Raw genomic sequence first — 288358 nt, forward strand, 5'->3', positions numbered from 1 at the left:
TGGTGGTAGTGAGGGGGTGGTGCAGATGACCTCCTGCTAATTTTGTTCTTGTGCATTTGCGGGGATAGCTGCGTTGACTACAATTTCTGCTGAATATATTTTTATGGTGTTGGCCAAATCGGGGATGTTTTGACTAATTGGTATTGAATGTGTCAGTATCGTGCAAATGTTGTGCTGGGTGCAAACATTTGGGAAGCCTGCAATATATTCAGAAGGTGACTAGATGGCGCAGGACACGTTGGATGTAATGTATAGTGGGTGTGTGGGGACAGTGTAGGTTAGATATATTGGCTGCAATGTATACGGAGTGGGTGTAGATGGCGTAGGGCTGTGCAAGGAAGGTTGGAGTCGGGATATCAGGCACTCCCGGTTGAGTTCAGTGGAAGATGGCGGCCGAGGATCGGGAGCGGGATCAGGCCCGCAGTGATAACGCGAAACAGAAGCGAAAGGAGCAGCTGAAGCGCTGGCTGGGCTCGGACACCGAGCGGGAGCCCGAGCGGCCCCGCACCAAGCACGTCCGAGTGAAGTTCGATGAGGGAGCCGTGTTCCTGGCTGCCTGTTCGAGCGGGGACCAAGACGAGGTGGAGAAGCTGCTGCTGAAAGGAGCTGACATCAATTACACCAATGTGGACGGACTGACCGCCCTTCACCAGGTAGGCGGCGGCCGGACTCCCCCCGGGCCGGCGAGGCTGGCGTCGGGGCAGCGGAGAGCCGCCACCCTCCCAACCCTCCCTACCCACTGGGGCTTGCAATGGAACCAATGGGATAAATAAATGTCTGGAGGGTTGACACCAGGAGACGAGGTGGCATCTTTCTGCAGTGACCGGGACCGGGGGCAGCGCCCTATGTCCGAGTCTCCATCTTCGGCGGAGCTCTGGATCCAGGCTCCCTGTGTCCCGGGGCTGGAAGAAATCTTGAGCAGTGTTCTGGGTCTGAACCTGGGACCCGGTCCAGGGCAGGGGTCTGGGTCTGCTCCTGGTGGGGGTTGGAAGGTCTGGTTGACCTGCCCTCTGTGCAAGGATTGGACCCTGAGCTTGAGGTGCAGGCCGCACCGGGATTGCCACTGTTTAATGGGCAACACCTTTTGAAACCGGGGTCAGGGCCTTTCCAAGGTAGCGATGCCAGCATCGTGAACTACAAGGGGAGGCCACTGGCCGCGATGGTAGAGCTCGATATCTGTAATAAAGCCGACTAGTCGGTGAGCAGTGATTGGGAATGTGTGACCCTTGGACTGATTCTTGTCATTGCTCGAAGCATGGAATCCCTCAGATTTATTGACTTTAAGTTTTGATGGTGGCCACCCATTCTGCTATCCATGACCTCGGGCTTTGCAGCAATGAAGTACTCTTAAGGTATGGTCACTTTTCCGGTATAAGAATTAATTTGTTGTCATGGGTCGCTTGGGTCTAGCTTCAGTTCATAGTTCAGAAATTGACAGCACAAGTACTACAACTATTTTTGTGTTCACAAGTGTGCAGGTTAGCATTATTCACAAATTTTGAATTGATAAGATTTACAGTAAGGGGAGGATTGTGATGATTACGAGGATGTCAGCTGGTCAAATGGACAGACAAATTGTAGAAAAAGTGAACTGCTACAGAAGGAGGAGAGGCAATGTGAACTAAATGCACTGTTTTAAAGCAGGAACAAAGGAACGGGTGCAAATGCACACACATCTTTTGAAAGTAGTAGATGTTGAGACTGTGATTGGTAAAGGATATGGGATACCGGGCTTCATAAGGGTAATGAGGATAAGGCAAGAAAGTGGAGTTGAAGCCAATGGTCAGATCAGCAATGATCTTATTGAATGGTAGAGGTGGCTTAAGAGGTGCAGCGCCTTGCTCACCATGCTTCTCCAATTTTTCTTATGTTCTTATAGATAAAGACAAGGGTGGGGGAAGTGAAGGTTGTCTTGAATTTTAATAAAAGACTGGTTTTGCTGTGACTGAAGTATTGCATCCAATTCTGGAACCTTTTAGAAAAGATGTAAAAGTCGTGGTGAGATGGGAGAAGGCATTTCCAGGGATTGTTCCAGGAATGGGGAGTTTAGACTGGATAAGTTGATTGTTGGGAGCAAAGAACATTGAGAAGAGATTTGTTTGGGTGTGCAGATCATTAGAGTTTCCATGGGATAAACAGGGAGAAACTATTCCCTGTAGATGTTTCGAGGGTCTGCTTTAAAGTGATGGGAAAACAATGGTGGAATGTGCAAAAAGTCTTTTCACACAGATTGTTTTGATCTCAATCAATGCTAGTAAGGGTGTCGTAGTGGTCAATCAGACATTTCAAGGTTGTTCTCTTGTTCTTTTTAACTTAAATCTATACCTCCTGTTTTCATATTCTTCTGGCAGCAGAATTTTTTTCTGTTTCCTTAATCAAAACCATTCATTATTCAGAACACCTGTGAAATCTATTAACCTTCTTCAAAGTTAACAATCCTAGTTTCCTTAATTTCTTTACACAATTGAAGTATGGCATCAATTGGTACCATCCTTCCAATTATCTAGACTCTCCAAGGCCTTGTCATCCTTCTGAAACTGTGAACCCCAAAATTGGCTCCAGGCAGTGATTTTTATAGGAGTAGCATAAATTTCTCGTATTTTGTACGGTTAAGCCAGAGTTTTTTTTTTACCTTTTGACAGCCTCTCAGCTGGTTATGCCATCGTCGAAACATTTTTGTACATCCCAGATCTCTCCATTCCTATTTTGTTTATATTGTCTCTCATTCTTCCTGCCAATATTAAACACTTCACAAATTTTTTTCAGTAGAACTTAAATTCAAATTCTGCTTTTTGTGATTTTTATTAATGCATTGGATGAGTGGGTAGAAGGGTGGGTTGGCAAGTTTGCAGACAACACAAAGGTTGGTGGTGGTGTGGATAGTGTGGAGGATTGTTGAAGATTGCAGAGGGACATTGATAGGATGCAGAGCTGGGCTGAGAAGTGGCAGATGGAGTTCAATCTGGAGAAGTGAGGTGGTAGACTTTGGAAGTACAAACTCCAAGGTGGAGTACAAAGTTAATGGCAGGACTCTGGAGGAGCAGAGGGATCTGGGGGTTCATATCCACAGGTCCCTGAAAGTTGCCTCACAGATGGATAGGGTAGTTCAGAAAACTTATGGGATGTTAGCATTCATAAGTAGTGGGATCAAGTTTAAGAGCCACGAGGTAATGATGCAGCTCTACAAAACTCTAGTTAGACCACACTTTGAGTACTGTGTCCGGTTCTGGTCGCCTCATTATAGGAAGGATGTGGAAGCGTTGGAAAGGGTGCAGAGGAGACTTACCAGGATGCTGCCTAGTTTAGACAGTATGCATTATGAGGAGAGACTAAGGGAGTTAGGGCTTTACTCTTTGGAGAGAAGGAGGATGAGGGGAGACATGATAGAGGTATACAAAATATTAAGAGGAATAGATAGAGTAGACAGTCAGCACCTCTTTCCCAGGGCAGCAATGCTCAATACAAGAGGGCATGGCTTTAAAGTAATGGGTAGGAAGTTCAAGGGAGATGTCAGAGGGAGGTTTTTTACCCAGAGAGTGGTTGGTGCATGGAATGCGCTGCCTGGGGTGGTGGTGGAGGCCGGTACATTGGTCAAATTCAGGAGATTGCTAGATAAGCACATGGAGGAACTTAAAATAGAGGGATATGTGGGAGGAAGGGGTTAGATAGTCTTAGGTGAGATTTAAAGGTCGGCACAACATTGTGGGCCAAAGGGCCTGAATTGTACTTTACTATTCTATGATTCTATGAAATGGGATTATGGTGTTTGGACCACTTCTTAATTCTAAAATGTATAGAAGTAAAAGATCATATGATTCCAAGTGTTCCCAACCTCATTTTGGATCTTGTATAGTGATATGTTCTATGCTGGCTTGGAGAGCATGCGCACATTCACTCATTTTTATGTTATTCTATCATAAATAGCATGGGCAATTGCATGATGATGATAAGTCGGGGGGTTGCAGCATGTTTCCAAAGGAGATCAAATGCACAGCATGTCCAAAGCAAAAGTGGGTGTCTCATCTTTCATAGTGATCTGGATCAGGAAAGCAGTAAGCAGTGTGTCATTGTTCATGTTTACTCAGTTGGGAGTTGGAATTGCAATGATAATTGACCGAGTTTTTTTTTCCATTTTTTTCCTCTTTCCATCACAGTGAAAATGAACCACTTAAATTATATAGTTTATCATACATGGAGAGGGATCTTGGAGTTATTTTTGGGAACAATACAATGGGATATGAGATTATTTGGGGACAATGTAATAAGGTGTGGAGATTTTGAATGGGGACATTGTAATTGAATGTGAAATTGTTGTGTGGTGTCAAAGTCATAGAGCACAAAGGTTATCATATAGAGACATTATGATAGGTCAAAGCGTTACTCTATCATTGTGATAGGACATTGGGTATTGGAATGGCATGATGCAACACATTCTTTTTATGGGCATTATGACATTATTGGCAAAACCAGCATTTATTGCCCATCCATAATTACCTTTGAGAAGGTGGTGGTGCGTTATTGCAATGCTTCTGGTAAAGATACTCCCAAAGTGCTTTTGCACAGAGTTCCAGGATTTAGACCTAGCAGTGATAAAGGACTGATGATGTATTTCAAAGTCGGGATGATGTTGTGTGAGGTGAGTGTAACGGGCCAGATGGTCATGCTGTGAAGTTGGTGTGATGGGTCACAGGTTCATTGATTGGAAAAAGCATGTAAGTTGAGTTTCCTTTCATTATCCATGGTTCTTTCAGAGACCATATAATTGATGTCCTTTCTCACAATAACCCCATGCCCTATTACAGTCTGATAGAAGTTGAACTTATTGCATTTGGTCAGTGTAGTAGAACAGTTGGTCATTGTATAGACTCATTATTGTGAGATGTGGGCTTATTACATGTAAGGTTATTGTAATAGGACAAATGGTTATAATGTAGGATCAGTTTGAGAAGCCAAGAATGTATTAGGCTGGGAACCACTGTCTGTCCTTCAGCATTCAGTACTTCTTCAAAAACGTGTTGGAGTTCAGATGCATAACTTCACTCTCCGCGGCTGGATTTGCAGTTCAGTCAACTTAGCAATGTACTAAGTTGAGGGTGCACTTCATGTCCAGCTTTACGCCAACTGTGGTTGCTGTTCAAGAGGCCGATCTTCATTAAAAAGTTAAGTTTAGGTTAAATTTTTTTGGATTTACTTTTTATTATTTCACTCTGTTAGATTAATTTACTGCAGTTTAATTTTGATCTATATTTATGTTTATTTATATTAAAATAATTCATTTAGACTTTTTAGATGCCTCTGAATATCAGAGATATTTAAAACAGGGCTATTGTGAGGAGAAGGACCCCCACCTTTTATTCTGGCTTCTGCCTTCTTTCTTTCCAGTCCTGATGAAAGGTTTCGGCCTGAAACATCGTTTCATTTCCTTCCATAGATGCTGCCTGACCTGCTGAGTTCATCCAGCTTTTTGTGTGTGTTGCTCTGAGGACAAGGCCTTAGGTTTTGCTGCTTAAGTTCTGGTTGCTATTTGTGGGCTGCTCTTTGTTACAGAAGGGGTGGAGAGTGGAAGTCTCCATACAGCTGCATAACCTAGCGCACCCACAGGGATCCTGGAGAGCTGGGCAGCAGTACAGACAAGAGATGCAGTGGGGGCTGAGCATAATGTGGCACATAATTTTGAGATGCTGAATTTGGCCAGATTTCCTTTCAGTGTTGTCTGTGTGGTGATGGTTCTTCCTTCCAGTGCAATCAAACTCCTGTTGGAAACTCAGCATAAATCTTCTGTTTAATCTTGCTGAGATTGGTGGATCTTGATCTGTTCTTTGACCTCCTAAAATGCTGGTAATTGCCGCCTTTTATCTCTTGAGCTTTTGTCTTTTTATTCCAGAAGCAGATGATGCTGAGCTGGGACTGCTGGTAACTCAGTCTTTCTTCATGCAGCTGGTTGCTGCAGTACTGGTGGATGGTTATCCCGCCTTTGTTCAAAATCCACATTATTACGCTGAATAATGTTTAAAAATCAAAAAATCCTGTGTGTGTTTTCTCAACCCCTTAGCACAAATCAGTGATACTGAGGCCAACTCTTGGGTTTTTCTCACCATCCTGCTTGAAACTTGGTCTGTTATGGATTAGCAATAGACCCTAAGACTTTCCATGTGTGAGTCTCATACTGCCATGACTCCCTGAATCCTGAGGGGAGCTTCTGAGAATGTTCTGTTCTTTCTCCGCCTTTTGCAAGGGGTCACCACTCCCTGCCTCAGCACCTTTTGTGTTGAGGTGAGAGAGCAGAGATTTTAAATTATTTAGCAGAGGTTCTAGTAGTGTTTAATATTGTAAACTCAGCAGGAATTTGGCAAACTCTGAAACAGGCTGTGACATGGAAGCTGAGCTGGAAATTGCTGAGGTATCTCTTTACTGGAAAAAAAATATCAGTTGTATGTATTCTAACTCCAGGAGGAAAAGCATTCATCCATTTTAATCTGCAAGACCTTTGACCAACCTTCATATTCCTCCTGATTCTGCTTCACTGAGCAGCTCCTAAATCTCACTATCACCGATGTTTCTCCCTCCCAAATTTGTATTATCTGAGGTTTGATTTTAATCACTTTCTCTACTTTGGTGTATACTGTGCCTCGTCTCCTGAATGCACAGATCAATGGGAGCTGCTCTGTGTGAGGGTATAATGAACTATGCCTTGGCCTTAAGTTTCTTTCTAATCGTGTTAGCCTTGGGTGCTGGCATGCTGGATTTTCAAAGCCCTTTTCCTGGGTGCTAACAAATGTCCTGATTTCAGTCCATGGGGATTAAGTTATTTTATCAACTTAACTGAATATTGTAAATATATATGGCAGTTATGGAGCAATAATGTGAATTGCTAAGTTCTTGCTAGTAACTGGAGACAGTGTTTATCATGAAGCTAAAGATTTGTGTGTCATTGAAAAGCAAATTGCGTTATCTGGAGCGCTGTCTTCTGCACCTGCTGTCTTAATTCTGAATCGAACTTGTCAATGTTCTGTGAAGATGTTTTCAAATGGAGCCAATGGTTACTAATTTTTTTCTCTTTTTTATCTTCTGTCACATGGATTCTCTCTCCATGTCACTCACTCACTCAATTCCTTGCTGTATTTGCCACTCCCTCTTCTCACTTGTTCCTACTCCTTCCCCTTTTCTTCCCCCTTTCTTCCTTTCCCCTCCACTCTTCCTCCTCACTCTCCATACTCTCCATCTACTTTCTCCCACACTTTCACTCCCTGCCTCCCATTCTCACAGTCCATCACCAATTCTCACATTTCCTCTTATTCTTTATCATTTTCCCTTGCTTTCTCCCACATTTTCTAGCCCTATCATTTTCTCTACTGCGTTCTGATGCCCCTGGTGCATTATGCCCATTCTTAAATTTCTTCATGACTGAGCCATAGTATTCATGTAAGTTTGTCCTATTTAATTTTTCTGTCCTATCAAGTAATATTTTACCTTGCTGAGAGGCTGCTGGATCTGATCTCAGGTGCGACCTGCTGATTGATTTTTGTCAGCAATGCAAACTACTGTCCTCTACTAAAATGGCCTAACAATTAGCAAAATATAGTATTCTGCCAACTTAATGAGATTCCAAACAAATTGCACTTTATGTGCTGTGTATTGGAGGGGGTGGTAGGTGAGACTGATTGCTTTCTGAAGAACTTTTGAATCACAAAATCAAGTATGATTTGGGAGAAAGTACTTTGCTCATTTTTGTAATTGTATTCATTATAGTCCTTTGGAGTGTTAATACAAGTATGAAGAAATTAAAGATTTGCTTTAATATAGCACCTTTCGCAGCCTCAAGATTTTCCAAAGCATAAGCAATGAAGTAGTTTTGTAGTAGCTATTATTGTGATGTAGAGAAAATAGCAGTATTCCACAAACATCAGTTTGTAACTAGCTAATCAGTTTTGGTGATATTGACGGGATAAGCATTAGCCAGAACATGAGGGAAAATGTCTGTTGCTCCAAAATAACTGCTTCTAGTGCACACGTTGGTAGGCAAACAGGATCTTAGCTGTTTGTCCCATCTCATACAACCCACTGTGTGTGCCTGAACCTAAGTAACAGACTGAAGTGTCAACATTAGATTTTCTTTACAAATCTCTGGAGAGGGACTATTTAAGTGGTGCTTTGCTTCTTGCTTCTTTGCCATAAATTTGTGCTTATCTGTACGTCACCATCCTCTTTGTGAAGCTCAGATCCAACCCTGAAACATGAAAAACTTTCTTCCATAGCTGAGTATGACGAGACTGGCAACAGTTCAAACATTGTGGTGGATGAAACTTAGATATATCAAAAAAATCTGCACTGCGCTGATAGCAGCACAGTTTACTTCACCCTATCACTGCAGCTAGGCCAGGGCTTTGTTTTTAAACAAATTTATTTCTAAGAAGAAAGTAAAGAGCTTTTGAATTTACTTCTGCAATATGAAGTCTCGCTGCGAATGCAGCAACTTCTTGAGCAAACGGTAGACATTCCATTGTCAGTCACCTGACTTTGTCTTAAAGGGGAAATGTTGGTCTAGTTTTGATGCAACTTGTCACAAGAAGTTTTCAGTAGACCAAGAAGGGAAGGGTCTTTAGCTGTGTTTTAGAGACAAAGTTAGGGTACACGTGCCAGAATGAAGCAAGGAGGGGCTTGGCTGCAGCCAATCAGGAAGACTGGGCATTACATGGGCAACAGGTCCACCAATTGAAGTTCCAGTCAAGAACTGCAACAAGTCTACATGTAGGGATAAACAGCATAAGCAGCATGCTGCAGCAGAGCTAATTGATCTATTATTAGCAGAACAGACCAAAACCTTGCCAAGCCCTATCATGAATGATAGTGAACCATGAAACGTATAATCAAAGGATGATGCTCAGGAATAGCCCTCCTTCACCAATGGCAGTGAGTTCAGAAGAAAGTAGTCTATGACTGTGTTCAATTGGATGTGCCAGGTAAATAATCCTCCTTCATTTCTCTTCCTGAGATTCCACCATCAAGAATGACAGTCTTAAATCAATTTGATTCATTCCATATAATGTCAAAAAAAAAGCTGAAAGCATTAGACATTGCAAAGACTATGTGGCTTGACAATATTCTGGTTGTAATGCTGAAGATAAGATCCTGGAAATTGCTGCAGGAATATTGACATCTCATCTGCTTCATCAGGAATATTGACATCTCATCTGCTTCATCAGAAACATTTCCTCTGTCCTAAGGTTAGAAGTGAGGTGTATACTGATGATTGCACAGTATTCAGTTCCACTCACGTTCTTCAGGTAATAAATCACACTGCATCCACGTGCAGCATGGCCCAGACGACATCTAAATCTTGCGCTGATAGTAGTAAGCAATTTTGGTGCCATGGAAGGTGCCAATGAGAGAACCCAGCGACCCATTCAAAAGCACTTTCATTGTTGAGTTCTCTGCCATTAACACCTTTGGGGTTTAGATGCTATGGAGTAGGGGTTTTCCATTGAACAGGACCAAATACATTTTGTGTCTGAAAGAGCAGATTGGAGATTAGTAACCTTTATCAAATGACTTTTGGACTCCCAAAAACCTTTTCACCTTCTATAAAGTATGTTGGAACTGTGGTGAAATATTCATCACATTCCTAGAAAATTGCAGCTCCAGCAGTAACTGAGAAGCTTAGTCTTCACTATGTACCATTTGCAGCCAGCAGTGCTTTTCAACAACACCGTGCCCAGGATTTTACCATCTAGAAAACCATCCTATCCCTCTGCATCACTGTTTGGAAATATATCAACACATATTAATCTTCGCTCCAAATTCTGGAACTCTCTTCAAAACAGCACTGTTTAAATACCTTCAGCAAAGGGACTGCAGCAGTTCAAAAAGGCAGCTCACCACTTTCTCTAAAGCCATTGGAAACTGTCATGGATAACATTCCGTGAATGAATTAACATGGCCTTGTCAATAATATGTGACCAAAATGTTCTTGTTCAATGCTTAAAAAGTGCTCTATTAGAAGATGTGCTGTGTGGATTGCATATTTAGGCACTATGTGTCATGATATTTCTGTATTACTTTTACCTTTGCTTGCTTGATACCTGTTTCTCAATGAGGCACTTGTTACGATGTTTTTCTCCACAGAACTACCACACTCAGACCTATTAACTGCATCTGATGTTCCTTTACTTTTGCTGCTTCCCTATTGGCCATTTCTGCAGAAGCTAGAGCAGAGCTAACCCAAGGCTGGCATTCCTGGTATGTCCCAATTCTACAAATTAGTCCGAGCCATTGGATTGGTCTATTTGTCAATCTCCTACTTAACCTGTTATAATGTATGATGGTTCAAAATAGTTCTTTCCCCACTTAAAGCTTTCCTTTTCTCTTCTTGTATTGCAAAATTCTACTCACCTCTTGTGTCCTGGTTTGATTTATGCAATTCACAAACTAGTTACTGACCTTTATTGTAAATAGTCCCATGAGTTGTAAGGAAGCTCCAGGCAACTTGCTCTAATGTTGAGGAAGATGTTAAATATTTACATATTAAATAATACCGATGTCTTCAAAGGCATTAGGAAATACCTTTCCTACTGTTCAGATGTCTGGTCCTGGTTTTAGCCAAGAATGCAGACTTTTGATATATGGGATTGTGTACATTTCTCTTCCCACCTTCTGCCTCCTCACTTTCTCTGATCTCCTTGACTGCTCTGGGTTTTGTGCCCAATTTCAAAGTGCTATTCTCCATTTCTCCCATTGCCTTCCACCTCCACACCTCAGCCATGAGCACACTTGTACCATTCTATTCCTTCACCTCCCCTGTCTACGTCCAGCAGTGTTAAAATTCCCTGCTGCTTTCTTCATGACAATAATACAGCTTTGTTTCTGAAACATCTTCATGAAACTGCTGTGAATGATTACACCAAATTCTTAATTACGACCACAAACAAAACAAAATGACCAATGCTACCTGTCCATTTAATTCCACCTACTAAAACTATCTCTCTACTTCACCTCTAGCCGCTTTACCATTCAACGTTACTCACGTCACATCTGGGGCATTGGTTGAATATTTGCAAACTGTTTCACACAGAACAAATAGATACACAAGCAGCCATTTCAATAAAGTAATTGATGAGCATTAAAAGAGCAAAAGAGTGTGCCAGGAGGGTAAAGAAATTTGAGTGAAGCCCATCTGAAGAAAAGTGATTATCAGATAAGAGGAAATGAGGTAAAGCAAGAGAGAATCCTCAAATGCACAACTTAAGAGAGCTGAAACATGGAATTACCAAGGTAACAAAAAAATGAGTTGTAGAGAGCAATTCCACAGAAGAGGTATTTGTGTATTAGAGTATTGGTATGTAGGGATACAACATGGGCTGGAATCTGATTGTGGGGTTTTAGTACAAAGTTTATAGTTGTTTAGAAATGAGCTGACAGCTGCCTTCCCTCTTGGTCTTTTGTTATTTTCTATATGATAGTACGTAGTGAGTATGGCATTTTAATGTTTAAGTGCCTCTGCTAGTCCTGAGAGAGCATCTGGGTAACTTTGCCATACTGCAATGCCAGCGTGACATTTTCCAAGCTCTTCAGCAATGCCATTGTTGGAGGTTTAATGGATAATCAATCAGCAGCAATCTCACATGCTTTGTATATGTTTAAGAGAATAATTGGTTTCTATATAAGGCAGTGTGGAGTGGGGCTGAGACAACAGCATATATTGGTCTGATACCCAGCATGTGCCAGGCAGCAACCGATGTGCCCTCTAATTTATAGCTACTGCTTTTATTTATTTTTGGTCTACGTCATTAATCTTATCTAATGTAACCAAATATATTTTATCTTGAAATCTAATATAAATAATAGCAATACCAGTGGTTGAGTTTCATTGTCTCTGATTTTCTTGCATCTCAAATTTTCCTCTTGGTGCTTGAACTTAATTGGGTAGAGTATCACAATGGAGACACGAGATTCTGCAGATGCTGGAATCTGGAGCAACACACACAAAATGCTGGAGGAACTCAGCTGGTCAGACAGCATCTGTGGAGTCCTAATGAAGGGTCTTGACCTGAAATGTAATTTCCCTCCATAGATGCTGCCTGACGTGCTGAGTTCCTTCAGCATTTTGTGTGTGTTGCTACAGTATCACAACAGCTGGTTGTTCCTGTTAGAGGTGTCAGCCTAAGTCACAATCAGTTCTGGCAATAGTAGAGAGAAGCATACAAGAGGTTGACCCTTTAGGTTTTTTTTATTATCATTGATAATCAAGTGCCTTTTCGGATGCACATCACCGGTAATGACAACAAAAAGGAGTAGAAAACAGGTTTGGTTTTCTGCTCCTTAACTGGGGCAGTACCCTGTCCCTAACTCATTAGTTAACTTGGCACGGGGCAAAGATGAAATGTGGGCCTTTCTGTTGTAAAGCCTCAATGCCATGCTTAGTTTCACTTTTGGTCATGCTTTGATTTCAAGGACCACTCCAATTATTTCAGCAAATTATTGAAGTTGACTATCACCATCTGACTTGAGGAACCACTAATATGGCAGAGTTGTAGTGCTTTGGATAAGAAACTAAACAAACACTCAACCACTAGTAGTGCAAGTTCGAGACGATGTTAATTAGCTGTATTTGAGGAAGGGCACTGATATTTCCTGATGTCATGGCCAGCCTTACATTCTCATTTGACGTTGCCAAAAGAATGGTCCACTCATTTGCAGTGGGACAGTCTTGCTGTCTGTAGCATCTACTCTCGCATGTGACTACTTAACTGTAATGTCATGTCAGAAGAATTTCTTGTCTTTTGAAGTGGCTTGCAGGGAAGTAATGAAATGTAATTTCAGTTTCACTTCCCTGTTTCGGTTCATGAGAAATTGTTGGTGTGGATCAGCCTTCAAAGGTTATTCCTTGAACTTTACCCAATCAGAATTAATCGATAGAGTAATAAACGAGTTATGGAGTGATGCAGAGGATTAACAGCAAAGGGCAAGTTTCTCCATGAGATGGACTTGGATTGTTCTTGATCTGCGTTTATGGTGATTTCACTGTAAGGTTGTAGTTCTGGCCTTTTACAACAATTTAGTGCTTTGTCAACTGCATCGGATTATAGTATGTTCAATATAAACCAATGCAAATATAGTGTGGCTGGAAGTGGAGAAACAGTTCCAGTTCAGTGATGTCGTGAAATCTAAAGGAGTAGACTAGGAGGAACAAGATAAAATTTGCAAGTAAGCAGAATGATGGTAGATACACTTCAGTAGCTAAACTCAAACTTTTGCTTCCTTGAGGGAATGAAAATCGGGGTGCGGCAAGTGAATGACATTGGACAAGCAGAAACAAAGACAAAAAGATCTGTTGAGACTCAGGACCAATGTGTCCAATCACTATAGTTCTCCACCAGTGAATCAAACAATATAATGAGTAATATTGTCAATTCTGTAATGGGTATGGCTTAGGCTGTAATACTTAAGCTGAACAATGGTGTGGCCTAGAGTATGGTGATCAGTATGTCATTGAAGTGCAGGGAGAGTTTACGTGTGCTGAATCTGAAGACTATTTTCCATTGTTAGGGAATTGTATTAAGATAAATTTACTTTGTTTTGAATTTGGAGGTAATCCAGTTAAAGGTAGTTTAAATAGGGCACTTATAAGTGGTTTATTTTCATTAGTTCATCCTCTTAATAAACCAGCTTCCTGCCTGTCTGTGGACTGGGACCTATGCTGTCAGAATGCAGGAACTCATGGCTCTTGTGGGCCTTGGAAATCAAACACTGTCCCCTTGTAAAAGCTACAAACTACCTGCTGAGTTGTAAGTGTAGTATTGCAACTTATGCTTATTGATCAATAAAGGTACGTTATTCATACATGGTTGCATATTGAGGAAGAGAAAGTCTAGTTCGACAACTTGTCTTTGTTCACGCTCCAACTTTCATTGCCTGGTACATGAGGTTCCCAAAACTTCTGTCAGATTGTTACTTGACGTATTATTTCAAAGTATTTGTCATTCTTGATTAAAGAAGAAGCTACTTTGAACTGAATGTATCTTGTATTTGATCGTGTCCACTTGTGTGTTTTCCATGCCTTAATGTGGAATAATGTTATGGAGTGTTCACCTAGTATTTCAAACACTTCCATGAGATGTCTTTGAGCACCATAATTTGAACTCCTCAAATATTTCCTTATGATTCAGATGATTCTTTCATATGGATTGCTCTCTTTGTGTCATTCAGAGTACGTGCAGTCTTTGCGCACCACTTTAAATGTTAGCTCTTTGGTTTAGATTTTATTGTGCTTCAGTGATGATGGGGAGATGACAGGTGTGTGTCCTTCATGATGGCCTATAATGTAGGGAAATGGCCTGAAACTGAATTTTGCTCTTGCTCTATAGGATCAGCTGTGTATGTTGGAGGAAAAGCATGCAGGTGTGGTTCAGTTTCCTGATCACACCTTGTGGAAGAGCAACAATCCTTTGAAATTGCTACACTGAGAGATGAACTTACCTCCATGAATCTTTTTACACGTTAACCTCCCACTTAGTAACTCATCCTTTCTTTAGACCTATTACCCTGGTAAAACTTTTGCTCATCACTATCAGTGCCTTTGCTTGCTATCAATTTTTGTTTAAGGTGGCACATTTACCAATAGCACCATGTTTTCAGGAAAAAGCAGCCATTTTGAATTAAGCTTGAGACACGTTACAGTTGGCTCTCTGAGGGTAGTGTTGATAGAGATTATAAACTATGCCGTGTTGCCACAACTGGAATTGCAGTAGAAGACTCAAAACTATGTCTAATGTTTGGAGGTTGGAAAGAAAACGTTCTAGAGCTGCAAAGGAAATGGAACAAAATTCTTTGAATTTGTTTGCGACAAAAAAGTTTTTGGGAGTAGACAAAAGTGAAGACTAGGAACTTATTTCGAGTTACTGGGCAAAGAGCATTAGAGGCTTGTGCTCTTGTATGTAAAAGAACTGGAAAAATAGAATCTGAAGGTAATGTAGTAAAACTCCAATCTGGCATGCAAGGACTGTAGTTTTTGTCTTTACACTGTACTGCTGCCGCAAAACAACAAATTTCACGTCATATAAAACAGTGATAATAAACCTGATTGTGATTCTAGTGGTGCTGGATTGGTGGGTTTTCCATTCTACTGAATGTGATTTCTATTGATATCTAAACATACTTTTAATACACTTCTGTGTATTTCTGGATGAGTATCCAGAGGTCAGGACTTTCGATCCAGAATTTGAGTTCCTTCTCTGCTGCCAGGTAATTAAAATTCAAGCTGTTAAATAAATATAGAATGAAAAGGTACTGTCAGTGATGGCAGTGATAACCATGAAACTACTGAGCTGTCATTAAAAACTCGGCTCTCCTGGTTTGGGGAGGAAATCTGCCCTCCTTACCTGATCAGATGTCCTCCCCTGACCAATAAATGTTTTTGACCCTTAACCAGCTGCTTGGTTAATGAGGGATGGAAAATAAATTCTGGACTTGTTCCAACGTCCACATTCCATGAACAAATGGGATATGGAGGATCAGTTACTGAGTGCATTCAAAACTGAGATGGATATATTTCTGGATATTAAGGGAATCAGGGAACATGGATAATGGTGTAAGATGGCACTGAGTCGGAAGAGCAGCCATGATTCTGATGAATAACAGAGAAGGCTTAAAGGGCCAAATGGCCTCTTCCCGCTCCTGTTTCTTATTTTCTCGTGAATAAAACAAAAATCTGAAATGCCATTTTATGGAACAGTGAATGAAATGAGTCCGTCAACTGAACATTCCTACTGTATAGATTGATGGAAATAACTGCAGCCATTCACAATGGATACATAAGTTTAACACAGATGTAGCTAAAGGCTCGGGCTGCAGAGCAAGAATGTAGAGCTTCTAGTGAAAGCCAAATACTAAACTGGTCTTCCATTTAGGAACATGCTGCTCACAATTTTTTTTGTAATGAACTAGACAGAATGGAAAACCATGGTGTGAAAAAAAAGTCAAGGAATCTGCTGTTTAATGACAATAGTTGTCAAACAGTGGGAAAATGTATTTAGATCTTAAAGCTTTAAATATGAGTCACAGAAAGACAGCATTTATAATGTTGAAAATAGAGTAAGTAATATCATGGATATTAGATTTCATATCTCAGCCTTCATTCTGAGCTGTAGCAAGTGCCGAATACAGTTGATTGATAAAGTCATGCACAGACAATAGAGTCTTTTTGGCAGATGTGCATTGAAGAGGATTATCATCAACTGATATCCTCATATGCTGATTATCAGAGATGATGGTGAGAAAGTTGAAGGTGCATCCTGATTGGGGAAATGTGACTAGAATTCATCAAAAAAGCTACTTCAAGAGATTGATCTGATGAGTGTGGAAGCTGAAAACATCTGATGGAATTTCTGAGGTTGAAGTAAAACACTTGGCATTGTACACACACGTTAGGTTGGGCAGAAGTAAACTTTAATGTGTGTCTTAGTGGAGAGACACTGAGAATTTTGAGGAAGGATTATTAGACTATATGTCAAATGAGTTGAAGGTATGATCAACAATGGTGCAATTTTTATTTATTAATTATTTGGGACCTGGGTGTCAAATTATTGTACTGGGGAAGGTAGTGGTGAGCAGGCACTTTGAACTGCTGTCCTTACGTTGAAGGTGTACCCAGCAAAGCTATTGGAGAAGGAGTTCCAGGATTTAGATGATGAAGGAATGGTAAGGTATTTCCAAGTCAGGTTGTTGTGTGGTCTGCAGGGGAACATGCACCACTGCCTTTGATGTTCTTGGTGGTATGCATCTACATTTGGGAGGTACTCTGGGTGTAGTGAAGGTAAATAACTGCAGGTGGATAGAATATATGTTTAACATGACGGATGAGGTACCACTCAGCCGGATTGATTTGTACTGGATAGTGCTGAGCTTCTCAAATGTTGTTGGAGCCGCATTCATCCAAGCAAGTGGAGAGTATTCTAACAAGCTCCCAAGTTGTGTTTTGTAGGTTCTGAAAAGATTTTGTGGTGTTGAGGTGAATCACTTGTTGTAGGATACCCAGCCTCTTACCTGTGCAGTTGAGTTTCTGACCAAGGATGACAAGGATTTTTAAAGAATTTATCTTCCTCTTGACTTTGAAATCTTAATGAGTGGTGAGGAAGTTGAGTAATCCAGATATTGGAAGAGCTAAGCCAGTTTTTCTGGGAATAAAGTGAGATCAAAAGTCATGTAATGGAAGTTTTTGGGTAATGAGAGTTTTCATAGAGAGACTTTTCTCTGCGTGGTGGTCATAAACCATTGATGAAGTCAGTTGTTAAGATTAAAAAATGTATGGGTGATGGAAGATGAGTTCATGAGTAATTTTAAAAGGGAGCTGGATGACTAACTGTGGACAAGCAACTTGGAAGATTCTGGACAAAAGTTGTTGAACTTCTTGTCGGGTCTTTGGCCAAATTGTGACTGTGTATGAGCTGCTTGCAGAAAGTGGCAGATCTTTGTCATCACTCTCTTCAAAATCCATAACCAAATATACATCGATTATGTGGCAGTACGAACACGTGATGAATAGACCTGGAGGTTAAGAGGCTCGAGGGAGGATCCATATGGATCAGGAATTCTGAATTTGGGCTCAATGCTGAATTCAGCTTTAGAAAACCAGCCATTCGAATTTTGTATTTCACATTTCCAGTGTGGCTTTCATTCTCCTTGCTCTACTGGGATTTCAGGTTTCATTTGTCGTCTTCTGCTAACATCATCTCCAGACACTTTTTCATTTTCTTCTGCAGCCTCCCTCAGCTGGCACCACCACCTCTTATGTCATTTAGTCTCTCCTGATCTGCTACCTTAGACCTCCCCTTTTGTTTTCTTGCTCTCGCGCTCTCTCTAACCCCCCCACCCCTTTTTTTTGTAATTTATAAAGTGTTTCACTGCTCACTTTTCCCAGTTCTGATGAAAGGTTATTTGATCTGAAATGTGCCATTTTTAAAAATGCTACCGATCTTGCTGAGTTTTGTTTAATATGTGGTCCTATAACTATCAAGAGTCATGATGTTTAGATCTATTATTAAAGAACGCTGCCGTTAGAAGGGATGTTTGAACCTCCAATTATAGCATCCTTGGGTGAAGGAGCTGTAAATAATCCCATAAATTACACTAAACTGGCATTAAAAGAGAATATTCAGAGCAGGATAGGATTCCAAATGAAAAGGAATGTTTCAGTCCATGATCCTGCCAGCTAGGGTTAAGAGAAATTTTAAAACACTTGTGATTAGATTTATGTCAGCAATGAATTCTTTATATGTTATGAATTAATAGTATTAAATCTATTGGTATAACACACTTAGACTTGGCATTAGCTGCAATTGCCTTTTGAAGTTGGGGTTGGGGACTTAGGAGTAGTCTTTTGGGATGTTTCAGTATTGTTTAAATAGTATGTTTTCTAGAAATGAAGTTACAATTGTTTTTAAAGAATTTTAATGTAGTGCAACTCCCTAATGTACAGGCTGGAGAAATGTCACCATTAGCATGCTAACTTTGGAAAATATTATGCTATTATGCTTTGAAACCGTGAGATGTGAACTGTTTATAAAATGGATAAGAAACTTATTGAGCTGAAGAGTATGTGTGTTTGCCTTCACTCTGTTTAGAGTGATGAATAGGAGAGTGGAATTTCAAGCGTGAGTGCTCCTGGGTTCTGTCTGTGCCCTGGCCTGTTTACCCAGACTGGGCCTGAAGTCTATCATTTGGCATAGAAGATGGGATGTTTTATGTGCAAGTGCTCCCATTTTGGGACATGGCAGTGAAAATTTATGGTGACAAATGTTTGAGTTTGTGCTGCAATGTATATTTCAACCAGAGTTTGAAACAGTGTGTTGTATGGTGATGCTGTACTCTGATCCATTATAGACTGTAATTGTGAAGAGAATACAAAAATTCTCTAACTTGAATATAAGAAATAATATGAACAGGCTAACAATGGCAACGCTAGCACATTTATCACAAGGCATTTGCATCAGTTGGCTGAAGATGTCATTCCAAGTGAGTGATATTTAATGATGTAGTTCTTGTGGTATGTTATGTAGCAGTAACCAGCTCTATCTCTGCACTATTTCTTATGAACCCCCATCATTGTGGGCTATGGATTGTCACCCTTGGATTAATGATCCATATTGCCTCCTGGTCTAGCAACATCACAATCTCAATAAATTCCTATCCAATATTCCCTACTTCCCTCTCTCCAGATCATTCTGAACCCCCTTAACCCCATATTGGGTGAATGCCTTGAATTATCTTGGCTCATTGCTTTTCATTGCCTAACTAGCCCCATCTCTCCACCTCTCTCTCCTTTAATATCATCTTCAATAGCAACCTCTTTTGCCAAGCTTTTTCTTATTTCTTTCTTTGGCTTGGCATTGCTGTTTATCTGAATACACCCACTAAAATGCCTTAGGTTATTCTGCTACAATGGAGATGCAATAGAATTGCGAATCATAGTTCAAAAAAAGATGATTGATCTTTTTTGAGTGTACAACAATATGAATGAATTATCCGTGAGGCGTTAATAAATTTGGAAGCACAAGGAACCCAAATCAGCTTATCTGAGAGAAGTAAATTGCAATGGTATAGCCTCCGTAACAAAATACCCTGATGTACCTTTGAGTTGCAATCATTGTAGGAAGGCAGGAATGGAGCAGCCAGTTGGCATGAATCAACATGTTGACCAGATAATCTGCTTTCGTGGTTTTGCTTAAGGGTTAATAATGGAAATAAGTCCCCTGTTCCTCCTAAAATATACTGAGCTACATTAGTTAGTAGCACAGTTCAGCTCTGAATTAAAAGATTGTGTATAAATTCCAAGCCAGAAGAAAATGTAAAAATTTTGGCTGATCCGTGCAATGCTGATGGAGTGCAGGCTTCTAATGAGATGTTAAGCTGAGGCTCCATCTATACTTTCAAGTGGACATAGAAGATCATAAGGAACAACTTTGAAAGGGAAGAAGAGGTTATTTTTGGCCAATATTTATGTTTCAACTAACATCATAAAACAGATACATGTTATTGATGTGGGAGTTTGCTCTGCTCAAATCAGCTGAGGAGTTTCTCATATTATAACACTGGGGTTGTGTATCCACAAGAAAAAGAAAATGGGACATGAGCTCAACATCTCACCTGAAAGGTGGCATCCCTCAATATGGCAGTTTTCCCTCAATATGGCAGTGTTCTCACAAAGCCTTGGTTGCTATGCATCTGAGAAAACTGAGTTAACATATACATGGGACTTGAGCAAGATTGAACTAGAAATGTCAAAATTGCATATGACTGTGGTTGTCCTGTCGAGTGAGAGTGGTATTCTCTGTAACACGTAGTCATTGTGGTGAAAGAGGGTTCAATGGAAGAAATGAGTCTTGGTTGCAGTGAATTTCATATCATAAATCATGCCCATATATTGCCTGTTCCGTTGCTTCCTTTGCTACAATGATTACCTCTCAAAAGTACAATGCTGGCTCTAACATGTTTCATAACATGCCAAGGTTGTTATATGCTCTACATGAATGCAATTTATTTCAGTTATTATTTCCACATGTGTTAATCAAGTTTGTCACAATTGAATACATTTGACCTGGTTGCTTGTACTTTCAAATTCAGTAACTCCTCATGGAGAGACCTTCCACAAATTTGTATTTAACATTGCGACTGTTTTGTTTCAGTTGTATTCAGGATAAGAAAATTAGTTGATGCTAGGATGTTACTTGAAGATAAATGGAGGAATGTACAAGCATGGAAAGGCCAATTGATGCCCACAATTTTGATCTTCAATTTCGAAAATACTTCTCCGGATCTCATTCCTGGACAGTCTGTTCCCCATATTTAATTACCATGTGTGTTCATGAATGCATCACTTTATGTCTCTGCCCCAGCCAAGTAGCTTAATGCTGAACTTGTGTGACCCTGTTTAGCAGAGAACCGGAGGTGATGGCAGAGTTTTCTTTTTAAAGAAAGCAATGCATCTTCTAAGCTTTGTAGGCAGCATTAAATTTAAAAGCAACTGAGTGGTGTTGAATTTGCACACAGTGCCTTTTGATGTATTTGTGTGCTGTTGTGGGAAATCCATTATGTCAAGGATATTATGCTCTGGGGAGGGTCCAATGATAAAAGGATGGAGAGCTTATAGCTCACTAGAAGGTGAAAGGAAAAGGGAGGCAGAGAAGATGCAAGTAAAGATCTTTAACGCTGTAAAAATTTTTGAGGTGGTAGTGAGGGATAGATTCCTGAGGTTACTCAATTGGTAGTATGGACACAAGATTATCATGAGAAGAACACAGAAATTTTTTTCCCACTGTGTAATTATTACAAGGAATGTTTTTACATAAATGGCCATTACAACAGAGATTGTATCTTTTAAAAGAAGTTATAAATAGAAACACATAAAAGGGTCTGCAATAGGCAGCTGTAGTTGAAGAGTTGGCATTTGTATATATTTGATTAGACTCGTGATTTTTCTCCTGCCTGCACTGTCGAGGTTTGGTTATTTTTGTACCAGACCCCAGGATTTGCTCCAACACCCCATTGTGTGTGGCCTCTGTGATTTGCATTGCTACTGATCTTGGGACCAGCAAGGAGAGCGCTGGTGGATTGGGTGGGGAACAGCAGCCCAGGTAGATGAGGGAAGTGCTTACACCCAGCTTTCATCAGTTCTGGTTCTAAATAGTGCACAAAGTAGATTGGCGAGGCCTGAACATAAGGTGACATTTAGTTTCCATAAGAATCAATGAATTATTTAACTCAACTTTACTTCATCGACAGTAACATTGGGAAGGGGAGCCCAGCACACAGTGTGTTCTGTATGGTGTTTGGTTTTGGGCAGGCACAGTAGTGTAGCGGTTAGCGTAGCGCTATTATAGCGCTAGTGACCCGGGTTCAATTCTGGCCGCTGTGTGTAAGGACTTTGTACGTTCTCCCCGTGTCTGTGTTGATTTTCTCCGGGTGCTGTGGTTTTCTCCCACATTCCTAAAATGTATGGGTTAGGAAGTTGTGGGCATGCTATGTTGGCGCCAGAAGCGTGGTGACACCTTGTGGGCTGCCCCCAGAACACTCTACACAAAAGTTGCATTTCACTGTGTGTTTCGATGTACATGTAACTAATAAAGATATCTTAGCTTGTCTTAATATATGGGTGCTAGGCAATGTGCTCGTTAGTAGGGGCAGCCCCACTACTCTTTCTAGGTATACTATATTTATCTCAGCTGGCTGTGGGAACTGCATTCTCTGCAGGTTTACATTGCACTAATAACACAAGCCGAACATACCTTGCCTTTTTTCTCATTTGAGGTTAGAGAACATCTGGGGCAGGAAAGGCAAAGCCTATTTGTTTCATTTCTTTTTCTATCAGTCTTTGGTCCAAAATGTGGACTGTTTGTCTCCATATGTGGCTGGATATTGAAGTATTGGAGTTATTGATAATATTTTGCCTGTCTGCGAGTTGTCAGTCAGCAGATGTTAGACTTTGCTCTCACCACAATGTCTTGCATAGATTTGCTGTTGTCCTGTGTTCATTAGTTTCCTGAGGGAATTGTGGTGAATGGTACAGTATGGGTGAGACTCTTCTATCCCATGGCAACTCAGTAGGTTGTTAAGCTCACATTCAAAAGTTCACGTCTCTGTAGCAACCCAAGTCAATTCCTTTCCCCTCTGCCTTTTGCTCCCACTGTTTCCTTGCATTATATTTCCTCATTGCTCACTTGCAGTTTACCTTCTGTATGCTAGCGCTGACTGACCCCTTTGCCTTTGATGCTGTCACATTAGCACTGCCCCTTGGCTGCAACTCGGTTTAAATCTGCAATCAGGTTTTTGCCACAGGACAAAATGGACTTTGATAAAATTTGCAAGTGACATTCTCTGTGATTTATTGTCCTTCTGCATTCTTGTCCACGTGTATGCAATGTTCAACATGGTAAATAGTACTCTTCTCCTTCACTGTTTCTCTGCTGTTCACCCATTTCTTGGTTCCATTCCTACCCCTTTGATCATAGTCTGACTCTCCTCAGCAATGGTTTCCTTCTCCCTCTCTTGCAACTGAATCCGTTCTGCTTTTCGGTCACAGTCATGCATTGAAGCAGACTGTTGGAAGTTTGTGTCTCACCCCCATTTCTTATCCATCATAAATATCTTTTCCTTCACAAAGAGTACCTGCTGCCACCTTGCCTCGACCCATCTTCGACCCTCAACTGAAGTCTTCATCACTTCTTGTCATACTGCCAAACTCCATTACTTCTGTGGTCACCCAGATGGCCTCTTAAACCTGTGGATCAGCTATGCTGGCCCCATTATATACATGACATAGACCCAACTGCTCATCATCCCTTCCCTTGATTATTTGAATTAACTCCTAGGTTCCCCAGTGTCTCGGAATTAAATTCTCATCTGTGTATCTAAATCCTTTGTCATGGGGCTGACTGCACTGCCAACACTTTTTCCAGAACATTCCCAGAAACAAACTTCATTCTGGAGTTGATACTTTTCTGGCAACATTCAACATGCCTCGAGAGCATAACATCTCGGCTTCCTTTGTAAGTCTGCAATAAAATCAACCCCTCTCTGATGAGCAGTGAGGAGAATTATGGGGATGTGCTGCCTTAAAAGGAATCTGTTAACTGTGTGTGAATTATTAGCTGATGATGTGCCCTAGGCTGTGATGGCCTGCCTTTGTCAGAATGAAATGGGCATTTGACATTATTAAATGTAAGCATGATAGCAATAATGTAGGTTTATATTCTTAAACAGCCAGGAGAGAATTTATTGTTTGGTTCAGGCCCTGCAACTTTTGTCATGTTCACATACACAAAACAACAAGGGTAGTTCAGAGGTCATGAGGCAAACTGGAGTGGTCCTATTGGATAAAGTTAAAGATCAAACCTTGAACCAACCCTTTTTAGGGATCTATAGCAGTGTATTTTCCCAGTGAGTCGGTGTTGTCCGAGTAGCTTGAAATTTTCTGCAGTATGACTGAAGATCTGGAACTAATATATCTTGTTTTTAAAGAAAAAATTGGGTTGTCTCCAATAAGTGTCCTTTCTGGGACTGAGTTTCAGTGATTTGAAAACAATCCTCACTTCAGCCTGGGCAGTCTTCCATTATCTCTCAGTTCCCCTTAGGAATCCCTTGAGATTCATCACACTCGCCAGTGCAACAGGTTGCTCCTTTGTGAGTGATTCGTGCCCTTCAACCTATCAACAAGGGCAAAAGTAAATTGTTTAATCCCTTGAAATGGAGACTGATCACTGACATTTTTTGTCAGGTTTGCTATGGTACAGTTTATGGTTCAGCATAACTGGGATATTATGATTGCAGTATGTGTCACAGTGGCAGCATGAATTTCACATGTTGCTGAGCTATAGTAGTGAGAATGTCACTGGGACAGTGTGGATTTCATCTGTTATCTTTGTCAATTGGAACGGTGTGGGTTTCAATTGAGTGTCACTGAGATGGTGCAAGTCTGAGACTAGATCACAATGTGCATTATTGAGCCAATGTGAGTCTCATTTGTTTGACTGAGACCATGTGGGTTACAGTTGTGTGAACATCACTGGGAGAGTGAATTCTATAGTTGTGTATCACCAGTTTGCAGAAGCATGCATATGACATGGAGAGATGGATTCTTACAACAGTTCAGCATTTTCATGGTTGCCCTGACTGATGCTAGCATTTTATTCCAGATTTATGTATTTGTTGTGGTGGCATTCGAACTCTTGATAAGAACATGAATAGAAGTTGGGGTGGTCATTTAGCTTCTTGTACTTTCTCCACCGTTCAATGAGATCATGGCTGATCTCTTTCCTCGGTCTGTTGACCTCTGTCTTGAATATACTCAACAACTGAGCCTCTACAGCCTCTTGTGTAGAGAATTACAAAACTTCACTACCCTCTGGGTGAAGAAATTTCTTCTATCCTGAATGGTTGTCCCTTATTTTAAGACTGACCCAGCCCAGAAAAAATCATCCTTTCATCAGTCTTGCTAAGCCCTAAGAGATTTGTATGTTTCAATGACTTCATCACTCATTATTACAAACTCAAGACCATTGGCTCTGCTTAATCTCTTGTACAACAAAGCTTTGATCCCAGGAATCAATCTGGTGAACCTTCCTGAAGAGGGGAGATCAGACACAATATTCCAGATGTGGTCTCACTAAGACCTTACATAATTGGAGCAAGAGGTCTGTATTCTTGTTAAAATGCAAAAAATCTGCAGATATTGGAAATATGGAAAAAAAAAAGAATAGAAAATACTAGAAATAGCAAACTGGGCAGCATCTTTGGTGGGAGAAACAGAATTAACATTAACTTTGATGTTTCCTGAAAAATGGCAATTCTACTGAAATGACATTGACATGAAACACTAGCTCTGTTTTACCCTCTGCTGAGTATCTCCAGAATTTTATGTTTTTATATCTCCTTTGGTACTCAAGTCATCTTGCAGTAAAGGCCAGTGTACTGTTTGCCTTTCTAGTGGTTGCTGTATCTGCACATGAATTTCCAGTGATTCATGTACAAGGGTACCCAATTCCCTCCAAGCAAAAACACCTTTTCAATTTCTTACCATCTAAGAATTGGTTTATTATTGTCACATGTACCGAGGTACAGTGGGAAAAAAACTTGTCTTGCATACCGTTCATACAGATCAATTCGTTGCACAATGAATTGAGGTAGTACAAGGTAAAACAATAACAGAATGAAGTATAACAGCTACAGGGGAAGTGCAGTGCAGGTAGACAATAAGGTGCAAGGTCATAATGAGGTAGATTGTGAGGTCAAGAGTCTATCTTATTGTACTGGGGAACTGTTCAGTAGTCTCATAACAGGAGGATAGAAGCTGTCCTTGAGCCTGGTGGTACCTGCTTTCAGGCTTTTGTATCTTCTGCCCGAGGGGAGAAGAGAGAATGTCTGAGGTAGGTAGGGGTCTTTGATTATGCTGGCTGCTTTACAGAGGCAGCGAGAAATGTAGACAGTCCATGGAGGGGAGGCTGGTGTCCGTGATGTACTGAGCAGTGTCCACACCTCTCTGCAGTTTCTTGCGGTCCCAGGCAGAGCAGTTGCCATACCAAGCCGTGATGCATCCAGATAGGATGCTTTCTTTGGTGCTTCGATAAAAATTGGTGAGGGTTGATGGGGACGTGCCAAATTTCTTTTGCCTCCTGAGGAAGTAGAGGTGCTAGTGAGCTTTCTTGGTCGCGGTGTCTATGTGGTTGGACCAGGGCGGGCTATTGGTGATGAACTCTCAACTTTCTTGACCTCGGCACCATTGATGTAGACAGGAGCATATGCACCATTCCCAGTGACCAGCTCTTTTGTTTTGCTGACATTGAGGGAAAGGTTATTGTCATGACACCGTGTCACTAAGCTTTCTATTTCCTTCCCGTACTCTGACTCATCGTTATTTGAGATACAGCCCACTAAGGTGGTATCGTCTGTACACTTGTAGATGGAGTTAAAGCAGAATCTGGCCACGCAGTTTGGTGATGAATTTGCTTGGAATTATAGTATTGAAGGTGGAGCTTCAGTCAATAAACAATAGTCTGACGTAGGTGTCTTTACTGTCCAGATGCTCCAGAGATGAGTGTAGGGCCAGGGAGATTGTGTCCACTGTAGACCTGTTCCAGCAGCAGGTGAATTGCGGTGTTGAGGTTGTGTGAGAGGCTGGAGTTAGTGTGCCATGACCAGCCTCTCGAAGCACTTCATGATAGTGCATGTCAGAGCCACCAGGTGGTAGTCATTAAGGTATGTTACCTTGTTTTTCTTAGGTACCGGGATAATAGTGGTTTTCTTAAAGCAGGTGGGAACCTCCGATTGAAGCAGGGAGAGGTTAAAAATGTCTGCAAATACCCTGCCAGCTGATCTGCACAGGATCTAAGGACGTGGCCAGAGACACCATCCTGGCCGTATGCTTTCCACGGGTGTGCTCTCTGGAAGACTGATCTTGTGTCCGCAATGGTGACAGGTGCATTGGAGGCTGTCGAGGTGGGTGGCAACACACCAATCCTCTTCTGTCAGCATTTCTATTCTCTTTTTTTTTGCTGTGAATAACCTCACATTTTTCCACATTACACTTCACCTGCCATATTCTCATCCATGCACTTAACCTTTCTTTATGCCCCTGATGCCTTTGCATCCTCCTCACAGCCCACACTGCCACCCAGCTTTGTATCATCGACAACCTTGGATATATTACTCTTGATTCCCCTCATCAAATTCATTGAGAACAGCTAGAGTCTTTGCACCTGTCACACCCTTCCAACCTGAAAACGTCCCATTTATGCCTTCTCCCTGGTTTTGTCCATGAATCAATCTACAGTCCACTGGAGACACAAGAGACTGCAGATACTGGAATCTGGAGCAACAAACAATGTGCTGCAGGAACTCAGTGAGTCATGCAGCATCTATGGGAGGAAAAAAATTGTCCACGCCTTGGGTGGAAACCTTGCATCAGGACCACAGTCCACTGCACTACTATCATTTAATAACCTTGTGTATCACCTTATTGAAGGCTTTCTGAAAGTTCAAATGTACCAAATCAATTGGTTCACACACTCTCCTAGTCATAGCCTCAAAAAAAACTAACGGATTTCTCAAAGGTGATTTCCTGTTGTAATTCTCTGTTCAGTGTGCTCAATTCTATTATTATTTTCTAAATGCCCTGTTTGCACTTCCTTTTAAAATAGATTCCAGCATACTGTCTACTACTGATATCAGGCTAATGGTTTATATTTCCAGATTTTCTATCATACTCTCTCAAATGATAGGACATTTGGTATCTTTCAATCTGCAGGAACTGTTCTGGAACCAATGGAATTTTGGAAGGTGACAACCAGTGCTGGATCACTAGTGTAGGCCTCTACAGTCAGTTCAATAATTTAACTACCTGTGCCCACTGGGTTCATTATACTGGATAATTACTGCAGGTTGGATTTCAATACTGAGCTGGGGGTTACTGTGCCTGGAACAGCTGTGGTCAACACTCCAATTGCATTTGCCTGAGACCCTTTCCATTTCACTGGAGCTTAAAATTGGAACAGGTTTGCAGAATTCTGATGTATGAACCACCAGAAAAAATTCTGGGGGAGGAGGAGGAATGTACCCTTTGTGGCCATCGTTTGAATAGTTACCTTTGTATGTGAGTGCATCAAGTTGTGCACAGAGCTTGCATAGCAAACACCAAGTATCACTGCATTTGAGATTCCACTTGTCTCCAGTGTTGCAAAGGATAGGCCTGGCCATGTTGTAGTGGAACTTCCCTTTTAATTGGACCATGCCATACCATCTGTCCATTGCAGAATACTTCAATGAGAAGACCACCTTTTGATCATGTCATTCAGCCAGTGGTCTTCACGAAATGTCTTCGAAACCCTTCAGGAAAAGGAGAGAGTGGGGTAGTTTCCTGAGCACAATCATTTGGCAGAATGCCTTATTAGTGCTTGTCTAAAAGCTCTGGCAATGACTTGCTTGGCTGGTGATGAGAAAGGCCCTTCCTGTCAGATCTTTCATGTGTAATTGGAATATTGGCCACCCTACACACTGCCCATGTGATGACTGCACTGCACATTAGACTATTACCCATTTTCTTCTTGAATGCATCTCTGCCAGGAAGGTCGGTAGAGAGATGCAAAGGTATTTGTCGACGTTTGTCCCAAGCAGCCACATATCCAAGGACTCTGTGCGATGTGGGCTGTTTCTAGGGATACACACTGAATCAAACTGCTTCTGGGAACCCATCAATGCAATGAAGGATACTGGTCTGGTCTGCCTGAAACCCACTGGCATTCCAGAGCAACGTGTTGTACATAACAGTCCAACAAACTGACACACTCAAAGCACCAGGATTGCATGCTGAGTGACGTGCTGAAACTGGATGTGGCCACTGGAAGGCTGTCAAAGGGAAGGGCCACAGTCTAAGGCCCTTCTGCCATTGTATTCTAATTAGTTGAAATCAGTGTTAAAACCTTGTGAACTTGTGCTCAAAGGTTCTCTATGAGTGAAAACTGACATTAAGTAACAAAATAACATGTTACGAAAATGATGACTTGAATGTTCTGTATTACTTAAATCTTTTTTTTGATGGAAGTGTATTTCAAGAAGAGGTGGGCTGGAAGAGGGCAAAACAAGTGCTGTTTTTTGGTATGGGGCTTATTGTGTTGGAGCTTTGAAAAGAAGTAGGGATTGTTTGGAAGAAAGGAGTTTATAGAGCTGTTGAATGTTATGGGTGGAATTTTACTTCTGTCTGCATGCGACAGATCTGAGGGTGAAATGATTAGTTGCCCCACAACTGGAGACATAAACATAGCTAGAAGCAGCAAGCGATGTTTGTCAGAGTTACTAAGTGTAATAATGAAGAGAACAGTCTTTTATAGATCTTCTCTATCAAGCTCAAGACATCTAAACAGGTTTTGCATCCATGAATTTAGACACTGTTATAGTATAAGGAATGCCACAACCAACTTGTGTATCTCAAACTGCAATGAAGTAAAGGCCAAATCATTTCCTTTTAAATGTATGTTCGTTGACTGGTGAAGTATAAATATAGACTTATGTCTGCTTTGAAAGAGTAACAAATCTCAACTGAAAGATGACATATCCAATAGTGCTGTAACTCCTATCATGAAATGTCGGCCTGGAGTTTGTGTTTGAGTTTTGGAAATGGGACAAGCTCACATGATGCTAATTCAGAGGCAAAGTCCGACCTTTAAGCCAAGGAAGACACTATCTCTGGATTGTCCTTGCTTGATCAGAACTGATACTCCCTGTTCTCCACACTAACTCAGGCTCTGCTTCCAGGAAGATAGCACATACCATAATTCCTTTGGGGACTTGGTTGTGGACAGACACAGGGTAATGGATATAAAATGCCACCTCATTTCTCATGGGCCAGTTTGAATGGTGCTATGGCCATCATAGCACCATCAATCTTGGTGTATGCACTGCTGTTATGACTTGTCCTTTAGAAATGATCCCATTGCTTTACACTTAACAGTGATGGATGGTTCTCCCCTTTGTTAAAGTCTTTATTGACTTTTCTTTGATCAAGCTGAATGATATCTTCAAACTTTCTGATGTTTCTGTAATGATGCAAAACGAGTAGAAGGGGAACAGTCCATTCTTTGAGATTCCATCCCAACAGAACTGAATAGATAAACAGGGATTGTGGATCAGTCAGCCATTAAAGAAACTGCCTGATTGGATGTTTTTGTCGCAGTTGTTGACATTGCTAACTGATCTAAACAGCCGTTTGGATACCCTGGATCCATATCGAGTGTCTGTGCCACCTGATGGTGATCGGGGCCTTCCACAGTTGCCCTCTTTAGATCAAAACTTCTCCTGCTCCATCCCTCCAGTATCTCCTCTTGCCTTGTTTTCCAACCCCCCCCCCCCCCCCCCCCACTTCCTCTTCTGGTCTTGTTTTTTCTCTCTAACAGGGATGTGCAACTAAAAAAGACTTAATTATCACCAAATGCTCAAAGAATATTACAAGACAAAAAGAAAGCATTGTAAAGTTTCTTTTGTCATGTGGACAGGGAGGCCAGTCAAATCGACATAATTACCTAACACTAACTGATTCAGTGAGTATGATGCCACCACTAGTCTGGGTATTATACTCACTGCGCTATGACACTTTGATGGAATCTGATTGATGCCTTGAGCCTGGATGAATTCTCCTTTCTTCAACTTATGCATTCTTATGTTTGGGGATTGCACACTTTGTGCAGAAGAGAAATACTGCTGCTTTTATCATTTAACTGAAAAACAGGGACCACAATTCAACTCTTGGAACCTACCCAAATTCTTGGCCTCGTCTCGAGCACTGTGTATTTTGACCTTGGCCACTATTGATTTCCTGTGTCTGAGCTGTTTGAACAGTGGGATTGCAGGATGCAATAATAGACAATAGAGTTTTTGAAGGGAAGCGGCTCAGGAGATATCCAATCGCTTAGAGACCTCTTCCTTAATAAATTAGGATTTGAAGTTTGTAGTTTTATCTTATTTAAAAAGGGGAAAAAGCTCCTTGAAGATCAACTGGGAAAAGTTGTTTTCTGTCTCACTGATAAAATGTTGTGCCAGCCTAAATGTTAACCATGCAGCATTTACATTTTGCTCTTGGATTGCTTTGTGTGGCTTTCAAAATGCACGTGTGGACCACACTGATCAATCCCATTGCCTGTGGGATTCGTTGGTCAGTGCAAATGCAGCAAGCAACGAAAATGTGTGCAATTTATGTGAAAGATAATGAGGATTATGCTATAGAAATAATTAAAGGAAAGCATGTTTAGATACTGCAAGGTTGCCTGCAGGATTTCACAACACCCACATAGTGCAAGGCATATCAAAATTAAAAAAAAAATCCAGGCTCAAATTCTGAGAAGGATAGATGATAATAAGCAAAGCTGTAATTAACCTGGAAAGAAAGCATTGGGGAAAAGGAGGATGTCACTCATCAATTTATTCAGCTGCAGTGAAGACCACAATTAAATGAGTGAGCTGTTTCTCAAAGGGCTTCTACAGTGAGAAGTTTGCCACTGGCTTTAGAGCAATTATTTGCCGAAATTTTTGATTTGCAATGCATGGAAAGCATACTGAGTAACTACAAAAAAAGCAATGACCCATGATGAAAGCTATGAGACACAAGGCAATCCTGTTTATGATCCATGAGAATAAGAATGAAAATTAGCAGAATACTGTATAGAAATTATGAAAGTGCAGTTTCCTCTTTCTAACAATGTTGCTTGGAAAAGTTCTCAATGTATTCAGCACATTACGCTAGTAGAGACCAAAAGAGATTGAAATCTGATGCCTCTATTGACTGAAGTTTTTTTAATCACCAAAGTTAACTGATTCTGCCAGATACCAGTAACAAACAGAGAAACAGCTCTGGACCAAACCACAGCAAAACTGGAAAATTCAAGTCCCCTTCTAATGAAGAATTAATCTGAACAACACTCCTTCCTCCTACCCCCTCCTGTATTCAGCTGGAATGGAGTGAGACAGACTGGGGAGCTGGTTTATTTGTCTTGGTAACACAAATGGATAATTATAGAAATTGCAAGCAGGACAAGTTAGCTTCTGTGAGGAGAGCTGAAGATTTGGGTGCTTTCCTTCCTAGATATTGACTAGTGATTTTTTATCTTTGTTCACCATTTGCAGGGTCTTTTCTATTTCCTGTTCACTTAGTTTCAATCACAGCTGCTTATTTGGGAATCCGAATGAGGATTTAGTGATTAGACCAGAGCACCTCCATGACATAATAGGTCCAAAAATGCTGGAGTATCAAACCCTGCAGGAAGGTGTGTGAGGTCGTACCCTGAACTGAGAAGTAAACAAGGGTGTTTGTCACAGGACATTGATTACAGGCAGTGTGGAGTTCACTGATATTGGACACTCATTCTGGATGTAAGTGGTGACAGGGTGGCTGGACGGGCTGTTGAGTGAGTGGCTGCTTGGGGTTCTTTATTGTTGGATTTTGATTATTGGCTGGTGAATGGGAATTATCTCAGATTTCTCTCTGGATTGGATGATATTTAGTTCAGCTTTGTAGATAAGTAACATGAGCCGATGACATTGGTTGTAAGACGTTCACCTAATGATTAATATGTAGAATCATTGTTCTTGTGCTCATTTGTGATCGACGTGTACAATGGATGTTCATTGCTTTGGCACCAGGATCCACTTCTCGATCTAAACCTTTCAGTAAGTAGCAATGTCTCAAGTCACCAGCAGCAGAAACACAGTTGGTATTTCCTCTAGTGTGCAGGATGGAGCTCATGCAGATAGTCACTTCCAATTATAGCTCTCTGTAGACTATCTAATAGTTGCAAAGATTTCCCTTTGTTCCCTTCATATGTCAGTTGAGCTGATTTTAAACCTAATGCATTTGTTCATTATTAAGAACCTTGGTTTTATTTTTGGTATGAAAAGGCTGGTATTTGCTTGCAACTGATCTTTACTAAGCTTTTCCCTGAAGGTAAATAAAATCTGTGTCAGTGGGCTAATTATAAAATAAACAGCAGTGTATAGTGGGGTCTGCCTAGCATCTTGAAGCCTGATGAGGTTGCAAAGCAGCCACTGATCTTTATCCCAGGCTCAATTTTGGAAGTTCTCCAAGAAGCCCAGTGTGGAGTGAAGCTGTAGTATTCAGCAGTGGCTCCAGGGGAAGGGAGAAGAGGAGGTTAGGCTCGCAAGGAAGAGGGTGAACAGTAAGAACCTTATTGGGCAGCACCTTTTGGAAGGCGTGTGTAGGGTTATGGGCATTGTCTGGAGGATGGAGCTGGCAGTGGTGCATGTAGTTCGAAGCATTAACTGGAGTGGCAAGGAGAGAAGGAAGACTGAGTCTACTTCCTGATATTTAGATCCCAACTGGTACACGACAGCGAATTTTCCATGCAATGCATTCCTCTCCTGTCAGATGTGGACACTTTCCAAGTTGGTGCAGTGAGTTAGCTAAAAGGAATGAGCTTCTTTTCCTTTGGTTGATATCTTGTTTCGGAGGAGGAGGGCTCTCCTGTGCTGGGCCCTAAGCAGAGTGGATTGTTTCTATGGAGCTGCACAGATTACATCAAGTTTAAAATCATTTGCATCACCTTCAGTGTATTCTGTACCATCTGCTATGCTGTAAATTGGAGGCAGCAGCTGTGCAACAAATTGAATGTGGTCCACTCTCTGGCCTCCCCTATCTCACCTCTTCCTTTCTTAAAGCTCCAAATTGCTCCATGCTTTGCATCATTCTGTCTGTTTTGTGTTGATTTGCAGTTTTATTGAGTACTGCTTCCATGGCACTAATCCTATGGTGTGAAGAAATGGGATGAACAAAAAGATCATCCATGATGGTCCCCAAATTATTCTCTTGATAAATACCATGAAGATGACACGAGAAGTTCATGGTGATTTTATTCAGTTTTACTTGCTTGCCTTTGAGAATAATCAATACAAATTTATAAAAGAACTTGCATTCATAAAGCTTTTTTAAAGTGGTAAAACACCCTCACATATTTATTTATACCAGTGGTTTTCCTGGAGATTAAATGTGTGGTGTGGAATCCACAATGGTTTGTGGTTTGCACTGGTGTGGCAATGATGAGTGAGTAGTTTCTCCTTGCTTCCTGCTCTCTTGTGTTAATGCTTCTAATCCAAGCTTGCAGCTTCCTCTGAAGGTTTTCCCTCTGCTTTGGTTAGAAGGAATTTGTGAGTGTAAGTTTGCTGCTGACTCCAGGCATTGGATATCGTCCTGCTCTCAGTTGCAAAGCCAAGTGTCAGTAGTGATGAAGCTGGTGGTTGCTGTGAGGAACCTGGGGTGGAGTGACTGAGAAATCGTGTGTCTTAAAATTGAAAAAATGTTGTTTAACAATCTTAGACCATGTTGGCAAAGGGATTTTCTTGGTCTCCAGTGACTGATGGAAACCTAGCCAGAAGTGTTTGTTATTCTTGATTTAATGGGTCAGAGGGCGCTTGTGGGAAATATTCTGTATCCCACGACCCCTTGTAGTTCTATATATAACCAATTTCTGTTGTTTTTAGTTAGTAATTTTGTATAAACGCTTGTCGGCCCTCTGCGAAGTACATGCACTGTACTGTTTAATTTGCCTTTGGTGATGATTAGGCTTCTTCTGTATCACAGTGTTCTGTTGATTTACTTTGTCCAGGAATAAAAAAGAAACAATTAGCTTGCAACCTTGGAAGCAGGATATTAAATCATCCTGGAGTTAGTCCCACACTGTCGAGAGGTCAGCCTGTCACCCAAGTGTTTGCTGGATGGTTTGAGTTGGATGTCCAAAAAAATTCCGTACTCACCACCAAGAATTCTCTACAATGGAAAAATATTTTTTTTCTTTTAGCTTCTGCAACTTAAGAACACAAGAAATAGAAAATAGAAGTGGAAGTAGGTTATACAGTTCCCCAAGCCTGAACTGTCATTCATTAAGCTAAAGGTTGATGCTGTGCCTCAAATCCACTTTCCTGTTGGATTCTTGTATCTCTGCTTCTCTTCAGAGTCTAAACATCAGTCAACCTCAGCCTTGAATATAACCAATAACTGAGCATGCACACCTCTCCAGGTATAGAACTCCAAAGATTTACAATGCTGTCAACTTATGTCAGGCTAATGGGTCTATAGTTCCCAGTATTCTTTCTCCCTCTTGAATAGCAGTTCTTAATTCGTTACTTTCCAACCTGCTAAAACTGTTACAAACTCTAGGACTGTAACTAATGTATCCACTATCCCTGCCTTCAGCTCCATTATACAGGTTGTCATTATCCAGAGGGTTTGTTGGATTTTAGACTGCTTAATTTCTTCGCGACGTTCCCTTTAATGATGTTGTTTAAAGTATCTCGCTTTTGTTACATCCTTAATTTACCACTCTTGCTGCTACGTTTATTGTTCCTTCTACAGAGAAGACAGATACAAAATATTTTGTTTAATGACCAGCTAACTGTAGGCATTCGCCATTGATTATCTTGAAGGATATTCATAATTGAGATGATGAAGTCATGAACCCACCCCTCCATCTCCAGCTCCTAGTTTTGCACAGTAGAAAGTCAGAGAGAAGTCTGCTGGTATTGTGGAGTGGGAGGGGCTTGAAATCCAAAATTGTTGGCAATTGAGGAGACCATGGCAATTGAAACAACACAATCCGTCCTCTTCCAATTTCTAGCTTTAGGTTTGATTGTGCACATTGTAGCATTTCTTTTCATATCCGGTTATTTGAGGGATAACAATATTTGCTTTGCCTCGAGGATTGTCATCCAATTCCAATACATTTTCTGGTTGTTCCGCTGATTTCTCCCACTCACACTGAACCTTCTGTAGTCATTCCAAGGTTGAGGTACTCATCATTCACCTTGCCGCCTCCACATTTCACATGTTTCAGTTAATCCATACGTCATTCTTTGTGTGAACCATTATCATTGTTGTGCTTCCCAAAGGCACTCTGCCTGTTAAGCCCTCATCTTTTCCTTTGTCTATCTCTGTGGAGTGTTTCTACTTCATGCCAGTGTGCTTCTGCAACCTTTCTGACTGGATTACCTTTTGTTTGTCACGTAAGATGAGCTGCCATCAGGGGATGATCTTTCTGTCATTGCTTGGCTTCTGGTATTATCTGCAAAAGCTCCTGTAAAATGTTGACAGTGCTTTCAGTTGTCCCTTCCTTTACTCCTTCCCTGTTGTGTGATCCATCGGTTTCCACTGACAGAAGTAATGGAGGGAATGGATGAGGGTAGTTCATGATTCTGCTTGTGTCCGTCCTCTCACTTTCCCATGATGGGGAAGTTTGCAAGATTCCTAACCATGTGTGATCCATCTCGAGCAGCAAGCGGGCTGGAGTCTGTCTCCTGCTACATTTGCTGGTCCCTGGTGTTGTGGTATTGCACCATTTCACCATATTACCTCTGATGCCTGACTTGGGTATCATGGAGTCAGAGTCCAGTTCGGATAGTGGTTAAGTTAATGGACTACCATCAAGGAACACGAGTTCCAATCCCATAAGTAAATCTGGAATTAAAGAGCTAGTATTCATAATGGTGACAACAAAGCCAACATATTGTTGCAAACATCTGCCTCGTCACTGTTGTTCTTCAGGTAAAGTAATCTGCCGTCCTTGAAGTCTGGCCGATTGTGGTTAACTTTTAACTGTATCCTTGGTTCAGGCAATCAGGGATGGACAAAAAATAAATGAATAAAGATGAAATCAGGCCTTCCGTGTGGTCTATTTCTCCTCTGCCCCTGCAGGAAGCTGTGCAGTCACCCTACTGTCCGTACTTGCCCCACTGTCTAGGTCTATAGATTGCACCTGTCACAAAGGTGTTCTGATTTCCCAAAGTCTGTGGGTTGGTGGGTGAATTGGACACTAAATTTCCCCTAGTGCATAGATAAGTGGCAGAATCTTGGGAGTTGATGGAGATGTTAGGAGGGTAAAATAGATTAGGGCGGTATTAGTGTGTTTGTCTGTTCCTATGCTGTATCTCTGTATGACTCCATAATAACTCCTTGCAGGCAGTTGGTGTGGAATTGCTGGCCACTTGTTATCTTGACTAAACTTGCCATCAAATTTAATTGATTTTGTATACACTAAGTCCTCATTTTTTATGGACTTCCTGCAGATAACAAAATAGCATGGATAGCACTGAGGCTGCTGATAATGTGATCTCTCCATGGACAGAACAACTTGTATATAAGCAAGTTTCAACATGTATGTTTCATGTTATCAAAGCAAGCTGAAGCATAGAAGCACTCTGAACCCTGACTCCAGTCGCAGACTTGGCCCACGCTCTTGATGGGCTGCGATTCCAGTTATGGGGTTCCGCTCGTTTGTGACATATTTGAAGTGGAGCCTATTGCTAACCTCACAAGTACGTGGTGATGCGGACAGTGACTCAGTGAATAACTGAGACAAAGCGTATATTAATTTTCAAAGTACTGCCTGATTGATGTTAACAGAATTGGAGTCTGTAAGCCGTAGATGCAAAGTTAATTGGCTGAAGGACAGGAAGCAGGGAGTATTGGTGAACAGTTAATCTTCACACTGGAGGGAAGGACACTGTGATGTTCCCTAGGATGTGACATTGGGAGTTCTGCTCTTCTTGGTTCATATTTACCCAAGCCCAAGTCATGATACGTACTCATAACTTGGGCTTGGATGTAAATGGATCCTAATTTCAAAGTGTGCTGATGACCTGAAATTTGGAAATTTAATAAATATTGAGAAAAGCAGCAATGACTTGAGAAAGCAGTGTTGGGGAAATGTGAAGACAAATGGTAGATTCAGTTTATTGCAGAGAAAGGTCATGTGATGCATTTGATGAAGACCTGAGATTTGAACTAAATGGCACAGTTTTGAATGGGGTGCAGGAGCCAAGAGATTATGTGGGTATTTGTATAATTATGAAACCTTCAAAAATATATATATGATCTTGACTTAAATAAGTAGTATGTATAGAATGCAAGAAGAAAAAGTTTTGCTTGACTTGATTGCAGGTTTGGCCTGACGTGGAATATCGTATCTGATCCTGGGCGCTAGAAATATTGCTGAGATGACAGAGATGATGCAGAAGAGTATGGGAATGGTCCCAGGGAGAAAAGGTTGGAGGTGTTTGAAGAGATTGGAGAAGCTGGGGCTGTTCAGCTTCTTCAACCTTCAGGCAGGGAAGGTTAAAAGGTGCTTTCCCTGGCTGAGGTCAATCTTCAGAGGAGACGGTTCAGGATAACAGGCAAAAGAGCAGCTGGGAGATGGACAGATGAGAACAGCAAAGAAAAGCTGGGAAGTTGAAGAAGGATTTAGAACATAAATGACCTGAATAGGAGTGGGCTGTGCAGCTTGTCGTGCCTGCTCTAGCATTTGATGAGGTGATGGGCAGTCCTCTACTATTACTTCATCTTCATGTCCTTTCCTCCTATCCCTTGATTGGTATTGCCCAGACTCTCCAAGAAACCCAACAACTGAACATTTATGTAATGTCTGGGGTAGGAAATTACAAAGATATAAGTGAAGACCTGTGTTGTTATCTCATACCTATAAATAGCACCTTAATCTGGAACACTGACTCAGCCAGTTCTAGCCCAGGGTGGATCGCCAGGGCCCCTGGCTCTCAGCCTTGGGATGCAACACAAACCTTCTCAGTATCTGTTGTCTCTGAGCCTCCTGATAGCCAAAACCTGCAGAGCCTATAGGCTCATTCCACTCAGATTCTCCATTGGACAGCCCTCTTACTCAATCAATGAATTGAATAGTGAGACTAAAGGATCAGTCATGCTTTGGAAAAAATTACTTCAGTGATGTTTGTGTGGTTTCAAATAAATTCCACTGATTTAACAACTTTTATCTTAAGCTTTTGAACTATTTTGTAACTTTTTATAATAGGCAGCAAATTATTTCATTTTCTTCCTCACCCCCATCTCAAAATGATCTCTCTCTGATTAGTTGTCCACCTCCTACTGCTTTGTGCCTTCTGTCAGTTTCTAGGTGATTTTTCATTGACGTTGATGCCGTCTGTCATCCTCGCAACTTATGATTAATTGGGAAGTCCTAATTGTAGGGGGATCAGCAGTGTTGCATAATCTCCAAGGTAAGGGTATTCTTCTTTTGATGAGCAGACAAAAAAAAGTATCCCAATTTTAGTTTTACCACATTATTGTGTAATTGCAGCAGGAAACCAGTTATTTCCTTGATCGTTTTGGTACTCTACAGTTTCCCCCTTTAGCCAGGACACGTCTCACCTCACCGACCCCCAGCTCACCACCTGATGTATCAAGTCACTTTAGTAAAAATGGAATTGTTGAGACTTTTCCAGATGGATATCGATTTTTGGGGATCCTGTTCAGATGTTGCTTCCTGATAAAGGTGGATTTATATTGTTTTGTTGGATCGCCTTGGTTACTGCTTGTAATTTCTGCATTTGCCTGCTGCTTTGAATGTTCAATGTGAGTATCACTGGCTTAGCTGCTGACTTCTCATCCCACAGTGTTTTCCTCTGCTCTCATTGGCTTCCTCCATTCCTCCACCCTCCAGATGCAATGGGCCCTCATCTTTTCTACAGGTTTCCTTCCTTCCCTAATCATTTATGTTCACTTTGAAAGATGGACCCAGTGCTGAGTGTGCAAGTCAGGCTGAGCTCAGTTTCTCCCTGTAGTCTATATTAGCTGGGATGTCAGTCAGGGGATCAAACCTGACTTTAGTTCCTCCAGGCAATGCTAGTGGTCAAAATTGGTCAAGGTTCCATTTCTGATCAAAAGTAACATTTCCTTTGGGGGATTGTGCATATCCAGGCATTAGATAAAGATTGTTTGGAATAATCTCTGATATCTTCAATGATGAATGAGCCGGTCAATGTTCCTGGAACATAGAACTGTACAGCACAGAAAAAGCCTTTTGGCCCATGATGTTGTGCCGAATTAATTAAATTAGTAATCAAATGCCCAACTAAACTAATCCCTTCTGCCTACACAATGTCCATATTCCTCCATTTCCTGCACATTCATGTGGCTATCTGAGAGCCTCTTGAATGCCTCTGTCATATTTACCTCCACCACCACCCCGGCAATGCATTCCAGGCACCCACCACTCTCTGTGTTTTTAAAACAAAACTTGCCTCGCACATCTCCTTTGAACTTGCCCCCTCTCACCTTAAATGCATGCCCTCTGGTATTGGACACTTCAACAACTGGGAAGAAGATACCAGCTGTCTACTCCATCTATGCCTCTCATAAACCTCCACCAGATCTCCCGTCAGCCTCTGCCACTCCAGAGAAAACAACCCAAGTTTGTCTAACCTCTCCTTATAGCGCATGCCCTCTAATCCAGGCAGCATCCTGGTAAACCTGCACTCTCTCCAGTCTATATCATAGTGCTAGGGTTTAATCTTCTCTGCCAATCCAGCAGGAGCCGGCACCTATAACAGTGATCGAGAAATGTAGGTGTAGTAGGGGCTGGGGTAGGTCATATGTCCCCTTGTGTCCACTCTCCCGAGCAATGACATAGCATAGCTGATCTGATCTGTGGCTTCCACTCCAATTTCCTTACTTTTTCTCCATTACACTTAATTCTCCTGTAGTCTGGAAATCTATCTCAGCTTTGGCTTCTGTCCTCTTCCTTTCCAGTCCTGATGAAGAGTCTCGATCCGAAATGTCGACTTTTTATTTCCCTCCATTGATGCTGGTTGACCTGCTGAGTTCCTCCACCATTTTGTGTGTGTTGCTCCAGATTCCAGTATCTGCAGAATCTCTTGTGTCTCGGCTTTTGATATGTTCAGTGACTTTGCCTTGACACTTCCCTAAAGTAGATTAAAGAATCCCAGCACTTTGAAAGAAAAGGTTCATCCCCATCTCAATCTCAAGTGGTTGACCTCTTGACCTGAGACTCTGCTCCCAAGTTCTTGACTCCCTCAGCCAATGGAAATGCTCTCGGAGCATCTACCTTGAGAAGGCCTCTGGAAATCCCTCTTTCCTCTGAACTCGAGAGAGTTTAGTACCTCTCTGCTCAATCGCTCTTCATAAGACAACCTTCCTATCCCAGGAATCCATCCAGTGAACTTTCTGTGTACTTTCTCTGAGGCAGGTATATCCTTCTGTAAATGAAGAGACTAAAACTTTCCACGGTCCAGCAGGAGTGGTTGCATTAAAGCCCTGACCATTTGCAGCAAGACTTCCTTTCTCTGCTGTGCCTTTCGCCTTGCAATAAAAATCAGCATTTCATTTGCTGCCTCAGTTAAGTACTGTGTTTGCATGCTAACTTTGTATTTCTAATGTGAGAACATTCAAATCTGTCTGAGCACAAACATCCAATAGTCTCTCACTATTTAAATAATGCTCTCCTTTTCTATTCTTCCTTATTTTGCACCAAGGTGCTCGCTTGAAACTTAACAGGTTCACTAGAATGGTATTATTATAATACCATGGTTACATCTGAAAAACATGAATTAAAAACGTGTTGGTGTATTAATAAGAATCAAATCCAGGATTTTGCAAAATATCCCAGTAAAACACCACTGAAGTCCCGAGCATTACCGCCTACCATGTTTTTGCCCAGCTGCCCAACCTATTTATATCCTTTTGTATCCACTGCATAATCTATACCACAAGGGACAGAGAAACATACAGTGGGGTGGAATAGGGAGGTAAAAAACACCAAATGAAGAGGGAGTTGGGGGTTTAGGTGGCCAAGAGATGTGTGGACTGGGGTCAAGAAAGAAAGCTACTCTTGGAAGAGAAAGAAAAATGAGTAATTAGACAATAATTTCCTCTGAGTTGGTAATTTTGTTCAATCAGTGGTGCCTGGGTGCTCTCATTCTGGTCAATACTGTAGAAACATTGCAGAAGTAATTTTTTATTTAAACATTGCTGGTACTTAAACAACATAATTTATACATCTTTCTTTTATGTTCTTTTGATTTATCTCCCTTTTAAACAAAAACCTAGTTTTATTTGGGGCCTGGTGATATTAAGACACTCAAACAAGGTAAATGCAATAACATTGGCAAACAGTGGACAGATGGCATGTGCTTCTACATCAGGTTCAGGAATGTACCGGATTTGACTTGACAACCCCTGCTACCAAGCGTCGCCTGCAGCCCGAGTCCTCCGAAGGCCTGTCCTTCTATCCCTGTGGCTCCACTCCTGCTGTACTTGGCCTGCTCCTGAAGCCCTCTCACTGCGGTTCTTAATTAAAAAAATTAGGCCCCCAACACTGCAGCTCTCTGGCAACAACTCAAAAGTGTTTTTTTTTATTTGAGCCTCTGGCCCTTCTCAGGGTATATAACAAACTGAAGTTTTGTTTTCAGCTCCTACTTCAACAGCATTCAGGTCAACTCTCAACCCTGGCTAGAAAATAAAAATGTGATCTCTTGCCACTTTCAGGGGCCTTGGCTTGCCAACTAGCATTATTGAAAATTATTAAATAAAACTGCCATTCAGTATTATTAAATTGCCTTTTCAACTACTGTAGATTCCCAAACAAGCCGTTTTATATAATAAAATTAAATGGGTCCCAGTGCTCTTTTACCCTTGGCTGATCTGGCTCCTGCTCTGGTGATGCATTTAATTCAGTGCATATTGTTCCAGTTAATTGATACCTGTCTTTTCCAGCTCCATTCATTTTTCTATTTAAGTTTATGCATGTCTGACAGAACGCGATTTGCTTGCTTGCTTACTTACTTTGTGCCGTCATGGCTCTAATTTTATGCACTCTCTTTTGTGCATACATTCTTTAGTTCTTGTCATTAATATTAAATTAAAACTTCGCTGTGTCTGCCTGGAACCCCACCTTTTTTATTCTCCAAAGTGCTGTAAGCAACAGCTTTGGAAATACAGCAGTGATACATTAAGTCAACATCATGTATGTTTCTGTCCGAAGTGCATATAGGGGATTTTAAAGTAATTGATTTTGAATGTTTGTGCCTGACCAAGCAGGAAGAAGTGGCTGAGAGTTTCTTCTAGACAGGCACCAAAAGACGATTGTGCACTCATTGTTACCTCTCACTCCCTGACAGGCCTGCATTGACGAAAACCTGAACATGGTTACTTTTCTGCTGGAACACGGCGCCAATGTCAATCAGCCTGACAATGAGGGCTGGACAGCACTACATGCTGCAGCCTCCTGTGGCTTCATGGAGATCACACAGTGAGTATGGAACGGATTGATCCTCATCGGCATGTGAGCGGATTTCTCAGTAAACATGAACTTAGCTTGCATCTCCAGTTTCCAACCTTGGCTCACACATTACGATCTAGAAAAAGAGCAAAAGTGGTTTAGGATTCTGAAATAAACAATTGCATAGAAAGCTGTATATAATCCAGTCTTCCTTCACTCATGTCATAAGTGAGGTGAAGCAGAATTACCTCTCAGTTCCAGCAAACCAGGTTTGATTCTTACCTCTGGTGCTGTCTTGTATGGAGTTTGCAGTTTCCCTGTGTGACCCTGTGGATTTCTCCCAGATGTTTGTTTTCCTCCCACATCCCGAGGATGTGCGAGTTGGGTAAGAGGTTACTGTAAATTATCCTTTAGTGGCCAAAGAATCAAAGGATGAGAGAATAAAGTTGCAGGGCTACAGGGAAAATGAGAATGGGACTGATGGGATAGGTTTACTGAGAACTGTCCTGAACCAGATGGGCTCCTGTGTTGTAATAAGTGAGTAAGTACTGAGTATGATAGCTTGAAGGAGATTCAAGAGTTTGAGGGAGACTATTTAATTTTTAGGATTGTCTGGCGGCATAACCCACAATAATAAGAACTGAGCTTTGACAGTATTTGGTGCTTTTCCAGCATCTCCGAATCAGCAGTGCACATTGGCATAACAACTCTTGTTTTAGTTGAAGAAGGAACACTTCAAAAATTCCATCGAAAACTACCATCTGTCATTTGGGAACTAGATCTTTTGTTTATGCTTCACAATGTCTCCCTCACAGTGCACGATCTGCTAAAGAATTAAAATGGCTGTCGGACATTTCCTTGATCATTGTGGTGAAAGTTTCCAGCGTTGTTTGTAGAATTGTGTGTTGTCCTTACTACTTTGAGTTAATTTTAATGCACTTCAGGAGGGTGTAAGTCTATTTACATGGAGCATTTTGTACTTTTATGTTTAAAGTTTAATTTATGCTGTTTTACTTACTTCACAATGAATGCATCTTCAATCCAGAAGAGAAAAAAGAGTAGCTTTTGGGTAATCAATTTCCTGAAGAGTGGTTTTCCTTTTTTACTGTGGGGAAAAAAAATTATCCCCGCCTAACTTGCATGCTTTGCTATTTAACCTGGCATTTTTTTTGTGCCCACCCCACCCTGGTTCAAGCTGGCATCCTCTGCCCACAGTCCACACATAAATTTTGCTTCTGCCCCCTTCCACCCTGCCCCCACCAGTTGTTGTTGTTGTTGTGCTCAGGCTTGCATTTCCCTCTACATTCTCGCTTCACATTGGCAGTCTTTATTCCCATCAGTCCAATTGTAAAGTGAACTTCTGGAGTAGACTAAATCTCGTACCCTAGTTTTTGCTGTGGTCCTTGTAAGCCAATATTTGATAGTGGCTCACTGCTGAGTGACCTCAGTTTACAGCAGGAAGTTGGGTCAGACTGGCCCAGGACAGCTTTGTCTGGGCAGGTGGACCAGTCTGCTAAGAGACTGACCATTTCAGACACTGTTTGCTGTGTATCACTGGCTTGTTGCCCAGTAGACAACATTAATAAGAATGTTTGGCCTGACGTGCCATTGGAACACAAGTATGTGCAGATCTGGGTGAGATCATTGTCGTTCATCTGCTAGTTTTAAAAAGTGAGATTTTATTTTCCCTACCCTCTGGATGTAGAAGTTTCTTCTCATCTCAGTCCTGAGTAGCCAATCCTTTTATTTTGAGACTGACCCTTCAGCCTGGAGAAATACTGAAATACCAACTCCCCATTTACCCTGTTTACCCCATTAGCCTTTCATTTTTTGATGAGATAATTCTTCTAAACACCAGAGAATATAGCCAAGGTTGCTTAATTTCTGCTCAGATGACAAATCTGTCATCTCTGGAATCAATGTGGTGAACCTTTCATGTTCTCCCTCTATCATAAGAATATCCTTCCTTGGGAAGGGAGACTGGACTTGCACATAGTATTCCAGCAGCAGTCTCACCAGGCTCTCTTATAATTGGAGTGAGACATCTCCACTCTTCTACTCAAACCTTCTTGTGGCAGAGCACAGCATACTCTTTACCTTCCTATTTGCTTGCTGTTCCTGCGTGTTAAACTTTAAGTGATTCCTATACAAGGGCATGCAGGGCTCTTTAAACTCCCAACACCTTTCAATCTCTCACTATTTTAAGAAAAAAAGACCCCCTTTTCTATTTTTTTTCTACCTAAGTGGCTGACCTTATGTTTTTCCCCTCTGATGCAAGTCTAATTGGTCCATCGTTCCCTCCTCAAATAGTAGGCTTACACTTTTTACCTTCCAATCTCTGGGAACAATTCTAGAATCTATGGAATTTTGGAAGATGATAACCAATGTATCCACTATTTCCATAGCAACAACCCTCAAGGATATGATTCCTCATGTTCTGGAGATTTATCACCTTTCAGTTCCATTAATTTCTCCAAAGCTAGTTTGTTTCACTGATGCCAATTTCTCCACACTTACTCCAGGCCTGTAGTTCTCCACTATTTTTAAAAGGTCCTCTGTGTTTTCTGTAAAAACAGATGCTAAATATACGTTTAATTTCCCTGCTATTTCCTTATTCCCCAATATAACTTTTTCTTCCTCAGTCTATTGGGGACCTTCATTAACCTTCCAGTGGGATGGGGTGATAGTTAAACTGAGCTTGATACTACATAACCACTTGCAGGATACAAGTCAATACTGGGATGACAATACCAAAACTCACCATAGTTCAGCTGACATGAAATTCAAGGCTACAGTCAAGAAGTGGAAGCACAAGCCAGAGAGTTAAAAGACTATATGAAAAGAATGATACAGAGAACAAATAAATTAGCTTCTATTGGTGGTATGAGGTGTGATTAGAAAAATTGTGGATGACACTAGAGTTGGTGGCATTGTGGATAGCATGGAAGATTGTTTACGGCCTCAGCAGGATATAGATCAGATGGAAAGTAGGACAGAGAATTGGTAGATGGAATTTAATCCTGATAAGTGCAAGGTAATGCATTTTGGGAAGTCAAATAAGTGGAGACCATATGCAATAAATGAGAGGGATCTGGGGACCAAGTCCATAGTTCCCTGAAGGTTGATGAAGATGGTGTATGGCATGTCTGCCTTTGTTGGTCAGGGCATAGAATATCAGAGTTGGGACGTTATGATGCAACTTTACTAGGCACTGATTTGGCCGCACTTGGAGTATTGTGCACAGTTCTGGTTGCCGCACTGTAGGAAGGATGTGTTTGCACTGGAGATGGTGCAGAGGAGATTCACCAGGATGTTGCCTGGACTGGAGGACTTTGCTTATGGGGAGAGATTAGATAGGCTGGCCTTGTTTTCCTTGGAGTGAAGGAGGCTGAGGGGTGACCTGATAGAAGTGTATAAGATTATGAGAGGCATAGATAGGGTAGATTGTCAAAATCTTTCTTTTTTTCCATGGTAGGGGTATCAAAAACAAGGGGGTATAGTTCTAAGGTGAGAGGAAGGAGTTTTAAAGGCAATCAGAGAGTGGTTGATATCTGGAATGAGCTGCCAGAGGAGGTGGCAGGATCAGATATAATTATAAGACTGAGTGAACCATTTAGATAGACACTTAAATTGGCAAGACATAGAAGGATATGGTCCAAATGCAGGCAACTGGGATTATTGTAAAACCAGTTTCTGTGCTTTAATGACTCTCAAGGAATAAAGGTCTGTAGTCATTAGTTATGGGTCTAATTTCTCTGATGGCCTCTTTCTGCAAGATATTTTCATTTACCTCGGCATAAAGATTCGGATGGTCATAAGCATTTGTACTCAAGTCCTGGGTGAGCCCACCAAGGGTTCTGTTGAGAATTGTATGGAGTTTAGGCATAAGTGTCCAGTCAACTCTGAATACATCTTCCAATTCCATGTATAGGTACCTAATTAAACAACGAGCCAATGTTGCAGCTGTGAACAGTGAGGGTGAGCTGCCTATTGACATCGCCCAGGGTGAAGCAATGGAGAAGATGCTGAAGGAAGTCATTAAAAAGCAAGGTAAGGACTCCAAATAACCAGGCAACACTTCGGTGAGAAGGTATCGTTTCACAGTTAAAGATCCTTAAAGATCCATCAAACTGTAGGGACACTTCCACCTGGAGGAGAAGGATGGACTTCAGCATGCTTTGGTGTAAAAGAGTAGTCGTACAGTCCTGGCAACAATAGTGACCCTTCAGCCAGGCCAGATACATATATTAACCATTAAAATTCAATTGCAGCTTTTAGAGCCTGAATTGCTCCTGAGACAAGGCTGCTGGACTCCCAGATGCAGAGGGCCAATGAGGTCAGATTGTCTATACCCTGGACCCTTCATAAAACACTCTAATTCTCCATCTTTTCCCCCCTGATTTAAAATGTGCCTTTAACCATCTGCCTCTGTCTCAGGTGGTTTGGCATTTTTTGTTTGACTTTTTAAAATTCATTTTGTCATGATCATGTTCTACTGAAGCCACTTGATATTTGTTTTCTTTTAAAATGCTGTATAGAAGTGGTTGTTGGTGCTGTGAATTTTTTCCCCAGACAGAATGAATCAACAGAAGTTGCAGATTTCTCAAAAATGTGATGACATTTGTCCATTTGGTTCCTTTAAAGCCCATTATTGCTTCCACTCACCCTGCAGCAGAGCAGCTTGTGCTGTGTGTGGATGGTGGGGAAGAGATTGACGGGAGATCTGCAGGGTGGGATGTCGGTGGGATCACCTGGAGGTTGTTGAATGTTATCTTAGTATGGGGTGGGGGTGTGGGTGCAGCAGGACCCAAGTAATTTATTTATCATGCATGGCTCCCAGATCAGTGCTGTGGGAACAAGACTGCATTCTCCCAGGAAATGGGGACATAGAGACTGCAGTTGCTGGAATATGGAGTAACACACAAAGCACTAAAGGAACTCAGTGGGTTAGGTAGCATCTGTCGAGGGAAATAAACAGTTGATGTTTTGGGTTGGGACACTTCAATCCAGATGAAGAGTACCGGCCCAAAATGTCAATTGTCCATTTCCCTCCATAGATGCTGCCTGACCTGCTGAGTTCCTCCAGTGCTTTGTGTGTTTCTCCCAGGAAAACCCTACAACATAGTCCGGGTTCCACTGCAATGGATCCAAAAGTGTGATGATGTCATCCCTTGCATCCCTGGCAAAAGAATTGGCCAGAAAGCTGATTGCTGATGGGATGTGCTCAGTCAGCTTTTCCAGGTGATACAAAGTGACCTAGAAATAGTCACATTTGTATTCTACTCCTGGGGAAAATATGATTTTCACTTGCAAAATGCTGAGAAAAATAAACAGCAACAGGCAGTTGAATTTCCAGGCAAATATATGACCTTGATGGCTGAGGGAAGACTTTGTAGGGTGAGTGTAGAAGGTTCTAGAGTTTCCCACAATGCATCAGTGCCATTTAGTCAGTTGAATTGGTTCAGCTGTTTGCAGCTTCTGATCAGTCGCTCAAAATTATTTGAAGAGAACTTTGAAGGCAAAATGAAAATGCTTTTTTGGGTAATGTTTATTTTAATTTCTTTCAACTTGTGCAAAGACCGTGTGTGCCTCATGACTGTGGAGGCTGCGAGAGAGAAAGGAAAATAGGATGTTCTCTTTTGTCGTTTATGATTGTGTTTTATAAACTTGAGCTTTTCTGAGGGAAGTGATGCATTTCCAGTTTTAATGAAGTCATTTTTCAAAATTTAAGTTTGGTTTAGAAGCAGAAACCCTTTACTGGTCAATAAATGGCAAGTGAAAATGTCACGTTCCATACTGCTGATACCTGAAAGGGGAGATTATGGTTGGAAATCTAAAATTGTGATTATTGACACACTTGCATGTGGGCAATAACTTTCATTATTTGAGCTGTAATCAAAGTATCTTCGCAGCACAGCAGGAGGTCATTTGTCCCACTGAGTCCACACTTGATTCATACCCGACAATCTATTCAGTTCCATTCCCCTGCTCTTTCCCATAGCCCTACAAGTTCTCCCTGAAGTACCTACCCTATTCCCTTTCAAATACCTTGATTTGGTTCTCTTTCCACCATCTGTACAGACAATTATTTCTAAATTAAAACCACACTCTCCGTAGAAAAGCTTTTCTGTACCTTTTTGGGTATAATTTTTAATTGTCATCCCTTGGTCCTTGACTATCGGCTTATGGGTACACCTTCTTTCTCATTATCCTTTCTAAACCCATCATGATCTTGGACACCTCTATTAAATCTCTTAAACTGGGTTAAAAGGAGAACAACTCCAGCTTCTCCAATTTGGCCTTGCAGCTAAACTCCTTCATCCTGGAGCCACTCTAGTCAATGTATTCCACACTCTTGCTGAAGGATCTTTGTATTATTAAAGTGTGATAAACAGAATTGGATAAATTAGTAGCCTAACAATGTTCTATGTAGGCTTAACATAACCTCATTACTTTTGTATTCCATACCTCTCCTTATGAATCGTAGGATCCCATATGCTTCATTGATTGCTCTTTCAAACATTTATACACACATGCCAAGGTCCCCCTCTGCACACCCTTTAGAATGATGCTGCTTAGTTCAGAGTGTCTTTCTGCCAAATTATATTACTTCACACTTCCTGTATTAAATTTTATCTGCTACTTGTCCGTGCCTTCTGCCAGTACCTTGTCCTCTTTGCAGGCTATTATTGTCCTCGTCTCCATTTTCCACACTTCTTCCAAGCTTTGTGTTATCTGCATATTTAAAAATTTGACCTGGTGCATCATGTTCATAATATGTATCAAAGATAGCAACGGCCCCAGTACTGACCCCAGGGAAAGACCACTGTCCACCAGCCTCTGGAGTGAAAGACAACCTTTTACTGTGAGTCCGAGGGTGTCATTTATTGCATACTGCGCTGTTGGTGCGGTCTCCTGTACATCGGTGAGACCTGACGCAGACTGGGTGACCGCTTCGTCAAGCACCTTTGCTCCGTCTGCCGCAACAGCCAGGACCTCCCGGTGGCCACTCACTTCAATTCCACATCCCACTCCCATACTGACATGTCTATTCACGGCCTCCTCTGCTGCCACATTGAGGCCAGGCACAGGCTGGAGGAATATTCCGCCTTGGGAGTCTCCAACCTGATGGCCTTAACATCGATTTCTCTAACTTCCTTAACCCCACCCCTTTTTCTTCTCTCCCCGCCCCCTCCACTCCTTTGTCTTCCCTTATTCCTAAGGCTCCCTTCCCCCACCTTGATGACCTGCCCATCTCTTCTCCTCCCCTCCCCCATCCTTTACTCCATGGTCCTCTGCCCTCTCCTATCAGATTCCTCCTTCTCCAGCCCTTGGCCTCTTGGAACCATCACCTCTCAGCTTATTACATCTTCTCCCCCTCCCCTGCCCACTACCTCCCCCCCCCTCACCTGGACTCTCCTATCACCTGATCTCACCTATCCCCTGCCTGCGTGTGCTCCTCCCCCATCTTCTTATTCTGGCTTCTGCCCTCTTCCTTTCCAGTCCCGATGAAGGGGCTCGGCCTGAAATGTCGACTGTTTATTTCCCTCTATGGATATGGATACAGATGCTGCCTGACCTGCTGAGTTCCTCCAGCACTTTTTGTGTATTGCTCCAGATTCCAGCATCTGCAGAATTTCTTGTCTCCCTTTTACTGTGACTTCCTGTTTTCTGCCTTTGAACCAAGTTTCTCTTTGTGCTGCCACTAGGGGGCCTCATTTTGTTAAACAGGGACAGTAGTAGTTGAGACACGAGGAGATTGCAGATGCTGCAATCTGGAGCCAAAAAACAAACTGCTGGAGGAACTCAGCAGGTCAGGCAGCATCTGTGGAGGGAAGGGAGTGGTCAACATTTCAGGTTGAGACCCTGCAGCAGGGCTCTGGTTGAGATTTACTTCTACCCAGTTTTGGAAATGCAAGATAGGTCTGGAGGTTAACATTATGTACAAGGGGAAGCGGTAGGACGAACAAGGGAAGGGAGCATCGTCATGAGAGGGTGGAGTGGTAGGCAACAGGAGGGGAAATACAGTGGTGAAAGTGTTACACTGCACATGAAGGATTGCTAGGAAGCCCCACACAGCGAGAAGAAGGAAGCCCCAAGGAATGAAAGGCCACATGTTTCTCGTTAATCACCATCAGAAGATGCTGCCCTGGCCATTTGTAACTCTGTCTTGTGCCGAGTCACACTATCCAACCCAATTTCAGAGCAAATTTAAGGATAAGAGAAGCATGACGATGTGTCAGGATGAAAGGCAACGAGATGGAAACGAAGGAGGAGAAACTGTGAGGAATAGCAAAACAGAGTAAGAGGTGAGACCAGCATTGTGTGAGAAACCCGAATGGTTAGTGTAGTTAAAGTGATAGTACCTGGGAACGATGTCCTGCATGTGTGACCCAGCCATGATTTGACTACCCCAGCACACTCCAGATGCCTGGCTCTGGCCACAAACCCTCACTGCACTCTGGATCCCCAACTGACATTCCTAACCAATGCCAAACCATCAGAATTTCTAAACAATCAGATGCTGGATTTTTGGAATTTTACTGTAATTGATTGCATGGATAAGTGTGATATGCCAATGAATCGAGCATAATTTATGTGTACCCTGCTATACCTTTACCAATGAACCAGTAACTGAGCCAAACTTACTCCAAGCTAGACACGTGAGGAGTGTCATGGGAGCTATAATGACCTGGAGCAGATGAAAGTAAAATAATTGTATTTATTTGCTAACTACTGATTTGTTTTTGTGCATTAACATTATTCCAAATAATATAGTCTAATTTCAAAGCTTTGAGTTACTCAGTGCTGTCTGCAGATTGCCTGTGTGCATGGGTGTATGTAAGCCGCATAACTCACTTGTTGAACACATGATTCTGCTGCAGGTTTTGCAGCATCCGTGCCAGCCTGATCCATCAGAGGGTGCTACATCACTTTTCATCCACACCCTATATTTGGACATGTTGATAGCTCCCAATTTACATTCGGCCATGGGTGTTATTTGAGAGGGCTAGTTCTGAGATCTGGAAGTGTGTTTGCATGTATACTGATTCCAAGCATAGTTCTCTTACCATGTGCTTGTTTCTCAATCTCTCTTGTTGTCTGTTTGTCATTCTGCATCCACTGTGTCTGGATGGTATTATCCTTGGCTTTGAGCCTGAAGGTTATGGATAAAAGTTCTACTCCAGAAACATCAGTTTAAAAACAAAAACTGGACTGCCATTTCGGGGTTGTACAGGGAGAATGCTGCACTGTTGGCATTGCTGTGTTTGAGACAAGATTTTAAACAGGTCCTTTCTGTTGTCTCAAATTGATGTAAAAAAAAACTCACTGTTGTGAAGAAAGGCAGGAAAGTTGTCCTCGGTGTCCTGATCAATATTAAACCTCCACCGACATCCCTGTAAACGATCTCTCCCAACCATTGGTAGTATCTACAGGAGGTGCTGCCTCAAGAAGGCAACATCCATCAAAGATCCCCCACCATCTGGGTCATGCCATCTTCTGGCAGGTACCATTGGGCAGGAGGTACAGAAGCCTGAAGTCCCACACCAATGGGTTCAAGAACAGCTAGTTCCTTTCAACCATTCGGTTCTTGAACCAAGTGGCACAACCTTAGAGTTTAGCAACACTATGACCACTTTGATCACTTTGCACTAAAATGGACTTTGTTTTATTTTGTTCAAATTGTGCTCTATTTTGTAAAAATTGTGTTTATTTTTAACATGTTTTTATTGTGAATGCTGCTTATGATGCAATATGCCTGTGATGTTGCTGCAACTTTTTCATTCACCTGTGCATACATGTACTTGTGCGTGTGTCAATAAACTCAACCTTGACTGACTTTGAACTGACAAGGGTGAAAATTCTACCCATTGAGAGACTGCTGACACTAATTATTGTTGGCTATTTCTTCCTTTTCGTTAGCCTTCTGGTGACTATGTTACCAGAATGTAGCACGCTTGACGATATTTCCAAATGAGAGTACTGCATCTGAACCAATACTGACACTTCATGAATTTGTCCTCCTTATAAACTGTGCAGGAATTGCAGGAGTTCTAAAGGAATCTTCATCCATGCCATTCAGTCTGGTACAGCTGTGTATCAGATACTGTTGCATGGAGAATAATTGTAGTTGCGGGCACATTGAGGGAATGCTGGGTCTTGTGCTGATGTGACAGCAACAAATATCATGCATCTCACTTCTAGGAATCGATGTGGAGGTGGCCAGGAAGGAGGAGGAGCAGCGGATGATCCAGGATGCCAGGCAGTGGCTAAATAGAGGGAAGCTGGAAGATGTTCGGCACCCAAAAACCGGAGCGAGCGCCCTTCATGTTGCTGCAGCCAAAGGCTACTTGGAGGTCATGAAGTGAGTGGACAGTCATCGTGGCATTTGGTGGAAAGAGATGAGTTTCTGGTTTTAGCAAAAAAAAAGTTAACCTGGGTTAGTTACTACGTATCAAAATGTTAAAGGCAAATTTGTGTGAAGGAATGCAGGAAATGTGATTTGATGTTAAGCTGATTGTGTTTTGTCTACAAGGAGGTTGCTGCTTCCTGCTGTGGGAACAAGCTTTACTTGCTGTAAGAATGAGAACATTGAGAAGATGGAGATATCAGGAGGGGTTTGGGATAGAGGCAGGAAGGTTCTTCACTATGAAACATGCCAAGAGATATATGAAATAAAATAATAGTCCAATGAAAGGATGAGATAAATATACCTGAAGGGATATTTTTGATGTCATTACCATTAAATAGTGTTGTCTGTTCATTAGCATGTTGCTATTTGCAGACATTTGATGGGCACAAATTAGTTGGCACATTTCTTACATTTCAACAGTTACTATATTTGAAGTATTTTACTGATTGCAAACTGCTTTGAGTCTTTGAAAAGCAAGAAACAAATGCAAATCTTTTCTCCAACTCCTGATCATGATCCATAGCAACTCATGGATAGCCAGTTTTGAGTAGCTACATCTAATGCATTCCATTTAGCACCATGGTAGTACCATGGAATGTAATGGAGGGTGTCCTAAATGTGAAGGGGGGGGAGCCATTTCCAGAAATATGTCCAGTGGTTTCTCATATCAATGTGATTGTGGATAGATGCATATGAGCTGAGTTGACTGGTGAAGACAAAGGCTCACGGTTTTCTCCAGAGACACTCCTGATGCTGGAGGTTGAATCTTCACGTCACCACCTCTCAGAGAACATTCTGTGCCCTTGCCACTTTTAATGTATCTATTCGAGTGGAGTCATATTCCAGATGCAAGGTTCCCTAAAATGTTTCAGAAAAGAATTGCAATAAATCTTGCCATTCTCCACTGTTAGCTCCCTCCACATGTACTGGCAGCACTCTGATGTTACTTTCTCTTGTTCAAGTCTATTAAGTCAGCAGAGGATTATTAATTCAAAGAAAACTGTGGCCTTTGTGGTGAAAGTACTTGTGGTTTCTTTTTCTGCAAGATGTCTTTGTGTTGTAGGTTGTTAATCCAGGCTGGCTTTGATGTGAACAGTCGAGATAATGATGGTTGGACTCCATTACACGCAGCATCACACTGGGGCAAAGAAGAAATCTGCAGGTTGTTGGTGGAGAACTTGTGCAACATGCAGGCTGTCAATAAAGTGGTGAGTCCTACCAGCATTAAGTTAAGAGCCCCCACACTGATACTACTAATTTCTCAATTACTGTGGACTCTCAGTGTTGAAGTCATCGCCTTTTGAAGCTAAATGCGTTGATGCACCACTAGTATGTTGCCAAGACTTAGACCACAACGCTCCTGGGTTATTTAAGTGTATGCTGAGGCAACAACTAAACTGCTGTGAGTAACCTGGTTTCCTGGACTAGAGGGTTTTTAAAAAAAAGTCAGATCTGGTTCCCATTCCTGATCATCATTTATTTACTCTCAAATAGGAATGGATTGTGCCAGGATTGGTTACTTCACTCTGCAAGGGTCCTATCTTATTGACTATATCAGGATTAATATTAATCCACTTCTATGACTGAGCTACTAAAATGCTTTGCACTGTCATTGTAAGACTGAGACCACATGTGATATTATGTTATATATCATTTTTCATTAAAAATGCACAGATTTCCAGTTCGTTATGATGTATTACCAGGCTGTAGGATACAGGAGAGAGATCTTAGATCTGTATCCTCCACTGCTTAGTTCAAAGTATTTTGTGTTGTAAGTTGCTAGAAGTACAGGTAGGCAGTGGAGCATCTGGGACCAATGGTCTAACTCATTATCTACTGAGATATAATAATGGAGAAAGGAACAATAGAGGAGACTGAACTCGAGTCAAATCAGGCATAGGAAGAGAAAGACTGGGGGGGGGGGGGGGAGAGACAGGAAAGAAAAGTTTTTAACATTTCTAAAAAGAACTTTCAATATGCTGGAATGAAACTTGATGTTGCTTTGTAATCATGGCAATTGACTGAGATTGCATTAACAATTATAATGTGTGTAAAGGATAACCGACCTATTGCAGCAAGTTTAATGGACAAATAGTTTGTGAATCCAGCAAATACTTAATAGTAACGGTAAGGCTGAGGCCATTTGTGTCATGCAAGCTGTGGAGCTGTGTAATTGACCCAGAAGCTCTGAAAATGTGCCTCTCACATCCTATCTCTTAATCCTCTGAATTTGATTTGCACATTAATGATGCATTGTTGATGCAAGATTTGCAGGTTAAATTTTGTGCTTTACCATTACAACAGTGCAGTACTGCAGTTTATCACACTGCTTCATTACGTAGTATTTTGATACATAAATTGTCTATGAAAAATGTTGGTGTGTTTTTAAAAACATTTGGTAAAATCCTGAGCAACTTGTCGAGCTGAAAATTGATAACAATTGGTAGTAAGAGTTAAAAGGTCTTTCAAGAGAACTTGTAGGAGGGAAGAGATTGGTAAAAAGCCTTTTCCATGTGAGCAGATTAGAATAGGTAGCTAATTATCAGTCAACTGGCATCTTTAAAATAGACCGAAGTATTTCCTTGCTGAAAATGGTGATTGTTACACCAACATTAATAAAGTTGCTTGTTTTTTTTTGTTGGGGGAGTTAGAAAAGGAACATACTTCTGTGCCATGGCCTCTTTCACATGGGTAGGAATAACAGTGCAAAATTTTAACTGCTATTACGATGAATGACAAAAAAATTTGAAAATCTGTGGACCTGCCTGTTTCCTATTCAGAGCTGTCAATGTGTAAATAAATAAATAAAAGGTATTGAGAGATTTTCAAAATGTACCCTGCTCATTAAAGCAGTAAGTCAATAGGTAATTGGGGGGGGAAGAGAGGAAAAGGAAACTAAGTTAATAGAAAGGAGCCATCATACACTGGGTGCATTGGAATGGCATAAGATGGAATGGTACTGATAGGCTCAATGCTCTTTTCTGATTCTTTGCCAATGTATTGTGCTGCAATATTCTGTATTTCATTGTGCTGTACTGCACTATACAAATCTATTTTGCACTCTTCTGCTATATTGTACAATATACTGTGGCCTATATGTCTTTTCTACCTGTACCTAAACAAAATAGTCAATTATTGCATTGCTTTTTGGAACTTGCAGCATGAAGAGACATCATTATTGATAAATTGCCAGTGCTTTAACTCATTATACGTTGAGAGATTGTACCCTTTGTACTGTCGTTTTGTAAGCGCTCTCATTCCACGTTGCTCTGCATAGCTGAATTTGCATAGTGCTGCTCTGTATTGTTGTTATTGCTCTGTTTTGCTCTATTAGTCCACTCTTGTATAAAATTGATCTACTTTCCAGCATTGTTTTTTTATTCCTCTACATTAACTATATTTTTATTGCTCTTTTTCTCTGTAAAGCTATTGCACGATACTACTCTGTTTCCTTGTATTCTTTTCAATACTACTGAAGGACATTTCATTCAAATATAGAGCAATGCATTTACTAAGGGGCATACATTGTGAGTATGTTGTTCAATGTTATTCAAATTACTAAGTTTCCACTATGTTATTTCACATTATCCAATGTTATTTCATGCTGCCTACATTAACTGTTGTTGCTCTATATTGCACTGTATTCTTTGCCACATTTTCTACTGCCTAACTTCTTATTCTAATTTGTTATTCTATTTGTATCATATTTATACTTTGCACTGTATTGCTCTTTTTTGCAATGTATAATGCTATATTAGAAAATTCAAATTAAAGTGTATGAAAATGATCCTCAATTAATGCATGTGATTTTACACTGATTTATCTCGCAGATTAATGTTTCATGATGAACTTGGATAGTCGGTTTCTACTTCACATGATTTAAAATGGTGCAAAATCTCAGAAACCCCACTGGTTAGAGTTGCTTGACTTTCCTGTACTTTGCGGAAATGCGGTATGTTTCTTTTGGGTGAATTAGTTGTAGGGATCTGATAATTCTGCACTGGTGATATCAGAATCCATACTACCTCATGTCTGTCATAAGGAACATTGGATATATGGATATATTGGTTACTGCATGGGATGCTGTCTTCACCATGTGCTAATTTATAATAAATGCTAATACATTTTTGCATTGGTGCAGTTTAAGGTAGTAATAAGCAATATTTCCACAACTGTACCTGATGTAAGGATAATGACAAAACTGCTGTATCAAGAGGCAGGACATGACTGGCAGTGTCTGAAATGAGTAAGGTGGTTGGTTAGAGCAAAGGAGTAGCCAAATCAGAACCCTAGTGCAGATTTATTCTTGGGTGTAGTTTAGATATCTATTGAGTAGATGTTTGACCTTTGCAGTGCATTGCGATTCAAGCAATGGCAAGATTTTTTTCTTTAAATTGGTAGGAGTTTCACTGCAGGAGAGGTGGTTGTTTAATTGTACTCTGTAGGCAGGTTACAACTTTGCTTTACTGTTTCTGGAGTGAATGTTAAGTGGGGAGAATTGATTGCTTGCCATCAGGAACAATGATCATTGACGGGTTTTTCCTGAATCATAGGGTCAAACTGCATTTGATGTTGCGGATGAAAGTCTCTTGGATCTGCTGGAGGAGCTACAGAAGAAGCAGACCGTTGTAAGTAGACACAGACTTACAGGCAACAGTTTTTGAATACTCTGACTACACACACAAACACTTTCACTAGGCCAAACTGATAAAACTTAAGACCAATTACTAATCCCTTTAGATGCTAGTTTGGTTTGTCAGAGAGTGGAGCTGTGTAAAGTGGAATTTACCTCGTGCTTTTTTGTGATGAATCTTTTCCCAAACCATCACTAGGTAATTTATGACTGATAATGGAAATCAGTATCGCAAGTGATTTCAAAGGGACCTTGTTCTCGGATCCCTTACTCACTCTCCCAGAATTGGGGAAATATAAATACCCCTTGTCTTAAAATCTGGCTTCAAAATCCTATAACTTGTTCGTAGATAATGTTAGGCAGAAACTTACTTTAAGTTTCTTTCTATGACTTAAGCTGGTTTAAGCGATAGTACACTTTATGTTGAGTCCAATTCCAAACACTGCTTTCCCCTCAAAGGGCAGGTGATCTAACATACAAATAAGCTTACTCCACATTGATTATGCAATCGAGAGATTTTTTTCCACTTCAGAGATGCAAAGTGAAGTTTTACTGGTCAGCTTGAGCCTCCCTATATGGTTGTACGAGGAACTATTGCAGTGGATGAGATGGAGGGATCTTTTGTCAGGTTACCGAATTGTACACTCTTCTCCCTATGGTTTTTCCCCACACAATTGACCATTTATAGTTGTATGAATTCTTCTTTTCCTTCCTCTTTTTGCTGAAAACAGTTGAGGATTGAGAAGGAGAAGCAAGCCAAGATGGAGGCCTCACTGATTGAACTGTCGAATGCCTCTCAGCAAATACCAACCAGGACCAGGAGGTTAGTTCTGACTTGGTTTGTTCTGGTGATCATCCTGCAGCATGTAGACTCACTGTTTGATGAGTGGTGATGCCAACTGCATTTCCCACCCTAACACCACTGGATGAGTTTTTAACTGTAGGCACTACTTCACCCTTGATAGACTGAGCTGATGCTTAAAACAAAACACCAAGGATTTGCTTTTTCCCCTTCTTTTCCCACTGAAAGTGGAAGCATTAGTGCAATTGAAAATCATTTTTGAAATCATTTTTTAAAATCTATTTATTTGCTTTGATTAAACCTCTTTGATACATTATAAGAATGTTAAAATCTGCGTAGTTTTTCCATTGGTAAGGTGTTGTAACAGGAGTCAAAATGATGGGGTCACCACCCCTTGATAGTCATTTTGAATGGAACCACTTCAAATGAAGGTGAACTTAAGTAGTTTCTTTAATAACATCTGCTTTTGAAAGGTGACAGAGCAAAAGGATCAGACCTGCAGATAAAAGAACATTGGATTTCATTTTGTAGTGGTGCTGGTGTTATGATGACCATGATATTGAATGCTCAACGTAAAATGTTTTAGTTGTTGTGTCCAATTCCTTAAGGATGTGTGTGTTCTTTCAGTAACTAGTCACTGATGTGTTATACATCATTCTGGGATTTGTCTGGCTTACCTTCAGTTCCTCTCCCCCCCCCCCCCCCCCCCCCCCCGAAATGCTTGTCCCATTGTCCCAATTGAGATGAGCAGCGTGCACATGTACCTATATACACACAAATCATTGAAACAAATAAAGCATAATACACACACACATGATAAAGGACAAGATAAAACAAGCATGTGCAGGCCAGCGTGCTGTGTGCACACACCCGCTCTTCATGTCCATTCACCTTCATGTACATTCACGGCCAGCCTCTCATTCTAACCTTGAAAAGGAGATGAAGATAAGAGGAAGAATTGAGTTGACTCAGACCCTTCTCGTTGACAAATGGTATCCAGTTGCATTGTTGCTGGGGAGGTTTTTTTCCAAGATTTGACTCTGAACAAAATAAAGGGAAGAAATGACAATTTATGATAAGTAGCTGTGCACCCAATGGTGTTTCTTCCATTATCAAGGAAGGAGAAAGTATCCCACATGGTTGACACCTGATTCACCACCTTGGATGTTCATTTTCTCCACCACTGCCTCAGTTCTGTTTCAGTGTGTGCCAGCTACAACATATTAACATACGAATTAGGAACAGGAGTAGGTCACTTGGCCTCTCAAGCCTGCTCCACCATTCAGTAAGATTATGGTTGGTCTGATTGTAACCTCAACTCTGCCTTCCTGCTTACCCACTGTAATCTTTCAGTTCTGTTGCTCTCAAGAATCTGCCAATTTCTGCCTTAAAATATCAAAGACTCTGTTTGCACCACATTTTGAGGAAAAGAGTTCCAAAGACAGATGACCCTCAGAGAAATATTTTCACATCTTCATCTCTACTGTACGCAAGTTCCATATTCTCCCACAAGAGGAAACATCCTCTCCAAATCCTCCCTGTTAAGACCCTTAAGAATCTTGTATGTTTTAATTAAATTGCCTCTCACTCTTAAAAATATAAGTGTAGGTTGTCCAACTTTGCCTCATTTGACAACCCTCCTATGCCAGGTGTTAGTTTTGTAATCCAGCTCTGAACTGCTCCAATATGTTTACCTACTTAAATAAGGAAACCAAAACCGTGCACAGTACTCCAGATATGGTCTCACCAACACCTCATATAACTGAAATATAAAATCACTATTTTTGTGTGTGATCACATTCTGTCACTTCTAAAATTGCAGTACCAACCTTTTGTGAATCACGTGTGAGGGAACCCAGATCCCTCTGCATCTCAGAGATGAGTGCAAGATGTGCTGTACATCTTGTGTATGAGTGTCTTGCTGTTTTAATGTCAGGAGTTCATACCAGCCCTATTATAATCGCACTTGTAGCATATTTAAAAAAAAACAAGGAATAAAATATTTTTCATTGCACTGGTGAAAATGCAGGGATTATGAAATGTGCCAAATCCCCTTTCCATCCACAACAATGCTTTCTTACAGATTTCTAAAGTGTGCTAATAACCTCCAGTGGCAGGTTCAGGTACTGCATCAGCTCTTCAATCCAAGTGCTGTGCAAATAAGGGCAAAATAACTCCAAGTGCCAGCAAGATCTCCCTAAGACACACCATATACAATCAACTGTATCAGTGACAGCTTGGCACCTTCCCAAATAGTTGTGTATTCAAGCTGCACTCGAGGACTTGAATGCATAATCTAGGTTGACACTTCAATACGTTATTGGAAAACTTCTGAACTTTAGAATTATTCTCCCTCAGGATGTGATTTTAAACAGAGATCCTTTATGTCCATCCCACTAATGCTTATGCCAAATGACGGCCATTTAATTTCAAAATAATTCATCATACGTGAAGTCTGTGTATTTGGGAAAGTTAAGATGTTCTATAAGCACCTACCTTTTTCCATTTGCTGTAGACATGGCCCCAATGTTTTTAGCTTTTGACCCATTATTTCCTCCAGCCCTGTCATTCCGACCATTCCATTAAATGTTATTCCTGACCTGTGATTTCCGTGGTATTGCTAATCCTGGAACCATCTGATTCTGTGCTATCTTGTGCTTTGAAATCTTCAGCTAATCAAGTATTCACACAACTCCTTTATCAATTTTCTCCTCCCTTCTCTGCTGCTCATTTCCCCAACCAATTGAGCCTTGCGGAGAAATCTTTTTATGTGTGTTTATTGAAGCAACATTCGTTCAGCTGGAGCCAGTTGTACATCTCATTACTTCATAGTGAAATTGACCATGACTTCTTGCCTGACTTTGTAATCCTGCTTAAGTATTTCTTTTTTCCTGTGCTCACAGTAATGACCTGATTACCTGTACAATGTCCACTCCTCTTCATTCCTTAAGACTCGAATCGTCTCAGTCATTTTCTCCGATGAAAACCAGATCTGTTATCTCCACAAATCCAACATCCCCCAATCACCTTATCTTTCAGATTTCTCTGTACATTTTCTAACATGTTAATTTGTCCATTTTAAGATGGTGCTTAAACCAGAACACAGTAGTCAAAAGATTATCTCACCAGTGACTTTATACAATTGGAAGAATCTGCTTAAGGCAGCAGTCGGTCCACATTGAAGCAGACCCCACTAAGCAATCAGTGTGTGTTAAAACTTGGAGAACTAGGTGAGGGTTGAACAGAACTGAGAGGCAAATTGAAAATCAGTGGATTGTTGTTTTATGCTTGGATGTGAGAGAATGGCAAGACTAAAGGATGTAAAAGGTTTCACAGTTTTGAGATTTTGAGAAAAGATGATTTAGAGAAGATAGTTGATGAATCTTATCAAATGATGAGAGTTCAGGGAAAAAGAATGAAATGAATCTAACATTGGAGTCAGGGAACGACAGAATGGAAAGATCAAAGGATCTCTCACTAAAATTGTGTAAATGAAATAAAGACATGTCATATTGGGGGAGAGTTTTGAGTCTAGCAGTGAAAGAAGAGTTGTCCATCAGAATCAGCTCTTGATCCATGTTGAGAGATGCTAGAAGGAATGTAGTGATTCAGTTTTTGTATTGTGAAAATTAGAAGTGCTAGGAAAATGCAGCCACATAGATGTTAATGGATATACAATGGAATCCTTAGAAAAGATTGGGTTGAAAGATATGTGAAGTCACTGATGGAGAAACAAAGATCTAATAATAAGCACTGTCTTGGAGAATGCAAAACAAAGGACAAAGCACCAATCGCAGCATGGATGATATTGTCTCGGGCAAAACTAGGTAGCTGGTAATAGAACATTGCCTCTAGGAACTCCAAGTATGGTAATTCTTATAAAAGTATGTAGAGTCAGATCTGTCAAAAGTAAAATGGATTTTAAAAAAAAATGAAGGTTGCTCTGTTCTGGAAGACGCTGTGAGCAGTGGACAAGGACCATACCAGTGAGTGTCTAATGGATTAGATCCATAAGCATAATAGATGAGTATTGGCTTTCATGGTAATAAAGGTGGCAGTTGAAGGGACACACTTTTTCGAGTTCACTAAATTGCTAAAAGGAAGAAAGGATCAAGAAAAGAAGAGATTGCAAAGGCAATAAGTGATTGGAATAATACAGTTGAAGATTAAACACTTTTAGTGAATGGCCAGTAATTGCAGCCAAGTACATTTCATCTTTATAAATGGATATCTCACTTTTGTTCATTTAAACCCCAAGGAATGTTGATCTATTCTTACTTGCAGGAGAAATCTTTCGTTAATGATCAATGTTCCAATGTACATTACAACACACCTCTTTACATTAAAAGCTATCTATGTTGGAAGCAATCCACTGAATTGATCTAGATCCAGATGATCTAGAAAATGCTCGGTCACTTAATCTAGAGTCTGTTACATAATCATTCGTGAGGGAACCTTCACTTTACTGTTATTTAATATTATAATGAAGACATTTCACCTTATTAATCATGTGATTAACAAGGAATCCAGAAGAGACCTTGAATAACTTAAGCCCACAGGATATTTTACCTATTTTTGACCCACTTCCTAATCCATTTAATGCATCTGTCAACATTCCATTGCATCTCTTCTCATTTGTGGATGCAAAATCATCAAACATCCTATGGAAACTTCACAAAGAATTCTAGCAGATTTCTGTCCCAATACATTATTGCTCCTAAATCCTTGCTGCTCTTTGAATTCTTTTTCTGCATGCCCAGATATTCTGCTTTTTCTTTGAATGCACTCATCCATTAGAAGACAAACTATTTTCCAACTCATTGCAGAGCCTATCTCGTTGCAGTCACTCATTCCTGATTATTGGGTTTGCCTTGTACCTTGTTACTATTTATTCTTTGTATCTTTCCAAACATTTTAAAATATTGATTAACATGATTAGTTAACAATTTCATTATTATTTTATGTGTTGACCAGGATGATAATGGTGAATTAGATGGGCATTTATCATCTTGCAGTTTTTATGTTAAAATATTGATAAAAATGAGCAAGAAATAAAGAGGTTAAATTAATGAGACAAATATATTATTGAAAGGGAATGGAGGGGAATGCTGTAAAGCAACAAGTGTTACAGTAACCCTGTGGTGATGGGGAATACACTGTGTGTTGAGGCTTAGCCTCATATGTAGATTGAAAGTTGGCTGCACTGTATTGGCTTCTTCACTGGACAAAGAGTGATGCCTCACCAAATAAAATGCTGTGTGAGGTTTTGCCTCTGGGGCCTTGCCAGGTTTCAAAGATTGTTTTATGCTTTTGAGATACAGCAGGGTACAAAAGAACAGCTCCAGCATTTCCTTGCGAATAGTCTTCAACTCTGAGAAGCAAATGCCTCGCTGCACTGGATAATCGCAGTGAAACATTACTAATAAATGTGTTAAGTCAACAATAAAACAGGTTAATAGAGCTTGATAATACTTGATAATATCAGTGCTGGGAGTGTATTATACAGTTATAGAACTGGCAGAAAATAACAGGGTGTAATGGACAGAGCATTACATGGTAATTACGAGATCTAGGGTGCAATACACAGGAATTCATAGCTGTGGACTGTGTATTGAGCTGAAGTGTTACATGTAATAATAGTGACCTGGGTTCAGAATGTATACTGTATCTTACAGAATAGATGGGAGCATGCTTTTCATGTGAGCCAGAGATACATTGCACATTGAAAGCGATTTGGGATGTGTTTCATGCAGCAAAAAATATCAGTAAATGGCAGATCTGAGAGTGCATTACTGATGTTCGAAGGTTAGAGGGAGCGTTGCCCAGGATAACTGGGTACTACAGGAAAGTAGAGCAGAGAGAATTGTCTAAATTTGCTGTCAGCGTCCTATTTGCTTAGTGCTGGAGACTGGCTCCTTTATACCCTGTTGGAGTTTTGTGTCTAACCTCAGTGATGGAACTTGCTTATCGAGTCTTGGGCCTGCACGCATCACACTAACAGACAATTAGTGCTAATCCGTTATCCCACCAGGACTTCTATTTCCCGTATGAGCAGCAAAGATAAAATCTCAATGCATGACAAGGAGCGCAAGACACTGGAGTCTGTAATGCTGGAGCACGTTAATGATGATGAGGAGGATAGGAAAAAGTTGAATGGCTCAAGTTCTGAGGAGGAGATGCCTCATGAAGTTGAATCGGTGGCTGGTAAGTCAATGATCTCTGCTTCCATCACAAGGGAGGGCTTTGGACTAGTGGTCCAATGAAATAATTTCAGTCTGAAAAAAATGGATTTTGTACCCCAACAGTTTAACTAAAGAAGGACTCTTTGGAAGTTTTAAGAAAATATCGGAGAAAGTAAGTGGGGAGGTAGAGTATTTGACTGTCAGTGTTTCTCCACCATTCAATAATGTCATGGTTGAATCTCTATTACTTTGCTACCCTCGATTTCTGCCCAGAGACAATTGACCTCAGTTTGGATATACTAATCAACTGTAAATCCTCAGCCTGCTGGGGTGCAGAGTTTCAAAGAATGAAAATGATTTCTCCATATTGTCCTAAATATTTAGTCCCCTAGCTGAGACCGTAATACCTGTTTCTGGACACCAAGTAGGGGAACAAGTCTTTCAGCCTTGTGAGAAACGTTTGAATGAAGTTGTCTCTCATTCCTCTAAACCCTGCAGAATGCAGGTCTATTCTTATTCTGAGGACATAACTGTTATCCCAGAAAACAACCCAGTGAACTTTCATGATATCACCACCCAAGTTAACTGATGCAGCAGTGTAATCAGAGCCAGGTCTAACGGAGGTCCACATCTTATGAATTTAATGCTAATAGGATCTGTGAGGATAGAAAACTTGAAATTGGATTAATGGACAATTAACTTCCAAGGGGAGACAAAAGATTTCCCATTGCTTCCAGTATTCTCCTGCACTCCCAGCACTGGTGGTGTAAAAAGAAAACCGTGCATTGCCATAGTGTCTTCATGAGCATTGGGTCACCCCAAGTTTCTTTGCTATAATGGAAATGCTTGGGTGTAATCACTGTGTGAGTGTGGAAAATGAAGCAGACATTTTGTGCACAGCATTCTCCCACAAATGATACAGTAATGGCCAATCATCTGTCCTTGTAATGTTAATGGAGGGTAAATATTGGCTAGGCACCAGGGATAATTGTCCTGCTCCTTAAGAGATGGTACTATGGGATCATTTAACCAAGAGGACAGGGTCTCAGATTAACATCTCGTTTGAGAGATGCTTCTTCAACAGTGCAGCTATTCTGCAGAATTTCACTGGAGTGGCAGCCTATACTTTTGCAGTCAAGATTCAGGAATGAGACAAACCTACAACCTTCCAATTCTGAGGCAAGACAGCAGTGGTGCCAAATTTGTCGCTGACAGTTGGCAGCCTTTAAACTAGGATAGGAGGCACAGCTCCTGGTCATGTGGTGCTGTTGCCCTGTACTGAGGTTTGGTTTGAGGATTAGGTCCAATTGGAGGCCTGGTATCTGCAATTTCCTGAGTCGTAAGACCCTATTGCAGTTCCTGAAATGGGATCTGTACAGTCGAGTTGAGTGGTTTTCAAAGTAGGGGTTGAGACCTGCCAGGTGCGTCACATGATGTTTAAAAAGGGGCCACCAAAACTGATTGGGCTGGGGTCAGTGGTGTGGGGCCCAAGGTAACAAGTAAGAGAGAGGCCCTGGGCCCATGGTGAGAGGACTGGAGAGAAGCCTGGGAAGCACAGGGTCTGCAGACCAGAGAACTGCACATCCTGCCTCCGCCTTACTCTAAACCTGCCCACATAAGCGGCATGTAACTATCAGTTCACTATGATACTGCCTTTTGGAGTTTAACCAAAGTGGTTTGATATCATCTACATTAAATTTGTAGTTAACTGGTTATTATTATTTGGGTCGTGTTGATTAAAGTGGTTCGACTGCAAAAAGGTTTGAAGACCAGTGGTCAAATGACCTTGGGTAAAGTAAGTTAGGCTGTGAGAACCTGCAGGACTGGCCAGTGCTGGCAGTCACAGATGGTCACGTAGTCTGGATCATATCTGGCTGGTTCATGACTCCCAGTAATCTCACAGGTTGGTATAACCTTACATGATAAGTGTCTTTCAGAAAAAGCCTGCTGGAGCTTGAACGTGTGATTTATCACTGCATTTTGTTGTCTCTTCCATATCAAGTATATCGGTAGTGATAAGACTCTCGAGGGCTATTTCATTTGGGGTTAGAAATAGGAAACTCAGATTTGCCACGCTCTATTCATTTGTATTTGTTGTCTTTTGGTTTGACAGAGAAGGCCAAAGTCCGACTTAACATGAATAACCTCACCAAACGGAGCATGACAACTGACTCCATCCTCTCATCCACTACTGCAAGTAACAAGAGGGTACGTAACAAGCAAGGAGAGAAACTGTTTGATGTTTGAGTTTGGAACCTGCAGCGCCATCTCCTGATTTAGTTTTTTTAAACTTCCAGAGTGGAGCCAGGATCTGGTGGGATAGAAACTGGTTTGACTGTTTGACTCTCTCATTGAAGATTTGGCATTTTCTTTTCATTCTAGATCAAACAAAAAAAAATCAGAGTTGCTGGAAGTGCTGATTTGTTTCCTGTGAAGAATGCTGCTTGCTTTCTATTGGAGGGATGCAAGGTTTTTTGCTGCAAGGTGTGCTGCACTGTGGTTGATCAAGGGAGGTTGCGATGGTTGGATTGCACAGTGTTTTTTCTGAGGGCTGTTGCATTTCATTTCAAGAAATACTGCATTGTTTGCTGTGATGCTGCACTATGCTGTGGATTGACCCTTCTGCTTTCTATTGTGTAGCTGCTGCAGATTTGCTGTTGCAAGAAAGAAAGGATGCCGCATTTTCCTGTTCAGTGATGTGTGGGTTGAACGGCAATTCCGGTTGCAGCTAATACTGTTGGTTTGATGTTGCAAGGATTGATGCTATGCTTCCTACTGCAGTTAATGAGGCATTGTTTTGTGTTGCTGGGTGTGGCACTTTGTAAGAAATGTGGTACTGTAGCAGCTGCTACCACGATGTGAAAGCAAGACACTAGTTAGTGGGCTGCAGAACAAAAACTGATTTATCTTCCCGCCTTGCGCGGGCCTTTTAAGAGGAACGGTTCCTGCCCACCGAAAACGGAAATGATGTATGCGCTATGTCATCAAACTTTTCCTGCGCACGGGTTCTCCCCGTCGCTCGGGGAAGACGAAGGCCCAACGCCATCTTGGGCCTCGCCGCTCCAACGATGCGTGACCCGGCAGCTGAGCCGGTTCGCTTGCTCAGGCGGTGAGTCGCTACACCCCCCCCTCCCCCCCCAGAACCGGCGATACGGTCCCCAAGGTTCGCGGACTGTGCTAACCGTTGCTTAGGAGGTTGGCCTCTGCGTTGCAGTGTTGCGACCTTGACCAGTTGTTGTAGATCTAAATGGGCCGGTTTGAGGCGGTCCGTCGTGAAGACCTCTTCCTTGCCCCCAGTATCCAAAATAAAGGTGGACCCATTATTCCTGATGACCCGGAACGGCCCTTCGTATGGCCGTTGCAACAGTGCCCAGGGTGTGCCCCTGCGAATGAAAACAAACTTACGGTCTTGTAGTTCCTTGGGCTCACAGGATGGGGCTTGACCATGCCGCGAAGTGGGAATCGGTGCCAAGCTGCAGAGCCTCTTGCACAGTCTTTCCAGGACTGCCATGGGTTGTTCTTCTTGGCCCCGAAGGGTGGGTATGAAATCCCCTGGGATGACCAGGGGCGCACCGTACATGAGTTCAGCTGACGAAGCATGGAGATCTTTCATGGGGGCAGTGTGTATGCCGAGCAGGACCCAAGGCAGTTCGTCGACCCAGTTAGGACCTTTCAGGCGGGCCATCAGGGCTGATTTTAGATGGCGGTGGAAACGTTCCACCAACCCATTTGATTGAGGGTGGTAGGCTGTGGTGGTGTGCATCTGTGTCCCTAGCATGTTCGCTAATGCAGACCAGAGGCTGGAGGTAAACTGGGTGCCCCGTCTGAAGTTGGAATTGTGCTTCAGCCTGGTCGAACCAGATGTTGGGCCGAAGCGTCCAAAAGGTGGGCAGCTTGAGTGCCACTATGTTGGCTCCTGCGTTGTCATCCATTGTGCGGGTCCAAGATCCGTTTGGACCGTCGGGGTCACCAATGTAGCGGCTGCTACCGCGATGTGAAAGCAAGACACTAGTCGGTGGGCTGCAGAACAAAAACTAATTTATTTTCCTGCCTTGCACGGGCCTTTTAAGAGGAACAGTTCCCGCCCACTGAAAATGGAAATGACATACGCGCTACATCATCAAACTTTTCCCGCGCGCGGGTTCTCCCCGTCGTTCGGGGAAGGTGAAGGCCCAACGCCGTCTTGGGCCTCACCACTCCGATGCGCGACCCGACCGCCAAGCTGGTTCGCTTGCTCAGACGGTGAGTCGCTACAGTACCATGTTTCATTCTGCAGGCCGTTGCAATGTTCTGATGAATCATAGTACTGTTCAAATTGAAAGTGCATTCATAACCCTTTGTGAGAGATGCCTCTTTGGCCAGGAGCATCTTCAGAGCTGCTTCTGTCCTATCATCATGTTGTGGAAACTCTTGGCCATTGTTTGCTCCATGGTGCACTTGTTTTTTTGTCTCTTTGTGTGCCATTTTAAGAAGGCTGCTCTTTGAGGACTGCTACGTAACTTTGTGGCATTGTTTGTTGTTGTACTGTTTTCCCTAGCAACTGGTGTGAGGTAAAGTTATGGGTTTGCCTTAGATAGTCTTACATTGCACGGCTCCTTGCCTGTGACGCTCATGAGTTTGCTGGGACTGCCCACTATTTAACTTTGCACCTCAGGGAGTAACAATAGGGGCCCCTTTCTGATCTGGCCTGGGGGTTGCATTTTTCACGGCCTCATGCACTTCTCAGAACTTGTAGTGGGTGGAACAGATGAACACTTTGGAGTAAGATCATTATAAAATCAAGAAGCTTGTTTATTTCACTTAGTACAGAATGGCACTTACAGACTTCCTTATCAGCCCCCAGCTGTAAAAACTAAGCTTAGCCTTCAGTGCTGGCAAGCACCTCCCACTTGCAGCCTTAGCTGAAATGGACAAATTAAGTGCCTTGCTCTTTTTATTACAGGAGAGCTCCGGAAGATAAGCTTGACCCTTACTTTCTCTATATATGGAGGTCATGGTTTACAGACCTGGCCAATCAAGCCTGCAATCCCAAGTCTCAAACAGCAGATTCTCGCTGGGTCCATTTTACATTTTAACCCCTGCTGAACTCAGATCTGTAATGACTGTAGCAACGATGGGTCCAAATGGTGTTTCGGAGTTTTGAGAGAAAATAATGAGGCCACCAGCTTCATTGTCCCTGATGGTACCTAGGGGGAACAACATTAGTTTTGGTCAACTACCTTAAATGCAAGGCAGATGATTTTTGATTTTAATGTAAATTCAGTTACTTCAATATAACTTCCTCTTTTGAGTAAAAATGATCAAAAGTGAAGCCTGGAATTGTATAAATGTGACCCGTAATCATTGTTATTGCATTCTGCCCTATTCTAAGAGATACAGTGCTTCATCCTTCTGCATTGTTGCTGCTATATTACTTAAGTATTTCCTGCTCTGAATATTGCAGAGTTCTCCTGCCATGCTTACTGTATTATTCCCTTTTTGGAATGCTGCATTATTTACTCTTAAGGTGAGCATCAATATATCTCTTCCATGTGTGAGTTTTCTCATTGCAAGAAATACTACAGCACTCATTGGCTGCACTGTAAACACTGCATTACTGCTTCTGGTGAGATAAGCTGATTTTTTTTAGACCTCTGCAGGGATGTTGCATTGTTTCCTACTGTGAAGTTTGCTGTGTTGTTTGGTGTTGCAAGGGTTGCTCCATTATTTTGTGTTAAAGGTTGTGTCTTAATTTTCAGGTTTATGCATTGTTTCCTGTGCAAGAAAAGGAGAAAATTGCCTTTTCCAATGGAGATTGCGATGTTTCCTTTTCAGAGGAATGCCACTGTTGGTACTTGTGTTTGAAATGTCTCATTCAGATGGCTATGCAGTGAAATCTTCAGAATTTTTTTTCATGTGGAGTCCAGTGATAATTGCTGCATTGCTTTTCTGGTGAAGATTGCTCTGTCACTTTTGAAGATTGTGATTTTTGTTTTATTCTGAAGCATGTTAATTTGCTGTCATCTGTGAAGGATGCTATGCTGGTGAACAATACTGTGATATTTCTAGGATAGATAACGTGAAATGTGCTTTGATTTATGTTATGAAGAATGCTGTGCCATTTGGCTGAAGAGTTTTGGATCATTTCTGATCAAGGATACCACATTGATTATAGTGCTTTGTTGTTTCTGGTTGTTGTAAAGAGCGCTGCCATATTTCCATCAAAGAGTGCTGAGTTTTGTGAAGATTTTTTTGTTTCCAGTGAAGAATATTGAATTTCACCTTATGAAGATTTTGTCTTACACTGGATCATATGAAAATTGTCCCATTGAACCTTATGAAGAGCACTGCATAGCTTCTTATGAAAAGTGCAGTGTTCTTTCCAATGAAGGATGCCACATTGATTTTTATGAAGAATTCTGCATTGTTTCTTGTGAGGAGTGGTGTTGTCTACAGTTATGAGTCTTGTGTTGTTTCTGGTGAAGAAAATTGCAAAGGTTATTCTGAAGGTTATTATATCTCGATGTGAAGAATGCTGCTTAGTTCTTGCAAGCAGAACTGCCATATTATTCGTGAATAGTGTTCTGTTGATTCATGATTTGAAGAATGCCATGTTGGATCTTGAAAGAATGCAGCTCATTTTCTTGTGAGGAGAGCTGCTTTATGCAGAACCATATCTTGGGTAATTTTTAACTTCTTCGTGCCAATGAGAGTCACAGAGTCATACAACACGGAAACAGGCCCTTTGGCCCAACTGGTCCATACCGACCAAGACGCCTGTCTAAGCTAGTCCCATTTGCCAGCACTTGGCCCATAACCCTCCAAGCATTTCCTATCCAGGAGATACTTTTTAAATTGGTTATGAGCCAATCCCAGTCCCAGTCTGCACGGAATTTAAAATGTAGCTCTGCAGGTATCCAAGTAATATTAAAATACTCTCCAGACTTGGGTATCCTCTTGTATTTAGTATCTATGAGCTGACTTCCCAGGACTTGGAAAACCTGGTGCCACAGGTAACTGGGAAGTCTGATTCAACAAGAAAAGGAATTTCCAGCATTGAAAGTGGACTGAGTAGACAGAGTTTCCTTGGTCCCCTCCAAATGTTCCTCTGAAACAAACTGAAGCTCTGCTTCACCACCACAATCCCCACTTCTGCTGTTCCACCACTGATGATAAGCAAACCCCCTCCCCCCTCCCACTGCCACCGAAACATCCACCTCTGTCCTTGCCCAACCCCACTGTGATGTGCAAATCCCCACCCTGTGCCCTGATTTTCTGCTTTGTACTCTGAGCTCTCCCTCCAACCTATGACCATTACCAATATATGTGGGTAAGCCATGACTGCAGCAGTGTACTACTGATTTTCTCACCTCAGTTGGCCAGCCCTTTGGTCAAGCTGGATGCTGTACAGAAAATGGAGCAAAACATCTAATGAATTTGGGCCTTCATATACGGAAGGAACTCTGCACTGGTGGTTTTCTGAGGTTCAATCCCAATCCTCAAACATCCTTGCCCCCACCTCTCCTCCCCATATGTATCAGGGTCCACCATTCTATGGGCAGGAGTGTTGTTGTCATGATGCCACACTGTGAAGCTCCCTCTATTAATGAATCGATCGTAACCATATTTAAAAAAATATTAGCAGAACGTCCCTCCAATTAGATAGGTTAATACTTCCTTGATGATCTACATATCTTTGGCAAGCACCACAGTCCATCCATGGTATTATTTGTCTTTCCTCTAACAAGCAATAAATGTTTTAAGAACACTCTTGAGTACTAGAATTTTATGTCCTGTTGTATGACAGTAGTTCCTCCCTGGTGATGAATGCTGTGGTTCTAGGTTGGCTGAAGAATAAGGATTGATATTTTGAGAGCATCCCTTTTTGCCAGTGTCCACAATTGGTGGTCCAAGTAGAAATTGGAACATACTTAATATTTCCTGTAATCAAGATTTGATTTAAATTAATTAGTACCTTCCAAGAGAGTCAAAGCTTCACTGAACATTATCCCGGCAGTATCAACTTCCTGGTTTATTTAGGCATTGACTGATGAATGGTACAGTGAGATAGAAGGTTTAATTTATTGATGACATGTTCTATTGTGGATTGAATTAAATGTTCATTTTATATGAAGGCCATGCAGAATGAGGATGCCTTTCCTTCATGCCCTTTCTTGCCTCCCATTCTTACTCTTCCATTCTCATCTGACTCTCTTTTTCTCCTCTTGCTCTTCCTCTGACTACAGTTTGACTTCTTTACTCCTTTCCTACCTTTTTGTCAGCCAAGTGACCCAAAGTCATGGCGACAGGGCCTACGCAAAACCGGCATTGTCTTGGTCCCCCAAAGAGGTCAAAAGGCAGCGGTGAGCTTCTTGCATGTTGAGGTTTCCATTCTCGTCGGAGCTTTTGGTGTGCTGCATGAGCACGTGGTTTGCCTTGCGTTCATCCCTCTTAGTCTTCCTCTCTATTTCAACCTCTTGAGTTTTGGACAAGCAATTTCAGAGACACAGATGAAAAATTACTCTCGGCAATAGAAAGTCCAGCAACCTAAAATGCAGTCTATTCATGTTGCACATGCTCATTGATACTCTGCCATTTTTACTGCTCAAAATTGGTATTTGGTATTGGTTTATTATTGTCACTTGTACCGAGGTACAGTGAAAAGCTTGTCTTTACAAACCGATTGTACAGGTCAATTCATTACACAGTGACCAGAAAATTTTCTAATGACAGTTTCTAAGGGGGTGGTTGAGGATGGAAAAGTATGTATTAGGCTTTCCTTCCATCTCACTTATGTCCTTTCATACAAACATGATTGCATTGTTGAAAGGAAAGAGGTTGTGACCTCACTGCAGACAAGTATTGCTTGCATTGTGTACTAGGGGTGGAAAAGAGGTTAATGTCACACTGCCTCTTCAAATTAGATTGAAATGTTTTTGAGGATACTGAAGAGTACTATTTTACACTGGAACATGGAAATGTTCAAGAGAATAAGAGACTATTGTACTCTAACTGGCTGGTCCCAGGATTCTGAAAGTTTGCACGTACATTTTTATTCCTTGTGCTCCCAGCTCACTCTATCTGTTAGATATTGGTGCCACCCCAAGCCAATTTCACTAATTCTCTGCTCCATAGGTTCACCCGCTGTTCTGTAAAGTTAAATCTAAAACTGCTCATCTTCCCTATTCTAAAAATGAGCTTCTCTCACTTTCTTGCAGAGTTAGGGATTGCTAAAGATGTCATGAGGTTTCAATTTGTCCAATTTCCTTACAATCTCTTCTGAGCAACTGCATGCCACATTCTTCTCCAGTGGAGATATTTCCAGCTTCTATAACTGGGTGACAAATACAAAATATCAACCAACACTGTCAAAGATGTCCTTTCTGAAATGTGATGGTCTGAATTGTACTCTAAATTCCATTTGAGGTTAGGCTAGCACTTTGCAAGGTCATCATTAAGTCCTGAGATCTTATCTCTCTTTATTGCTAGTTTGATAGTTCCAACATTACTCACCAGAACTGGGCACCATCCTGCTCCCCACTCCCCCACCTATCCATCTCCTTTGTCCTGTCCTGTAATTTACTACCGTGCGTCATATGCCCACACTGTTTATCCTTCAGATTTCTTGTTATTTTGCACTTAGCCACCCTAGACATCTGCCACTACTTGGCCCAACTTCACAAATTACGCATATCTCTTTCCTTGGTCTTTTATTCTGTTGTTTATGGCTGTTCTTCAAGAGATTTGGTATTATCAGAAAGCTTATGCAATGTTGATTCTATTCCAAGTTTCAAATCCTTTATGAACATTGTGAGCAGCAGTGACCCAAACACATCTCTCAGGCATGTCACTAATAACCTATCAGTAGAAATAATCCAGAAGCAATGAAAGTTACTAATATTCAGACGCATCCAAGACCAGCAGGGAACCTGTGCTTAACTGCAAGCAACTGCTGTTCTCAGGAAACATTTAAACTTCATTTGAGTAGGGATTTTTTGCGCTTTTTGCCTACATCTGATTGCCTATAGTTAAAATACACAGTATTGGTACCTTGATTGTTCATTCTTTTTCGTCCCCTGACCAATTGTTTTCCCTTCGGGCCCTAAGTAGTGCATGCTCTCCCTCTGTCTGCTTTTATTCAAGGTTTCCACTTGGTCTCTGATTAGCACATGATTCACTCAGTCTCATGATTGGTATTTGTTCTCTCTCGGTCCTTAATTGGTGCGAGTTCCTTCTTACTCTCTGGTGCATATTCTCTCTCTATCCTTGATTGGCACACATCCCTTCTCTGCGTCCTGCTTGGTGTATGTTTCTTTTCTGCCCCTGACTGGTGTTTGTTCCCTCTCTCCAATGGTTTGTGTTCATCTTTGAAACTCCAGTTACTGTACATTTACTCCAAGTCCTCAGGTTGCCAGTCAAACAATTACACTCAAACATTTGCAGATATTTGCATGAACTTTCCCTGGAGCTTAGCCAGTTCTGAATGTGAAGTAGCTGTAATAACTGTCAGAGAGTAGGTTAAATACAAGAGGACCCTGAAGAACAAATGCTAATTACTGGGGCAGGACTTCTCCTGGCAGCCATTCAGAGCAAAATTGTGGAGCCCTTCTGAATGATCAATCTTTTGACTTCACTGGAACCGTTAAAAGATGTTTCTGCCATATTTCATGATATTGCCAGCACAGTTTGACCAGAGGGAAACTTCCCCCATCTATTTAATGCTTTACTTTATGGTTGAGAATTTATTTTTGTTTGGGGGTTAGCTGCGGCTTGCTGGAGATTTTTGCTACTTTTTCAGGTTGATTTCTTGAGACTGCTATAAGTTTGCTGTTCTTTCAAAATGGTAAAGCTGGCAGAGAACAGCAATCGAGAACCAAAAAACTGTAGATGTTGGAAATCTGAAAAAAACCCCCAGAAAATGCTGGAAATATTCAGCAGGTCAGATCACAGAGTCAGGTTTCATGTTGATGACTGTTCTGATAAAAGGCCATCAACCTGAAACGTTACCTCTGTTTTTCTCTCCATAAATGTTGCCTGACCTGCTGAGATATTTTTCCAGAAATTTCTGCTTTTATGATAGAGGATATTTTAGACTGCTCCCACCTTTGTTATCAAGAAGGAGGGAGGTAAGATTCTCTGCCAGCCAGCTTCCCTTTTTGTTTGGTTATGCTACTAGTTAATCTAGCTGCATGTCTTTTCTATAGGCTGCGAGGTAGCTTAGTTTATGAGATGGTGCCAGGAAGTGGCACGAGAGATGAGGTCTCTCACACTTGACCTTCAACAGGTAAGAAGAGCTTATTGCTTGTATGGACCAGAGCAATCTGACCTTGACACCAAGATACAGAAGGCTTTTTGTGTAAGGGAAGAGAAGTGGCACTTGCAGGGAACGGTATAGCAAGGGTATAGCAGTAGTATATTCTGTGTAATTATGGAGTACTATATATAAAGAGTACAGCAACAGTATATTCTGTTCTCTGCAATTGCAGCAAAGAGTACTAGAGGTTCTATTTGCCCAGTGCCAGGTAAAGGATACCTTCTTGTGGTTTGAAGTGGAAGAGAAAAGATCTACGTAAGATCAGACAACATAGATAAAACTAGAAAGAAGATTATGTGGAGAAAGCACGAGGATCTAAAGTTTAAATGCCAATCTAGAATCTCACAAGTAACTGGCTTAAAAGGTATGACATTTCATCGTTCTAGCACAAAAAATATGGAGAAAAATAACCCATCCATTGGATTAAGAGTATTATATAATGTTGTCAAAAAGAACAGCAAGCTTGAAGATTGGGAGGCTTTTCTGAATCAGCAGAGATTGACCCAAAAACTGATTGAGGGGAAAGGTAGATTGAAGGTACACTAATATTAAACTTAAGAATGTAAGACCTTTAGCAAAAATGTGAAAAATGGGGCAATAAAACCATACTTGGGTCCCTTAGAGATTAGGAGAGGAGAAATTGAAAACATGTTTTATATATGACTTCACATAACATACCAAAATAGTATGGAACTCAGAGACTGATGGGAATGTAGAACTTAATGTAATTTAATATTGGTAAAGCAAAAGTACTGTATAAATTGATGGGATTAAAGCTGATAGACTTAAATCTCCCAATGACCCACACCCATGGATTGTAAAGGAGGTTGCTGCACAGACAGCAGCTATCATGATAGCAGTCTTCTAATACTCCCAAAGGTTATGACTGGCCTACTGGAATGTACAAGAGTAACACAGCTATTCAGGGAAGGAGGGAAAGGAAAATTATGGAATTATAGATTGTTTAGCCAAGCAGCAGTTGTCAGAAGGTACTGGGATTCATCATTAGGAAAATGGTAAACGGGGACTTGGAATGTCTAAACGTGATTAAGCAGAGTCTGCATGGTTTTATAAAAGAAGGAAACTATGTTTTAAAAGGATATAACTAGATTATCAGATAAAGCAATGGGCAGATGTAAATAGAGATTTTCAAAAGCTATTCCGTAAAGTGTCATGCTAAAGGTTATTTAAACAAAATAGGCTGATGGGTTGGGGCAATAACTTAGCATGGATGAGGCATTGGTTAAATCAGCATATGAATAAATTAGTCATTTAAAGGCTGTAACAAGAAGAATACAAAGAGGTGTGGGCCCAACTATTTAAAGTCTATGTTGATGATTTTGTTGAAGGGCCAATGTGTAGTGTATCCAAGTCCACTGATGATATCAGTTTAGATGACAAAGTCGACGGTGGCAAAAATATAAACAATTTGTAAAGAGAAAGGTTAACTGTGGATGAGAAAATGGCAGTTGTGGGGAAATGTGAGGTTATTCACCTGATTAGGAAAAATTGGAAAATATTTTTAAATAGTCACTAGAAAATGTTGATGTTTAGATAGATTTGGATGTTGTTGTATGCGAAACACAGGACGTTAACATTGAAGTACAGCAAACAGTTTGGCAAATGCTATATTGGCTTTTATTGCAAGGATATTGTTGTACAAGATTAAGAAATCTTGCTATAATTATACAAGAGTTTGCGGGTATTGTGTGCAGTTTTGCTACCTGCATTTAAGGAAGATTATACTTGTCTTAGAGCAAAGGTTCACTAGATTGACTCACTCCTGGGTTAAAATGTTAATTCACTGCGATGATTGGGATGGACATGTACTCTTTAGAGTTTAGACAAATGAGTTGTGTTGATTGAAACTTAGCATTCATCCTGATTCAAGTCACTTATGTGATTGTTCCCTCTGGCTGGAGACTATAGAATTGGGGCTAATGGTCTCACAGAAGAGGTAGGTCAAATTATGTCCTTTTCATGTATTCAATGTGGAAATTGATAGATTCTTGGATTTTTAAGGGATTCTTGGAATTCAGGAATGGAGCAGGTAAGTGGTGTTGAGGTTGAGGACATGCCATGATTTGACTAAAAGATGAAGCAGGATCAAGGGCCAATCAGACCTAATCTTATTTATTTTATTATGTTCTTATGCTATTATTAGAGCAAGCTCGGTCTCTCCATCACCTTTGATGTCAATGGGAGGTAAGCCCCCTAACTCTGCTGGCTTTTTATTTTATTGCTTTGCTTAAGCAGGTTCTTTTCTTTTCCACTGATCACACCTTCAGCTTGAGGCATTTCAGTTCTGGGTGAATGAGTCCCGTCATTTGGTAAAGTGTCTCCTTTGTTCACCCAGTTTTCAGGCTCTCCTGCCAAAGCGGCAACCCATGAAGAAGAGAAGAAAGAGCAGCAGTCTCCAGCTGCATGGCGCACTGCCCTTCGCAAAACAGGGAGCTATGGAACCCTCAACAACTTGCAACCACCGCAGGAGGAGCAGAAAGGGAAAGAGATGGGAATTGTCCGGTCAGCATCGAGCCCCAAGCTGACTCTGGCTGAATCCAAGGAGAAGGTTTGTGAGAGGAAGGTTTAGGAGCATTGTTTGAGAAAGAAGTTCAATCAGTTCTCCACTTGGTACTGATAGGTCAGTGATCAGGCATAGGTTTAGACTAATTGGCACAAAGAGCTATACAACGATAATTGAAAAGCAAAAATGCCGAAATCTGAAATAAAGCAGAAACTGCTGGGGAGACTCGGGAGGTGAGGCATCATCTGTGGAAAGAGGAACAGAGTTAATGTTTCAGGTTTTGATAAAGGATCATCAGCCTGAAATATTGTCTCTGTTTATCTCCACAGATGCTGCCTGTGTTTCCCTGGCATTTTCTTTTTTTATTTTAGGTAGGGTGAGTTTTTTTTGTGTAACACAGTATTGACCCAAGTTAATCTGAAATCTACTGTCGAACATAATGGTGGACACAGATGTAACAATAACATGCAATAAGTAATTGGATTAATCTCAACAAGGAAACAGTGGTGGCTTTAAGGAAAGAGCAGGGGACTGAGAATAAACGTGATCTTTCAAAAAGCTGGAACGGGCATGAAGAAATATAAAATTACAATGGCAGAGTTTTCAATGAAAGTCAAAAAACTGTAGATGGTGGAAATCTGAAATAAAAGCAAAAAAAAATTGAAAAACACTCAGCAGGTCAAGCTATGAACCATCTGTGGAAAAAGAAACTGATTTAATATTTTGGGTTGAAGGCCCTTTATTGGACTGAATTGTAGCAGCATAGAAGGATCATTCTATCCCATCAAGTCCATGCTGGCTACAAGCAGAGGTATCTTGATGGTTCCATTTACCCGTTTCTTGCTCATGGCCCTGCAGATATGAAGAGGTATGTGAGAAAAAACTCTTTCTTACTTAGAAGACCCTCTGAGTAAGAATTTTTTTTTTCTCACATACCTCTTAATATCTTTTGACCAAAACCATAAATATCTGTCCCACAGCCCTTGAATCATCAGTGAAAAGAACATCTTCCCTGTGTTTACCCAGTCTGAACCAATCATTGTCTTGTTTACCTCCAACACATTTGTTATCATCTTCTTTGCTCTAAAGAGTGAATCTGCTTTCTCCAGTCTGATCTTACAGCAGAAATTCTTCATCCCTGGAAACATTTTCTCCACTCCTTTTAGGATCTTTGCATTCTGCCTCAGTTGTGGTGCACACTAACCAGTGTTTTGTGCAGATTCAACATAACTTCCCTGCCTCTGTTAATACCTGGATCCCATTTGCTTTTCTAATGATTCATTCAATATGCCCTTTCACTTTCAGGATATACAGACACCCAAGTCTGTCTGTTCGTGAATATCCTTCGGAACTGTTCCATTTAGCAAACACTTTCTCTCCTAAGTCTTCCTTACAGTGTATCTCTTCACAATTTTCTGTATTAATCTTCATCTGCCACTTGTTTGCCCTTTCAGCCAGCCTATCTATGCCTTATAGCAGTCTTTTGCAATCTTCTTCACTGTTTACCACAGTTGCAAGTTTTGTGTCATCCACACATTTGGAAATGTTACCCTGCAAACCCATGTATAGGCTTGTTATGCATCAAAACATTTCAATATGCTTCATTATTAAGTAGAGTTTGGCTCCAGGTACATTCAAGCAAGTACCTACATGGGAGGTGGTCAGCATTCCTGATTAATTAGAGGTGGATTTTAATGAATGTATTAATGGAAGAAATGCAAAGAAATAGATTTCAAAAGGAATCCATGAGCTTCACACAGTGGAAGGCACGTTCCCAGTGATGGGCTGCTCAAGAGGCTGGAATTGGAGCACTGGAGATCCCTCAGAGGGTTTTGATGCCAGTATTGATTACAGAAGTAGGGAGGAACGAGACCATGCAGGAATTTAAAATTGAGCATTAGAATGTTACTAATAGGAAGCCACTGAGCACAGTGTGAAAATGAGAATGGGGTGTGAGTTACAGGGAACAGAATTTTGAATAAATGTATGGACTATGAAAGATAGGAAATTAGCCAGGATTATAAAGCCCTGCTTGAACTACACCTAAGGAAGTGCTCTGGAAGCCAAATATGTAGTGATGGAACATGCATTTGGCAGAATGATACCTGAATTTCTGAGGGCTGCATTACTTGGAATTTAGAATGTATGGGAGGATGGGCTCAAAGTTTTCGAGATAGGAAAAAGAACTGATAGAGAAGAACTACTTCCATTGATTGGGATGTCTAGGATTAAGGGGTGTAGTCAAAAGATTGAAGCTAGACCTTGCAGGAAATTTCTTCTACAGGCAAAAGTCAGTCAAACTTTTGATTGAAACCCTTACTGGAACTGACCTGAGATGATGTACAAGGCAATGTAGAGGAAAATGGATTGAAGCAATATTTTACCTCGTATGTCATACCTCAACCTCTTTCTTTCTTTCTCAATGTGCACTCTTATGTGAAAGTGTACATTGAGAAAGAGAGAGAGAGAGGCTGAGAAATCCGATCATAAGGTCCCACATTTTAGCCCACCACACAGTTTGATATCAACACAAAAATTAAGTGGACTAATAAGTAGAAGTCTTATTGCAAGTTTCATGATCTGCAAATCTGCTTCCAAGTTCACTGTGTCTGACACACTAAAGCACAAAGAAGCCCCGATGTGTGCAGTGGCTGTTCCTTCACAGTGCTTGTGGGAACTCAGCCTAAGCAGGTCACAACCCACAGTCTGGTGCTGGGAACCTGGCTCTGCCCACTCCCAAATTCTCAATCAGCCCTTGACCAACCTGACCTCCAACCTAGCTGCAGACTTTCTGGCATCAGAATCTCACCCTAACTCCCCTACAGACATCTGTCCTACTCTCCCCAGATCTAATTCCTCTACCAGTCTGTCCTGGCTCTTGACCTGTCTAGTACCAACTTCAGTCGATCGAGCTCCTTTTGAATCCATGACCTGTCTGCTCTCCCCCGCCTTGATTTCAGCTACGTACTTCTCGCCCCCAAAGTCTGTCTTGTGCAACCCAGTTCCAGACTCAGACTCAAAATCAGGTTTATTGTCACCGACTTATTATGACATGAAATTTGTTGTTTTGTGCCAGCAGTAAAGTGCAAAGACATAAAATTACTATAAATTACAAAATAAATAAATAGTGCAGAAAAATCAGAATAACAAAGTAATATCATGGGTTCTTGGGCCGTTCAGAAATCTGATGGCAGAGGGTAAGCAGCTGTTCCTGAGTAGTTGAGTGTGGGTCTTCAGGCTCCTTTATCTCCTCCCCAACGGTGGTAACGCAAAGGGGGTATGTCCCGGATGGCGAGGATCCATAGTGATGGATGCCACTTTCTTGAGGCACTGCCTCTTGAAGATGTCCTTGATGGTGGGGAGAGTTATACCTGTGATGGAGCTGGCTGATTCTACAATCCTCTGAAGCCTCTTGCAGTCCTGTGTATTGGAGCCTCAATACAAGGCGGTGATGCAACCAGTCGGAAAGCTCTCCACCGTACGTCTATAGAAACTTGCAAGAGTCTTTGGTGACATACCTAATCTCCTAAAGCTCCTAATGAAGTAGAGCTGCTGGCGTGCCTTCTTTGTGATTACATCAATATGTTGGGCTCAGGATAGATCCTCTGAGAGGTTGACCCTCAGGAACTTCAAGCTGCTCATCCTTTCCACCGCTGACCCCTCAATGAGGACTGGTGTGTATTCTCCTGACTTCCCCTTCCTGAAGTCCACAATCAATTCTTGCTGACACAATGGTGAAGACCTTGATAGAAAGGTCTTTAGTAGTGTACGGCCTGTTCATTAATGCAGCATGTGCTGGGTCTTGTGCATCAGAATCCCCACTCAGTCAGAAGCTTTGTTGGTTTGCTTTGAACTTGCACTTTAATTCATTTAAACAGGTGCCTTTCAATTTCTTGACCAGGTAGTGGGAGTAAAGCTCCATTCTGCACCTAATCTGGAAATGGTTGATGCAGTTTGTGGACCAAAATGGGGATAGGTTTCTGCACAGACTGTCTATGATCTGGAGGCAATTCATCGGTATAGTATTGGGACTTCAAGCTGCAACTGACCCATCATATAAATACTACAGGGAACCTGAATGGGCAGCACCAAGGCAGAGTTACTATGTAATTCATTTGTAGTTTCTGGTAGAACCCTAACCTGTTCCAGCTAATACTTTTATATTGCCTCTGTTAGAATTGAATTCCATTGTTCAACTGTTATGTTGATTACAGACTGTGTTTTAAGTTCAGTCTTTATTTGTTGGTTGCCTTTAGGAGAAGGAACCTCGGTTAGCCCGTGTTCCACCGACTCCAACAAGGAAGCTCTTCACTATTGGAGATGCCAATGAGGACAAATCTAGGTAGGCAACTGAGCTGCAAGAGATAGTTCACAGGACTAATACTTTTTATTTGCTTTCTGTAATGATGGTTTGCAAAAAACTGCCGTTAAATGTTAATACCCACAGTGATCTTGCAACCATGTGACACCATGATCTGCGAGGACCTAGAATCTGAACTAAAGATTAATGTGATTTAAAACTGATTTAATCTGCTTTGGCAATGCAGGGAACCAAGAGCGATAATAAATTACCAGAGGACAGTAGAACTGAATAATAGCAATAGCTACAAACTACGAATGAGTATATGGTTCCCCCAACTCCCATCTGGTAACATTAGAAATTATTGTTGTGAGATGTATACAAAAGGTGTTTGTAATTTAGAAAAAGATGATTCCAATATTCTGGTCATTGTAAAATGGTTTGAGCACAGGGACCAGAAATGATAGGTCAAGGCTGTTCAGTGGGGATGGTCCATGTATTAGATTACAACATTTGAATAAGTAACTACACTATTAAAATGGAACTAGGTCGTAAACACCAGACTGTCCCCAGTTGGACTCACTGATTTGAGATCTGGTGAAATAAGAAAATTAAAGATATCCCTAATTTCCCACTCCTTTCAATCCATTTGACAAGTGTGTTCTTGTGCATATCGGGTAAGAACATGCTTGGACGCGATTACAGTGAAGGCATATTGAACAACCTGGTAACACTTATTGCATTAGACTGATTGGATGGAATTAGAGGGAAGATGACAGGCCCAAAGTGTATCCCAGGATGAGTTGTTAAGTTCAATGAGAGAATATAAGAAATGGTGGAATTTACTATGGTACCAGACCTAGCATGGTAGGGAGAGGGGTAGAGGGTGCCAAGTTTGGGGAGAGAAAGCTTCTATCTGATTGTTTCAAGGTTTGAAAATACTTCGCTAAAATTTGACACATATTCATCTCTCTCAAACTTGCCTCTAAAGCACCTTACTGTGGCCAGGGACACTGTATAACGTAGTAAAACAAAAGATATTCAGCAAACTTTGAGTCTTGTATCTCAGCAACTTTGTGCTTGTGTCTGAATAGTTTACCGAGGTTGAAAGCACTTTTCGAAAAAACCTATTTGCCAGGTCTTTCTCCAGGGCCAGTTTCTTCCTGTGTGATCCTTGCTTCTTCTTGCAGTGATTCTGCAGCCCCATTGGCTCGAAGTGCCTCCTACACAAGGCAGCGAGAGGATGACTCTGGCATCCTGGCCCGGAGCTCATCGTACACACGTAGACAGACAGAGCTGGAGAGCAACAAAAGGGATAAGGACCTCAACGACACTCTGCCGAGCAGCACTGGCGTCTCCACAGCGGCAGTGCCTGGTCATCCAAAGAGGTTTGTAGCCAGTGTGCATTGAAATCATTGGCCTCTTGCTAATGTCATCAGGCCAGACCTGTGTTTCCAGTGGGAATTCTTAAAAAAGGATTGAGCTTGTGGAATGTTTCATCCATTCATCTTGAATGTTTACTGTGAGGTTTTGTCCTGTTGTGTCTCTGGATCTAGAACATTGTACTCTCAGTTCCTATGGTGAATTATCAGCAGGCAATTGCAGATTCCCGCAGACAGAAATGATCAGAGGGTTAGTTCCATTCAACCCCCATTCTTAACCTTGAAGGTACAAAGTACTTTAACACAGAAACATATGCAGGAGTGCTGCGTTGTTGGAGGATCTGTTCTTCAGCTGTAATTTCAAAACAGTCTCTTGACTCTTCCCAACAGTTCAGTTAGACATTAGAAATCCCACATCATTAAGTGGAAGGTCAAAGTTTTCCTAGTGTGCTGGTCAATGTTTCTCTCTCCATGAATTTTACCAAATATAAATCAGTAACTGGTCACTTCATCTCTGTTCAATATGAGTCCTTGAAAATTAGCTGCTGTGTTTTCTATCAAAACAAATGTGACTACGTCACAGATTTATTGTGTGCAAGCTCTTTGGGATGCTCTTCTGAAAAAATAGTTATACAAATTCTTTGTATGTGAGAGCCATAATATTAAACTGTAGAAGAATGTATATGGGACCAAAGTCAGTAGAGTGAATATGTGCCTGCTACACTTTGCCCCAGAAATTGTCAGTTGACATTGGATATGTTGTTAAGTGCTTGTGAGCACAGAGTGAAATGTAAAGAGTTTTTAAGAGGAAGAGTCAAAGTGTAAATTGCTGCTCCACAAAACAGCATCATAAGATAGTAAGATGAAGTATGGTATGACAGACTAAGGTGAGTGGTAATCCTGTGTGGATGGTGTTTTAGTGGCATTAAGGGAGGCAATGGGGCTGACTGTGGAAAATGGGCTTACCCTGTAGATAACCTAACTGAGGTTTCTACCATTAAACAATCCACTGAAAACTGTTTCATATCCCAAAGAATCTGATCTCTGGAATGCTCTTGGTCACATCGCATTTTCCTTGCGTTTTGATCCAAACTTCTTGATCATGGCGTATAAAAGGAGTAAATGAGATTTTTACCGTTAATGGAGCAGGTTATTTTTAATCTGGGCCCGTATAAACAGTTTTACTCTGCATCTGGTTAGTGCTGTATTTGGCAATTTATAATTGAGCAGTTCGAAGGATGTCATGTTTAGACAGCTGTTAATGTGAACTCTCTATATCTTGTCTAATACTACCCAACTTTCCTGGCAGATAAGCATCTGATACACTTCCAATTCTGTTGTCCTGATTGTAACACATGCCTATCTTTATAGTAAATAAGTAGATGGAACAATGGTATGTTGCACTGCTTGTTGCCAGTTGTGTTCAGTAAGGAATTAATAGAAAAACCAGTGATATTCCATCATAAGGAATGAAGCCTATTCAAAATAGTTTATACCTTAGTTCAAACAAAACCATTCCATCCTCATGGCCAGGAAGTAATGTGGAGGTGGAATCTGTACATGGGAATGGGAAAAGATTACAATTGTTAATTGTAAACATGGGTCCATGTATTTCCGTTTCTCACCTTTATAGTATCACTGCCATTATGTAGGAGTGAACTACAGAACAGTGTGCAGTGATTTGCAGTGACATCAATACAGTATAAGTATTGCAGATAGCACCCTCTTAAGTTAAAATGTTTTTGGGACAGTCAACAACCATTCCATTGCACTCTAACCTTATTCTATGAGCATAAGTGTAGGCATGGGATTAGGTCACTTGGCCTACTCTGCCACTTAACAGGATCATGACGGATATGATTTTAACCTCAGCTCCACATTCCCATCTATTCCTACTGACCTTTCATCTCTTTGTTTATCAGGAACCTATCTCACCCGCCTTAAAAATATTCAGTGACTATGTTTGCACTGTCCTTTGAAAAGGGAGTTTTAAAAAAATCGCAGTCCTCTGAGAAAGAAATATAGCTCATCTTCCTTAAATGGGCAACCGCTTATTTTTCCTCCAATAGGAGGAAACATCCTCTCCACATACACCCTGGTAAGGTCTCTTAGGATCTTGTGTGTTTCAGTCAAGTTGCTGAGGTAGCCAGTTGCTCAGCATTCCTGTGTGTTTGAGGATGAAAGAGGGGTGAACTGGAAGCACATTTACACTAGCAGTAAGTTGTTCACTCCTACCATTACCCTTCCAGTTCGCAAAATGGAGTGCGAAGCCAATTGCCTTTGAATGAAATCCACCTGCTAGACTACTCTACTGCCAGATCATCACCCTGAACTCTAACACCTCTGACTTTTTCCAGCCTCCTCCAGGGCACATCTCCAACATCAGTTAATATATTTGTGGGTGGGTGGGGTTGGAAAGTGAAGCACAGAAATGTTTGGGAGAGTCATATTAATTAACCTGACCCTGTAAGCTCTGTTTAGATTTCCCTTGACAGAAGAGCAACAATGCAAGGAGAAGGCACTGCAGTTCTTACAGCAGAATTCCTTAAAGGTTCAGTGACCTTTATTATTGGCATTCATTGAGCTATTTGAAACCCTCTTTGAATTACTAACGGCATTTCCAGTCCTGCTGATCGGCTGGGTACCTTCATGAAAATCAGTGTTCACTTCCCTGACAATAGTCAAGATTTTTTCTATCTTAATGCAGTCTTCTGTGCAAGGTTTATTTAAGAGAAGGCAGACTAGAGAAAGTGGCTGACCTTTTTAGCTGTGGTCAGTTATGTCCTTGTGAGATCCTGGATATAGAGCTCATGATTTACTCTGGCACATCCAAGTAAATTAGCAGCAAATTGTAATCATGCCTGAGATTCCCGGACAGAATAGGAACGTCCGGGAATTGGTATCATTTCTTTCTGCTGCATGTTCCAGAATTTAAGTTAACATTGAGGAGGAGGTCCACCTCCGTTAACACCAAATCACCAGGCACTGAATGTCAGTGAGAGTCTGCGGGGACTGTAGTCTACTGATGATAGTCATTGAAATGGCCTCCCTCCTACTTCTACTAGGCCTGATGCTGCAGTGAACATCTTGCCCTGCTGTATTTGTGTGACATTTGTCAGTTGAACAGGACATTATATGAACAAATGAGGCATATCAGAACTTCCTTCAGATGATCTCATTACCTCAGTATAAGTATAGATTTGAGAGTGGGTAGACCCTAAGTTACCAGTGAGGTCTGCAAAATCCTGTACAATGTTTCTCTCCAGTTGATCCTTCCATGTGTGAAAACTGAGCAGGGAAATGGTGTATGGTTGATCCTCAATGGCACTTGTTAAAGAATAGGTAGCTGCCATTTAAACTTCAGAACTGTGTGTGTTTACAGTCAAGTACTCCACTGAGAGAAGTTCAGGGATAGGGGGGGAGGGGGGTTGAAACCCAAGGTCAGTTTGGGGGGGGGGGGGGGGGGGGGGAGGTGGGGTGGAAACCTACATTACTTTGTCAAATGCCTTAGTAAAGTCCATATAAACAGCTACCACCCTGCCTTCATCATTCTTCTTAGTTACCACCTCAAGACAGTCAATCAAATTAGTGTGGCATGACTTTCTGTGTGCAAAGCCACGCTGACCATCTCTGATCAGCCCCCGTCTTTCCAAATGTACATAAATCCTATCCATTATGATTTTCTATCATGATTTTCCTACCACTGTCATAAGGCTTACCAGCTTGCTTGTGGATACTTGGCTTATCTCTGCTGCCCTCCTTCTATAAAGGAGCAATATTACCTCTCCTCTAGATTCCTGGCACCACACCCATGGCTAACAAAAATGTAACAGTCTCTGTCAGGGATCTTCTCCCTTACTTCCCATAGCAACTGGGATAGATTTCATTCAGACCTGAGGATTTATCAACCCTTATGCATTACTTGTTTTCAAGATCTGTTTGTTGGAGGAAACCTTTCTTTGTTTGAACAATTGTCTACCAAGTATAATTTACCAAAAACTCATATTTTTAGATATTTACAAATTAGAGATTTTCTTCGATCTCAATTACATTCTTTTCCTTTGAGTCCTGATAAGAATTTATTAGATGCAATTTTTAATTTGGAACCTTTTCAGGATGGCTCAATATCTAATATTTATGACAGACTACTAGGAATGAGTAAGGTGCCACTAGATAAAATTAAAAACGCTTGGGAACTAGATTTGCTGATGTCATTTTCTGAGGAAACTTTGAATAAGATTTTCAAGTTGGTTAATACTTCGTCATTATGTGCTCATCGTTCTCTCCTTCAATTTAAAGTGGTCCATAGAGTTCACTTGTCTAAAGATAAATTATCCCGTTTTTATTCTGACATGTCTCCTTATTGTGACAAATGTAATAACAGAGTGGCTTTCTTAATTCACATGTTTTGGACGTGTCGGTGTCTTAAAAAATATTGGACAGAGGTCTTTCATACCTTTTCTGTACTTTTCAAAATAAATTTTAAACTTAATCCTTTGACTGCACTATTTGGGATTGTTGGAGAAAGAGATATAACTTTGAAGGCTTATGATTTACATATTCTGGCTTTTATTTCTCTTATAGCCAGGAGAGCTGTATTGCTTAGATGGAAGGAAGTTACTCCGCCTACTCATGCTCAATGGTTACAGGATGTTATGTCATACTTGAATCTAGAGAAGATTCGCTGTTCAGTTTTTGAATCTACCCTAGACTTTCAAACCCTGTGGGGACCTTTTTTGAATTATTTTCAAAATCTCTGATTTGGGGACTAAAACACAAATACTGGCTGACACAGTTATGTTTTTAAAGGTTTTTCCTTGTTTTTTTCCATCTAAAGCTTCGGGTTTTGGTAGTGGGAGTAGGTTTTTTTTATAATAAAATATTTCATTTTTTTTCCTTTATTAACTAACTTATATATGTGATAATTTAGAGTATTGTAATCTAAGTATGATTTAATACAACATATTCAGTAGTATTTTTATTCTCTTGATGCATGTACTCTTTTTTTCTCATGGATTCAATAAAAATATTGTAAAGAGAGAGAGAAACCCTTATGCATTGCATGGCATCTAACATCTACTCTTCTTAATACTGACCTGCTCTAGATTATCCATGTGTCCCTCCCCAAACTCATATCTTCTATATCTTTCTCCTTGATGAACCAGGAGATGTGGGTAAGATCCTAAATGAATACTTCATTTAGGATCTTACCCACACCTCCTGGTTCCACACAGAGATTACCCCTTTGGAACCCTAAGGGGCCCACTTTTTCCCTGGCTTTCTTTCTGTGGATATTCTTATAAAGCACCTTGGGATTCTCCTAAATTTTATTGGTCAAGGGTATTTCATAGCCCCTTTTTGCCCTAATTTCTTTCTTGCGTTCTCTCCTACACACTATATTCCTTGAGATTCCTTCGATCCCAGTTGCCTATATCTGTCATATTTTTCCTGTTCAAACCTTCAATGTCCTTTGTCATCCAAAGTTCCCTAATCTCACCATCTTTGCCTTTCACCCTTGAACATGCTACCCCTGAACTCTTAAAACTCTCTTTTAAAAGACTCCCACTTGTCAGTTGTTGCATTATCTGCTAGCATCTGCTCCCAATCTACTTTTGCCAGGTCCTCTCTTACACTATTGAAATCAGCATATGTGCTGAGGAGGCTGAACAATCTCTCTGTACCACTGCCAGTTGTGTAATATCTTTCAAATCAAAGGAAAATAAATCCTTTGGAAAGAGAGCTGCACATACTGGAGAACTGCACATACTGGAAATCTGAAACAAAAACAGAGAGAAATGAAAATATACATGGGCCAGATCATGCATGAAAACAGATTAAATTAGTCCAAGCATTTGTCAGAATATTTTCTACCTTTTTTTAAAAAAAAGTGGCATTTATAGATTCTCCTTTTTAATTCCATCCTCCATGTCTTTCACCCATTGACCTTCATTGGGTTTATTCTTTTCTGCATTATTTTTTTACTTTGCCTCCTTCAAATTGTCTTCAATTCCCCTTTGGCTGCTTCTCAGAAGACCCCGACTAAGAATCCAGGCTCTCTCTAATCATTGTTAACTGGTGTTCATAGTCAATATTGTCTTGTCCTCTTGTGCCCATTCACCAAAGTCGGTGACCTTTCCACTGATGAGCACATTACAAAGTGTGAGAGTTGGGCTCTCCATTGATCCCAACTGTTAGAAGACCCATCCTCCAGCAACGGTCAGACCAAAAGGTGTCAGATGGCCTGCCTCTCACTGCATTCCAGTGCTCGGGTATTATTGAAGAACTCCATTCTATCATGTTGGCTCTTGACCAGCTGACTTGGGTTCTGAGGTGGTCCAATGGTTTTCAGGGGGTCCAATTTAAGCCTGCCCTTGTAGGAAGCCATTCAGTCACTTGAATGCCTGTGCTGACCACACTTTCGGGGTCTGCAAGTCACACTTGCCACTACTCATTAATGATCACAGCAGTAGTACCAGCTCCCTGTGTTGCCATGAATTGAGGTATTTTTCTGCAGTGATGCTCTACAGCCATTTCCTTTCTCCTTGGCTACAGTTTTCTGTTGGTGCTATTTCCAGTGAGGATGTGCAGCTGACAGGAGGGGGTAGGTCCAAGAATGTGGCAAATGCAGCATAGTGTCAAAGACTGCATCTCGGTCTCCTCCTGTTCTTATGTTCATGAAGCCATTTCTTAAATGGCCATTTGCAACTCATTTATCCCAGGCACATCTTGTCACAGTTTGATCATTCTAAATTTGGCAAGTTTAGTTTGAAGCTACAAGCTAACCTGTAGAAAGCTAAGATGGATGTCTAGAATGGAGGATTGTTTGGAAGGATGAGATGAATGGACTTGACAAATTTATCTTTGAAAATCTATGTTTGAAATAGTACATGCTGTTAAAGATTGCAAATTCTTCAACTTGTAGGTCAAGAACAACCTGGGTGGGGATTGAAGAAACAGAATGGGATATAATCCACCTGTTAACATGAAGATTAGTTTACTGTAAACATAGCTCTTCAGGATTGGATTCCACGTGAAGCCTTTCTGGAACAAGGAAGACTTCTAGTCTCCATTTTTTACTCTCGTACAAGACACACAGCAACACTTTCCACCTATACTCTTTTTTTCAATGTATGCAAGCACACATATTGGATTGCTGCATTACTTAGATAATATTCAATGAATGTCTGTTTCTGTCAACACTCTAGTTCATGATGTAAGCAAAATCTCTTTTTCCATGATGCACTGGAATAATTTCTGCCTCTTTCACATTTCATTTCAGCACATTTAACTTCCAACACATTGGTTCACCATTCAGATAACTTCTTCAGCTTCTCATCCTCTTGAAGCCTAACCCCCTGCTTGGCTCAGCTCTTTTCTGTCCATTTTCATTGCCAGTATAAATATCTTTTCTCCAGAGCACTCTTTGTGAGGAACCCAGTCCTGAAGAACTATTTGTTTACAGTGAACTACTCTTCATGCTAACCGGTGGACTCTAGCCCATTCTGTCTCTCCTTGCAATCCCCATCCATGTTGTTCTTGGCCTATGAGTAGAAGAATTTGCAATCTATAACAGCATGTACCATCTTTTCACATTCTTCTCATCCTTCCAAATGATCCTGGAGAGCACTGGTTAGTGAAGTGCTGGATAAATGAACTATACCTATAGCTTGGTACATCTCCCCTCTCTTTACTTTCAGTTCCTCGTGCCCCGCCCCCCCCCCCCCCCCCCCCCCCCCCCAAAGAATGGTCCAAAATTTATTTCAACCTTTAGGGCCATCTCTCATGTGTTTGGACATGCTCCATGTTCATAACTGACCCAAAAGAGATTGTAATATTAAAACGTATATTAATATTGACCTGTACAGATTCAGCATCAATCTCTTTAGTTCAACAACTTTCTCTTCAGTTACTATTCTGGCAGTGACTGAATACAGCCAACATTGAGTCCACTATCATTCCTACATCTTATTTAGTTTCTTCCCTAGTTAGTGGAACATTATTAATGAATCGTGTCTCAATTCTTTTTCTTCCAATGTAAGACCTTCCACTACCTTCTGCTGGATTGAAAATGATGTAGCTTATCATATGGTTTTTGTACCTCAGTTAGAATACACAGCTACCATATTGTCTGCAACCCAACACCATTGCCTGAAAATCAAAAAAAACAACTGCAGATGCCTGAAATAAAAATAGAAAATTCTGAAACTGCTCCACAGGTCATGCGGCATATGTGGAAAGAAAACAGTTAATAACGCATTGCCGGAATTTTGACAGATAGATGGAGCTTGACCTAACCCTGAAACCATTCAAAAGAAATGTTATTCACAAGATGCTCAATGGAGTCTGATCACTCAGCCAAAGGTATAAGCTGAATTACTTGCACGTTACATTTTAAATTCTGTGCAATTGAACAGCTCTTGATGCTAGTAATAAATTAGATGGTATCACTTCAGCCATGTTTCAATATTCATACTCAAAAGTCTTGAAAATTTTGATAACTCAGCTGATAATTTTTCAACAGGAATGCATCTAATGGCTCTGAGTTCTTATTAAACTGGAATCAAAAGACCTTCAACAGCTAAATGTTTTCAAAGTTCATATGAAATATTTTCTCCATACCCAGGGTTTCTGCAGTTTTTAAGTATATGCCAAAACCTAATGGATTTTGTTTGTAGAAACTACCTTACAGCCTTGAAGTCTTTTTCACTTTATTCTTTGCCTCTTCCATTTTTTCTTTCCTCCTTCCATTCTTTCTGACGTTCACCCTTTCTCTGCTTCCTTCTCTTTCCTTCATTCTCATTTTCTTGCTCTCAATCGCTTTCCTTATTTTTTTCTTCCTCTCTAAAGTGCACACTGAAAAAGATGTTATTCTACCAGAACATCATTTAAATGCAAAGAATTGATACTGAGCTCTCCTATTTTTCTGTGGACTAAAAATATTTCAAAGACAAATATTTGGCATTCTGAGTTTTAAGGAAAGATAGTTCCTTTGTTTTTGCAGAGTCCAAATTGTCCATCTGTCAGGGAACCTCATGTAATTTGCTCTGGGTAAATTAAGAAAAATCTATTATCATATCTTCACTGTTGTTATGCAAGTGAATGTAGCAGCCAATTTGCACAAAATAAAGTCATATGTAGTGAGCAGGCAGATGAAACAGATGTTGCTTAAGGGAAGAATGTTGGCCAGTACAAGAAAAAAAAAATTCTGATTTTATTTGGATGGTAGCATTAAGTATTATACACTTACACAGCATTATTGTTCTATGTTGATAGTCATACAGCTCTCTCACTGTTCAGTCTCCTCTTCCTCCCAACTAAACTTGGTGACTGTACCTCCAGTGAGACAGTTCAATTCCTCCTAAAATCAGCCTCTTCCACTTGATTTATTTAAATTTTTTTACTGATGTTAATGAATAAAATGGTATTAACATAATAGAAAGAAAACATTAATTGTAATAGCTAGTGTTGACTATAATAGAAATATCAATATTATATCTTTCAGTCATTGGCATTGTAATACTTGGTCAAAATATTATTGAGAAGATTAGCTTTTTATTGTTGTGTATTTAGGAGAAAGACATCAAATTTCTGTTTTCTGGTGGGTTTATGCATGATTCCCCAGTTATGTTACTGTATGGTAACATCTGTCATTCTCGTGGAATTCATGCCTAACTACTGTACATGTATTGCTCCTTAGAATTCACCTGCTCCTTGGATCTAAATCTGCTCTGCAATTACTGGTGTATTTAGCTTTAATAAGCCAACAGACTAATATAAAAGCCTCATCCAGTAGTCATCGTTGTACTCTGTATTAATTGTGACTTTGTTACTGCAAGTTAGTTTTATCCTGCATGCTGGTATTTGCTGTTAGTCTATACACTTGCTGTAAATGTAAATTCCTGCACTATCTGTCTGTCGTGTTGGTTATATTACATGCATTTCAGTGTGTTTGTATATGTGTGTGCACTTCCAGATATATTGTTCCTGCAAGTTCATGTGCTTGAACATGCCAGTTTGTATGTCCTTGGGTATATGTACCATGTGACAGTCTGTGAACAACAAATGACAGAACTCTGCTTTATTCTTATTCTCTATCTCTATATATACATCCTGTAAGTTCATGTATTTACTATGCTGTTCTCTTCCTGCATGTTTGCACATTGTTCTGCTGATTCACTAGTCACTTACGCCTGAAAGCAATAGGCCGCAGCTATAGTGCACAAGACTTCAGACTACGTTCCAGAACAATGCCACCTTCGAGCCATAACGATACTAACTCTGACACTGCTTCTTCCAGCATCACCACTTTTCTAAGGTACTGATCATATTGGCTTCTTTCAACATTTTGTACTATAAGATGCACTGCTACATTGTGAGCAGCACTGGCTGCTTGGATTCCTGGTCCAATTCTTCCAGGTGACAATAAGATAAAATTAGGCAGTAACTTGATGGGTAGGAATTCATTGTTTGCTTTTCTGCATAAAATCATGGTCTTGTAGTTCAAATTTATCATAAATGGAAAGTACTGAGATGTAGTCGTCAACAAGGTACACAGTTTTGGACATGTGCCTTGATTCAGAGCCTAGTGATCCTATGATTCATGAAGCATTGATTAGATCACTGGGTTTGGAGGGATGGCTTTTAGTGGTTCTCTGACAATAAGCTGCTGAAAGTTTCTTGTTAACCTTGACCAAGAGGAAATAAAACCCAGGCAATTTCTTGTTGCTACTAAGAGGGAATAACATTAATAGATGAAAAGAGTCATGTGTAGTAGAGAGGGGCTTGGATGAAGACATTTGGAGAGGTTGCGATCAGTGTGTTAATATTCATGTTGAAGAGATTTACGTGGAGGATTGTACTTGAGAGTTTGAACTGGAACGAGGACCCAATGTGTTTGCTCCCAAATTCCTCTGGGGTTTGAGATTAGGTTAGTTACTAGTCATCCATTAATTTTCCTTCTGGGTTTCATGGATTGTTTGGTTATTTTATCTGATATGTTCCCAAGCTGGTCTTTCCCAATAAATCTCTTTTCTCATTATACTTTCCTTGCAGTGCATCTTTCGGAAGAAGGCAGGAGGGTCTTGCCAGTAGTTCTGCCCCAGGATCTGTCAGTACATTGTCCAATACAAGTTCCTCCTCTAATCCTCCCGGTGGCCGGGGCCTGACAGCAGGTATCTCAGCAACATCTTCAGGAGACAGTTACACAAGTCGGTAAGACCATCTCTGCAATCTGGAATTCATGGTTTTCATGACTTATGGAGGAGCTGCACCATGTCTGAAAGGCCTCTGCTCCGCCACTTCTGTGAATCCAATTACAGTTTGCTATTTTCATGGTTAACATTGAAACTGCTATATCAGTTTTCTCCTTCATCTCTCCATCCTATCTTTGCCTTATTCTTGACACTCTCTTTCTCTTCCTCTTATTCCCTCTCTCTTTCAAGTTTGAAATATTTGTGTGAGTTTGTTGTTTCAGTAATCCTATTTGTGTTGATCATTTCTCCTGTGCAATCAGAATATAGATTAAAAAAAAGTCAGAAGATGTTTCCTTCAGGGTGGAATAATTAGGTTTTAACGTATCATTTTGTCAGAATATTATTTAGTTGAAAGCCAGTTGTAATAAGATTGACAAGGACTTTAAAACTTCTCAGGAGATTGAGTAGTATTTAACAGATGCAATAGAAGTGCTGCATGAAAACAGGTTCTGCTCTGAAGACCATACACGCTTGCAATTCGAAAAATGTTTTGAGATTAAATGATAAATCAAATAGGCAGTCCTATTTACATAAACAAATAAATCAGAAATAAATCTGGGTACCTTGAACAAAACTGTGGTAGAACACATTTGCTTGTTAATAGCAAACAATCCAATGGGAAATTTAGGACGAAGACAAAAGGTTCTTTGAGCAAGGATTAATCAAACATAGAACAAACTTCCAGGAGATTAATGGAAACAAAGTTCTAGAATCGTTCAATGAGTTACAGAATTAGAACGAGTGATGAGGCACTGCAGGAACTCAAGTTAGCCAAGTAGCCTTTCTCTTTTAGTTTAAATTATTTCCGTGATTGCCTTTGAGACCTTACAGAGGAGGGCACTGTAAGGTAATTTCAAAATCAGGAATTTGGGATGTGAGCAGAGGACTTGAGGTGTTGTGATTCTGTAGGCTGCAAATGTTGTTGAATTTTCTCTCCTACCATTTTTCTGAAAGGGGGAAACTCTGAGGTGAGGTAAGGAGGTTTGAAAATTCTCTCTCAACAATCCCTATCCGAACACATGCTCTTTATTGGACTCCTTCCTCGTGTTTCCATCCCTGCCACAACATTGAAATGACGATGACCAAAATCACTATTGACACCATATGTGATTGTGATGGTGGTAAATCCAACCCTCTGTCAGATCGGGTTATTTTCGAATCCACAGGTTCTTTCAGGAGTCCAGGAATGAGTTGAAAACAACTTGGTGCTTCAAAATTTTATTGGAAAAGTTTAAAACACAGAAACAGTCACAGAGCACATAGCACTAGCTTTGTTGAGCCGAGACAAAGGGAACAAAAGATGAGCTCAGGCCAGGGGAGACGAGCAAGAGAGAGATTAACAAAAAGCGACACCTTTTATACCTGAGATAAGAGATGCTCTTTAGCTAACAATAGTCCAATCAGGAAACCTATTAGATACCTGTGGCCAAACCAACCAATGAAAAAACCATATATTCACCTGATGGATGAACCAATAAGCTAGTCAGTGGCCATTCCTTGTGCTGCCACTTGAGGTGTATTAAACATGATACATGTTTAAAAAAACTAATTAAAACAGTCGAATCCAACACCTCCTAGTCCTTCTCAACATCTCTGCATCCTTTAACGTGGTTGACTAGACCTTCCTCCTCCAACACCTCCACTGTCATTCAGCTGGATGAGACGGCACGTGACTGGTTTCATTTTAATCATTTGCAGCCAAGGTTATGCAGCAATAGCTTCACTTCCTGGACCAACACTAATTGCCTCAGTAACTCGCAAGGCTCTCTACTGTTATCTATATGCTGCCCTTAAGCACATCACACTGAAACAAGATGTCAGTTCCAAATGTGGGCTTTACCCCCTCACTACCTTGTGTGTTTGACATGCAACACTCTGTGAGCAGAAATGCCCTCCAACTGAATAAGGGAGTGAACAATACACTAACTTTGGTCCCTCTCACAAACACCATTCCCTAGCCTTCCAACTACATCACTTACATTGGCATTGATCTAAAAGGGAACCAGATTATTCATATTCTTGCTGTTGTACTTAAACTAAGCTGAGTTTCAGACCATATACTGTATCAGTCTCATCTCTATTATTATTATCTTTTGTAATGTTGTTCAATTCCACCTCTTCCTCGGTATTCTGCTGCTGTAATCCTCATCCATGGCTATGTAACCTCGAAATTGGCAGGGTCAATTGTAATCCAAATGGACTGAAGGAATCTCCTGATTTTTCAGTGAATTACAGCTCTGTCTAGTGTATTACCTTCAATCAAAGTAGTAACTTTGCTGAATAAGGCTGATTTAATCATTTTGTTGCTTGGAACTTCATTTATAGTTAGTACCTTGCTCAATACCTTAATTCAGACTAGATGTAAACATTTTCCCTGGTGCACTGAGAGCCTGATATTTTACAGATCGAGTAATAGCTTCTGCTATACTGTACAAGGGAAGACTTATTTCACAGGTCTTACTTTGTTCCTTCTTATTCTCAGCTCCCAGACTCAAAACCAAGCAGGAAATGGAGCAGAGAAAGAGAGTAATCCAACCACGCAAGGCACTGGCTATGGCACGGAGAACCGTGAGAGACGCAGGTACCAGTTACAAGTGAAATGCTCAAACGATGCCGTGAGCTCAGTATGAACCACATACTCAAAACAGAATCTCTTGTGTGCAGTATATTCTGTAGTGGGTTGCTAACTCTGTAACAGATTTGGGAAAGCAAAGAATTTTAATTCTTAAAGTGTGCATGTCGTTAGTGGAATCCATTAAAGAATAGAACTTTGCTGGTTTTAAGGCTCCAATCTGATGCAAGTCTAGCCACACTCAGTCCTATGCCTCGCAGAGACAGACTTAGTACAAAGCAGCTTCCGTTACATTAATTGGAATCATGTTGGCACACACCCATTAACCCGAAGAACTAAACGCTGAACTGTAGACATCTTTTGAGACTAAAGACATGAACTTCTAAATTATTAAAATCTAACAGAAGCATACAATGTCTGATGATATAATCAACTATTTTCATTAATTCAGAGATTATTCAAGGTTCTATACTATAAGGACCATAGAAATTCATAGCACACAAAGGGGTCCATTCAGAGCATCATGTAAGTTCCATCTTGTGAAACAGCTATCATGCCTAATTCTAATTCCCAACTCCTGGTCTTGTAGCCTTGTGGGGTATGGCACATTCAAATGATTAACCAGACATTAAGAATTCCTGTCTCCATCACCCTTCAGCCAGCAAGTTCCTTATACCATTTACCAAGGTGAAAAATGTCCTCAACTCCCTTTTAATCTTTCTACCAATTATCTTAAATTAATGCCGCCTTGTTAGTGGTATCTCTGCCAAGGGAAATAGGTCCTTCCTGGACACTATATCTAGGTCTCTTGTCGTTATAAGGACCTCAATTTAAATCTTCACTTAGCTGTCACTATTTTAAAGAAAGCAACCCCAAATAGCAAATCTTTTGTCATAACTAAAAATAGCCAGACCTGGCAACATGCTCATTCATCTCCTCCCAGCATCTCCAGTGCCATCACATCCTCACCCTAACGTGGGGATTAAACCCGTACACTTGCTGCGACCTGCTTCTTTTATAGTTTAAGCAGAACATCCCTGTGCTTATATTCCTTAAGTTAGCCAATTAAAAAATTATTCACATGCCTTCTTCACAATGTTTTTTCTCTCCTTGAATTGTTCATCTGGGATCTGTAAATATATACTCCAAGATCTGTCTGTTCTTCCATATCTTTTATTACTCTATTGCTTATTATTGTATTCTTTTGATAAGTTCACTCTTCCCAAATACCACTACTCCGGATTGAATTCCGTTTGTTACCTTTGTGCCTATCTAGCCGGTCCTTTGGTACCTTCCTGCTGTCATCAGTTTTCTGCCCTATGATCTCCTAACACTTTTTTTTAACCAATTATTTAATTCTGCTTTATCAATTTCCTTGGGGTTGCAATTATTTTATTGCTCATAAGCTATAGTTCTCTTCCAGTGCATTGGCTGAAACCTTTAACAGTTCTAAAGGAACACTCACTGTAATTCTCCCAAGGCAACTAGAGGTCAGCAATAAATGCCTGCCTTGCCAGCATTCCCCACACCCCAAGAATTAATTTATTTGAAATGCAGTTATGGAAATAAATAATTTAATTGTGTTTAAAAAAAAGTACATAATTAACTAGAATTGAAGTGGAAATTACCCTGCACTATCAAACCTCTTAAAAGACATGGAGAGCTGCCTTATTTTGAGATTTTATTCTAGTTGCTTATTAAATTATACTGAGGTATTGATGGTAATGGGTTAGCTGAATGGTGTGAAAACATGTTTGTTATACAGGCAAATCATTGAGCCTTCAGGGTTGATAGGTTGACATTTTTGTTTGGAGCCTTTGAGTGTGTAATACATAAGAAGCACATTTTTATTTCATTGGGAGTCTGCAAATTCAATGGCAGCAATTTGGCTTTGCTTAACATCACTAATGTCCTTTTTAAAAATGGACGCCAAGCCGATAATAGGTGAAGTTGCTTAAAGGTCAGTCAGGAAACCAGATATTAAGGCCGTGACAGTTTTAAGGAGGAAGTTCCAGAGCACAGCATGATGAGGTATTCATCCAAAAGCCTTTTAGTTAATCATGCTGAATAAGAAATAGACTCTGCAGAGAACTGAGTGAGCTGTGTTGGGCTGGAGTTGGTGGTTCATCCAATGAAGCATCAGTAAGTCTTAGACGTCTGCCTATGTGCTGCTGAACGTGGAAGTCCGAGACTTGCTGAGTGACAGATGATGTTGCAGGATCACTCGCATAGGATTAAAGTCCCCATTCATTTCAGTGGCAATTCCAGGCCTGTGGAATAAGAGAAAAAAGAGGATGTGAAAATGTTCTTAAAAAAAATTACTTCCCACCTTTATTCAAAAGCAGAAACTACAGAACTACAGGCAGTTCAACATCTCTCACAGATGTTAATGTTGTTATTTGAAACTTTGTAGCAGGGCACTTAGACAAGTCCAAGATAATCAGGGAAATCATGTTTGATGAACTTAGTGGAGATCTTTGAAGAAGTAGTGTGTCCCATGGATAAAGGGGGAGGGGGGTGGTGTGGGGAGTCAGTATACTGTACTGATTAAGGTTGTTGTCAAAAATAAACGTTCATGCTGTAGAAGGCAACATATTGATGTGGGTCGAAGAGAAGATTGACTGGCTGATACAAAACAGTGAACAGGCATAAATGTATCCTTTTCTGGTTGGCAAAATGTAGTGAGTAGTAATGCTGTAGGGATCAGTGCAGGGGCTTCAACTTTTTATTATTTCTATAAATGACTGAGATGAATGCATCAAAAGTATAACTGCCAAATTTGCTGATGAATGAAAGATAGGCAGGAAAATAAATTGCAAAGGGGACACAAGGAGGCTACAGAGGGATATAGATAGGTTAAGTGAGTGGGCAAAGATCTGGCAAATGAAATATACTGTGGGGAAATGTGTAATTGTTCATTTTGGCAGGAATACTAAAAAGATTACAAATTTTATTTAAATGGTTGGAGTTTGCAGAGCTCAGATGCAGAGGGATCTGGCAAGCATGCAGATAATTAGGAAAGGTACAATGTTGTAATTCAGTGAGAGGGATCGAATATAAAAGCGGGGAGCTTATGCTTCATTTAAGTAGGGCATTGGTGAAACCACATCTGGAGTACTGTGTTCAGTATTGGGCAAGTTATTTAAGGAAAGATGTTAATTCATTAGACGTGGTTCTGAGGTTCACTAGAATTTATGTATTGAATAGGAAGGTCATCTAATAGGGAAAGTGTGGACAGACTAGCCTTGTATCTAATGGAATCCAGAAGAGTGACATGTGACTTGATTAAAACTTAAATGATCTTGATGGGTTTTAACAAGGTATTTAGAGAGGACGTTACCTCTTGTTGGAGAATCTAGAACTGGGGATCACTGTTCAACTATAAAGGGTCACCAGTTTAACAAAGATGAAGCAATTTTTTTTTGTCAGTGTTGCAAGTCTTCGGAACTTTCTTCACCAAAGAGCAGTGGAAGCAGAGTCAGTGAACATTGTTAAGGCAGAAGCAGATAGATAGTATCTAACCATTCATCCCCTTGCTTATTAAGTTATAGAGCAGGCTTGAGGAGCTCCCAATTTGTATGTTTCATTATTGAAGTGTTTTTACTTTATTTTTAATCTAAGTATTGCTATATGTACCTGCAAATCCTTGATAGAGAGAGAACTTTAGATATACTTATATATAACTCAAGTTGCAATGTTTCTAATCACAATCATAGATGAGCTACAAAAAAAGACACAAGTACAACCTATGAAGAGCTGTGGTACATGATGACCCCAGTTTTCATTTGCCTCCCCCATTTCTCCTCAGTCTACTTTGGGCAGTGCAGTTATCAGAAGTTTACATTCTGATTGCAGCAGAACCCAACCATGTTTTGAGTCTTGGATCACTGAGGTGGACACAGAGATTTAGTGACAGTGAAGACCTGGGAAGTTTGTTATACCTGTTTGGGGAAGGAAAATGTTTGCTGCTGCGGAACCTGATTCTGGGACTTCTTAGAACCCCCAGGTGCACAGTGGAGCTTAACCACCTGAGAAGCAAAACTTTCCTGAATTGCTGCCGTACAACAAACCCTCCCATCCAAAGGGGCAGTCCTACTTCCCGTGTCCTTTATGATGCCTGGTAAACAAACCCAAGGTAATTTCAAAAGGAAGGATAACGATGCCACCCTTTTGGCTTAGATATCAATTTAAATGCTTTGTTATTTTAGATGAGAGTTCACTGCCCTTGCTAGGGAAACCCTAACAATAGCATATTATGCACAAAAAGGGTCCGGACAGAGCCAAAAAGACCTCCCTTTAGTCTGAAGCCAGCAGGCTATCTCCCAATAGGCAGAAAATCAGCCCCATTGATGTGACTGCTGTAATTCAAGCCATAACATCAGCTGCATGTTGTACATTGGATGGAATTTCATAGCTTCAATAGTGGATTCTAATTAGACAGCTGGATAATTTATCCTTCACAGATCATGACAGGTTTATATCGCATTGAAAACCATTTGTAAAGGACATGAAGATTAGTGAGGATGAAAATTTACAATTTAAAGAACCAATTTTGTAAGTTTTTTTTTGGACTGGGACTGCCTTGGGCATGCTTGAACATCAGAATTGACAAGGAGGAGTTACAAGCAGACTTCATAGCTGTGACTTCCTTCCATCTAATGTACAATAATGTCTCTGGGTGCAATGCGCAATCAGTCTTCACCACTGCTGCCTTTAAAGTGATTGTTCTCTGCATTGTTTCACCAACTCAGATCCTACCTCACCCCAGTTCGTGATGAGGAAGCTGAAGCACAACGCAAGGCGCGTTCGCGACATGCCCGCCAGTCTCGCAGGTCCACACAGGTGAGGGGGTTCAGCCTCTGTAAAACACTGTGCTGTAATCTCACCCACCCTCATGTTCACTGTTGGATACTGGAATTCTGAATCGGTTGCCAGATAGTAAGAGTTTAAAAACTAAACTAATTTTTCCTCCAATAAACATAAACTAATATTGGATGTGGAATAGAGATTTGCATAAGAGGTTTGTCCATGTGTATGTTCACTAGAGGTTTATATGACATAAAATACATTCTGTGTTCAGTCAGCCCTCACCATTGTTCCACTCCATGCATTCCTTTACTGCTCGGAGGGGGCATCATAAGGCTTTAAAAACATTTTAACCTTCACTGTATTAAGCATGCACATCCTTAATACAGTAAAACTATAATCTGGCACACTCAGGACTTTAGTGCCAGATAGGCAAATTTTCCAGATTGTTGGATTTGCCCCATTCTAATTCACTTATATTACAGTATTATAATGAATTTTCCAGTAAACCAGGTCAGTCTAAAAGGCATACAGGAGTGGGAATGGAGTGCTGCAAATGTCACCTAATGAGCCAGATGCCGAATCATAAGGATTTCTGAATGATTGGACAGTGGATTAGCAGAGTTTTATTGTACTGTGGAATGAATATGTGAATGGACATCCGAAAACCCTTAGCATTTTATCCAATGATTATTGGGGTGTTCTCTGTCCATGCTTGCCTTCCATCCCCATCCCCCAACCTTATACATACTGTACCTCCCACCAGACTGGTTCAGAACTTGCTGTTCTGTTTCTCTTATATTTCATTGTTTGATGCAGGGTGTGACACTGACAGACCTCCAAGAGGCTGAGAAAACGATTGGAATCCAGCGTGAGAAGAAAGCTGCAGAACAGGAGAAAGAAAAAGAAAAGGAAGAGAAAGAAGGAGAAACTAAAGACTTTGCCTCGAAATACAAATATAGCAGGAGCAGTCAGGATGAGGTGAGATGATTAGCTACCTATAATAACCTGGTAGCTTTGTTCATAGTTTTGTTACACTTAATGCTCCAAGGCTGTCTGCCACTGTCAAAGCACACACTAACTCTGACCAACATTGCTCTGTGCATGCTGAGTTATCACAGATCCTGGATAAGCAAGGCCTTCATTTTAACAACTGTTTTCAAATCTGTGAACGCTCTCACCGTATCTGTTCCTGTAAACTCCTCCACCTCCATAGATTCCCAGCATTCATGCACTTCCACAGGTCTGCCATTTTGCACATCCCCAATTTCAATCAGTTGGTGGCTCTGTTATTGAAATGCAAGTTGTTGATATTACTCTCTTAATCCTTCAGTGACACTCAGGTTATTACAAGTCATGGGGTTGCTTTAAAGAATTAATTTTTGGAATGCTGTGTGTCAGTCCTGCCATTACTAAGTCTCTTCCTCTGTTGTCATCTCTGCAGATCTTTGACAACTATCAGATTGTGTAATTCTGAACTTCATCACCTCTTCCCTTGCACGTTTTCCACTGATCTCTCTCTTATTGAATCCTTTAAATAAGAGAAAGGATGTTCAGGGAAATACATTGGTTGAGAGAGAAATCTTCACATGAGTGCTAGGCCATTCTGGATTCACATTGGGAAGCATTGTTCACCATGCAAAGACAGTAGAAATCTGAGATTGATGGTCTTTTATCTCACAAAACCCTAAGAAAACAGTTCAAAGGTGGATAAATAGAGCTCAGATGCAGAGCTGCCACAATCTGCTTGATCAAGGGAGTCAGTTGGCCTTCTTTCATTGTTTAAATCTTTCATCGATTTAAATTCTTGAACAGATTTCATATTGAAATATTAACTATTCTATGACAAATGGCTTTTACTTTTACATTGTAGAACCTTGATCCTTAGCTCTCTCTTGTGCACATACACACATGATTGTCGGTTCATATCTCTTACCACACAAACTCCTCCTTTAATCTCTGAATAATCTACATTTTCCCCCTTGCATTTTTGTCCATTAGCCCTGCCTTTCATTCTGTGCTTTTGGTGATTTTATTTGAATGTGTAGGTTGTCTCTCAAAGTGCCATTATTTAGTGCCACCCTCTATGTTGCTGCCTAATACAGGAGAAGAACTGGCGTTCGAGACTAGCCAACCTACAGAAAGCGGATCTGCTGGGTCTAACCTCCTATTCCACAGATTCTAATCGTTCAAACGTTCCAACTTACACCTGCCACAATGCTGTACAGCCTCTTGACAACAAAGGTATTCACAAACTTCTTAAGTATAGAGTGTGCTCATTGTCTACTTCCTACTCCTTCAAAACCTGAAATATGGAACAGGTTCAACAGCATCTCTAGCATTTCACAGCAAGCATTTGCTGGAAAGACAAACCTATATTGGGCAGAACTTGCTGTATGTCACAGTGGATAAAAACAACGCTGGTACAGTTACAGGTGTCAAGACTGTGGAAGGCCCTTGGCTGCCATTGCTGATTGTAACTGGGGCAATAGAGAGGATATCATAGGCCTTAACATTGATGCCCCAAGCTATTGTTCCTGGATCACTCTTAGTTGTACTAGCTGATACTTTTGAGTGAATTCGGCAACTTGAGCAAGGCAGGCAAGAGTTGTGTCTAAAACAAAATGCACAATCTCCTGTGGAATTCCCCTGGTGTTGGCAGCATTTTGTACTTTCCAAAAAAAAAGTTGTTCAGCCTTGACATTCTCGGGCTTGAATATGTTTTAAGTCCAGAGCACTTAGTGGCCTTTTGGTGAATTAAGTGCTCTATCGAGAGTTTATGTAGAATTGTTCCATCTCTGAATGTTTACACTCCGAGCTCTCTGTAGATTTACTTGGACTGGAATGACTCTGACTTAACCTCAAACCTGTACTGACTTAGCTGATTTTACAGCAGACAAAGCTAAAGACTTGTTTGAGTGCAAAAACAATATTTGCTATAATTGATCTCAACACTGGATTAGAGGGGAAGTCCAGTTACTGCTGCTTGTCACCATCTGTTGACACCAGCTGGAAAGTATATGCTTGGATATCAGGTGATAAATGGGTTCATCTGTGTTATTCCCCACTGAAATAGCTTGTTGCCACTCAAACATGAAGGATGAACACCTTAGTTACAGAGAACCTAAGGACACTTCGCACAGAAGCGAGAGAATTTAGGTGCTGACCATTGTCACTGAATGGTCTCCATAATATTTCCAACTGTCACGTGAAAGTGGTTTTTGCCTGTTGATGTTGGGTGAGTGTTCATTTCTCAGTGACGTGGTCACTGGGTGCTGCTTATCTCTGAATGAGGCTGCCATCACTGGATGCTGCTTTACACTGGGGACAGAGGAGAGGGGAGGGCTGACACTGGTTGTCACTTTATGCTCGGGAGGGGGTGCTGTAACTGGGTATTTTCCTCCAATGGTGTGGGTTGTCTCTGGGTATAACATTACTCTGGGGTATTTGTTTTAACGTGCAGATTGCAGTTTACCTCTGGGGCTGATAACCGTTACTCTGTGCTGTTTGGTTATGGTTGGCATGCCTTGTCTTCAAGGAAAGCTTGCTGCTGGGTACTGAGAGTCTATGGATGCTGGACCATTTCTGAACAACTAATCACAGTTTGGATCTCTCCCACAGAATTGGAGAAAGCTAAAGAAGAGGAGAAGGAATCGGATGATTCTTCTTTCAGAAGGTCCGGTACAAGAGACCGGAGACGGCCGAGGGGGAAACGAAGATCAACAGGTGTGCATTCCCTATCACAAGATGTAAGTATTCTGGGTACTCAAAGGAACTGTAGGTAGATCAATTCAGCTACCCTGCTCAAAGGCAGGGTTTCTCCAACAGAACCATGGCCAATAATCAAAAGATTGCAAAGTATTGCAGTCACTTAGGCCAAAATCAAGCTTACTTTTATTTTATACTTGATGTGCTAAATATTTCCATACATTAATTTCATTGTTATCTGAGGAGCTGACTGTGACCTGTTCTGAGCATGAGAATGTTGAGTGAATTAACAGAAGTAGAGAAATGGTCAGGAAAGCAGGGGGTGGCAAGGGAAACATTTATGTATTTTAGATGCTTTATTTTAAAGAACACTCAGTGACAAGGGACAGAAGATGAATACCCAATAAGTTTGAACTAAGAGTGGATAGGCAGAATACTCTGGTGAATGTTGCGTGGTGAGTGACAAATTCTTTTGGTACATCTACATTTTTATATGGATGTTGTGAGGGTGAGAAGCTGATCGGATTCATACAGTGGTATCATGTAGTCAGTTTGATCTGTGCTGCAAGATGAGCTGTGAAGACCTTGTTGTTTGAAATAGCTGAGACTTGGAACGCTAAACACAATCACTGCATAAAATAAAAGTAATTTAAGTGGCTAGTAAAGTGCCAATGGGAATGTATCAAGTGTGTGAAAATTGCCACTTTTGACCAGTGAGGAGATCTTGCCAACTTAAATGTATGATTTAATGGACTTTTTTTTTGTTCCTATTGATTTTAATTATCTAAAAGTAAAATTCTGTCAAAATTAAACATTAAAAATTATGTACTTCACAATTATATAATAATTACTAATAACACTGGGATCAATTTGCCTCAGCTAGTAGCTCTGTCCAAAAGTCCCACTGTACAATATAATTAGCATATAATCTTGAGTGCATCACTGAGGGACTGCTGCATGAAGAGAAATGCTTTTTTTTCGGTTGAGATATTAAATAAAGATTCTGTATGTCTGCTCATGGGGACAAAATGGATCCCATGACATTGCACCTAGTGTGACAAACATTTCTCCCTTTTGATCTTTGCGTCCTCACTGGCCACAGGAGTAGTACCAGATGATTGGAGGGTGGCAAATGTTATTCCTTTGTTCAAGAAAGGGAGTAGGGATAACCCTGGGAATTATAGACCAGTGAGTCTTACGTCGGTGGTGGTTAAATTATTGGAAAAGATTCTTAGGGACAGGATTTATGAGCATTTGGAGAAGCATAGTCTGATTACAGATAGTCAGCATGGCTTTGTGAGGGGCAGGTCATGCCTCACGAGCCCAATTTGGATTCTTTGAGGATGTGACAAAACACATTGAGGGTAGAGCAGTGGATGTGGTGTATATGGACTTTAGTAAGGTATTTGATAAGGTTCCCCATGATAAGCTCGTTCAGTAGGTCAGGAGGCATGGGATCCAGGGAAACTTGGCTGTGTGGATTCAGAATTGGGTGGTTATAGATGGAACGTATTCAGCTTGGAGGTCGATGACCAGTGGTGTTCCACAGGGATCTGTTCTGGGACCCCTGCTCTTTGTGATTTTTATAAATGACTTGGATGAGGATGTGGCAGGGTGGGTTAGTAAGTTTGCTGATGATACAAAAGTTGGTGGTGTTGGGGATAGTGTAGAAGGTTGCTGTAGATTACAACAGGATATTGATAGGATGCAGAGCTGGGATGAAAAGTGGCAGATTGAGTTCAACCCGGATAAGTGTGAAGTGATACACTTTGGGAGATTGAATTCAAAGGCAGAATACAGGGTTAATAGCAGGATTCTTTGCAGTGTGGAGGAACAGAGGGTTCTTGGGGTCCAAGTCCATAGATCCCTCGAAGTTGCTGTGTAAGTTGATAGGGTTGTTAAGAAGACATATAGCGTGTTGGCCTTCATTAGTCGAGGGATTGAGTTCAAGAGTCGTGAGGTGATGGAGTATTGTGTTCAGTTCTGGTTGCCTCACTACAGGAAGGTTATGGAAGCTTTAGAAAGGGTGCAGAGGAGATTTACCAGGATGTTGCCTGGATTGGAGAGCATGTCTTATGAGGATAGGTTGAGTGAGCTAGGACTTTTCTCTTTGGAGCGGAGGATAATGAGAGGAGACTTGATAGAGGTGTACAAGATAAGAGGCATAGATCGAGTGGGCAACCAGAGACTTTTTCCCAGGGCTGAAATGGGTAACACGATCGGGCATGATTGTAAGGTGATTGGAGGAAAGTACAGGGGAAATAGAGGTAAGTTTTTTTTTATACACAGAGTGGTGGGTGCATGGAATGTGCTGCCAGGGGTGCTGGTAGTGGCAGATACTGTACATTAGGGACATTTAAGATCAAAGAGTGGATGGGTATGTGGGAAGGAATGGATAGATTGATCTTAGAGTAGGTTAAAAGGCTGGCACAACATCATAGGCTGAAGGACCTCTACTGTGTTGTAATGTTTAACTAGCTCTACCAAACTTACATTTGGTCATTTTTTTTCCAATTTATACACAAATTGTCTGACACACTTGCCTAACAACAGTGACCATTTCTAAGGTAATTGGCTGACTGAAGTATTTTGAGCCAACCTGAGGTAATGCTTAGGTACTATACAAATGTTTTTATCTCTATTGATCTTTACCTGAAGAGCCTAGTATCACCCAAAATGCTGGCCTTGGTCTTGCTGTTGGTTAGCCCAGAACTGTAATTCAGTTGCCTAAAGACAAGTTCCGCAGCCAAATATTATCCAGGACTACATGAATAGAACTTAAGAAACAGTGTAGATGCAGTGCAGTCAGGTCTCATTCAGAATCGATTGAAAGAAATCTACAAATTTCCGAAGCTTTATTAAGGTAATGTTTATATTGAATTCCTTTTGGTTTTTTTAATAAAAGCCACTTTGTACGCAATTGAGAAGGAAAAGTTATTTGAAACCTGACAAACATCGTTTACCTATGTGTGCTTTTGTTTAAGTTTAACATCTATAAGTTGAACACAAACAAATGTCCAATTTTAGCCAACTTGAGTATGTCCCATTCCTGCCAGGATATCTTATTTCTAATCCTTTTTAGTTTACACTTTAGGAAGGGAAGTTTGACTGATCTGTGCCTGGAGATTAAATAAACTTTGCAAAGCTGTACTCTCAAGCATGCACTGTACATTTTATTTATTGATGAAGGTTTTTGCACCTGTTGACATCCATCTTGAGGCTCAGGACTAATTCTGATCATATTTAGCAATCTTACTGTTTTTCGTGTTGGACATGTACATTCATCATATCAGAGCAAACAAAAACAGACTGAACAGTCTGAGGTTCTTTTCTTTGGGAAAGACAAGAGTGGGGCTTCATGGGTGACTCTTTAATGGATAATAGGGTAGGTGTGAAGAAGATATTAAAACTTATATGAGAATCACTAATAAATTGAGTTGGAATTCAAGGCAAAACTGGTAGTAAGAATGTGGAATGCGCCATTGTAAAGAGTACATGAGGAAAACAACATGGACACATGCCGGCTAAAAGACCATTAGCACCCGAGGGAGAAGGAACATAAGAGCACACTAATAGGATTAGATGAAATAGATTGTGAGAATAAATGAACTCCTATAAAGCATCAGTACAACAGGGACTAAACAGTTTCTTAACTGTAGATTCAATGTTATCATAAAAGTCAGAATGCAGCTAACAATTCCATAAGCAGTACTTCAAATGTCTCACTAGTACTCCAGCAAAGTCTTACCAAATATTCTTCAATCATTTCTATTCGAAGTTAGTTTAACACTGTCAACTTTGTCTCTCAGTAGTGGAGCACTTTCACTTCTAGCTGAGCAATCAGTTTATTCCTTTTTTATATGTAAATTCAAAAGAATAAACATTGCCTGGATGGATGGGATTAAGTGACAGGTCTGTGCTTGCATACCATGTATCTGAATCTCCCAAGCAGTGAATGTGTAACAGAGTTCTAGAGTTTGGGCATGGATTGTAGCCTTGTTCTGGAACGTTCCCCTGTTTATACAACTTTTCTTTTTCCAGGATGAGAATGACCAGGATCAGTCAGATAGTGAGGATGTGGTGGGATTGCAGAAGAAACAGGTATGGATCATGGCTGCCCAGTTCTGTAATGCAAGTCCAATATAGCCCCTGAAGTAAAAACAGAGTGTGACAGCAATATTGAGCAGATCAGCCAGCATCTGTAAGTAGGGAAACCATTAAAGTTTAATTTGATGACTTTGCATCAGAATTTGGAAAAGTAAAGGGACAATAAGAATTAAGATGTAGAAAAGGAGAAGCAAGGGAAGAGTGGATGATGATGGGATGAGGGAAAGAAAGGTCAGTCTGAGAAGAAACTGAATCTGAAATTAACAAAGGACAATAATGTGGATGCTAGAAACCTGAAAGGAAAACAGAAAATACTGGTTATGCTTATTATCAGATATCATTGAAATAGACGTTGAATCCAGAAGCTCATATTGTGTCTGGTCGTAAGATGAAGTGCTGTTCCTTGACCTCGCATTGAGCTTCTTTGGAATGATATAGGGGAGGAAAAATAGGCTGGTCAAAGTAGGATTAGGATAGTGAATTAGGTGTTAGGAAATCAGAACTCAGGGCCATACTTGTGTGCTGAATGGAGATATCCCACAAGATGATCACCTTTACAAAAAGAATACCTAATTGAGACCCCTGAATGCAGAATTGAAAATAGCAGAAATAAGTCATTGCTTCATCCAAAATCAGTTTGGAGCCAAGGATGGTGGAAAGGAATATGAAATGGAAGAAGTGTTGTTGGACAAGGAAGAATTGGAGTGGTGGAAGATGTGTTTGGTGGTGTATCACATTAGAAGCTTCAGAAACTGCAGACATTTATACTCTGAATATTGAGACTGTCTAGGTGGAAGGGAACGAGGTGAACAGATGAGAATGAAAGAGTGGGAAATAGAATGGATGCTGTTAAACGATCTGCTGGCTGTGATCTGGGTTCACTTGAGGGAAAGGATGATGTATTTGAAAAAACTGGTGTGGAAGATGACATTGTCAGACCAGTTGCACTGAAGACACAGGAACTGAGAGAATGGCATGGTCCTTACAGTCGATAGAGTGCGAGGACATGTAGAGATTTAAGGGATCAGTGGGCTTGGTGGATACCGTCAACTGGATTAGTCTGTTCCTTGAAATGGAGTATGTCAAGGGAAGGGAAGAGTCAAAAATAAATGAAGTGAAGGTTGATAATTGATGGCAGAGTTGATAAAATGTAGTAGCTGTGAGTGGGAGGGTCATCTGATTTATTTGACTAGGGTAACAGTCTGAATATATTGTCTTACACTTTTTGTTTGCCCATCTTTCTGCCCAGTCTCTTTCTCCAGCCATTCATTTCCCACTATATATCTTTCCCCCTCTCTGACTGTCTTTGTCTTTTGAACCCTCTCTTTTTATCATTCTATAACTGTTTCTCAGTTTTCCTCATCTTGTTTCTTTTTTCTTGGAGATTTATTGTGATTTCTCCTCTTCCCCCCCCCCCACCACCCCACCACCCCATGCCATCTATTGCAGTCAAAATCCACTTCTACTTTACCAAGTAGGACAAGTTAGGTAAAGTGTTGCTAGTCAACTAGTTCTGGGCTCCTGCTGAGAGATAAAAAGATCATGCTGGCTACATACAGGTGCAAACTTGTTAATCAAACGGTGCGCTGCCTGCGTCAAACCAACCAGCACAGGGGTTATTGAATTTAGTCCTGTCTCATCTTCCTGTATATTCTGTTCAGATTCCACACCTCATAGCCCCTGCCCTTAAAATGAATCAGCACAGAGTAAGGATCTAGATTTTAAAAAAATCCCATAGCAGCTTTACTAAAGATGAAAATTCAGCCAATAAGAGGTTCATTAGGATAGCTTGAATAGACACAAATTTGAAGGATTGTCTTACTGGAAGAAAGGAGGGTGGAGTAATTTAGGGAACGAATTCCAGAGCACAAGGCCTAGTGACCACCGATGGAAGAGTCATCCAAGACTGGAAATGGAGGAACAGGTGTGCTGCAGAGATGGAGAGGAATGGTACATGGTCACTAGGAAGGTGTTATAGGGTTAGAGACGGTTATAATGATGGAAAGGGGTAATTTTGGAAGGATTTAAAAATAGGGATGACATTTTTTCTATAAAGTTTAGGACCAGGAGATTACATGGATCAGCAGGCTTGGTGGATGTTAATCATGGAAAATCCTGGAATTACCCAGCCCCCGTAGAGTGACATGGATTGTTTTAGCTTAGTAAGATTTCAGCAGCAGCTAAGCATACCCGCAGGTATTTCTGTCATTTAAAACAGTATTTTACCTTTGTGTTGTAATGTTGGAGAGTTTGATGGAGTTGTCATGAGGGGCAGGGGGTGAACAGTCATAGTGCTGGGAAAGAATATAAATATTGTTTTCTGAATTAGTTGATTTTAATGGAGAATGGGTTTTTGGAGGCCAGGAGCATTGGATAATTAGGTGTAAGGTAACAAAACATGACTGCAGGTTTCCATAACAAATGAGCCAGATGAGAAATAAAAAACAAAGATGCCTCTGATGCCTGCATCTTAGCACAGCTTTCCCAGCAGTACCACTATCCCATTCCCATCTCACCACCATCCCCTGCCCCTCATAACGAAGACTTGCATTTACTTAGGTGTTTTCACAACCTTGGGGCATTCCAAAGCATCTTGCAACTCGTGAAGTACTTTTTAAAGTGTAACCCTTATTGTAATGGAGTAAACGTCAGCAGGAGGTGTTATATTGGGATTAATGAACCTTTGTTACAAGCAATCAAACAAAGATGATGGGAAGTATGTGCAGAGTAGGTTGTGTGAATAAGTGTGTGGGTGAATCGGTTTCAATTACAGTTATGGCCCACAGTTGACCAAATTGCATGTACTGACATGGTGTTTTCTGCTAACACACCACACCCTACCATCTGCTCTGTCTCAGATATTACTGCACTCAGACAACTAATCAGTGAGGTGTCTACATGATGGGTTATGAGTGGATTGTGTCTTGGTTGATTTGTTCTTATTACTTCTGTTTCCTTTTTTGCAGACTGATAATCTGTCAAGGTAAGGAGTCCATTTATCATTCCTGTGATGGCCATGATTGATTTTGTTCTCACTTAACAACACCGGATACTCTTTTAGCAGGGGTCACCGGCTGATTTTCCCTTCCTAAATTCAGGTGGATCGAGGCTAACCATTGAATCCCTGCTGCTGTCCTGGGTGAGACCCACAAACCAGTCACAGAAGCTGAATTAAACATGGGGTGGTGGTGGGGTGTTTGGGTATGGGTGATCTAATGTAGTCTTGGTCATTGTTATTTTGGTAGATTCTTTTCCACCAAACAAGCTGACAAGCTGAATTGTGCATTTGACAACTTCTTTCTGAACTCTGTAATGGTGGCCTTCTGGAAACTTGTGATGGTGATTGAGTCTGTTAACAAATCAGGGAAATTGTAATAAAGCCCAGTGAAAGAATGGGTCCTCATCATTTCCTAAATGGTGAGTGTTAATCCACTGGCTAGACCCTGGTGGGAGGTATTGGCTACCTGTATCCTTAGTGCACTGATCTTTATAGTAGAACTGCAGAATATTTGAACTAACAAGTAGATTAAAATAGTGAATGGAAAGAGCAGTAAAGTCCAGTAAATATCACTGGTACTTACTTCCTGAGCCGATCATCTCCAGCACATGACTTACAGCTCAAATGTGATAGTGCATTTTGATAAAATATGGTATTTCCAAATGCTGAGCTTACAGGAAATATATAATGTTTTAAAATTACAAGTGAAATTTGAATGTCTCATACTTGGGCCATCTTTAGTTTAATTTGTTTGCTCAGGATCAAGTTGGGGATATCAGCATCTTGCTTCATACCTGCACACCTCTGGCAAAGCCTCAGTGAAAATTGGGTTGAGAGAATGTATCTTTTAAAAATTGTAGATTTATTCCTCTCCAAAGTCACTTAATATGATGCAGTATTTCTAAATCACACCATATTTACCCAATATCCACCCCTTGCACAGAATGAAATGGCTTCTAACAATGTCACTAATATTTTTTTCATTGTGATAAAGGTAATCTATCCTCTTCGTTCTTATTGTTTCATGTACAGTCTCAGACAAGGTTAACTAGTCCATCCTTCTCCATTATCTCTTCATCTCAGCAACTGTGGCCAGAGAATCACCTACAGTACCATTTATTCCTGTTCCTATTTTGTTGCGTCTGGTGATCCCCAAGGATCTATTCATGCCCCTTCCTACATCCAATCTAGATGCTGCCTCTTGGCAATTCATCTGAGTACATAACGTTAGTTTCTGCTGCTTGACTGACATTGAATAATAGATGAGCAGAAATTTCCTCCAACTAGATAGCGGGAGTCCTATCATTAACTTCAATCCCTACTCACTGATGCCATCCTACTTGTGGATATGGTCTGAAATTAACCATACTGTTCCCAATCTTGGTGTTACATTTGACTCGTGATCAGCTCCTGACCAAATATCTACACCATTTCTCCCTATTTCCACCTCCATAATGTGGTTTAACTTCACCGCTGCCTCAGCTCACCTGCTGCTGAAAATCTCTTCTTGGCTTTTGTTCTCTAGATGATTCCTGGACTTCCAGCCAGCCTCCCTCCTTCCTAGGCTCCTTCCGTTTGCTCTTCCTCATTCCTTGGCTTCTCCCTTTTGGCCTTGCTCATTTCTAGATTCTCAGCCGGCTGCTAAAATCTTATCATTAGAACAGTACAGTATATTCCTCCATTCTCTGCATATTCATTTGCCTTTCTAAAAACCTCTTAAACACCACTATCGTATCTGCTTCCACCACCACCCCGGCAGTGTGTTCCAGGCATCCACCACTCTGCTTTTAAAATAAAACTTGCCCCACACATATCCTTTAAACTGTCCCCCACCAAGGAAAGAAAACTATCTATTGCCTCTCAGAATTTTATAAAGTTCTATCAGATATTCCCTTTGACTCTGATGCTCCAGAGAAACTAATCCAAGTTTGTCCAACCTCTCCTTATAGCTAATACCCTCTAATCCAGGCAGCATCCTGGTAAACATCTTCTGCACCCTCTCCAAAAGCTCTGCATCCTTCCTGTATTGGGGCGACCAGAACTGCACACCATGCTCCAAGTGTGGCCTTACCAAAGTTTTATACAGCTGCAACATTACTTACTGACTCTTATACTCAGTGCCCCGACTGATGAAGGCAAGCATGCCATATGCCTTTACCACTCCATCTACTTGTGTTGCCACTTTCAGGGAGCTGTGGACTTGGATCCCATGATCCCTCTGTACATCAATGCTGTTAAGGGTCGGGCTATTAACTGTATACTTTCCCCTTACCTTTGACTTCCTGAAGTCAACACCTCACACTTGCCCAGATTAAACTCCATCCGCCATTTCTCTGGCCACATCTGTAAGTGATCTATGTCCTACTGTATCCTTCGACAACCTTCTTCACTATCTCCAACTCCACCAATTTTTGTGTCATCTGCAAACTTACTAACCAACCCTTCTACATTTTTTTGAAGTCATATATATGTCACAAACAATTGAAGTCCCAGCACTGATCCCTGTGGAACATCACAGATATCCAGCTAGAATAACACCCTTCCACCACTTTTTTTCGTCTTCTGTGGGCAAGCCAATTCTGAATCCAAACTACCAAATCACCGTGAATCCCTTGCATCTTAATCTTCTGGATCAGCCTATCATGAAGGATTTTGTCAGATTCCTTACTAAAGTCCATGTAGACAACATCCACTTCCCTACCCTTATCACCTCTTCAAAAAAAAACTCAATCAAGTTTGTAAGATATGACTTGCTCCATACAAAGCCATAGCGACTGTCCTTAATTTTCACTCAAAACTTTGCTGCCTTTATCCTAACTCTAGAGAAGCCATGTTCAAGCTATGCTTGTTGATCTTCATTTGCTTCTTTTAAGCAATGTGCACAGTTTGGAAAGCTCATCTCTTTTCCAAATCGCTCCATGGCCACATCACTTCCACTTTCTGTGAACTTTTCTAGCCAACGATTGTTTGGGATACTGATTGTTCTCATCTTCTGACATTTTGAGCAGTCTCCCTCCACCCTATTTTAAGCATGCCAACATTGATGATCAGGCCTTAAGAAGGAAAGTCCCATGTATGGAATTCCCTCCCTAAATCTCCTGGCATCTTTCTTCCTTTAGGTACTTTCTTAAACGCTACAGCTTTGACCAGGCATTCAGTTATTGCTCTAACACCACATCAGGCTCAACAACAAATGTTTGATAGCACTACAAAGATGCAATAATTTTTCTGCATTATTGGGTGATACGCAATAGGAGCTGTTGTTGTCTATGTGTTGACTTTAGTTACAGGGAAGATACTACCGCAAGAAGCCAAGGGAATCAATCAAACAGAGGAGTGAGCTATTCGGACACGAGCCTGCGTTCTGCACGGCCTGGTCGGGCTGAGAGTGAGACTGACAGGCAAGGCTACAGAAAGGTAAATTTCAAGTTGAAGATCTCCAGTCAGGATGTAGGTTTAAACCCCATCTGCTTCCCGTCTCTGATGTCCTCCAGCTGGCCTCTTCATCTGACTGGGGTCGAGAATCTCATTCATCAATGATGGCTATTCCATCATTTGTTCTAGGGAAATGGAATTTCTTTCCAAAATTCCACCTTGGCAGCCCTATTCAATTTTTCAAACCTGACTTCCTCAACATTTGTGACATTCTCCTATTAATGGATGCCCTCTATTAATTCTACCGTTTAAAGGTACCACATCCTAATTTTCCAATATGCAAGCCTTTGAGTATCTCAATCAACTGCTGCTTATTGGGTAAACCTCGTACCCAATCCTAATACTCCCAATTTACTGCTGTTTCTCTCCCCAGTTTCTCATTTGACAGTGTTCTCACCTAATCTCATTTACTTGACCCCTTCCTGTTTTACAGGTACTCTTCCTAATTCTTCTGGTAACTGATGTCCTTCCCTAATTCCACCATTCACTTTGTCCCTCCCTAATCCATCTACTGCATGGTGTCCACCCCAAATTTCCTCATTTATTGCCACCCTCTCCAACTCACCTGCTTTCCCTATCTTCTCCCATTGCATCTCTAGATTGCTACCATCCCTTAGCTATTTACTGGTTCCAACCTCTAATTCAAGTAGTTAAATAAATCTGGAATTAAAAATCTAGGATCAGTAATAATCATGTAACTACGAGTTCCTTTCCCTAATTCCCACTGTCTTCCTGTAATATTTTGCTATTCTCACCTATTGATTCTATTGTTAGTGCACATCTTTAATTTGTCCTGAAACTGGTACATATCAGAAATTCCCCCACTTAATTTTGCCTTCCTGATTTTACCTATTTACTGGTGACATTTACAACTCCCTCATCTATTGTTGCCCTCCACTTATTGCGCTTTGTACTGATGTGTTCTTCTAATTCTCATTCTTCTGTTACATTAGAAGATGGACACAGTTGGTCATTTCAGCCTCTTTAACCTATTCTGCCATTTATGGCTGATCTGAATATCTTTTTAAAACTTTAAACAAAATCAACATCTGAACCAAAAATTAACTTTGTAAGTATTGATGAACTCTGCCATACCTTATCCTAGATTCGGCAAACTATATTAATTTTAGTCTGCTTACCTGTGGAGTTCTTGATCCAAGGTACTGCTGATCAAGAACACTGCCAGAAAAGCCTATAAAGTAATTGTGTCTCACTCTGTCTAATAGTTGTACGAAGAGCTTCAGAGAGAGAATGTCCAGCTACAGGACCAGCTGCAGGAGATGCAGATGCAGATTTCACATACAAAGTTGGAGTTAGAGAAGGCTACACAGGTAAGCATTGTTTGAACAGTTCTCACATAATGCAGCCTTGAGTGCAAGAATAGGTAATGGCGTTGATGCACTGTTAATCGGGTAAGGATAAATCTAAAGAAAAGCACAGCCACAGTTTAGGGTCCCACTATCTGTGGTGAATTATTTGCATTCATTGTATTGGTTATCATTTAGCTATCCACACTGTTTCCGTGTTTCACAAGGTGTCATATCTGATCTCACCCCTTTGGGAATGTATTACCTGCAGTGCTTATTCACGCAGTTATTCAGAACAGCTTCCTTTTCTGAGAGAGCCGAGGAAGTGGTGGCAAGAAGGTGTGTCGCTTTAGGGTGTGGGGTGTGCCTTCTACAAGAAGCTGCGGTTGGAGCTGTCTGGGAAGATGTGATTAAATGGATGGAGTTTCTTCAATAAAGTAGCCACCCTCCCAGATGAGGAAGAAGTTCAACACTCAATATTTTTCACTTACAGTGCCTGCTATACTCATCTGTTAATGATATACTGCAATGGCATATCTGTAACACACAAATAGACCTCTATCAACCAGCAAGTTAATCACATGAGATGTTTCCTAATTCAAAAATGTCACTGTAAAATGCTACACAGGCAACCCAAAGTCAGGCATGGCATTTCATCATCTTTGCAACCACAAATATCACAAATGGAGGTGGGATCATGATGTCCTGTTACAATCAACCTGCATGCTGCATGTTCTTGCACTTGATCAAGAAAGCACAATGACCAGTACTATTGCCAGACCTCAGGAAAATGGTCAGTTTTGTTTTTAAATGATGTCTTCATGATGCAGGCAAAGGAAGCTTACTGTAGAAAGGGAAAGATGAAAGCGGGAGTGGGCTCCCCAAACCTGAAGTCGTTGACTTACGTGGAAGGACTCACCCAGGACTGCCACTCCATGGTCCCCATTGGAGAGGGTCATGCAGGTGGTGACTCTAAATCTGCAGGCTAGTACCTGTTCTTCTATTCATTTCTCATTCTTCATGAAATTGGTTCTTAACTGGACCATGCTGCCAACAGGCAACTTAATTGCAGCTCTGTACTATATTGATGACAACTGAAGTGTTCTCTCAGGATTGTCTCACAGATTCCATTTCATGTCTTTCCCTGTTGTATATTTCTGTAGGGCTCCTCAATGAGAACAGTTCACAGGGTTAGAAGTAAAGGATCAATCAATCCACTTTCAATTCACTGCATTACTCACTCTACCTCCCACAAGCAGCAACCCAGGAACTATGGGGAAGGTAGCAGAGTTGGAGCAGGATGCACTGGAGTAGGAAATGGTTTGGGGGACTTGTTTCAATATCCTCAGATGCTGTGTACCAGCAACAGTATCATTCCAGTCCCTATCTGGTTGTTTTCAAGCACCATCAATTCACCGAGACATTTTCAAGTATAAAAAGAACCCTGAAAAATTTGATGGCCACCATGAAGGAAGGATAATATGTGAAGGAGCTCCTTATCTAAGTCTGTGCAGTTTTCTCTGATCTGTAGAATTGCTGTCTACTCTGAAATGTATACAAGTCCAGGAGCAAGCAGTTTCTAAGTGCAATTTATAGAAGTATCTTTGGGAGTGATGTAACTGATGTTTTACAGATGAACCAATATTCTGGAGGCATTTCTCACGTTATTTCCATACTTGGGAACAGAATGGACAATATTTTGAAGAAATATTGTAGAGGCATGACAGGGACAAAAAAAAGTTCCAGTCAGCAATTCCTCCAGCTTGCCACACATCCATATCCCTTGATGGATCAAATGGTTCCCGAAGGCCAGAAAACGCATCCACTGGAGCAACATCAGTTATGTGGTCGTGAATTTTTAGGGTGATGGATAATGTATCAATCAAGTGGGCTGCTCTGCTCTGGATAATGTTGAGCATCTTGTGCATTGTTGCAATTGCACTCAGAGCCAAATGCAGAGTATTCCATCACACTGCTAAAATAAAGGCCTTGTAGATGATGGAAACCATGGAGGTGGCGGTCAAATCACTCATTGCCAGCTGTCCAGCCTGATCTACCCTTGTAGCTATTTGACTGATGTGGCTAGTTCAGTTAAGTTTCTGATTAATGGTAATCCACAGGATGTTGATAGTGGGGAGTTCAGTTATCTGGTACCAGTGAATATCAGTATTAAGTGGCGAGACCTAATTGCAGTTGTTAGAGTGCAGGTGCTAATTGAGAGTACTGTTGAAGGCACTTCCTATCACTTTGCCGACGATTGAGGGAAGAACTATTGGATGCTACTTAGCCAGATTGAATCTGTCCTGCATTTTGCCGACAGGACATGTCTGGATAATATTTTACAGTTTCAGGTATTTGCCACTGTATACAGCTTGGCAAGACCAAAACTGATTCTAGAGTGCTGGTCTTCAGTAATACAACTGGGATGTTTAGTGCTGCACTGGGAAATCGTGGAATGAATCGGATTGACTGAAAACTGTCTTCTTGCTGCTGAGGTTCTCAGGAGGAAGTAGATGTGAATCATCCACTCAGTATTTCAAGATGAACATAAATGCCTCAGTCTTGTCTTTAGCACTTGTGGGCCCCTCCCTTGTTGGTGGTGTTTTTTTCCACTCACTGCCTAGCCATTTAATGTTCCACTATCATTCACAACTCTGTGATAGGACTGCATAGTTTTAATCTGATTTGTTGGTTATGGGATTGCATAGCTTTGCCAATTGCACACTATTTTTGCTGTTTAGCACGCAGGTACTCCTGTGTCAGTTTTCCTAGGCTGGCACTAATTTTTAGGTATGGCTGGAGTTTCTCCTGGCATACTCTTCTGTATTTGATGGACCAAGGTTGATTCCCTAATATAGTTGCTATGGATCAGTGAAGAATATGCCAGCCCCTGGTACACAGCCCCTCTTGGATTCCCAGTTTTCAGCTGCTAGAATAGCTCTGAATCTATCCCATTTAGAATGATTGTAGTTCCACACAACACAATGGAAGGCATCAAGTGTGAAGATGGGATTTGTTCTCCACAAGGACTATGTAGTGGTAACTCCTGCCAATGCCATCACAGATACAGATTCTATCTGGTGCATCTGCAACAGATAAATGACTACAAGGCCAAGTAAGTTTATCCCTTATGTTAGGCTTATTCATTACCTGCTGTAGACCTGGTCTGGAACCTTTTGTCCTTTAGGACTTGGCCAATTCGGTCAGTAGTGTTTTTACCAAGCCACTCTTGGTGATGGACATCGAAGTCCTTTGGAGTACATTCTGTTCCCTTGCTACCTACAATGAATTTTCCCAAGTGTTGAACAATGTGGAGGAGCACTGATTATCAGGTGAAGGAAGACTAAGTCATAATCAGATTTGCTTGCCCATGTTTGACTTGATGCCATGAGACTTCATGGAGTCTGGTGTCAATTGAGGATTTGCAAGGCTACTCCCTCTTGCCTGTATACCACTCTACTGCCACCTCAAGTCTGTCTTCCTAGTGGGTCAGGATGTACCTAGAGATTGTGATGGAGAAGTTGGAAATATGACGATAAGATATGATTGTGACTGTAACTATATGAGGCTATTCCTTGACAAGTCTGTGAATTGAATGCGTTCGGTGCCTAGGTTGATGTCTGGTGCTTTGTTTTTTTTAAAAAACTGAATGGCTTGCTCAGCCATCCCACAGGGCAGCTAAAAGTTAACCACATTACTGTGGGTCTTCAAATCCAGGTAAGGATGGTAGTTTTACATTCATCATTGCAAATTATTTTTTTTAAATTCCAGATTATGACAGAATTTAACTTCCACAGCTGTTATGTTGTGATTTGAACTTACAGCAATGGATTGTTAAGTCTAAATTTCAGGGTTACTACTCTTAGTGTATAATGGCAGGACAGTAGTCAATTCTATAGATTACAACAGCCCAAAGAAAATGTAATGGGATAATATATTCGTGAACCTTGGGAGTTGACACCAATGTGTTCTTGATAGCCTTGTATACATACAATCACCCATCCATCAAAAGGAATTTTTATGGCAACATTCAATGTTCAGTTATCTCCATGCCTGATGAAATTTTGATGGTAACATACAACTTCTAGTGAAATACAGTAAGTTCTACTTAATTGGAGCTCAATAAGACTGGTGTATTTTTTTTTGGAAAACTACAAATTGATGGGGGGATGTGGAAGGTGAAGTGGAGACCATTAATGGCTTGGTTATTATCCTCCTGCCTAAGCTGAGAGTTATGGATTCAAGTTCCTCTTGGTGAATTAAACATAACATGTAGGCTTACATTCCCGTGTAAAAGGGAGTGCTGCATTGTCAGAGGTGACATCTTTTGGATAAGCCAAAGAATTTTGACCAATGTGCCCTCTTGCATGAAGATAAAAAAAAATCCCATGACCCAATTCATAACTGTGAAAAGGAGTAGGCCATTCAGTCCCTTATGCTTGTTTTGCAATTCAATAAAATTATGGCTGGTCATACCTCATTCCTACACTAGTCCCATATCCCATGAAACCCAAAATATCCAAAAATGTATTGATCTTTGCCTTGAATTTACTCTTGGAGAATTCTAAGAAACTTCTTCTTGTCTTAATATTGAATGGACAACCCCTGACTTTCTGGACTGTTGGTCTAGAGACACATACCCCAGAAAGCATCATCCATGCACACACCCTGACAAGCATTATAAGAATTTTGCATGTATTACTGATCTTTTTTCATTCTTCTTTACTTTACAGAGCATAGGTCCAGATTACTTAAATTTTCCTCAGTGGACTTTCTGCACATATTAGGAATCCGATCATCTGAATCTTCTTTGCACTCCCTCTATTGCAAGTGTATGTTTTTGGGTAGGGGACCAGACCCGTACATGGTATTCTGGGTGCAGTCTCACACAGGACTCAATATAACTGCAGTAAGATGTCTTTACCCTTACTCAAATCCTCTTCCAAAACAAAATTGCCAAGATACTGTTTCCCTTCCTAATGTACCTGCACATTAACTTCCAGTTATTCATCTGTAAGAACACCCAGGTCCTTCTGAACATTAGCACCTTTTGGTTTCCTACCATTTTAAAAAAAACATTCCACTGTTCTATTTTTTCTACAAAGTGGATGACCTCATGTTTTTCATTTTACGTTCCATCTGCCATGTTCTTGCCCATTCACTTAGCTTGTTTTTCATCCTCCTGTCACCCAGCTTCTTAGCATCAGCAAACTTGGATATATTACGTTTGATTCCTTTATACAAATTTGAGCAGCTAGATTCCCAGTACTCATCTCTGTGGTACGGCACTTGTCAGTCTCCAAAAATGACCTGTTTATTCCTACTATCTTCAAATCCAATGTATTTACTACCCTCTATCCTCTGAGAAGTCCTTCAAAAAGGTACTATATAAGAAAGTTATTGAACATAATTAGAGCACAAAGTTCGAATATACCACATCTACTGGTTTACCCTTACCTATTGTGCTAGCTACAACCTCAAAATGATAACAGATTTATCAAATGCTATTTCCTTTTCATTATTGCACGTTCTCTGTGCCCATCATTTTTCCCAAATGCCTTGTTATGACTTGGTTACTAACAGATTCCAGTATTTCCCTTGCTGCTGATGTTAGGCTAACTGGTCTATAGTTCTCCATTTTCTCTCTCCCTTCTTTCTTAAATAGTGGGAGCAGCACACTTGCTACCTTCCAATCTGTAGGTACTGTTCTAGAAGCTATGGAATTTTGGAAGATGACATTTGCTATCCACATTCAGTGCGTCCATTAATTCCATAGACAACAATTTCAAAGTCTTGGGATACAGGTCATCGGGTTTCACGGATTTATTGGCTTTCAGTCCTAAAATCTGTATATCCTTCTTTTAAAAAAAGAAACTACTAGTTTCTTTGAGCTCCCCATTCACTCCAGACCTGGTTTCTGTGTTTACCTCCATGAAACAAAAACAAACTACTAAATTTCTGTTTCTTTATTCCCCAATATAATTTTTTTTCTGACTCTTAAGGGTGCATATTAACTTTTGCTATTTTTTTTTCCTTTTTGTATATCTATAGAAGGTTTTAGTCTGTTTTTGTTTCTCACTACTCTCATTCTACTTTCCCTGTTGTGTTTTTCTCCCTTAAGAGGAGTACATATTTTTGTAAACCATGTCAATTCTTTTAAGTGTTAGCTATAGCATGTTTACTGCCATTCCTTTGGGTAAAGTTTCCCACTCCATCACAGTCAATTTATGCTTCGCAATTTCATTATTCCCTTTGTTTGTTCAATTGAAACCTGAGTTTTAAATCTAAAGTCACTTTAAATCTTTACATAAAATTCTATCGTATGATGATCACTCTTCTCTTTTTATAAAAGATCTCATTAACTTTCTCATTGCACAATACTAGATCTAATCATGCCTATTTTCTCATCAATTTCTCATCTATAAAACCATTACTCTTATTCTGTGAATTCATTGTTTACACTATGCTAATTTGATTTTTATCGGATTTATACATAGATTAACATCTCCCTGTTTATTGAATTATCCCTATTGCATGCTTCTCTAATTTCCTGATTTATACCATGCCATACATTCCCTTTATCAATTAAGGAACTATGCACACTATTTTCAACTCCTTGCTGTTTCTTAGTCCCATCCAAATTGACTTATGACTTGATTTTCTGAGCTAAGTTTCTCTCTACTACCTTTATCCCACCCTTTATTATCAGGTTATTCCTTATTTTCCATTTTGCCCCTCTCTCCTAAGATACTAGTGTCCTGGGATAATTAATTCCCAATCTCGGTTACTTCGCAAACACATTTCCATAATTGGCCTTTGGATTTGAACCCATTTATTTCTAGTTTTGCCATTAATTCAGGTTTTGCTGATTTTAAACATAATGGATTGAATGGCCTCTTTCTGCCTTTCACATTTTTAATCAAACAATGAGACTAGTATCACATAACAGACCTCCTGTTCTGACGGAGCATGGTCAGTCGAAGCAAACATTTCTTCAATTGTCCAGAAGTCAATGATTATTATACCATAAGTTCTCAAACTAGAGCTCTCACTGGGTGATGACAATAGTAGTCATCACCCTTGCACTAATAAATTAGCAGCACCCTCTTTTCCTCACATGCCCCCATGACAAATCAACTGTAGTATCAACTCACAGTGTAATAAATAGATAGCACACCCAATAGTCAGAGCCTGTAAAACATTAAGATCATCTCTTCCCTGACAGTCACCCTGTAATTAATTAAGTGCTTTCTGTCCTCACATTCCTTTGCTCTGTAATAAATTAATAGCATTATTTCCTCTCACATTCTGTAATAAATTATCAGCATTCTCTGGCGTATTATGCACCTTGTATTAAATCAGTGGCACTCTCTTCCCTGTAATGAATGGATACAAAACCCATCAGAGAAGGAAATGTGTCTTTATTACCTGGTCCAGCCAATGCATGACTGCAGGTTGCAATGGTCAATTCTAAATTTCCTCCTCCGTTCAGGACCTGTTTGATATGGATGTGCCAGTGATGGCACACAATGCATGCAAACAACAAAATCTCTTCCCTCACAGCCTGTAATCTTAACAGCCCTCTCCAATCTGCTTCCCTACAATCTTTGCCTTTGCACTCTGATATCCTGCAATGAATCAACTGTGATCCCAGCTCACAAAGAGTGCAATAAATCAACAGCAGTCCCTGCTCTCCTGCCCAGTAATAAATCAACATGTCTGTGCCCTCACACTCCTTATACACTGTAAAGCAATGGCACACCCTGCAATAAATCCACTGCACTTTCTGCCCTTGCAACCTGTAAAATATCAACAGAACTCTTATCATCACACTCCCTTGCTTGCAATAAATCTCGTCAATTTACTACAGAGTTAGCATTTTCAGCTCTCTAACTCTGTAGTAAATTGACGAGATTCTCTGCTCACAGACTTTCTCATCCCATTAAAAATCAACAGCATTGCCTACCCTTGTGCTCAACAAGAAATTGAGAACAATTGTCGCCTTCACATTCTGTAATGAATTAAAAGTAATCCCTGCAGTTTTCAAACTTTAAAAATCACAGGAATTTCTGCTGTTTATTTAATAATAAAACCTGCAGGCATTCTCTGCCCTCACACCCAGTGCTAAATCAACAGCCTCTGCCCTCTTGCTGTGTAATAAATTGAGTGCAATTTTTGCCCTTGCATTCTGTAATAAATCAAATAGCACTCCTGCCCCTTGTAAAGTGTAATAAATTAATTCTCTGCACTCTGTAATGAGTTGATGGCACTGACTGTGTCATGCATTGTAATAAATCAACAATATTCGTGCTACGTACTCCCTTGTCTTGTAATAGATTGATACAAACTCATCATGGAGGAAATTTGTCTTCATTATCTGGTCTGGCCAGTGTGTGACTGCAGCCTGCAGCCCCACCAGTGGGTGATTCTGAACTGTCTCCTCAGTTCAAGGACAATTAGAAATGGTCATTGGGTAATGATGGCACATCATGCATGTAAATAATAAAATCTCTTCCCCTACACCTTGAAATAAATAGTCAGCCCCCCTCTGCCCTCACGCTCTTGCATTTTGACGTAGCTCCACAGCACTCTTTGCCCTCATGCTCACACACCATTGCAAGGAATCAACTGTGATTTCTGCTATCCTGCCGAGTAATAAATCAACAGCACTCCCTGCTCCTGTTTTGTAATAGGTCCATTGCAATTTGTCATTGCACCCCTGCATACTGTTACAAAGAAATGCTGTTCTATGCCCTCACCCTGTAATATACCAACAGAACTCTCTGCCATCACACTCCCTTGCCCTGTAATAAACTAACAGCACTTTCTGCTCTGACTCTATTGACAGGACTCTGACCTCAGCCTTCCTCATTTACAGTAAACCAACACTTTCTGTTCCCACACTGTGATAAATCAACTGCAATCTTTGCTCTCCTGCCTTACAGTAAATCAACAGCACTTCCTGCCCAGCAACAAATGGAGAACAATTGTTGCCCTCACATTCTGTAATGAAGTAAATGCAATCCTTGCCATCAGTCTGTATAAAATCAACAAGAATTTCTGCGCTCGCACCCCATGCCAAATTAACAATACCTCTGCCCCCTTGCTCTGTAATAACCCAAGATCAATCTTTGCCATTGTGTGCTCTAATAAATCAACAGCACTCTCTGCCATCACACCCTGTTATAACTTAACAGCAGTCTCTACATTCACTCTGACAAACTGGCAGCACCATTTGCCCTCATGCTTTGTAATAAACCTATAACACTGCATTCATACTCCTTTGCCCTGTAATTAATTGATATAAAACCCATCGTGGAAGGAAGTCTGTGATCATTACCTGGTCTGACTCTGTGTGACTTCAGACTCACCAGTGATTGATTCTTAATCATCCTCTCAGTTTGGAGGCAATTAGAGATGAGCAATTGCCACTGATACCTCATCAAACAAATAAAGTCTCTAGCCTTGCATTCTGTAATAAATCATCGCCCTCTCTGCCCTTGTACTCCTGTAGTAGACCAGCATTCTGGCCTCCTCCTCTTAAATAAATTCACTGCACTTTGCCCTCACACTACAAGGAATGAACTGTAATCTCTGCTCACTTGACCTGTAATAAATCCACTGGAATCTCTGCTTTATTACAGTGTTGGGAAATGCAAGGGCAATGACACACCAAGCCCTCACACTCTGTAACGTATCAACAGAAATCTGCCATCGTACTCCCTCGTCTTGTATAAATCAACTGCACTTTAACTCTGTAGTAAATTGACAGGACCCTCTGCACTCAGACTTCCTCACCCCATAATAAATCAACACTTTCTCCACCTGCCCCGTGATTCAGCTGTAATCTTTGCTGTCTTGCCCTGTTAAAAATCAACAGCACTGCCTGCCTTCATGCCCAGCAGTTTTTCAAAAGCAATCCTTTTTCTCATGTTCTGCACACCCTGCCCTCACAGCCTATATTAAAGCAACAGTATCCTCTGCCCTTCTATCCCAAGTCAAGAGCACTCTGTGCCTTTTTAACCAGGTAATAAGTTGATATCACTCTCTGCCCTCGTGTATTATAACATGTCAACAGCACTCGTCCTTCACACACTCGTGCCTTGTAATAGATCAACAGCATTCTCTGCCTTCAGCACAGTCTTCAATCACAACTTGTAATAAGTCAGCACTAATAGGTCTTCAAACGCACCCAGGCAAATATTACATTGGCAGTAGTTTTCAGTGTTCCCAGTATTAAACTGATAGTATTTTTACCCCTCACACCCTGACCCTGTATTAAATTGGGAGTTTACTCCAGTTCCCACCACCCTCTCAAATCTGAAATATACTCCCCTCACACTGCATTAAATCAGCAAGCACTCTGCCTTCAGAGTTGCACTTCAAATTAAATTGATTGCACATCCTTAAACTCCCCATTCACTAGTAAATCAGCAACAATCAGCCCAATGTGTACCCACTTTAAATAGTGATGGCTCTGCTCATGTGCTCAGCAATGCAATATGACATAATACTTCCATCCATCTTTTTCTGTTTTGATTTGATAGATGCAAGAAAGATTTGCAGACAGGACCGCCCATCTGGAAATGGAGAAAAAAGTGAGTGAGTATAGAATCTTCAAAATGAATTTTAGGAATACAGAGAACTGATATTTCTAAGAACAATATTTTTGACAACATGCATCAGCCAATGGGTTGGAGATTAGATGGGTCATATAACACAACAGTCTTGCTCAGCAAAGAAAGTCAATTTATTCAGAGACAGGGATAATTAAAGAAGGGAAAGGGAAACTGCAGCAACTTCTCCCAATAAAAGCAGGGTAATTTCCCCCAGTAAAATGTAGCAAATCAAAGATAGTTATATACACATATTGTGCATCACCTGAATCTCAATTATTTATACAGTGTGGTCACTAAGCTTGATTGACAACAGAATTACCCAACCATTTCCACTCTGCTCAGCTTCAGATTTAACATTATACACAGCTTTCTTAAGAATCGGAGATTGTTAAATATTTCTGGGAATCAATACTGTGAAAAGTTGGAATAAGTACAACATTGGACAATATTGAGAGTGGACCAAGGGAATAGTTGGAAATTTTGGGACTTAAGCAGAATGCCAAGTAATATGAGAAGACAGCAGAGTCCTTTACAAATTTCTAACCCACATCTCACAGTTGGTCTGAAAATCACCTGTCCTGGATTGTTGCAGGCATTTCTTGTGGTAAAAAGGTAATTGAATGTGTCATCCAAAGCTGACACAGGCTAAAAAGTTTGCTTGTAGTCAATAAGTTAGCATATTTGCCATTTTAAATAAGTGTCAGGTCCGAGAGCCTATACTTTAAAACTGTTGTGGGAAAATATTTAAAAGATCTTGAAACATGATGGTGACAAAAATCACGGTTAATTATATTAAAGCTAAAGTGAACATATGGACAAAAGGATTTGAAGGATAGAAAGCAAGGAGCAAATGCATGTTTCTTACATCATCAAAGGAGTTTGTGCTCAACCCTTGAATCTCCCATGTAGATAATGATCAGAAATAGAGCTACATTTTTTAATATGTTGCTTTTTTCAAAGTTATGTTGGTTGGCAAGCTACAAGGAAAATTGTTAGTTATGTAGATAGATCAAAATGCAGTTCAATGCAGAGAGAGAAAGTGTGCTAAATAGAACCATTTGGTTAGTGGGGAACAGATTGGTGTAGATGTACAGAGTTTATTTCCTCGACAATTAGATTACAACTACAAAAATCATAGAAGCAAACAGGATTAACGTCTTTTATGTATTGGGATATTAGTGTCAAAACCAAGAATCAATTTTGGAAAAAGATGTGATATGGCCAATTAAAATAATAAGTAGCAACATACAAAAGGTGCTCGAGGAACTCAGTGGGTCAGGCAGCATCTATGGAGGGAAATGGACAGTGACGTTTTGGGTTCATACCCTTCATCTTCATATTGTGTGTTCAACTGGATTCTAATTTAGAAGGAAATTGGATAAGTATTTGAAATGCATGATATATAAATTTCATAGCTTAAGGATATTAGGATAGTTTTGCTGAGCAGCTATTATTCCTGTAATTCTACAAACTGACTCTACACTACACATGCCTGTACTCACTTTGAATTCTTTTAATAGGAGCGGAAAGCCTTAGAAAGAAGAATCTTAGAACTTGAGGAAGAACTAAAGGTATGAAGTATTTTAGTTAATGCCTGAGCCATACTTAATATAAAGTAAACATACAAGATTGTAAGGGGGTTTGACAGGGTAGATCTTGATATGTTTCCACTAGTGGGAGATTTATAAACAATGGGACATAACTACATAGCTGCAAAATAAGAGGCTGGTCATTTAAAACTGAGGTGTGTAGAAATTTCTTCTCAGAGGGTAGTGATTCTCTGGAATTCTCTGCCCCCCGCCCCTTCTACCACAAGGTGATGGAGGCTGGAACATTAGGAATACTTAAGACGAACAGATAAATATTTGAAAGATTGAGGATTTGCAGGTTATGGGGAACTTGCACAGAAGAGTTGAGACAGCATGGATCAGCCATAATTTTACTGCATGGCATGTCAGGCTTGGGGGGCCTGGTCGCTTTCTTGTGTAATGAACAAGACTAAACCTTTTTTTAAAATATCTCTAGGTTTTAACAGATTTGAGAGCTGACAACCAGAGACTGAAAGATGAAAATGGTGCACTGATTCGTGTCATCAGCAAACTCTCCAAGTAACTGGTCTTCACTTCAACACTTGCACAAAGCTTTCTGGAATGATGGGATGTACTGCCACTGGTCTCCATGTCCAGACGCTTGCCTCACCCTCTCTATAGAGGGATTGCTAACCAAGCCACACCTATTGCTATTACAGTTGCACCTGGACTGCCATCCGTGGGTAAATCGGAAAGGCATGTTCATTGAATTCTGTATAAATGATGCTCGTAACCGGTACCTATATAGCTACACCACAGAGGAACAGCACTGCTGTGAGGAATAGTTGTGATGGGAACCCAGAGTCTTTGATGATGACAACTGTCCCAATCAGCACACAAGGCCACTCTTCATTCATGTGACTTTGTTGACAAAACAGCACTTTGCTTCGTTAATAGTACATGACCAGTTGAAGAAATGGACACTTCGTTGGGTCAAGTTGGAGAGATGGAGCGGAGAGTTCTGTTTGACAGGCTCTTCATTTTGGGTTGTTTTATAAGGGAATGGAACAGAAAAAGACTAAAGCTTTTTTTAAAATTATTCCATTATTCATTTGATCTTCCAGCTATCAAAACCCTCACCAGTTCCTACATACCACGTGGAACTTACTGTGGAGTTGTTCATTACTGACCTCTGCAGACTATTTTACAGAATTGTGACTTGGAAAGATGTAGTTACCCAGCACCCTGTGTCCCCAAAAGTGAGTTGCACCTATATTCATGACCCAATGAGTATTTTTGCTGGTTCTAAGTTGCCACTGCTTTTGGTAGGGAGGTATTGAAGGATAGCAAAGCATGAATAAGAATCAATTTCCACCAGGAATGGATGTAAGCCAGGCAATGATGAAATATGCAAGGTCCAATTTAAAAAAACAGCTCTAACCAGAGTCATTACTATGTGGGTGTTACCTTGTAGTGGCTTGTATGAGTAGAAATGATTAAAGGAATCATCCAGAAATGGAGAGAACCTGAATCATTGGCACAGTCACTGGGGGCAGACAGCTGCTGTTGATTCCTGAACTGGCCAATTATGGAGGAGTAAAAAGGGGGGTAAAAACTGTATGTAATGCAAGGGTAAAGTTTTCTTATAATTGGCACGAGAATTCTTTTCCCCCATTTGAAATTGCACTAATCCCCTCTGTCTTCCCTCAACCGTTTTAATGTGGAAGTCCCTAATTTTAATTCTTTTTCTTGTCAAATCCCCTCGCGCCAAAAATAAACCTTTGTGTCTTTCCTGTATCCTGTACCAGAGAAAAAAAAGAACAATTGTGTTCTATCAGCTCTTTCCACTTTCCTTGCCAAAGGAAAAAATAGTAGAATGAGCAATATAAACATAACAGTCAGAATATAAAGTGTTGTGGTACCAAAGTATGTGTGTTTACATTGAGGCAATATATTTTGTAGATCATCATTTTATACAGCTTACTGTACTGGCCCTGATACAAAAGTCTACACTAGATTACCTATATGCAAAGCAGTTTTCTAGTTTGTTATGACTCTGAGAAAGAAAGACTTGTATTTTTGTGGCACTTTGGTGTTTCTTTCAGAAATATCCCAGAACACAATGGTTATTGTTGAAGGCACAGGGAGTTCCCACAAACATAACAAATTTAAAGTTAATTTGCTTTTAGTGATGGCTGAAGAAAGAATATTGATTGGGGCACTAGAAAACCACAGTACTTCTCTTTGAATCTAAGTTTCCATCCAATCTACTGGAATAAGAAGTGGATATGGGTTAACTTCTCTTCTATCAGGTGCCTCTTCCAACAGTCCCTCAATATTGCAGAGTTTCAGCCTAGAGTATAGATTCAGCTCAAGTGGGACTCGAACAAAAAAATCTCAACTCTGGAAAGAGTGCTGCTGAAATTTGAGAAGAATCTATGTAAGAGGTATTAATTTTGTTAATTTTTCCTGTATCTGTGGTAGACTCTAATGGCCAGTTTTCCAAATTAGTGCTCTGCTTACGTTGGAGGGGTTGCCTCAATAATACCTTTGACTCATACTATCTGCACTTAAGTAATGCAGTGATTTGACTAAAATGATGACAACTTCAAGGCCAGCTCACCCAGATAAAAAGTTACATCATTTATGAAAAGGTTATCAAATTGCACTATCTGATGCACTGATTACTCAAAATTCATGATGTTTGGATGTCCAGTTTGGTAGTCAAAGCTTTTTTTTAAGGATTTCTGAGAAAGAAGGTTACGTCCCTCATTGTTTATCTTCCACTTCAGAAGCAAGCGTGCTTTTATTTTGTAGTCTCTTGTGATAAGTATCCAAGTAAACACCATGTATTCCACTGAAGAGTCTTACTGCAAACAGTATGTCAACCATTGAACCAAAGTATGTAATTTAATAACCCAAGAATTCCCTAGCAGTTCTGTAAATTTATCTCCTTTGGCAAGTTGCTGCAGGAAATTAAAAAGTAACCTTTACGCTTCTTAGGATCAGATTTGGAATGTGGTCTATCAAGAAGACTGCTGCCTCAAGAAACTACTTGCACCACCCAAATGTCACAGTTGTCTACACAGCACCCTGAGACTTTAGAACTCTGAAGATTTCTATAATGAGCCCTGACCCTTTATTTATCCTTTGGCTGGTATCTTTTCACTGTAGGTTGGAACAGTCAGTCTTTTTGCACTGTTCAAAATTTGCAAGAGAACTTAATTGACAAGAGATCAAGGTAAATTTTGCTGAGAGGTCCCATAATTCTGAAAGTGTTTTGAGTTCAGGGGTATTATCAATTACGTAGCTCACCGTTTGCTAGATGCAGCATCTGATTTTCTACATGCATACATTTTGAGATCAACAGGAGTTGGAAGGGCCAGATGCTGTGAAGAGTTCTATTCCTGAGGAGGTGATTCATTAAAAGAGATAACCATTGTGCCCTTTAGATGGGTTACACAAAGCAGAACTGAATCACTTAAAATCACAATCATGAGGTAATGAAGATTGCTAAATGTGGCTAACTTCCAGTTGGCTTAAAGTAAGCGGGTTATATTATCAGTGATTTTTTTTTGTACCGATGGGAGGCTGACTGTTTTCATGTACTTGTTCGATATAGACTGAAACCATACACAGTGGTACTGTTTTAGTGGAAATGATGGCATGAGGTAGAGGAGGCAAACACCACAAGAATTAGAGATGAAAGTGTTTCCCTTGTCTGACCTGGGTAAAACACTTGTGCAGAGATCTGTGCTTGCATGTCTTTGGAAATCCAAGATTCAGAATAGATCAGCACATTTGGAAAAACTGAAGAGGAATGGGTTCAAGGCTTCCTTTATGCTATGTTTATCGGGTGGGTAAACACTACACATACTGCATCACTTGTGCAATAATGCTAAGTTTATCTTTTATGCAATAATGTATAAGTTACTTTTCTATATGCTTGCCTGCAAATTGCACAAATTCTAATTGTATAAAAGCCACAGATGTGTTTGAAACCAGTTCTATATATTTCACCTGCCTTTCAAATGTAAACTATATATTCTTGTACATTTTTATGTTAATATTTAAAAGAAAATTGTGTCAGACTAATTCACATCAACCAATGGTTGGAAGTCGATTTGCTGTCGATAAAAATGGAGAGAGACAAGCTTCATTTGTGAAGTGTCATGGTGACTTTCCATTACAAGCTACGTGGCTCTCAGGCTGTACCTTCACGGTCAAACTTCACCCTTCACTTTTATACTTGAGCTTTACTCTCAGGTCAATGAATTCCCACTAAGAGTCCTCATTCTCATGCAGCATTCACTCTCAGGCATCATTTCCCACTTAATCCAGGGTTTGAAAAAGAAATCTCCCTATCAGTCCTTAGTCTTGAATTCTCCAAAGACCCTTTTATAGGTTAGTTCCCCCACCACCTCTTTCCCGCCCCCCCCAACCCCACCCCTACAATATGGCTCAACCTGTTTGCTTGGTTGAGAACTTCCATTGGGTCCAATTTCCATAGTGGTTGATAGGAAATGTAATTGGGCACTCAACCATTTGGGGGATTTCTTTGTTCAGACAAGATAGTTACCATGACCATAAAAGCAAAAGTTCTAAAATATTCTATGTATAGTTGATACTTTAGTGCCATGGGCCAGTCACTACACTTTTCCCTTTAGAATTAAACTAAATCAGCCCAGACAAAGAGAATACAGAGATTCTCCCTTTAATATGATTCAAGGGTTTCAAAAGTATCTTTTAAGTTCTGGCACCTTATTTGAAACTGGTTAGGCAAGTGAAAGTGTACCCATTGAATTTAGTTTTCATTAAATGTATAAAGTTTGAGGGCATTTGTTTTCTGGTGCTATTTGGGCATTGCCACTTCAAGATGGCTCAGGAGGAAAATGAAAATCCCTAAGCCATTTATGTGAGAGCTGAACAAAGCACTTTTTAAAAAGTTAATTAGGATCTTGTTGAGTTAACCTATGCTGCGTTTGATCCGGGAATACATAATACTGATAGTAGGTGTAAAAGTGAAAATATATTCCGATCCCAGCACTGACATCCCTCACATTGATGAGCACAATATGCACCAAAAATAAAATGATATATTTTACAAAAAAAAAATGCAGACTTTTGATGTAGCTCTTTCTCTTGCTGCTTCCAAATTTTGTGTGTTCTGTTTTACTCTAAAGCTAATGATCTTGTCTCCGAAAAGATGCGGGCATGGAACTGATTTCAAAGTCTTTTAAGAATTCTATGCTGTAAACGTAGTGGATCACATACAGGAAGTATATTAATACACGTCCAATTTAACCAGTCTCATTCACTCGTCATTGGTGAGCCAATATTGATCCACCAGTCCTCAGTCACGTTCAAGTCCCTCTATGACCTTTTCCTTCCTATCTTTGTAACTTTCTTCGGCCTGATAACCCCCTAACCACCTTCCTTCCTCCCTCCAGCTCTGGCCTCCAAGGCACGTCATGTTTTCCAGTGTAGTAAGTTCTTTATCAGCATGATATTTTCTGACAACTGTTTCTCTCGCCACAGTTGGAGTCAGACCTGCTGAGTGTCACCAGCGGTCTTTTTATTATCTTTGAATAGTATTTACTTCAATGCTCACAACAAAGCTCATTGCAAAGCCTAATCACTATCCAAAGACCAATCCAACATCTAAAACATTCTGTGGATCATGCAGTCACTTTGTTCACCTAGTTCCCAGCAGCAGGCCCTTCAGCCCATCACATCCATGCTGACTATCAAGTACCCATCTATACTAATCCCATTTACCAGCCCTTGATCCGTAGCTGCCTATGCCTTATGATTCAAATACACATCCAAGTACTCCTTCCCTTGCCCACTCAGACAATGTGTTCTAGATTCCAAACAAACATCCTTTGGTTGAAAAAAATTCCTCAAATCCCCTCTAAACCTCTTACCCCTTAGCCCAAAACCTGTTCCTCCTATAATCCATCCAGTTGTACCCAGAGAATTACCTCCGTGGGCTTCTATTTTTGCTTGTGTTCCCAAGTATCTATTCTTGGCCTCCTGGTGTTTCTCATTTGCTGCCATTGCCCATGTCATCTGAGAGCACACAGTTTCCAATATGCACACTGATAACCTCATCTGTATGTCATCACCCTTTCTCCCCTCCAGAGTGTTGGACTAGTCTCTGCTTGTTTGACATCCAGTACTGGATGATTTCAAATTTCTTCCAACCAAATATTGAGGGGATAAAAGGCACCTTTAGTGACTATAAATTGTAATTACTATCCTGACTCCATTTCTTTTCCAGCTCATTTCACAACTTTGGCCTCAAAATGAGCTCTGGACCATGTATATTGGCAATATCTAAAATCTTCCACTTTGGAAACACTCTGACCACCCAACTCAGCTCATCTGCTGTTGAAACCCCTTGTGGAAATTTTCCAGATTAAGATGCATTTCACGTATATCAATATTATTTGCCTATTTTAATGAACAGCAGCAGTGCAGGATTTTTGGTCCTGGAAGCTGGCTTATTACCTTTCAATCACATAAAAACAGCATTGTGGGTCACCGTGATATTGTTTGCGAAAGTCCCATAAAGATCAAGATGTTCACGTCAGTTAGTGGTGGAGGGGTGTTTCCCTGACTGGAGGTCTCTAACCATTGGTGTGCATTCATGTCAGTTACTGGAGGTGACTTGGGTGGCACCTCTCAAACCTGTAACCTGCACACCCAGGACAAAGCTTCAGCCACATGGGAATGCTATCAACTGCAGGTTCCCCTCCACAGCACACATCATCCTAAATTGCAAATACAGGGCCATTCCCTCCGAATAGCTGGAGCTAAATCTTTAGACATCCATGACCAGAAGGACTGCAGTGGTTTACCATCATCATCTCAAGACCAGCTAGGGTATTGGTATATTATTGTCACTTGTACCAAGGTACAGTGAAAAGCTTGCCTTACAAACGGATCGTACAGGTCAATTCATTACACAGTGCAGTTACACTGAGTCAGTACAGAGTGCAATGATGTAGTACAGGTAAAAACAGTAACAGTACAAAGTGCCACAGCTACAGAGAAAGTGCAGTGCAATAAGGTGCAAGGTCACAACAAGGTAGACTGTGAGGTCATAGTCCATTTCATTGTACAAGGGAACCGTTCAATAGTCTTATCAGTGGGGTAGAAGCTGTCCTTAAGTCTGGTGGTATGTGCCTTCAGACAATAAAAGCTGGTCTTACAAGTTACACCTAACTCCTGAAAAATGAATAAAATAGAGAAAAAAAAATCAGAAGGTTTGCAGAACAGCAATGATGGGTTTCCCTCAGCTGTGTCAGTTGACCTATTGCAAGTCCTTGCAGCTGCGTTCTAAGCAGCTACCATAATACAAGCAATATTTTTCCAGCCATAGTGAATGGCGTTAACAAATGGACACTAACAATAGTGGGTTGAGGAGGTACACCTACAGAGTCAAGAGGAACCAGGACAGGCTGGTGAAAGCAAGTGCCTGGTAGAACATGAGAAATAAAAGCAGTAGGCCAATCAGCCCTACATACCCATCCAACTTTCAATTAGATCGCAATGGATCTTTTACCTCAGTAGCACATTTCTGTATTAACTCCATTTCATTCCCTTAATATTCAAATAAAAATGATCTCGTATATGAAGTAGCCAGGGAGAGCTCTGTAAGTGGTACTTTGCACGTGCACTTTTGAGAAACCAGCAATATTAGCAGGTCCCTATTCCTGCACTTTCTGCTGTGGACAGGGAAGTTCAAAGGAGATATCAAAGGAAGGTTTTTTTACCCAGAGTGTGATTGGGGCATGGAATGCGCTGCCTGGGACAGTGGTGGAGGCAGGTACATTGGTCAAATTCAAGAGATTGCTAGATAAGCAGATGGAGGAATTTAAAATAGATATGTGGTAGGAAGGCGTTAGATAGTCTTAGGCGAGGTTTAAAGGTCGGCACAACATTGTGGGTCGAAGGGCCTGTATTGTGCTGTACTGTACTGTTCTATGATCAAAGCAGATGAAGTCCTTTCTCCCTGATTATGAAGTTTGGGTGAATTCCAGTGAACAGCAAACTGCGAGAGGTGGAGAACAGGAGTTGCCTGAAACGATCCCAGGCCAGGAAGCTGTGAGTAACCACAACCTTGATCACCATGGGCAAAACAATCCAGACACACGTGTAGAGGTGTATTTGAGGCTGCAAAAGGTCACAAGTGTCCAACCCTCTAAACGGGGGGAAACATAATTAGTAAAGCCTGATCGTTCTGTGAATAGATGAGTACAGTTAATTTTCAACTTTATTGGTCTTAAAAACATGGAGGTGAATATTGGGCATTTCACTACTGTTGACATCATTTGGGAGAGTTTTATGCCAAAAAAAGGTGCTAGAGTAAATGAAACTCCCAAAGTCACAAATCAAATTACTCAGATACTAAGATACACAGAAATGGGTGCAATATTGTTCTGCTATGGCTGAAGCCGATTTTCAGCTGCACAGCACTGTATTTAAGGGGAGTTCTGTGAAGAAACTTTTAAGCCACCGTGGACTGAGCTGCTATACATTTTTAATGGATTATTTTCTGATCCTGCGTAGTGAATACATTCTGCTTCTCTTCCATACAAAACTGACCTCCCAAGTATGCCTGTTATCTATCCAAAATCAGTTTCAAAAAATATTGTTCTCAGATATTGTTGCTTTTGGTTTAATTTTGACAGCAGCATCAAATCTAACAATTACTTGATTCCAGGCATTGATGAGGTGGCAGTTATGAAGTTGCTTAGCTTGAGCAAAGAGCACAGAAACAGAGAACACAAGTGCAGCATTCACAAGCTGAGGCAAACTTGTTGATATTTGGAATGAAGTCCTGGGTAAAACAGATGATTTATGGGCAAATGGCACTTTACTGAGAAGTCACATTGAAGGTTATGGAGATGCTCCAAAAAAGAAATGATAGCAATTAAGTCTTGCTCAATGGGAGCATAGGTTATGAAGAGGTCATTTCTCCTGCTCCTTTTTTTCTGGCCATCAACTTTCATCCTAGGTGCTGATTATGCAATAACCACATGAGTATTCATCACATAGAACAGTACAGCACAAGAACAGGCCCTTCGGCCCACAATGTCTGTGTCAACCATGATGCCTATATAACTAACCCCATTTGTCTGGGCATGGTGTGTATCCCTCTATTCCCTGCCTGTTCATGTGTCTGTCCAAATGCCTCTCAGACACCGCTATCATATCTGCTTCCTCCACCTCCCCTGGCAGCACGTTTCAGGCACCTACCACTCTCTGTGTGGGAAAAAAAAACTTTCCTCGCAAATCTCCTTTAAACTTTCATCTTAAACCTATACCCTCTCATATTTGTCACTTCCACCCAGGGATAAAGACCATCCATCCCATCTATGCCTCCCATAATTTTATAGACTTCATTCTGGTCACCACTCAGCCCCTGACTTTCCAGGGAAAGCAATCTTAAATTTGTCCAACCTCTCCCTATAGCTAATACACGCCAATCCAGGCAGCATTCTGATGAATGACTTCTGCACCCTCTCCAAAGCCTGAACGCATACCACTGGTCACCCCTCCAACACTACCCTCTGACTTCAATGGCCAAGCCAATTTGTTTTTACTCTCCCTGAATTTATACTGACCCTACGTTTATATTAACATTGCAAAGTAGGGGAGTTATTGCTTGCATCCTGGTCAATATCTATCCTCCCTGAGTCTGTCTGGTCGTTATCACATTGCAAGGTGGGAGCTTGCTATACAAAAATAGGCTGCTGTGTTTTTTTTACAATAGTGACTCCACTTGTAAAGTATTTCATTGGTTGAAAGTTGCTGTGGAATATCCTAAATCGGGAGGTGTAAAGTATTATATAAATTAAGGTATTTTTCCAATTTTAATATCGACCGAATTGCCACAGATTCAGTAAGCGCACTAACCATGTGCTTTTTACTGCCAGTTTTTAAACACTTAATTTCTGCTTGCAAGATTTATTGCTTACTGAATTTCAGGGTTTTTTTTAAACCACTTATTATGTTAGGTATATTTACATTCTTAGATGAAATTCGCACTTTTTTCAGCGACTGGAATACCGGGGTTAATTTACGATCAGATATTTATAATTGAGTTGTTAATCGGGTTTCTCATTTATGGAAATGGAAGCATTTCGGCTTTGAACAGTGTTCAAAGAGCTCCTTTACATCAGATTTTAGGCTCAAACACTGCATGCCAGCCTGCCGTGGGGACAGTATGATTCAAGACATCAGAACAGGGTAAACCTGTGTGCGCTGCCTGATTGCAAGCGTCGAGATTGCTGTTGTCCACGATTCGAGTGCCTAGCCACTTGCACTGTTACAATTTTTGTTATTGTAAATAATCGCCGGCAAATGCCTTATAAGGCTGCGTGTCGACGGAACGACCGGAGAATTCTGAACTGCCAGCACTTTGACAGCAGTGAGCTACGAGTAGCCATATACGGGAAAAGCGTGGGATTCACTGACAGTGGGAGGACGCTTTAGCTTCACGATAGCCCCACCGCGTGTCAGCGAGCTGGTTCTGCAGGTACTGCACTTGGACGTCCCTGCTATGTAGGGCGCTTTCTCAACAGCTTGACATCAAAGAAGGTGCCTCCTTTTCTCTTACAACCCCGCCTCCGAATTTACAAGGAATTCCAATTCTTTTGAAAAGTTTGGGGAAAAACGTTATAATCCAGTATTAAATCACCTACCTAAATTGTTTTTTTTCCGTTCACTTTTCCCATTGGAGTCAGAATAGGGAAACAGGCCATTCGGCCCAACGAGACAACGCCGACCATCACGCACTCACTTCATACTAGAACAGTTTTATCCCCTCACATTTCCAATCAACCCCGCTCAACTACACAAAGGGAGCAATTTGGAGTCTCCAATTGACCCACCATCCCAAAGCTGTGCAGGTTGTGGTACAAAACAGGAGCACCCGGAGGAAATGCACGCAAGTCGGGGAGAATATGCAAACTTCAAACAGTAAGGTCACGATCGAACCCGGGTCACTGGAGCTGCGAGGCAGCAGCTACACCTCTCTGCCGCGTATTTGCTTAATTCTATCAACCAGTGGGACCCAGTCTATTCAACAAAGACATCTGGCGTAAAGAATGGGAAAAATACGGAGTTTTGTCAATAAGGAGATGATGTTTTAGGGGAGTACCTGGTGAGGCTACTGGAAGCATAGGGTGGAATGTAGGATGGAGGGAGATGGCTATGGGGAGAGCTTGGAGTTCAAGGTGGGAAACAGAAAGTGGCACAGATGGTAAAAAGGCAATCAACTGGGGGCAAGATGGACCACAGGACCCAGGATGGAATCAGTCCAGCAGATGGCCAGAGGGGTTAAATCTTGAAGTGCCAGATTTAGAATGAGGACACAAGTTGTGATGGGAATGGGGCACAGCAGGATGTGCCACACCCGAGTAAGGCACAGTCGGTAGCACAGGCGAGCAGGATCACAAGACAAGGGAGCAGAAGTAGGCCATTCGGCCCATCGAGTCTGCTCCAAAGAAAAGGGAAAAAAAGAAAAAGAAATGAGAAATTGAGGGGGGGTAGGCAAAAAAAAATTTTAACCCCAATTTCCGGCCTTATCCCCATATCCCTTGATATCCCGACTAATTAGATATCTATCTATCTCTTCCTTAAACGCCTCCAATGATCTGGCCTCCACTGCTGTATGTGCCAAGGGATTCCACAAATTCACCACCCTCTGGCTAAAGAAATTTCTCCTTATCTCTGTTTTAAACCTGTACCCTCTAATTCCAAGATTGTGCCCTCTGGACCTGGACTCACCCACCAAGGGACACAGCTTGACCACATCTACTCTGTCCAGTCCTTTCAACATTTTAAATGTTTCTATGAGGTCCCCTCTCATTCTTCTGTACTCCAGTGAGTACAGTCCAAGAGCTGACAAACGCTCATCATACGTAAGCCCTTTCATTCCGGGAATCATCCTCTTAAATCTCCTCTGAACCCTCTCCAACATCAGCACATCCTTCCTAAGATATGGGGCCCAAAACTGTGCACAGTATTCCAAATGAGGCCTCACTAGTGCCCTGTAGAGCCTCATCAACACTTCCTTACTTTTATACACTATACCTCTCGAAATGAATACCAACATAGCATTCGCTTTCTTTACCACTGATCCGACCTGGTGGTTAACCTTTAAGGTATCCTGCACGAGTACCCCCAAGTCCCTTTGTACTTCTGTACTTTGAATTTTCTCTCCTTCTAGATAATAATCTGCCTGTTTATTTCTGTTTCCAAAGTGTACAACTGCACATTTCTCAACATTGAATCTCATCTGCCATTTCCTTGCCCATTCTCCTAAACTATCTAGGTCTCTCTGCAACCTTCCTGTCTCCTCAATACTCTCTACTCCTCCACCTATCTTGGTGTCATCCGCAAACTTAGCCACAAAACCATTTACTCCATCATCCAAATCGTTAATGTACAAGGTAAAAAGCAGCAGCCCCAACACCGACCCCTGCGGAACACCACCAGTAACCGGTAGCCAACCAGAACAAGATCCTTGTATTCCCACCCTTTGATTCCTGCCAACCAGCCAATGCTCCACCCATTCTGTTATCCTACCTGTAATTCCATGATTGTCATAAGAAGAGGGAAGGTGTTAATGGTTGGAGGGATAACTTAGGACTGTGGAGGAAAAGGCTGGGAGGTGCAGTTCTTAAAGAAGTGGGCAGAGGAAAGGATGAAGCATCTACTTCAGAGCAAAATTGTTTTATATTTTCAAGTCATTTTCACGAGCATCAGCATAAAGTATATATCACACGACTAGAGGAAAGATAACATCTGTCAAAAATCAGAGAGGCAAGCAGTTAAAACCTATATATGATCCGAGGGACATCACGGGGCATGTGTGTATGGGTGTGTGCGTCTCTCTCTCTCTGTGTTCATATTTTGATCTAACAACACCTAAAAGCCTCAATATGCAAATAGTTAATGTGTGCTGCCTTTCAAGATACCTCTTTAGACATACATATGCTATGCCTTAATATATTTGCGAACACAATACAACTTGGCAACGAGGGTGGTTGTCTCTCTGTAGGATTCTTGCCGAAGGGCATTGATGACTCCAGGTGAAAATTGGGGGATTGAAAAGTGAGGGGTGAAACTCCAATTTCAGCCCCTCAGTGAAGGCTGAAAGTGGGGGTGCATTAATTTAATCACTGGATTATCACATGTAGCAAGTTTAGCTGCTGAATACAAATAGGAGAAAATGGCTGCTCTATCTGGCCATGTGGGGAGCCTCAGTAGGTATGACCATGCTCAAGAATAGTTCAGATCATACACTGAACAAATGAGCTGGATCTTTAAAAGTGAACACAACCCTCAACATGAAAGAGAAGGCAAGATAAGAGCTCAATCCAGTAAGATATGCAAGCCAGGCAAAGTAATTCCTGACAGCAATTGGGCCAGGGGTATTATGGCATGCTAAGAAACCTCCTTATGATCAATATCTTCTATAAAATTGTTGTGCAGAAATTGGACACGATTTCTATTTATAAAAGCTGCATCTGAGAAAAGGAGCCAGAAATAATGTGAGATCATTTGCGAGTAATTCTTCAATCAGAGGAGTCATCCTTGCATTGCAATTTTGATACCTTTTTAGATTGTGTCCAACGTGATAAGTTGTGTATACACTTGCAGGTTCAAAGCTGTTGAGCCCAATAAACCTGACATTAAAACTTGCATGAGAAGCTGTTGTCCAAATGGAAACAATATACAAAGATGCTAGAAATTTCCTCCAGCACAAATGTTAGACATAGCTGCAATCCACAATCAAAGAGCCTTAGCAAAGTTCAAGGGTACAAAACAGAGTCCTAAATGTATTAGAGGGATCAGATCAGTCAGTTGTCACCATTCCAATGACCATCATTCACCACAGTCTTGCCTGTTACGAGAGCCAAGTGTTTAATTTGTTAAGAGGAAGGTCACATCTTGAAAAGATCCAAAGCTAAGCCAAGCATCAAAAGCAATTTGAAGCAACAGAGAAATAAGGACTTCATAGTTTAAGTTCATTCAGACAATAAGGAACTGGGATTCCAGAGTTTCTATATGACAACTGAAAATTACAAACTTTTGAGTCAAGGTATCAATGAACAACCTGCGCATTATCTTGCAAATTGATACTCCAGAATCTGTGATAATGAATGAAGAAGCTTACTCTAGTACGTTCAACTTAAGTGAGGTTCTACAGACATTAAAGTGAATGGATTGTACGATGCAACACAACGGGCAGTGAATACACTTGCCCATCTTCGTAGAATACTGTGAAAACAGGTCAACTTTAATGGGGAATGATTAGCAGCTACGACGACTCAAGTAGATTGCAAGAATACTTACAGCATTAATGCTTCAAAGTTGCATCTTGACATTTGTTGCAAAGGATATAATAATAGTAGGCCATTCAGCCCTTTGAGCTGCACTGCCATTCATCAAGATGTGACTGAGCTTCCACAGGCTTCTGGGTACTGAATTCCAAAGGGTCACTGTCCTCCAAAGGAAAAAAATTCTCTCTATTTCAGTCCTGAATGACTTACCCTGTTCTTACACAGTTCCCCCCAGCCCTAAACTCCTCAATCAGGGGAAAACACCCTTCCTGAATTTATCAAGTCTCTAATTTTGTAAGTCTCAATGTGATCTCTTCTCATTCTTCTAAACTCTAAAGAATCCAATCCCAGACAACTTAATCTCTCCTCATACAGCAGACCCACCATCCCTAGAATGAGCTGAGTAAATCTTTACTGCATTCCCTCCCTTTATGGCAAGTATATTCTTCCTTAGCTAAGGAGACCAAAACTGTGCACGATACTCCAGGCACAGTCTCAATGCACAACACAATTGCAGTAAGACTTCCTTACTCCTGCAATCAAACACTCTCGTAATAATGGATGACAGGCTGTTGCCCATCTGGTCGCTTGCTGAATCTACACATTGGCCTTCAGTGGCTCGTATACAAACATCCCAAGGTTCCCTTGAACATCAACACTATCATATTTCTCACCATTTAACAAATGCACTACTTTTCCTTTATGCAGATATGATGATATGTTCAAAGAAGCTAAATAGGCATAACAGGGCACATTGTCCACATTGGCATCAGACCAGATGCAAGGCAAACTCAGATCAATCCCACATGCTCCAAAGAGTCAGCTTGAGAATTAACTGGATAGGCTGGAACAAAGTGGTTTATTGTGAAAACCAACCAGAGTAAGTGGGCCAGACCAATAACAGTTGTGTCAAGGAAGGCAAAACTGTTACTTGACTTACTGAGCACTTGCAGCATTCTCTGTTCTTGTTTCACCCTTGGAATAGTGTTTGGAATCAAGATATTCCTTCAGTTTTATTATGTAGATTCTTTATCATAAGAACAGTTCACAGGTGATACCAGGTGGCAAATCAGCAATACTTAACATGCCAGGATCAAAGATGAATGGTTGGGCAATCCTTCCATTGCGGTACAACTGTAGAATCAAGATACTGGATGGCAAAGAACACCACCTTTGAACATTAGAAACAGAAGGAAGACTGTTATTTGGCCCCAGAATTTGTTCCATCATTTGATCATGGCTGATCATTTATCTCAGCGTCACTTTCTGGTAGTAACATCCTATCCCATGATTTCAAGAGATTTTCTTCTCATCTCAGTCCTGAATGCTGACCTCTTATTTTGATACTGCGAACCCAGGTTCTAGACACCCAAGCCATGGAACCACAAACCACGGACCTACCCGATCAAGCCCTGTAATAATTTTGAACATTTTAGGGAAGTTACTTCTCATTCTTCTACATCAAGAAATGAGAGGCCCAGTCTGCTTATTCTCTCATCATTGAACAAATCTGATGATAAATCTGCTAAACATTTGTTGCACTCCCTTTATTCTTGGTATATTCTTCCTTGGGTGGAGACAACAAACCTATACACAATATTTCAGGTCTAGTCTCACTGAGGGCCGTGTACAGTTGCAGTAAGATGTCATTTCTCATACTCGTGTCCTCTTGACATAATGGCCACCATATTCCAGATTGCTCACTGTACCCAAATGTCAATTTTTGGTGCTTTGTATACAAGTATTTTTATATATTTCACCATAAAATACTCTGTATTTTTACTTTTTCTACCAAATCAGATGACCTCATATTTTTCAAAATTAGGCCACATTCATGTTGTCTGTATCCACTTGAAGCCTCTGCATTCTCCTCATTTTCTCAGTTCAGATCATCTCCCTCTCCCCCCTTTCACATTCTCGACACCCTCAGCACCCACTCTTTTCTCCTCTACTTCTATCATTCCCTCAGTACTGACACTTGCCTGCATTTGACCCATATCCCTCTAAATCTTTCCTATCCATGTACCTGTGTCCAAGTGTCTTTTATTGTACCTGCCTTAACCACTTTCTCTGGCACCCTCTGTGTGAAAAAGTTGTCCCTCTTAAAGGTCCCTTTTAAATCATTCCCCTCTCACCTTAAACCTATGCTCTCTAGTTTTTGATAGCCTTTTCCCCAGGGAAGGACAATGTGCATTCACCCTATCTATGCACCTCAAGATTTTATGCACTTCTATAAGGTCACCCCTCAGTCTCCTATGCTCAAGGAATAAAGTCCTAGCCTACCCAACCTCTCCCCGTAACTCAGACCCTCAAGTTCTGGCAACATTCTTGTAAATCTTCTTTGCACTCTTTCTAGCTTAATGACATCTTTCCTATAACAGAATAGCCAAAACTGTACACAATACTCCAAGTGTGACCTCACCAATATCTTGTACAATGCAACATAACCTTCCAACTCCAATGCTCAATGCCCTGACTGATGAAGGCCAACATACCAAATGCCTTCTTCACCACCCTGTGTACCTGTGATGCCACTTTCAGAGAATTATGTACTAGTACTTCTAGGTCCCTCTATTCTACAACACTCCCCAGGGGCCTACTGTTTACTGTGAAAGTCCTATGCTGGTTTGGCTACCTCGCACTTATCTGGATTGAACACCAACAAGTGTCTTGTTAAATTTGGTACTTCTAAGAAAAATCACTTCATAAACTTGTTCTTCCATCTCCCTCTGTTCGTCTGGGGGCCCACAATGCACACACAGCCATGTGATTGAACCTTTCTTATTTCTTAGTTTTAACTTTCAAAGTTATCATTCCTCCTCACAGCAATAACTGTTTTCTCAACCAATAATGACAAATGCTAAAGATGTTTACCTGGCTCTCAACTTTCTCCCGAGCCACTAACCACCATTTCTGCACAAGGACAAGAGACCCCTTCCTCTGACCAAACGACTGCACCATCTCATCAGAAGGCAGCAGCTGCCTTTTATGCCTGCACTTTTATTCTTTGCAGCATCATTGTTAAAAATATGTTTGCATGCCCTTTACTTCTATTTATCAGCTGTATTCTACATGTTCTCCACACAAGTACTTGGAAGAAAATAACACATGGAACCAAAAGGAACTTCTCCTCCTCCACTGCTTCCTGTTAATATTGGGTGTTGACAGCTGCTACAGTAGTGGTCCAACAATGCTGATATTAATATAAAAAAGTCACATGAGCCAGTAAAAGGAGATTACAACTTTGACAGAAAGCAGGCTCTATACTGCTAGAGGCAAGGCTGTCACAGTACAACAATCAGCCCTGTTCAAGAAAAGGACCAGACAGCTGCAAAGAAGGAAACTTCAGAGTGGCAGGAGTTGAAGTTATTGAGCAAGTTCATACTGAGGGTTTATCCTTTTTTTTTGCCCACCTCATTCTTCCCCTTCTCATACACCTCAGATCATGCCAATTCTACAATGTTTCACGCAGCCTGAAAGTAATTTTATTGATGGATATGTATACCTTAAGTTCATCTTGCATTTGCTCCTACGATTGTCCTTTCTGGCACAATTAGATAGGCAACGCAGTAAAACGAAAACAGGATCCTGCAGCAAGTGCCTGACACTCTGACATTTCAAGTCAACATGCTGGAGCTCTGGGTGCTTCCACCTGGAGGGCCATAGGGAGCAATTGATTGTAGGAAGAGAGGATTCAGATGATGACCTACAGCAGGAACGATAAGGGGATATGTTTTGTCATCAGATGAGGACAGTACCTCCCTCAAGTGGCTCTGCAAGTAAACTAAGCTCAACACACTTGCTCCCAAAAATTAAAAGATCTTTGTAGGGCAAGGACAGACAGACCTGACTGCAAGATGATGCATGAAGCACTCCACATCCCCTAGGAGATTATGGTGCACAAAGTATGCTGACATCAAAGTGGGTGCCAGTTCCAGAGCCATTTTCAGGTGTACCTCCTCATTGCAGAGGTCACATTGACAGCCTTGAGTTCCACCTAATGTATGCCCACACGTTATACAGGCAAGCAGCAGAAATGTGCCCTCCTCATTGTAAAGCCTCACAAAAGGAGTTTGCCCTCGTCAATTTGTTCACCACCCTATATCTATGGGCAGATGAGCAAAGGGTTCATTAGACGAGAAAGTAAATGGAGATTGAGTGCTTTACCCCAATGGCTCTTAACTGCGGAAAAGCCTGAAAACAGCCAGTGACGTTGTTTCCAAAGCAGTCAAAATGTGTATTAAATCTAGCAAATGCTTCAGCTTTCTCTTTTGGCTTCCCAACCATTGTGAATGGGGATATTTGTATATAGTGAGTTGTTTAGTTGTCCACCGCCATTCACGACTGGATGTGGCACGGCTGCAGAGCTTAGATCTGATCTGTTGGTTATGTGACCACTTAACTCTGTCAAGCGCATGCTGTTTATGTTTCCAGCATGCATGTAGCTTCACCAGGTTGATCCCTCATTCCGAGGTATGCCTGGTGCCACTCCTGGCATGTCCTTCTGCACACTTCATTGAACCAGGGTTGATCCCCTGGTTTGATGGTGATGGTAGAGTGGAGGATCTACCAGGCCATGAGGTTGCAGATCATGGTCAAGTGTCATTCTGCTGCTCCTGATGGCCCATAGCACCTCATGGTCACCCAGTCCTGAGCTGCTAGATCTGTTTGCAGCTACCAAGTACACACTATTCCTCTATAATTACTCATTATACAGTTCCTGATGACATATCTCCATATATTTCTGGGCAATATGCTGTCTTATTTATATTACATAATGACTTTTTAAACTATTACTTTAATCAACCATACATTCTTTCAACATTATGTGATTACAGATCTGTAGTATTTCATAAAATGGGTACATTACAAATCACAAGCATGCCATCTGGTGGGCTGTGTACGAATCCTCAAGTATGAGTGGAGTCATAGAGCCATACTGCACAGCCCTTCTGCCTAACATCCACACTGACCAAGGTGCTTACCCAAGTTACTTCATTTACCTGTATTTGGCCCATATCCCTCTAAACCTTTCCTATCCATGTATCTGTCCAAATGTCTTTTAAATGTTGTAGCTGTAGATACCTCGACCACTTCCTCTAGCTGCTCATTCCATATATCCACCACACTGTGTGGAAAAATTTGCCCCTCAAATCCCCTTTAAATCTTTCCCCTCTTAAACCTATGACCTCTAGTTTTAGACTCCCCAACCCTCCAAAAACAACTGTGACTATTTACCCTAACTATGCCCCTCATGATTTTATAAGCTTCTATAAGGTCACCCCTCAGCCTCCTTTGCCCCGAAGGAAAACTGTCCCAGCCTATCTAGCCTCCAGTAAGAACTCAAGCCCTCTGGTCCAGACAACATCCTTGCAGATCTTTTCTGCATTCTCTCTAGCTTAATCACATCCTTCTTGTAGTATGGTGACCAAAACTACACATAATACTCTAAGAGCAGTCTCACCAATATCTTGTACAGCTGTAACATGACATCCTAACTCCTGTACTTTTGTGCCCTGATCAATGAAGGCAAACATGCCATATGCCTTCTTCACCACCCTGTCTACCTGTGTCGCACTTTCAGGGAACTATGCGCTTGTTCCCCAAGGTCTCTCTTTCCAACAACACCCTCCAGGGCTCTGCAATTCACTCTGTGTGTCCCCTACCCTGGTTCAACTTCCCAAAATGCATCAGGTCATACTTTTCTGAGTTAAATTCCACCTGCCATTCCCTTGCCCAAGTTACATTTGGTCTTCTGCCCAACAACATTCATCCATCCAAATCACCTCCTCATGCACCACATTGGGTATTTTATTTGTGACCAGAATTTGCTGTGAACCTGCTCATAAGTGTTTCTGCTAAACTACACTGAGTGTGTTAAATTTTCCTATTTTTCATTGAGTCAGTGTACGTGAACCTCGCCAAAACTGTTCCAGAGTCTTCTCCCCACACTCACCACCAAATGCACAGCTACCTTGTACATACTTAAAAAATATATACATTTTATATATCTGAATCCAGAAGGCTGAACTTGCTGTATGAAATTTTCCAACACTCATTGCCATGACCGCTGCATGGCACCAAGGCCTTGTGATGCAGTCCAGCCACGTGGGCTGACAAGAACAAGCCACAGACCAGATGGCTGAGACAATCCTTGATAGATGCCAAAGCCATGCTCCCAGTTAAAGCTTTTCCACACTTCTGGTTGTCTCTGACATTCAGAACCATCCAAAAGCTACTTAAAATCAGGTAACCAATGAAACCATTTTAAAAACCTTTAAGAGTTTTTAAAACTTCCCTTACAACACTAGAAAACACATGTAAAAATATTACAAGGATGCAGTGTCACTCTTCTTTGCAGCCATAAAATCTCCATTGACGTGAATGCTTCTACCATGAAATCCTCCAAATGCACAGACAGAACAGGCTATCCTGGGAGAACAGATGCTGGGGAATTGTCAAGTTCAGCATTATGCTACCTGGAAATTGTCAGCATAGCTCAGCAAGTCCTGGAATTTGTCGGCACTTAGACTGAGAAAAATAGGCGGTTCTGTGCAGAACTGCCAGCATTGCTTACTAAGTTGCAGGTCAACATTTATCTGACAATCACCGCAAGAATCCCTCCCACCACCATGTTAATAAATCAATGGCGATGCACTTCGTGAATTAGCTTTGCACCAGATGCTAATTTTCAATACAGTATTGATCTAAATACAAGTTTCATTTAGATTCCATGATGTTGAGTACATCTAGGTCTATGTCAAGAGAATAAAACTTCAATAAGTATTCTGTTGAGATATATATGTAAATATATATCTATTTGGAGAGCTATTAGAGCTCATACAGTTGACGTGAATTTAGAGGGTAGGATAATTGAGAAAATAATTAAATAATTGCTTCCTGTACACCTCGCGTTAAGTCTTTTAATATTTTATTATAAAGCACAGGTGCTTCAAAACAAATTTATCTACCAACAATTGCGAACTCCACTTTCACCAAGTAGTAGGCAGCCCTACAAACTGCCTGTCCGTTTCACGGCCAACATTTTATTTTAAGGAAAACAAAGTAAGTTCTCATTTAAAATGGATACCGACACTTCTTAAAAACAGGATGGGAAACGGACGAGCAATTTAGTATTGCTCACGTGATCGAAACCAGAACATATAGCTGACCAAGCTAGGCTACCCAATGCCCTTCCCAGTCCGTACCATCTCCAGGTCTGACATTTCTAATGAGCCTTGCAGCGACTCTTGCTGAAACTTTACCACTGAAGTATTAAGGTGTTCAATTCTCACCACAGCAGCTGGACGAGCCAAATAAAATAACTAAATAAACCTGGAATAAGAAGATATCATCAGTAATCTTATTCTGCTGTCCCATTAGAGTCATAAACAGATACAGCTTGGAAACTAACCTTTCAGCCCAATGAGACTACACCAACCAAACACCCACTATACACCAATCTGATATTTATCTTATTTTATTCCCCTACAATCCTATCAACACCTCTCACCTACACACCAGGGACACTTTACAGTGGCCAATTAACTCACCAACCTGTTTATCTTTGGGATATGGTAGGAAACAGGAGCACCCAGAGGAAATCCATGCATTCACAGGGTGAATGTGCAAACTTCAAACAGACAACACTGAAGGCCAGGATCACTGGAACTGTGAGGCAGTAACTATACAAGCTGTGCTACCGTGACACCCATTTGTTTAATTCTACCAACCAATGGACCTCGCCTATTCAAGTATTACCCAGTCTATTCAACAGAAAATATCTGATGTGAACACTGATGGTTGCAGCTCTGGTGGTCAGCAGAATGAAGTGGAAAGATACAGTTTCCTCTTCAACCTGATCTACATCATGTGGGAGTGATAGCACCTCAGGTCAAAGATGACTTACTTCTGCTGTGTTCTCAGTGTTCTGAGGTGACTAATGAGTCCTATGTGGGTGAGATGGAGCTTGATCTGCCAGGTGGATGGCTTGAATGAAACACCAAACTCCTTCCATTGTTTGCACTCCTATTCTCAAAGCACTTGGTGCCTTCATTGCCACTTTGCATGGTCCTTGAAGGAACTTTTATCCGTCTCCTTGGGAGCCACTTGCCATCACTGAGCTCAGAATAGATTGCTTGATTAGCGAGTCTGGTGTCACGTGTGCTGAATACAGTGGAGACGGCCGAGCATAAATCAGTGTCAAAGCTGGAAATGTTGGTCTGGAAGACAACGTTGATGTTGGTTTGCCTATTCTGCCAGTATTTGGAGGATTTTGTGGAGGAGGGATCGGTGTAGTTCTCCAGTTTTGAGATGCTTAAATTGGGTTGTACATGAGAAACAAAGGACTGCAGATGCTGGAATCTGGATGAAAAACATGATGATGCTGGAGGAACAGGCCAAGCAGCATCCGTAGAGAAAAGCAGGTGGTCAATGTTTCAGGTCAGGACCCTTCTTCAGGACTGAAGATAGGAAAAGGGGAAGCCCAATATATAGGAGGGAAAAGCTGAGCAGTGATAGGTGGACAAAAGAGGGGAGGCAGGGTGGGCCCAGGGAGGTGATAGGTAGATGCAGGTAAGAGATAGTGATAGGCAGGTGCGGGGGAGGGCAGAGCAGATCCACTGGGGGATGGGTAAAAGGCACGGGTTGTACGTCTCTGACCCATACAGAAGGGCAAAGATCTCTGCTTCTTGGTACACCATGTGCTTGGTTCTGGGTTTGAGGTCTTAAATTTGCACCAGACATACTTTCCTGCTATAATTTGGTATTTCAGCAGGGGTTTTGTCTGCTCCAGCAGCCTTGATGTTTTTCAGCTGTCAGACATCCTTTTACAACTCTTGCCAGGTTGAGGTGGTGCCAAGGTTATGCTGGATAGTATGCTGTGGGAACAGAATTGAGGCCATGTGTAAAATTGTGATCGAAAAGATCTTTGAATTTCTCCTTCCAGCTGGCACTGTCTGCCTCCCATCCTTAATGAACTTAGCAAGATGGGTCCCTTGGATCTCCAGTGCTCTTTCCACCATTATCTGCTCTTTAGGTCACAAGATGTCAGGATGCCTATTGATCTGATTTTTTAAATCCTCATGTCATGATCATATTTCCTGTCCAAGAATAGCTTGCATTTATGATTTATTAGCTCCTGGATCTCCTGGTCATTCTCATCAAACCAGTCTCACAGTTTTCTGATCAAGAAACCGAAGTCTTCACAGATGCTAATTATGGTGAATTTCTGATCAGACCGGCCCTTTGCACCCTCTGTGGCTTCTGTTAGTTGGCAGTCACTGATTTGGCTGTGCAGTGCTAACTGAGCACAGCTTCCTTTTCAGAACCAAAGTCCTTTGATATACGTAGATTTTCGACCTGCATTGTTTCAGTTGATTCTTGCATTGAAATTGTGATAGAGAGCAAGTCTGCCTTCCATTGGAATTCAGGTGAAGGTCTGTCTGATCAATGTTGGGTGAGAATTCTTTGGCCTCATTTCTTGCTGGTCAGGGTACAAGTGCTGATGATCATGATGCTGGCTCCACAAAATGAGCCGAATGGTAATGAGCCTTTCAATTATCTCACAGGAGTAGTCACTAGGATGCCAGACTGGTTCATTCTTTACGGAGTGTGGTCATATGAGAAACCTCCATCTATCTTGAACAATGGTAATTTGTTGAAAATGGTGATTTTCTAATAAATTACTTAGTGAGAGGAATTTAACAAACTAGTTTTTTCCAGATTTGCTAAGTTGCTGCCCATTATTATGTCTTACTAATGCCTAAACAACAAGGGCACATTGGCCACGAGTCTCCACCTGATCAAATACATACATTAAGATCACAAAGAGAAATAATGTTAATGTTAATATGGTGCATTCTGCAGCAAATCATGTGAAGGGGCAAAAAAATGGTCTTTGTCTTCAACACTGGCAAATAATGTTGGTGCACAAGCGCAGAGGATGGTGACAAAATATCATCTGATTGTACATGAAGGGATATAGAGAGCTCAGACATTGCAATAGACATCTCAATTCTCTGTGTCAATCTGTTGCTGACAATAAAACCTACACCATGGTCACAAACAGTCATCGACACTTTTGTGGTGGTGGCAGAAACTACAATTGGTCTCAGTGTGGAACAGATATTGGCCAGTCCAGTATTTTGAGTACTGCTGTCATACAGCTTGTGCTATGTTATCTATTAACTGCAAATCTTCATTCATCCCAGGACACGTGGTCCTGACTATTTCAACTTCCAAGCCAGAAATATTTTGCTTTTTATTTCTTGGGCACCCATTTAATATCTCCCTGCCAAGATAGAATCCTTAACCCCGTACATCCTGACAGGAAGGCAGACATTTGCAGTTCAGTAACTTATTGGCTGGGAGAATGCCTACCTTGAGGCAGATAGTGATTGACCACCACTGGAGGTAACCCAATGGAGTTGGACTTGTAATGCATAACTTCTACCTCTCTGTTGATTTCTTCACTAGTAAAATTATGAAGTAAAGTTTCCATTGTTGGCTGCATAGCCTAGACCTCCCAACATCTGCATTCCCCACTTAATCTAGAGGAAGGACAGATTGTTCTTGTCTAAAGCCCACTGAGTTCACGTGTTGCTGAGAGGTGCTTTCATAAAGGGGTTACCAAAAAGCCTATGAGACTCCACTCCATTGCCTTTGACTCTCCTGATATAGAACCACAAGGCACTGGATGCTATTCAACTCATTTCAGTAAATCACAACACACGAAAAGATCAGGATCATGATATAATAAGGCTGTGCAAAAACATTAGCCTATCTGAAAATACATCACAATTTATCATTGAAGTGTCAGTGCTGTTGTAATTGGGAAAAAACGGGCACCTAATTTATATACATGGCACTATGCACAGCAAAGAGTTAAATGGTCAAAAAAGCTGTTTTTATTTTAAATAGAGGTAAAGGTTGGCCATGGATTACAGGGAACACAACCATGACCTTATTCGAATACTATCACGGGTGCTTTTATTTTGACCCAAAAAGGATGACAGTCATTGACATTAATGCTTCATCTGAATAGTTGAGTGGTGTCACAACAACAACCTCGCACTCAACGTCAGCAAGACTAAGGAACGGATTGTGGACTTCAAGAAGGGGAAGTCAGGAGAACACACACCAGTCCTCATTGAGGGGTCAGCAGTGTAAAGGGTAAGCAACTTCAATTTCATGGACGACAACATCTTAGGGGATCTATCCTGGGCTCAACACAATGAGGCAATCATGAATAAGGCACTCCGTTAGGAGTTTGAGGAGATTTGGCATGTCACCAAAGCTTCTTAAAAATTTCTATAGATGTACAGTGAAGAGCCTTCTGACTGGTTGCATCACAGCCTGGTATGGAGCTTCCAATGCACAGGACTGCTAGAAGCTGCAGAGGGTTATGGACTCAGCCAGCTCCATCACGGGCACAACCCTCCCCACCATCAAGGACATCTTCAAAAGGTGGTGCCTCAAGAAGGCGGCATCTATTATCAAGGACCCTCACCATCCGACACATGCTCTCTTCTCATTACTACCATCAGGGAGGAGGTACAGGAGCCAGAAGACCAAACCTCAATGATTCCAGAACAGCTTCTTCCCCTCCACCATCAGATTTCTGAACGATCCATGAACACCACCTCATTATTCCTTTTTTTTGAAACACTATTTGTTTTTGTAAGTTATAGATGTAGTCTTTGCACTGTACTGCTGCCATAAAACAACAAATGTCACATCATATGTCAGTGATCATAAATCTGATTGTGATTACATCTCTGCAAATGCAGAACTCCGTCAGTATTTTATTGAAATGTGAACTATGGTTCTGGAGTGGGGATTGAACACACAAACCTTTGAACCAGAGTCATCTAATATCACAATGCAACTTGATTCCTCTTTACCCCTTACAGAAAACAAAATAACATAATATACTACTGTAATCAATTACTCTAATGTTAATGGCACTACAAATGGTGTAAAAGATACAGAGGGCACTGAGTTCCTAAACTGCATTCAAATGAAATTTTGTAGCCACATTGTAGCAAGCTCAACAAAAGGGGAATGATTCTCTATGTGGAATTAGGGAATGAAGCTGTGCCGGTGGATGGAATATCAGTGGGAGACCACTTTTATAACAGGGATCATATTCAGATCTATAAAGAATTGTTATGGAAAGGGGCAAAAAATAAAATCGAGTACAAGTTCAAAGGGACATAGGCAGGAAAAGGGAGGAGGTCCTACAAAGTGAATATAGGAGTTAGGCAGAAGGTTAAAGAGCAGGATCTCTAGGATTGTACTCTCAGGATTACTGTCCATACCAGTGAGGGTAGGAACAAAATAAAGCAACTGAATGCTTGGCTGAAGAGCTGGTGAAGGTGGGAGGGCTTTACAGACTTGGACCATTCAGATCTCTTCTGGGACAGAGGTGACCAGTACAAGAGGGATAGGTTGCATCTGAACTGAGAGGGACCGATCTCCTTGCAGGGAGGTTTGCTGGTGCTGCTTGGGAGGGTTTAATCTAGTGTTGCAGGGCGTGGGATCCAAAGCAAATGTTAAAGCAAGCAAGTCCAGTAGGCAGGTCAGGCAGGGGCAGGACAGGGAACTTGACATATCTGATAGGCTAAACTACATTTACTTTAATGCAAGAGCCTCACAGGTAAGGTAGATGAACTCAGAGCATGGATCAGCACATGGGTTTATGATATTATAACTATTACAGAAAGGAAACAAGGTTGAGGGATGGGCAGTACTGGCAGCTCAATGTTTCGGGGTACCAATGCTTCTGGCATGACAGGGGTGGAGGTAAGAGAGTAAGGAGAGTTGCAATATTGACTTGGGAGAACATCATGGCATACTTAAAAAGGATACCTTGGGAGGGGATATGCAGTGAATCCATATGGTTACAACTTAGAAATATGAAAGGGTGATCACTTTGATGGGATTATACCATAGGTCCCCCAATAGTCAGCAGATATTAGAGTATATATGTAGGGGAAATCACAGATGGGTGCGGGAATAATAGGGTTATAATAGTAGGTGATTTTAACCTCTTTAATATTAGACCATAAGACACAAGAGCAGAATTAGGCCCATTGCGTCTGCTCCGCCATTTGATCACAGCTGATTTATTTTTCCCTCTCAACCCTGTTCTACTGCCCTCTCCCCGTAACATTCAACGCCCTTACGAATCAAGAACCTATCAACCCCTGCTTTAAATACCGCAATGACTTGGCCTCCATAGCAGTCTGTGGCAATGAATTCCACAGATTCACCACCCTCTGGCCAAAGAAATTCCTCCTCATCTCTGTTCTAAAGGGACGTCCTTTTATTCTGAGGCTGTGCCCTCTGGTCCTAGACTCTCCCACTGCTGGAAACATCCACTCTAGCCAGGCCTTTTAGGTTTCAATGAGATCCCCCCTCATCCTTCTAAACTCTGGCAAGTACAGGCCCAGAGCCATCAAATGCTCTTCATACATTAACCCTTTCATTCCCAGGATCATTCTTGTAAACCTCCTCTGGACCCTCTCCAATGCCAGCACATTCTTCCTTAGATGTGGGGTCCAAAACTGCTCACAATACTCCAAATGTGGTCTGCTCAATGCCTTGTAAAGCCTCAGCATTACATCCTTGCATTTATATTCTAGTCTTCTCAAAATGAATGCTAACATTGCATTTGCCTTCCTTACAACCCACTCAATCTGCAAGTTAACCTTTAGGGAATCCTGCACTAGGACTCCCAAGTCCCTTTGCACCTCGATTTCTGAATTCACTCCCCATTTAGGAAATAGTCTATGCCTTTATTCCTTCTGCCAAAGTGCATGACCATACACTTCCCTACACTGTATTCCATCTGCCACTCCTTTGTCCATTCTCCCAACCTGTCCAAGTCCTTTTGTACACTCCCTGCTTCCTCAACACTACCTGCCCCTCCACCTATCTTTGTATCATTGGCAAACCTAGCCACAAAGCCCTCAATTCTGTCATCCCGATCGTTAACATATAACGTGAAAAGTAGTGGACCCAACACCGACCCAAGGAACACCACTAGTCACCAGCAGCCAACCAGAAAAGGCCCCTTTATTCCCACTCTTTTCCTTCTACCAGTCAGCCAATCTTCTATCCATGCTAGTACCTTCCCTGTAATATCATGGGCTCCTGTCTTGTTTAGCAGCCTCATGTGTGGCACCTCGTCAGAGGCCTTCTGAGAATCCAAGTAAGCAACATCCACTGACTCTCCTTTGTCTATCCTGCCTGTTACTTTCTCAAAGAATTCCAACAGGTTTGTCAGGCAAGATTTCCCCTTAAGGAAACCATGCTGACTTCGGCCTATCTTATCATGTGCTTCTAAGTACCCCAAAACTTCATCCTTAATAATGGACTCATCCTTAATAATTGACTGGGACTGCCTTATTGTTGAAGAATTAGATGGGGCAGAATTTGTTAACTGTGTCCAGGATACTTTTCTGAAGCAACATGTAGATGGCCCTAATGGAGAAGGGGCCATATTCGACCTCCTCTTTGGAAATGAGGCTAGGCAAGTGGTTGGTGGGGGAGCACTTTGGGTCCAGTGACCCTATTTCTATTAGTCATTTAAAAAGATAGGACTGGTCCTCAAGTTAAAGTCCTAAATTGGAGAAAAGCTAATTTTGATGGCATCAGACAGGAACTCTCAAAAATTGGTTGGGAGAGGCTGTTTGCAGTTAAAGGGAGGTCTGGCAAATGGGAGGCTTTTAAGTGAGATAAGAATAGTTCAGGATCAACATGTTCCTGTTAGAGTGAAGGCAAAATTAGGGAACCTTGGTTTACAAGGGATATTGAGGGCCTGGTCTAGAAAAAGGCAGTCAGTTGTAGGCAGCTGGGATCAAGCAAGTCCCTTGAGAAGTAAATGGATACAGGAGTAGACCCAAGTAATAAATTGGGAGGGCAAAAAGGGGCCATGAAATAACCCTGGCAGATAAGATAAAATAGAAACCTAAAAGATTCTACAAGTATATTAAAAGGATAGTTAGGGAGAGGTATCCTTAATGATCAATGTGTTCATCCATGTATAGAGCCACAGAAATGGGCAAGGTTTTAAATGAAAACTTTTCATCCATATTTACTGTGAAGAAGGACATGCAAGCCAGTAAGTTCAGGGGAGGGAACAGTGATATTCTGGAACACATCAACATGCTGGAGGTCCTGAAATGCATAAAGGTAGGCAAGTCCTAGGATATTATGGGAAACAAGGGAGGAGATTGCTGGGGCCCTGACAGATCTTTGTATCTTCATTAGTCACAGGTGAGGGAACAGAGGACTGGAGGATAGCTAATTTTGTGCTTTGAGAGATAAAGGCAGGGAGAAGCCAGGGAACTAGCTGGTGAGCCTTACATCAGTAGTAGGAAAGTTATTGTGGAGGGGATTCGGAGAGATAGGATTTATTTGCATTTGGAAAGGCAAGAACTGATTAGGGAGAGACAGCATGGCTTTGCGCTTGGGAAATCATGTCTTGTGAATTTCATAGAATCATAGAACAGTACAGCACAATACAGGCCCTTCGGCCCACAATGTTGTGCCGACCTTTAAACCTCGCCTAAGACTATCTAACCCCTTCGTCCCACATATCTCCCTATTTTAAATTCCTCTATATGCTTACCCAACAATCTCTTGAATTTGACCAATGTACCGACCTCCACCACCACCCCAGGCAGCGCATTCCATGCCCCAACCACTCTCTGGGTAAAAAACCTCCCTCTGATATCTCCCCTGAACTTCCCACTCATTACTTTAAAGCCATGTCCTCTTGTATTGAGCATTAGTGCCCTGGAAAAGAGGCGCCGGCTGTCTACTCTATCTACTCCTCTTAATATTTTGTGTACCTCTATCATGTCTCCTCTCATCCTCCTTCTCTCCAAAGAAGGAAGCCGTAGCTCCCTTAGTCTCTCCTCATAATGCAGACTGTCTAAACCAGGCAGCATCCTGGTAAATCTCCTCTGCACCCTTTCCAATGCTTCTACATCCTTCCTATGATGAGGCGATAGAACTAGACACAGTACTCCAAGTGTGGTCTAACCAGAGTTTTGTAGAGCTGCATCATTACCTTGCGGCTCTTAAACTCGATCCCACGACTTATGAAAGCTAACATCCCATAAACTTTCTTAACTACCCTATCCACCTGTGAGGCAACTTTCAGTGATCTGTGGATATGAACCCCCAGATCCCTCTGCTCCTCCACACTACCCAAAATGCTGCCATTAACTTTGTACTCCGCCTTGGAGTTTGTCCTTCCAAAGTGTACCATCTCACACTTCTCTGGATTGACCTCCATCTGCCACTTCTCAGCCCAGCTCTGCATCCTGTCAATATCCCTCTGCAACCCTCTACAGTCCTCCACACTATCCACAACACCACCAACCTTTGTGTTGTCTGCAAACTTGCCAACCCACCCTTCTACCCCCTCATCCAAGTCATTAATATAAATCACGAAATGTAGAGATCCCAGAACCAATCCTTGTGGGGCACTGCTAGTCACAGCCCTCCAATCTGAATGCACTCCCTCCACCACAACCCTCTGCTTTCTACATGCAAGCCAATTTTGAATCCACACGGCCAAGCTTCCCTGGATCCCATGCCCTCTGACCTTCTGAAGAAGCCTACCATGTGGAACCTTGTCAAATGCCTTACTAAAATCCATGTAGACCACATCTACTGCACTACCCTCATCAATCTGCCTGGTCACCTCCTCAAAGAATCCTATTAGGCTTGTGAGACATGATCTGCCCTTCACAAAGCCATGCTGACTGTCGCTAATCAGACCATGATTCTCTAAATGCCCATAGATCCTATCCCTAAGAATCCTTTCCAACAGCTTGCCCACCACAGACACAAGGTTCACTGGTCTATAATTCCCTGGACTATCCCTACTACCTTTTTTGAATAAGGGGACAACATTTACCACCCTCCAATCCTCCAGTACCATTCCCGTGGACAACAAGGACTCAAAGATCCTAGCCAATGGTTCAGCAATCTCCTCCCTCGCCTCGCGGAGCAGCCTGGGGAATATTCCTTCAGGCCCCAGGGACTTACCTGTCCTAATATTTTCTAACAGCTCCAACACATCCTCTCTCTTGATATCTGCATGCTCTAGAACATTAACCCTACCAACACTGTCCTCAGTGTTATCAAGGCCCCTCTGCTTGGTGAATACTGAAGGGAAGTATTCATTGAGAACCTCACCCATTTCCACAGCTTCCAGGCACATCTTCCCACCTTTGTCTCTAATCAGTCCTACCTTCACTCTCGTCATCCTTCTGCTCTTCACATAAGTGAAAAAAGCCTTGGGATTTTCCTTAACCCTACTCGCCAAAGCCTTTTCATGTCCCCTTCTTTCTCTCCTCAGCCCCTTCTCAAGTTCCTTCCTTGCTACTCTATATTCCTCATGAGCCCTATCTGATCCTTGCTGCCTACACCTTATGTATGCTGCCTTCTTCCTCCTAGCTAGTTGTTCCACCTCTCGTCACCCATGGTTCCTTCACCCTGCCATTCTTTCTCTGCCTCACCGGAACAAATTTATCCCCAACATCCTGCAAGAGATCCCTGAACAATGACCACATCTCCATAGTACATTTCCCTTCAAAAATGTCATCCCAATTAACACTCGCAAGTTCTAGCCTTATAGCCTCATAATTTGCCCTCCCCCAATTAAACATCTTTGCTCCTATCCTTGTCCATGACAATGCTAAAGGTTAGGGAGCTGTGGGGTCACTGTCCCCCAAATGCTCACCCATGAGAGATCTGTCACCTGACCCGGTTCATTACCTAATACTAGATCTAATATGACATTCCCTCTAGTCGGCCTGTCAACATACTGTGACAGGAATCCGTCCTGGACACACTTAAACTCTGCCCCGTCTAAACCTTTGGTACTAAGCAGGCGCCAATCAATATTTGGGAAGTTGAAGTCTCCCATGATAACAACCCTGTTATTCTTGCAACTTTCCAAAATCTGCCTCCCAATCTGCTCCTCAGTATCCCTGCTGCTACTGGGGGGCCTATAGAATACTCCCAGTAGAGTAACTGCTCCTTTCTTGTTTCTAACTTCCACCTATACTGACTCTAGAGAGGATCCTTCTACATTATCCACCCTTTCTGCAGCTGTAATAGTATCCCTGAACAGTAACGCCACCCCTCCTCCTCTTCTTCCCCACCCCCCACCATCCCTTTTAAAACACTGAAATCCAGGAATATTGAATATCCATTCCTGCTCTGGTGACAGCCAAGTCTCTGCAAGAGCCACAATATCATAGTTCCATGTACTTATCCAAGCTTTCAGTTCATTACCCTTATTCCTGATACTTCTCGCATTTAAGTAAATGCACTTTAGTCCATCCACCTTTCTACTTTTATACCCTGTACGCTGCTTCTTCTTCCTCAAAGCGTCTCTATATGTTGGATCTGACTTTACCCCATTTGATTAATTTTTTTTGGAAAAAATGACCAAGAGGATGCACAAGGGCATGACAGTAGACGTTGTCTACATGGACTTTGGTAAGGCCTTTGACAAGGAAGTCTCTGCATGGTAGGCTGTCTGGAAGTTAAAATACGTGATCAAAGTGAGCTAGCCAATTGGATACAAATTGGCTTGGTGGTAGAAGACAGAGGGTGATAGTGGAGAGTTGTTTTTCTGAGTGGAGGCCTGTGACCAGTGGTGTGTTGCAGGGATCAGTACAATATATATATTGTTTGCCATATATTAATGACTTGGATGAGAATGTAGGTAGCACGGTTAGAAAGTTTGCAGGTGACACCAAAATTGGTGGTATAGTGGACAGTGAAGAAGGCCCATCTAAGGTTACAACAGGATAGAGATCAACAGGGAAAGTGGGCAAGGGAACAGCCGATGGAATTTAACTTAGACAAGTGCGAAGTGGTGCACTTTGGGAAGTTAAATAAGGGCAGGACATACACAGTGAATGACAGGGCCCTGGGAAGTGTTGTTGAACAGACAGACCTTGGGGTAGAAGTACATAGTTTCCTGAAAGTGGCAACATAGGTAGATAGGGTGGTGAAGGCAGCATATGTCCTGCTTGCCTTCATCGGCCGAGGCACTAAATACAAGAGTTGGGATGCCACATACAATCATTGGTTAGGTTGCAGTTAGAGTACTGTGTGTAGTTACAGCACTGGAAAATTATAACCATGATGAACAACTAGATAATGTGGGGTTGTTTTCTTTGGAACAGAGGAAGCTGAAGGAAGACTTAATAGAAGCATAAAAAAGTTACGAAGGTCCTAGATGGAGTAATTAGCAAGGACCCATTTCCCTTAGTAGAGAAGTCAAATACTAGGGGCAGAGATCTGAAATCATTGGTAGAAGGACCATAAAAGAAATGAGGATTTTATTTTCACCTACAGCATGGTAATGATCTGGAACTCACTGCCTGAAATCATCGCATTTAAACAGCACTTTGATGTGTACATGAAGGGCTGTGACCTGCAGGGCCATGGACCAAGTGCTGGAAGGCAGAATTAGACTGAGTAGCTCTCTTCAACTGGTACAAACATGATGGAGCAAATGTACTTCTGCAATGTAAATTCTCTGAGATATTATCTTATCAGTTGAAAGGCTGTAACACTCCAATTGTACTGCACCTAACTTGGTCCTTCAAGAGCTACGTAACCCATTAACCACAGTGAATTGGAATGGGTTTATTATTGTCTCATGTACCAAGATACAGTGGAAAAACTGTTTTGCAAGCCATCCATACAGATTATTTCAAACACAAGTACATTGAGGTAGTACAAAGGAAAAGCAAATAACAGAATGCAGAATATAGTGTTATGGTTACAGAGAAAGTGCAGTGCAGGTGGAAAATAAGGTGCAAGATTGTGAGGTCAGGAGTTCATCTTTAACGTACAAGAGGTCTGTTCAAGAGAGTGAGGACCCTATAACATGATGTCCCTCTCAACCAAATATTTTTCCCCAAAATAATTTATTCAATAAATGTCAATGATCTATAATACTGAACATTCAACTCTATGTTTACAATATATACAACCCTTAAGCAAATGGTTCACAGGGTTTTAAACACAGATTCCAGCAATTATAATGTGCAATGGTGGGGTGACATTAAACTGTGGCCCTTCCCCGTGGATGTTGTGTGCTGAGGGACACGCTGAAGTTAAATGGAACTGGTGCACAAAACGGTGCTGCACAGGAACAGGCCCTTCAGCTCACAATGTCTCTGCCAAACATGATGCCAATTTAAACTAATCCCATCTGCCTGCACATGGCCCATTTCTCTCCATCCCCTGCTTGTTCATGTGCCTGTCTCTTAAATTTTGCTATTGGATCTGCTTCCACCATCTTCCTTGACAAGTGCATTCCAGGCACTCACCATTCTCTGTGTAAAAAAAACTTGCCTCACAAATCTCGTTTTAAGTTGAGTAGAGGAAAATTTAACTTATGCCCTCTGCTATTTGACATCTCCATCCTGGGAAAAAGACCATCTGTGCCCCTCATAATTTTATATATTTCTACCAGGGTCACCCCTCAGCTCTGATGCTCCAGAGAAAACAATCCAAGTTTGTCCAACCTCTCCTTGTACTCTCTAATCTAGACAACATCCTGGTGAACGTCTTTTGCACCCTCTCCAAAGCCTCCACATCCTTCTTGTAATGCGGCAACCAAAACTGCGCACAATACTCCAAATGCAGCCTAACCAAAGTTTTATACAGCTGCAAAGTAACTTGACAACTTTTATATTCAATGCCCAACTGATAAAGGCAAGTATACCATGTGCTTTCTTTACCACCCATCTACTTGTGCTGCCAGTCCTGGAACTGAGAACACGCCAGTCTGCAGCACCCAATCATGGACAACCCCTTGCACTGAGAGACTAGTGAGTTTCAGACAGACCAGAGGACAAGTTTCACTGAGGTGATGGTTCTCCAGCAACAGCTGATAGTTATTTCAGTGTGGATCCCTGCAAACTGCCCGCACAGCAGTTATAACACAGCTGTGTTATGGAGCTATTTGGGACTATCCCCTTGACATACATGGCTACATCTCTTCCCAGACCTTCATGGTTAAAATACATTCTAGGAGGTGGGAAATGATGTTCCCATTTCCAGTGGACTCATCACAAGGGCAGCATGCAGTTCAGGTACTCTGACTATACATGAAAGATCTGACAGGGAGGGTCCTTCTCACCACCAGCCAAGCAAGATATTGCTGCTTGGTTGAAAGTTCTGGTGATGAGACATTCTGCAAAATTACTTTGACAGTCTGCCTGGGTAATCATCCCACAGGATCCACTGTCTCCTTTTCCTGCAGGGGTCCGATAACATTTTATATAAAGTGGTCTTCTCTCCAAAGTATTCTACAAGGCACAGATGGTACAGCATGATTCAACTGAAACTTTTCCAGCAACATAGCCAGACCCATCTTTGCAACACTGAGGACAAGTAGACCCTCAGCATGTGGTTACACTGGGTGTTTGTATACGCCAGGTCCACACACACCTTCATTCAGCCACACACAAGAGATAGCCATCAGAATGAAAGCAATTTGGGTACATTTTTCCCCCTTTTTCTGGAGGTTTGTCCATATGCAAACCCGATCCATTTTGAGCTTCAGATAAAATGGAAAAGGTGTCAGGTGATTGCTACACTGCAGTCACTAGATATGGGCCACACCTGCAGCGAGTACAGCAAAATCAAGAACACCTTGCACCCAATGACCAGGTTTTTTCCTCCATACCAAGAGGGAATGCTGTTGCCAGGATACCTGGTTTTTCATACCCATGTGCCCTGAACTGCACTGATTGCCAGATACAGAAGTGCTGATTGAGCAAAATAGAGAGAGATAGCAGGGCAAGACCAGTTCATATCAAAGCCCCTTATCTGGTTATGTGTTAAAATGTTGTAAATTATTTGTAATTCATATGTGGAACATTCAATAAACATCATAACACGAGGAAGTTCAGTCCGTTTCCTGACAATGCCACCACTCTTCAAGCAGCAGAAGATACTTTTCTTTCCCCACTTCTCATATCCTTCCCTCTCTCCCCTTCACTAATTTACCTCCTAAACATTTCAGTGCCCCTTCCTCCCAAAACTATAGACTTCTGACATAACACAATTCTTTCTACTAATGAAATAAATGTTCTCAATGCATCTCCATGTTTTCACTTTTTATTTGTGAATTTTAATGTGAATAAATGGAATGAAGCTGAAATATTATCTGTGACCACCCCTCGAGAACATTTTCACACACAATCTCATGGGTGCATCAGCAATAGTTTGCATAGAAATCTTCACAAATGCCTACGAGCAAAGCAATCTTTTCAGCTTGTTCTCAAGTAATGGACTAAAGGATCGACCAACACAGAAGTACATTTAAATGTGTGGTAAATTCAAGTTACACTGGGGGAATAGCACTGACCAAGTGTTCAAGAATCATGAAGTGAACTGATCCAATTAAAATTTGAATTAATACTCCAAGAGTCAAACAATAAGATAACTTATTCAAATGATATATCAGAGGGAGCACTGTGTGCAATTTCAGAATCAGTTTAAACATTTTGAATTGTAATCTTAAAATTCATGTATTGATAGAAGCTTCTTACTGAATCTTGGACTGACCAAGAAATGTCAGCCCCAAAGCCTCTCTCCAAATACCTAATATATATTACAATGTTTTAGATTTTTAATAATTCATTTAACTGGAACATTTGAGATAAACTTACTCAACAAAAGATATGATAGGAATCTCATCTCACCACACCTCCATAGATCCAGAAAGGTACCAAAGATTATTTTTAATTCCTCCTTTCCATGTCTTTCTCTCCTCCTTCTCCTCTTCAACTTTCTCCAAGCCATTTTAATGTTGAGACTAGTATTATAGAATCATGTACATTTACAACACAGAAGGCAGGGACCGTGTCTGTCCACTGAAAAAGAACTTCCCAGGCTAACCCATCTTTCAACTCTTGGTTTGTAGCCTGTGTAGTCGTGGCTCTTTAAGTACTTTTTAAAATGCAGTGAGGTTTCTGCCTCTGCTGCCTTTCATTAGGTGCAGTGATTTGGGAAGGTATCTGAGGTTTTGGATCACAACTGTAATTCTATCTCAGGACAGTAGAGGGCAGTCAGCGACTGTTTCTGTCACAAATTGCAACAGGTGGACAGGGTGGTTCAGTGATTACTGACGAGGATGATGGGTGCTTGTTGGTCCAGATTTCTCAGCAAAAATACAATCATGCTGTGTGACAGCAAAATAAAAACAGTTCTACATGATGTATGCTTGAACACTCCATGAAACAATGCTTAATAAAGTAAATACAAAGAATTGTGCATCTGTGAAGTTAATTACATGAATTACATAGATGTTTGAAATATGACATTATGCACAATTGATCCTATGACAAATCTTTTAATTTATTTTCCACTGTTCTATCTTAGAAATTCAAATGCGCATTATATGCTTCATAAGAAATGGTGAGAAGAGGGAAATGGTTTGTGAGAAGGAGAATTGAATGAGAGTAGACCATATCCTGCCGGCCATTGACTTTGTAGCAACTAAGCCTTTGATTGTTAACAATTTCTCCACAATTATTTGAACCTGTGAGGACAGCCCTCCTGCCTGCCACTGCAATCTTCCACAAAATGCAAACTTCTCCTGCAACGAGTGAATGAAATCAGGATATTGCAATGTGTGCGTGGCCTGTATGTTGAAATACTATGTATTTAAGGTGTATTGGACTGATGCCATGTGTGTGAATGGTGGTATAATGTCTGGGGGCTAATACAGACATTAGCAGATGGGCTTTGTAATTGTTGCCACTGACCTTGACCAGATCTCTGAGGTCATTAAACATCTTGTGGCACTGGAACCAAGTTTGAGTCATCATTCCAGATATTCATGGGTTTTTTGATGTGTGGGAATTCCATAAGACCATAAGACATAGGAGCAGAATTAGGCCGTCCGGCCCATTGAGTCCGCTCTATCTCTCGGTCATGTCTGATTTATTTTTCCCTCTCAACCCCATTCTCCTGCCTTCTCCCCATAACCTTTGATGCCCTTACTAATCAAGAATCTATCAACATCCGCTTTAAATATACCCAATGACTTGGCCTCCACAGCTGTCTGTGGCAAAGAATTCCACAGGTTCATCACTCTCTGGCAAACGAAATTCCTCTTCACCTCAATTCTAAAGGGACGTCCTTCTATTCTGAGGCTGGAAACATCCTCTCCACATCTAGTCTATCCAGGCCTTTCAATTCCCCTCCCATCAACATTTCCTGGTCTGCACACATAAATGAACAGACTTGCCTGTGCTCCTATTGCTGTTGTGATCACTTCCTAAGCTACACAATCCAGGGATTCAGTAGGTTACCTCCTCGTTACAGAGGTATAGCGCTGAAGTCAATCACCACCAGTCCATTTCAGTGTGTGCCAAACACCTGATACTTCTCCCACTTCTTAAAATGGGTGAAGAGGGAAAAGGATGTGATTGACTGCCAAAAAGTGCAGCAGGAAGGTCAAACACTGACAGCAGCAGAACAAATAGGTGCATGTCTTCCACTCTGCACTGTTTTGGTACATGCTTTTAATTTTCGATTGAATTTCTAAATGTAGTTTGTTTATAGTTTAATGACTGAACATCATCCAAACTTCATTTCTACCAAGTTATGTCTGAGAAAACACAGGGAGCAACCCCAGGAAGTGTGCGCGTCTGGCTGTAAACTGCAGAGGTCTACAAATAATGCAAGAGATGGCATGGAGGAAAAAAAAGAGAACACGTCTTTTTTTTTGTCTTATTTTACCATGTGATCACCCTCAGGCCAATTAATGCAATGGGTACAGAGCCAATTGTTAAAGAAAAGGCTTCACAAATTCTTTTGCCATGCAAGTCGAAGTAAAACTAATACTGAATCATACAAAGGCTACACATTTGACACCATCAGCAAAATCAATAAAAAGTTAAATACTAATGAGTAGAAATTTCAAGCAGAATGGTGATGAGACACCACAAACATTTTTGTAACCAGGAGTAAAACCAGAAAATGCTGGAAACACTCAGCAGGGCGGTCAGGCAGCATCTACAGAAAGAGAAAGAGTTGACATTTCACTTAAAGACCTCTGTTTTCCTTTGCACAGCTGTTGTCTGACCTGTTGGGTTTTTCTAGCACTTTTTGGTTTTTATTTTAGGTTTCTAGCATCTGTAGATTTTTAAGAAAATTTTCATTATTTTAACCTGCACCCCCCCCCCCCCAAAAGTGAATGAACAACATGTTTTCAAATTATATAGGTTCTTTACCAACTTAGTTATTTAGTAGTTGTAAGTGCAGAGTATATAAATATTCTTAAGTTTCAGTCATATGTATTCCAGTGTGTTTGCTTCAATCTCGGAGGTAAAAAAATATCAGGATAATTATCAGGCATTCAAACTCTGCCGATAAATACAGCCAATTCAACACCACCAGTAACCAGGGAGGTATCAAATTCATCGATTATGGATTCAATAACACCAATAAAAGGACATCATGAGTAATGAAGGAATCAGAAGCATAAGCAGAGAGGATCAAAAACCATTAACGGAGGAGTTGGATAAAACAAACTAAGACTTTAAATGCAAAAACAGTGTGGAACCAGAAGCATCAATATTAAAGGAACAAGCAATCAACAGACTACTGGAGGTTGACAAAAACCACCAGTAATCAAAAATAATCAAATCCACAAATAAATGAGGAATTAGACCAGCAATGACTACAGAAATCAGAATCCCCAGCATTAAAAACAAATGAGCAATACCCAAATCCACATATAAACAGAGAAATCAGAACTAAAAGTTAGAAATGTACAATAATTGTAGCTACCAATAACACTGGAATCAACAGCACCCAAACAGTGAAATAACAAACCCTAATAATCAGAAAGCAGAACTATAAAAAATTCAGAAGTTCCATCCACAAACATAAAGGAATCATAGCCATTAAAAGTGGAGGAATCCACAGCATAAATAAGACATCTTTATTAGTCACATGGACATCGAAACACACAGTGAAATGCATCTTTTGTGTAGTGTGTTCTGGGGGCAGCCCGCAAGTGTCGTCACACTTCCGGCGCCAACATAACAGAAGAGACCAACAATTAGACTAAGAAGAAGCACCACCAATAAGTGAGGCATCAACACGAATTGAGTCATCAACAATGACAAATAATACAGGAAGAAATGCAAGCAATAATATTAAGGGCAATAATAAAGGAGAAATAAAACTCAGCATTAATGAAGGATTCGACATGAAAGGGTCAGTCTGAGCCTGATTCAACTCTCTCTACACACTCACCTTGGTGCTTCTCCTGTGACCACAATTACATTTTGCAGCCCCCTGGCTCTTTCCGTCCTGGAGCCTTCACTACCCTGACGTCCCTCGGTGGGCACAACAGCACATGGGCCTCGGGTGGCAGGTTCTGAGTCCGGCCTCCTCTAATGACCTTTAGACTGCTTACTGCTATCAAAGGCCTTTGAACTATTTTTAAATGTCTCCAATAAGATACATTTAAGGACATTTCAAAAAAGACATTTTTTTTAGTTAATTTCATTCTTATAAAACTTTGCAAAGAGTATTTAAGTGATAATAATTCACTTGAAACACTGCGACTAAGTACAGAAAAACACGCAAGCCGCTTACCTACTCCTATCCTTTAAGTCCAGGCCAGCGAGTCCATTCGAATGAGTGCGCCAGCGGGAACAGACACAGAACGAATCCACCCTGGTGCTCAGGACTTTGGTGCTCCAGCCCGGACCCAGTGCTGACGCGGGAGGTCGCTGGTCTCCACCTTGTAAAGCGCACCGAGGAAGATGGCTCATGAGTTGCAGTTTACGGCAGAACTGCTGGCAAAACGTAAGCAGGGTTAGTGGCATTCAAAATCAGCGGACAACGGAGGGCTCAAAGAACAAATGGATGGTGGTGGTGGTGGTGATACCAGATGAAAGGAGAGGAGACAAAGTCAAACAGCCAATAATACTTGGCTGTGGTGTGGTGGAAGACGCTGATGTGTGAGCCCGAAGTAGCAGCAAGTTCTAACACCATATGGAGGTTGGAAGATCCACTGGTTTTGGGCTCACTTTGGCTGACTGACGCCTCCCTGCGGCAACTCCACCAGCCTTGTCCTGACTTCTCTCGGCTGAGTGTTTATGGGCCGACTTCTCCCCCTTGCCATGACCTTGCCGCTGTATCAGAACTTTGACCTTGCTCTTGGTCGCTGCCATTTCTTCAGTTCACCATGTAGCATAGCTTTCAGCAAATGATCTCGTGGCATGGGCTCCATGTGACCCAACCAGCAAAGCCTGCGAGTGTTCAGCTTTTTCTGCACTGACACGTTTGCCAAAGGTGACAGAGTGTTTGCTGATTTTTGTATCAAGTAAGAGTTGAGCAGAAATAGCAAAGTTAACCAAAACTTTATGAATGAGGTGGACTTTGGAAGATATGTTGGTCCCTTATGTTTTCTTATGTTTATTGATTGCCTTGCAAATCAGAAAATTTATCATCTGCAATTCATTAGATGAGTTAGAGACAAATGAAGTGTGAGGAGAGCAGTTGAAGAATGATGGGCTGGATGGCATGTTCTTTTGCTCTGAAATAATTTGATGTGGAAAAAGCTGTGATCCATCTTCAATTCATACACCATCATTTCCAAAACCTTACATAGAGAAGGAGCCAAAGCCATTGGACACCAAGATGCAAGATTCAACAGTAAATAGCAGAAGGAACAAAACTGTTAACAATAGAGGAATCAAATCCACCAGTAATAAAGGATTCACAGTAAAGCAATGGAACTATTGGAAGCAGCAATCATAGAGCAACAATTCAGGGATCAATATCACCAACAATGGCAAAGAAGGATCAAAATCTATGGCAGAGGAATCAACACTGCCAGTGAGAACTCATTCTTACTATTTACAGAGGAATCACTGCCAATAATAGGTTTGGGAGCACTGATAGTAGAGTAAGCAACACCAACAAAAGGGCCAGAAACAGCAGTTTGTATCAACAAACTGAATTAAAGCATCAGCAATACTAGAATGAATGTTATTAAGATTCCACGTTACTAAATTATTCCACCACTTCAGTTGCAATAATAGATGCATGGGTCTCGCCAACAATGGAGGAATTATTGCCAATATCAGTGGATGTAACAAAACCAAAAGATGTATCAACAGCATCAAAAGCAAAGGAGATAACATTGCCAATTATAGACCAGACAACAATGCCAATAAAACAGCACCAATAAATAATGAAGTGATATTCATTATTTATAATATCTGATGTTACTACCAGCAGTACTAGAATCAGAAATACCAACAATAGAGGATTTGATGCAGCTGGTAAAAGTATCAACATAAGGAGACAAAATGACCAATTGTAGGTGAGTCAACATCTCCGATAACAAAGGAGTCAGCATAAAGAAACCAACAAAAATAAACACTATCAAAGACAAATTTAGATCATCAGTAGAAAAAGAATAAACCTAGCAATAAGACGATTCAACATGGTGTCTAATGGCTTTGGCTCCTTCTTCTCAAAGCTGGATTTAACCCCACCATTAATGGTCAAATTAACATCATCATAACAGAGGAACCAGAATCACCAATGACAGAGGGTTCAAAATAATCAATAATGTTGATTCAAAACAATTAAATGCAAGTAATCCAATATTATCAATGGGGATTCAAAGGTACAGAGAGAACAGCATCATTGATCATAAAAACAATAAGAAAGGGGAAAAGAATCTCAATAGTAATAGTGGCATTAATAAATAAAAGTCAAAACCAATAATATGGAATCAAAATTAGAAAAATTAAATCCACTAGTGGAAGAGATTATGGACCAATAATGACATAAGAATCCATCAAAAATAAAAGGGTGAATAACAGAAAACTATCTGTGACTAGCACTAGAGAAGACATCGCCAATAGAGGAATAATAATCATGAACATTAAAAGCATTAACATCATCAATAATAATGGTGTCAATATTGCCACTACTCTTGCAGAAACCAGCATCACCAAAAAAACATGAAACAAACCAGTAATAATAGAGGAGGTACCACCAGCAACAATAGAAAATAAAAATCCACAAATAATTAAGCAATAAAAATTCAATGAAATCTGCTTGTTATTTTTTAATAATGCTGCAATGAGTATTATTAATTGATGAAGTACAAACAATATTCAACTTCACCAATAATGGAGAATTATCATCAAAAGAATGCTGAAAATACCATTGACAATAAAGGAGGAATCAAGACATAATACTGGAGAAATCAACATCATAAGAAGAATTAACAGAGAATGCACAATCAAAAATAACTCCTCTCCAAAATTAGAGTCCGAACTATTGTCAATAGAAGGATCCATATTATAATAGAAGCAATAGCACCAATATGAGAGGCACCACCTCATGCACTGAACATGGTAATGAACATCACTAGCATGGAGGAAAGAAAGCAAACAATAATTGTCAACATCCTCAATAACAGTCAATGAACATCACTGAAAACAGATGAATAATATTATCGATAGGAGATAAAAAATGATCAAAGAGCAATCAGAACCAATAACAATAAATAAATGAACAAAAGCAATTAGAAATCACCACATGCAGTAGCAAAAAATCAGTGTCTCCACTAATCAGGGATACAAATAAGCATCAATAAAGGAATCATTGTCACCAGTTACGGAAGTCCCCAATCCTTGAGAGTCAGAACCACAGGTCATTAAAAAAAATCTTCAGTAGTAATGGTATCAATCTCTCCATGAAGAAGAAGAGTCCCCCAATGCTGAAAGAGGATTGGAAACTGCCTTTGATAGAGAGATTGTGACCAGCAAAATAGAGAAATTCACCAATAATTATAGATGGTGAAGGAATTGATAACACCATGAGAAAAACAGACTGACTACCAATAATAGAAGATTCACCACCCATAACAGTAAGACTTAAAACCACCAATAATAAAGGAACCAAAACTACCAAGAACAGAGAAATTAATATCAAAAACAATGTCACCTGTCCGTGAGGAATCAACAGTAAAAAGAGGAATCCAAACTATCAGTAAAAGGGGATGTGCCATCACTGAGAAAATACACATCAAAATCACCATTAATCAATTCAGAATCAGGTTTATTATCACTGACATATGTCGTGAAATTTGTTGTTTTGCAGTACAGTGCAAGACATAAAGACATAAAAATTACTATAAGTTACAAAAATAAAAAAAAGTGCAAAAGAGGAATAATGAAGTAGTGTTCATGGGTTCGTGGACCGTTCAGAAATCTGATGGCGGAGGGGAAGAAGCTGTTCCTGAAACATTGAGTGTGGGTCTTCAGGCTCCTGTACCTCCTCCCCAATGGTAGTAATGTGAAGAGGGCATGTCCCTGGTGGTTAGGGTCCTTAATGATGGATGCCGCCTTCTTGAGGCACCGCCTCTTGAAGAAGTCCTCGATGGCGGGAAGGGTTGTGCCCGTGATGGAGCTGGCTGAATCTACAACCCTCTGCAGCCTCTTTTGATCCTGCACATTGGAGCCTCCATATCAGGTGGTGATGCAACAGGTCAGAATGCTCTCCACCGTACATCTGTGGAAATTTACAAGAGTCTTTGGTGACATACCAAATCGCTTCAAACTCCTAATGAAGTAGAGTCGTTGCCATGCCTTCTTCGTGATTGCATCAATGTGTTGGGCCCCAAGATTAATCCTCTGAGATGTTGACACCCAGGAACTTGAAGCTGTTCACCCTTTCCACTGCTGACCCCTCAATGAGGACTGGTGTGTTTTCTCGCGAATTCCTTTTCCTGAAGTCCACAATCAATTCCTTGGTCTTGCTGACATTGAGTGCAAGGTGGCTGTTGTGAGACCACTCAACCAGCTGATCTATCTCACTCCTGTACGCCTCCTCATTGCCGTCTGAAATTCTGCCAGCAACAGTGATGTCATCAGCGAATTCACACAACTAACCCCACCAACTGTAGGAATAACTAAACATAATAAAAAATCAACATAATTTATCGCAAAGTTGTTAACATCTCCAATAACAATAGAAGCAGAAGCACCAATAATAATTCACACAATCAATAATTTATTAATCAACATTACTGGTAATAAAGACTAATATCACCATAATAATGTAAGATTTCTTTATTAGTCACATGTACATGGAAACACACAGTGAAATGCATCTTTGCGAAGAATGTTCTGGGAGGCAGCCCACAAGTGTTGCCACGCTTCTGACACCAACATAGGATGCCCACAACTTCCTAACCTGTACGTCTTTGGAATGTGGGAGGAAATTGGAGAGCTGAATTAGCATCACTCATAGCAAAGAAATCAAGGTTAACAGTAATAGAATGATGAAATCTAGTGATAGTAGACTGATGGAAACTACTTTATCAGAATAGCAGAATTAAAAACACTAGTAATAAGGATTCACCATGTACAACGATACTGGAATCATCAACAGCATAGGACAACATTGGATAAACAAAGGATGCACATCACAGAAACTGTCCATATGATCCTCTAGTCTATGCCAACATTTATGCTCCACTCAAGCATCATTGCATCTTTCTTCAGCTATATCTATTAATGTAATCTTCTGTTCTCTTCTTCCTCACTAGCATGCCCAAGCTCCCACATCTAAGTTGTTCAACCACTCTCTGTGGTAGAAAGTTTCTCATTTCTACTGAATTCCCATTTGGATTTCTTGGTGGATACCTCGTATTAATAACCTCTAGTTATCTCCTACTCACTCATCCTTTCCTGATAATATACCCAACACTTCAGATACCATCCTGTTATCCTTTGTGTGCTCTTCATTATCTCTATATCCTTTAAATGAAATGGAGACCAGAACTGTATGCAGTACTTTAAGTGTGGAAGAATGAAGGTTCATTATAGATATACCATATCTCCTTTCCAATTCTATCCTTCCAGAAAAATAGCCCTGGAGCTTGGTTTGCTTTCTCACTTAACATAGGTTTGCTAACCTAAGGCACAACCTTTAGCCTACTTGTGCTCTGAAACATGCATTGCACAACCACATCTAGACTCACACCTTCCAAGTAACAAGTGACCTCTTTACCAAAATGTACTATCTCACATATATCCATGTTATTCTTCATGTTACAATTACTTGTCCATTCAGCAGGCTTATTAACATTCTCCTCAGCACTGACTATCTTCCAACCCCTACCTGCCACCCCCCACCCCCACCCCCATCCTACCCAATTTGGACTCAACTGCAAATTTAGAAAATATATCATTGATTCCAGAGTCAAAGTCATTAATGTAAATTGTGAACACCAGTGGTCCTTGCACTCATCCCTGGGGAATACCACCACCCACATTTTTCTACTGCTGATAACTACTCTCTATGCTCACTCTCTGGTTTCTGTCCTGAACCCAGCTAGCAATCCATTCTGATACTTACTCCCTGGCTCCATGTTCTCTTACATTCATTCGAATATTATGCAAGACTTTATTAAAGTCCTTTTGAAAATCTAGACCACTGTCTACTCCCTTGTTGCCTCCTCAAAAATTCAGTAAGGTTGGAGAAATAACTTTTCCTTTCTGAAATCATGCTATCATTACTATACTCTTTGTTTCTAAATGTTCTTCCATTCTATCTTTTAATAGGAATGCCATTATTTTTCCTACTGCCAATGTTAACCCAATTCATCTACACTTCCCTGAACATGTTCTAGCTCCCATCCGAAACATGGATGTTATATTTGCTCTTCATCAATCCTCTGGCACTCCACCTTTTGCGAAGGAATTATTAAATATATGAAATAATACCTCTGCTATCTCCTTCCTGGATTCTTTTAAAATAATACATTGAATCAATATCATCAGTAAAATAATAATAAAATCACTGATGATAGTAATTGCACCACTATCAACAATAGATGAAGCACCTTAACAAAAATAGAGGTATCAATACCACCAATAACAGAATATACAATGTCACCAAGAGTGGAGGAATCAGTGCCAATTTTTTGGATTTAAAAAGTAGACTTTATTCATGATAAAAAAAATATACAAAGGAAGAAACAGTGCAAAAAAACTTCACATTCATAGTCATTACAGTCAGTAATGTAAACTTTAAAACAAACACAAACAATGCACCATTGCTACTCACATGACTCCAGAAGGTGATACCCTTTCATTATTCGAGGGTTTTCCCCCACGCAACTCTGCCCCCCTCCCCCTCCCCTACGTGTGATAGCGGAGTGAGCCCAGACTGTGGTCCTTCCCCACAGAGCCTTGGCATTGGCTGCACTGAGCTTCGGTACATCCCTCAGCATATACTCCTGCAGGCTGGATTGTGCCAGTCTGCAGCATTCCCTCACAGACATCTCACTGTGCTGGAAGACCAACAAGTTTCGGGCAGACCAAAGGGCATCCTTCACCGAGTTGATGACCTTCCAGCAGCACCCAATGTCTGGCTCGGTGTGTGTCCTGGCAAACAACCCGTAGATCAGAGAGTCCTCTGTCACACAGCTGCTGGGGATGAACCAGGACATGGACCCTTGCATCCGTCTCCACACCCTCTCAGCAAATCCACAATCTGCAAAGAGGTGGGTGACCATTTCTTCCCCACCACAGCTGTCCCGTGGGCAGCGTGCATTGGGGGGTGATATGTTGTCTGTAGAGGGAAGTTCTGACTGGGAGGGCCCCCTCACCGCCAGCCAAGTGAGGTCTTGGTGCTTGTTGGTCACATCTGGCGATGAGGTGTTCTGCCATTTGGTGTGGACCATTTGCACCAGGAACAAACCCACTGAATCCATGGTGTTCCTGTCCCGCAGTGTTTGCAGTACATTCCACACTGACCACTGTCTGATGGACGTGGTCAAAGGTGTTTACTTGGAAGAACTCTTCCACAAAGGACAGGTAGTGTGGCAACATCCACCTGATTGGGGCGTTGTGCAGTAGAGGGGCCAGGCCTATCTTCCGTGACACCAGGGACAGGTAGAACCTCAGCACTTTTGCCCCCATTCTCAGGGGACTTGTGCAGCATGGCCTGATGGACTCACTCCATCTTGAACCCCCAGATAAATTGGAAGCCGAGGCAGAGGAGCGAGGAACAGGCCACAACTCTGTTGCTGTAAGTCTGTCTGGAGTTGGCGCAGTTCCCTTTGACTCTGTCTAACTTTCTGAACACCTTTGAGGATGAAGAACCTCATGATGTTCTCCTTGGTTGCCTCCCACCAGTGAATTGGGGAGTCAGAGAGGGGCTTCACGGTTCTCCAACCTGTGTACTCCCTCTTTAGTTCCTCGATGTTCTCTGGGGTCAGCAGCTTGACATTCAACTTCCACGTCCCCCTGCCTTCCTTCAGGTCCTCCTGTAGGTGACAGGAGGCTCAAAGGAGGCAGTGGTCAGAGAAGAACACTGGCGTGATGTTGGTGGATCTATCTGGGACCATAATGAGCTGTCCATTCCGGTCCAAGTGTATTGTGGCTGCGCTCCACCTGCGGGGGTGCTGAAGGCATTGCACAACTTTGCATCTTTAACCATTCCCATCAGGGGTCTGGAGCTGCTGTCCAGTCTCCTGTCGGCACTGCCGGATTGTCCAGCTGCATCAATGATGCAGTTGAAGTCACCGGCCAGAACGACTGGTAGGAACATTGCCAGCAGTGGTGGGAGCTGCTTGAGGACAGCTAGCCGCTCGCTCAGCACGGGCAAGGCGTACACATTAATTAGCTGAAGCAGATTGTTATGGTACTTTGCATCATCCACAAGGAGCCGCCCCCCCCACCCCCACCACCTCTTTGACTTCAGTGATAGAGAAGTTACCACCCTGCAGCAGAATCTCAGGCTGGATGCACGACTATCATCCCCCCCCCCCCCCCCGACCATATGTACAATCCCTGGGGCCACCATCACGACCACCTCTGATAGTTACAGAGGTGTGGCAGCCCACACTCCTATAAAAAGGTTACATCAGCCTTGATCTTGGCAAGGTACTGCAAGGTGTTCACACATCGCACAGTACTCTTCACACTGCGCATGTTTAGAGATGCAAGATTTATCTCCATAGTTACTTCAGTTCAGGGATCATAGATGCCGTCCATTGTCAATCAGCCTGAGCCCTCATGCCGACAACCTTGGTGAACTGCAGCACTATTTTTGGCCTCACGTACTGGGAATGGTTCTCCCCAGGGTGTGGCGATGCTGGTGGCATCGCTGAGGGGAGATTATTCTCAGTTCCTGTTCTGTCCTCTGGCTCTGTTCTTTTCTGTGGCCTCCACCTCTCAGAGCTGGGATGCACCAGATGCTGTGCTGCTCCCGGAGCTGGGGGCTGACTGTTTCTGTGCTGCTCCCAGTCTCCCGGAGCTGGGGGCTGACTGTTTCTGTGCTGCTCCCGGTCTCCCGGAGCTGGGGGCTGACTGTTTCTGTGCTGCTCTCAGTTTCCCAGAGCTGGGGGCCAATAGCCTCTGTACAACTCCCGGTCTCCCGGAGCTGGGGTGAGCTGGACGCTGTGGTGCTCCTGGTCTCCCAGATCTGGGGTGCGCTGGTGGCCTCTGTGCTGCCCTTGGTCTCCTGGAGTTAGCTGAATTTCTTCCTCACCTGTATTTGTCTGTGGTCTCTCCTCCTCCTCCTCATCCCCTCCATTTTGGTGCTTCCTCTGCCTGCATTGACTGTTTCCCATATTGGCTTCATCCTCTGATGAGAGGTTTCTGGCATCTGTCTGTTGCATTGCCTTCTTCTTCCCACTACTTTTACTCTCCGCAGCCCGTTGTCTCTTGGGTGGTGTCTTCTGGGACTTTTATCTTTTCACCACCTGCCATTCCCCTTCTTGTCCCTCTGCCCTCCCCTCTTCCATTGACTCCTCCTCTTGGGGAGGGGACTGGGAGGTTTGATGCTGGGGTTTGGGATCTCCAGGCAGTTAGCTTTTCCTCAGTCCTGGTCTCAGTCTCTGCTGGGACCTCTGCACTCTAATGGTGGAGGACATCAACATCTCAGATCTCTAGCAGCACAGCTCGCAGAGCTGCCCCTCACAGTGCCAGTGACCAGAGTTCAGCCTGGTGCTGTCTGTGTGGAATTTGCACATTCTCCCTGTGACGAGGTGGGTTTCCTCCGGGCACCCCAGCTTTCACCCACATCCAAAGACCTGTGGGTTGGTGGGTTAATTGCCACTGTCAGCTGCCCTCGAGTGTGCATGTAAATGTTAGACTATGGGGTGGGTGGGGGTTTGATGGGAGTGTGAGAATAGGTTACAGAGAAAATTAGTGAGGGAATGGGATTGCCCTGTGAGTCAGCACAGATTCCATGGACTGAATATTCTCCTATGCCCTAAAGAAATATGGAAATAAAATGGGAAGCATTATAAATAGCAGGAGATTCAACCCAACAGTAATACTTGAATTGTCATCCATATTGGGTGGCATCACCAATAAGAGATGAGTCCCATCATAAAATTAATACGGGTGCCAATATCATCACTAATAGGGGAGTTGGAAACACCCACGGTAGAGGAATCAACGCGAGTAATATTGAGATCATCCTCACCAAAAGAGTAATCTGAACATCCAGTTACAGCAAAGTCACAGGACATCGTCAGTAACAGAAAAGTCAAATCTACCAATAAATAGGAGTCACTATCAAAAGTGTCAGAGACTTCCAATTGTACAGAATACAATCACCAATGCTGGAGGAATCAGATTCAGCAGTAACAGAAGAATCAGATTCAATAAAAGAGCAGCCAATATCAATAACAGAAGAAACATGTCACCACTAATGGAGGAATTAAAGTCGCCAAAGGCACAGAAAGCATCACAATGAATACAGGAAAGTACGTCGCCAAAGGGTGAGGAATCGGAATCAATAATAAAGCAAAGAATGTACTAGAAGAATGTACATCACTGATAATGAAGGAATCCCTGTCCGACCAAAAGCAAGAATCCTAATATTTTGAGCAGAATACGCTCAATAAACTTGTGTTTCACCTTCGCTTCACTAGGTGTCATTGTCCGCATCTGTGGAAAGGTTGCTTCTTTTTAGAGCGACTGTTGTAAACCCTTCACCCTCATTTTATGACTGGCATGGCCCGTGGTATTGAAAGTTATTTTATGGCATGTTTGTGCACACCATTTGGGAAACTTCACAAGTGTACTTTGTATGAACTGTTTTAAGCATCGAGCCTTAAAATCATTGTTTGGAAGGAATTTGTTGTACTTTATTAAATATAAGCAATGGATCTTGTCTTATACCTGAGAAACGTTGGTGACGGCTGAATTAAACTGGACGCCAATGCGAATATCTTGAATCTTTTGATCTTCTTTCTGGACTTTGTTCCAATTTACTCATTTTTCTTCCAGGCCCCGCAATGCAAATAATGATAGCAGGGCTATGAATTTGTTACTTGTTGCTTTAGGCACATCACCAGTATAAAACAATAAACAAGCCATAACAGTTCCCACTTCAGGTCAGGGAGAACCACCCCTGAGCAATAAAATGAATCCAACTGAAACTCCAACAGTCAACAAATGATGTCCCCGTGTAAATGTAATATGAAGTTTATAATTTTAAACATTTATCACTTATTTTCAGATGTAATGAACGTGGCTTGGGAAAAATACTGTTTGAACATCGGTGAAAATGTGGTTATAACTTATAGCGTGAAAAGCAGGGAGAAGAGAGATCAAACTGAAAAAGTTCTTTTATTTAACGGGGCGTTCCTTCGTTCCGCCAGATCGTTCTGTCGAGCTTTCCGTTTGGGCTGCCTTACTGTCTATCGCATGAATGGTGCTGGCTGCCTATTCTTTCTGGCTGCTACTTATAGACACTACACTGCAAGTGTGAGTGTCTGGGTCTCCGACGCCTGACTCGAAATGATATTTTCGCCAGTGGGACAATTTGTAACCTCTCAAAGGCTTTTGTACAGCCAATTGTAACGACAAACTCAGAACAGAAATAATGCTATTTTATACGGTCTGAGGCATGTATTGCAAACACAAGGGTACATTACTGAGGAAATAGTTAAGCTTCAGAAATTAGGGTAGCGTTGAATGTTATTTTGCTATTTTGCGTCAGAAAGTGATCGATCGCCTTGCATGCTGCTGTCTTGGCAAACATTTCACTTGAAGGACACTCAGCACGCATCCATATCGATTCCCTCTCTACCTCTGCACGCAGTCGATATCGCTTTTTGTGCGAATGGCTGTCTCAAGCACGCTCCAAAACTATCTCGTAATATTTATTGACTTTAACAATGTTGTGTTTGTTATAAGGGCAAAATACATCCAAAGTTTTCAACGCTGCTAACTCTGAAACAAACTTCCAGATCAATTTCATGGCAACCAGGTTTTAAATTCTTGTTGCACAGCGCGTTGTCCCAGTAAACAATCTGAAGCGTTAGAATAGGTTGTTCTCTTTCGCATGGGTTAGTCGCCACTTGCAGGGGTTGCTATTTGTGTTGGTCAATGAAAGCAATACAAGGGGCGTTCCTACTTGAATTCAAGGACACAGGCGCATACAAAAAGGACCAGAATCAGTGTGTTTACACAAATAGATTTTTTACAAGAAACAGATACAACTTTATAAAGCATTTTATTCTGTGCTTTTTCACAGAACGACAGAGTGTAAAACCCATTTGCCGTTATGGTCGTTCCTTTCACTGCTGCCTCTTCGAGGGGTCTGCGTTTGCATCGCACTGTTAATGCGTTCCTGTATCGACTGCCCCCTCCCCGCCGGCAACATCCATTCCCCCCACCCCGCCACACACACACACACACACACACACACACACACACACACACACACACACATTCCTCGGTGTCCTTTCTTTTTTTCAGTGTAGACTTTGATTATGCACATGATTGTTATTGGTACTTCCAAAAATGCGAGGGGGGCATTTACGCAATAAATGATAAACAAGATCCAAAGAGTGATGAAGACTCCTCAAGTGTCCCTATTAACAGGTGGCTGTTGCTAAAAGTGCTCTAAAGCTGCAAGTGCAAACTTTCAAACAAATAGCACCATAGTAAATAGCAATAGACTGCAACTAAAAAGTTGAAGTTTCGTGAAGTTGTTTCAGGGACGGAAGGAGGCTGAGTCGGAAAAGGCGACGAGCAGGAAAAGTTTCTGCGCTCTCGCACCATCATGTCGCTGAAGTTCGACTGAGTGCAAGGTTCTCTTTTTTTTGGGAAAAAAGAAAGCTAACTTTTTTTTGTGGGGAGGAGGGGGGGGGAAGAAAAGCGGCGCTGTGTCAACATAGCTGCAAGCTCAAAGCGACAAGGGATTGCATTTTGAGCAAGAGAAAGGCGGCCAATGGGGTGCAGGCGGAGGTGGCATTGGCATGTAAATGAGGGCCGCGCGTGCTCCCGGGGACGGCCGGCCGCAGCTGAAAAGCTCCATTTGTTTATTTAGAGCCGGGCGGCACGCGCCGGGCGCACGAATGAAGGGGGGCGACGCGCGTGGAATGTCAATAGGAGCGAGACAGAATGGGCAGCGGAGGGAGGGAGGGAGGGAGGGAGGGAGGGAGGGGGTGGGGGGAGGAGAGGGGAGGGGAGGGGAAAGTGGGCCGGGCCTTATCTGGAGCGTGCATCTGGGGAGGGAGGGGGCTGGGGAGAGGCGCGTGTTGAAAAAGGCGAGTGCTTGCAAAGTTTGCAGCAGATCGTCTCCCGGAGAGGTGCGGGTCAGGACCTGCTTCTTGCGGTAAAGCGCGCGCCCCACGCGAACGCCACGAGCGCCGCACACTGCCAACTTTTTTGCTTCCCCCACCAACCCCCGCCCCTCCTCCCCTCTCTCTCTCTCTCTCTCTGTGAATTCCCTTTTACCTCGCCGTGCAAATAAAAAAAAAGCGATGGAGCGGGCAGCAGCCGCGCAACTGATGCAGACCTCCTGTCAGTTCCTGTTGGAGAGCCGGCCGGCGCCGTACAGCGACGGCTCGCCGGCGTCGTCGCCCGACAGCAGCAGCAGCGGCGGCAAGGGCTGCAAGGCGCTCAAGCGGCCGAGGTCGAGCTCGCCCGAGCTGCTGCGCTGCAAGAGGCGCCTGAGCTTCACGGGTCTGGGCTACTCGCTGCCTCAGCAGCAGCCGGCGGCCGTTGCCAGGCGCAACGAGCGCGAGAGGAACCGCGTGAAGTTGGTGAACGCGGGCTTCCAGACCCTGCGCCAGCACGTGCCCAACGGCGCGTCCAACAAGAAGATGAGCAAGGTGGAGACGCTGCGTTCCGCCGTCGAGTACATCCGCGCCCTGCAGCAGCTGCTCGACGAGCACGACGCCGTGTCGGCCGCCTTCCAGTGCGGGCTGCCGTCGCCCACGCTGTCGCCCGCCTACTCCGCCGACCTCAACTCCATCCCGCCGTCGCCACTCTCCACCTACTCCTCGGACGAAGGCAGCTACGAGGCCCTGAGCCCGGAGGAGCAGGAACTTCTCGACTTCACCAGCTGGTTTGACAGATACTGAGCAGCGAGCTGCAGCAGGTAGGCGCCGCTCTGCAAATTGCACTTCTTAGAAGAGAAAGGTGCGGGGTGCGTCTTCAGCATTGCATGTGCGGGGAAGGGGATGCTTTTGTTTCAGAATGTTGCTTCTTGCACGATTTATGTTGCATTTTGAACTATTTGCGTGCTGGCTGTCACGGTTGCGGTGCATTTTCCGTTTGACGTGCAAATTGCAGCGTGCTGCCCTGCGGACGTGTAACTGACAAGTGCTCTTGTGTTGCAGACGTTGAAGGGAAGCAGAGCCAGTGCCAGTGCCCGGGCTACCCAGGGGAGGCACGCAGCAGGACAGCGCGTCTCTCCGTTCACCGCCGCTTCGTTTCACTGCCAGCCCTCCCATCCTGAGTGCTGGGACATCGGGGACCACACAACTAACTACTCAGGAACACACTTGAAGATGCTTCCAAGAGAAAGCCCACGAACAATTCTGACTGAAGTGCAATTATGATAATAACTCCTCCCAATCTCCCCGCCACTGGAGGGGGCGATGGAGAGAGACTACTGATAGGGTTCAGTCCCTGTGATGCTTGTCTGAAAGGGGTATCCAACATTTCTGTGTAGCTAATATAGCTGTTAAAGGGTGTGGTGTTAAAGGGAATGTCTCTGTGGCATCCGTCTGTCACTTGTATACTGTGTCGCCTTTTGGGGGTCAATTAATAGAAAACTAACTTTATACTGGGTTTTAGAGTGGAGAATGAAACTTGATGCTTCGGTACTTTGAAAGGAATTTTGTGTTGAATTGATGTAAGCATTTCTATTTTGTATCTATTCTTACTATAAGGATTATATGAAGACTTATTTTTGTATATACATGAAAGCAGAATAAAAAAAATGAGCTATAAAACAGACAGACCTTAACATGACTTACTGTATCACTGCCACTAGCACAGTGTCAAAGAATGCAAGAATGAAACAATGCTTTACTCCTTTAAGAAGAACAGTTTCGTATTGTTGATTACGCTTACCTATAGTGTGCCTTGAATTTCATTTGTAATCTAGTTCTGCAAAAATTATTCCTCCAAACTTTCCGGTCTTATTGAAGGTTGTTTTGATGCATGGGGGATACCATGTACGTGCACTTGCTGTGGTTACTATTTTTACTAAACTTGTACATAAACAATTTTTTTAAAAAGTATATTTTATGTGAAATAGTCTATAAATAAAGATTTTCTATTTATACATTATTTGATGTATTTCTTTTGATATACACTTAATGTTACTTCAGAAAGACAGCTGAAAAAAGCTGTCACTGTGTTTCATGAATCACGCTACACACGAGGCGATTACATTTGCACTGCGCATGTGATAGGTGGGAGTAGTGTCAACCAACATGCATTGGTGCTGAAAAAAGTCACGGGATGCTAATGTGGGTATAAACTCGGGCATCGATCTGATATTTTTCTATGGAGGGTGAAGTCTGAGATTTGAGGAAAATGACTGATCCACAAAGGATCATGTGAAGATATACAAAAATAAACATTAAACTTCAAAGATTACGCACGGGCTTGATAGTTTTTTTGAATGTAGTGCAGTTCGCATATTTGCAATCCCGAGATAAGTAGATCACTGGAAATGCCCTCGACGCATGAAAATGGTGACACAGTTCGGAAGTTTGCCTCTCAGATATTCATTCGGAGCAAAATCGATCCTGTTATATGCAGATTGAGTTATATGAATAAACTTATTCTATTGACACAAAATATGCTTTTAGAACAGGTCAGATTGGTGAAATGGATACTGGACACGCTTGCCAGGTTTATTAACCATTGTGTTTCCACATTTCTTTCTATTGTATTTTGATTCGTATGTAAATATGAGTAATACAGTTTTGAAGGCGGTGACAAATTAAAGCGTTCAAATGGACTGCTTAAGCTTTGCTCGTTTGATTTGATGTTAGCTTAACTGCATTGTTCCCTGCAATGCAAAACTGGCACCTATTATCTTAGCCCACATATGTTTCGGACGGTCAGTCCCTGCCATCAATGGCCGTACTGTGGAAACATGTATGCACTTGTTATTTTGCAAGGTGTGTTCTGAATGCCCAATTAACTGACTGCGCAGCAGTTCCGTTGTTCAAATAAACGTTTATGATGAACGCTCTGGGAAGATTGTACATTTTACATTGGGGTTTATAAAAATGGAAAACTCCTCCGTCCACTGCAAATTACAGACTATCCTGTGAGGCATCGGGGTACATCATATTTTTGGCCTTCCATATTTGGTAGTTTCCACATCAGGCGTTAATCAACATCCCCGGTGACGATAGTTGTCAGGAAATAGTGATTTTAAGTCCATAAGTACGGGTGGGAGGGACTGTGCATTGGAGGTTTGCATGATGCATTGATTCAAAACCTCTTCATATATCCTACCATAAGATGTAGCAATTGCCGTTCTACAGTAAAAGAAAATTCTGGATGGAATGCAATAGTTCACTGGAACACCTAAAGCCGTCTGTTCCCCAGAGTATGTTATTACCGACAAGATGAACAGGAAAATATGTTGCATTTATGTAGCGCTGGATAAGTCCCAAAACACTTCACGAGAAGGTACCCGGACAAAAGAAAAGAATAACGAACATACTGAACAAACTATTCTGCAGAGAGCCCACTGAAGTTTACGCTGGTTTTATTTGGAACTCATGTAGGAAAGGGAGAAGTATTCAGCAATATCCCAAGAAAAGCTCAAATGGATAGACAAATTAGATGTAATTGTCACTCTTCTAATTCACTGACCAAAACTTTTCTCATTCCACCAAGAGCTAATGCATCTGTTTCCATTTCGATATATGACATTCAGAGGTGGAATGTGATGCATTTGGTATCTATAGTATGAAAATGCTTGTATGTATTACACAATGAGGCTGTAGTTGGAGTGACAAATAGCTAATGTACGCGAAGAAAAGGCTCTTTAGGATCACAATGCAAGCTTCTGGTTTCTGGAATTTAAGCATTGTTTCTCTTCCTTTTCAGTGGTTCAATAAATCGTACATCCTGCACATTTATTTTTGAACAAGGCCTGATCTAAAAGCTCCATCCCACACCAAGAAAGGGTTTAAGGATGGGTATTGTCCGGGGCTATTGCAGGACTCTTTCATCTCTAAACATTTTGTGTGGCATCGTCATTATTACTATTGTAAATAAACATTAAGGCTGGGGCAGGAACACACACGTAAAATTGTGATTTCAATATCACCTGTCGATGTGAGCAGAATGAGACGCCGCAGAAAGCCTGGCTCCCTGGGAGCTCCGGCTGGAGTCAATAGGGCAGCTGGAGGGCGGCCACGCGTCCGCTGTCAATCACCGGCATTCTCGAGAACCTATTGGTCGGCGGCTTGCGTCCCCCACCTCATCCTTCACCCCACCCTCCCCCTCCCCCGGAAAAATGAGTTTAAAGCGGTGATTAATGAGGGCAATTACTCATCGGCCCGACCGAGGACAAACGGGCCTGTGATTTCGCCCCATTGGCGTCCCACGGCGCGCTGCAAAGAATAGAGCTCGTTGGCTATTTTGCTACGATGCACACACAATAATATTCGCGCATTGTAAGCCGGCGGTCTTGCTGGGAAGTGGAAGCGTTTCTTAGGTTTGATGTTTACACGGTGTAATTTCCTGGGGTCAAATGCTGTGAACTTTCATATTTCCTCGGGCCGATCCCCGGCCTTAATCTCAGATGGGCTCCTCGCGTGTCCCGTTGAAAGAACCCAATGTATTCCAGCTATTCTGTTACAGATACACATACACCGACTCTGAATGTCGATCAATCATTACCAAATAATAAAGCCTAACAAACTCATTGTGCAAACACTGATTACAGCAATTCCAATTTCTTACAATTGTTCACAAAAGACTTTTTCTGTAGGGGGAGCCATGGGGAGGGGAAGCGGGAAGCAAAACTGGATTTACAACTTTCCCAAACAGACTATTAGAAAAAAAATGAGAGAATAGGTCGAGCAACCGACACCACCCTGAGCAACAGTGACCCCCGGGAGCGTAAATTCTTAAGGCGCCAATTTAACGGAGCTGTGGGTCATTTTTTTTAGGTCCAATGAGATTATAGCTTCCATGCACCTGCCCAAAGCAGCTCTAAATGGAATTCTGACTCAATACGACTTCAAGGCAAAATTTCACTGGTCCTCGGACGTTCTTTTCAACAGTAGCCTTGTGCAGCCAATGGGAAAAGGGGCCTTCCCAATCCGTTGGTTGGCATGTTTTAAACAATCATGTCGCCTTGAGCCGTCAACTCTAATCCGCCGATTGTTGCATTCGCTAAGAATACTAGATAACTATTGTGAAATGTGTATATTAAACCCTGAAGGTACAATTAGCAGAGTGGTGCTAATACGAATGCACAAAGTCCAGGCAACGTTAACAGGATTCGAGGCATTCCTGTGTGTTCCATTCTGCGTATCTCAAAGTGCAGGTTCAACCAGCTTTGTGTGATCGCCAGAGAGTTTGTCATTGGGCCCAGCAGTACGTTTTCTTGGTTTTATTTTGAAAAGAAAAATAAAGGGATACAACAGGGATTTGAAACCAGGTGCAAACTCCCTCATTTGTTCACTCGTGTTAGCATTGAGTATTCATGGGACAAGAGGTGGCGGAACACTTCAGATTACATATTGTGACCAAAGATCGGCATCAGCAGGGACTCTGCAATGCAGCGCAGTGACTATTTAGAACACAATCGTTTTACTAAATTGCTTTCAGTAAAGCCAGGGCGTCGAACAGTAAGATCGATAAATTTCATCAGCATGCTACCTAAAGTGTGAATTTTGTATATGAGGTCAAGTTTAGAATCTCGGTGCCGAGAAAAAAAATTGCAAAAGTTACACACTTCTACTGTCATCGATCTGTAAATGCAGACTTTTATCTTAGATTTAATACACCACAATATTCTAAACCATAATTATTGGTCAAAATGATTAAGAAGTCATCAAAGATCGTTCTTGGCATTCTCGCAGAGAGCACTGCTGTGTTGAAAATTAAACCAACAACAAAAAAGGCTGTAATGCTTATTTCTGTCTCTCAAGTATTAGGCATTAACTGTCTGATTTCTGCAATATCACTATGGTAAGGAGACCATAATTATTGATGAGAACCTCGGGCGTCTTATGTTGGTGAAAATCAATTTCGCTATGAACCTCACGTGAACTAGGTGTCATGGACAGATTTCACTCCAGCAAAAGTGGTAAGATTCTAAGTAAAGAGTATGCTACGCGGGCAAAGGATAAAATCCTTCCCTCCGCTACCTTCCAGGCTTAATTGTTTCTGCAATGGAAAAATGCTGGAAATGGCGCCATGGGGATTGATTTAGTGGAGAAAATCCACACTTTAACATAATTAATACATTAGATTAAACATATTTAATTAACTGTAGTTTTTAATTAGTAAACTTTATCCGAACTTCAGTCTCAATTAGCCCGTTTTAAATATTTTTTTAAAGTTAAGTATTTTGAAGAGAGGCGTTATTTTCATTTGTTCTTTCAGTTGAATTGGATGTTCAGCTCATCAAAATGAGGATATCCCTTGAGTGTATTTTTCCCGACTGGATACCATGCTCAGACATTCATTCGGAAGAAAGTAGCTCGCGTATATTCATAACGAGCAAAATAAGAAAAATAGTGGTTTCCGAAAGTACATATAAAATGATATCGACTGGGAACACTCTTCGAGGAGCTAAAGCAAAATGGTGCAAGTTCAATTTTTTTTAACATTCAATGCTTCCATGATCCAGCTCCAGACCAGAATAAACGGCGTCTTTTCAGAGTACGATAGCCTGAGCATTCGACCGAAAACTACTTCTTTCAAATATTTTTGTCAGTATCTTTTAAGCATAATTCTTATCTTATTAATTGGGCACTTGTTTTCAAAAGTTAGCAGTGCGAAAAATAAAGCTCGCTAATTAACACGTTGGGCTTGAAATTAACAGCTCCTCTTTTTAGGCAATCCCTCCGGTGGAAGAGGATTTATTGCCATGGAAGTTCTGTGGGTTCTTCGGTGGCTGTTGACGCTAAAGTGAGAGCCGCTGACTCTGCGGTGGGCGAGCTAGGAGCTACCTGAGGGAGGGGCGATATGGGAGGGGTGGTGTGCTTCTTCTGCCGTTTGGGCTGGGCCTTCCCATGCTTCTGCTGAATGGACTTCAGATTCCGAAATTCTCCTCCTCCATTTTCAGTAGCCATGGGCCAAAACGTCACAGAATTGGGAGTAGAGTGCCTGTTTTGGGAGTCTGGTGTTGGGCAAGCTAATGATGTGGCCTGTCCATTGGAACCATTTGAGTATAATTAGAGTCTCAGTACTGGGGATGTTGACCTGGGAGACAGCATCGATAGTGATTGCCTTTCCTGTCATTTGATCTGGATGACTTTTGAGAAGACAGGTAAAGTGCTTTGAGGTGGCAGCTGTATGGAGTCCATGTCTCGGACACATACAGAAGGGTAGAGACCTCTGCTATCCAGTGGACCATGAGCTTTGTGTCTAGTTTGTCCTCTGATCTTGGGGTATTCTTTTGTCAGAGAACCAAAGGTTATGCAAATGCACTGAAGGAGATGGTGAATTTCTTCATTGACATCTGCTTTCACTGAGAGATGGCTCCTGAGATAGGCAAGGTGGCCCATGTCTTCCAAGGTCTCAGCGTGGACTTCTATTGTTGAGAGGGTGGCCTTGAGTAACTGGGGAACAAGTTATTAATAATTAATGAAACTAACATTTCTCGACTTCAGCTTTCCAGCACAGTTGAAGAAATGTGCAAATGATACTGCTCCTTAATCAGAACATCCTTGAATCTTTTTCTTTGTCTTTCTTGGCAATCTCTTCCAGCGACAGAGCTCAGCATTGTGTGGGATGAAGCTAATGGCCCATGAAAGCTTACTTGTAAGAAATTTCTGCTCATCCAGCACTGGATGCTGGTTAAACAGCCTGGCAAATTGGAGGCAATGAAGTTCGAGGTGGTGGTGAGATAAAGCTGGATGTCAACAGTTTGCATCTTTAGTTTAACCACTGGCAGGCAATTTATTTGAGTCCATTCTGAGGGACAATATAAACCTGCATTTAGAAAGGCACAGATATTGATCAAGGAGTCAGCATAGCTTTCCTAAGAGAAGGTGGTGCCTGACTGAATTAATTGAATTTTCTAAGAAGTGACAAGGAGGGTTGATAAAGGATTTGATTTTTAGCAGAACAGTGAGTGAATATTAATCTAATAATGATTGGAATATGATTGAGTTTAATGCAATGTTAAAAAGGAAGAAGCACAAAACAGCTACTAAGATGTTAGATTTGGGTAAGGCTGACTTCATTGTAAGGAGACAAAGTCTGCCCATTTGATAGTGATGGAAAATTAATGGGAGGTGGCCAAAAATATTTTAATGTGATATGGTTTGTTGATGCACATGAACAGCAAGAGCTCTATATACCAAATAGACAGCCATAGAGGTCTGCACCTGTAACACACAACGTAAAGCTAAAGGTATACACTAGGGAAGATGCTAAGGACATCAGAAGATGAGATAGCAGGTCTAGAAAAAGTCTTTCCCAGTATTTCCTCCTTACCCTTATGTGTCAGAGTGTCTCCAACTCACACATATCTAAGTACCTCTGAGTACCTCTGAGACTGTCTCCATGGCTTGGAAAACTCCAAACACTCCTATATTCTGTTTCCCAAACTACAAACTGCTCTGCAGTAATATGGTCTATATTACTCATATTTCAATCTGTTGAGAAAGGAGATGATGAACTGCCGGGCAGCACTTGTAGAATTGTAGAATTGCCCATTCACCTGGTTGGTACTAGTCCCTAATGGACCAATCCCACCAAATTCACTTCCCTGCTCTTTTCCCATAATCTTATACTGACTTTCTCTATTACCTTTGCTATTCCTCTTTGAAAGTAATTGATTTTATTTTTACCACCCTTTTTGGTAGCCATTTCCAGATCATAGCTGTCCTCTGCAATAAACTGTTTCTCTTAATGTCCACCTTGTATCTTCTACTCGCAGCTTTAAATCTGGGTCACCTGGTCCATGTGGTAATGTGAAAAATTTCCCTCTATTTACCCCATCTAGATCAGCAACAAAGTTGTCAACTATTGGGCTGTTTACTTGATCCAGACCCATGCTTGCCCTCCCATACCAGCCCACCACATCACTTTTGAAAATAATGCTGAGTATATATATAGAGTATATATTGATGACATCATATATAAAATGCTCTCACTGTTAATTGTACATGAAAGAATAAAGAACCAATTGTAAGCATCTAACTTAAAGGCAATGTGTATTCTTTGAATTAGAAAAGTGATTGATTCACTTCATAATAGGTTACTTATATAGCAGGTGGTTATTATGATCTATATGGTTTGTGTACTTGAAATCAAAACAAGATTTTACTTATCATTTCTTTTACGGACAATGACCTTGCTTCATTGCAACTGCTGCTTAACAGAAGCCTTTGATGTTTATTTTCATCTTCTTCCAGCATGGTTTAGCTCATTAGCAATAAATGTAATTAGATTGAAATACAACTGTTTCAATAAGTCATATGTTATGGAGCAAAGTGAAGCTTTTCTTTTGCCAAAGAAGAGAGCTGAAGTTAAACGTTTGCAAATTATGAGTCATAAAATTGAATTTTGGCAAGTGTGCATTTCTGTAACTTGAAATTTATTGTGACTGCTCTCATAAAGGGAGATTATGGACACCTGTCTCGTGGAATGTCATAAGCCACAATGCCTTAGTTCAAGCAGGTTCACCAGCTTCTTTTAAAGGGCAGTTAGGAACTAGTAACATTTGTTAGCTTTATCATAAAAATGATTTTTTTAAATGTATCACCTTTTGTTTTAATCAATTGCCATAAAAGAGTCAAACTTTCCCAGCATCTCAACAAAGAATAATTCATGAACATGGGTACACTCTGAGAATGACCTTGAATAAACCAGGCATATCTTCTAGAGCTCTCCATGTTCTCTGCATATTACTCTACGCCGGCCACATGTCACTTCACTAGTGACTGGGAACACAACAGCTCACATACATTCCACTGGTGATGAGAATGTTGTGGAAAAGAATCAAAGCTACCCAAAAAAAACAAAGTCATCAAATTCAGCCACTGTACAATCATCATAGTAACTTCAATGTGCAGGCTTGAAATGGCAGGCCTCAGGTTTGGGAGGAATAAAAGGCAGTGCATACTAATCATTGAGTGTAACCCATATAACTGTTATATCAGGAATGGAGCAGGATGGCAGCCTTGACCCAATCTGACTACATTGGGAACCTTAGTGTTATGATAAAATGTGTTGTCCTTGAATTCTTAGATAGAATGGACAGAGATGGTGGTGTTGGAGTAGTGCAGGTAAATAACTGCACTATATTTTGTAGATAGTATATACTACAGCCACTGTGTTCTGCTGGTGGAGAGGATAAATACTTACAGTGTGGATGGGGTATCAATTAAACAGTCTTCTTTTTACTGGATGTTGTTGAGCTTCTCGAGTGTTGTTGAAGCTGCACTCATCTATTCCATTACACTCCTGAATTTTGCCTTGTAGATGGTGGCAAGGTTTTGAGATGTCAGGAGGTGAGTCACTTGCTTCAGAATACCCAGCCTCTGACCCACACTTGCAGCTACCAGATTTATGTGACAGGTCCAGATGTGTTTCTGGTCAATGGTGACCTGCTGGATACTGATGGCGGGGGACTTGCTGATAATTATCCAATCGAATGTTAAGGGCAGGTGGTTCGTCCCTATGCAAAAAAAGATTATGCAATCAAACACCATGCAGAATAAAGTGTTTCTTTTTGGGTCTGAGGGTGGATACAAATGGTCTATAGATTGTAAGGGAAAAGGTTGTGGCTATGGTCAAGAAGAGCCGAGAATTACACGGGCATGGTTCAGTATTAGAATCAGAATCAGGTTTATTATCACAGTTCTATATGATGTGAAATTTGTTGTGTTGCGGTAGCAGTACAGTGCAAAGGCATAAAAAACTATAAATTACAAAATAAATGAATTGTGCAAATAAAGGAACAACTGCGACAGTTTTCTGTGCATACAATAAAAGAGGCAATAAAGAAGCATGTCGTGAGTGGAAGATTAGGTCTTATTATGAAGCATCTTCACAGAGACTTCTGTGCCACAGGACAAGGCAACAATCCATGACAGGATACGATCTTGCAGAAATGTTGATGCACAGAAGACTGGGGTCATATTTGAGTGTAGTTCAGCTAATAAAGAGAATGTGGAAGAAAGCCACTTGAAACAAAGTAAATGTTATCTCACAATCTTCCTGTAACTATTATTACCAGTGATACAGGAAGATCATCATAAAGGGAAGAAGTTCAGATTACATGATATGCTTCATGTGCTGATACTACCAGACAGATCAAAGATGAGAAAATGGGACATCAGAAAGATTATGGCGATTCCTAGAATTATCTTGTAGGAGAAAGCGAGAGATTCAGGAAGACCCATGTAAACCTTCAGATGTCAGCACAAGATACCCAAGAATATAGTGAGGAGGTTTACGTGCTTGAATATACACCCAAAGTGAGGTCTGCGGTTGCTGAGCTTGAGTTGACAGTGACTGAAGACAATCAAGAAATGATATGTTTATCTTGTCTGAAGCCAGCTATCTGATTGGGAATGAAGTATTCTGAGTAAGTTGAAGTTTAGGTTCAGTAGACTTTCAGAGATTCTTAAGAGTTGGAGAGATAAAGTTTGGCGTATTGTTTAGCCAATCAAAATGCATGAATCCAGGCATATGTGGTGATTTCAAATTGTCGTTTGGTAACATTTGTAAAGTGATTGGAATTAACTATTTTTTCTGTCAGTTCAACAATTTGCTTCTTTATTATTTTCTTCAGAGAACATAAAGTCAATGTTGGGTTCTTCTGAAAAGCAAAGCAATACACCTTTCACTCTTATGGTTGAAGTGAATTAATGCGACTTTTTCAGTTTCAGTTTCTGTGAACAAAGGGAGTTTAATATTCTCATGTCAACTGAATGAAGACATTTTGGCAAATAGCATTATTGATAATTGAATGGACAGCATGTTAATTAACAGCCTTTACAGGTACTGTTGAGTACTTGGCTGAGCTCAATGTATCCCATTCATTTCTAAATATCCTATGTAAGTGACAAAGATGTGAATACCATTTAATGCATTGAAGGAAAATGTGCCTTTTTAAAAAATGAGATTGTTTTGAGAGAAATGCAATTAATTCCATGCAACATTTCTGTGGCTAAATTTAACTGAAAAGTCAATCTGTCTGAGACCAGCAGAGAAGTTACGCTGAGTCCATAAGAAGTGATATCAAAGTGTATTTTATCAAACATTACAACTTTTCAATTCTTAAAGTATATTCCTTTTTATGGAATACTCTTCATGCACTTATTCTGCTTTTCACTTAATTATTCTATTAAATGAATTGTTGAATTTATGGCCTGAGCTAGTGTCTGCTGGAGTATTTATTAAACTCATCTACGGAAAAAGATGAGAAACACATGAAACATTATTGCATGTCAGTGAGTGGCAAAGGTTTTCTGGAAAGCCCCTGGGTCCTGCTGCTTTTCAGCTAAATATTGGACAGGTGGATGCTGCAGTGGGACCGACCTGGCCCTGCTCTAAGCTAGATAGGTCCAATCAGTCAAAGCAAGCTGGACTGTTCCCCAACCACCCCCATCGCTCATGCTGATGAATCTTGAAGTGGAATCTCTTTGACTGCAAATCCATCAGGTAATAGTCAGCTCAGAAAATACAGTTCTGGGAGGAGGGCAAATGGTGGAGCCAAATGGGCATTTTGCTTACTGGATGGTTGGTAAAATGCCTTGTTGCTGAGATTGTTCAGCAAGCACCAAGATGTAGCCTAGGCACACACAGGGAATCTCATCTTTGCTGAGAGCTGACCTCAAGACTGCACCAGGAACAAGACCATCACTCACCTCCTGCTGGACCCTTTTTTTGTTGAAAAGGTGTAGAGGAGAAATGTGCTGGTGTCTGGTTTACAGGATCTGCAATATTTTGCTTTTGCATTGGTACCTATCCCATTTTATTCCCAGATATTTGGCACCATGCTTCATGGGTTGTTCCACAGGTTGGACCACAACCTGAGACAGAGTAGCGGATACGGTTCTGCATTTGTGCACCCACGACCATTAACTAAGTGAAGGTGGCCTTGTAATTGATTTGAACCCTGTCAATTGTCTGCAGAAGGAACTATCTATGACTGAATGTTGCCTATCACAAGATTATAGAGTCATAGAGCATCTGGGATGACTACTGAAGGTGCACACAAGCCAGGTACAACAATGCTGAGGCTCCTTGGGGGAAGGCTACTATGTAACACTATACCACCAAACCTCCTTTGCACAAACCATGTGAGAAGACATGGCCTATGTAGTGATTTCATAATAAAAATGAGAGAGGATGGAACAGACAGGCGCTTCTGTGGTTGGCAATGAGACTCCAGAATGATCTGTTGCCTCCATGGTGCCAGGGTCTAAGCTGTCTTTGAATGGGTACAGAATATTCTGAAGGGGGAGGGAGAACAGCCAGATGCCATAGTACACATTGGTACTAATGACAAAAGTCGAAAAAAGGATGAGGTGCTGCAAAGTGAATTTAGGGAGTTAGGTAGAAATTTAAAATGTAGGACCACAAGGGTTGTAATCTCGGGATTATTCCCTTTGTCATGTGCTAGTGAGGATAGAATTAGGAAGATTCAACAGATGAGCATGTGGCTATTGAGCTGGTGCAGCAGGGAGGGCTTTGGATCATTGGGATCGTTTCTGGGGCAGGAGGGACCTGTAGAAGAAGGAGTGGTAGCTCCTAAACTGATGCGAACCAATATCCTTGCAACATCTTCGCTCATGCTATTCTGGAGGGTTTAAACTGATCTGGGGTGGGGAGGAGGGTGTGAGGGGGGGAGGAAGCATTGTAGCAGGGGAGCAGCTGGGTAAACTGACTCAATGTAGCGGACAAATCAAAAACGTCCATTGGGTAGAGCAGACAGACGCAGGTTAGGGACCACGGGAGTGCTGGCAGGCTCACCTGCATTTACTTTATTGCAAGGAGCCTCACAGGTAGAGCAGATGAACTTAGAGCATGGATCACCTCTTGGAATTAGGATATTATTGCAATTACGGAAACACGGCTGAGAGAAGGGCAAGACTGGTAGCCTAAAGTTCTGGACTATAGAAGTTTCAGACATGACAGAGGGGGTGAACAAGAGGGAGGGGGGAGGAGTGCCGGTGGCACTATTGATTGTGGAGAACATCACACAGAAGGTAAATTGGTAAATCGGTAAATTGGTTTATTATTGTCACATACACTGAGGTACAGTGAAAAATTTGTTTTGCATGCTGTCCATACAGATAATTTCATTACAACAGTGCATTGAGGTAGTACAAGGTAAAGCAATAACAGAATGCAGAATAAATTGCTACAGTATAAAGAAAGTGCAGTGTACTGCACTGTGTAATGAATTGACCTGTACGATCGGTTTGTAAGACAAACTTTTCACTATACTTCGGTACAAGTGACAGTAATAAACCAATACCAATACCAATACCAAATAAGGTGCAAGGACATAATGAGGTAGATTGTGAGGTCAAGAATCCATCTTATCGTACTAGGGCACCATTCAATAGTCTTATAACAGTGGGATAGAAGCTGTCCTTGAGCCTGGTGGTACGTGCTCTCAGGCTCTTGTACTTCCTACCCAATGTGAGGGGGGGAGAAGAGAGAATGTCCAGGATGGGTGGGGTCTTTGATTGTGCTTGCTGCTTTACCGAGGCAGCGGGAAGTGTAGATAGAGTCCGTGGAGGGGAGCCTGGTTTCCGTGATGTGCTGAGCTGTGTCCACAACGCTCTGCAGTTTCTTGTGGTCATGGGCAGAGCAGTTGCCGTACCAAGCTGTGATGCATCCAGATAGGATGCTTTCTCTGGTGCATCAATAAAAATTGGTGATGGTCAGTGGGGATATGCCAAATTTTTTTAGCCTCCTGAGGAAGTAAAGGTGCTGGTGAGCTTTCTTGCCAATTGCTGGAAGATGGGATTAGTACAGAAGGGTGCCTACTGATCAATGTGGATATGGTGGGCCGAATGGCCTGTTTCCATGCTGTATGACTATCATGGCGATGCTTAGGGAGGATATCTTGGAGGGATCATCCAATGAGGCAATATGGTAGATCTTTGGAATAAGAAAGAGACAATCAGTTTGCTGGGATTGCACTGTAGGCCTCCTAGTAGTCAGTGGGAATTAAAGGAATAGATATGCAAGCAAATTGCAGAAAAGTGTAAGAACAATAGGGTTATAGTATTGGGAATCTTAACAAACCCAATTGGTTTAGATTGGGCAGAATTTGTTAAGTGTGTCCAAGGGAGCTTTTTGAGACAAGAGACGTGGCCGTACTTGACCTTACCTAATGAAATGAAACTAGGCAGGTGATGGAAGTTTTGGTAGGGGAACACTTTGGGAACAGTGACTATAATTCTGTAAGTCTCAAGGTAGTTATAGAAAGGGATAATGTTGGTCCTCAAGTTAAGGCTCTGCACTGGGGGAAGGCTGATTTCAATGGCCTAAGAGAGGACCTGGTGAAAGTAGATCGGGAGCAGATGCCTGTCGGTAAAAGAAGTGGGAGTCTTTTAAAAGAGAGTTGGTGAGAGCTCAGGGCCAGCATGTTCAGGTAAGGGTGAAAGGCGAAGATGGCAAGATTAGGGAATCTCAGAAAACAAAGGACCTTGAAGGTTTGACCAGAGCAAAAAAGGAAGCATTAACAGGTACAAGTAACTGGAATTAAGTGATTCTCTTCAGGAATATAGAGGGTGAAGGAGGGGACTTAAAAAATAGAACAAAAATGGGCCATGAAATAGCCTTGGCAAGTAAGATTAAGCAGAATCCAAAGGCATTCTGTAAGTATGTCCAGAACAAGTGGCAGCTGGGGAAAGAGTAGGTCTCCTTAGGGACCAAAGGGTAATCCATTTGTGGAGCCAAAGGATGTGGGCACAGTCCTAAATGAATACTTCTCATCTATATTCACAAAGGAGGACTTGGAAGATATTGAGTTCAGGAAGCAGTACTTTGATAGTCTGGAGCACATCAGTATTAAGAAGGGGGAGGTGTTAGATATCATGGAATGAATAAGGTTGATAAATCCTCAGGGCCAAATGAGTTTTATTCCAGGATGCTTTGGGAAGCAAGGGAGGATATAACTGGAGCCCTGATGGGGATATTTGCATCTTTCTCAGCCATGGCGAGCTACCAAAATCTTGGAGGATAGCTCATGTTGTTCCTTTACATAAGGGCAGCAGGAATAAACCAGGAACTACAGGCTGGTGAGATTTACATCAGGGGTGGGGAATTTATTGGAGAAAATCCCAAGAAAATCCTAAGGGATCTGGTCGCCACACTTTAGGAAGGATGTAGTGCGCTGGAGAGAGTGGAGACGAGATTCATCAGAAAGTTGTCTGGTTTGGAGGACTTTAATTATGAGGAGAGATTGGACAGGCTGGGTTTGTTTTCCCTGGAGTGAAGGAGGCTGAGGGGTGACCTGAAAGAAGTATGTAAAGTTCTAAGAGGCACAGATAGGTAGTCAGAATCTTTTTCTCATGGTAGGGATTTCAAAAAATGGAGGTTTAAAGAGAGTGGAAAGAGTTTCAAAGGGGATTTGGGGGGAAAGTTTTTACACAGAGAGTGCTTGATATCTGGAACTCTCTGCCAGAGGAGGTAGTAGAATCAGAAACATCCATTACATTTAAGAGACGTTAAGACAGGCACTTAAATAGGCAAAGCAAAGATGGATCTGGACCTTATGCTGGGAAATGGGATTTGTGCAGTGGGCAAAAAAGTTGGCATGGAAGTTGTGGGCTGAAGGTCCTGTCCCTGTGCTGTACAACTCTATGACTCTAGTTCAAAGTATGACTGTAATTTATGAATTTGTGTGGTGCAACTATGTAAAAAATTGTCCATGTATGAGCTATCTATGAAATAAAACATATTAAAAAATGATAGAAAATGATGTTCAATAATGGGGATATTCAATGAAGATGAATCTGGGTAGTATTTATAATAATTGATTATTTAGATTATTTCAATATCAGGTATATGTGCATTAAAATTAAAGTGAGACTGGAAAACACACAAATTATTGAAACATGAAGCGCTAACAATGATTTGGTAAGCACATAGGCTTGGTAAAAAAGAGTATTCATATTTCATACCAATGAGGCCTTTGCATGAAGCTCTGAATTTCAGGCACAGTTCTGTTCAGTCATGGCACTCATTTAAGTTGGGTGTTAAAGGCTTTCAGCATCACTATTTGATGAGACAGCTGCACTGTCATTCTTTTTACTTGGTAATTCCCAGGAAAGAAATAGAAATCACTTTCAAAGATTCCCCTCACAGCATTTGTATGAGCGTAAGGAGATGAAATGGACCTGCAAGAAAATCAGTCGGCATTTTATCTGCTGCTACACAGCCATCTGTCACAAATAGACCTGATTTGGAAGAGCATTGATGTTCCTCATTGTTCTTCAATTGAAATCCTTGAAGTCCCTATCTAAATGTACTGTGGTGGTCCCTTCACCATAAGGATAGCAGTGGTTCAAGATGGCAGCTCACCACCATATTCTCAAAGGTGATTAGGTTCTGCCAGGGATGGCTGCTTCCTGAAAAATAAACTAAAACTGGCAATCAAGTTGATCAGGCAATTTGCCATTTATGTAACTAGGCCATACCAATATTAGAAAAGCAATGGTGAACTCCTTGCCAAGATTAGTAGATTCATCCCCTTTCCCAATAATTAGTTGTTTCTAAATTGTCATTGCTTATCCACACTGGATATGCAGAAATGATCTCCAATGAATATTGGGGAAGCTGAAGCCATCACCTGTGGCTACGTCACAGCCTTTGTTCACGCCCACTGACTCCATCCCTCAGATTTGCAACTGATTGAAACTGAACCAAACTGTTTGCAACCTTTGTGTTGCATTTTCCTCCTGAGATTAGCCATCTTTAAGGTAACTTATTTCCACCTCTGTAACATCATCCAACTCCATGCCTGCCTTGGCTCCAATGTCACCAAAAACCTCACCCATGCCTTCTACCTGTAGAACTGACGATTCCGTTACCTTGATTTTAAAATTCAAATAGAAATGAAACACAACAGGGCCTTTTCCAGTAACACAATCACTCTGAGGTATATCATTACATCTTGAAGCAGGTATCTGATGCCTCTAGATCAACTGTTTAATAATGTTGACCTGTCATGTCACAGTTGCCACATGATGAGCATCACATTGTTACTACTGAAGAGGAAACTATCTTTTGACTAAGGATAGAGCAGGACATAGCTGCTGATCACAAAGATGTTGTTGGAAGAAACATTAATATTATCAGAAAGATCATTTGCAAGAGAGGAACCCATCTGTCAACATTTACACCTTCAATCAAAACAGGATCACTACCCTGAACCCAAGTTATCACAGATGTTCCTCCTTGAACGAGATGCTATCTTATTATCCAATAGAGTAGAAATCTTTGGACAAAGGTAAGATAATTATTTTCTCAACTTTGAATTTACTGTTTTTCTTCAATACTTATATATTGTGTATGTCTTTTAAGTGCAAGTTTGCTATTATTTGATTCCTTTACAGAAAGAGTGTGTTGGCTGGCCACTGGACCGGGTATCTAAGCTAAGAAAAGATATAAAGTCGGCCAGTGCTGGACAGCACTACTCTTCTCATAGGTTGAAAGGAAAAGGACTTGTGGCTTGCTTTCTTGGGTTACTTGGTGTAGGAGCATTTATACAGGCTTACCTTGGTCGGTTTCAATTCTGACACCTTCTTGCAAACTTGCTTTGAAGTACTTCTAACAATAGAAATAACATGGAGTCTGACTGCTCTCCCGCAGAATGACATCCCAGAATGCCAAAAAGTAAGCACATCTTGTACTCACTTCCTGCCACAGCAATCCCAGAACTACCATCCATTAAAAGCAAATGAATTTCATTGAGACATCTTAAAAATAGTAAAGTAATTTTGCCACAGAACGATCTGCTGCTCTCTCCCGTAAATGGCTGCTGCAACCCTGTAAATTCTTGCTTATGCAGGTGCTTGTCTCCAGGAATTGTAGAAAACAAAATGTGCAAATTGATCCACAGAAAAAGCAAAGGGATTTACCTGCTGGACATAATTCATATCAACAAGAAGGAAGAGTGGGATTTATATTGTGGTTTTCAGAACCTCATGGTGTGTTAAGGGGCTTTCTAATCCATGAAATAACTTTTGAGGTCACCATTGAATTACCACTGTAATGAAGGAACACCTAAATGTAATGTTTACATTTTTTTCTCACTTCCTCCCTCTCGCTCTTTCTCAATTTCCCATCCATCTCTCCCCCAGCTATCTATCAAATATATGAAATGCATGTGTTCTGTATGCAGCCTGGAGTTATCAGTCAAGCGATCAAAATGCTTTCATCTTTTTGAATCTGTGATGTATGATTATTACTCTAGATAGTGAAATGTAATATTTTGCCTTTGGGAAAAGCAATTTGCATACGTCACAAATTGATGCTGAATGAAATAGAAAAATGAAGAAGATGAATTCTTATAACAGCTTAAATTATTAAAGGCACTAGTCAAATTAAAGAGGCCATTACGCATTAAGGCAGAACTCATTATTGTCATTTATCATTATTACAATGTTATCCACTAGCAACGATGGTGCTTAGCAATCTCCAGCCAGCGTTACTGCACAATAAGGCTGTTTATCTTTATTGTCCAAAGAAAGTTGCTGATATCTATCTACATCAACGAGTAAGTCGAAAACTGGGGCTTTTTTAATCATACTTTGTAAGGCTGCCAAGTTGAAAAAAATTAACCAAAAGTAATATGATGCCTTGTAATAGCTATTTTACAACTTTAGTTTGCTTTTGTCTGAACTGTTTATGAGGCAGTAATTTAATTTCTCACTCCTCCCCCATCCCCAAAGGCATTGATTCCTGTTGCAGTGTCCATATGTGCCTCTCCCAAGTGATTGGTACGATACTTGTTGTCAGGCTTGACTGTGAGTTTAGCAATCTATTTGACCAGGAGGGCCTCATCAGAGAGCATCCAGAATTTCTCATCTCCTGATGTACATCTGGCAGAAATCACCAGGCAATGATCGTCAGCAGGCGCTCCCAGCTAATCCGAGGTAGCTGACACCAGTTACTATGCCTGGTTACTGACCTGGGGAAGGTCTGCTATTGATACATAGATTCAACCTGTTGCCACCCCATATAGTTCTGCAACTCATCGAATAAACTCACTGAGCTGTGGGAGAAATATGTACGTTAGTATTAAAACCCAAGAATGGTAAATTGAAGGTTACCCTTTGAGCCCTGCAAAGTAAGAGTTAAATGTAAGAACTCACTTTTAGCTCTCTGGCTCACCTTGTCCTTTAAAACTGAGAGCCATAGGTTCAAGCCCCATTTAAACACATGATGTGCTGATTCATCATTGCAATACTGAGGGACTGCTACACCTTGTTCAGATACCACTCAATGGACTACTCGTGCCCTTGCCAATGCTGTCAGAAAATCTGGTTACTTATCTTACTCTGTGTGGGTTCCCAGTGTTCTCAAAATTTTCTGTAGCATTTGCCTATGCACTGACGGCAGGAATGCCTCAACGCTTGTGAGTTATTTTACGTCATCCTGAAGATGTAAAGAGAGTGATATAATCTTTTCAGTGCTTTTAATAGTGTGTAGAGCAATAGTAAAGCACACAGACCACTCTCCTGCCTTCTGTTTCTTTTTACTCTCCTGAAGGTGTTATTACAGAATAGGGCCTAATTGTATAGCTGACCTGAATCATCAGTGTGGCGTTGCTTTTATCCCTCAGCCTTAGCTTTTGAGTATTGAAAGGCTACTGATTTCTGGGAAGCATCACAATCAAGCTTGATCCCATTCTTATCATGTGTCCATAGCAGCAATTTCCAACAACAATGATCGGCTAGTGATGAAGAGAGGAAATCCTTGGTATAATTTTCCTCCCTAGCCCAGGGATGCTTAGGCCAGGGAAACTACACTTGCTGAGTTGAAAAATCTCTTTACATTCAATAGCATGCTAGTGGTCCAGCATATCATGTAACCAACTAGTTTGAATTTTATTATGTAACAGGCAGACAACAGCAAGATAACTGTGCAAATTGAAGTAGCATCTTGTCATTTACAGAACTTAACAACTTGAATGTTTAATATTCAGTATTCCAAAAGTAAATTGTACGTAAGAACAGAGAGTGAGGCATTCGTATATGTTTAAATGAAACCATATGGAGAAACAAAATTAAACTACCAATATCTGAAATGGATTTAGGGGATGCACAAATTCTGGAACAATTACAGCTTGATGATGTATTAGAGAAATCTTGGGTATTTATAGAGGAATACAGTAAGGAGTCTATTTGGCCTTCCTTGTCTCTGACTAATCCTTGCTGACAAATATTAAATAATTTATATTAAAAAGCAGCAACACCTCACAGTTCATTCATGTCTGTGGTGATCCCTAATTTAGCGACTTTCTTATTCAGACAATATTACAGATTTATTTACCTTGAGCAGAAATTCATCAATGTGTTTAATTGCTTTCAACAGATGCTAATATAACTTTTATTGTTTTGATTGCACAATATTACCTCTATAAACTGCAGCTCTTCCATTGATTTTGTAAATTATTTCATGTAACAAGATACTTAAAAATGGGCCAACAAAGGTTATCACATACTACCCCAAAATAAATCTGTAAAAATAATAATGAAGTTTATGCATGTTCTAGCTGAACGTATGGAGTTTGGTGTTAATTCCATTTACTGCTTTGGAGATGCAGCTAGGATTTCACTCATAGGCTTTTGAAGTAAAAGCCTTTATTCCTGCCAAGGTCAATTAAGATTTCTTTTTTTAAATTTATGCTCCAGGTTGCTAATCACAAATAGCTAAACAAGATACAGCCCTGATCTTTTTGTTCTGCGTTTTACAACAGCAGCTCTCATACTGAGCTTCTACCATTCTTTGACAAGAGTAATTACTTATTTTTTAAAAAATCATGGGATAAGCATGAAGCAAATAGTTTGTTGCTAATGGGAGAAAATTAACTTTCTGAGCCATATCTAATTGCTCCACGGGGAAAACATTATCCTGTAATAACACTATACTCATTACATGCTTTAATAGGATCGTATTCACAATAAAATCAGAGCAGATAAACAGTCAGAAATCGCTGACGACTGATGGAGTTCTCACCTGAGATGTTAACTTGTCTTTCTCTTTCAGGTACTGATTAGCCTATTGCTCATTTTCCATTTTCATTTTCCATCTCTGAGTTTGTCCTGAGGTTTTCACACCTACTAGCACTTAAACAGCCTCATACAAAGTCATGAATGACATCCTGTGTGACCGTGACAAAGGGAAACTGTCACTTCTTCTTGACCTCTCTGCTGCCTTTGATAGTTCAGCACACCATCCTCCACCAGTGCTTCTCCACTGTCATCCTGTTGTGTCGGACTGTGCTTGGCCTGTTCATTCTTTTCGATCTAATCATGGTCAAGATAATCATGGAATTATCTGGAAAAATTTCACTTCCTTCTCCTGAAATAATACTTTTTGAGTCCTTAGCCCCCTTCCTGTTTCTCCTCTGCATGTTTCTCTTGATGACATCAAATGAAAACAAGCAGCAGCTTCCATAAGTACAATGGCAATATTCACCTCTACTTCAGCACGTCTTTCTTGATGTGAATTATCAGATTGCTTATTAGAATCCAGTATGTTCTGAGTAGAAGTTTCTTCTAACCAATTATTGGGAAGTTGAGTCCATTGCCTTTGTCCCTGACACAAATATTTTGATCTCTGTTTGGAATATATATTTTCTTTTTTTTGCAATCTGTGAATTGCAGCCAGCTGGACACAAGAGAGAAGATAAGGTATGAAGCAATGGGGACTGGAGGATTGGGATTATACTCACTGGTGTCACAGTCAGTTGAGTTGTTTATGGATAGCCCAGCTAGGAAGGAGCTGCCTACACTGCCTTCTTCCTTTCTATTCCTCCTCTTTTTTCCCACACCTCCTCCTCCTCCCGTTGTACAGGAGCTCACTCTGGCATAGAGTAAGACCTTGTGGTCACAAAGTTGTGCAGCATCCAACTGGACACTAGAAATATTGACACCAAGGAGAATGCCACTTTCTCCAGTCTAACTTTGTAGCTAGAATATCTGTATAACGATTAGAGTAAATCATTTTTGCACCTTTTCCTGGACCATCATATACTTCCCAAAGTGTGGTGACCAGAATTGGTCATAATACTCCATCTGTGGCTTAACCAGTGTTTTGCTCATGTTCAACATAATTTTCCTGTTTTTGTACTGGACCAATGGGAGTCAAGTGTTTTTATGTGTGTCTACGTACATCTGGATGTGTGAGCTTGTGTGTGTGTGTGTTTGTGTGTGTGTGTGTGTGAACGCGCGCACATGTGTATGCATGTACGTATGTGCCTGTGTGTGTGATGTCTGTGCATGAGTGTGGGGTGTATGAATGAGTGGGTGTGGGATACGTGCCTCTGTGTGTGTGTGTGTGTGTGTGTGTGTGTGGTGTGGTGTGTGTGTGTGTGTGTGTGTGTGTGTGTGTGTGTGTGTGTGTGGTGTGTGTGTGTGTGTGGTGTGTGTGTGGTGTGTGTGTGTGTGTGTGGTGTGTGTGTGGTGTGTGTGTGTGGTGTGTGTGTGGTGTGTGTGTGTGTGTGTGTGTGGTGTGTGTGTGTGGTGTGTGTGTGTGTGTGTGTGTGTGTGTGGTGTGTGTGTGTGTGGAGTGTGTGTGTGTGTGTGTGTGTGTGTGTGTGTGGTGTGTGTGGTGTGTGTGTGTGTGTGGTGTGTGTGTAGGGGAGGACAGGGTGGGTATGTAAGATTGTGGGTGGGGAGCAAGGTTGGATTTGGGCAGCAGGAAGTTTGGAGATATGATCCATGGCACAACAGGAGTGATTTTAGAAGGCTGAGGCAGGTGATACTGAGCATCAAAGTGCCACCAGCTGTGGACATGGAACAGGGAGAAAAGCCGTGGCTGGTGAGGGTCGGTGAGCATTAAGTTACAGACAGGTGTTGCTGACAGGTGTTACAGACAGGTGTGATGTAAATAGCATGATTGCAGGAAAATGCCAGAAGTGTGTATAAAAAGTAAATATATTATTTGCCGGAAGTAAATTCCATGTGCAAGAGTTTTAATATTTTAGTATACTGATTTAGCTAGCTGCACATATAATTAAAAGTGACTTATAAGTAAATGCCATCTAGTGGTGGCACTACCTGCAACAGAAATTAAAACAACATGTAAAAAACAAACCATGTGATTGAATTGCGAATGTTATTAACCAATAAACCATCAAAAGGTACCAAGTATTTTGAATGAGACCGTTTTTTTGAGTTCTCTTGCACCCTTCTATTTTCTCACCCACACACTGCCCCTTGACACATTATCCAAAAACAATACATCAGATTGCAATGAATGTCGATGATGCCCACCCTCATCACACCACCGTCCAACTTAGATGTCCACTGATTCCAACTTACGGACTGATTTCTGGAAAAACAGCACTGGATGAACAGAAATTTCCTCTAGCAAAGTTTGTGCAAGTGCAATAATATTGCTTTTCATTCCCATCACAAACTCTTCGCCATTGTTATCAATTCCATCCATCATCTTGACATCTGTCTGACACTGAATCACAGTTATAGTTCTGACGAAGGTTCTTCGACCTGAAATGTTAACTCTGTTTCTCTTTCTCTGCTGCCTGACCTGATCAGTGTGATAACATTTTCAGTTTTTTCATAGTATTGGTGTTATATTTGACCCCGAGATGTACTTTGGTCTTGACATTAACATCCATACCATCTTCAAGACCACTTGTTTCCACCACCTTAATGTTGGTTGATTCTGCCTTACCTCAGACTAACTGCTGTTGAACCCTCATCCATACTATTGTTCCCTCAAGCCTTGCTTATTCCAATGCACTCCTCTCTGGTCTTCCTTGTTTAACCTGAAATAAGCTTAAGGTCCTTCAAATCATGACCCCTACCCTTGCTGACCTACATTGACTTCTTGTTAAGTATTGGCTTGATTTCAAATCCTTTATGCTCCCACTCACTATCTCTATGACCTCTTCCAGCTCTGTAAGCCTTCAAGATCTCTGCACTCCTTCAATTCTGCCCCTTTGCTCATCATTGAATATATCTCACTGGGGATCATGCTGTCAGCTGCCAGGTTCCAAAGCTCTGAAATTCCCTCCCTGGAGCTTTCTGTCTCTTCAATCTTCTTCCTTCTTAAAATCAAACTCTTTGATCATGCTTCTGGTCAGTGCTCTAATATTTTCCTGTGGCCAATAGTCAAATTTTGTTTGGAAGTGCTTCGGTGTGTATTTGGACATTTTTGCTGCATTAAAGGCAAATATATAAATGTGAGTTGTTGTTGCTTAGCTGCTCAAGGTGCAGAGACACTTACTCAAGTCACTGTGGAATCTATTCCCATAGACTAAGCTAGAGAGGGTGCAGAAAAGATTCACAAGGATGTTGCCTGGATTGGAGGGCTTGAGCTATTAGGAGACATTAGATAGCCTGAGTCTGTTTTCCCTGGAACAAAGGAGACTGAGAGGTGACATGATAGAGGTATATAAAGTTACGAGAGGCATAGAAATATCAGATGTTTCCCATGGTAGGAGTGTCTAAAACTAGAGGGCACAGGTTTAAAATGAGATAAAGGAGGTTTAAAGGGGATCTGAGGGGGTAAATTTTTCACACAAAGAGTTGTTAGTATTTGGAGTGAGCTGCCGGAGGGGGCGGTGGAGGTAGAAACAGTAAGAACTTTTAAGACTCATCTCGACAGCTACTTGAATGAGCAAGGCATTGAGGGATATGAAATTAATGCAGGCAAGTGGGATTAGTACAGTTAGTCATGATGGTTGGCAGATACATGGTGGGCTGAAGGGCTTATTTCTACGCTGTGCAACCTTATTACTCTAAGACTATCTATTCACCTGGTACAAATTGAAAATGATCCCTCCAGATGGATATAAGACAAAACTTTAGCACTTTGACAAGGTCATGGTTTAGTGATCCTCAAAACTTTGTAAGGATATGCCTGGCAGCTTACAGAGCATTAGCAAGCACCCTAATGCTTCTCCAGTTCCAGGACACTATAAAAGCTACCGTTCTTCCAGTCTTCCTGGAACTGAGTTTGAAGCTTGAGACCTAGAGGGTAGTTTACCATGTCAGCTTTTATTAACAAGACAACTTGGCTGGTCAGTCATCAACAGCATCGTGGATTAATGCAGACTGCCTGGCTCAGGTTTAAACATTGGGTTTTTGAGGCACCCACACTGCATAGCTCTGTTGCAGGCATGTAATCTCACAGTCATTTTTCTCTAACAAAGTTTTACCTCATCACATGCATGTGCATTACTACTTGGTGGTTCAATATTGACAATTGTACCTCACAAGTGGCGTGTTCAAAAGAAGTGGTTGTGGTAAAATATGTGAGTATATTGCTGCCAAACCTTAGATGGTGGCAGGGACATGGACAACCCCCTAATCTATGGAAGAGGGATTCCATCTATTAAAGTGATGGAATTCAAGGGACAGACATTTGCAGCGTAATCTACAAATCAGGATTAATAAAAGTGAAAATCAGTCTGCACTCAGAGGAATTTTAACCCAGCTCACCAGCTGGGAAACTTATGGTATGGGGTGGAAGTCTGTTTTACTTTCTATTCCTTAGTCTATATTGACTTCAAGTCAGGAGACTATAAGACTTTCACAGCACTGAAGCTTATATTTCCTGGTGACTGTGGTAGGTTAAGGTCACCCCACATAGAATTCACAGGTGCAAAACTTGACAAGTAACAACATCACCTGGAAGTACATGAGCAGCAAATGCAGAGGAACACCAACAACTCTTAATTTCCAAGTTACCACAAACACACCATAGGCATTGATATCGGTCAAAATCCTGAAACTTCTTATTTAAAAGGCCTGTGGGATTACCTTCATTGTATGGATTATGTATATTTAATGTAGCATAAGGTATGGGAAGATACTAGCTTCGAGAAGATCCAACAATTATTCAAGTTCCTCACAAATCTATGTTCTGCTGGAAAATTGCATTAAAATTTCTCACTAGCTCGGAAGCTAGATTATGCAGAAAAATATTGGATCTAGTGGATAGAATAGATTTCTATCTATTTCCATCTAGACTGAATAGATTTCTTTGCTACCTGCGTCTTCTACTGTGATTCTGTTTGCTGTTTTTACATTGAATAGAAGCTCATCAGATAGCAATAATTCTGTTTTCCTGTTTCTCAGTGCCTTGACATCTTCCCACATTTTCAGTGTGGGTTTCTAAACACCTTTAATCGCATAAGCAATTGTTTAAAATTCCTAAACAGCCTTACATTTTCAGAACTGTTCACTAATGGTTCTGGTTCTGATTCTCTTCTTCCACATCTTCCTTACCCATTATCTGTAAAGCTTCATAGAGCTTCTGCATTCAGTATCATTTCCAGTGTGACCAGTAAATGGGGGGAAAGAGTCTCTCGAAGAAGTCCTCTATGCCAATGAAGGTACCTGCACACTTATTCCTCAGCTAGTATATTATAAGCCTGGCTCGCACAGCAATGTTGCTCCTCTGTACAGCTATTGGAGAACTCTTGAACAGCAAGTAATATAGTTAAGATAACAATATTAGGAGTTAAAATACTTCGATATCAATTATATATTAGGAGATCAAACAACAGGAAGAAGTCATAAAATACATGAAGGGCCAATGACTCATTGCAGTTGAAGATAGAGACTGGGTTATCTCAAATGCAGAGATAAGATCTGCCTTTGATCTTTTACTTGCTGGGTATACCCTGGTGATTTATCTCTTTTCCTGTCATAAATAAGAATACTGGTACATAATAAGTATGCCAGTAACCTTGTGAGATTAAACAGCACATCTTGATGCATGTTAATTAAATCAAGGGGGAGTATTTTGAGCATTTAACACCTACTGTAGGCGTGCAATATAATTTATTTGCTTTTGCAAGAAACACTTCTGTGCTTAGTGAGTTTCAGGGAAGGTTTCAATAATAATACTGAGAAAGGACAAAAAGAGGGAACAGTGGAGGTCTGGACAAATACGAGCAGCAAGGAGTGAAGGGATGTGTGTGTGGTTGAACTCTCAAACTAGAGTAAGGTGAATGGTAATATATACAACAAAATTGTCTGCTGTGTTGCATATTAACTGGTCAACCATTATGGAAGTCTTTTTTTCACACAGGTAATTGATTAGGAATGTTGAGGTGACCACGAGATCAGTATTTGTGACATTTACTCAATATGTTTGAGAATATATTTAAAGTAGAAAAGAATAAGATTGAGGGAAAGATATATGAGAACAAATTGAGTAAGTGACCCTAGCCTGGGTTCAAAAGATATAAATATCTTATTAGGAAGTCATTTCCAATAGGCATTCCCTCTCTCCCTTGAATTTAAATTCCCACTCTTCTTCTCCCTCACTCTATGCAATGGCCAGCACTCTCTTTCAATTTCAAGCTGGATCTACCCTCCCTCTTTCTTCACCTCATGTTACCAGGCTTTTCTCCTTTCCCTGGTTCAAAGTATTAGCTTGCTCTTTTTCCACTCCTCATTTCCATTGTTATACTTCTCCCACTGCCTGTTTTTAGTGGAGAATGGTATCTTGTCTCACCACCATCCACAACCACCCCCCCCCCCCATCCCATCCACTCTTGAACCTAGATTATCTTCCCTGTCTTCTTCATTTCATGTCCTTTGGTTCGCAGCCACCTTGCACCTTGCTCATTCCCAACCAATACCTACTGCAGTTCTTTCAGTGGACAGGCTGGGGTGGAATGGGCAGATGAGGCTGAATGTTGTGGAATGTGAAGTGTTACATTTTGAAGAATGAGAAGAGGCAATATAAACCTGAGGGAGCAATTCTTGAAGGAGAACCAGAGAGATGTAAAGGGGAAAGAGGTTTAGAGGGAAACTGAGGAAGAATATTTTCACCCAGAGGGTAGCTGGAACCTGGAACGCACTGCCTGAGAGGGTGGTGGAAGCAGGTACCCTCACAACATTTAAAGAAATATTTAGCCGAACACTTCAGTTGTCAAGGCATAGAGAGTTACAGACCAAGTGGTAAACGGGATTAGTATAGAAACGTACTTGACAGTCAGCATGGACATGGTGGGTCAAAGGGCCTGCTTCTCTGTTGTATGACACTATGTCATCATGACACTGAACATTGTTGTATGCTGTGTGTGTATCTGTTCCAATGTAGGGTGGCTCAGTGTGCAGCAGGTAGTAATGCTGCCTCATAGCTCTGGGTTTGATCCTGACTGCTGGTGCTGTCAGTGAGGAGATTGCACGGATTTCCCCTGGGTACTCTGGTTTCCTCCCACATTTGCAGGATTTGGTATTGGTATTGTTTTATTATTGTCACTTGTACCGAGGTACAGTGAAAAACTTGTCTTGCATACCAATCGTACAGGTCAATTCATTACACAGTGCAGTTACATTGAGTTAGTACAGAGTGCATTGATGTAGTACAGGTAAAAACAATAACAGTACAGAGTAAAGTGTCACAGCTACAGAGAACGTGCAGTTCAATAAGGTGCAAGGTCACAACAAGGTAGATCGTGAGGTCATAGTCCATCTCATTGTATAAGGGAACCGTTTAATAGTCTTATCACAGTGGGGTAGAAGCTGTCCTTAAGTCTGGTGGTACGTGCCCTCAGGCTCCTGTATCTTCTACCTGATGGAAGAGGAGAGAAGAGAGAATGTCCCGGGTGGGTGGGATCTTTGATTATGCTGGCTGCTTCGCCAAGACAGCGAGAGGTATAGACAGAGTCCAAGGAGGGGAGGCTGGTGTCCGTGATGCGCTGGGCTGTGTCCACAACTCTATGCAGTTTCTTGTGGCCTTGGGCAGAGCAGTTGCTGTACCAAGCCATGATACATCCAGATAGGATGCTTTCTATGGTGCATCGGTAACAGTTGGTGAGAGTCAAAGGGGAAGAACCAAATGGCTACCGTAAATTACCGCTAGTGTGCAGGTGGGTATTTGGAGAATCAAGTTGGAGTCGATGTGAATGTGAGGGAGAACCTCACACTTAACGTCAGCAAGGCCAAGGAATTGATTGTGGACTTCAGGAAGGAGAAGTCAGGAGAACAGACACCAGTCCTCATTGAGGGGTCAGTGATGGAAAGGTGAGCAACTCCCTGTGCATCAACATCTCAGAGGATCTCTCCTGGGCCCAACACATTGATGCAATCACGAAGAAGGCACGCCAGTGGCTCTACTTCATTAGGAGTTCAAGGAGATTTAGTATGTCACCAAAGACTCTTGTAAATTTCTATAGATGAATGGTGGAGAGCATTCTGACTGGTTGCATCACCGCCTGGTATGGAGGCTCCAATGGGCAGGATTGAAAGAGGCTGCAGAGGGTTGTAGACTCAGCCAACTCCATCACGGGCACAACCCTCCTCACCATCGAGGACATCTTCAAGAGGCGGTGCCTCAAGAAGGCAGCATCCATCATTAAAGACTCTCACCATCCAGGACATGCTCTCTTCTCATTACTACCATCGGGGAGGAGGTACAGGAGCCTGAAGACCTACACTCAATGTTTCAGGAACAGTTTCTTCCCCTCCGCCATCAGATTTCTGAACGGTCCATAAACCCATGAACTTACCTCGTTATTCCTCTTTTGCACTATTTATTTATTTATTGGTAACCTAGTAACTCTTATGTCTTGCACTGTACTGCTGCCGCAAAACAACGAGTTTCATGACATATGTCAGCGATAATAAACCTGATTCTGATTCTGAGGGAGAATAGGTTTCAGAAAATTAAGCAGGAAAATGAGGTTAATGGAATCATTCTGAGAGCCAGTATACACTTGGTGGGCTGAATGGTCTCCTTCTATGTCATGAGAAACATGAGAAACCCTCTGATCTCAGTTTGTAACACAGTACAACAACGAACACATATGCAACATCCAGACACCATGGAAACGGAAGGCATGCTCAATTTTTCCTTCTTTCTGTGGATGTTCTTCTTCCTGTGTGCAACTTCCTGTCGTGAATTTTCTGCTGGCCATTCTCCCAAACCTCCCACTGAGCTGTGTCAACGTACTGATTGATAGATTTTCAGGCACAGCGAGAATCAAAATCAATTCCTTGGTCTTTTAATTGCCAAGTTTGAGTGTTTTGTGGAATAATTGGTTCTCACTCCAAGATCTGTTTTGCATTTTTTTTTACAATTTTCATTGTCAAGTATAAGTACATTCAAAACTGAAAACTTGACCTATTGTAAGATTTGAATATTCTAGTCTAGAAATGGGATTTATTGTGATTACCACATCCCCTTTGAACCGATTAACAACAGACACTATTATTACCTTCTGTGCCGCTGCTTGAAAGGCGTTTTATGTATAACTTATAAATGCAACTCCCTTCTGTTTTACCTTTGCAGGGTTTGAGGAGAGCCTCTTATTTCCTCATCACTACCACAGGAGGAGCAGAAAGAACATGAGGCGATGAAGCAGATGGAGGGTTAGGGGGAAGAATTGAAAGAGAGGATGAGGAAGGTGGTACGAAGATGATGAACACGGTGCATCATTGTGGTCAACACCCCAGAACACTGCCTCAGAGGGATGAGTGAAATAGTTTGGAGGCAATGTCTCATGGTAAGATGCTTGGCACTAGTGGACTTTAGCTTGACACTAGGGAATCCAGTGCATGGACTGGATGGAGGGGGGACTATTTGCACATTCACACAATCCATGAGAACTTAGATGAGGATCACACTGGAATGCTTTCATGACAAAGTTGATGCAGAAGAACAAGATGGTTTGTTATTCCTGCCTGACTGAAAGCAGGAGATGGCAAGTAGTGTGGAGGAATCCATTGCCATACTCACACAGCAAGTCGGGAGGACCCAGGGGACTATGAAATCCACTCTGGAGATCACTTGCCCTCCCCTGCAGGGGATCTTCAGCCTTGGAGAACCCGAGCCTGAAAATGCATTGCTCTCTGGACAGGTCCCTGTATTCCTGAAGACCCTGGGAATGGGATTTTTGCAGGTGTGCGTGATTGTGTCTCCTGCCCTGAAGTCCCTGATTTTCATGGAGTGACCAGCTATGCCTGACCAGAAATCTCCAGCAATGGAGGGCTGCCAATGTCTCACTATGGAGGTGCTCACTAAGTATGGAGTTCACCAGGTAAATATCAGAAAACAAAACACTTGTTCTAACACCCTCTGTGGACTTTGGAAGATGTTTGACTAGACTAGAGTCAGTTCTGAAGCTGCCTAGTCTGATCGCCCAACATTAATGGAGAGTCCTACAAACAGAAAAAAAAAACAGGCATATATTTTGATGTGTTGCGGGTTCTATTGGGATTGTTCCAACACAGCGATTGTGTGCTGCTTTGCACTTCAACTTATGTCATGCATTGCAATATTAGTGTCATCATTAGTTGCATGCCTGACACTTGGAAAATACCCAGTGTATGAACATGGATCAGTCATGCAAGTGCCTAGTCCATGTCTGAAAATGGTGCAATTTCAAGTGGAAATAACCACTAGCACCATCTATTCTAATTTATAATTTTAAATTATAAAAGGAAAGTAGTAAATGCATGGTGGGAAATCCTTCAAAAATTTATGCTGATGGTTCAGAGGAATATTGAAGGAGCATTGCACCATCAGAGGTGCCAGCTGTTCAATGAGATATTAAATCAAGACTGGATCTGTTCTTGCAAGACGATGTAAGGATCCCATGTTATTTTGAGGAAGAGCAGGAGATTACTCCCCCTGCCCTGCTCAGTATTTATTTCTCAGCTGATTCCTTTCAAGTATGATTACCTGGACATTGTTACATTGCTGTTCATGCGTGAATGCTCTGCACTGATTGGTTACCATGATTTTTTAAAATAAAAGCAAATGTCAAGAAGTCCAGCACTGGCTGTCAAGCACATTGTGATGTTGTGAAATTGGCCTGAAACGCACTGGATGAATGCAAAATTTTCTTTCTCCATGGCGTCTGGCTCTTTGTTGTTTTGCTTATGTGCATCCATTTTGAGTTTGCATGTATGAAACAGAGACTAATATCAAGCAATATCCAGCATTGGCAAAATGACCCCAGCATTGAACAATATTCCAGGTGGAAAATTTGGGTTGTGCTCACGGAGCAAAATCTTAGTCTGTGGGTCTGCGTCAAATGTAATTGTTTTTGCAGTTCTGTTAATCTGTCCACATGGCCTTCCCTGAATCATGTGACAGGCACTTGAAATGTGGAAATATTACATCTGACTTGGTTCAGCCCTCGGCAAATATCTATAAGTACCAACTGCAGGAATTAACAGATAGCAATCAGCAACTGGAAATGCTATTGAATTTTCTCATCTACTTATTGTGTTGAGAGCAATTGATACCATCACTGTCTTGTCTGAGATCATCAAACAAGAATTTACGCTGCGTCAAGAACTTCATAACTTGCACACAGGAAGAAGAAAATTCACAGAAAGAAGGAAAAATAGACATGCCTTCCGTTTCCATCGTGTTTGGATGCTGCATTTGTGTTCACAAACTATGAAATACTTCCAAGACTTGTCCATTGCTGTACTATGTTACAAACTGCTCTGCAAAGCCTCATAAAGAAATCAAAACATCTAGACCAACAGCTTAAAATCAAAGAAGTGAAGATGCTGGAAACCTGAAACTGAAACAGAAAATGCTCGAAACACCCAGCAGGTCACATAGCATCTGTGGAAAGAGAAACAGTGTTCAAATTTCTGGCCCAAGGATTTTCTTTCCACAGATATATCTGTCTAGGACTGCATGAGGGACAAATGTGGACCAAGATCACAGCAAACTCTCCTGTTGTTCTTCCGATAGTGTTTGAACTTCAATAATCCACACTTCCCCAAATGAAAGCGATGGATCAGAAAATAGCTGTGGAGATCTCTTCACCCTAACAAACTCCCTCTCCTGTCAAAAGAGACTCCCAGTTGGATTCATTGAATTTACTTGCTAATGTTTTGAAGAATTAAGCGAAGTGAAGTATGAAACCCTATACTTAGTTACAAGAACCACTTTTTAGTATGTACCAAAAGGTCAAAGAGCAAAGACCCTATCTGTTGCAACAGTGAAACAACACTGCACCTTGTAACCTGGACTGTAAGTGAATATCTTCACTGTCTCATGAAAAAAATCCAATATATTTGTGCTAAAGATTGCCGTCTTTGTACTTTTTCTCCATTAATCTTTGCATGAAATGCTGCCTAGGCAAGCTGCAGCTTGCTAGTGATACAAAAAAAACTTCCCTTCCATAGCTGACACTCAGCTATATTTACAAGAAAATACACAGAGACTAAACGACACAGCCTGGAGGGATCGGCTCTGCCCACTTATTAAATAGGATAACCTGATACATAGCTGAACACAGGATTCAGTGCACTGGCACTTGAAGTGATGGAATGTGCTGCAACTACACTCACCCATAGCAAGAAAGGAAAATAATGGTCTCAGGATTGTTAAACTCCTTCAAGTCAAAACAAGTCTGTGCAGAGATTGTGAAATAACCTGCTCTTATCTGATATATTTAACCATAACAAAACAAAGGCACTTGTCCTTTCTATTCTGTCATTCCACATCACCTCCACTTGCACTCTGAATTTTTCTCGCCACTGCAGAATTTTGTAACTCTAATATTCTGGAGGTTTATTACAATTTGGTATTTCTGCTCCAGGATTTCCCTCTCTGAATCATTTTGGGTTCAGGTCATTGTGTGAATTGGTTACACAACATTTCAAAATTTGTAGTGAACATATTCAAAGCTTAGAGGATAAACGGCTAGCCATCTGCTTCTTATACACATTCTCTTGTTTTTCACTTCTGAAATCAGGCAATTACTTGCCAGGTTCCCAAGGGCACCTGTTGTCTTCCACTACTTTGTCCAGTGGTCAATGTTCATGTACAAGCCTTTGTAATGAATGCTCAAAGTCCATTCAGCTACAAGGAGCAATCACAGGCAATACTGATTTCTTGACATTGTCACAGGTTCACAGTGATCTGAAGTCAGAATGAGATCCCTTTCGAACACAGATCAATTTTAATATCCTTAAGACATGCTAATCAAAATCCACAAAGCTGGCGCAAACAATGCATCAAATCTGAATCCTTCCTGATAATATATTGCTCAGTGTCTTACTGGATAAAGTTGTTAACCCATTGCTACTTCAGTTAGTTATTGCAAATCACAATTTTTAACATGAATCAATTTTACAGGCTTATTTTTGTTTTCATCTGAGTGGACAGATGGGACTTCATACTTTTATAAAATATATATTTTAATGTGCCTTCAGAATATGCTGGGAATTCTTAATGTGACTACAGAAGACTCTACTTTTGGAATTTCTATGTAATTAATTTTTGCCAGTTTTACACTGAAGCACAAGGTGAGTTTTCTATAGATGCAACTTACTTGGGTCATATCTGCTTGACCTTTCCGGTGCACATTTAGATAAGCACATTCAATGGGAAAACCCCATTCATGCATGTTTAAGCCAGAAATAGAATGGTGTAGATTTGTACACAAATATTTTACCACAGGAGGACCTGAAGTCATCTGGTGTTTCATAATAAGTTTTCTTTGTCATTTAAGAGTAACCTTAATAAGATCACTGTAATGTCTCCACAAATCCATTAAGGCATAGAATATATACTTGAAAATAAATAGTGGCTTATATGCAGGTAAAATATATATATATGTTGAGTCTTTAACTCCTGCCATGGATTGAGTATTCCAATCATTGTTACATTGCTACAAAGCAGACACATTGCATGACTTTCCCCTCCAACAGGATCACCGTATGTTCATGCACATAGAGATAGGAAGTACAATTTACTCATGTTATTAGATATACTACCTCTACAAGTCTCAACACATGAGAAACCTTTGGACACTTATCATTCCTTATACAAGCTCAGAAGAACTTACCAACTATAAAATCCTTCTTGTATCTCACATCCTGTTGAGAAAACTCATGGGTTAAGAGAAGCAGAGCAGATGTAAGTTGCTCTGACAGGAAGGTGGCAGAATACTCACTATTACTTTTAGTAGGAATGGTTCATTTGCACTCACTATTTGTTTTTCCTGGGACTGGCAAATAAATTAAATAGTAAATTTGGGTGAAAGTTTCTTTTGCATAGAAAGTGGCTTCAGGTTTAGCATAACTTTGGTATAAATTAGGGGCAATGCGATTTGCACAGTGGGACAGTGCTATAACCAGAATGGAGGTGATTGGGTAATTCTGCTGGCAATCGAGGCTTGTGCCCAGACTGCTGTAAGTGACTGATATTCATTTTATTCAAATAATTTACACGTAAGGGTCCTTCACATTGCATGTTCTGGAGAAATTACCCTGTGATTACTGGTAAATCAGATAGTTTCCTCCATTCTTTAAAAAGACGGTTTACTTAGCAAATAGACTTTGCAATCTACTTTGTTTTCGGCAGTCCCTCAGGGTCAAGGATGACATGCCTCTTTTCCAATTCTGAGGAGTGGAAGATGATTGTGTGTGAATTATCTTAATGTGAATGGCCTTTGCACACTGGCTACCACACAGATTTTACCAAGTAAGGTGTTGCTTAAATGGCAGGGGCATTCAATATGATTTGAGAGCAGGCTCCGCAACATAGACCTAGCCCACATACACAAACAAACACATACAAACACACACACACACACACACACACACACACACACACACACAGACAAAAAGGTTTTCTACATTATCACAATGACTATTATTATCACAATCAATAGTACGTTGCAGGCTATAAAGATCTTTGGGATGACTCTAGAGGTCATTAGAGGGGCTATAGAAATATATAGCACTTTGCAATAGACTGCTGTGAGTCTGCCTCCAAATCATTGGCTGACACAATGTTAATTGGCAATAAATAGTCTTATTAAGATTTGCCTGAGATGTAGGGACCCGTATTCCAATTAATGATAGTACCCTTCATCATTGGGCTTGAGCCTAGTTTGCAGCATCAGTGAAAAAGGTCTGGAGAGAACAAATCATGCATCAGACCTGTTTTGGCAATTTATAAATTTTTCAACAGGGAGCATTGCCAGAGTGCAAGCAGGTAATTCTAATCAGTCTGCCCCATTCTCACTTGCACTAATGCCGTTATGTTTATTCTAATTTGCAGTAATGCTGTTGTGTTTATTTTGTCATGTAAATTATGTATAATTTATGTTAATTTAAGTTTATGTTAACTTATGTTTGTCATGTTTGTAATGTACTGTGCTGCTGCTGCAAAAAGCTAATTGTCGTGGCATTTATAGCCTGTGTATGTATGCCTGTGACAATAAACTTGAACTTGAACTGCCGCAAGGGTTGTTTCAGTGAACAGAAAGTAGTTTGATTGAGTGCCCTTCTTCTTAGAGTCAAAGAGTCATTGAGTCATACAGCACAGAAACAGGCCCTTCAGCCCACCATGACCATGCTGACCATCAAGTACCCATCTATACTAATCCCTTTTACCAGCACTTGGACCGTAGTCTTCTATGCCTTGGTGATTCAAGTGCCCATCTAAGTACCTCCTGAATGTTATGAGAGTACCTGCCTTCACCACACTTTCTGGCAGTGCATTTCAACAACCCTCTGGGTGAAAAAGTTCTTTCTCAGACCCCCTTTCAGTCTCTTCCCCTAATCCTAAACCTATGCCCTTTGTTTTTCGATACCTCTGCAAAAAAAGTTTTGTATTATCTACCCTATCAATGCCCCTCATAATTTTGTATACTTTTATCAGGTCCCCATCATCTCCTTCACTCCAAGGAAAACAAACCCAGCCTGTCCAGTCTCTCCACATTATGGCAATGCTCCATCCCAGGGAACATACTAATGAATCTTCTCTGCACCCTCCCCAGTAAAATCACATCCTTCCTATAGTGTGGCAACCAGAACTGAACACAGTATTCCAGCTGTGGCCTAATCAACGTGTTATAAAGCTGCACCATAACATCCCTGCCCTATATTCTGTGCCAACTATTGAATGCAAGCATTCCATATGCCTTCTTCACCACCTTATCTATCTGTGGTGCCACTCTCAGGGATTCTTGGACTTGTACACAGAGATCTCTTTCTTCATCAATACTACCTAGGGCCTTACCATTTACTGTGTATACTCTACCACTATTAGTCCTCCCAAAGTGCATCACCGCACACTTATCAGGATTAAATTGCACCTGCTTTGGCTCTGCCCATCTTGCAAACTGATCAATATCATCCTGTTACCTGACTATCCTCCTCACTATCAACAACACTCCTGGTTTCCATGTCATCTGCAAAATGATACCTCCTACATTCATATCCAAATTGTTAATGTATAACTAAACAGTAAGAGTCCCAGAAATGGAGACACAGGAGACTGCAGATGCTGGAATCTGGAGCAACAAACAATCTGCTGTAAGGACTTAGCAGGTTGAGCAGCATCTGTGAAAGGAAAGGAATTGTCAACATTTCAGGTCCTGATATAGGTTCTTGACCCAAAATGTCAACAATTCCTTTCCTCCCACAGATGCTGCTCGACCCGCTGAGTTCTTCCAGCAGATTGCTTGTTGTTCCAGGTTCCCAGAAATGATCTCTACGGTAAACCACCGGTCATGGACTTCCAATAACAAAGACAACCCTCCACCATCAGCCTCTGATTCCTTTTCTCAAGCCAATTTTGGCTCCAATTTTCTCACTTGCCTTAAATCTCATGGGCTCTAATGTTTTGGACTAGTCTCTCATGTGGGGCTTTCAAAGGTTTTACTGAATTCCATAGAGACTACATCAATGTACTGCTCTCATTAATACACTTTATTACCTCTTCAAAAAATTCACTCACATTGGTCAGACAACATCTCCCACCAACAAAGCCACATTGACTACCTTTGATTAGTCCCTGTTTTTCCAAGTGCTGATTAATCCCTCAGATTTTTTTCCAGAGACTTCCCTACCACTAGCATTAGACTCTCAGGCCTGTCCTCCAGTCACTTGTCACCTCACCCATGTCTAGTGAGGGTTTAAAAATCTCTGTCAGTGCCCCAGCAATCTCCGTCCCTGCCTCTGATAGCAGACTGGGTTACCATTCATCAGACCCTGGGGATTTATCCACATTTAAGCTTGCTACCGGAGTCTGGCCTGTGACTGCTCAAAATGGAGAAGGAACATTCAGGGTGGTAGTGAGAACCTCAAGTCCATGTATTAGCTGTGCCTATGGACATCTAGTTTACCACTGCTTCAGCAACAAAACACCATTACAGGGGAGAAATCTTAAAGGACAGATGGCAGCTATCCACTGACTACATAGAACTTAAACTGTGTGACCCAGGTTAAAGTAAGAACATAAGAAAATAGGAGCAGGAGTGGGCCACAGACTCTTCTAAGGATTGAGGCGGGAGATGCCTGATGGTAAGGAGTTAGGGTAGGGGTGGCGATGTGCTTCCTTTGCCATTTATGCACGGCTTCTGTGTGCCTCCGATACATGAACTCAAGGTTCTCACGACCATCCTGCTCTTTTGCTACTTTGACATGGGCCAAATATTCCTAAGAGTCAGTGGGGATGTTGCATTTGTTCAGGGAGACTTTTCCTCTGTCCACCTGGTGATCTCTTTCTTTTACAAATCTCAGGATGGAGTGTCTGTTTCTTGAGGCTGGTGTCTGTGAATGGTGTGTCTGTCCAACATGGCTGACTGAGTGTAACTAGGGCCTCATGTTGACTTGGGACAGGACACTGATGTTGGTCTGCTTATCCTTCCAACAAATTTGGAGGATTTTGTGGAAATAGCATTGGTGGTATCTTTCCAGTACCTTGAGATGTCTGTTACAGGAATCCAGGTCTCAGAAGACACTGTTGTGCCAGGACTGAGGTCCTGATCTTCAAATATCCTCTTCCACAATTGGCCAACACTGTGCTAGCACATTGAAGGTGGTGGTGAATTTCATCTTCAAAGTCTGCCTCTGCCAAGAGGTGCCTCCCAAGATATGACAAGTGGTCCATATTTTCTAGGTTCTTGCCATGAACCTTTATTACTGGAGTGAAGTGTCGCACAGCGAGGGCAGGTTGGTAGAGGACCTTTGTCTTACGGATGCTGAAATGTAAAGCCCATCTTCTTACTGGTTTCAGTGAATAAGTAAACCTCATTTGGTCATGGAAACCACATTTTGACTCTATAGCTCAACAATCATTATGGTAAGCTGTACAAGAGACCACATTAGGTTTAAGTTGATGCAGCCAGTTATTGTTTAGTTGTTGACTTCTGACCAGGACTCCCCCAGGTCAAATTTATTTGGTCAGTGCAATGTATTTTGAAATGATAAAATCAACAATTTGCATCTTGATTTCAGACAAGAATTCTTTCCATTGCAATAGGTGTGATGAACAAATGACTCGAGAAAGAGTCAGCAGTTCAAACTTTTTCTTTTCAAGTTGTACAAATAATTAATTTTTTAATTACCTGACTATCAAAAACAAATCTCTTTGATTTGAATTGTTGGATATATTTCCTCAAAATTTTTGATCTCCTGTGATTTCCTATTTTCACATTGAGAGTCATTCCCAAGTTGGATCTGAAGTTTGGTTCAAAAGGTCTGGAAAGCACATCCAAGATTTATGGTTGCTGGAAGTGCTTAAATCATACTCTTCTAGTTACCTGGCATAGGTTGGGTTTTATGTTTGTGCAGAATCCTGGCACACTTTCTTAGAAGACGTTGTGCCATCAGAATTTCCAAGGTTAGGCTAATACTCATTTTTTTGTTGGCAGAAAGCAGCCTTTTGGGAATGTTGGCTCCCTCAATCAAACGCTGCTTCCAATGAACTGAAATACACTAACTTAGGTGAGAGGGAGCATCCTGGGCAAATAAGGATTTTATTTCTGTTCTAAATAAATGTTCACTGAAGTGATAACAGCAGACTTCTCAGACTGAGTAAATGACAATCTGACTGATTGTATTTTCACTATAGATTTAAGAAATCAAATTAGCAGAATGAATGAGAAATTTAAAGTATTTAATATCAGTAAAGTAATATTGTCAGAGAAATTCATGGCACAAAAGTTAACAATCTCGATGGATCTGATGGACTTTATCAATATATTACATTATATGGTTGAAAAAATGGGGGATGCATTAATTTTGATTTCCCAGTATTTTGGAACTGTGGATTGGAAGCCATTAAATATTACCTTGCTATTCAACAAAGGATAGAGAGAGAGAGAGCGAGAAAAGGGAACTAGTATAGATTATCCTAGAATTCGGTATAAGGCAGTTGGTAACAGGACACTGGGAAAATCATAGTTGTTTAAAAAGAGCTAGCAGAGTTTTATGAAATGAAAACTAAGTTTTTGAGGATGTAGCCAGCATAAGAAACTAGTGGATGTGGCATATTCAGGTCAGTAATAGGTGTTCATTAATAGGCCACATGAAATGATATCACAGAAAATAAGGGGTGGGGTGGTTTGTAGGTATAGAAGATTGGTTCAGGGACAGTAGAGGGGAGAAATACATAAATCATTTTTGGATTGGTAAGTTGTAAGTTTTGTACGGATCAATGCTGGTTCCTCGAGTAGTTAGATTCAAAGTCAGAAGACAAGATTGAATGCTGATGATAAACAACTTGTGAGTAAGATAAAGAGGCTGCAGTAGAATACACACAAATGGATTAACTTTTTTCTGAGAAACACCAAAACTTCAATGTGATGCATGAGCACCCTGGCTTTCCGACAGATTCTCATTCTTGTCATTCTGATTGGAGTCAGATGTGACAAATCATCTTACTGAACCTACAGCAGGTTAAAAATAGCTGTTCATTTCAATGGAAAGGAATGGCTGTGTAACAGAAAGATAGCTCACAGGTAATTTACATATTTTGGACTGAATTGGGTGAGCTTAAACATAACCGTTTTTAGATATTTTCTCATATTTTAAATGTATTATATGCGTTATGTGCCTTTGATGAGGAATTTCTCAGGGCATCTGCTCAAAGAGAAGCTTTAATGGCTAAATGGGAGAACATTGGGGTTTAGATTTCTGACCCTGACAGTCCTATCTATCAGTGTCCACTGTCTTTTGTTAACTGTTTGGGGATCCTTTGGCCCCTATGCATAGGGGAGCCTTTGTTCTTCCCATCTCCTGCATCAATAATTTGAAAACTTCGTATCTGCTGCCGCCCTTGCTGAGTCATTTGTTACTGCTTCCCAGGTTAGATTTACTCTCTGTATATCTGCCCCATGTCTACTCCATTCCCATGCAGCTTCCTCTCATGAGATGCAGGCTGGATTAAAGCAGTGCAGGTTATCTTGAACTAGTGCCAGCAGGTATTGATATTGGGCTCCCAACTGAGCTGTGCAACTGATCAACAGTGTGGTGGTGCTGGGTCTACATGGAAATTGTTTTAAGAGATATAGGTTAATATATGTTCAACTTACTTTGATTGAATTCTTCAAATCAGGTTTCTACCTATGCCATATTAATAGAATAGCCCTGATCAAAGTCATCAAAGATACACTATTTTGTATGTCAGCATGTGATTGCTGCAAGGGTGGTTGAACCATGCTTCTTAACCAGTCTGCAGCCGTTGTCATGGTTGGTCACACTATCCTCGTTTAGCTTCTCTCCATCATTGTCCACTTAGAAGGGGGAAGAATTGCTTGGTTCCATTCTTCCCTATCCACTCATTACCAGTGAATTACCAGCAATGGCTCATCTTCTTGCTCGCCCCAGGATTACCTCAATCCCCAGGATTACCCCTCCTATCTGTGGAGGTTGAACCTCAGTGAAATCATCTGAAATACAGGATATTAATGACACCTAGCTCTATTTCATTCCCATCTCTCTAAAGGTGTGCACTGTCTCTAAATTGCCAGATGATTTGTCCAAAATCCAGAAAGATTTCTTTGAACAGAATGTTGGGAAGTCAGAAGCCATGGTCTGTGGTTCCCATGACTAATTCTGCTCACTTGTCACCTGAGTCCATCCCTCACAGTGGCATTTCTTTGAAACTGAAATGAAGTGTTCAAAAACCTTGGTGTCATGTTTGACCAGAGTGGAGTTTTGGACCTGATAACTGTGCCATCACAATGACCAAATATGTCTGTCTCCATGGCATTGCCAGTCTCCACCTCTTCCTCAGGTCAACTGTTCCTGAATACCTCATCCATGCCTTTGTATCTTCTAGCTTTGATTATTCCAGTCGACTTCCGGGCTGTCCTCCATTATCCTAATCTGTGGAAACATGGTCAACAGAAGCTTGGCTGCCATGTTCCAACTCACAACAAACTCAGCTCATGTATCACCTCTGAGCTTGCTAACCTACACTGACTCCCTGATAAACAAGGTCTTGATCTTAAAATTACATCCTGATTTGCAAGTTACACCTTGGTGTTACTCTCCTCTTCAAATAACCCCTTCCAGCTTTATAACACCCTAAGGTAGCTGTGGTCCTCTGAATCTGGGCTCCAGAACATCCGCTAATGTAGCTGCTCCCTCAGTGGCAAATGTTTCTTCACCTGCCTCGGGTGTTGGCCACAGAATTCCCTCAATAAACTTCTCCAACTGTTTACTTCATTAAAATACTTTTTAATATCTATCTCTTTGACCACTTTTGTTCCTATGCCTTACAAGGCTTGCCGCCTTGATGTGTTTTTGCCATATTAACGATGCTATATTAATGGAAGTTCTGTTTGTTGTTATTCATTCATCATGATCACCGTTTAACCTCTGATGTGGCACTAGGACAAAATGAGCTCAGTGCAGGAAAGGAGGAGACGAGAGAAACTGGAGAAAGGTGTGGGTTCAGCACTAGGGCAAGGGTATTAAATAAACAATGGCTGCTTTAACTAATGCATGTTGTGGAAATAAATAACCCTTTGCAAACAATTATTTACATCATTTACCTCTGATAAAATCAAAATGCTATGGTTTACATTGTTTTGATGTTTTTACACAGAACAACTATTATTTTCATAGGTTTGTATGCTTCTGCATTGTTCAACAGGAGGGGGCAGGGCTGGATACACAAGATAGCAAGTCTTGTCATGTTTTATAATTGGGCAGTTGCCATTATCAATCACAAAGTGGGTGATTTGTGTCCCGTTCAGCTTTAATATGTTCATCTCAGGAGGAAGGGCTCAGATGTATGTTAGCACACTGACCTCTGAATCGGCAGGTTGTGGGTTTGAGACCCATACCAAAGACCTGTATGCAAACATCTCTGCTGATACTCTGTGCCATCACCAGGACCACCCATGTTCGTCTCCATAGCATTTTTATTTGCATCTAATGTCATTATGATTACTTTTACAAGAAAGCTGAAGAATTCACAGTATTATCTGAAACCAACCTTTCATTTTCATATTTAAGAAAACATTTCCATTTAGCTAACAGTGAGAACCTTCAGGGTGGGTATATGCAGATCTATAAAATAGGGGGCATGTTCATTGCACAGAAGTTAGGAACGTGTGGAAACGATGGACTCCCAGACACAGGCAAATGGGCAGAAGGACTTAAATGCTTGATTGCAACATATGTTTCCTATGTACACTTACCCTGACATGATGTTGCAGCCATTGAATGTCTAAAGCAGCTAATCTTATCACGGCTAGGGTAATTGATAAGAATCAATAAGTATCAGCATTTGTTATCTTGCGTGACTGAGTTTTATTTTCTACAGTATTGGAGTATTCAGTATTGAACAGTTCAGCAATGGATGTGCTCCATTTGCTAGCGATGAGAATCACAGACTTCTGACTAACCCATGAACATTGTTTACCAAGGGACATAATCCCCTGACTGGAGATTATAAATTACCAGTGACTCTGAGGAACTTCTGGGAAATGAACGCTTTGACTTATTTAATCCTACTTGCTAATCGGAAACTGGTCGTTTTCAAAATGAAGATTGACGATTTGGAGCTTCATTTCTCATTAACTACCTAGTGCTCATGTGATGTGATCTGCTTCCATTGTCCTTTCAAAAGAGACTGAGAAAAGAATTGGAAAGATGAGGACATCTAGAAATCAATAATCTATTGAGTGAATTGACATGAAGTGTAATGGTTAGGATCAGATTTATATAGTTCAATCAATATGACATTTTCTGGCACAAAATGGCAAAATAAAATATCAAGATCATTCTGTGGATGCTTTTGCTGTGTTCCCTCTCTACTTGCACTGAAATATTGTCCTCAGTTATATGCTCATGGCTCTGAAGTACAAATTGAACCTAGGACAGGCATGTGTACAAGGGAACAGGCTGGGGCACAACCTCTTTCCTCAGTAATCAACCCAGAAGTTATATATACACGGATGTTGCCGGGACTTGAGGACCTGAGTTGCAGGGATAGGTTGAATAGGTTAGAACTTTATTCCCTGGAGCGCAGGAGAATGAGGGAAGATCTTATAGAAGTATATAAAATTATGAGGGGTATAGATAGGGTGAATGCATGCAGGCTTTTTCCCCGCAGGTTGGGTGAGACTAGAACTAGAGGTCATCGGTTTAGGGTGAAAGGTGAAGTACTTAAGGGGAATCTGAGGAGGAACTTCTTCACTCAGAGGGTGGTGTGAGTGTGGAACCAGCTGCCAGCGGAAGTGGTGGATGCGGGTTCAATTATAACATTTAAGAGAAGTTTGGATAGGTGCATGGATGAGAGGCGTATGGAGGGCTATGGTCTGGGTGCAGGGAGATGGGACTAGGCTGAAAACCAGGCCAGCATGGACTAGATGGTCCAAAGGGCCTGTTTTTGTGCTGTGGTGCTCCATGTACTGTGAGGTTATGGACGTATATGGAGATATTCACCCTGTAATATTAAGGATGGCTGCAGGGCCGGGCAAAAGCCAGCAACAATAAAATCCTGCCCATGAGTTTCAAGACAAGAATACTCCCATTGACGTGTGGTTTCACCTAAGTGCATGTACCTGACATTCTTGGAACATGTGCACCTTACCGTCAGTGATATCGGATAGGGATTCAGTATGTTCAATTAACATGGTGTTAATAAAACATTGATATGGTTTCTAAGGAAAAATGTCCTAGTTCTACTTCTTCCTGAACTTCCAAAATACCATCTGACACTCATACTTCTCCAAGTTTGCCCGGTTGTTTTGAAATCAAAACCTTGCTGTTCTGATATTCTCTCCCTAAATTTGGAAAATTTCTTTCCTCCTTCATTTCCTTTTCTCACATGGTCTGGATGTTTTAAAAGAGCCAATTAAACATGATCAAAGAAAAAACAAATACTTATTTTACAACTAGCTGCATGTACACTGAACATTAACATGGTTGAGGTTTTTTCACATCGTGAAGGATCTGTAAACATGGGCATCTACTTGATCTGTTGGTACCTTGAGCAGTCCCATACACTCATATTTTGCAACTACTATCACGATTGTGTATTATCCTTGGAGAAATTCCTTGCATCTTTTTCCAGACTGTATAGATGGCAAGACAAAAATGATGTTGAAATTTACCATTTACTCCCTCCTCAGTTCTTTATAATCAGATGTCAGCTGTTTTTTTCCCACATAGAGTAGACGTCTCCATTAAAGCCAATGACAAATTGCTTCTGGGTTGGATTGAAACAAAAAGTGCACTACCTCCTTTCAGCCTTTTAAGCTTCGAGTGTTAAATAATGAATAGGTCTGTAGTGCTAAATGCAACAAAAAGAGATACACTCTAATGAATAACGCTACCACCAAGTACAAGGCGGTCTGATTTTTACAAGGCACTGCAGGATAATGTCAGTGTCTCTTCACAAGAAGCAGTTCCATTGCAGGTTTGAAGTATGATTAAAGGCTTAATAAATAAAATAAATATACTACATATTTTCTCCCTGTCATCATCTGTGTGAGCTTTGTTAGTACTGGATTTCATTCACATTTTTATAAGTTGCAACTTCGTAACATAACAGGTAAAGAACAATCTCAATGTAAACTTGATTCAATTTTAAATCAAATTATCACCAATGTAAAGTTGTACCAAAGAATTTTGTTTTTAAAATTGTACTTTAGTTTTCTTTGGAGCCATGAAAATGCCGTTAGACACAAACTAGGGGCTCTTGTATGACATGTTCTGTAATTCAACCACATACAATAAGCAGTTTTGATAGCAACACATTGTGCTGTAAACTGAGAATGCCAGCGTTTAAGCTGCAGAGAAGAAATCTAAAATATCTGAATTAAATCCACGCTCCAGCAACTCATTCTGAATTCCATCCAAATCACCCTTTTGTTTGTTTCGGCATAAAGTAGTGTCAATCATGCTCCTGTGTTTTTGTTCATTGGGAGCGTTTGTTATTAATTTGCTCTTTCGTATTATGAGGAACCACATCTCAATGCTAAAAAAAACGGGGGGAATAGAGACTCAAGTTAGCAGTCACTGACGACTTGCACTCTGGATCAGCATCAAAGTGGTCAAAATGTCCAATCAGATTTGTGTTACTGGCATTACATGATGAATATGGTTCATATGACACACAAAAGCTCTTTGTATCCCCTTGAGCTGGGACTATTCAAATGCTGCAACAGGCAGCCAGAGTGGAAGTAAATGGAACTGGCCTTGCAATGCATCCAAAATTCTACAGCACAATAGATCATGCAAATTATTATCCCCCTGCAGTACTGATCTAGTACCCTGTTAGGTCGTCTGAAGTTTAAAGTCTATTCAGGGAAGAAGTGAAGTGTCAGTCAGGAGTGTAGAGCTTGCTGCATTCAGCTTAGAAGCAGTGGGGATTACTTTTTTTTATTCTGTACAACTCAGAAAGAAGCTGAAGTCTAAAGACTAACTTTTCTTTGTTAGTGAGCATGCCTGATTTGAAATCAGTAGGGAAGTTTCATTCACCTAATGTAACAAAGGTTTGAAAAATGCAAACTGCTAGAATGTAAAGGTTTATCTCTCAAAAATATAGTTCTAAATATCACTTGAAGGAGTAAAATAGATTTGCCTTTTTTTCCACAACGATAGACCATTTAAAGTCTGTATATGAATAAGACTTAAAAGTGTGAGCCATAATTGGAATTCAATGAACTTGTAAAGTTGAAAATTTTAAATAGAAATATATTAATACTTTAGGATACTTAATCATTCCAATTTATATTATAATTAATGGTTTAAAAAGTCTATTTTTATTGAACAATCCTAGTTCAGATAAATGCAGTTAAATGCTGTATTAAACAGAAAAAAGGAATATAACAGAAGGAAGCAAGTTTGAGATCATAACTTGCTTACAGTGATCTGCAGCTAGGTGATCAAATTTGCATTATTGGCTCACAGTTTGGCTCACACTGTAATCAGGAAAAGCAAAGGTTTTCTGCAATGTAAGATGAGTGTACATGCATGTGTATCAGTACATGTGACCATCGAGCTTTATTTATGTAGTCCCTTTATTGTAGAAAAATAGTTCAAAGTTCTTCATGAAACAAAAATTAGACAAAGATTTACAGTAGTGCCATAGGTATGCACAAATACATGCATACACAGAGAACCAAATATATGAACACACAAACGTAAATATACAAACATATGTATGCAGACTTAGACCATAAGACCATAAGACATAGGAGCAAAGTTAGGCCATTTGATCCATCGAGTCTACTCCACCATTTTGTGGACACATATGCACATCCAGAAGCAACTGTATATACAAGCACTATAAGCACATAAACACACACAAACACACACACACACCCGAGTTCACAGCACCCTTTTAAGTTCATTTTAGATGACTTTGTCATCCAAGTTTATCAACTGATAGCTGAATTCTCCACAGGTTGATGATGTAACCACTGCAGAAAGCATTCCAGGAGAAGCTTTGAGGCTTAGAAAGCTTTCGATTACCTACCATTTGGAATTGATCTGTATAATATTAGCTGAAACAATGTTTACTTGAAATATTTCTACTATTTTCATGAGGGAATGGACCTAGCTATAAAAAGCTAGTTAATATCTTTGGTAAAGTATCAGAGTAATATTGCAGGGTGATTTTGATTGCTACTGTATATGGAATGTGAGATTCATTGCTTTCAAAGTAGAATGAAAACCCATCCAGAGAAAACAGGAGAAAATAATACTTTTAAACCACTAATTATGTTTTGTTGTAAAACTATACTTCTGTCATCTTGAAAAGAAATTTCACTTCTCTTGTCAAAGGTTGGTATGGTTGAGTTATTGCAGAAGTCCCTTGTTAAAGCCGCATGGTGTTTGCAGTATTCAGTATATTTTCAAAAGATTTGAACTCCCTTTTAAAGTTGGAGACAAGTCCTTCAAAGAATTGAACTTAAATGGTTCCCAAAAACCCATGCAGAACCAGATATTTACCAATAGGATCAATTGCCCGGAAAAAAGCATTAACCCTCAGAGCACTGAAAGTCCTTTGCACTATCCAAGACATACTCTGCCTTCTGTATAATTAAATCTGGGACACTCACTCACTGACTTAAATGTGAGTGAAATAATAAAGCATGCAGATGTAGCAATACTGCATTCTACGTGTACATTTCCAGTTGAAAATCCTGTTTAGAGCACTGTCTGGTTTTTGCTGGTGACTTTTGAGAAACATTCCAACCAGATCCTCCCCAGCCTCAGGTATTTGGTAGTTGACTGGTTAATAAACACCAAACATACATTATCGCATTTGTTCTGCTGCATCAGAAATACGACGACTGGAACCTTGTACATGGTTTTTAACTAAAAGATTCTTGCTTGCTTTCCATCTGTATTATTCCTGAATTCCACACAGTTTTCACCTCCTTTTAGCTTTCCATCTTGAAATTGATAGTAAATTGCACTTTCAAGTTATTTTGTAACCTTTATGTAAAAGCAACATGTTGCATCAGTCCAAAAGCACCAGCGTACTGCCAAAAGGCAATAAGAACTATCACAAACTGCTCTCCAAGTGAGAAGAAATTCCTCCTTGCACTGATTGTAACAGAGTAGTATACCTCTTTTGGTAAAATTCTCGTATTTCTTACTTTGAGTCTTTCTATTATCCATTCTAAATGTTAATGTATAGAACAAAGATTTTTTATTCAAATGTTTTCATAATTTATTGTAGTTAGCATACTGGTGAATTTTTATCAGATTGGGAATTTCCTTGGATCTTCCCAAGTTCCACCAAAATGATTCTTGCAGAGACTTGCTTTATATACTTAAGAAGGATTTCTACTGCTTGGCTGGTAAGTTAACAACATGAACTAACAGCAGTTCTGAGGAAATTCCCAGACAAAGTTTTGTTTTATATGCTTAAGAAGGGTTTCTACAGAAATAGAGTTGTTGGGAAATTTGAAGGGATAAATACCATACCCTTTACTGATATTGATGTGAATGTGGACTCAAACAAAATGCTGAGAGCTAACAATGGCAGGGAAATGTCACCATTGACATTTTTGAACCATGAGAGTGACAGTTAAGTATATGGAGACTTTTTATTTTCCATTGTGGCACCCATTAAGCCAGGCCTCACTTTAAACCAGAATAAATATCAACAGCAAAAAAAAACAGGTAATCTGAAAGCTAGTAATGTGTTGCATTGTGCTGTCAGGCGAAAAAGGTTAGCAACATTTTTGTTCTTCAAAATGCTTTTTATTTGACAGCAAACTGCAGGACAGATATCTGAGAATAAGATGGTGGAGCATCTCTTTGACATGTAAGAAGGTCAAAGAAAAGGAGGAAAGTGTGATTACAGAAAATCATTGCTCATGTCTTAGGCTGCAGCTCTAATGTATCTGCAGAATGAGTAGTGCAATAATTGGACTGGAGTCCCACTGGACATTGACCATCCCTCCAGGTTACATTGTTGGTACTTGTACTTTGTGACATTAACTCTGTTTCCTTACCAGTTCATTTTTAATGGTAGTAATGACTGAGTGGTCCTGTCCACTTTTCTATGACATTGAAAACATTTAGTATAAATGCTTAAAATCTTAAACATTTCCAAGCTGTCCAATGAACTTTAAAAACACTTATTTAAAATATGTGATTTTACACTTAAAGTCAAATGATGGCCTCATGTGACATGACTTGGGAATCAAGTAAGGATGTGGCCTGTGAACAATACTCCCAAGTTATGTTTATATTTGCACCATAGTTCACTCCTGAAATCACATTATCTGAAGCATAAATGGTGTATAATCCCATTCTAAAATGCATAGTGTTTTAATAATGATATAAACTCATTAAGTTGAAGGCAAATTTGCTAATCAATTTCTTCAGCTGTTTTAGTACCACAATATCAGAAGTAAGCATAGGTCAACAATGAACCTTTTAAGTGCCACTGTATTACAAAGCATACCTTAGTTAATAGCACTGGGTCATATAATATTGTAGTTTTGTACTTCAGAATACTTTCAAATTCAACTTTTTGATCATAGTAATTATAGAGTATTATTGTGAGAATAAACAGAATAAAATTAAAGCACCTTCTGTGAACATAAATCAGACCGATGTTAATCTGACCATCAGATTAAGCATGTCTTGCAATTTGCCATCCACCTGCCAAACGAAAGGTATTTAGAAGTTTAACAGGTGTGCTTTTCCCTCTTTACCTTACAACAAAGTAAGGTGAAGCATGACCACTTTCGGAAATGAGAGTATTTATGAGCCCTACACGTGCCCACAAGATAGAAAGTTCACTTTGTTTAAAAAAAGACACAATTTGAAATAATTTTCAATTAATTCTCATATTTTTGAAACATATTGAATAAAATGTACAGCAAAAGATTGAGAAAATAAACAAATTTGTTAAACCATGAAGATACATCTAAGGGCAACTTAAATGAGCACAAGGTATTGTTCCAACAGCAACAGAAATTCTATTAAATAGCAATCATTTATGTAGTGAAATGTTCCAAGGTATTTCACATGATAAAAATTGACACAAAAGGTGTTGACCAAAGCTTCTTTGAAAAGTATCTTAAAGGAGGGGAAAAAAAACAGGAGAAAGGCAGAGAGGTTTAAAGAAGGAATCCTACATCTTAAGCCTTGACAATTGAAGCTACGGTCATTAGTTGGGGAACAATACATTTGGGGATGAGCAAGAGGCCTGAATTAGACACTTCAGAAGCTTATAGGCCTGGGGGAGATTGGAGAAATAGGTAGGGATTGTCAATGTGAAAAAATGATGAAAAATTAATGATCAAGGCATTGCTTAAACAGAATCTGTGATGGTCAACAAGCACAGGGGGTGATGGATGAATGGGTTTGGTGTAATTTAGCACTGATGGTAGAGCTTTCAATGAGGGAGGGAGAACCAAACAGGAGTAGGTTGGACTAGTTTAGCCCAGGGGTAGTAAAGACATTGATGAGGATTTCAACAGCAGATGAGCTGAAGCAGTGGTGGAGTTTGATGATGTTATTGAAGTGGAAGTTGGTAGCAAGTATATATAGTCAGAATCACACTTTAGGGTTAATTCTATTAAAGTGTGTTTTACTAACTTGGCTTTAAATAGACATGGGTGGTGGAAACTGGAAGACTTTTTCATCCATTCTCTATACTGCACCATAATTCACATTCTCTAGCATCAGTTCCCATGCCAGGTCCTCACAGGGAGTTAACTGAATTAGGGGCAATTGTTGTGATTTGGGTCAACAGGACGTATGGAAATGGAACTGCTCAAAGTAGATACATCAATATCAGCTGGTTGAGCTTAGTTCCCAGAAGGATGTTGGGAGCATATTCACTGCACTCTTTTATCTCCTTTTTAAAGTACATTCGATGCATCAGTTACTCTTGTGTAGAACAACATACTGACATCAGTCCCAAATTTGCCTTTTGTCCATTTGAGCCTGTGCTGTTGTGCCTCCCCTTGATAATTCAGTCTGAGGCAATACAGATTTGGCCGTCCACTTTTATTAAACAACTGACATAACACTGAGCACAAACTTCACTTTTGGGGTCTGTCAACAATTTCCTTGTTGTGACACCTACACGATTAACAGGATCTCAGACCTTGATCCATAACTTTACTTAATTGTTCTAATAGTTCATACAAAAGCACACATATTTTCCATGCCATTTATTGCTCTATAATTCTCAATAGATCACTGTTCATTCAAGGCTAAAAGGTTCCACCAGCCCTTTCCATAACTGTTGTTAGTAACTCTGCATTACCTCAAGTATGGATGTGTTCCTTGGGCCTCTGCTCAGACACAGACATCACTGCACTGTATAGTTTGACCACAGCTGTGTCAGACTTGTAATCAACTATTTTGACTGCATGGGTTTATTGAGAGTGTAGTGATTGGTCATTCAGATCTTTTTTTCAACTTCAGCTTTAAACACCATTTATTGATCCTTTGTGTGTCAGATCTAAGATGCCTTCTCATTCAAGTGGTTTGATCTTAATCATAGAAAAATGCCACCCATTGAACCACCGATTTAAGATGGATAGTTTAATACTTACAGATCCTCTCCTGGTTACAGCAGGGTTCCGTTCCTGTGAAATGCTCATAACCCGAATCAGAATTGCAGCCATGAACTGAATTCCTACACAGCAGAAGATGCCTGTAGCCCTGCAGCAGTGGGCAAATCCATACTGCTGGTCTCCCAAATGTCCATTCCTATGTATGAGCTGTACATAAGGAGAGCATTCATCAGCTGGGGAGGATTTGAATTTATCACACAGAAGCACTGGAAGAGTGCTTAGACCTTTAGGGTGAATTTGGGTTATTTTTGGTAAAGCAGTACTCAGGTATGAAAAACATGAACAAGGTGCATCTATATATCTAACCAAGTACTCCAGCCTCTCGTTGAGTTGGATCAAAGGTTCTGTGATAAGAATTGGCCTGTTCTGGAGAACTTGCAGTGGGTATATAGCTCATATTCTGGAGCATATGAAAAAGATACATACTTCAGGACAACTAATTCTGATAAAAAGGATACTTAAAATATTGCAAAGCAATTTGTTTTGTTGGAGTAATGTAACTGTTTAATTAAATCCTGTGTTATCTAATTTATTCACACTTCTTAAAATTTTGATCTTGCAATACATTAAAATATTTTTTTACTGGTGTGCGGTTTATTGTTACTTTTGGACAAAAAGAAAATATATTAAGCTTCCATTCTATTTCTGGTAAAAAGTGTTAATGAGGATGAATTGTTCATGTTGCAGCAAATTATCCATTCATTCATTTTGCATAAGGTCAGGTTTTGACCCACTGACAATAGCATGAACATAGGGAGTACCTATTATGTTGACTATTTTTAATTTTGGCACACAGAACTTTGTATTTGCCTGCATTAAGTTTCATCTGATGCATTCTGCTCACTTTCATTCACAGCTCAGACCAATGCAAATTAGTCTAGTTTCAACTTTGAGCCACACAACCCAGAACTTCCAAGTAGCACTCACTTTCTACTCTGTTCCCAGCCAAGAAACGTGGACCATAAGAAAATTAGCCAGTTTAATATTTGTCCTGTAGTTTTCCCTTGAATAAATATTACTGTGAGTTCAAATAACTTGTAAATGTTCCAGCTTATTTCATCTGATATCCAAGGTCAAACTACTTAACATATTGTCAATAGAATTCTTGGGAATTACTTTTTTTGGAAAGAACACCAGTCATTATTACCAATAACCAGTATTATAGGGGCTCAAATGATAGCAAACACATTGCATTGATTCCTTCACCTATGACAGAGGGTCCTAGGCTGACTCTCCAGTACAGTACTGAGGGATTGCTGCACAGTTTTCCAGATAGGGTATTAAACCCATGCCTATCTGGCCTCTCAGGTGGACATGAAGCTTTCTGTGGCAATAACCTAGAGAGATATTCCTTGGGTCCAGGCCAATGTTTTTCATTCATAGTGCAGCACTCCAGATGTAGTTTCACCTCAGCCCCATATGTTTGCAACATAAGTTATTTTTACAATCTAACTCCCTTGCAACTGAGGCTGATGTAGCATTTGCTTTTCTAACTGGTTGTTGTATCTTCATATTAGCTGACTGGGATTCGTGTACAAGGCATGGTGGGCCGAAGGGCCTGTATTGTGCTGTGTTGTCACTGAAATTCCCAATATCAGCGTTTTCTGACCTCTCACCTTTAAATGAAACATTGCAATTTTCCATTCTTCCTACCTTAGTGAATAATTTCACACTTCCCTGCATTCTCTTCCATCTCTCATGTCCTTGCTAATCACTTAAATGGGTCTTTGTATTGTTTTGTGGCCTCTTTGCATCTTTTTCACAATTTATCTACCACACTGGAGCACCCATTGTCCTGATACAATCATTCTTTAAGGTCACACTTTACATCTAGTTCTTCACAAAATGTGTGTTTATTTCATCAATTCTCCTCTAGGTTTTGCAGCTTTAACATTCTTCCTTTCCTTTTCCTCAAAGAAATGCTTTCCTACATATCTTGCCGGAGTCTTACTCAATTACAATGAAGACCTCACTTCAGTTCCTACTCTAATTCATTAAGATATTTGGAATCTTTTCTTTCCCACTGCTTCTTCTTCCTCCGGCAACTCATTAAGCCTGCGATCAGTCTACTACCACCATTTTAGTTACTTTGTTTTCTCTTCTACTCTTTTCAAGTGTGGTAACGTCCTACATCATGAATTTCAAACCCTCAGTTTCTCAGTCATAAAATTTAGTATTTTTAGCACTGCCTATATTCATCCAATGTATTAATATGAGGAACTAATTGAAAGCTCAAAAGATTATTGAAATATTGTAAAATATAACTGAGGCAATGTTAGCAATAACTTTTAATAAACCAGCATTTTACATCAGTATATTTTTCTATTTAGAAAACAATGGAGTAGAATTTGCAATTATTGGTGAAGAGTCTTCACTTCTGATCATCTGGAAAAACATTCCAGAGATATCATTGGTGAGCAGTGAGAACATCCCAGGTTTCCAAGGCTATGGACCAAATGTGTGTAAATGGGACAAGTGTAGGTAGGAACAACAGGCGGCATGGACATGGTGGGCCAAAGGGCCTATCTCTGTACTGGTTGACAGGATGATTCTATTACTATCTGCTGCTATCATCAGTTCAAAGGGATCCTCAGCTGCGATCTTATTGACCAATCACACAGAAGAATTCTCACAGGCAGGAAACTAGGAATCATTTACACCGTGTGCTAACAAAGATTGGACTTGTGTGGAGAAATTCTGATAACCATAGGTTACAACTTCACAGATAACTTTAGTTAACAAAAAGAAGATTGTCAGAAGAAGAAGGTTGCTGAATGATGAACCAGCTAAAGGAGAAGAATTAATTAGAGTGATGCAAATATATTTGAAGTCATTGCTTGAGCATGTAGGTGCTGGAAGATGGCATGGCAAGATAGTCAGGAAGTTATCACTTACATAGGTTGTCATCAAATGTCATCACTTTGTTTTAATGCCATAATTGCTGTACAGAAATGAATCTTTATGCCTAAATAAATATTACTTTAAAAAGCCCTCTTTATCCATTACCATATTGATTGCTTTATGTGTGTTACATGCTAATAAATAGGACCAAAATAGTTGTAGATACTGAAGTTATTGAAAGACTAACTCAAAACAACTTGTATAGAAATATTACCTTCAACATAGTGAAATGCCCCAAGGTGGTTCAAAGGAGCATTATCCAACAAAATCTGACACTGAGCCACATGGAGATGTGCTATAATGGATGACATAATATTTCTTCAAAGAGTTAGGCTTTAGGGATGACTACTTAGCAACACCACCACCTCCATACCTGAGTTAGATAGTCAAGTAAGACCCGACTTGGAAGGATATGTGGTAGGGCATTATTTTGCTGGTCAGATAGGTGGTGGGAAGGAATGAGAGAGATAGAAGCAGTGTGTTATTGTAAGTGTTAGGAAACAATGTTAAAACCAACAATTTGCTTGAAATTGGCTTGCTCAACAGCTGTGTTGAGAAAAACCATCACATACATAACTCAGAGATCTTGGTTTTGATCCCTGTTTGTGTTGCATTAAATCATATCAATGGAAGTGCCAAGATTGGCCTCAGAAAGACCAAACTCAGCAAGGGACCTGCTCCTAAATGTTAAAGCCACTGTTGGTTACTCTTGTGGACCTTGGGTGGGATGGGTTTCACTGGTGCTCTTGCCCTCTCTGTTGAAAAGTCTGCAATGACTCAGCTGGAAAATGTGCATTCAGGCAAGGACAAGAACTGCAACATAAGCAAAGGGCTGCGCAAGAACAGGGGAAAATAATGTAGGAAGGGGAAGAGCCGACTGAAGTCTATGTGCAGTCCCTAAACACCATTAGTTGATACTTCTGCAGCTGCTTTACCTTTTTTGATCTTTTCAATCTCTGTTTGTTCCCTTTGTTTTCTCCTGGAATATTCTTCTTCATCCTCTTAGTGTTAATACCTGCCAGTTTGTCTACTCATGGGCTCCATCACACTGCCTGAACCTCATGCATGAGATCCTAGGTCTTCTGACATGCTGCTTTCCTGATGACACGCCTTTTACATAGTGAAAGGTTCAAATTCAGTGTGTAGATTCTTTTAAAAAGAACAATGGATTATATAAAGGTGAAAACAATAAGGATCTACCAGGGACAGATGGCTCACAAACCTGACCCTAGCCTGAGGGATATCTGCTGGATTACAGCACGGAGATTTTTCCTGTGGCCTTTCCTCAGAATAGTCTTATACAAGAAGCATCTTTTGCAGTTATGATTGGCAGAGCAGCTGCATGTATTGATTATCTATTGCTTTCCTATCACATATACTGTATCTATCAGTCAACTGGGGCTGAGCCATCAGGGCATAAGTGCCTGTAATTGGTCAACTAGCAGCTGGACCCAAGTGTCTTTGGGATTACGTTGTGTACCATTTGTTTCATGAAGCACTCATGCTGCTGCAGAGAAGCAAAGACAGAGAATGTTGGAAATACTCAACAGGTCAGGCAGAGTTAATGTCGAAGGTGACGATACTTCATCAAATCTCAAGGTGCAATAGAGTAGCTTGACCAACTGGGGAAAGGCTGACTATAAAGTCAAAGTCAAGTTTATTGAAAATGCACAAGTACATGTATGCACAGGTGCAATGAAAAACTTACTTGCAGCAGCAACACAGGCACACAGCATCAGGTACACAAATTCACAAGAAAGACATTAATTATATGTAAATTATACAAAAATTATACAAGAAAGAGCATAGTCTGGTACAACACTTCGAACGTGCACATTGGAATTGCTGTACCAGACTATGTTGCAGCTAGTTAGGATACTTTCAACAGTACATCTATAGAAGATTGTTAGAGTGTTTGGTGACATGCCGAACCTCCTTAACCTTCTAAGGAAGTAAAGACACTGAGTGCCTTCCTTGTGATTACATCTATGTACTTGGGTCCAGGACAGGCCAACAGGAGCGGTTCACCAACCACAAGCAGAATGAAGAATTTTTCAAAAATAATTGCAAATTTGATCAATGATGATGGCATCATATGTTTGACATTGGCTAGGGTATTGCCATGGCTTGAGTGCTAGTAATAAAATGGGGTTAGGGACAAGGCCAGGGTAAAAGGTTCAAGGGTCAGGCCGAAGGTCAGGTAGCATGGTCAGTTTTCCACATCTGTCCTGGAGATTCCTGGAATTATCCTGGATGATCTGTCAATCCATGTCCTGGGCTCTTCAGTGAGCAATGAAGGAAAAAAATCACAGGAGCATCAAAATAAAATTCTTTTGTTTTCTTTCAACACTTCTGTTTCTCAGTTATAAAAATATTGGAATTGAGCACAGGGAAGTAAGGAGACTGTTTGACTGGCTGGTAAATCTGAAAGCTGGAGGTCAGGAAGCAGTCTGTGATGACCAGGTCTCCAGTGAGTTGAAATCTTTCAACTGTCTCCATTCTGCAAAGCAGGTTTAACAATTTTGTCTTTGCCTGCATTGCTGTGAGTTGGAGAGAAAATGCCTTTATACAAGTGGCTTTAAACTCTACATCCAGGTACTTTCCGCTGTTGACCTCAGGGCATGTTGACTGACACTGAACTTGCCCTTGGAGTTGCTGAATCTGGGTGGAAACATTTTTGGAGGTTCCATCCCTATGTGTGGAAATGTCTGGAGCCTCTCTGCTTCTGCTCAGCCACTGGATATGATAGTATTGAAAGAAAAACCTAAGGCTTTGAGTGGAACATTCGTGTTACAGCCTGTTTAATAACATTGTCCATTGGCTTTAAACGAGACTAAGATCAGTTATGGGTGAAGCCACCTAATCCTGGCTGCTTTATATTAAAATTTCCCTTGTAGCTGAGAACAAACTATTCAGGCCTTGTGGCTTCAATAAAGTCATGTCCTGATGAAGGGTCTCGGCCTGAAACGTCGACTGTTCATTTCCCTCCATAGGTGCTGCCTGACCGGCTGAGTTCCTCCAGCATTTTCTGGGTATTACACCACAAATAATGTGGGTTGCATCTAATTGTGGAGGCTGGGAACTTATTGTGGCTCTGGCCTGTTGAACAAAGTGGTAGTGCAATTTTCGCATCCCAGGCCTGTAGTCAAAAGCAGGCCAATTGACAAAGGGAATCGTACACAATAAAAGATAGCATCATCCCAGGCTTCCTTATATGGGGTCCTGGCCTTCATTAGTTAGGGCACTGAATACATGAGCAGGGAGGTTATGCTCCAACTTTATGAAACATTGTTTAGACCTCAGCGTGCAGCATGCAGAAGAGATTCACCAGGATGTTGCCTGGGGTGGAGTGTTACAGTTATGAGGAGAGACTGGACAGACCGGGTCTGTTTTCCCTGGAGTGGAGAAGGTTAAGAGGGGACATGGCTGAGGTAAATAAAATTATGAGGGGTTTAGATAGTGCAGACTGCAGGAAACTTTTCTTCATATTGGAGATGGATGAAACTAGAGGACATAGATTTAGGGAGTAAGAGATTTACAGGGGATCTGAGGGGGAACTTTTTCACCCAGAGAGAGGCAAATACCTGGAATACACTGCCTGAGAGAGGTGGATGCAGAGTCATTGACAGCATTTGAGAAGTATCTAGATGAGCACTTGAATCACCTGGGCATAGAAGGTTATGGGTCAAGTGCTGGTAGATGGGATTAATATGCAAGGGTGCCCACTGGTCAGTGTGGACATAGTGGGCCTAATGGCCTGTTTTCATGCTGTATGACTCTATGACTCTTGGTCCGACATACATTGTGAGACATGCTCCCCAGAACAAGTGAAATCAGACATCTTGACTGTTTAAAATTATAAATTGTAACTTTCGCTTCTGGCTGCTGATGTTTTCAGGCAGCTTGGGGGCAAGCTCAGGATGCGAAAACCCTGTTGCTGTCTGTACATATAGCACTCCGTGTCAGGAGCCACAATTGCAGGAGGCAAGCGTTTGTAATGCAGCTTCAACCCAGTTGCCTCTGGATTAACCAGGGAGAGAGGGAGCAGCCATGTCTCATTTACCTTTTACAGAAGCAAGGGCTGATGGCTGCAGCAAAGCTCTGAAGTAGACTCAGTTTGAGGTGCTACAAAGATCTGAACTTTGTATAAATAATATTAGTAAGTTCCCAATGAACTCTAAACCCTGAGAGTTAAAAAAATCACTTTGCCTTTCAAAGAAATCTTATAGCATTTGTCTTAGAAATAAATGTTTTACCCCCTTCACAAAATGAACATAATTCAAACCGTAAGTGTCTGTGTGCATTTTTAAACTATGTGCCTGCAGCAGTTGGGATTGTCACTGGCCTTGGGGCACCAATAAATGTGCTGGAGAATGCTAACATAATGTTAAGATTTCAACATAGATAATCCAGAAGGAGTGTCTTGCAAACAATAGGCAAGTCGTTGTGACAGGAGCACCTGCTTCAGAGGTGTCATTAATTATCAGGCAAATTCCATTGGCGTTAACTTGCCACAATTCAGTGCAGTCGACTCTTTTATCATAGCTCATCATGTCTGGATGCAGATTTTTAGGTTTTAAGCAAAGCAAAAGGGAAACAGTTCACCTGTGCAGATTAAAACAGGAAACTCAACTTTCCCAAACAATTTGGAGATTGTATCCAACCACCACCAGGGCTAACACTGAATTAGGTGAAACTGAAGCACCCTAATTGGCCCTGATTTGAGCATTATGCTAACCATCACCAAGACTTCCTATTTTTACACCTGAGCGACATTATTTTGCTTTTTGCTTTCTTACCCCCACTGATGCACTTAGTTGTGCTTCTGTCACATCCATACTCAATTATTCCAATTCCCACCTGCATGGTCTCCTATCCAGTATCCTATGCTAGCTACATGCAATTCTAAAATGCAGTTGCTCATTTTACTATTCAAGGCCCACATGCCCATCAACACCTATTTGACCCAATGCATTATATTTAAACTTCTTGACATTAATTCTCCCTTCAGTGCAGTAAACTGGTGAAAGGATCATTTGCCTGTCTACAAATCTGTATGTATGTGTGTGTGTTTGTGAAAATCAAGGTCAAAGTCAAGTTTATTGTCACATGCACAAGTATGTGTATGCACAGGTGCAATGAAAAACTTACTTGCAGCAGCATCCACAAGAAAATATAAATTGAAAATATAAAATTATGCACAATTTTTACAAGAAAGAACACAAATAGAACAAAGAAAAACAAGGTCCATTTTAGTGCTAAGTGATCAAAATGGTCTTGGTATTGGTAAAGTGATTAGGGTTTTGCCGGTTGGTTCAAGAACCGAATGGCTGATGGGAAGTAGCTGTTCTTGAACCTGATGGTGTGGGACTTCAGGCTTCTGCACCTCCTGCCCGATGGTTGGGATCTTTGATGATGGATGCTGCCTTCTTGAGAGGTGTGTCTGTGTGTGTGTCTGTGTGTTTCTTTCTGCATCCTGTCTCCACCCCAACCTCAGCTCTCGTGATCCAAAATGGAGTTTTCATCACTTGCAACTTCCAATTCCTCTTCTGGATCTTCTCTGAGAACATCATTGAACCAAATTTTCCCTCTCTGTCAGCAACATTACAATTAGACTCCACAATGCAGGTTTTCACTTACTTTAATAGTTGTTTTTAAATGTAAATGTAATGCCATCAAGTAGAGATGCTGAAATACAGAAACATTTAATTAAAAGGCTACATGGGTCAGGTAACAATACCTAAACTACTGGATATGTCCTTTTTAAAAAATTGCACGACACAGAAAAATAGTTAGTCAAAGTATAATGAATTATGTACCAGAGAATACGCTAGTGTCTAAAATGTTTGGAAGATTCAAATACATGGATTCTAGATGAGATGTGTTGTAATGTGTTATAAACAGGATGGTCCACAGATTGGACATTCCACAACAGATTCTTAAAACAATAGCTTAAAGACAACAGCAGAATATTAGGCTTTTTGAAAGACAGAATTGTAAGATAAAATAAGATAAGATAAGATATTTACTTATTAGTCACATATACATCGAAATACACAGTGAAATACGTCGATTTGCGTTGCTAAGAATGCGCTGGGGGCAGCCCGCAAGTGTCACCACTCTTCCGGCACCAACATAGCATGCCTACAGCTCCTAACCTGTACGTCTTTGCAATGTGTGAGGAAACCGGAGCACCCGGAGGAAACCCACGCAGACACGGGGAGAACGTACAAACTCCTTACAGGCAGCAGCAGGGATTGAACCCAAGTTGCTGGCACTGTGATAGCATTATGCTAACCGCTATGTTACCATGCCGCCCCAAAAATGTACATCTCCCCATTGGGGAATTGAACCCCAGTCTCCCACGTGACAGGCAGGGATACTAACCACTATACTGACAAGGAAATTATAGGCAGCTCTGCATAATAAAATACACAGTTCCATCTTAGAATAAAGTGGAACTACTGGATTACCTTGACTTATTTGCCAAGGCCCTAACCTCAAAAACTCTCGAAACCTTTGTGCTTTTTGCATCCTTTTCCACCTTTAAAACACCCATTCAAAACTACTCATTCTGCACTAATATCTCCATGTGCACAATTCACATTATATCCTTCTTGAACATACAAGATACTTCTTATATGAGTGAGTGGCTGAAACAATTTCACATCAACTTAAAGTGTGTAATGGGACTATGTGTTTATGTAGCAACATGTTATCAAGTGCCATCAGACTATAGATTGGCTTTAACTTTATGAAGAGTGATACATGTGTATTTAGCAAACATCATAGTGAGAGGAGAAAAATCTCATACAATTGCCAAAACGCATAAGCAGTTCCCTGAACAATTATTCCATAATGATTCTGAGGACATTGAAGTATTTTGCTGATTATTAGATATAGATCCTATGAATAGATTTTATAAAACCTCACCCTATTGAAAATCTTTAACCTTCTGCTTAAGTTTTGTTGTACAAACGTTTCTGTCTGGAACCTCATCCTACCCAGGCAACTATCTGATCGGAACATGTAGGACAGCAACTGGCTGTGACTGCTAAGTGTTCCTGCAGGCATTTCACTACAACCTGTTAGGCAAGTTCAAAATGACATCAATATCTCATTGAGTAATGACACACTAAAATGACATGGTGTTGAAACTAAAGGCCTTGTAGTGAGTCTTTAAGCCAAATATTTCAGACAGAATAATGTTACATACTTCTTATTGTTTTTCTGTGCCTTCAGGCTGAAGTTTTACATCTTGTACAGATAACAAAATGGGACCAATGTCTCCTGGTGACCACACTCCACTTCAAGTTATCTTCTGCCAGTAAGAACAAGTTTGACTTAACACGTTCTCTTCTGGAACATTTTTGACTGCATGATGTTTAAAGATATGTATTTTTAAGTTAGCTTCAGTACCAGTAACAGGGTCTGCTTCATACGATAATATTAACTCTGGCCTTGCACCAGACAACACTATCTGGAACCATAATGTGGAACTAATTGTTAAGACACTTACATGTTACATATATCCCAATACCTGCAGAATTCATACAGGTCTCCCAATTTACCACTTAATGTTACACACTAATAGTGCAATGTTTGGTGTAGAGATATGTATATAATTTTATATCCTAAGGATATAGAAGTTCTTATGATGGTGGAGGATGGAAGGTGGAACATGCTTACAGTCAGATCAAAGACCATGGTTGAAATGCAGAGAGGTGAGGATAGATATGCCGCTTGTAATATCAAAGAATCATATAATGAGGTCATTAAAAATTGCCGCTTTAATTCTGCGTCCCACTCCCATCCAGATCTGTCTGTCTTTGGCCTCCTACACTGTTCCAACACAGCTCAACTTGAGGAACAGCACCGTATGTCCTGATGAGGCACATTACAGCTTTCTAGACTTAACAATGAATTCAACAATTTCAGATAATCAGCTTTTCCTACCTTGCACCTCACTACTTTTTCTCTCTCCCCTGCTAGTAATATCAAAGTTTATTCATCTTCTGCTACCCATACCTCTTGCAGCCATACCTTTATCATCTCTTTTATCATCTGAAAAGGGTGTGTCCTGTAGGATTAGTGTAAATGGATGGTTGATGGTTGGCAATGGACACAGTGGGCTGAAGGGCCTGTTTCCATGCTGTATCTCCCTATGACAATATCTCTGAAGGGAATCTGCCTGTGTAGGTCCCTGTCTAAGGAGCTCACTGCCACAAATCAGCAGCAGGTGGGTGCACTTCCAGAGGAAAATGTAGCCCTTGCAGTGGCTCTCCCTCAGACCCCAAGCCACCCTGAGCACAAACTCAGCCCACACCTCATCAAATCACACCCCCAGCAATTGATTGTGATCAGTCATTCCTCGTCCCTGATTCCCTGACCCAACCTCAATCCAATTTTCCCCTGCCAATGTTCTATTCACTCTCCCCTTGGTGTCCCTTACCTATGTTCAATGCCTTGACCCATGAACCACGAACTGGCCAGAGTGACTCAGCTACTTCCCTCCATTCCAGTGAAGCAAAGGCTTTTAAACTTGTTAAACACAAGAATTTACACACAATACCAGGGGCTGAATGTACGATAGAATTTTGCAAGGACAAGAACTCACAGACAGCATTTGTTGGTACACCACTCACCACACATTTAACATGCATCTCCAAATTTTGAAACATCCTGTTCTTTGAAGTAACAAGGTGTGATCTTTTACATGCACCCAAGAGTACAGATAGGCCCAATGCTTAACGTCTTTGTTGAAGCACGGTGTCTCTGACATTACAACAATTCCTCCACGCTACACTGGAATTCAAGTCTAAAGTATGTACCCAAGACTCAAAAATAAAACTTGAACTCACAAGCTTCCAGCTCAAAGGCAAGAAAATACAAACGTAAGACTGTGAGTTGCTGCTGCTACCTCACAATATAACTAGTCCACAGCACATGCCATTTGAAGCAAATCTAACTTTAATATATTTCTTTCATTTGTTTTGCAAGATGCAAATTACAACTGCACATCAGCTGTGAGTGGTCAAGCCACTGTTGGAGTGGAATTGCAACTCCAAGCTTTGATTTGTGCTGGCAGACCTGGCACACTGAAAGGAAATGACTCGATTGCATTTTTTATCTCCTTTTCCTTTTGCTTATTAAAAAGAGAATGCCGCACAGTCGTAGTTTTTAGTTCACTTTATATTTGGCTTGATAACACAGTCAAGTATTTGCACAGTTTATGACATGGCTATTGTAAGCCGCTGTTGCTGAATGGACTGAGTTTGTCATGGCTGAAATAGGCTGGTGTACAGAAACTGTTATCACAGTAATAGTCCAATTCAAACAGAACTCCTGCTGAGCACTGCGACTGAATAAATATTCCGTCTTTGTAAAAATAATTAGTTGTTATGGATTAGGTATTTTCTATTTTTGATCTTTCTTTGTTACTTTAAATTGAGTTGATAATGATGGCAAAGAGTTTGGAAACATAATGCAGGGTGCACACAGCTGCGTCTGATTTCAAACTGTAGGGTGGAAATTACTGCAGGGAGTGCTATGGAGCGAATGTACTAACTTCACCTCTGCTATTTGAACATTCAGGTTAACATCTCCAAATAATGGAGAGAGGAATTTCAGTAACGAGCTGGTTAAGGATTCATATGATAAGATTATAGATCCTAATTTCTAATCTATGCAAGAAAGAAATGCAATTTTGCAGCACCCCATTGAGACAAATTCTGGTCATTTAATGCACAAAATCACAATTCAGCCCACTTCACAATATAGTTCAACGGTTAATTGGGATTGCAAACCCATCAGTGTCTGGCATTCATCTTTGCTTAAAACACAGAACATGGAATTTCCCCTTTTATGTCTTCAGTTAATCTTTCTTTTAATGGTTTTCTTCTTAACTATTTCATCTGAAGTGCTTTGATCCACTTTTAAAAATGAACATAAAAAGGAAGTTGGGCAGTGAAATAGTTTGGATACCGGCATTTCAGGTTCAAGCCTGGACCAGACTGATAGGCTCAGAACTTCTGCTGGAGTCTAGTGACTTTCTTGGTTCAACGTGACAGACAATTTCACTTGGAGGTGTCACAGGTTCAATGATGTGGGCTCTGGAACATGTCACATTGCTACATAAATTGTGTTTCTTCAGTCCTGGGGATGAGTAGGGGGGACTTTTACACTGCTTTGTAACCAAGCTACGGCTGAGGAGAATGGATGAGGCCAAGGAGCATGCAAATGTGAAACAGTTTCCACATTGATGAACAGCAAGAAAACAGAATGCATATTTTGCAATATAAACATTTTGTTAGATCTCCTCTTAGAAATAAAGTAGGTTTTCCCTTCAAAATGTCAGACTAATCCTAATACTGCTTCATCCAAAATATAACAATTTTCTGCCATTTGATTTATGAATATTAAGTATGTTTTTGGGAAGACCTCTGGTGCCAAGTTACTCATGTTACACTTAATGACTTATCCGTGATATTTGGTTTAACTATTAACAGATTTATTAGGCACTGGGATAATGATCCATTTGTTTAGCATGGCACTTAAATATGAAATTCCAATAAGTGACATGAACAAATTTATCAAAGTGGAATGATTAGATATTGGTGAATGGATTTGTACAAATACTGCAGCAGGTGCAGAGGCCTTTACAACTGCAGTGATTCTCTTTCCAGCCAGCGAGGTTTAATGATAGGGAAATTCAACTTCAAACATTCAAGCTGGGGCATTTCCACAGATCTGTGCTCCCAGTAGGGAAGCTGCACTCAAAGGGAGTGTGGGTTGAAATTAGAGCCACAACAATATAGTCTTTTTATCCTGATCTCCTCTCCTTGGGAGCACAGTAAAGCAGCCACGTGGGTGTCCATAGACGTGTTTCTAATCTCAATTTAAGACAATGACATGATTGAATCAACATGTCTTATAAAGAGGTACTCAGGCAGAATTACATTTCAAAGGAGTTGCATGTATTGGCTTTGAAATGACAATGATCAACCATCAGCAATGTAAGCTCGTAATACACTTGCACATCTGCTGGAGGAGCGCAACAGGCCAAGCAGCATCTGTGGAGGCAAAGGGATGGTTGATGTTTTGGGTTGGGACCCTGCATCACGAGTCCTGATGCAGGGTCTCAACGCAAAATGTCAGTCATCCATCTGCCTCCACAGATACTGCGTGTCCTGCTGATTTCCTCCAGCAGTTTGTGTGTTTTTTTGGCTCCAGATTCCAGATCTGCAGTCTCTTGTGTCAACACTTGCACAGCTTCTTCCTGCTGCTGCATCTCATCCTCTTTCGGTGATGGATATGGTTTATCACTTCATTTCCATCAAGTGTGAGCACCCGTGCTTCCAGTCTCATCGGAGCAGGCTATTTTGCGGTCCTGGCCATTTCCCTTTTGAAGTCTCTGTGGTATTGCTCTTGCCCCAGACTGCCCTCTAGGACTTGAGCACATAATCACTGCTGAGGAATTCATGCTTGGTTGGACATGCTGGTATTGAAATACTATTGCACAATGCATGTTTTAAAGCACTAAGCCATTGCTTTTGATTGTGAAACTGAACACAAAGTACAAACGCAAAGTACAAACACAAACTACGCAAATGTAGGGAGGCAGCTTGGCTCAAAATGTTCGACTGGGTGCCTGCATACAGGGAACTCAAACTGTGCATGGGTGATGCCAATCCACATGTAAACCCTGCCCCCAATTGTTAACTCCTTGTGAAATAGACTCATGAATATGTAATTAACACTCACAATGGACCTTGTGCAAGAAAACGAGTCTCAACAGCAGAAGCATGCCCCGCTCCTGTTCTATTTTATAGGATTATTATCACTTGCATATTTGTTGCTGAATCATTTGGAGGTGCAGTCACTTTACTGCATGGGCCTTCAGACAGTTGTTAGGAGACATCCTGTTGTTCGGGGTGATCAGAATCTCAAGGCTGCCTTTCGACACTGAATATACTGGGCGTTAAAGTAATGATGCAGCTGGGCTTCCAACCAGGAGCAGGAAGAGAGGGCCAAAGGCAGAGAAGTGAGAAGTAAAGGGATGGAGGTACAAGCTACCCCACTCATGGGTGTTGTAGGCACTCCGATTTCCAGGTTTCTGAGGAGCTTTGCATCCTTCAGGCTAGGTTTCTAAATCATTGTTGACAGCCAGCTGGTCACCGTCCACAGGCAGAGCTCCTTCAGATGAGGTAGCCTTCAGATCCATGTACTTGCTGGGCACATGGATATGAAGGCTACCTCACCCTTGAATTCAGCTTCATGATCACTCTGGGCAGTGATGTGTTACAGGCCACAATGCGCAGTCTGCAGTACACTGCTAAATGTGAGGATGCCACAGATAATCTGTCAAGCAGAGGGAGTCTCATCGTCTACCTCTCTTTGAGCAGAGATCAGCAGGAGTCGTGGGCAGACACACTTGCCAGAGTTGCAGGCTTCCTGAAAATTCGGGTGTTAGACTGCACATCTGGTGCTTCAGGCTCCTGAACCCAGAACTCTGCATGAACTGCAGAAGGTCTCCCTTTTTGACATACAGGAGTGCGAACCGTCACCACCATGGGAATGGGAGTCACATGGTGCCTTTATTCTTGGGCAGTCAGCTGTATTTCAGTTGCAGTGTTTGATGGAGGCTGGTTCAAAAGGCTACCCTCAGCTCTTTACTCCACTCTGGGTTCCTGACCATTGTGGAGTGCAACTTTAACTGCAGGCATGGGATCAGTAGGACCTGGCAAGGACCTCCATTGAAGTTTGCTAGATGGCTGCAGGGTGCTTGACGGTGCACTCCATGTACCGTCTCTGTCTGCAACATGCTTCATAACTGAGCAATCATGAGGGCATCGTGCGTATCCACTGTGAAGAAGCAGCAGCAGGAAGGGGAGGAGGAAGTGATGCGGGACAGTGGCAGATAATGAGCCATCATCTTCCCTGGGTGTCTTTGAGGGTCCCACCCCAATGGCAACGGGTATAAAGAGAGAAGCAGCTTGCACCTAAATCTACCACATGGATTTGGAATTTCATGTGGCAATGCTACTCTATTCCCTGGCAATATCCATTGGCATCTGGTGGACATCCTACAATTAATTTTCCCTTGGCAGATATACCTCAAGGATCACTATTAACCAGAAAGTTACTTACAGAAATTTACAATGGACTTAGTTTTTCTCTTGTTCTCATTGTGTTCTTTCTTGTAAAAATTGTGCACAATTTATGTTTAATTTATGTTTTTCTTGTGAATGCTGCTGATGTGATGCGATGTGCCAGTGATGCTACTCCAGTAAGTTTTTCATTGCACCTGTGCATACATGTACTTGTGCATTGACAATAAACCTGACTTTTGACTTTGACTTTGGTTTGGGAACTTGATTACTGTGACTACGTCGGCATATCCAAAGACCATGAGAAGAAGGGATGTAAAAGCAAATGTTTTATCTCTTCCACACACTGCGTACTGGCCAGCTGGAGGTCTGTTTGAATGGCTATTTGATCTCTCATAGAGTCATAGGAAGATAGGGTACGGAAACAGGTTCTTCAGCCCACTGAGTCCACACTGACCATCAACCACTTATTTTTTTTACATTAATCCTACCCTAATCCATTAGGTTAACTTCCAGGGCAGCAGTCGGATGTGAGACACTGGCTTGGGCCAAGGAGAATTCGCCAAGTTTTCGCTTCTGACTCCTTTTGCCAATATCACTCAATGAAGATTATCTCATCGCTGTGTGCAGGAGTTTGTTCTGTGTAACTTGGCTGCACTTCCTCCACCACAACGGTGACTACTGCTCAAAAGTGCTTCATTAGCTACTAAATACATTGAGACATTCGGAGACCAAGGAAACACTCCATAAGTGTGAATCCTTTCTTTCTTATTTGGTAACTCTGGCTGGAAAATGCCAACGTGGGTGTGGGTGGGCTTGTTTGTCACAGCCTTCTCGTCAAATACTCTGCACCCACTTACCAGTGAGAATGAATGCAGGTGGAATGCATCGGAAGATGATTTACAGTCTGGGGCTGTTCAGCGTTCAGGAGACGGTAGGGAAAGATCCCAGTGGGGGGTCAGAGACTAATTCCCCAGGGTCAAAGGGACTTGGATCAAATTGCTGGTCAGGTGGCAGCAGCCAACAAGGAGTGCTGAGAGAACGCATGTTGTATTTTAAGAAAAATAACAACCTTCAGCTCAAAAATAAAGAAAGGAGAAAAGTGGGGAAAACCATTCAAGGTGCGAACGTCTCCTAACATCCTCGTAGATTTTCTTTCTCTCCTTCCCTGACAGCCCCTCAGGACTGAGGATGATTTGCCTCACTCTGGTTTTGTGGGTTCTGAGGTGACTGGTTAAATGGGGATGATTCACAGGTTATAATTGCAGTGTATTTATAATGGAATGGAAACAGTGAAATTGAAAGAAAAACCTCTTTCACCTGCAAAGTATAATTTAGATGTCAGGTAAAGCATTATTAATTATAAATTATAATTTATATGTCTTAGGTGAAGTGTTTTCCTGCTCAAATGAAAAGCAGGGTGCTGCAGCCCTGTAACAAACTGACCATTGGTATTCAAACATATTAGTTCTCCATATTGGTATACTTGTTAAATACCAAGAGAAGCTCAAGGGATTTTTATTGCAGAAAATTATTCAGCATTTGGTTGTAGTAGTATCATAAAAGTCATGAGTTCTTACTGCCCGTATTTCTTGAGATGCTACCTTCAACTTCCCCTCCAGCTTACCTGTGCTGCACATCCATTTTCACATGTTCAATCCAGAGCAGTGAAACTATCCTCATTATCAAAAATTGGTCTGTTAGTCATCTGAATATCATGGAATGATAGACAGGAAAACAGAAAACAATTCTAGAAATAAGCAACTGGTGCTCAGAGTAAGAAGGAGAAGGGAGGAATAAAACCTTGGTGTTTCTATGTGGACAACACAGGAGAAAAATTGTATGGTCAATTCTTCTGCCAAAACATGCATTTTTATAACTCATTTAACACAGAAAAACTGTCAGGGCATTTCACAGATGTATTGAAGAGGAAGAAATAACACATCCATTTGTGTACAAAATTGCTAATAGTACCTAAATTACATTATCACTTTTTAAAACAGCATAAGAAATTTTAGATGCTCAATTTTGTCTCTGGTGGCTAGCACTGGAAGGGCAAGATAGTCACAGCCTGTAATTCTATTCATCTGAGAAACATTGGAAAGGGAGTACAACTGGAACCTCAGAAGAGGAGTTGAGACCAGCAGAGATCAACCATGATCATATTAAATGGTGGGGCAGGCTTGAAGGGCCCGATCACCTCCTCCTGCCCATACTTTCTTGTGTTCTTGTGTTCAACACTATAACTCTCATTTCTTCACAAAATCGGGCCTATGTTTCAAATGCAGAAGGAATTTCATTTGATATTTTTCTATGGGATAACAATGGGTTCGGGACTTTGTTAGAAACATATATACTCGAAGAAAATTCTCCTCATATATTATAGAATCATAGAGACTTGTTTCTACAACATAGAAATAGGCCCTTCAGCTCACCAAGTCCATGATTACCACCATTTATATACTAATCCTGTACTAATCCCATGTTTTATTCTCCCCACATTCTCATCAACTCCTCCAACTCACTAACCGCTCACATATACACCAAGGACAACTTATAGTGACTAATTAACCTATCAGTCTTCACATTTTGTGGAGCATCCAGAAGAAACCCATGTGGTCTTGGGAGAACATGCAAACTCCACACAGTCAGCACCAGAGGTCAGGATTGAACCTGGGTTGTTGGTGCTGTGAGGCAGCAGCTCTATTAGCTGTGCCACTGTGCTGCCTGTGATTCTCTCAATTAAGCAAACAGTAAAACATCCATCTGTAAGCTATGTCTTTCCTGTAGCCTGCTTAAATGCCGGTGAGCCATCACAGAACTTCTGACCATTCTAACCACAGAATCTTTCCCTAGACCTCTCATTCCTAACACCAACACCACTTGCTCCTGACCCAATCTCTTCCATCCCCTCCTCTCCAGAGAGATATTGCTCTGTGGAGAATGACACACAAGACAAGAACATTCCTAGTGTCAAGCATCAAATTATTCTCCAGTCTCTTCTTCCCCACCCCCAAAAAATGAATGAATCTTAATAAAATCTATGTTAAAATTATTCTGATGACCTTGATATTGAAAGGATGTTAAAACCTCAGCCATAATTTATAGATTTACAGGTCATAATGTTGTGCTTGTTTTACACATGCATGCAACTTTATGGTAGTTTATTAAATACATTTATTAATTTCAGTTTTGCTAAAGCTTCCACACACCACTCCACACTGGACTAAAAAACTTCCTGCTTCTCAAACTTGTCAGAATCTTATCTCATTAAGAATAAAGAATGTTGAACTGCTTACATATTTGTTTAGTTTGATAAAATTTATGTGGCAGGATAAATTTGTTGATCTACGTTCTGATTTGTGGCAAAGTAATGCCTTATCCTTGATAGGATGGAGCCTAGTATGTTGAAGCCTAAGGGGATTCTTATAGTAGAGAGAGTTTGGCAATGAGTGAAAGGCAATGTGTTCTAGTTTCATTGTTAGGCTGATTTACAACATTGGCACAAACAGCAAACTAGCTGAGCCCCTTCCGTTCTTACAGATCTTAAAAACTGTAAGTTCTAGTAATTTTATCACACAACCTGGTGCTTATGTGTGTCATGCTAGAGCCTTTAGCCAGTAAATTAGACACCGAAAATGATTAATTGCTTACTGCATTTTTCATGAATTTGTTTCCAGGCCCTCTGTGTATGTGCACACTGGTGCGTGGACGCATGCCGTGGTGTCCAGTAGCATGCAATGCATATTTGACCGCCACTTCCACTGGAGTCATGTTTACAGGAACAGTGAAAGTGAGGCCTGCTTTAATAAATGCCTGGTCTGATCAGATATGACAGTGTGGAGTCTGATGTTCAGAATCATCTGCAGCTGGGTCCACTTTAAGTCTCCCTCATCAATGCCCTGCTATTACTCTACACTGCCACCCCCACACTCCACCCCCAATGCACCACTGAGACCCTGACCTGATTCCCCACCGTCACCTGCACACAACCTGGTACGTTCTCCCATTTTCAAGTCTCCCTCCGTAACAACAACCCGTGACGCTGACTCACAACTCCTAACCTATCTGATTTTCTCTGCTAGCTCCACCATTCTGGAACAAATGGAGGGGAGGCCTTCTTTGTAAGATCTGTTGTATTGAGCATGGTATCATAGGCCTTGTTACCATCAGCATTTTAGAGCAGAGGCACATGGGCCCTTGGGACCTAAAGCATCTTTCGTGGCTGGGTGGAATTTCTAGGCCTACGAGTGTTTGATGGTGACTGACATGGTCTGCACAGGCTAACATACAGACACTGAATAGCAGCCAGAAGGACCCAGTGAACAAATTGCCTATAGCTCCCAAAAACACCTGTTTAAGTTGCTTCTTAGATCACTTGAAACTCTCCTTACAATGTGGATATCAGTGTCCGTTTACATTCTTGTGCTGGCTCCTGAAATGGAGCTGTAATAAAAAGTCTAATGGCAATTATTACCGGTACTTCTGGTACACTTGGTGGCACTGGAGGCTGTACCTGTCCATCACAATTATTTAACAAAAAACACAGCTGTAAGCTGACATCTGAGAAGGTACTGTTGACACAGAGTCATTAATCTGCTTTCTAAAGAAGTCCACTTTGGAACAGGAGTTGGCTAGTGCCAACTACTAAAGTGAAAGACCTACAGACCTTATCACAACCTTAAGTTGACCAAAAGTTTTTCACAGTGTTTGGAGTACTTTAGAAATCTGGTCATTGTTATAATGGGGAAAAGCGGCAGCCAATTTTTACACAGCAAGCTCCCATAAACAGCAATGTGATCATGATAAAAGGCACCCATGGCCTGCTTTTGAACCATTCTATTTCTTTCAGCTTGGGCCTGGGTGCCACCCTTCTCTGGGATACCAGCCACAGTTGACAAGAAAAGCTTGACAAGGGTCCCTCCCAGAGCAAAGAGCGCGGCCAAACCAGGATCACCAGCTGTGAAAGCTGTTGGGTGAATTGAAATCTTTGTCGCATTGACGGGAACCATTACAAAATAAAAATCCTTTTCAAAGCCTATTGAAAAAGAATAAAATTAAGCTGTATTTTTTAAGTAATTAACACCCAAAATCACACCCATATACATACAAAGACAAGCACGTACATAAAAACTCACATGTGCATGCACACACACAGACACACACACACACAGACACACATAAAAGCGCGCACACACACACACACACACACACACACACACACACACACACACACACACACACACACACACACACACACACAGAGTTAATCAAATGGAAGGATAAACACTGACACATCTGTGGAAGCCTTTACTGCTGCTTTGGTCTGTGGGAAGTCCACAGGCACAATGCAGGTATCCCAGGACTGGCAGTGAACTGGAGTGGGAGGATCCCTTTATCCTCCACTCGGGAGTCCTAAGTTTCCACCCAGCCAAGTGTGCTTAAGAGCTGACAAATCTGTTAGCTTTCCAGTGTAAGGTCTGGAGATCTGCCTTTCCCAATGGAAAAGAGTTGGAAGGACTCACATGCTGATTTAAGATATTAAGATATTTATTTACTAGTCACATGTACATTGAAACACGCAGTGAAATGCATCTTTTTGCGTTACTGAGAATGTGCTGGGGGGCAGCCCGCAAGTGTTGCCACTCTTCTGGCGCCAACATAGCATGTCCACAACTCCTAACCCGTACGTCTTTGGAATGTGGGAGGAAACCCACGCAGACACGCGGGGAGAACATACAAACTCCTTACAGACAGCAGCAGGAATTGAACCCGGGTCGCTGGTGCTGTAATAGTGTCACGCTAACCGTTCCTCTACCGTGCTGTCATTTTCATTGACACCATCCCTATACAAGGGCACTGATTACAATTATGATGTTCTCTGTCCACCTTATAAAATCTAGATGTGAGACCTGATGCAAGATGTTAAATAGTTTTTAATGCCAGCCTAAGACTAATTAACCACCGTTACCCAAATATGCGATTGAAAGCCCAGCCACACCTTTGATTCCAGCTTTTGCAATGCTCTCTTGGTGGGTCTCCCATCCTCCATTATCTTGAAAAGATCCAAAACTCTGAACCTGCACTCACTCAGTACACCATTATGCCTGACCCACATTGATCTGAAAAATACCGCTTGTGTTTCAGTTCCTCTCAGGGCCTCAATGCTCACTAATGGTGTAATTTCCTCCACCCCTACAGCATTCAACACCTCTGCACCAGTTCCATTCAATCCTCTTGAGCATCACCAGTTTTGGTCATTCTGTCACTCATGGCTCCACCTTCAGCTGGAATCCCTTCTTTATCTCTCCCTCTTCTCCTTAAAACCTACCTCTCACACCGGATCTTTGGTCACCTATCCCCTAAAATCTCCCAGCTTGGCTGGAGTCAAAGTTCCTATGGTAATGCTCCTACGATACACCTTGGGACACTTAACGTTAAAGGGGCTATGTAAATGGATCCTATTGTTGTTGATTTACTGCTTGTGTCACCTTTGTAATATCTCCAATCTTCAAATGGAGCAAAATCTAGCAAATCAGCAACTGAATCTAAGACAAGAAAAATAGGACAAAAAGTCAGGTGGAAACACACAGAAGAATCAATATAAGTAATTGAGTTTAAACTATAGTTACAAGATTCAAATAATTTTAAAAAATCAAGGGAACCTGATTGGGAAAACAATTTCCAGTGCTGTAAGTTGCTTTTAGTGGTGGCTGTGACAATGAGCTTCATCTAAGTCAATTCACGTGAGCCACAGGGATGAATGAGATAGAGGACTTATTTATAGTGGACGGCAGAAGAAAGAAACATTCAACTCTGGTGAAATCTAAAACCTCACACCCAAAAAAAATCCCCATGTAACCTCTGCTGGAAAAACCTGTCAAACAAAACATGAGAGTTGGTAAGTGGCAATTGGTCTTGCACTTGTGCCTGTCAGCTACACTCAGGATCTGTTTAGTGTTGACTGGCAGGAAGATGCTGGTTGTAATCTTGCATCCTCATCGACATCTGTACATAACATCTAAATCCTGATTGCTATACACAGCAATGAAAGCAAGACTTACATCTATGTAAGCTCTTTCAGAATCTTCAGATGTGCTAAAATGTTTCACAAACAACAAAGTTTTTTTTGAAATATCGCCACAAGTGCAATAGAAATGCAGCAGATTATTTTCACACAACAGAACCCTCCAAACAGCTGTGTGATAATGACCAGATAGTGGGCCAGAAAGTTCTTCAGAAGTGTGGAAGCTGTGCTGTGAGAAGCATCCATGTTTTGTTATATGGTGCAAAATATCTATTGCATCATAGAATCACACAGCACAGAAGAGAACTGCTTCAGTCCACCATGTCCAGGCCAACCATTAAGCACCCACCTTATGCTAATCTCATTTACCAGCACTTGTTCCCAAGCCTTCAATGCTTTGTGCTTCAGAACCAATGACCCTGGGTCTTAACCTTGAATAGGTGCACGAGCCACATAGTAGACCTCAATGTAGAGTCATAGAGAGATACACCATGGAAACAGGCTTTTTGGAACACTAAGACAGCTCCAACCCATTTACACTACCTCAATCCCTTTTTTTTATTCTCTCCACACTCCCATCGACTCCCCCCAAATTCTACCACTTATATACAAACCAGGGTTCAATTTACAGTGGCTAATTATTCTAACCACCTGCAGGTCCTTGGGATGTGGGAGGATACTGCAGCACCCAGGGGAAACTCACACGGCCACAGGGAGAATGAGCAAACTCCACGCAGATGGCAACTGAGGTCGCGATCGAACCCAGGTCTCTGTCACTGCGAAGCGGTGGCTCTGTTAGCTGTGCCAGTGTGCCGCCCCCTTGTCCTTGCAGTCAGACAACATGGAGTGAGAAAGGGAAGAACTGAGGCATAGATCAGGGAAATAGGTAGAAAATTATTGGAGAAGATTACAGCGAGGGTCTTAGGGAGAAGATCTTAGAAAGGTAAAGGTTTGGGGATGGGAGAGAATCAGGGATTGGGAAAATTAGGGTGAGAAGATCATGAGAAGGAGACTAATTGGAGATGGAGATCTTCTGGAGAGAAAATTGTTGGGGTGGGTTGTAAGGTGACAAGAGGGGCTTGGGAGACTGGAGTGAGCTGCGGAAGAGATTGGAAAGGGCTGCAGAGAAGTCTGTGGTGGATGTTGGAGAGAGGATTTGGCGTGGCTGTAACTGGAAGGAGGAGATGATTGGGAAGGGAACTGCAGAAAGGGGCTGAGGAGAAACATGAGGAGGGGCTGAAGAAGGAAATCAGAGATCTAGCAATACAGAGAAGACTAGGGGAGGGATGGAGCTATGTCCAGTGAGCTGGAGGAGGGTAAATCAGGTTAGAGGTGCAGAGAACTGCAAGGAGCTATAAGGATGTTGGAAGGGTAGCAGGAGTGAGTAGATTCCAATTGTGGTGGCTGGAAGGGGTGGAGGCAATCACTGAGGATATTAATGGAAAAAGGAATTTGTCTCAGGCAGGAGACATTGTGGAAGAACCTTCACTGATGGACATCTCAACAGTGGCCCAGATGGGCTCTTTAAATAATGTAAGAGTAGATCTCGACTCGTGATGGCCTATTCCGATGCTTGTGGTCCACACTGTCTGTAAACTATGCAGAATTGGGAAAACGAATCAGTCATGTGCTGTGTGCTGATTATTATCCCCATGTGTTCCCTATGGTTTCTGTGCATCAGTGTGTAGAATTTCCCATCCTGTTCTGTGTGTGATTCAGGTAAAGTTGAACAGCTGTTCAAAAAACTTGGCACCATGCAGCTGAATGTCTAAGCCAATTTGCTCTGAGTGTCATTGGCTGAAGGACATGTACTGACCTGGTCACTGAGGAAACAAACACATTTTTCACTCATGCTCATATCTGCAAACTGATGTTATAGATGGGCTGGAAGTCTTCCCATACTTCTGCGCACACCCACCTGCCTCCTTCAGGCCCTCACCACTGGGGTCTGACCTGATCACACACGTTATCGCCTTCCTTCACTGCCCCTGCCAATTGTGACTCCTCTGATGGGCCAATCCCAAGTCACGATGCTGTGAATTGACTATTGAGGAATCCGTGCTCCTCCAATGAGCTCCAAGTTTCCCTCCAAGTGCACAAAACTCATTGGGCTTCATGCTCAACAGGGGTGGGGTAATGTAGGAAATATTGCTGGTTCTCAATGCACCCTTCAAAGACTGGAGCAAATTCATAAGTGAAATAATTATTTGAAGAAAGCTTTAATTGGATAATTTATTAATGCATGTCAACTTCACTTAATGCAAAAGAAGCCTTCATGTGGATAACACACCTTCCTTTGAGCCATAACCAGAACATATACCTGATATAATGTATGTGAAAGGAACAACCTCCTCCAAAGTTGTAACAGTCAAATGCCTGTGAATCAGTGAAAAACAAATAAGAGATCACAGTTTGAAAGCCATCGGAAGTTATTTGGACTGCTCAAATTGTTAAAAAAGGCTATTGGAATTGTAAACTTATCCTGAAGATTTAAAGCACCAATTGCAACTACACTCTTGTCATCAATAAACACACCTCTGCTATTTCAAGTGCATATTGATGCTGATTGGCACTTCCTCAGCCACATTTATCTGCTGTTACTCCTTATCATCCTTTGTTACTTATGCTGAGCTCCTTCATTGCTTCTTTGCCACTTATAAATGAAACAGTTTCCTTCAGCTGCTGGGTAGGTTGACTTCAGCTCCCAGCAGCCATGTTTTTGCATCCTGGTGCTGATAATTCACACTAATTTTGAACTTAGCACAGCCTTATTTGACCTGCTGATAATACTTATCCTCCCAAGTTTAACTGCCACCAGTTGTGCAGATATTGGGACAAAGCATAACATTTTAAATTGGATAGTACAACAAAATGTGTAATGGCAACTGTGATTCTCTCTCGGCCTTTGAACCCCTTGCAGGACACACACAATATTTGTTTTGCTGTCCTAGTATCATGATTTCAGCATCCAGGGAGCACTAGTTATATAGCTTATTGTCTTTGTGTATACCCACGGGCCCAGTTTCATAAAGGACAGTTACAAATTGAAGATGGATGATATATATGTGTTTGTGTGTGTGTGTGTGTGTGTGTGTGTGTGTGTGTGTGTGTGTGTCTATGCACATGTGTATTGTGGAAGTGTTTTGAGGTATCTATACACATGCCTACCTACTTGTGAGAATTACTATCCCTTCAGCAGAGTCTGTTCTCCAGTCACTTAGGTCCCCCTTCCCTGTGGTTGCCAGTGTGCAATGTGCATCCTATGTTGAAAGAAACTTTTACTCCACAATATGTGGCTCAGGACTGGAACATGAGGACTCATGGACAGTCCCATCAGTGACAGATCTGACCACTGTTCTTTTGCTGAAACAAATCATCATAGCTCTCCCAAACAAGCTCAACATTTCAATCATCAACAAACATGACAGGTTAGGGTGTGTGTGTTGAACATGACTGATTATGCTGGTGGGCTGCACTCTTCCTGCTGTTATGCTTGGTTTCCTTTTTGTAATTAGCCACTTGTATTGACTGAAACTTCAGGGCCCAATATCATGGTTCAAGTACCAAATCAGCATTTCAGCACTGCACGTGGCCAATGCAGACAACTGCCTGCTCCGCACATCTCCGGCATGTGTGGACAATGCATGTGGTACTACTCTGTCTAATTTGTTGAGCAGTGTGGATCGTGGTAAAAGTGGTGCTTCCAATTTGTGAATGAAATAGAAAGTAAATTGATACCCGGAATGCTAGAAAAAAATGGTCCTGTGCCGCCCAATGTCATGTCTAGGTTTCCTTATCATCTGAAGCTCAGCCTTAACTTTATGGGATAGTGTGTCATTTCATGAAAAAGGAACATTGGAACTAGGGCATCCTACCTATTGTGGTCTCCACATCTGTCTACGTTTTCAGGGGATGCCATACAGACTATTTAGGAGGACAATTGTTTGAATTTTATTACATAAAGATAAAATTAGAAGCATTGGGAAGTCAGCAGATAAATATTTCAGATTTCTCCGCAACATATTTTCAAATTCAGTAAAATAATCTGTCTCTAATCTTCAATAATGTTTTATTTTCAACAGAATTCTTGAAGCCGGTGTAATTTGAAGAGCACCAGTGAAATAGGAACCCAGAGAAGATTGTAAACCAGCCTACTTAAGAATGTCTTACTTGCTTTCCAAGCCAGTACAATGGAAAAGTACAGAAAAATCTTCCCAGTTAATTACTTGGATACTTCAGTAGTAGCAGCAAAGGGAATTAAAAACTTCAACCAACTCTGGGCTTTATAAAACAAATGTGATTTGATTGGTTCTGAGCTGCAAATGGTGTGTATATTTATGTCTTACTTTCCTCTAACAATGTAGTTAACAGGATCTATTTCAATTCATCGTTAAAAGTACATTGGTCCTTGACAACAGCATGCTATGGCTCCACACATTTCTGTGCCTTTTCTCCACAACAGCTGGGTACAGTTGCAATGAGTCACTCAAGCAGAGGATAATATTGGAAAATGCCTTTGGCCTCCGCAAGGTGCTGCCAATGCTGTCTGGTGGCCTTGGGAAATGTACCCTTAAGGACTGATAGTCTTCTCTGGTTGTTGTGCTGTAAAATGTCAGGAGATGTGGAGTCCCATTGGAAATTGCACAAGTCCTGTCATAGCACTTAATTCTAGGTGTAAATCATCCCAATGCTGTTTCATACTGGATTGTTGCAATGCTTTGGACCCAGGTGGCTATTGAAACTAAATTGGATGCTAATGTGCTGATGTAAAACTTAATTGCATAGGTAAGTGGAAGGAAGTACCCTGTTGGTTATAATTGGTCTTATACTATAAGAAGTGACTAAAAGTGTACTGCATCATATATTTGCAAATTTTATGAACAAAGTGCATTTTGAAATAAAAACTTTTCTTGTTTTTTTTTGCATCCCCAGGAATGTCCCATTTATTGTCAACTCTTTCTTGCAGCTTTAATGCTTGTTAGTGCACTAATATAAAAGCTCAGCTATTTGGAATGAATCTGCAAAGCTGCTGCAGAATTAAATAAATAACAGCTTGAATTAATAAGCTCAGTGGAGAACTGCATCTCCAGAGTTATGCAATGTATGAGCACTGAAGGAAGAACAAAAGATATAAAATATGATCCAAGCTCTGGATTCACAGTACCCGTAGATGGTTTAAAGTTGTCTCTATGGAATAGCAGAAGAGCCACTAATCTGAGAACGTGAAGCACACATGGAAGGCAACATCCAGGATACTAATGTAAGTCCTGTGCCAAGGGACGATTGAAGAACCTCAGACTTAAAGAATGTGACAGAGCTGAAGAAAAATATCAAGTAAGAAAATTGGACATGACTACTTCATATGGAAGCTCATAAATCTCTTTCACTCCATATAGGCAACTACTGATACCTTGGAAGGCAAGGTAGTTTATGTTCAGATAGGCTCTGCATCAGCCTATAAAATGGGTTGTGCAGCCAAAAATTACCCCAGTAATAGTCAACACATTCTCAAGGGTGATGACAGAAGAAGGCACACTGACTCTGCAGATCAGGTGTCACCTCCTTCAAAATGCCATCACGGAGTCGTCAGTGAGCAAGGTGCCCGGCCATGTCACACCAGATGACATGCAAGATGAGGAAAGCAATACATTTGGATTTGTATAAATGCAATTGAACGCATGGGCTTTTTAGATATGTACAGCGCAACAAATACCATATTTGAACAGCAACAACTTACATAAATATACATATCACACACTCTTCTTGTTACAGATTTGACATCACACCAGGAGCAGGCCCCTTAGCAACAAGGCTTACCACAGCACTCAGTATAATCCTCATGCCCGCCCCCACCAGTTGAACCACTCTGGCTATATGTGGAAGGATTGCAGTGGCACAAGAACAGGAATGGGTTAGAAGTCAAATTCTGGTGGGACATTTCGAGTAAATGGCAGGGACATTTGGAGTACTGATGTACAGAAAGATGTTCTGATGCAAGTCCATAGCTCGCTGTAAGTGATGACACATGTGGATAAGGTACTGAAGAAGCATTTTGTATGCTTGCCTTCATAGGCCAGGTCATTGAGTATAAGAATTGGGCATCATGTTGCAGCTGTACAAAATATTGGTTAGACCTCACTTGGAGTCCTGTGTACAGTTCTGGCTGCCACACCGCCACACTACAGGAAGGATGTGGTAACAATAGAGAGAGTGCAGAAGAGATTCACCAGGATGAGGTGGACTGAATAGCCCAGCTTCTATGTTGTATGTTTCTATGAATCGGTTCCCAAGTTAGCGTCATTGCATTCTACAGCATCTCTTGGAAGTCAGTGAGTGTCAAGGACTGGAATTTAAGCAATTAGAATAAAACAGGTTGTGCTGAGAAGACAGGTTGGAACACCGTGGTCTCCTCAGCTTTGGTATCACAACTTTGACTTTCAGTCATGTCATGTGCTGAAGTAAGTGAGCAGCTGATGCAGCAGGCAAATCCATAGCAGACCCTCTGGAAGCCTTCATCTCCACTCCTTCCATGAGAAGGAGGAGTAGTGCATTATCAACACATCATCATATACCTTGCTGGAGGGGCACATGAGAAATGATGGCACATTTAAAGAGAGACTTGCATAAAGGCCAAGACATATTTTCTTCCATTTTGTAGACCAGAGGCAACTTTCACACGTGTGATTAGCTCACATAAACAAGGATAACAGAGATTTCGCATCTTCTTACTGAAATGGGAAGCACCCTTATGATTAAGTATTCTTTATGACCTTATGTATTTTATACATATGTGCAACAAATTCCTCTTTGGAGGCAGTGTAGAGTAGCCAGTGTCACACCAGTTTCTTCAATCTCATTGAAAGGCAGCACATGTGGTATTGTGATTCTGCAGTCTCCTTCAAAAGGAATGTCCACCCTAACTTAAATCATTGCATCAATGGCATAAAATTGAGGGGTGATATTTGTAATTCTTTGGTTTCCAGACACAAACATTTTGACAAATAAAAATTCTATCAGGTGGACCCCTTTAGTTGATCTTGATTTTATTTGATGACAGGATGTTTTCAAAGTAAAGTGGATGAAAATACATTGTGCCAAACTGGAGCACTAAAATTAGAAGGATCAGGAGTCCTAGTATTACATTCCAGGTGGTAGAAACCTCTGATCTGTAAACCATAGCTATTGTAAAGGGGTTAATATTGTATTTCTAATCATAATTAGATGGTACCTACATTTTCAAGAATCCTTATCTATTGCAACTCAACCAAGCAGAAGTTGATCCAATGAGGTGCAGTTTTGCCGCACTGGCAGAATCAAGGTTTGTTTGTCACAACTTTGACTTCCAGTGCAGATTGATCCACAAGACATTTGGCTCAAATAGACTTACAACTTACCTTGATATAGCTAATAATATGTTCTTATAAACCCTTATAATCTCATACCAATCAGGCCATTTATATACATGCGATAGTAGTTAATAGGAAAGAAAGCAGTTGCAAAAAGCAACTGATCAATAAGCTACTTTTGAAGTGGTCACTTTTAATAAGCTGCTAATTTATCAATAATTCACAGATTTATTAATCATATGCTTAGGAGAATGTGATAATGATTCATCTGGCTTTTATTGAATTACATGATTATCTGCCCAGGATAGCAAAGTTGAAAATAGAGGCAACCTCCCTGAGCAGATGTCCTCCCTCACAGTCCTTGTTAATGCAGCACATGTACCTTACTAACTTTTTGGCAAAAGCAAATGATTGAGAAATCAAGGTGAATAATCAAACAGGATTACACTTTCTACAAAGGATGAGGTAACCAGGAAATGGTAATTAGGTGGCTGAATGAATCTGTGCATCAATTTTTGCAAGTTTTACTTGTTTCATAAATGGTTTCCTGGTAACTAAATCCACACACATTATGTTCCAGTGTCACTGGACAATAAGTAATGGCCTTGCCAGCAAAGCCAACATCTTATGAAAAAAAGCTTGCTATCTCTGGAGACCATTGAAACTTAATGACATTAAACTTACATCATCAAAACTTAAAGATTTTTAGAGGACGAGTGAGAGAGACAAAATGTTCCAAAGTTTTGAGTGAAGAATGGGTTAGAGATGACCATTGTCTTCAACAGGAGGTCAAGGAGGAAAAGTGTGCTGAGTAGAAGAGCATTATAAATATACATAGAAGTTAAAAGAGTGGAGGCTGGAATGAAAGAAGGATGGTGTGGCTCTTGGCAGCATGTTGGAGCTAACAGTGAGTGCAGGAGGGAGGTTCGAAGAGACTCCCAGTTGTAGGGATCATGGATGGACTTCATGCAGCTTTAAAAGTTGGAAGTGGGGATAGAAGCATTTAGGAAGGCAGGGAAAGATCATCTTCTCTAAATGAGCTTTAACAACGGGAAAGAGGTTACATCGAAATAATCACACAGAGATCAAAGCAGAACTAGACCATTCATCCAAATATTTTCTTCCACTGGAGCAGTATCACTTTGGCCTCACAGCTCTGGGGACCTGGATCTGACCCTGACCTCAGACACTGTCTGTGTGGAGACTGCACATTCTCCCTGTGACCTCATGGGTTTCTGCTGGTGCTCTGATTGCCACCCATGTCCCAAAGATGCACTGGTGTGTTAAATGACCACTGTAAATTGCCCCTCAGTGTAAGTGAGGGGAAAAGAATTTAAAGGGAGTTGATAGGCATGTGAGAGTAAGTTGCAGTGGGACAGGAAAATAGGAAGAGGGGGAATAGGACTGATGGACTTGCTCTTTTGGAAGCTGGTGAGGCCTGAGGGGCTTCCAATGGCTTCTTTCTGTGCTGTAATAGGTAAGGAAGAGAAAACCAGACAAAGCATTGAAAAATGTTGAAAAGACAACAAGGTAGATGAATTAACAGCATGACTGGAAATAAAAAGGTGTGATCTAATTGCCATTTCTGGAAGGTGGCTGCAGTGTCACCAGAGCTGAATGAAACAGGATATTCAACATTTAGGAACATAGTCCTGATGAGTTAGGTAGTAAAGGATCGCCCTTGCCTGTCCATTCCTCTGGGTAATGCTGGCTGCTGAAGAATGTCTGGCAGTGCATACTCCCTCACCTTCAAGGAGTTATGTGAGCTTCCTGGAAACAAGGTATTACCACCAGGAAATTCTTTTGATGATCCACAACAACCTGCACATTGAGAGGGTGGAAACCTTTCCTGTTGATGAAAGGGTCTGGTTACTTGCAGGAGTCCTTAGAGGAACATGAGTGCAGTCAGTGGTTGCAAGCACTTGTGAAAAGCCAGTGATGCTGGCAAAGCTCAGTGCCTGAAGTAGCATCTATCTATTCCTCAGTGAAATCAAAGTGGATACACACCTGATACCAAGAAAAGTACAGGCACATTAACATGAATTGCACACAGAAGGGTCAGGTCCAATTTTATTTTTGCTGTGAGTTCACTCAGAAATATTCACTAGCACAGAACATTCTGGTAAAATTGAATATTTAGTGATAGTACCTAAAACTGGATGCTACGTGATCTAATTTCTAACCTCTGGCCTCTTTCCTAATTTTCTTACATTTAATCATTTAATGATATTCACTTGTTCTAGGTTCCTTTATCACCAAGAACAATATATTTCTTGCTATTTTGTCCTATCCTCATATATTTAAATATCTCCACCCAGTCACTCCATAATTTCGGTTATAATGAAAGAAACATAGGTTATTGAAGAGATTTTGCGCATAGATAGGTCCACCTACAACTGTTTTAAATACTAGCACTGTTTAAAGTTAGGGGGTTACTCATTTAAGAGAGACATGAGACCATTTTTTTTCTCTCAGAGGTTTGTGATGCATCCTTGAATCTTTTTAAGGCAGAGGTAGATAGATTTGCAAGGGGGTGAGAGGTTACCATGGGTCAATGGGAGTGTAGAGTCGAGGTTACAATCAGATCAGCCATGATCTTATTAAATGAAATCGGCTTGAGGGACTGAGTGCCTCCTCCTGTTCCTAATCATATATAAAACCCAATTACCAATTCGCATTTTTATACTGCTTTTGTTGTCTTGTGAATTTAAACCTCTAAGTTCTGCTCTTCAATATGACCAGAAAATCTTCTTCATTCAAAGTATTCCTACGACTATTTTTATATACAAAATAGCCCAATTTTCATTTGTTGATCTTGAAATCCTTCAAACACAGTTTTGCTCACAGCCCAGCTAATTTTTTGGATTTCCCTTTGTTTCACAGCATCAGTTACCAGGTCTTAGACATTATCACATTGCAGATTCCAGTCTTTCTTTCTTTTCTATTTTGGGTGTCATCTGCAAATTTGGACAGTGTGCTCTCTCCGAATTATCAGTGTACACAGTGAAGAGAAGCAATCCATATTTAACATCTATATGATCTATCGTATTTGAGATGAGTGGAGACTGTGAATCCAAGAATTTGGAAGGATGAACTAAGAGTAGGGACATCAAAGAAGTGTTGGCATTAGGTTAGATGAGAGATAAGTTATAAATAGTCTCTGATGCATTCAAAGAAACAAAGTATTTCTGACTTCTTTGAAGGACATGACTGAACTCAATGTGCAAGGATTTAGCCAGTGAATTGAACAGACTAATAATTGTGAGCATTTTAAGTTGATGAATGTAAAGTATAATCATTAGTATTTATGGATTTGTTTTTAAAAGCTGAAGAGTTAGTATGTTTGAGAAAATTGATCTATTGCCATAGAGGAGGGCTGTTGCTGTGATTGATCAGAAAGCAAACAATTCAATTTAAGGTTGTTCAGTTGGAATGAAGTGCATTGGATATGCCAGAGAGCAAACATTACAGTAAGGTGTGATTCCTGGATCCTCTCAGCTTGCACCAGATACAAGAGTCAGTCTAAGTCTGCTTCTTGGAGGGCTGCCAATTCTGTCTCCAGCTGCACCCATTTTCACTTCTCCAAGATGACACAGTTGAGCTCCTACTGGAGCCAAGGGGCAGATTCTGCACTGTATTACCTTACTCTTGGTTAACAGGAAATTACTATGTAATGGAGAATAATAAAATCAAGGGTTTCAACAAAGGAGAACTGGTTATTGTAATGATGGTTACTTATAGTACAAGTTTTAACAGTTTGGTGTTCTAACTTCATAGTTTACTGAGGGATCTTTGAGTGAAAGGGCACTGTATTGTCTGTTAATGCATAAGGAAAATGAAAGCACACACATTTGTTTAATGCAAAGAGTTGCACAGTTTTAATTTGGAACATTTTTGTTTGTTTTACTAATTCCATCCAGCTTCTCTCCAATTTATGAACCAACACATCATGTATGCTTTTCAGTGAGATCAGTATCTATCAGATTTAAGGTGCAATTTTATCAGTAAAATTAAATTGCATAAGCTTAAGGACGCAACAGAACATTATGGTAGAGGAAATGCAATGATTGTTCTGGTGTGGATTTTCAAAACACATTTGATAAGGTTCCATGTTGGAGGCACTGATAACATGAATATGTATGACATTAAAGGGATTATGGTTTTGTAGAAGGGAGTTTTTCTGTTCTTTAATGAGTGATAGATGAGAAACAGCTTTTGTCATTGAAGCAAAAAAATCAAACTGTTGGAGGAACTCAGCAGGTCAGGCAGGATCTGTGGAGGGAAAGGAATGGTTGATGTTTCGGGTTAAGACCATACATCAGTCCTGAGTTCATTTTATGCTCCACATTCCAGCATCTGCAGTCTCTTGTGTCTCCAGCTTTTGTTACTCTCTGTTATATGACCTATTGAAGGACATCAAGATCCAGGTGTGTAATACGGTCATCATAACTACACCTCTCTCTGATGCAAAGCCTATTGGATGGAATGACTGGTGAAGATTTAACTCAAGATTGAAACCACCTTAACAATTGTTTTCCCACTTTCCTGATCTGTTGTGGGTCACTTGATTGGGGTATTATCATTGCAGCTTTTGTGCATCAATAAAGGGAGAACAATTTCTCCCTCCCTCTCCACACCACCCTTCGAGATAGTCTAACAAGCCACATTTAGTTGCACCAAATTGCTTCAAAGAATCACTACATTAAAATAGACATAGATCTAAGCATCAGATTTTGACACAACATAGTCACAGCCCATTGACCGTGCAAAGTCCTCCTCACTAACATCTGGGATGAAAGAAAAATGGGAACTCTGTCCACAGAGATAGCTATATTCACAAATTGTACATTCCACCGACATTGCAGAGTCCATTATTACCTTCAGGTATGTCTGGTCTCATCAGCAAGACAGACTCACCTGAAGCTGCAGTCCAGGGTGTATGATCGGTTGACTATGGTCTCAAGAATCCTCAGTATTGACTTCATTACTCATGAAATCTCAGTATTAGGTCAAACATGGGTGAAGAAGCTCACTATTGGAAGCAGCTATCTTGCAGTTGATGAAACAGTTCCCATCCACATTGATCTGCAGATGGAAGTAGAACCATTGTGTGTGTGATCGACTGCATTGCCAGCACCAGGATTGGCTTAATAATATCGGGGGCTTGGCAATTGGTGAGAGAACTCAGCAAAAAATCTACTTGACATCCATCCTTGCCAATATGTTTGTTCCAGATGCACCTGTCATAATCCTGTTGAATGACCACTATTCAGATGTGCAGAGACAAATTTGAGTCCTCAAGCTCAATGCCCTTCACGTTGCATGGCACTGCCATCATGGAAAATAGATTCAGAGCATACTAAGCAACTCAAAAATGTGATGCCATTGACCATCAGCAGCAGTAGCAATGCATTCCACCACCGTTGGCAACCTGTGACACAAGAAAGCAGGAGTAGGCCACTCGGCCCTTCAGGCTGACCCCACTATTCTGGAGAATAAGATTGCTGCTTTCCCTCTCCTCATGTTGCACTGCTGGTGGAACAACATCCAAAATACCCCTGCCTGGGGAGTAATCTGGTATTTTGGTGATGACACACAACCCTTTCTTCTGCAACAGCATTTCCTGCAAGTTTCAGAGACAGCTGTGAGGTCTGAGTAAACATGACCTGGTACCTTACCCTGACTATAAATGAATCAGCGACCAACCTGCGAGTAATTGATCTCTTTAAATAGGGCGGGTGGTGAGGCTGGTTGATGGTGGTGTATTATTGAATCTTACTTTGGCACCAAACCAGCATTGCTCCTTGACTGATGTCATGACCAGACCACTGAATCTCCTTCTTGCTTGCAAGAGCATTTTACATGCTAACATCCCCCAATGTGGGGATCGTCATAATTTGAGCCAGAAATGTGGGGGTGAAGTACATTGGAATCTACACTGGAAACAAATCAACATCCATAGCACATACACAACAACTAAATGTTGTTGCCGTAGGGTTGATGCCAGCCATATCCAACCTATACATAAATTTTGCTAGCTAAAATTTTGCACAGGTCTCCTCTCAGCCTTCTCTTTTTTAAACAAGGAAGTCCTAATCAGCTCAGTATTCGCTGATGGTTGTAATATCTCAGTTCTGCTGTCACACTCACAAGTCTTATTTTGCATTTTCTTGTGTCATTTTTAGACTGCAGACTGTTCTGTGCAAAGTACATGGGTGCAGTTTAACAGATCCAATACAAATCGATCATGGCATCCAGCTTCTGAATTCTAAAAGCCTGGAAATAAATCCCATGGTCTATTCACACTTTTAATTGTGATGTTGACCTCTGAAGTTGCTTTCAACGTTTTTTTTCACTTGCACTGCAAGATCTCTTCAGTTTTTTTACCGTATTTTCTTTCTGATTTTCCTATCAAGTTGTATTACAAGACACTTATCTGTGTTAAGTTTCTCATCTTTTCTATTTTCTCATTTTTTGATCTTTTCTTATGACGTAGGAGGAAGCTATTCAGCTCTCAGAACGTTCTCATTTATGCCATCCTCCTATTTACTTTTCCTTTAACCTATTCTCTCTCACACGTTCCCATCAACTCCACCCTGATTCCCCTCCCACCCACCTACACTGAGTCCCATTTGGAATAGCCAATTAACCTACTGCCACCTCTTTGGGAAGTGGGAGGAAACTGAAGCACCATGGGGAAAGCCAAACAGTCACAGGGAGAACACACAAACTCCACACAGACAACACCCAAGGTCAGAATCAAACTTGGGTTGCTACACTCTCTGCTGAGCCACTGTGTCACTCTGTTCATTTGTCATTCATTTGCCCATTCTGCAGACTTTCTAAAATCTCGTTGTATTATGTTCTGTTATTTCGGCATGGTAGCGTAGCGGTTAGCGCAACGCTATTACAGTGCCAGCGATTGGGGTTCGATTCCCATCGCTGTCTGTAAGGAGTTTGTACGTTCTCCCGTGTCTGCATGGGTTTCCTCCGGGTGCTCCGGTTTCCTCCCACATTGCAAAGACGTATGGGTAGGTTAATTTGGGTTTAAAATGGGCGGCGCGGACTCGTTGGGCTGGAAGGGACTGTTACCACTCTGTAAATAAAAAAAAATTTAGTGTTAGCTGTTACCCTCTAGTTCACCATCTTGTGCATATCTTGATATTTATTTGTTTGGTCCTAAGAGCAAAACCATCAATGCAGATTATGAATATGCCCCAGCACGAAGCTTTGTGGAACACAAAGTTATACCTTTTTCAAATTCAAACAACTGGCTTTTATCCCTTCTCTCACCTTTCTCTTTTATACTTGATGTAAATATTGCCAGTGGCAGCCCTGATATCATGGTGTTATCAAGGTGGTCTGAATGCCTCCAGGGGTATAGTTCACTGTGGTGTCCTTTCTCATATCATTGCTGGTAGAAGACTAGACTGAAGCGGTTGACAGCACAGACGGTCATGTTCAGGAAAACTCCAATAGTCTGGTATCTGATTGTTTGGTAATTCTGGCCCTGTCCTCATTAGTCTGGGATGTGATCCACGGGTCAATGGTATATGGGGCCAGAGCCTGGCACCCAGAGAGCAGCTGGGACCGGGGTCCAGATTATGGGCCGACTATCCGGCCAGAACTGGATTTGGGGTTTGGAACGGCAGGGATTAAGAACATGGGTAGGTTTGCAGCCAGACCTGTGTTCCAAATGCTTGGATAGTTTCTGCTCCCTTTAAACTTATCAGGTTCACTGGAAAATTTATTGTACTATTATGCAACCTCAAAAAAATTGTGAAATAAAAGTGTGTTTGGTTATTAATAGGAGGAACATCTAACAGTTTGGAAAATCTGCTAGTCCGGCTCCAGCAAAGTCACAATGATGCCTGAATATAGGATTTTTATTAAACTATCGCATTTACATGGCTGTGAGTGAACAGCCTGTCTGTACACAGGAGTACAAGGCATGCCAGAAGAGAAAAGACCATGGAGATTTGTAGTTGTGTATACTTTCCCCAGTGGTCATGAATTTGCCCTGCAGTTTCAAGGTAGTGAATTCCACACATTGTCAGCCAACATCCAGCATTACTTCTGTTTTCCTACATAGTTCATGAATGCCCTCCCAAAATAATTGTCTGAAATCCTTTGAGGCATTTCAAGGCGAGGAGGTTCTTTACAGACACATGCATTTTATGCCTTGACAGCTGGTGCTGATTTAAACTCAACAACTGTTGAGTTTTCTGAACATTTGAAGACAGAGAGTAGGAGAGTGATAATTCTGGTATGCAATATGTGTCAGCAAGTTGTGTCACAAAACTTTGATTCAGTCCTGCCGGATGCAGTTTTAAAATTTGTACACTTATGTATGGCTCTTTTAATGTTTTGCATTTAAATCAGTGATAATTAAAGCAGGGGGCAATGTTAATTTTTGGAAGAATATGCAAATTTGCAGGAGAATCATGCAAGGATCAGATGAAAAGAAATGAAAAGCTTATCTAGTTGCTCTTCACCATCCCATGACACATCAGTCACTATTTCATCAACTATTCTTTCAGTCAGAGGAAGAGGTAGGTTGAGTTGTTAACTGATCATAACAATCAATTTCTACAATTAATTTACGATAGATTTACAATTGGTTTTCAATAGACCCAGACACAATACCAAAAAACCCTGAATGGACAGCTTAAAAATCCTTTTGCTCCAATTAGGGAGTGACATGCTCATGGCTGTTTCTGAAGTGATGGTTTGTTTGCAATTGTCGAACATGATCACCATTAAAAAGAGTGGTCATGTTTTCCTGTGAAATGGTCCAGTTCCCTGGTTCAGAGCCCACCACTGAAATCCTGAGCAGAAATATTGCACAGGTACTGCATTTAGCTGCGCAGCTAAGACCTCAGGGGCCAAACTTAAAGGGGCAACCTGCAAATGGTGGTGCTGTGTGGATTGTGCAGTGGGAGAGGGGAGGGAATGTGCACTCAGGTTTACTGAGAGTACTTTGGAACTTTTACTAAAGTACATTTCCTACAGAAGAGACAGTCTGGGTGCATAGAGGACATCCAAAGCAAGAACCAGGGACTCCTGGTTGAGGTTGCTTACAGAGATCTGCTGCATTTGAAATTTTGCACTTACATGAATGCCTGTACTTTGGGGAAATCTGCAATGCTTGCAAATCCTCATGCTCAGCCTACCTCTTCCTTGGGCTGAAAGAAAAGTAGATGAATTTTCCTCTCCTTGAGTACAGAGCTTGGGTGCTAGTAAAGCAGCAAGCAACAAATGGTAAAATGTGGTAGAGATCAGCCGCAGAGGCCTGGGATGATCCTGAGTTTGGGAGAGTGATCTCAGCCATTAGACCTCTCTGGGGTATGTATGTGAGTGTGTATTGGGGGACGCAGGAGGTCCTGGAACACAGTGATGACTGGCTTGGAGAAGTATAGACTGTGTAGACATTGCTTCTCTATGAAAATCCTGGGTGGATAAGACCTTGAGTGATGCTATGTGCCTGTGATGCTGCTGCAAGTAAGTTTTTCATTGCACCTGTGCACACATGTACGTGCGCATATGACAAAAAAATCAATTTTGACTTTGACTTTGAACCCTTCTATGCCCACTGCCATGCACTTCCAGGGGTTGTGAGTGGTGCTTCTGAGGCCTATGTTCATCTCCATGCCATGCCCCAAGAGGGGTGTTAGGTGCAGACAGACACCCATTTGAAGGAAGTTTTGAGTACAGAACTGCAGCTGAAGATTCAAAGAAGGCTGAGTCTCAGGGGTAAGCAGGCAATGAGGCTTTTAGGTGTTGTGGTTCAGCCTGACAAGGAAAGCAGTCTCATGTGATTGGCCTTTTAACAAGTGCAAATGTGAAGCAACATCACAATTTTGAAGTTTTCACTCTTCTTTCCAACTCTGTCAAATTTCTTCTGTCATTTCAAATCCCACCCTGCCTTGTCATTGCAACCTCCTCCAACCCTTTAATGGATAACCACAAACCTCAGAAGAGTATTAGTTCATGGCTGAAGATAACACAGGGGTGAGGGCCTGTGCACTGCTGTTCAGTGAGCAGGCTGGGCTGCCGTGCAAAGCTGGACTCAGATGCATCTTGGCACCAACTTCTGTTGTGGGCCAGATCCTGGCTGTGTACTGCACAACTATGTTGGAGCTGCCCACAGTAAAATAAAATTACATGCCAGCGTCCAATTCTTGTTCCCCTCATTGGCACAAGGACATCGGCAATATAGCCCCTGTAAATCAGAAACACTGCAAATAAATCACCACAGTTTTCATTCCCCACATGTGGTGAAACATGCATTGAAAGATTTGTTTGGGACACGTCCCAAATGATCTCCTCTCCATTAGACCCAAAAATAAAACTGACATCATTGCTCGCTATTTGCATGAAAATAGGATTCCAGTTAAAACACACAGAATCTTACAGTGTATGTATACAGCTGTCTTAATGATAGTATGGAGGCTTTTATATCAGGCATTGCCATTCACACAGTTAATATTTACACACATTGTCCTGGTGTCCCTGGAAGAAGCTCTTACCAGCATTTGCATACCTTGAGCACTGCTACTGTATGAAGCCTGAATAACACTGTTGTGCAGTAATCACAGTCAGATACAGCACCCAGAATTTCAAACCTTTAATACTTGGACTGCAGGTTTTTTTGTAAAGGCAAAGGCACCCCTACCCCCCTACCACCCCCTCCCAAAACAGTCAGTACTTAATTCTATCTTGAATAAAACAATTGTTGCTTCCTCTACAGCAGCGTTAAAAAAAGCATTCTTTAGTCCACCGTTCGATGAGTGTATCTATTCAAATTATGCAAATCTTGCAGAGATTCAATACAAGACTTTGCAGGAGCGAGGCAATCTTATGGCACTGTGCAAGCTGGCAATAGAAACTTTGAAATGCATGCAGCAAAAAGGCAGACGCAGGCTGGTTTCATTCAGACATAAACTCACCATGAAATGTTGTTAAGCTTGTTTTACACAGTGTAGCCTCCCTTGCAGTTTAACTGCTTTCTTAGAGACCGTGAGGGTGGACTATATTTCTTCAACAAAATCACACTTTCAATGCGTGTCCGCAAGGCTGGGGATACTTTTGTTGCCTAGCTTATTGTTGGGGATTCAAGATGGAATTTATAATGAGTTTAAAGGCGTGTGTTAAAAAAAAGCTCCCAAAGATACTGCTTTCTTTAGATTTTTCAAATCTATTCCACTTGCTCAAAAATATCTCAAGATAAATTTAAAAAATAATAAATATAATTAATGGCAAACTAAATTTGCTTTCTAATAAAGTCAGCTTCTGTTCTTGATTACTTATGGGGTCGGTCATGTTTTTATCCTCTAGTTTAGGATAATTTTTAACAAGATTTTATAATTGCTCAGCTAATAAGTTATAAATCTTGTATTTGAACTTTTTTTCAACTTTTTCCATTATTAATTCCTGTGTCTTTGATTATACCTGAGAAGTTTTTCTGCATTAATGTCATTATATCAATGCATGTAGTTGTTCCCATTTATGATGGGACCTACCTGTGCAATGTTACCAAGATGTAATAATGCTCTCCTACCAGTGACAGCTCTGTACTGCCTCAGTATACATCTCCCAAGTTCTAAGTACATAAGTTCCCAAACTTATTTTGCTGTGCCCCCTCTTCAGTGATTTGTTTTCTTGTACCTCCCATTCTCCATTTTAACTACAAACATAGCATTAAAAACTATTGTTATAACTGAGTCTCCTTAACTTTACCTACCCCTTCTCTAGGTCAGGCACGGCAGTGTAGCAGTTAGTGTAACACTATTACAGCGCCAGCAACCCGGGTTCAATTCCGGCCACTGTCTGTAAGGAGTTTGTACGTTCTCCCCGTGTCTGTGTGGGTTTCCTCCGGGTGCACCAGTTTCCTCCCACATTCCAAAGACGTACAGGTTAGGAAGTTGTGGGCATGCTATGTTGGCGCCGGAAATGTGGCGACACTTGCAGGCTGCCCCCCAGAACACGCTACACAAAAAAAGATGCATTTCACTGTGTGTTTCAATGTACATGTGACTAATAAAGATATCTTATAAGATATCTTACTTTCCATACTGAATATCTAGTGCTTAGCCTGTTCTGCAGACACTCCCTTATGCAAACTAGTTCTACTTGCTTGCTTTGCAAAGTCTGACGTTCAGTTATTTTATTCTGATTAATGTCAGATAATAAAAATATATCGCCATCAATGACTGCCATCAAATAGATTTTGAGTACCATCTGCTTGAATTGTCTACATATTTTACCTCTGCTTCGTTGAAGTCTCTATCTGGTCTTGATTTCCTCTGTACGACATCATGAGGAAGTTACCAGTGCTGCACTGAGGTGTGTTATATTTGGGTGTCCTTCTTGCACTGCAGCTGCCCAGTGACAATTTTGTGTGACTCCAACATATAATGTTCAAACCACTGTACCTGATGCATAGCCAGCCTTTGTTCACAATTCCCAGCTCAAGAATACTTCCGTTCCTGCCTCCAAGCCAAGTGATGTTGATCTCCATAGCACCAACCTTTTCAACCCTTTAAGCTCAGGTTGTGTCTTGGCAGCACCAATACTGTTTGTCTCCTCCTGCTGACATAGCTTTTCTGCTGTATGGAGAACCCTGCCCTTGTCTGCCTCCACCTGAACACAGCTGACTCTTTCCTCCTTGCTTTGCAGTGCCAAAACCATGTAGCCAGTCATGACCAGAGGTGGCTTTTCTCTGTTTCTATTATCAAAAGCATTGGTGCAAAAACTACTTAAAGGCCCTAGTCAGCCATAGGTAAAATGTGCCTCATGTACTGTGAAATGTTTTTCACTAAAGGTCTTCCTTAGTATTGGTAGGGAAGCTACTGTTACTTAATCATTGTTTTGTTTTACACCAACCATACTATATTCAATTGGCCTATTGCTCTGCTACATGTTGGCTGCTGGATTTTAACATTTTGGGTAGGTAGACCTTGTAAGCATAAATGAGTCCCAATTTTTTGAACCCAATTAAGAAATTCACTTGCTAAGTTTTTGACTCCTTTCTGAATTTGCTGTAACTTCTTTTAAGGCTGCCCCAGAACCCTTTAAGATTGATGTTTCAGGCAAGCCAATCCCTGTGAGCTCCTGGTGCATTATGCACAGTGTCTTGGAAGCACTAAAAGTGTGTGTTGGAGCAATAAGAAGAACCACAGCATCCGGCCCTTTTAATGGAGCAATGCTTCTCCTGCAGGACCTCAGTTTAACATCTCAATTGATAAGCAACGTCTACCATAATGGAGCTCACCCTCAAAGGCAACCTTATTTCAGTGGTTGTTCTCTTGCTGGAGTCAGAGATTGTGGTTCTGAGTAAATGATCCTGGCTGGCTGTGACAGTCCTTTACTTGCAGTGATGCTACCTGGTGCAACAGTAATGCAAAGAAGTTCAACATAAAAATTCACAGGCACATTTCAACTAAGATAGGTGAGCTTTCCAGGTGCCCTCATTATCCTAGCTAAACCTAAAACAAATGATCTGGTTACCTAGTCTATCACTGTGAAAGCGTGCTATGTAATAATTGGTTACTGTGATTCCTCAATGCTAGCAGTGGCTGGACTTCAAACTTAAAGCACCATAAAGCATGTTGGAAGACCTAACCTCTTGAAGAATACATTTTAAATGGAGATCATTCTTTGAAGTGCTCCTGTGTGGCAGAGTTTAACCATTTGACAAGACCAGCACCAATGAGCTGACCTTGTGCTGTAAGGTATGTGCCAGTTGCAAGGCATGCAGTGTTTTAGGAGCTTTAGCATCCCCAAACTCTCACCAACAATTAAAATGTGAGCGCTGTGTATGCTTTAAATGATGCAGTTAATCATTCTAACAGATTGCTTTCAGGAGAGAGTGCAAGTCCAGTCTTCCGTTACCATAAATTTTGCAGTTGAGTATCTGACACTTGAGGACATACATGTTCGACACACCCAAAGTGCGAACCTCATCCTTGGAGAGCGGCTCTTTGATCACAGTCTCAACCCTGGAAAATTACACCTTTTCCACTGCCCTCCAACACACATCCACAGAAAAAACATTTGCCTCCTTCCATTACTTCTTACCATCTCTTTCACTAACTTACTATACACTCTTACTTCCGTTTGCCACCCATGAACTAGTTAACAATAATACTACACACCAGATCCCCAAGTGCCTGCACCCACTGACACACCCTGTCATTCCTGCTCCAACCGTGACTTTCCTCAAGCTTCCCACTGGTGATCCAACCCAACAGAAACCTGTAGCACTGCATTCCTGATGTTGACCTAGTAATTGGCTTCAAATTCCTTAAGGTCCTTTCTGTACTTTTACAAGAATAGTCAAGCTCTTAAAGTGTTTTGAAGGATTTATAACCAGTTCCTTGGTATCAGTGCAAAATCAGTTCACAATGCACTCCTTCTAAGCCCAAGCATACTCTTCCTGGTCCTCTTACAGTCAGACCTTTTGTCCTTGTTTCTCTTCCTGAGATATTCAGGGTCTGGGGTGTTCCTGGGGATGATTAGAGTCTTACTGGTGTCAAAGTAAACAGCTTCCCTGAATATGAATCCACTCTGTCAGATAACTGCTATTATCACCTGGAGTCTGTTGTGATGTCTAGACAAAGGCCTGAATGTACCAGCCCTGGCTTAAGTTGCAAATTCCCATGGGCTTCCTTTTCAAGGGCACTTTCATGGAGGTGGCAGGAATGAAACCTTCTAGAACACAAGAAAACAGGAGCAGGAGTAAGCCACCAAGGCCCTCAAATCTGCTCCACCATTGAGTATGATCATGGCTGATCTATGCTGGCCTCAGTTCCTTCTCTGTCCCATAGCCCTCATTTCCCCGATCATTTAACAATTTATCCACCTGCAGCTGAAGTACATCCAGTGATCCAGCCTCCACAACCTTCTGGGGTGGAGAGTTCCAAAGATTCATTACCCTCGGTCAAAAGAAATTTCTATGCACCTCTCTTGTCTTGTAACTATGTCCCCTCGTTTGATGCTCTTCCACCAGTTGAAAACATCTCCACTTTTACCCTGTCATGCCCCCTTAGGATCTAAAATATCTCAACAAGTTCCCCCCTCGTTCTTCTAAACTATGCAGAATACAGACTCAATCTGTTTAGCTCTCTTGATAGGACAAAGTCAAAGTCAAAGTCCAGTTTATTTTCATATGCACAAGTACGTGTATGCACAGGTGCAATGAAAAACTTACTTGCAGCAACATCACAGGTGCACAGCATTCACAAGAAGAACATAAATTAAACATAAATTATACTCAATTTTTGCAAGAAAGAACACAATTAGAACAAAAAAAAACAAAGTCCATTTTAGTGCAAAGTGATCAAATTGGTCCTGGTGTTGCTAAATTGTGGTGATTAGCATTATGCTGGTTGGTTCAAGAACCAAATGGTTGAATGGAACTAGCTGTTCTTGAACTTGGTGGTGTGGGACTTCAGGCTACTGTACTTGCTGCTCAACGGTAGCTGCGAGAAGATGGCATGGCCCGGATGGTGGGGACCTTTGATGATAGATGTTGCCTTCTTGAGGCAATGCCTCACGCAGGTACTACCGATGGTGGGGAGGGATGTGCCCGAGGTGTATTGGGCAGAGTCCACTACTCTCTGCAGCTTCTTACATTCCTGCACACTTTTCCGGGAATCTCTTTTGGACTTTCTCCAATGCTACTAGGTAAGAGTACCAAGACTGTTCACAGTACTCTGGGTAAACCGGAAGTTGTTTCTCTCTGAGATCAGTCAAGAATTGATGTAGCACGAAGGACCAGTACAGTGCCACACTCCAGAAGGTAGAAGTGAGAATATTTTAAATTTTTGTGGACTCTTGTTATCTCATGGAATGGGTAGAGAAATGGGATCCTCTTCCGAATGCCATCCTGGGTAGATGCTGGGACATGCAAATATGTTGCTTGCCCACTCCCATTGCCAACTTCAGTTGGGTCTGTGTTGGGTCTGGACAAGTGGCTTGAGAATGACCACACCATTACTGCTGAGAATTTCTTAACTATATTTACAGTGTTGCTATACTTAGCAACCAGAATACTTCAAGCCTTGCTCCCTGTCTTATCTTGTATATAACCTCTGCTGCCTTGGTTTTGGGCTTGGCAAAAGTGACAAGCATTTAAGTAAACATGTTAATTGCCAGATGAAAAATATAACTAGCCTCAGATCTGAAGCGAGCTTCCATTTTATTTCAGGTCCAAGCTGCTGCCAAATAGATGTCAAGGAGATAGGAGCTATTTTTATTTATGCAGGAGCAGAGAAATTTTGACTTGCTTTATTTTAAGTTATTTGTGATCAAGTTTCCAATGAATAGTCTCTAAAGGTGCAGAGACCTTATTAAACGTTTATTGTACTGTAAAACACTGAGATGATAAATGCTTTGTTTTGGATTCAAAACTTAAATAGTGAGTTTGCAAATAAGGGTTACTTGAAGTAGAAAACTTAAGCATTGAACCCGGTTGCCTTTCACGAAAGGTATTGCTCTGGATTCTGATTTGTGACAAATAATAAATCTAACTGTGTGCCAAATAATACCAAGGAATACACAGTGCATTTTAAAAAGGGAATTACAAGGAGAAAGCACCATATTGTTCCTTTATCTTTTTGAATGTCTCTGTTACTAAAACCAGAGAAGTTTATAGCAAAACACTCTTTCTGTTTAAATATTATTACATGCATCTTTACTTCACAACATGTTAGTTCATTGTTAGTGGGCTTTCTGTTCTACTTCTGCGTGCACAAGCTAAAAGCAATTAAGCTGTTAATGGTTTACAAACTGTATTGGAGCAGAAAAAAAAGTAGGACTGGAACTCTGGCTTGCAATTCTAGATCTTAAAGGACTAACCCTAAATGTTGTAGTGGCCATTTCCTGGGTGTGTGGATCATATCATCCATTCACTGAGTTCATAACTCTCTAAGTTCTAAATGTATTGATTTGGCAGCTATAGAAATCTTAGTAATAGATTGTGAACAATTGGCAAGATTTTAAAAAATTATGCCTAATCTGTTTGCTTAATTTCAATTTTCCAGTTATTTTTGAATTAAGGTTGAAAATAAGTTCCCAGTGGTAAAATCCTTCTTTTATCTTCACACTTTTTCTTCTAGGAGAGTGGTAGCTATGCCCTTTGATCTATCTGAGCCCATGAACTCTGCTTATGTGCAGAAAGCTCCAGAGGAAAATGTACAGGATGGGTTTTCAGCACTTATTAAGCTTTTTTTTAAATTCAGGGGATAAGCAGGGAGCATCGTCAGCAAGGCCACCGTTTGATGCTTATCTCAGATTGCCCTTGAGAATGTGCGAGCCCTTTTTTAAATGACTGAAGTTGGTGTTATACTTCCAGGTCAGGATCATGCACGACTTGAAGTGGAACTGGCAGGTTGCGACACTTGCTTGTATCTACCGCACTTGGCCTTCTAGGTGTTAGAGGTTATGGGTTTTTGGAGGTGTTGTTGAAGAAGCTTTGCTGTACTGCTTCTGTGCTAATTTCACCTGGTACATATAGAAGCATGGTGTGCCTGTGGTAGTGATGGTGAATATTTAAGGTGGTAGATGGAGTGCCAATCAATCCAATTGCATTGCCACAAATGGTGTGAAGTTCTTGAGTACTGATAGAGTTGTGGCCTTCCAGCCTGTGACTTTCCATTCTCTGTGGATGGTTGAAGGGCTTGTGACTGGGGGGGGGGGGGGGGGGGGTTGTTGTGGCGGGGGCAAGGATGGTGGACAGAGGGTGGTGGTTGGTAGTGGGCTTGAGCTGAGTCACGAGTCACTCACTGCTGAGCACCCTGTCTCTGAAGACCTTGTAGCCCCAGTACTTATATGAGTTGCTTTCATGACAGAATCAAAGATACAGTTTTGTGACTCCACATTGCCTTTGGGCTGGGGTAGCCAGGCTTGCTGGTGCAGCACAGGGCAACTACTGGTAGAAGATCTTTCCTGCCTGCAATCCGCTGCTCTCCTCTACTGCAATAAATAGCTTTCTCAAACTTCGTCTCACACTGGCAACAGTTCCGGAGCTTTAGCTTTATGTCTGTACAATGCTGACTGGATGCTGTCAGAGGGGCAAATCGTCTGTCCTGTAAGCCTTCCTGACTCATCCTTTCCCAAGTAAAGATACAAAGCAAGTTTTCATTTAGGACCAAATTAATATTTTCCCTACTCTGCTGCCTGATTTTTTGTATTAAAAGTCTGTCAGGGCCTGTCAGCTTCTTTTGTTCTCCAGCTAACTATGAAACTGATGGAAAAGCACTAAGTAAAGGCTGCTATGTCTTCTAAAACTCATTTAACTCAGGAGACGCTTGTCACTTGACCAGAACAGGCAGTGATTGGTCAACTGCTGAATATGTTACTTTCTTTTTATGGCTGAAATTGCTTTTAGGTATTGAGACTTGATTTAAAAAAAGTAAGCGCTTTTGTTTTGATTGATTGAGGTGACAAGTTATTTAAAATGTGATCTGTTTCTCTCATGTTACAATGCAAAAGCACATAATGGTAATTTGGTTCGCTCCCCAGTGTTCTTGTGCACCATTGACAAGCCAGCACTGAGCAGAACCTTGACCTAAAGACAAAAATATTGAGGGCCAATGAACCTGTGTACCTTGGGACATGCACCCAAAGTAGTTAATCCTAGAATGTGTTGAATAGGAGGGTACAAATTAACATTGTCATTGTTCTCTAAGGCCTATAACTCATGTAGTTGTAGTTTAAAAGACTATTGGATTTTCCAACATTCTCATAGTCAGGATCCAACCCTAGATTACACTGAGTAGGTATCAGGTGATTGGTGCATTTCTATTGGCACATCCCACACCAGACTCCCCAAGCAGGCTCAATACCCTGGAGCTCCATAATGGCAAGAGATTACCAGGTGGACAGAGGAAATGCTTGAAGGATGTCGTCAAAGCCATCAAGAAAAAGCAGAGACTCATGTGAATCCTTGGTCGATAGCCAATTGAAATGGAAAAGGAGAATGTTTTTTTCTATTTATTCATTTTTCAAGTTTGGACATCACTGGCAAGCCCAGCATTTATTGCCCAAGCTTACTTGACCTTGAACTCAGTGATTTGCCAGCATATTTCATATTAGTGAGTCTGGAGTCACATACAGGTCAGACAAGGTAAGGATAATATATTTCCTTTCTTGAAGTGCATTGGTGAACCAGATGAATTTTACAATAATCTGGTAGTTTTGTGATCATTATCCCCAATCACTAGTTTTTTCATATAAAGTAGCTGAATTTACATCCTATAGCTGTTGTTATGGATTTGGACTTGTGTCTCTGGATTGTTAATCCAGTAAATTAACTACTTTACCACCACTACACTCACAACCTAGGATGGCCATGAAATCCTTGAGTCTCTTTGATAGCAGCATGTGGAATCCCAGGGAAAACGATGCACTTTGTCCCAAACTGCCCACCTCCCTCTCCGTCAAACAACTCTAGCCCCACCTGTGGCAAAGTCTGTGGGGGTCCCAAACTGGCCTCATCAGTCACCTCAGAACCCACAGAATTGGACGGGAAGCAATTCATCTTCAATCCAAGGGACAACCTAAGGAAGAAACCACTTACAGCCAGAAGATGTGAGCAACCTAATCATCTTTTGCCTTTAAGCTAACACTCTAGCAAATATTTTATGTTGGAAAAG

At 41.2% G+C, this 288358-nt stretch overlaps 2 protein-coding genes and 1 long non-coding RNA gene across 9 annotated transcripts; 2 read left to right on the forward strand and 1 right to left on the reverse strand.

Moving 5' to 3' along the window:
• The first annotated feature begins 230 nt into the window (after window positions 1-230).
• Window positions 231-136005, forward strand: zmp:0000001167 (protein phosphatase 1 regulatory subunit 12A). 6 transcript variants are annotated; one of them, XM_052029022.1, is made up of 28 exons: window positions 243-653; window positions 42976-43106; window positions 47008-47126; window positions 53283-53442; window positions 54554-54698; window positions 58044-58118; window positions 58855-58946; window positions 64957-65129; window positions 67221-67315; window positions 70614-70712; window positions 73369-73449; window positions 78757-78969; window positions 83181-83266; window positions 84415-84612; window positions 94787-94921; window positions 95659-95817; window positions 98341-98439; window positions 103182-103272; window positions 104056-104217; window positions 105342-105480; window positions 106858-106985; window positions 110986-111045; window positions 114018-114034; window positions 117334-117466; window positions 118711-118815; window positions 129339-129393; window positions 130931-130981; window positions 131436-136005. In XM_052029022.1, the coding sequence occupies exons 1-27, from the start codon at window positions 387-389 to the stop codon at window positions 130966-130968; spliced, it is 3255 nt and encodes a 1084-aa protein (XP_051884982.1). In that variant the 5' UTR covers window positions 243-386; the 3' UTR covers window positions 130969-130981; window positions 131436-136005. The 6 variants fall into 6 exon arrangements, 5 of the variants coding, with proteins under 5 accessions (XP_051884985.1, XP_051884982.1, XP_051884981.1 ...); XM_052029021.1 differs by having other exon boundaries at window positions 129339-129389; XM_052029023.1 differs by lacking the exon at window positions 94787-94921 and having other exon boundaries at window positions 129339-129389.
• LOC127577658 (uncharacterized) lies at window positions 98518-172486 on the reverse strand. 2 transcript variants are annotated; one of them, XR_007957414.1, is made up of 3 exons: window positions 171979-172486; window positions 129252-129371; window positions 98518-100700 (listed from the first exon to the last, which is right to left on the reverse strand). It is a non-coding gene; the product is annotated as an uncharacterized LOC127577658 (long non-coding RNA). The 2 variants fall into 2 exon arrangements; XR_007957415.1 differs by lacking the exon at window positions 98518-100700 and adding an exon at window positions 104441-104522.
• Window positions 172487-184928: 12442 nt separating this feature from the next.
• On the forward strand, window positions 184929-186965 carry LOC127577825 (achaete-scute homolog 1-like). The gene is made up of 2 exons (XM_052029409.1): window positions 184929-185772; window positions 186014-186965. Exon 1 carries the CDS (start codon window positions 185153-185155, stop codon window positions 185753-185755), a length of 603 nt encoding a protein of 200 aa, XP_051885369.1. The 5' UTR covers window positions 184929-185152; the 3' UTR covers window positions 185756-185772; window positions 186014-186965.
• Window positions 186966-288358: the final 101393 nt, after the last annotated feature.

The sequence above is a fragment of the Pristis pectinata genome, chromosome 14, assembly GCF_009764475.1.
Source record: "Pristis pectinata isolate sPriPec2 chromosome 14, sPriPec2.1.pri, whole genome shotgun sequence".
NCBI lineage: Eukaryota > Metazoa > Chordata > Chondrichthyes > Rhinopristiformes > Pristidae > Pristis > Pristis pectinata.

What these genes read in the sequence shown, in the direction of transcription:
- LOC127577825 (XM_052029409.1), top strand. Translation starts at nt 185,153, where the DNA reads ATGGAGCGGGCAGCAGCCGCGCAACTGATGCAGACCTCCTGTCAGTTC.
- zmp:0000001167 (XM_052029021.1), top strand. Translation starts at nt 387, where the DNA reads ATGGCGGCCGAGGATCGGGAGCGGGATCAGGCCCGCAGTGATAACGCG. An exon ending in GAGAACCGTGAGAGACGCAG is followed by an intron (nt 98,440 to 103,181) that starts GTACCAGTTACA and finishes TCACCAACTCAG; the next exon opens with ATCCTACCTCACCCCAGTTC. An exon ending in ACAGGCAAGGCTACAGAAAG is followed by an intron (nt 117,467 to 118,710) that starts GTAAATTTCAAG and finishes TCTGTCTAATAG; the next exon opens with TTGTACGAAGAGCTTCAGAG.